The following is a 205,791-nucleotide window of genomic DNA, read 5'->3' on the forward strand; positions in this document are numbered from 1 at the left end:
TATCTTTCATTCATCCATCTCCACTGCTTTGATATGAATATTCATTTTTGGAACTGCTTATCCTCACAAGGGTCACGGAGGTTGCCAGAGCCTATCCAAGCCAACAATGGGCACAAGGCGGGGGACACCCTCTATTGGCGGCCAGCCAATCGCAGGGGACGAGGAGACAGGCAGCTATTCACTCTCAATCTACTCTCCAGCCTAGCATGCAAGTTTTTTTTTTTGAAAACCAGAATACCCTAAAAAAAAAGTCCACGCAGGTTCTGGTGAAAACATGTCAACTCCACAAACTTACTGTAAGGCGGCGTGTTAACCACTACGCCAATGGGCCACCTAAGGTATATTTATACTTCAAGCGGTATGGTAGGATATGTATTATTTTGTATACATAGGAGTTAAATGTGTGCTAGTTTCAGAACACAAGCCAAAACATTCCAAGTTAGTTGGTGAGTGGGTGGTGCAAGCACGCATGCCTTTTGGCAGTTTAAATAAGGCGGGCTGCTGTCAACACAGGGTGGGGTAAACCAAGGTGTGATGGGGGCTGTGGGGGGTCTTGGATAGGAGGAAGTGTTAGCAGAGGATTAACAGACGCCCCGAGTTTAGCAGCATGAACTCTGTGTCCAAAGAGAGGCCATGTTATGAGCTGCATGGGTGTCACATCTCTCTTTTGGTACTAGAGACATTTTTCTCAGAAACTTTTAGTTGTATCATAAATTCCCACAGAACTAGAGCATAAATGTCGGTACTGTACACATATACAGATAGAGTAGAATGTGACAATTCACAGCTTGCCCTTTCAGTTCAAATGTCTGTTGTCGTCAGTGGCCCCTGTTAAAGGGTTAGGGTTACTGCCTTTGAATAGCTTATGCCAAATACTTTTTCCGAATAGATAAACCTCTATTTTTGATGAACACTTGGACCTGCTGTTTTTTTAAATTGGTTATGAGAGAGGTATATTTGGAGAACCAAGTATTGTTTGGTGTAAAAGGTTGGAAAGTTTCTGGCATATGCAATTGGCGGTGACGAGGCGTTGAAGAGACACTTGGTGTGTTCCGACGTTCCAAACTAAAATTAGCGGTGCTCACTTCCTGTGCCCTTTAAATCCACAACGCCCGGCACTAGAGTGGAGCCCAAAGTTTGTGCCTGCATGGCATTCCTAGCATGCCCACCCCTGCCTGTCGATCACACTGCCCGATTTAGCCATGAGAATTCATTCATACATTTTCCATACCCCTTATCCTCACAAGTGTCACAGGAGCCACATGATTACACAGATTAATATATAGATTTAAGGATAGACATAGAACGCACAACAGCTAAGAATCCCTAACTAGAGTAAGTATAGTTCATATTTAAAACCTAAATATATTGATGTATGAGGTTTTTTTTCCATTGAATTGTTTTAAATTTTGGTGACAACCACTTGTTATCATTCAGGCTTTTTATCCATATATCTTAATATTTTAATTAGGTGTGTTTAAAAAATCTGTTACCATGCTCTAATTTATGTGGTGTTGTAAATAACATACCCTAAGTTATGAGTGACTAATAATAATAATAATTTTAAATTATGGATGCGATTATAGTATGTTGATAATCCTGTCATGTAAGTGTCTTTGTTTTTCAAGGCGTAGCAAAACATATTTGAAAACTAACCAACCATTGCGTGTCTAACACAAACAAACAATGATTTATTGCCAGTCACACCCAAAACCCACAATATGATTCATTGTAACTTCCCATTATTAAAGATGTTTTTATCCACGTGGTGCGTAATCATTTTCTATGACAATGCAGCTGAAACAAAAAACAAAACAAAAGAATGGGTTTTCCTTCCAATAAGCAATCACCAGCCTTTGAATTCAACAATATTTTTCACAAAATAACAATGTATTGGTTCCCAGTCCATTAATCTGCTTTATGGGCATTTTGATGACCTCCTCAGACTCAACCACACTAAGTAAAAATCCATGATAGAGAGGAGATAATAATGTTATTTCACATTCAAACCATGCACGCATGCCTCAAATACATTCAGACTTAAACATGTATAAATATATTTGAACACATTGAGAGGACGAAAATGCTTTTCCTGGATCATAGCAAATATCCATATCGTAATGTTTGTACATATGCACATGGCCTCATGGAGGTGGAGGCAGGTGGTGAACAGTTACTTGATTGTAATTGTTTGTCACATTGTTTGTGTGGTTTTTTGCCCTGCTGTGATTAGCCAAAAAAATGCAATCGGAACTAAAAATTAGGGAGGGGAAAACATCGAGACTGTCAAAACACAAAATGATATATAAATACATTGAATGAATGAAGAGCTGCCTTCACAGGCCTTACCTTTCCACTTGATGAATCCTGAAAGGACCTACTGTGGCTGTCCACCCAATTGCCTGGCCAAATTGTATTGAGGGCATTTCTGGAAAGGACAGCAAATATACATTTTTCAATGCCATGGAAGTGAAATAATATATTTTTGATGAAAGATAATAAGACTCCCTTTCGGATTCAAACAGCTTGTGAGAGCATTAGTTTTATAAAACTTGTTTGCAATTGAACTTTACCACTTTTAACTTGTGTTAACAGATGCCTATTTAAATTATTGTTCTCCATTTTACTATTGTTACTTTGACACTTTATATTTGCTCTTGGTTTTTGATCAAATATTTCCCTTAAAAAATAGAAAATGTATGTAAACAAAGGTTCCAAAAAGATCAAAAATAAAGCTTCCGTTTTAATGAAATTTTATATAATAATTTATTATTAGGAGAAAATGTTTTTGTTTTTAAGTGCTCATATTGTTGGTGTGTACAATGAAAGGCAGTTTGAAATTGAATCCTAAATTATTTTATGAATGTACGCTCCCATGCAAACACATACTTAAATGCCTCTTTGTCATATAAAAACAAATTTTGATTTATGATGGGAAACTACCCAAAGGCCAACACCAACAAAAAGAAGACATGCACCTGCACCTAAAGCTGGAAAAACCTGTCTGGCGTACTTACGGACGTCAACAACACGTCAAGGAAACACATCACGGCAGTTTGTAGACAAAAATACCCATTTATTAATAACTTATTTTAACATTCATGAGAGGAAAGAGGGGAGGCATTCACAATCTAATTCTCACTTCAGGGACCCTCATCACCTCAAAACAAAACATCCACGTGCCCCCCGAAAAGTCACATGAGGTTAAATAAATAAGGCAACCTCAGCCAGACTGATTAGATTGGGGGGCAAGGCTTTGGCCTGTTGTTGGCTTCCAGCAATGAATCCCAAACAATTTGCCATGCATTCATTATTTTCACTCAGTTGGTCCTATTATTCAAGATGTCCACGTGTGCATCTTAGTTGAATTCCTCCGAGCTTTCTTTATGTGCCCACAAGTCGCAGTATAAATCTGCGAGTAAATGGAGAGATCATTATATTGGCGTATATACTTTTGGGGCCATTTGTCTATAATATGGTAGAGAAAACACGACAATAGTTTAAATGTAGATAGAAAAGCCTCCTTTTTGATTGATTGATTGATTGTGGAGTTTTTTTTGGCCTAATCAACAACTATATACACAAAAGCGTCCATTGTGTCTTCACGGAAGACAGAAATTAACATGAGTCAACAGCTCAAAACAGCGGTCCAGTTTGAACACACTTGACGGCGGGTTGACCACCAGTGTTCCGTTTCTCGTCACCGTCCGCCCGCGTTCGGCCTCGACGGTCAGAAAGCTTCTTTCTGGGATGCGGATGGCCATCAAATGAAGGATCTTGAAAGGGTTTTCCCGCCACTTCTCTCTCACGTGGACTCTAGAGGGTCCAGTTGAAAGACATTGTGGTTGGTGGGCGTGGTGAAATAGAGGGGTTGGCTTCCGGGTGGCGTCACCACCCCGGCGGTGCTGGGGGCGAGCCGGTTGTCGCACGGGCTCATGATGCCCAGTGTACGCTCAAAGTCCAGCAGCTGGCCCATGAAGTTAAAGTTGGGCGATATGTTGGACTTTTTGGTCTTGACTATGTCGTAGGCATCGTTCATTGACAACTGCAGCTTCTGCATCAGGTAGGCCACTGTCACAGTCACTGAACGGCTGATGCCGGCCAGGCAGTGCACCAAGACGCCACGGTGTTGGCCCCGAGCCTCATCTGGAAGGAAAGAGGGTGAAAAACGTTAAAGTGGTGAAACGTACATAGTTTTAACGGCAATGGATGATCTGAAGTTTTGATGTCAAAAAGTCACTGTATTACTTAACAAGGGTTCTCGGTTAGTTTTGTCCATTTAGCAAACAGTCATATAATGCACAACATTGTTTCTTTTACATGACATCTCATTAGTTTAGTGCACAGGAAAGTGTGGGGGGTGATAGGTAACACTGTTGCGCTCGTCTCCTGTGAAGCGGCAGGCGCCGGGCTATTGTGTAAGAGCCATACTGAATGGTCCGGGCTGAAACCCAATAGAGCAAAAAGCCGGACGGTAATTTGAGCGTAACAGGAAGGAAGCAGCATTCAAAGTAATCTAGGACATGCCCCCACCCCCTTATTACATGAACAAAAGGAGCCATTTACAGGCCCTGTTGACATCCTGTGGGCCTTGACAGCAGCCTCATGACTCTGGCTGCCCAAATGGCGCCATTGTCATGGAAAGGAGGCTAATAGGCTACGCTAACCCAAAACAAGCAGAGATGTCAACTTACTTCCTCTCTGGAACGTCAGCTGTTTTATCACATGAGCGCTAAAAAAGCTCAAATCTGCATTGCGCTCAATTTATATTGCGACATTGTGATGGCTTCTCAACAAAATCCTGCTTTGTGAAGATGGCCATTTTGGTTGGATACCAGATTTGGTTATTTTAGTGGTGAAAATACGGGGATTTAGAGTGTATTTTTTCATCGTTTTGAGTTAGTTTGTTTTTTCTTTAACACATCAAACGCAGAAGTCATGTTTGAGATTTTAGGTAAGCGACTTTGTTTGTTTCCAAATTCCAAATAAATATTCGATTTGGATTTTTTTTTTTTTACCCAATAAAACCTTTGAGCTTTACTTTGAATCCTGTCCTTTTATCCACACACATTTGGGAATTTGCGCAGAGGTTAGAGCTCCTTTAAATAGTTGGAAAGTATTTTGTTTTTGTCTGTAGCGCCACCTGCCGCTTTGGTGAGCGCTTTAACCCTTGAACAAATACATCATGTAAACCTGCATTTGGACATTTGGAAATTCCCAAAAGAACTTACCAATGAAGTTGATGGCTTCAGGGAAGAACTGCGACAAGTTCTGGCTCCAGTGGTCCGAGATGGGAATCTGCTTATACTTGAACTCTCCGGCGTTCTCAAAGAGGTTGGGCAGGTTGGGCGTGACGTTGAGGATGTACTTGATGCCGTACTCCTCCAGCACGTCAAGGTTGGTTGAGTCCTTGGCGCAGCCCAAGTACAAGTATGGCAGGATCTCCACGGGGAAGGACGGCTGGGGATTGGACAGCGGACTGCCGTCCGAGTCGGTGGCGCTGCTCGGGTCCACGTCAGACTCGATGTCCGACGAGTCCGAGCTGATGCGCAGGCCGCCGAGGCCCAGGACTTGCGTGGATGGGGGGCTACTGTCGGAGGAGCCATCCAGGTTGGTCTCACACAGATTGGGGAACTCAGCCTGGAATTTACTGAAGCCTCCTGTGAACAGAAGAACACATGTTAATATACAACCCATACAACACCACAAAGGGTACATGGTATCAATTCTTAAACACTTTGGAATTTTGTTAGAACTAGTTATTAATAAACAAAAACCTCGACAGTAGTAGTAGCTGCTGGCTTGGCTAATTATAGAAATGTGTTCATTTTTGAAAATCGTGTTTTAAGATGTTTCTTTTTAGGTCAAGACATCTAGTAAGCCTCTTCTATTTTGGTTTAATGCAGCATTTTTCCCCTAAAAGTAAACAATTATTTTAGATGTTGAGACCAACAATGCGGATTCAAGTATGTTTGTGATTCGGAGGCTTCTTTTCTGTCTCTTTCTGTGAGAAGATTATTTGTCGTTTTAATAAACGCATGAAAAAGTTCAAGTCAACGCTGGTCATGGGCTTTTGTGGTTTGATTCTTAAAAAAAAGTCCCCGGAGTCGTTAAATGCCAATTATAATTATTATATTTAAGAGAGGAGGAATTGCAGTGTTTCCTAGGAAGCAACTCACCCTCCAAGTAGAAGGCCTTGTAGCCCTCGTCCTTCATGCGGCGCAGCAGGAGCCCGAGCACGGAACCACCGTCCACGTTCTCGTTCCACTCGCGGCTGTACTCGTCGTATAGCACAATGGTGGCGCTCTTGCACCGCCGCGCGAAGCGCTCGCGATCTGGGCCGTCAGCGAGCAGCGCCCGCACTGGTAGGTTGCCCTTGCGGAGCCGACGCAGCATGAGGCCGGGCAGAGCCACGCTGATAGCGCCTTGGACGTGCGACGACTCGTAGGGCTCCTGGCCGCGGCAGTCCATGAGCAGCAGCAGGCAATCTCGGCGCGGCGCCTCCAGCTGCTCCCGGAGCCACGCCGATGTCTTGCTCACCGCCATGACCATCGAGTCGAGCGCTTGCTTCTGCGGGGGGGCCACGGGCTTGAACTTGTCCAGCATTTAGACGGGTCCCGGGAGAAAAGCGCTGTCAAACAAGAGGGCGGGTGGTCTCCGTGTGCGCTGGGGTGCTGACTGAATCCCACCGATGTTCTCTGCTCATTCGCACCGCTTCTTTCTGGACGTCAAAAATGTAGTCCGAGGAGTTTGGCTTTCGAACAACCGTCGCGGCGAGATTGAATGGATCCGTCTTCCTCGCTTCTTCGTCGTCCTTCGTTCTCACTGAAGCTTGGACAGCGGCGCCAAGCTTCTGAATGGCGGCGACGGGGGCGGGGGAGGAAGGAGGCGCGGCCTCGGCTCAGCATTCCATTCACCAGCCAATCACGAGCCAGCCGAGCGGCGGTCGCCCCAGCAACGGGGGCCGGAAGACACGAGCCCATCCTACCCCTGTGTTGATGAATTGTTAATGAGTTTGTCATTCACAAAAAAAGAGGGAGAGGAATTTCCGCTCCGGATCAAGTGAGTGCAAACACGATGAAGAACTGCGGAAGGAAGGAAGGAGGGAGGGAGGGGGGGAGGACCAGGGGAGGATGGGGGGAGTCTGCTTTCACATGCTGCACCAACACAATCCTATCACTCAAAAGTGTGTTGTTACAACACACGTAAGTAAAGTACAACACGCGTTGCAATCAAATGGCAAAATGCATGAATGAAGCATGTACAGATGTTGTATGCAAAAATATGAATGAAGTGTACTGCTAGGAAGAAGGAAAAAAAAACAATCCCTTTAGGGGCATGATGACTATTATATTGACTTTGAAACGTAACACTTACGTTTACAATACATTATAGAATATTTGGGGGAAAGACTGATCTTGAAAATAAACACAACATTTAATACAAACATCCATTTATCAATTCTTTGTGTTCAGTCTGGCTAGGGTTAGGTCACGCGGGCAGTGGCTTAAGCAGGTGTCTCCCTCCCTGATCACTTTTCCAAGCTCTTGTGGGGGATGAAAGTGGAGCTCGAGGTATTCCCAGGCCAAGTAAAATAAACATTTACATGCAGACTTTTTAGTCTTTTGTGATTGAAGAAACATGATCGTGATCTGACCTGTTTTGATCCGATGTGTGCACGCTAGAACAGTTTTATACATTTACATTTATATTTTCAAGAACAAGCTCAAGAAAAAGTCGCTAACCGCTTTGGGTTGAACACACAATATATATCTATTCAAGGGTATAGTACATAAACCAGGACGTGTTCGCATATTTACGTTTCGACGTGTGGACAATGAAGCTGCAATCTGATCATCCTAACAAGAAAGGCCATTGAGAATTCTTTCATCCTTGCTTATGTCCATAGATTTTGGGGGATTTCCGCTACAACAGGCACCGACACTGCCCTGACTCTGTTTGTACACTTCAACAATATTGGCATGGAAATGAGCCCTCTCAGATTCCATGTGCTGGCTTTCCCCAGGACGCCGAGGGAGTTCACCGCACCAAATAAGCTCAATCATCCACCCTGATTCTTTTGCTTCTTCTCCTACTGGGTTTTCGCTTTTATTTTTCGTCTATTTGACAATATCAACGTGGCACTTCCCGGTGAAAAATCAGGCCCCCATGGCATACAAACCTACCCGCAGAGGTCTTGCTCTGGTTCTGGAGTAACAAGCATGCTCTCACAGCAGGGATCCAACATGGTGCTGGATACAAAGCATGTGTGTGTGTGCGTGTGTGTGTTAGAAAATAAAGCGTGGAGCGACTCGAAGCTGGAACGCGGCGCCTTTGTTAACCCCGCTCCCCGGAACTAACCCCCCTCAACTACCCAGGCAACCCCCCTTGTCTTTCATGCAGTGAAGGGAGCCAAGCTGTTTCTATTCACCTTTAAATACATTGCAGTCTTTCACTGCTGTCTGATACACATGCACCTCTACTCCATTTAGAGAATTTTTGGATGACCTTTTACTGGTTTTACATGTAAACATCAAAAGTATCTCAGACTTCATCAAAAGACAAGCCACTGAGACTTTATTATCAACAATGTTAACTTCTAAGCCTCACTAAAATACTGTCGCCAATGCAAAAGCTACTTTACTGAAAGTCAATTTTCCCTCACTGCAATGATACATTTAGAAAAATAGAGATTTTAGATGAAGCTAATACATCTCAATATAATTGATGTAAATAAATAAGATCATTGTAAAATTAGGCCACACCATAAACTGGTTTCCGGCCAGTTGCAGTAATTAATCTGTAGCTCAATCTAAACTCACATTTAAAAATGAGGCACATATATAAAAAAGGTACAATAATATATATTTGAGGACATGTAATCAGGATTGATGACAAAATATTGCCCAAAAACCCAATCCTGCACTATATTCTATTTTATGTATATTTGTTGACATCAATGTTTGTTTTGAAAACGTTGTCTTTGTTAAATTAATTTACATTCATTTACATCTTAACCGTAATGAGTCTGTGTTTTACAAGTTATCCTTTGCAGCCATGTTAACATTTTGTACACATTTGCAAAACATTAACTTAGCAGCTGACACAAGGTCAGTGAGGACTTGTGAGATAATAAAAGTAACACACAGAGCAATAAAATTCACGTGACTCCTGTCTAAAATCACATTTAAACCCCCCAAAAAACAACCCACAAACATGTGCAGACACACGAACCTGATTAGTTTGTGTATGGTTTGTATCTTTTGTGTGAGGACAAAGGACTTTGCGGTCTGAGACGAGTAGCCGATGGCAAAGAGACGTGAGGAAGGAGGGCAAGATTAGCTGGCTATAGAAAAGAAAAGAGGGCGTGGTGATCTTGTGTGTCACACACACACAAACACACACACTTACAGGGAATGTCATTCTGGAAACAGAAAATCCCCGCGTCACATGACAATGGAGTCCAAGACACACAGAAGCTGTCAGCGAGACTGAACGGCGGCTTGAGGCCTGAACTTCCTGTCCTTCTGCCCACTGCGCCAGTTTAGATAACGCGTGGGTGTACTTTGCGATAACGACGTTTAACGCAAACACGCTTGCTAGGATGCCATCAACATGCAGATAAAAACAAAAATGACTTTCAAGGACCCATTTAATGGCAAAAGCGCCATCGATTTTGATTGTAGTTAAAATTCAAAAAATGGGAAAGAAAAACACACTGCACATGCTGAACCTCTGCAAGCCGCTGTTAATGCTGCCAACCACTTCCATTTCAAATGCTAATGCAATAAAACTATTTCCATAACACACAATGGTGGCTCTCCTGATACAAGCAGCTAATACACCTTGTCACTACTTTGTGTGTTTCTTTTGCATTTTGTTCAAATTTCATCAGAATAGCATTCACTGGTACATGACGAGCGAATGTGAATAGAGAAAATTGCTGCACTGACTTGTCAGAGTCTACTGGAACACTCATCGACACTACTCATATATTACTTTGTATCTTGCATCATGCAACCTGAGTGGAACAAATAAGTCCAAGTGGTCCCTGAATCATAAACAAGGACTCATCAAACACTGTGCAAGAACAGACTTGAAAGTATTGCCAACCAGAACACTAAATGTTGTTCACAAAACTAACTCAAAACCATATGACGCTGTTTCAGATATCGCTAGCTGGGCGGGACAAATACGTCTCATATTTCCCGAGAAGATAAATATGGGTGCAGACAGCATTGCAGACTGACAACATCAGGTTAGAATGCTTGAATGTTAAGGTGCGAGATCAGCTGTCTGCCCTGGCTATGTGATGTATACTAATTCTAAAAAGTCCATTTAAGCATTTCACAGGTCAAGGAGCTATTGTGCCACTGACACAAACAATATGTATTTCTATAGTTGCTAGGCTGGTGTCCAATAAGTACTCCCTGAGTACTAAGTACTCTCCGGATGCAGCTTCTACTGCTTGGGCCAGCTGCCCGCACGTCTCGTGCCGGGTTGTGAATCTTAAAAGATTCCCCAGCGTTAAACTGCTTAAAAGTTCAAAGCTGCTCACTGGAGTAAAGATCAGGGCTCAACGCTTCGACCTGAAGATCTCCACGGCCCGCCCAACCTTTTTCTGCCGACACTCTCTCCTCTTTAAGGAACAAACAGTTTGGTGGAAAATGCTGATTTTGGATGTTTACCGCAGAAACTTCCCGCTTTCCTGTTGTCTGACATAAATATTGCAACAAGAAGAGGAATTCCTCTTCTGGCCCCTTTCCTGCGGTTCAACTCTGAAGACCCAGAGACCAAACAGACAAACACAAAAAGTGAGGCACAATGCAAATTAGTAAGGATTATTGGTGAAAACACGGGAAAGTGGTAGAGGAATAGTTTATGTACTCTAATCTTCCAGTACAATATGGGCTTCATCCAGTGGTGTTGCTGCTATTTGATTTAATTTTTTTGCAGGTTGTCATTCACTGAAGGATGCTTTTTGTTCGGAAAATTAGATAGTGTTCCTGACCAAGTGTGAAGTTGTTGCATTAAGATGTGTTGGTGTGTGTGTGGGGGGGCATACGTGTCCAGTGAAAGCAGACGGGAGTGCAGTCAATCCAACAAAGAAGTGCAGGTAAAGCCGATGGGGAGATGAACAGAAGATAGAAGAGAGAGGGATAAGTAAAGTAAGGACAACAACTAATTCCCCAGTCACGCAGCAGGCGCAAAGCTATGACAGCAATGACTTGTGGGGCATGACCCACAGCCCCCATAAGTGCCAATAGACAAAACTTTGCAGTCAAATCTAAACAAGAAAGGCATTTTAAATTGGAGAAGATTTCAAGAGCTTGTAAAAACAGATCAATTGCTGCTCTCTTTGTACAGGAATATGAATCTGGCATCCTTTTGTCAATAAAATAACAACATTTTGTAGTCATCGGTAAATATCTAATCGCCTCTGAAATGTCCTTTCAAAAAATGCTGTGATCTTTTGTGATGTCAGAGGTCTTTGGCTCAATGTAAAAACTATGTTAATTGAGGTAAATTCAATGAATAAAGATTAATTAAAAAAAATACTTATTTATCTTGAAATAATGGAAAGACAGTTACCACATCATATACAGCAGATAATCAAAAAAATACCAAAATGAACATCCTATAGAATCAAAAAGAGGAAAAAATGCTTGCACATTCAAGTCACTCGCTGCAGTGACAGGCCTTGTGGGTCCGTCACTTTGATGCACGAGTGACAGGCTTAAGCCAAAGAGCGGCGTTAAGAGGCTTCGAAGGATCGGCCGTGTGAGAAGCCGTCCACGAGGCCCCGCGGCAAAAGCAGGAAGTGCTCTCGGAAGGCTTTTGGTCAGGATGATCAATGGCCCAATGGACACCTTAAGCTTCTTAAGGCTTCCTCCCATTCACCTTGTCGTTCCTCATAAAATCGAGACGACTATTGGCAGAGATAGGAAATAAACTGGAGGCCCGGAAAACTATTTTCTAAGCCCATAAAATCAACAGGGCGTTGCATATACGTATACTACACGTTACTATTGTGAGCATATCTTGGAGTTTTAGATGTCAAACTATGGTTTAAGATTTAAGGGTAGGATAAGGCTCACAGTGGATAGGGTCTCAAGCCACGGTCACAATTTCAATTTAGAAATGGGGTCTCATGCCAGGGTGGCAATTTCAAATTAGTTTTGAGGGAGTTAAGGGCTGATTTCAACTTTCTATTCCAACTGGTAAAGTCGCCAAGTTTGTACTACCACTTGTTTACATACTCATACTCCGCCTTCTTCCCTTTTGATGTCATCAGTGCCGAGGGAAATTGCGGCAAAAAATATTTTATTTGAATTCATATTGCATTAAAATGGCTTGCTTAAAAAAAATTAAAAACAAAACAACAAAAATCGACATCCATTTTATCCACTTTGTCATTGGTGGATTCATTTGGCAGCCTAGTTGTTTTCCACACAATGTCGGAGTAACACCCCGTTCTGTTCGAGACCAGGGGAGCCGGGAATTATTTTTCACGCGACTGAGGATCAAGGTGCATGCATGTAGGCACTAAAGTACTTCATCTGGGTTTGCTCTACTTATCGGGTTCCCCAGGACGTGGCGTCTGGCTCTGTGGTCTGGATTGGCTGAGACAATCATGGACTTTGTCTTCGGTCAGGCTGAGACGTTCTTCTAACATAGAAAGGGTCTGAAGGGGGAAAATACATTCACAAAATTAGCATCTTGTTGCCTGCATTACAGAAAAGAAATTATATAGAGGAGCAGGTGACACGTTGTTAGGATGTCGGACGAAAAACCGGAGTACACAGAGAAAACCCACGCAAGCCCGAGGAGAACATGCACACTCCACAGAGGAAAGTCTGAACCCGTGTTTTTATCAGTCCTGACATACCTGTGTAAGCACTTCCAGTTGCTTGACCATGTGCTGCAAGATGGAGTTCAGAACAGGTGATGGTTGCATGTCTACCGGTGGGGCCATTGGTTGCATGGGTTGCACGGGTTCAATTGGTTGCGTTGGTTGCGGTGGTGGGACTTCTTCCGGGGTCTCTTGTGCCTTGGCATCGTCCTGTTTTTTTTTGCTAATCTTTTTTTTGTCTTTTGTTTTTTTTTTGCCCTTGTCCTTTTGTAGCTTCCCTCGACCTCCCTTGCGTTTGGCATCTTCTTTTGGCAAATCTTCAGCATCTCTGGGGGTAGTGACAGAAGACGGACTGTCGGGGATGTCAATGATGTTGCCAGAGTGCTGTAGAGAATACATAGTCATTAGATTACATAATATTTACAACATATTTCCAAGACAATTAAAACAATAGAATGATTAAGCTCAAACTTACATTGGTCACAAAAATGGCCATCTAGGATGACTGTTAGTTAACACTAAGCAACAAGACATGCAAATACAATTGATGACCACAAGACATTTATCCTACAAAGACCCAAAATCTTGCAAGGCATGCATTTTTATAGTTCCTCGGTAAAGACAAAAAATAAAAATAATTTCAAAACCAGAAAGCTGTATTTTGGCAAAACAAAACAAACAAAAATTCCCACGAAGTTGCATTGTTTTGAACCAAAAGTATTTGTCCCAGGAATTGGGAATGACTGTCCACTACACAATTATCACACCCACACACACTCATAGAAAGGAAGGAAGCAAGAGGAGGGTGTCACACATTCCAGATTTAACGCATAGACCTATCAATTCCGGCGCTCTTCCTGTCCTGGCTTCAAAGAGCCGTTAATGATGGAAGGAGCGGAGGAGGAGTGTGGAGACACATGAAGAGAAGGGGAAGATAGAAGGTATTCAACAGAGGTGAACAAAGCTGACTCTGTCTCTGGCCGCCAATGTCTTTTTCATCTCCCCCTGCTCAGCAGCACATCTGGTTGACATCTGCTAAACTCATTTACACTGAGTGCATCCAGACCCCCTCGATTCGGCCCATACAGGAAGAGTGGTCGCAATCAAGCCCATTCTAGAGGTAGATAAGCAGGACGCACTGAGCGCCAATCACCAGGACCCCACTGATTACCCTTTGTGTTAATTAAGAGCCATGAAAAGGATGGCATCAGTTCAGGTTAACATAAACAAATACGGGGTGTTAAAAGGTAAAATTGTTTACAAACACATACAGTGGCTGGCCGGACAAGTTGCAAATGCAAAAGTATTGCAAATATTGCATTTCGGAGCATAAATATAGTTACTACTCAATCACATAAAAAAATGTCAATACTGACCAGAAAAAGTATTATTCAAGCCCCCCAAAAAGATGTGAAAAACGATTTTGGAATAGAATTAATCAGCAGTTAATCATAAAAAAGGGCTGTTGAGGTGACATCAAACAGCTCCACTATATCGGAGCAGAGAGCCCGACTAATCCAAACCCACATGCTAATAAATCGTTTGATCCCACAGCTGTGGACGATATTCAAAATGGAAAGGAATCTATTTTGAATATGATGTTACTTTTCAATGATCACAGTTGAATGCTTATGTCCTCAGCCATGAGGTCACTTTCTGTAATAACTGTCATAGGTTTGAATGATAAGACAAGTGAAGTTATCTTTGAGGTTTAAAAAAAAAACAAAATGGGAATCGAAATTGTATCGAGAGTTGTTGAAAATGTTAAATTGTGTCATTTACCAAACCATCAATGACACCTATGACCTTTAAAGATCTTTAACGCCGATTAAACACGAGTATTATCATGGTGATAAATGTCAACGTCTGACTAACTGAAGACAAAAAAAAAATCTTGTGAAAGAAAACAACTTCCTTAACAACGTGCGCATGTTGATACTTATCGACTTGAAGTAGATAATTACCAACATGCTTTGATGCCCTGACACACAGGAAGTCAGGTGGCTGGCTTTTGATGATTGTATCGTGCAAAGACTGCAAGCTGTGTTTGCTGGGGCGCCACGCCCGGAGGCGCAGGAAGACAAAGCACCTGCAGGAGATGCGCCACCCACAAACCATGTAAGAGTGTATGCCGTCTAAACAAACTAAATGTCTGCCAGAGGTGCGGCTCTTACTTCTTCTTTTTTTTTTTTTTTAAAGGAAGTCGACATCCGCTCGTCTATCTCAGCGACATCCGCCCACGCTCAAACCAAAACATCCTGCTTGGCGGCTTTTCAATGACACACACATACACACAAGCACACACACACACACACACACAAATATCCGTGCCAAGGCCTGGTCATGGCTGAATGGTGGCGTGTCATTTAGAAAAAAGGCTGATTTCTGTGGTCAATATTCGTATTCTAAAGCTAAATGACAACTTTTTGTGGAAAAAAATATAATGTTTGCTTGGTGAATCTTTACATTTCTTGATCTTTTTTTCAGTTTGACACATTCCCATTAGATAAGACGCACTTTTCCTAGTTAAACGTTTCTGGTCGACCATTCCACTTTATGGCAAAATGGCTACTTTTCTAGTCAGTATTTTATTCTGAATTCCACTTTTTTGTGGTTAATAGCCATAAAATGAGTGTGCTTAAATACTTTTTTTTTGTATACCATTAAATTTTTACAGGAAAATCAATCTTACGGATCAATAGAAGCTCAAATTATACAAATACACACACAAAACAGATGGCCTTTGGCAGGGGCTGGTTGGGGCAGCATTGTCACGGTCATCATCAGGATGGTAAACATCCTGTATCCCTGAGCACAAAAAACTTGTTTGTTCAATTGCTGCACTAAACTTTGACCTACTGAGTTTAACGGTAAAAAGGCGTTCACTTCTAAAACAGGAAAGATCTTTTTACCCATTCCAGTAATGAAGGACAATTACATCTATGTCTAATCTCATTAGACATGTTTTTGTGGTCAAGCATTGCATTCATGTGACAAAATATTAGTGACCAGCAAAGTGATAAGTACAAATTATATTTTCGTACTTTACTCGATAATGTAAAGGGAATTTTTGTACAATCATTCATGAGCAGCGTTGAAAACATGTAAGAAAATCTGAAATAATGACACACGGTACGTGTGCCAGGTGCTGATTAAAAAAAAAAAACACACAGAACATGTGATTCCCATCCCAACACATCCAAAGTCAAAGGATGTTCCAGTGGGAAAATGTCTCAGACTGGAATAATCCGTGAGCTGCCATTAACATGGCCTTGGGCATGACCCTCTTCAGGGAATATAATGTAATATCCTGCCATTTATTGAAGTACTATATCATATCATTGCTGATATTTCCGGTGTACTTTTGGTGGTGATATTTTATGAAATACTGCAGTTTTTAGGCTGCAGTAATATGCAAGTAATGCCTCGTTGAATAAGGGTGTCTATGGGAGCCCCCTTATCAAAGGCTGCTATTGCAAGTTATCTTGAAATATTGTCGTATAATTTTGAAGCTATATTGCCCACTCCTAATTCCATTGGGCCCTTCTATCTACTTTTGCACAACTCACTTTTTAACTTCTAAATTTCTTCTGCGGATTTTTCCAGAATGTTTTGTTGGAGTAAAAAGTTAATGTGTAAATTACAACAACAACATCTGAAGTCTCAGTATCTGTCCTGTACATCCTGACATTGCAAAAGCATTGTTGACTTTACTTCAAATTGATGTTATATATCAAAAAAGGTGTGTTGGCACGCTGCTGCTATTCTTTCGTTTCTTGTTTTGGTCCAACGTCATGGCACAGTTGCTTTTAGCATAAGGACAACCCTCAGCATCCCATGACCATGACTCATCCCTGGCTCGACATTCTTACATAAGCAGGTGGAGCTTCCTTCTTTAAAAGCAACCGCAGCTTCACTTGTATTATCAGGCTGCCCGTTGAGCTAAATAATAAACTAACAATTTTAGTATTCTAAAATCCTATAGGAAAAAGCACATCATGTGAAATACTGCTACTTCTTACATCACATTTATGATTGCCGTCAACAATTGAATTCTCAGTCCTTTTTTTTAATCAAATATTGTAATTTTGCCTCTGCTAGAAAACACAACAGCCCTTCACAGCCTCACTTGCTTTACAGTGTAGCTTTAATGATAATAAGATGATTTTAGCATCCCTAAATTATCTCAGCAGAGTGGATAAGGACCATTCACCATCACGACTCTCATCTTCTTCAAAGCAACACAATAACAGAAGAGCCCTTCCTATAACAAAACAATTACAAGCGGCAGCTGCACTAGCGTTTTTATATTTTAAAATAGATTTTATTCTCAAACACTTATTCAACACTGCAGCCAATTTTAGATTACCTTTACACAACAATGACCTTAAAAACACACTCAAACACAAAGTATCTTGTGAATGCCTGGCAACAAATTGTAGAAAATCTACCCTTGGTGTGTTAACCTCAAATTTATAAACCGCCAATTTAAAAAAAAAAAACAAACAAAGCCATTTGGTCAAATTAAAATTTCACTATTTGACCATTTTAATGATTTTGTCCAGTGTAAGTGAAATAGCATTGACAGATGTCCCTTCAAAACAGTTTCAATTTTAAATCAGTTTAATAATGTGTTAAAGTAGCAGACAACTTGGGCAATTGAAACTGGAAAAGTGGCGTAATCTAACCACCTGACTCAACTTGTCGAAAGCACCACCATGAAACTTATGTGGACACTGCAAAAATGAGGAACTTTCAGTTCCTTCTTTTTCCATGGTTCAGTGGTTTATCTACTCTGGTTCCTCATTTTAATTGTATTTAAAGGTGACTGACGAAATAACACTTCCCGTTTTCTCTTTGCTGGTGACACACGGCACTAATTCAGGTCAAAGTCATGTTACACGATCACACTATTATGCTGTAAAAGGAATATGACAACATAGTTAAAGCCTACTGATTCCGAGAAATGTGTTGTTTAAAGATTTTTGTTGTGGTGACAATCTTTTCGACACGCACCGGAATTAGGAGTAGAAACGGATGTTTCACAAGATCTGCTGACATCCATCTTTAACATTTAGATTTATCTCATGTTTTCCGAACAAGATCACAAATTTCCCTCTTACCAAAAATGTCAAAGTAGCAAAACACTAAAATGGTACAGCTGAAATCATAGTTCTGATGGAAACCTTTGTATTTTTTTTTCTGTGCATTATGTGACAAGTCATCACACCGTGGCCTTTTACAGAAAATACGTCAGTCAGAAACGAGGCCTACGCTGACACGTTTAGTCACTCCCCAACCTCTTCTGCTGTTGTTTTTTCATGAATTATTTTCCCACCTCTCACCGTTTCTTTCCCGGCAAGCGGAGGCGAATCCTTTCATATCCAGGAAGTGAATAAGCGTCATTGTGGCTTGGTGAGGGATTAGCCCATTTTAAAGCTCCTTAGTAAGTAAGATTTACCCTCATAATTCACATTTTCACACACACAGATGGAAATATGGAGGTAGAAAATGTAGGACTAAGCAGAAGTAAATTTATCGGGTGTGTCTTTTGTAAAAAAAAAAAAAAAAAAAGGAATTCTACTTTTCACATAGGAAGCATTTAGAAATAAACATTGCGCGACAAATAGGTGCTATAGCACTCCATATTTGGAAAGTTATGTGTGTTGCTTTCAACTCTAAACACAAGGAAGAATGAAAACTAATGAAAACGCTAGAAACCCATTCTTAATACCTCTTAGAAATTTTGTCAAGGAAATTTAAAAAGAATCGAAATACTACACTGTTTTCGGGCGGCGATTTTTGGTTGGAGATTAGGCGGGCAAATCCAGGGTTTAACAACTGAAAGCTAATTTGTTTGTTTGTATAGGAAGCCAAAAGATGGATCCCTGTTACATGGATGTGCCCCCGTTGAAGTTTCAAGTTTGCACAAGCACTGAAACTACTTCCTCTTCCCCACATTGATTGATGCAGCTCTCACTGTGAGCAGCACAGCACCACTCATTGAATACATTTGCCGCCCACAGTGCACAAGGAGAGATGCTTTGACATGAAAAATTGGCCCGATCAGCCCTTTGCCACTTGAGTAATCAGCTTTTGGACACAATACTCGGTTGTTAATCTTAGCTTTCTGGCCGGCAGAGCGCATGCCATGTGGATTTAGCAAATTACACACCTTCTTTAAAACAAACATCCCAGAGCGACTACTTTAAGAGCACAAAAAAAAATGTCACACTGACATAGCACAATTGACTAATTGGATTCATACTTTTTTTTTAACGTTATATCAAAGTGCCATAGTTCTGAATAAATTGTGCTTTATTTTCATCAATAATTCCTATTGTCAAATTATAATTTAAGAATAATCCCCCCCAAAAAATCCCACTTTTTTGGCTATAGTGATACAATCTTGCAGTCCTATTGTATTTGTGAAGGTTCATGAACTACATTTTAGTATACCAAGAGCCTTTATGACAAAGCCCACCTGTGGCTGTCACAGCCCAGAGGGGTACAGGATCTAAGCTATCTTGACACCCCCACATTGTGCTGTGAAGGCCAAAGTCACAGCATGGTCTCAAATCCCCCCATCGCTCTGTCTGTCAAGCACACCGCCGTCCATGCCTATGGCGGACATGCTGGGTGCTCTCGTCTCTACTTTGACCACCTGCTATTAGCATCCCACAGCCTGCCATTTATAATCAAGTGTTTTAGCTTTGTTCCTCTTTTGTACCACTAAATAGGGGGTGTGCAAGCATTGTTCTCTGAAGGCCACTTTCAGAAAAAACAACAGATGCAAGAGCCAACTTGAAATCCTTCCACTTTGATTTGTCAGAGAAATGATTATAATTGGGTAAAGATAAAGTTTTTTAAAAAAACATTTGTTTATATATTTTCATATTTCATTATGGGATATTTGTACCACAGAACATGCAACTCATTCATCCATTTATACACTGCTTATCCTTGTCAGGGTCAATGAAGCCTATCCCAACTGACCTTCATGCACAAAGAGGACAACACCTTAAACTGCTTGCCAGTCAGTTGTAGGGCACACATAGAATTAACAGCACCATTGAGTGAGTCCACAATGACCCCACGCTAAAGCCACGGTACAAAACCTTCAGTCATACAAGTCATTAACAGGGGGGGGTGCTGTGAATTCTTGGGAAATTTACGGTATTCAAAACTTGCCAAGTACCGCAGGTGCTGCCCCCCTTTTTCTGGATATGAGCAAGCACTGTTCAACAATGTAGATGCAGAAGATTATATTGAGCTGCAATGGTGCACGTGCACGCGCCCACAAAAACGCAAGTGGGTCCTAAGCCGCTTTAGCACTGGAGCTAATACCAAAAGGAGCGCAAAGAACCTGTGAGAAACTAATTTCCATTGAGAATAAGCTCTGGGCTGATTGTTGATTGTCGTACAAGAAGATAATGCGGCCATTGGGTTAGCCTCTTAGACACTATACGTATTTGCTGCTGTAAACTTTGCCACGTTCCCACACATACTGGTTGAGCAGCCATCGCTTAAGCAGCTTACATGGGGGCCTTTAACTCCTACGAACACCAACATAAAAACAAAACATGTAAAGACTGAGGGTGAGAACTTCAGGGAAATTACTGGAACTACTAATGGCTAGAGTATTTGAAAGTGCCATTACGCGTTACAGGTGCACTTAAAACACTACTTTTAGTAAAATTATGTAAAAACATTTCCTTAAAATGGCTTACGTTTAGCTACAAACATTATTGAATAATGCAATTTTTTTCGATACGACCATAATTTTCCTTCAAACAAACCTGTGAGATATCCAAAGGCTTCATTCATTGCCATTGGACCCCAATTATGAAACAATTATGATTAGGAAGCGACATTTCAAGCTAATGAGCTGCAATAACAGGCTTAAACATGCTTATTTGCCAATTTGAAACCTTGAAAGGGTAAAGAAAAAAAGATTCTTTGTGTAATGAGAATTTCCTGAATGAACAAAGCCAAGCATAAAACATTTCAAAGACAGCACCCCTACAATTCCTCCCTGTATAAAAAGTGTGTTGCATAAACACAAGCAAAAGGCCAAAAGAGTTTAGATGAAATAACTTATGCAAAGGACGGACAGAGGACGATTCCCTCAAGAGCTTGAAGATAAAAATAACGGTATAATATATAAACGATTGCATTGTTTGATAGACTTATCGACAACATCCTGTGTCTATGATATAGAAAAACCGTTATATTGCAAGGGTCTAGACTCAAGTGGGGAAAAAGTGGTAGGGATATCCCTATGGTCATTTAATACTACATGCCAAAAGACTTTAAGTCTTTTTCGGTCCTAGACCTAATGTAAGGAAGAATCTCCCCTTCCTTCCATCCCCTTGGAGATTTTGCTATCTTTAGCTCCTTTCTGCCACAACGTGTCACTCCGGCTCTCCTCTACACTATCTAAATATGGAAACTAAACCCCTGGCGCAATTCAATCTCCCAGCATCCTCTTTGCGCAGGAAACTCCACACGAGGTGCTGCGATGCGTGTGCAATTGTGCGAGTTCTAACTGAGGGATCGGAATTCCACCGTGGACACACAATGCTAGAGGACAAATGACCGCAAAGGATATAGCTGGCTAGAGGACACCCGGTCGGCACACTCTGGCGTCACACCAGGCGTCGGAGGTGAAACACAAGACAATGTCCGGTAACTCAATCACACTCTCTCGGTTGTCACCTAATCACCACTTTAACGCACACATGCACACAAAGACTGCAGCATGAATGACCGGGAGTTGTGTTAAAGGGAAGATACTCTAGGAAAGGGGAATGTTAATATCTTGCCATTTTAATTCAATATTAAAAAGGCATGGAGCAATGGAGCAGTTGACAACAAAATGTTGTTTATGGGTACAAAGTAGTTTATAATCCCAAAAGTTGACCAGAAAACACTATTTCAACTTAAATATGTACAAAATTGTATATTTTATCAACACAAATCACCCACGGCCATTAAAAAAAAGTAATAATGACACACAGCAGCCCAATAAACTATTTTAGGGGTATTTTGCAAGAAATTATATCTACTTTGAAGCTTTTATCTTCTCCAGAGCAAAGAGTGTTTTATTCTCATTCACTGGCAAGCTGTGACTGACCTGGAATTTTTCAAGCTAATAAACATTTTCATGGTACCTCGGGGGAATATTATTCAACAACAATCAGGTGCTCTCCATGCAATTGAATAATCACTTGAAAGAAGAGTTGTTTCATACTGGTGGAGGGTATGCTAAAGAATAACATTTGAACATTTTCTACATCCAAAAAGACTATAAAGGGGTCAACGCCGACAGCAGCGGAACTGCAAGTAGCCGAATCTCCCGCCCACGTACCCTCCTTGGGCGACTTATGCACCCCCCGTCCCCATTCCCCACCATTTGCTGGGAACCATTAGAGCGAAACATGGAGGCGGGGCAAAAAGGAAAGCACTCTGAGGCATGGAGTGTGACTAAAAGGCTCCTGGTGATGGAGGTGTGTTTTCAAGGATGAAAAGTATACAGGAGGTCCCAAAATGGACAAAGTCAATGGTTGACCACAAAAACTCATATTTTAGGAAAAAAGCGCAATGTCTCAAAACAAAAAAATGACCTCCTCATTTAATGCACGGTTTACAAATATTATACAATATTTTGTTACTATGGTTAGTTTCTAAAGAAAAGTACTCCCAGTAAGCCGACAGGTTTGCCTAGAATCATGTTACTAACAACATGACTAAGGAATCACCAAAAGTCGACCAAATATACAGACATTTCATGATAGTTGTATGATGCATTAACAGCGCCAAAAGTGGTGAACAGGTTTACTACGCTAGGTTGCTTGCAGTGAGTGGGTGACAAACATACTCTGGCTTTTCTATTTTTAGAACACAGTGGCGGGCCCTGAGGGTCCCGGGGCACCGGCACGTGCACTCCTCAAAGCATCCCACCCCCAACAGCCTGTCCAACACCCACTGCTGCTCTCCTCCAGTGATCTCCACTTCTCTCCATCTCCCTCTCCGCTTCTCACTCGCCCAGCACATGCCTTCACATGCGCCAGAGAAGCATTCGGAAGAGGAGGAGGGAGATGAGTGGGTAGACGGAACAAGAGTAGAGTGGATATTCCAGATAACAAACCATTCAATACAAATGGATAGAGTGAGACTAACCCAAAGATGTTTTTTTTTTAAATTATCTATAACAATCAAAAAACTAGTCATCAGTGGAGACAGATGGCAGGATGGTTAGCAGTCAACGCCAGGTCACATAATGTCAATTCAAGCAATAACCTGGTCTAAAACCAAAGGCAGGCCAGAGATGGAGTTTTCATAAGTCAACGGAGAACATATACTATTGTTAAAAAAAAAAAACTAAAACTGTTTCAGACTCTGCAGCCAACGGAAGTCCACAAATGAACAAACAAAAATGGTCGGCAGTGGTGAGTTGCATTTATCAAGATTGTATTGGTAGCCAGACATGGCAAACACGAAATGCTCTCTAGTGTTGTTAACATAGGTGATACAGTAATCACTGCAAATTTGGACATGATCTAGAGCCAGATCTTCAGTTACAGGTAAAAAAAAAAAAATCACCTAAAGTAGTACCATAATGACATTCCAGAAGTAGTACCATAATGACATTCCAAAAGGCAATCAGAAAATACAAGCAGCGCCTGATTACAAGGCCACAAAAGTGCTTTGCTATTGGTGGGATGACAGTGGCTACTTATGTCAATCAAGACGACCTCTTGTAATGACTTCCACTTGGCTTATTCCATTCATGGCATCCTCCCATACTGCAGCCGCGGGCAATTCATTGACACAAGTAGGCCACAACACACACTCAGATACATATATAAAGATGATGTTATATCATCATATGAATGAACCATTAAACCTGTCCTTGAGTCTGAACAGGAGTTACAATTTTGTTTTTCTGCATGTTGGATGACTTTGGTTGGCAATCAGCGCATTGTTTGTCAAAATGTGTTTTGTGGTTGACTGGCGACCGGTCTATTGTTTGTCCAAATCCCCTGAGTAGGTGACTTTGGAACCTGGTCATTGCTTGTTTCTACGCACTATACTACATTAAGAGTGGCTGGCAAGAGAAAATGGAAAGTGATTTTTGGAGTGCAGTGTCCAAAAGCTAAGACTAGGCTGCAGTACCATGTAGCGGCCATAACTGGTAACACATGCATTAAAACAACCCTAAACATTGCTCAAAAGGCCATAGCAAAACAGTGTAAATACCAAGTCAATATGTTTAGCCCTAAATAAAATAACTCTATTAATCATTATTTGGGGAGGATAAAAAATGCTAATATTTTTGTTTTTTTCTTATTTGGAATAGAAGTAATACGCAGAAGAATCGATGCTTCATTTTAAATTAAAATTGTAAACTATAACAACAATAAATATGTAACTCACTAGGTCACGGGCTTCTTGCATTTCAACAATCTTTGGCTTCTTTGATTGTGTGTCCGTCACCCCAGGAGTTATCTGTGAATATGAACAAAAAGTCATGCAGATTCATTTTTTGAATGCTGAGAAATGGTAATAAGGGACAAAAGCCACCTGAATATCTGAGGGAAAGTCTTGATCATTCTGGTAGGGTGAGAATCTAGTCCGCTGACTGTGCTGCTCCAGAAACTCTCTGTATGATTTGGTGCCAAAATTGGTCTTCCACAACATCACCTGGTTGACAGAAGAGGAAAAACAAGGACTGTATTATTAAAGTAAAGTAGTAGTAGAATATTGTACATGCATTTTTATATCCTTTATCGTTTTTGAGACATGTTATGGATATAACTAATTACTTTCTTGAAGGAGTAATATAGTAATATACAGCATTACAATTTCTGAGAGTAATATCTAATGATAGCGATGTGATTAAAAAAAAAGTAACTAACAATTTAACAAATTGGTCATAAAGTTTCACGATGTCTAATCTAACCACTACTACATTATACTATATGGATATTTGATGCTAGTGTGTCAATATTTTATCACTAACGATGCAGTTTACAGTAACATTAATATTTGATGCTGACATCAGCACTGCATTGCGAGAGATAACACCATGTTTTCCATTGTAAAAAAAATATCTCTGAACTAACCTGTGAATCGCTACCCCCAGAAGCAAAAAGGTCTCCAGACGGAGCAAAGGCCACAGTCAGAACGGCCCCCTAAAAATACAAAACATTAAAAAAAAAGTATTTTTAATTTTTTTGTAATGATTTTGGCAAACGAAGTAACTTGTGCTAGATATACATATAAATATATGCAATGCAATACTAAACTTACCATCGCCATCTCTATCTATTGTCATCCTCCTCAGTTATTGATATTAAAACTTTAAAGGCCTTTGTAGCACTGCCATCAAACAGCCTCTAGATGCCATCAAGGTCTTTCAACAGTCACCCTTTTCATTTACTTGCCAATTATTTGTTTTTATCACCACTTATTATTGGGGTAAAGTTGGGTGTTGGAGAGATTTCCTGCTGACACCACAATGCAATACGGCAAATTTCACCTCAACAAGGTGCCCTCAAACGTATTAAATTAAACAAACCTTATGCCCATGTAGCGTGTAGATAAGGCGCCCCTCCAGCAGGTCCAGGATTTTAATAGTGCCATCACTGGAGCCGCTGATTAGATAGTTATCGGATGGGTGGAATGAAAAGCCGTTGACACTTGCTTTGTGAACTACAAAGCAAACATTTGACTAAATGAACAGCGGCCCTAAGCTTCGTATATGCTTCTTGATTACCTTCATAATGCTGAATGAGCTTATTGGTGCGTATGTCCCAAATTTTAAGACTTCTATCTGCTCCCGACGATGCTATACATGTGCTTCTCGTGTTAAAGTCCACATAAGTTGCGGATCTAGAAAGTAGAAAAGTATGGGAAGAGGCAGAAGAGACACAGCAACATCCTGATTCAGAAAGAAAAAATACCCGCATGAGTCAGTGAAGCAATTGATGCAATTTTTGCTGGATGTGTCCCACAGCCTGACAGTGCGGTCATCCCCACAGGACACCACGAGGCGGTTGTCTCGTGAAAATCTACAGGTAGAAATGCTCCATTAGCATCTTATATAGGACTTTGGAGCTATAAGCATGACCAAATACCTGGCACAGCGCACCCAGTTGGTGTGCTGGTTGAGCGAGTAGAGGAAGCATCGCCGGCCGACGCTCCAAATCTTCACTGACTTGTCGTCGGACGCGGTCACCAGCTTCGCGCCATCGTAGGAGAACCCCACACTTCGAACAGGTGCCGTGTGTGCCTTGAACACTGTCGACTCGCCTTTTCTGAAACACAAAACTATTGAATTGAATTGTGAAATATCATGAGATCTAAAATATAACAAAGACTTTGCAAGACGGATCACTCAAATACACTTTGGTTGTTGGCAACTTACAAGGACGGTTTCCACAGCCTCACCATCCTGTCCTTAGACGAGGTTGCCACCAGGTTTCCAATAGGACAGAACTGCACACCTGTGACAACATCCTGATGGTTGACAAAGCGCAAGCACTTCCCCTTAGCTGCCAGGTTCCAGATCATCAAACTGTTATCCATGGAGCCTGATGCTGACATAGAAAGAGTACAGAAACTTTATATTTATATGTACAGTCAATCTTAGTCAGAAAATCACTTGATCTTGCACAATTCAAACTTTAACCATTATTTTATAAGAGCTTAATCAGTTTCATCTGTCAACTTGACGTAGTTCAAATTTTATTTGCAACTTTTGCTGCATGTGAAATGCTAATTTTGATATTATCTGTGAATAATTTCATTTTGTTTTGGAAAAGTTGGTTTACATTAAAAACTGTTCCAAAAGTTCGTTGAGGGCGATGTTTTTTTCCGTTGTAATGTACTTAATGCCTAAAACAGGGGTGCTCAAACTTTATTTGCGCCAAGATCTAGTAATAATCATGTTTGGACGCACGGTGGCGCTGTTTGGCGAGTCCCACATCAAATTTTGTACTACAGTTCAACAAGTGGATCAAATCTTACTGCCTACATGCCAAATCGACTGGTAGTTTCCCAACCGCGCATTGAGGCCAGGCCAAGCTTTCAGACTAGGAGATGGAACAAGGTAAATCTGGTTACTTACCAAGCAATTTGGATGTTGGATTGAAATCCAAACAGGTGATGCTATCTTTATGTCCTCTAAACATTCTCTCCATGCTGGGATCATCCTGTAGTGGTGTCAGAGATGCATTTTATATCTTATTTCACGTATGCCATTGTTGGAACTACTATTGGAAAAGTGCATCAATCAGCCTTTAGTATTGCTAATTTTGTAGCAATGCAAAAGATCCAGCAGAAATATGTAGTAGTATTGCTAATTTTGTAACAATGCAAACGATCCATTCATTCCTAATCATGTTCTTAAACCAAAATAGAAGTTTTACTCACCAGCGGGGAGGCCATCCTGAATGTGGATGTTTTTTGAGTGATTTGATGCTAAATGTTTTGGAGTAGAACGTTTCCTCCATGGCATTCAAACATAGCGCTTTCCGGCAGGCTTCCAGACAAGAGTAGTCAAGCGCAGATTCGGCGATGAAAAACTTGACAAGCTAAAATAATAAATAAAGTAAACTAAAAAAAAACAAGAAATGATGCTCTCATTTGTGCATTAACACAATGCATTCTACATAGTGCGATTCAGAAGATGAGCCCATTGCAGCGAAGGTGAGCAGTTGCAATGCCAGTTATGCTCTAGTATAAAAATGTAATACAAAAAATGATTTAACGTATAATGACAAGTGTATGGTGTAAGTGAATTAATGACGACACAGTTTATCATCAAGTTAAACACGAGCGAAATTGATGTATTCCTTTCGTCATTTGCACATGATGTAAAGCGTTCTTCCGGGTACTTGGCAAGCCCCGACGTACAGTATTGTCGTTTGTAATCAGGGTTGCCAGATTTGAAAGAAATGAAGATGATAGCCGTACGGTCAATCGACTTACTTCAACGGCTCGCCACAGCCATCCTTCTAATATCCATTACCTCTGGCTACAGCTCCTTCAAACGGGAATTACGCATGCGCGTGACTTTTACGCGTTAACGTCACAACGAAACATGGCGTCCGTAAGAAAAATTGAAAAAGAAAATCAACAGGTAATAATGTAGTAGTATAATATTTCTCAAAATATATCGACGGAATGTATTGGAGACTGAATGTCGTATTGTGTCACTTCGTATCACAATGTGCCAATCGATTGGTAATTTATCATTGCAATTACATCATTGCCCAAGTTACACAAAGCACATTCAGTGTCCCCTTTTCGCCAAATCGTAAAAAAATGCAACCGTAATGTACACTATCCTTTTAACAATCATATACTTATTAACTATAACAAACTAAGAATTTTATTATAATTGATCATCATGCTCTATGGAAATTACAATGATCTAATTCCAATATAAAAGACTACAGATATTATTTCTTTCTGTTTCTATTATCTATGTATGTTTTATGTATGTATATCCGTAACTACACACTTTACACAAGTGGTTGAATGCCTAATTAAACTTTTTTTATCATCCCAAGATTGTCAATTTGCGAAGTGTCTCCGCCCGGATGTAAAATGCATGACGTTAATATCTCGTAACGTGACGTTTCTGTGGAGGGAAACTTATGGCATTGATGTAATGTTTATGATGACGTAAGGGTTGTCGTTGCCACGCCACGGACACTTGCATTCAAATATTGCCTTAAAAACACGTTTTTCTTGTCATCACGCCGACGTCCGCCTTGTAGTTTCTCTGCCTCTTTTTCCATTTCAGTGCAAGCAGACTATTGATTAGCTCGGTCTGTGCACGATACAAGAGGAAAACAAAAAAATAAAGGCATCTGATTTGAGTTAAAATTGTTGTCTTGGAAGTCAACCTCGCTATCAAGTTGTGATCTTTCTTCATTATTTGCACATTTGGATTTTAAACGTGGAATCGACGTGTTTGGTATCGTCACTCGGTTGAAAGATGTACCGAGGCATCGGCGGCGATCAGGTAATTTTTTTATCACATTGACCTTTTTCGGGTGTTTGTTTAATATTAGTGTGGTGTTTGTGGCACCTGTATTAACCTAGCAATATAAACTCGAGGTAAAACAGACGGAACAAGGCTAACTAGCTGGTTAGCTGTAGCTTGGAATTTTGTTGTCATGGCAACCACACCGCTCTTGGAATCAAGGCCACCATGGAACAAAGTGTATGTAAATGACAAAACGTACTGTTTTGGAATGATCTCTAATTGATGAACTTGTCTTGACTGTCCTCATGTCACAGTACATGAGAAAGCGGATACCAAAGAATGCAAAGTATCAACACATCAAAACCAAAATTGATACTGGTAGGTCCTAATTGCTAATATTTATATTTATTATAAATCATTTAACATCACTTGACCTGTGCCAAGTTAGTGTGCTGTGTTTTAAAAACAGGGGTCAGCCTGACTAAGTACATGGAGCGCCTTGAGGAAATTAAGCAGCGTAAGTGAGGGGGTATCATTTGATAACCGTGCGCTTGTTTGACACATAAACAGTCAAATAATAAATCTAAGTGTTTTTTTTCCCCTAGACTACAAGTTCAACAAAGGCGAAATCTTCAAGCGCTTTAAAGCGACAACATTTGCAGAGTTGGTGAGACGTTTTGACATTAAAGTGTGAAAAGACTCAAATCTAATATGATTATGCTCTAAAGTTTTTTATTACGTTTATGGTTTATTAATACCTGGGGGGATGGGTTGTTATCGGGCTTCTGCAGAGCTATCTGGTCAGCTAATCATTTGATTCATGGGAGGCAGGGAAAACAGGCCGGATAGGGCCAGACTTGAGCCCTGGTCTAATCAGTGTCAATGTTAAACTTTGTTCGTCCCTTCAGGTTCTTCAAGTTGCGTCAGTATCAAACCTCAATGAGTGTGTCAGTGGTGATTCATGTCACGGCCTTCACGGTAAGTGAAATAGCCCAATCAATATGATTGAATAACTATTGCTGTAATGATAAAAAGCCAAATGACTCAAACAGAGGGGGGCAGTGGTGACAGCAGCATGGTGGCAGCTAAAGCAGACCCAGAGGCAGCGCACATTAATGGCTCCCCAGAGACCAAGAATAAGGCAAAACATCCACAGAAGAGCCGTACTTCGTCATTGTTAAGGTAACAGCATTTCATCAACAGGTGGAGTATCAAACAAACATCTGTATGATTAAATGAGGAAGGACCTTATTATTGACCTTACTGTGTTAATGATGAGAATTGTAAGAAATAATTGACTTTCATGGCAGGGTCATAAACGGAATAGGCGAGCTGAATGTGAATGGCGACCAAACAAAGGCAGCTGATGCAGATGCAGGCATGGACGTTGAAAAGCCCTACAAAGATTGCCCCTACCTGCTGCTGGACGTCCGTGACCGTGACCTTTACGACCAGTGCCACATTATCTCCGGTAAATGCCTTTCATTATAATTATAATGCATTTTGTTCAGAGGCACCTTACAACGAGTTTCATACTCAAATAATTCATCCACAATATCCAAAATAGCCACAACAATTCAACAAAGGATTTCAAACTTGGAAACAAAATTGCATCCTAATATGATGTTCATTTTCTATCTTTTCAGCTAACAGTTTTCCCATCGCCATGCTGTCCCGGACAATGAATCCTTACACCAAAGAAGTGCTGGAATATGTATCCTTTAACACGTTCTTGATACTCCATTCCTATTCCGTAATGTGAACAGAAGCAAATATGCAGTTTGATCTTTGACGTTGCATGAATAAAGAAAAACGCTGAGGGTAAAATCATCATCGTGTACGATGAAGATGAGCGCATCGCTATTCAGGCGGCGACAAACATGTGCCAGCGGGGTTTTGAGAACCTCTTTTTGCTCAGCGGAGGTAAGGTATTGGGTGACTACATCCCCCTTCTCGCCACTGTAGGATGAGCAACATCATTAGGGTATCTTGTGCTTTTCCAGGTCTAAAAGTGGTTGCGCACAAATTCCCAGAGGGCATGACGACAGGTACCATACCCGCTTCCTGCCTGCCCCCCATGTTGCCATCCAAGTCGCGGAAATACGTCCACCCTCCACCGCCGCCCTTGATACAGCCGGCGGGACAAAGATGGAGGTTTACGGCAGACGAACTCGCTATGATTGAAGGCCAGCTGGAGAACATCTCAATGACGGGCAGCAGTAAGGAACACTCCACAAATCAAACATTAAAATGCTCTAACATGAGTCGGTTCTTTCTGTGCCGGTTTTCTCGTGTTTTGGGAAGACTAGGCATTAGATTCTCCTTCATTCTAATGTAATAATATCATAAAATACTCTAATACAATTTATTTTAACACTATTACAAACTCAGATTTGCTTTAAAATGGTTTATGCTAAAGATGAATAATACAATCACAATCAAACATAATGCATTCACATTACTTAATATGATTGGATATAATGTTCGAGTCATGAGTGAAAATAAGATGGATTCTACTGTTGATACATTTTGTTTGTGTCATTACTTAAGGTCGTACGTCCAGTCGGCTGTCCACATGCAGTAGTTTGTCCAAAGCGATCAGCATTCGCAGCAGCCGCCAGCCATCCTCAATTTCCTCGAGGGAGAGCGGGCGGCTTAGGAGGCCATGGAAGTGATATCGCCATCAATAACACCAACTACGGGTGCTACGCTGTAGTAGTATTTCCTCTTCTAACATTTGAATGTGTTTGCACATGAGTGTCTATTGCACTGCAATGAAGGATCTGTGTTTTATGGTGATTTTTTTAATATATCAAAATTTTATGTGTAAAGCAAAAGAAACATTTAAATGCTGCATTTTGTGAAACAACACTAACACTTCGTACAAATCATTGCAAAACTCGTGCGTTTGTTGTGTTGTTTGTATCACACTCTAAGGTCATGTGATCAGAAGTGATTTATTTTCTTTAAAGTGACCTTCAAGTAAAAGAGTGTTTGCTAGAAGCTGAGTCGCTTCAATGTAAATTTATCAAGCTAAAGTAATTTAATGATCACATCTAGTGGGTTTTACTCTTTCGTATCGATAGAACTACGAAAAGCTGTTTCTACTCTATGGATTTCATAGCATTTTAATATTTTCTGTTGACATGTAATTGATTGTAGTCATATTTCATTTCGCCTTAATTCCATTTAGGGTATTAACTTTTCTTATGGAATGCTCTTTGTTTTCAATACTACTGTGATTTTCCATTTTTCTGTATTTTTTTTAATCACTTTCTAATTTTATTTTCACTGGAATGTGATGTTAATTTTATCCAAGTTTAACTTGTTCTTAAATTTTGTTTTAGAGGAATTTTATTTATGTATATTTGACTAAACTGTTGTAGATTCATTGACTATTTTAAAATTTTATGGAATAGAGTTGTTCATTTTATTTAGCTTCATCTACATCCACTTGAGACAAAATAAAAGGATTTGAGTGCATCTTTTTTTTCCCTTGACTATTGCTTTATTGGTATTGATGACTTCACTTTTCGTGCAGAAGACTGTGTGCACCTCAGTAGAGGTTTTTGGAGGTGTGGTCCATGATGGCCATGAGGGCCAGCCATGTCTCTTTGGCAGTGGGGATGATCTGGTTGGCAGGCAAGATGAAACCAAAGCGTCCAGTATCCCGCAACTCAAACGTGAACGAGTACTTGATGCCCTGATTATAGGTCCAGTCGATGGTTCCGCCACTGGCTTGATCTGGAAGACCACACAGAAAATTAAACAGCTTGAACTTCAACTACCAAGTAAAATTGTAACCGCTAAATATGGTTGAATGGACTTTGATATGTCCCAAGATGGACCAAGAACGTCAAAGTGTACATTAAAAGAAACTCACAGATTGTGTTGAAGATGCTTCCGTATCGGTAGCGAGTGCCGTAAAGGGAAGTCAGGTCGGTGACGGCCTTCCTGGCCAAATTGTGCTGCGCGGGGCATCAATATAATGAACATATAAGATAACATGTGCAGCATCAATGATTTGTGTTGATCTCCTACCAGCTCTTTCTGGTCCTTGACAGGTGTCCTAGTGTATCCATAGGGGTAGAGCAGCATTTGCGAATACGCGTGGATGGAGACGAAGGACTTGATGTTTCCATGAGACTTGACGAAGTTCACAATGGAGCTGACCTCCGATTCAGAGTGTGCCCGCGGGCCGCGGTAAGTCTCCGAGCAAGGACTGCCACTAGCACCAGGACCTAAGCAATGATGGAAAATATTAATGTTACTTCTCACTAGTCATTCATCCTGAATATTTTAGGCTTGTGAACTTACAGGGACTGACTAATGAGGAACTAACAAAGATAAAAAAATGATGTTTGGAACAACTGATTGACTACTTGTTAATAATGAATACAAAGTAATCCAGCAATAATGGAGTTAAAAATTATGGGATGTGTGTTTCAAATCTCTCATTTAAAACTACTGAAAGAACAAAGAACCAGGCAACAATCTAACTTAAAATGTGAAAAACAAAAGAGATGGTTTATCAGCTAATACTGTCACAATTGTCACAAGGCTACATTTCTGAAAGGGAGACCTTACCTCCAAAACCAGCATCCCAGTTCCTGTTGGGATCTACTCCTACACAAGAGGAACCACGATTGGGCTTTCTGGTCTTACGCCACATGCGATTCTGGAAACATTAGACCCAATATTGAACAATGTCAGGAGTGTAGCTGGTAATACTCAAAACGTTTCTGTGTGACAATGAGCTAGAGCCCAAGCCTTTTGAATAGAAATGGCTGGTATTGAATCATTTTTTCTTAATGATTTTTTTGTTGATGTTGGAATGTTGACTCACTCTTGTTTGCGAGTAGTGGAAGCCATCAGGATTGGTGACGATCTCCAAGAAGATATCCATCTTGTTGAGAATGGCTGTGAGGACGGCATCGCGACCGTAGTCAGTCACGATCTAAAAAAAAAAAGATTTGTTAATTAAAAGCATTGCTGGAGAAGTATTTCAAGTCCTTTCTTCACCTTTTTGGCGAACCAGGTGCCGCTAGCTTGAGTGATCCATTCACGGGAATGGATGCCAGTGTCGAGCCAGATGGCAGGACGGTTGTTTCCACCTGTGCTGAACTGCAAACAATAAACAGGTGTTGTTTTAAATGCTATTTTCAACAAAAGGCTTTTAAGATCACAAACTTGCTCTAAAACCTCATTGCATTCATTCATCCACACATTCTCGAAAGGGTTGTAAGGACTGCGCCCTGGACTGGTCGCCAGTCAGCCGTAAGTCAAACTGAATTATACACACTTTATAATCCTGAAACTAGGTTTCGTGCACTCTAGCGATATTACCTTGAGTACATTGAGAGGACGATTCTCGTAACTTTGACCAATCACCAGCTTGCTGACCAGTCCGGGATTCTCGGCCACCAGCATGTCCTGGAACGCGTATATCTAAAAGAAGCATGTCAGTAAGGTGAATCCAACGAAAAGCAACCGGCTGCTTCGAGTGAAAATGGGCATTAAGCAACACCTCGGAGATGGTGTGGTAATTTGAGTAGTCGAAGTTGTCAGTGTTTCTGGGCATTGCTAAACGGGCAGAGGCGTCCATCTCCTCTAGTTCCTCATCCAGGATCGCCTGAACAACAACAACAAAAAGGAAATTCATCAAATGAGCAACTCACTGAAGAACAAAAAGACTAATTAACTAAGAAGAGGTCAGTCTTACCTGCAGGTCTTCAATCATGACTGAGAATTTGATGTTGTTACTCTCCAGAAAAAGTTTAACAGCCTCCAGACTTTCTGAGGGCACTCTGATGTCCACGTTAATGTCCACATCATTGGCCTCTTTCCAGAAGTCCAGCTGACAAGCACATACATGAATAACCACATGTAGATTATCAATACAATAGCCATAAAAAATGGTAAAGTTTTATATTCTTGTTTAGGAATTCCTAACCCCATACTCCTCCATGTCCTCCATTTTCTTTAGAAGAGACAGTTGTGCTTCATCCTTTGCCACAGTGCGGAGAACTTGATGTCTTTAAAGAGACACAGTGGTTAGCACAATAAATCTAGTTTATTCAAAACAGCGTTTTAAAAACACAACAGCAGTAGCAAACACTTTCTGGCTTGTAGAACACAAGAACATCACAAGCATGCAAAGAACATCAAATCAAGTCAACACTTTTCACATTTTAAAAGAAGTAGAAAGCTTTTTTTGTATTGTTATTCATAAACAGATACAAAAATATTCAACTTTAATTTAAAAAAAAATGCAATTTTCCAGTTCAGTCCTTCTTTGAACAGCTCATACCTGGATAGTTACATTTTTTTGAACACAAATATAGCATCATCATTTTCTCCACATTTTGTTTCAAAAGTATATCCATTTTTTTTCTAAGTCTCACAAATATGCCGAAATACTGGGTACTTTCTGTAGCTTTTGTGTGGAGTTCATCACAGGCTTTACTCCATTGCATATTACCAATTTTCAGAACGTAGTATGTTTAGAATTCCGTAAAAATAAGCATCAACTCACCCTTCAAACGTTTCCTTACTGAGCGCCGCAACAAGCAGCCCGGCCAACACGAACACGACCCTCATCATGACAGAATTCATGAATCCCACCCGAGTTCCCTGGTTCGGTCCTTTATGGACCCACCAGGGGCGGGTCAATGTCACCTTGCTCAAGGGCAGGGAGGAGTTTTACCAGCTGCACGATTCACACACTAGTTTCCACCTGGAACGCCAAACTCCAGCCTCTGCTGATTTTGAAAGTTTCCCCACTCCTGATTCTCAATCTGCTCAAAGCAAGAGAAAAACAACAACTACAATATATTTTTCTCTTTCACAATCACTTTGATCATTAGGTAATTATAAACAAATACATTCCTTACTAACAATAGCTATTATCAGTAATTATTAAACAACCACCAATACTATTATTGTGACTAAACAGAAATAGCAAAACAAAAAGGAAGTGCATTTCATAGTGTTCTGCATGTCCGTAAAAGGTAGTATTGAGATATAATGTCATACATAGTATGGCATCTCTTCAAAAAATATTTTTTCTACAACTGCAAAGTCATCAGGAATATTCCTCTAAATATACTTTAGCTCACTTTTATAAGTCTTAATCTTAAAACAATACATTTTACTTAGAAAATGTTCAACATTGGACATTCTTTTGACTCTGACAAATGTGTTTGACAAGAAAAACAACATTAAAATTGCTTACAAGTTGGAACAGTTTTGCCTTACACAAGGCCACAGATAGCCAAGTAAACTCACGCACGTGATTCCATAAAAACACCTGCTACAGTCTCACAAGTACACACACAGACACATTGATGCCAGTACATACCTGTTCACAGAAGATGTCTGAAGGCCATTCGACATTTGTCTTCTTGTTACAGTGAGACAGCATTTCCGCTCAGAACTTCCTTTTTTTAAATTTTTCAACCCTGAAAGATTGCTGCATGTGTGCTGTTAATTGCAAAACAGTTGGTGAAGTGAAGAGAAAGAAGGCAAAAGTTCTTTCAAACTTTCTCAACTAAGATTTAATTAAAAAAGGAACTGATCAAAAGGGAGAAAGTTGTTAGAATATCTGACATTTCAAAAAGGCTCAAATCAATATCAATATTCTCTGCCTGCTCACACCTACAAAGTAGTAAAATAAATACAAATTAAAAATATTTAACACTACGATTACACTATCAGGCCCCTTTGCATTTTTTGGGTATGGATAACCTCCCTCCCCCATCAGAGAATGGTGTACACATTAGTAGAGGTTTTTGGAGGTGTGGTCCATGATGACCATAAGTGCAAGCCACGCCTCCTCAGCAGTGGGAATGATCTGGTTGGCAGGCAACAGCAACCCGTAGCGTCCCGTGTCACGCAGTTCGAGAGTGAATGAGTACTTGATTCCATTATTGTACGCCCAATCGGTGCTCCCACCACTGGCCGGGTCTGGAATGCCACATAGAAAATTAAAAAGTCTTGCACCCAATTACTTACTAGGTAGAATTGCAACTGCTAAGAATTGCTGTTGTCTGAACGCATTAAATGGCATTTCCCATGACTGACCCTTGGACCACCAGAGTCAATCTGTCAGACTGACTGGTGGACATGAATGGAAAGAAAAACTCACAGATTGTGTTGAAGATGCTTCCATACTGGTAGCGAGTGCCGTAAAGCGAAGTCAGGGCAGTGATGGCCTTTTTGGCCAAGTTGTGCTGCAAAAGCATAAAGTTAACACAGACATAGACCATAACACGTACAGGAGCGTCATGATTAAGGTCAAACACCTACTAGTTCTGCCTGGTCTTTGACAGGTGTCGCAGTGTATCCATAGGGGTAAAGTAGCATCTGCGAGTATGAATGGGTGGAAACGAAGGACTTGATGTTTCCATGAGACTTGACGAATTTCACGATGGAGCTGACCTCCGTCTCAGAGTGTGGATGCGGCCCACGGTACTTCTCCGAACAAGGACTTCCACTTGAACCGAGGCCTAAAGGATGATAAAGAGATTTTCCGCCATTGAGCAATAATAAGTACTATAAACAAGTGGTTAACAAACATCAACAAAAGATGTTTTTTCTGATGTTACTGTGTGAAAATACCTCCAAAACCAGCGTTCCAATTCCTGTTGGCATCGACCCCCACACAGTGGGAACCAGGATTGGGCTTCCTGGTCTTACGCCACATGCGATTCTGCAAACATTAGACCCAACCCTATCAGGAGTATAGCTGGTAATACTCAAAACGTTTTTGTGTGACAGTGAGTTAGACATCCAAGCTTTTTGAACAGGGATGGCTGGCATTGAATCATCTTTCTTAATGATTTTTTTTTTGGTGGAATGTGGACTCACTTTTGTTTGGGTGTAGTGGAAGCCATCAGGATTGGTGACGATCTCCAAGAAGATGTCCATCCTGTTGAGAATGGCGGTGAGGACAGGATCATGGCCGTAGTCGTCAACAATCTGAAAGTAATCCATTGATGTTGGTATAATTGTGAACACATTTACCATTATTTCCTTTTTTACACATATCATTGTCATTAGATTTGAAAAAAATCAAATTCTAATTTTTGCTAGATTTTAGGGGTGCATTTACTAAATATGAGTCTTATATTCACCTTCTTGGCAAACCAGGTACCGCTAGCCTGAGTGACCCATTCAGGAGAGTGGATTCCCGTGTCAATCCAGTTGGCAGGTCGGTTGACCCCACCCGTGCTGAACTACAAACGTTGTAAAAATGTTCTGTTGAATGTTGTTGTCAAGAAAAAGCTTTCAAATAATTACACTAACACTGGTCACAAACTAAAACTATAATAATATTCTATCAGTCGAACTAAATGACACATTTTTATGCACTCCACTCCCTCTCAAGCATTGTTACCTTGAGCACATTGAGTGGACGTCCTTCGTAGCTTTGACCAATCACCACCTTGCTGACCAGTCCAGGACTCTCGGCCACCAACAAGTCTTGGAAGCAGTATATCTGAAACAATCATGTGAACAAGATGAATTCAAAAATAAAATCCATCCCTAACAATTTAAAAACGGCATCGAGTGGCACCTCGCGAATGCTGTGGTATCTGTGGAAGTCAAAGTTATCAGTGTTTCTGGACTCGTATTCACAGACAAACGAATTTATTTCCTTCTGCTTTTGGTCCAGGATCACCTGTCGAAAAATAACAACTTGCATGTCATTCAATAGAAAGAAAAAATCTCCACCCTAAATGTTTGAACCACAAAAATTAAGCAAGATCTCCTAAAGCAATGACTTAAATAAAATTCCACAAATAACGATCAGTTGAACTAAACTCACGAAAACTTACCTACTAACCTTTAACAAACAGGGAAGTTATTGTAAAAGTAAAAAAAAAAAGAGTAACACCAAAGAAGCACTTAGCAGGCATGAATCCAAATGACTAATTTCCTACTAATGAACAAACAAGAGACTAATCAGGCTATGTGACCTGCAGGTCTTCAATAATGACTGAGAATTTAATGTTGTTGCTTTCCAGGAAATGTGTGACAACTTCCAAACTTTCTGGGGGCACTCTGATGTCCACGTGAGCGTTCACGTCACCTGCCTTCCTCCAGAAGTCCACCTGACAAACACACAAGTACACCCCCACGCGACCTTATCTATATGTACCATAGAATCTGTGTAGTTTTATGTCCCTTTTAAGGGACACTGCCTCACCCCATACTGTTCCATCTCCTCCATTTTTTTCAGAAGAGACAGCTGCGCTCCATTCTTTGGCACCATACGAAGAACCTGATGTCTTTAAATACACCACATGGTGGATTGCACACTATTCTTAAAAAAAAATACACACAATTACAGGCCCACAGGTCATTAACTCACCCTTCGAACCTTTCCTTGCCCAGCACGGCAACCAGTAGAGTGGTCAACAATAGCAGGAACCTCATCATGACAGAATTCAAGAGTCCCGCTCATCAGTTATACATCATAACAAAAAAAAAAAATCTTGAACTTGAAATTTTAACTCAACCAGTTTTTTGGCTTTTCAATTTTTTTTCAATGTTTAATTAACTTAATTAAACCAGTTTATGCTTTGAACTCAGTATTAGAATAGTATAATAACTAATCTAAATGTCTAAGAATTATTATATTATTATATTTTTTATTTTTTATTTTGTTTTATTTTTTATCTTATATTTTACACATGGCACCTTTAAGATAGGATTTTTAACAAATAGATAGCATAGGGATATGAATAGGAAATAACTTCCCAATGTGAAACAACAGATTGTATTTGTTGACATTCCTGTATACCAAGAAGGATACTACATAAGTACCAAGGTGGTATCATTGATATTGTTGGGTAAATTTATTACCTCTATTCTAAAAACATGCAGATCAGGTTAGGGTTAAAAGACCAATTTGTAGTGTATGCTTTAATTGTCTATGTACCCTGTGATTGGTTGGTGACCAGTCGGGGGTGTAACTGAAGTCAGCTGGGTTCTGCTCAACAGTGACCTTCATGAGGACAAACGCTGTAGAAAACCAATGGACGGATTTCCAAAAGCACTTTTGTTACTGATTTGAAGTCTAAACATGTTCAGGCTCAACTTTTTAAAGACTACATTTTCCATTTGGACCTTATAACCAGGTATTTATCTTCTTTTGTTTGAACTTTTACTTAAAGAAACATTGAAATACATTTGGACAATAGATTATTCGTATTGTATTATCTGAAAAAGTATGGATGTAAATAAAAGTACTCACTGCAAAGGCATAGTTGTCGAGACCATTGCTCTGCCTTTCTGGAGCCATTTTTACTTCATGTGGATGTCAGGAACAAAAAAAAAAAAACCTGCATAAATGAAGAACCCATGAGATGGAGAAAAATGGAGTGTAGCTGGTAGAAGCGAAGATCTAACTGCTAGACAGGTAGGTGGGAGAAGGGAGTGGGCAGCATAAGAAGGAGGTATCAAAGTCCAAACATGGGACTTGTGGATTGAAATGAGTCGCACCCACGGCTCATGTGAAGCCAATTAGAAGAGTAACAGAAGCTGACCCTTTTACTAGTATCCACTGGAGCCAGAAGACATCTTCAGTTTCTTCGCGTTATTTTATCAGGGGACAATTTTGGACAAATTGAAATTTCATAACAGTGAGTCAAATCTAACAAACTACTATTGCTTCCCTCTGAGGAATACATAACACACATAAGATCTTCAACAACAAAAAATGTCTGAATGTTATTGTCTATTTCATTTTAGTCTACAATGTATTTTCCTGTTTCTGTATTTTCATCTTCCTACTACTGCAAAAAAAAGTGAATTACCCGAGTACGGGATGAATCTAATCTTAAATGAATAGTAGGTTTGAAAATGCATTATATTATAAGGCATATATTTTGCACACTACAACTCAGCTGCAACCTCTTAACTTTCTGTCCATTTTGTTTTTGGGCTGGATTCACAAGTATAACTATGGGGCCTGCAAGATTTAAAAATAATAATGTAATAGATCAATGTTTTTTATAATGTGATTTGATCTTTTTCATAGTAGCTATTTTTGAGTTAAAAAAAAATGGGCCAAAGACAATGTGCGATCATTTAAATTATGGATTGAAAGCCATTAATGATCTATTTCTGCCAAACACCCCTTTTTAAGACTGGGAACGTAACCCATATATGTTTTGATATTTCAAATAGATATTTTCCATCATATTCCACAAGAGAAGAGGTGAATTGAAGTATGACAGGGCATGGAAAGGACAAGGTCATAAAGATTACAACTCCAATAGATATCCTGATAAGACAACAAACAAAAAAGGAGTGTCGCTTTAATGCGGCTACATTTCAAAATGAATCACACTTTAACCAGTGGAAGTATCCCATTGCCTAATTATATAATAAATATACTGCACCCATGAGTTTGCTTGTAAATTTACACTAAGATGAAAACTTTCAGATATTGATAAGCCTTTTCTTAGAAACTCCTCCTCTATTCTGACCATGTGATGTAGGTTCGTAGGCAACTACACAAGAGTGAGCAACTTGAAGGAGCTCACCTTTCAGGGAGCAGAGTGCAAGATAAGAACCAAAGAACACAAGGGAAAAGCCAGAGGGGATTTTTTTTAAACCGTCCCTGCTATTCTGGAGGTGTTGCATTCTTAACCTATATATATATAAATATGTATATATATTGAATGCCGTATTACATATTGCTTGAAATGCTGGAAATGTGGGATGATCGTGAGAAGGGATATGACCAGAAATCATGCCAAAAATTATCTCATTCCATTGAGGAGATTCTAAGGAAGCCCAACTGCATCAGAGAAGTGAACATGGCAAATCGTGAGTGGTCTGTTATTAAGGAAAACCCCAGGATATCAAGTCAGCGTGTATGTGCAGGTATGCATGTCTCACCAAATAATGTTGCTTGTTTAATGTATGGATACAGGATTTTTTCTTGACATTTTTGTTTTTATTCAAAGAAAATCTAGAAATCAGACGACATGAAGAGTCTTCAAAATCGAATACAAAGTGTACAAGTGAGTATTGCTTTATATGAAACAAATATAAATGCAAGAAATTACTCTAAAGAAGTGTTTGGGGAAAGTTGCATTATCACAAGGACTAAATTGCTGTGGGCACAATACAATATAATTATTCTTCTCATTAGAATATTTTAACCATTGATCTATTTTGCTAAACAAATACGGTAAAGTAATAACTTGTGGTAAACACCCAATAAGTGTTCCTGGTGGATTTTTGTTCCTAATATACAAGATAAATATAATACCAAATTCTTCCTTTACATTCTGTAGATTTAGCCAAGGAAAAAAAAATATTTACCTCCTGGTCCTCTCATTTTTTCCCCTGATGTTATAAATTGTTGTTTTTCACAGTTGGACGAAGAAAGAGACAATCCAGGGTGACGTTTACATCGATCCAGGTTCAAGAGATGGAGAGGGTTTTCCAGCAGACACACTACCCAGATGCCAACACCAGAGAGCAGCTTGCCTCTTGTCTGCTGCTCAGTGAGGCGTGCATACAGGTACAATATATATATCTCTAGATTCATATTCAACATCATTGAATTGTTAGAATTAGCTAATTTAATGGAATGATTTTCTATCTTCCACAAAAAAATGTGGCCCAAGAATAAATCAAATGTTTGTGTTTTCCAAAGATTTGGTTTCAGAACCGTCGAGCCAAGTGGAGGAAGACAGAAACACTGACCCAGATTCATTCAACAGACAAACAGCATTTACACTTGGACAACAAACAGCATTTCCTATTTGAGGTACATTTTAGATATAAATATGATACAACACCACATGAAAATACAATCCCATATTATATACTGTTTGTATAGTACTAGCTTCCTTTGCAATGTAAAATACGACTAAGCATTGATTTAACCCTGTAAGTAGCAGTATACAAAATATTGCAATATTGATGCTTCCACTATGCATCTCTAAACACTAAAGCGGCCCTAAAATTATTTAGATATAATGTGAAAATGTGAAAAAATGTATGGATGCATTTCATTATGTTTTGTATAAAATATCCTCCAGTCAGTTGAAGGCTAACACTAAATTAACTATTATTTTGTGACAACTTGCCTTCTCAAAATACTTACAATAATTGCATTCAATTCAATTCTATTCAATTCTGTTCCTCCATCAGAACCCACAGATGGCAACAAGCTGTTGGCTGCCATTTTTCCCACAGGTGCCAACGAATTCAAGACTGCTTTTCACCCCAAAATCACCGCCTGGCATGTTAACCAAAACCCATTTAACCCGTCACAGAACTCTTTATGTAAACCCACTGATAGGAAATGCAATTCTTATTAACAATGACAGGATTACATTGTGACATAATACCACAAGGATTTTTTTATTCATGATTTTTCTGTTATGTGCAGAGCTCATTCTTGGAAATTAAATGTACTATTCTTTAAATAACACAGAATTGTTATGTGTATTCAACACGCCACACAAACTGCAATATATGAAGTATATATTTGTGCTGCATAATCATATAAATTAGTTAAGTAATAAGTTATTTTCGTGGAACTGAATTTATTTGGGAATGATAAGATAATATGTCACCTGTGTTCATCAACTGGCCCTTATTTAAATATTCGCATGTAACTCGAGTTCGCCTGTGGGTCAGCTAATAAAGAAATATGACATTCATAACTATCCACCATTCACGCATTTTCTAAATAAATAAAATCCTCATAATTTTATGGTCAATTTTCTACTTTTGGATAGCATTATACAGTATGTCTAATGTAAAATACAACAAATACAATCTATTTTTAAGTGCTACTAGGCCTTGACTGTATTATACAAAACATTTACAATTACGTACATCTGCTTCTAACATGGATCAGAGAAATGCTTATCTTTCTTTTGCTTGGGGTTATTAAGAGTAATTGTCAATTACAGCCAAGAGATCCCAACTCAAGCTTCACTTGAATATCAATACCATAAATCCTAAGAGTAGATAAGGACTGATAAAATTGAACAAGGAGTGCAGTTAAACTTTTCACCTCGCTGCTTTTCTATTTATGATGCTTGTTGTTCTATCGTGAACCTTTGAATGAGGCGTTTGAGTGTGAATTCTTGACTTTTACAATCACCATTACTATAAACTAAATGGGTGGAGTTGATGGCAAATGTATTGACACATAAACGACAGTAGGTGGCGACATTTCACCCATGAAAGAGCTGAAATGACGCCTTATTTTGCTTAGTGGCATGCTTTGACAGCACACGAATACTTGTTTATTTTATAATGCGATTCTTTTTATATGGCTTTTGGTAGAAGCAAATATACGAATTGGAGCTTCTGTCCCGATTTTTCGGTCATGCTCTCCAGGGAAGGGGGCGTATTATTCCGCATCCCATCATCCTAACGCCCGCCTCTGCGCTGGAGAGGAGAGACCGGGAGGAGAACCGCAGACCAACAGGCTGGTTGGTGGGAGGGGGGGACCGGAGAGAGCCGGACAGAGAGGGGCGATGGCGGCCTCGGTCGAGCAGTACCGGGCCGAAGTGGAACGACTGGCGCAGGAGCTGAGCGAAGCTAATCGCGAGAAGATCCGGGCTGCCGAGTGCGGGCTGGTGGTCCTGGAGGAGAACCAGACGCTGAAGAACAAGTGTGCCGAACTGGAGTGTGAGCAGGAAGCTCTGAGGAAGGAGTTGGAACAATTGCAGGAGGTAAGTGCAAAGATAACGCTGATTCATTCATTCAAAACAGATGCTGGTGTGTGGATGCACCTGCACAATGTGACGTCGACTGTGTATTAAATGGGCAAACAAAGAGGAGCGTCCCTTAACTCACTAAAGTTGAAGGGGACGTTCAATTGTTCATTTGTGTCTCTGACAATATTGGGTTTCAATCAGAAAGATGGAATCGTGCATGTATTTTTATTTGATCTAGACTCTTTTCTCCCCCTAAAAAAATCTGGGTTTTCCAACATAGTTGATGACTGGTTGTGTTAAAACACATCAATGTTTCAAATATTTTAACAACTAACTGAAATCACAAGGGACAGTGATAAGGAGCCCACAATTGTAGTTGAGGGCAAATGTTTGTAAAGCTCTAGAAATGTTACAGTTAACATATATTCAATCAAAACTAATACAACTAAAGATTGATGTTGACACTAAACACCTGATTTGTTTTACTACTATTACTATGACTATCTCTACTTCTATTACTACTTCTACTACTACAATGACTACTAATACTAATAGTGAAAATCTACATCAATGGTAGCCAACTCCAGTCCTTGAGAACCTTTATCCAGTCTGTTTTCCATATCTCCCTCCTCTACCACATCTGAATCAAATGATCAACTCATCAGCAAGCTGTCCAGAAGCTTGTTACTGGTCCCAATTATTTGATTCAGGTGTGTTGCTGGAGGGAAATATGGAAAACAGACCAGATCCGGATTGGAGTTGGCCACCCCTTAATCTACATGATATAATTTTCTATTTGATTTCGATGTCCAATCTTTTGTGCAAATGAGCAATTCAATTATACTAAAATGCTTGTAAAAGTTAGTTATATCAGGTCAATTCCTTTTAAAGGAACTTAATTCAACTGGACTTTTGGGGTTGTTTTAGAGTCACTGACAATACGAGCCAATGAGTTAAAATCACTTTCACTTGTGAAGATGTTATTCACAAAAAGTTGCCTTTACGTTGTTCCAAAAAGTTAAAAATGAGCTCTGATGAAAAGCACAATGAAAATGCAGATGGCAGCTCCTTTACTAACTTAAAACTGCAATGAATTCATGAAATTAATCTCCCAAGGGCTCCAAAAATCGATGCATATACATCACCATAAAATACTTACTAAATTTCAGTTTGATCCATCACACATCAGAAAAGAGCAGCAATTTTAATTAATCTACCTAATCAACCCTGAGTTATTGTCCTCCATCATTAGAATGCAGCTTCTTTACCAACACTAACTCTTCCTTTGGTGCTTTCACAGCCACTCTGCAATCGCATAAAACCAAATCTGTTTAACTTTTAGCTACAATTTCAGAGAAAACTAAATGAGATCGATCCACTTGGTATTGCGCTCATCAAACAAAACCTCCATATAATCTTCATTTAACTCAATCTCATTGCATTAGCCAGAGGGATGATCTGTATCATGAGTGCTTCTACGACGTGATCAATATCCAACCAAGTTCCTCTGAAAAATCAGTTTAGTCCAAAGCGTCTTCCATGCTATACTCAGAGTTCTCGTAATAAGATAATAAGATTTTAAAAATCGCAAAAAAAAAAAACATCTCCAGGTATAGTTTTTAAATGTCATCTACGAATGCTGCCATGTGTTTCTCTTCTGTCAGTTCGTGTTTTGTCTTGGCACAGGGAACATTTTCTTGAGGTGAAATTACTTCCACCAAAAAACACCTCCTGGTCTCATCCCACCACCGCACGCTTTTATTCTCCAAAGTACAAACGTCTACTGCCTCTGCACTGCATTTTGCATGATGAAACAGCATGGAAACTGCTGATAGAATTTGATTTAGATTCTATAAAGAAAATTATTTCTTGTATCTTGTATGTTGTTTTTGTTTACCTTATCTTTTATTTAGATAAAATAAGACCTAATGTACATATGTTGACCTGCAAGTGATCAAGTTGTCTTTTAAGTCTCAAACCATAATTCATAATAAGTTGAATGGCTAAAAATAGACCCTTACCGTCCTCCCCCTGAGGCTGCAGAACAGCATAATAATTCTTCACCCTGTCATCAAAATAGCGAAAGCGTACTTGGCCGTCACCCAGCTGCAGAAAAGGCAAGGTGAGCGTCGGTCCATTTGCATGAGGAAGGACCACATTGTGCAGAATAGCCTTAGGAACTGTTAAAAGTAGTACAAAAGAGAAAAACACTAAGTGCATTTTGTGTTTGGGGAAAAACAGGGAACTCTTTCACTCTCCTTTTCTCGTCCCCACCAACTAACCTCATTTAGAGTACATGCCCCCCAGCCCAATCATTCTTTTCATCCTGATGCTTTGGATGTTTCTGGGATGCTGCCTAATCCTTGGCAGGCAGTGGTTCTAGCTTGTTAGTGCTTTCTCCGGGCAGATCAACCTCAGACAGGCCAGTAAAGTACAGGAGAGGAAGAAGAAGAAGAAAAAGGGGTCATTTATTATGGGAGGGGAGCAAGTCCTTCTGCGTTTTCTCATCGATGGTGCTGACTGACCAGTAAAACAATGATCTAGGGACACAATAATTCGGTGTCTTTCCTATATAATGCTGATTAATGAATGTTGCTTAAAGTCCGCTTTTCTCCAATGAATGTAGTTTCCTATTCAAACAACAATAAATGAATAAACCAATGTTGATACTTAGACGACAACATTTTGAGAGCGAGTAAATCCGTCGAGCAAACGTCCGTTCGACGAAACGTCCGGCGACGAAGTGTCCGTCGACCAAACGTCCGGTCACGATGTAAATAGTCAAAGCCAAATTGCAATCCGCACAGAGCAAAACAAAACAAATATTGGTTTATTGTTGTATCTCTAAGTGAAATCTGTCAAAGATTATGAGCGTCAAGGGTTGTCTGTGAAATTCTCATTCTGCCTGTAAGGTGTGCCATGTTTTTGATTCCTCCAACTGTGTTGCCCTTTACAATATTCCTGCGTATTGATATTTCGTGACTGAAGATCAGCTAGCTAGTACTTAACCAACCAGCCTGTTGCCTCCGGTGTCATGTGAAAGAAAAAATCAATAAATCAATCAGCATGTCACTCAGAAACAACCAGCAACAGCTTTCTGACCACTTGCTCAATTAAATGTGTTTATAAATGAATATGTCCAAATGTAGTCTAGTTTTGATTGCCACGAAGCCTTATTAGTGGTTTTCAAGGCATAAATCAGAAATGTACCGAGTCACCTTGAATGATCTGTGTGGTTTATTTTGGTAGTGGCTGGCCTGGCTACACTCTATGGTATGAAACAATAGATGAGGTCTTAATGGTAAATCTTTTGAAACAAAGCCTCGCTCGTAAATCTGGACCAAGGATGCATTACAGTAATGTCAGGCTCCTTCTTTGTCTCGGTGCTGATCTTCCATTAGCATGCAGTAAACAGAGAGGAATGTGGTGGATCAATACATCCTCAGATGAGTTTGTGTCTCTCGTCTTTCTGTTGGGTTCACCATCCCCCTCTCACAGCTTGGCCTTGTATTCCTCTTATGTACTGTATACGGTCTCTCTTTGGCTGAAGTGGCGATTTTGCCTCAGATAGCGTGTTGTGCTGTTTTACCAACAGAGCTGCTTTTTACTGGGTATAGGAAAGTACCGTATTTTCACGACTATAGGGCACCCCGCATTATAAGGCGCACCCTCAATGAATGACATTTTTCCATATATAAGGCGCACTGTATTATAAGGCGCACTGTCTATTTGGGAGAAAATTAAAGACTTTTAAGTGCGCCTTATAGTCGTGAAAATATGGTAATTGCTATTGACTTCCAGGTATGAAGCACTCACTACACAGTCACCTCTAGAGCCAGCCATTGTTGATGTTTTGGATTTTTTGGTATAAAATCTTTCAGTGGGGGAGGAGCTACATGATGGAAGATTTTGTAAACTAAGATGGCATCTGCATATTTAACAGTATTGTCTTAGTTCAGGCGTTTGTGTTTTTTTAGTATCCGACAGTGGTGGTTTTTCGTTTTTGGTTTTCTGTTTTTTCCATATGTAAGGCGCACTGGATTATAAGGCGCACTGTCTATTTTACAGAAAATGTAAGACTTTTAAGTGCGCCTTATAGTCATGAAAATACGGTAAATGAAAGGAATCAAATCTAAAGCTGTAGGAAATGTGGTGGTTTCTGTGTATTTCAATTTGAGTAATTTGCGTCGGTTTGTAGAATCATTTAAGTGAGAGTCCAGAGGGGAAGGTCATTGGTCAGCATCTCTTTGCTCATACAAAGGTGTCCCGCGTCAGTAAATGCAGTAGGACAAGAGGGGGAGGGTGTTTGGGTGCGGATGTTGTGATTGAGAACAGCATGGGGGAAACAGGAGAGTGTTGGTGTGTGACTCCAGTGGATTGCTTTGCTTTTTGTGTGCTTCTGTGCTTGTGCCGTTTGGACAAAGTGTAGTTTGTGTGTTTAGAATGTGAGTCCTGGTAGAAACAATATATTTGTTGGAATAATAGCCTCATTTGCTGTTGCAGTGTCTATCTTAGGCATGAAGAAAACTTGTGAGTCACTCCGTGGAAGCCTCATGAGTCATTTTAAGGATGCAGACAGGCTCCTCTTTCTTTTGTGTCAGCTCGGCTTTCTCTGCCGCAGAAAGACAAGACAATGTAATCTAATGAGTCCGTCTTTCGTCACCGTTCTCTGAAAGGTTTCTTGATATCACGTTTATTTTTATTTCATTAGAATTCTTGTGTCACCCATAAATGAGATTCGGCGAAATAAGTCACGCATTTAGCTGAGAGGAGGAGGAGGCTGTAGCTTGACTTTGACACAGTCGACATTATCGCTCCATTTCTTATTTGCCTGAGGCCAGTTTATGAGGGGAAAGTATGCACTCAGTGCCTTGTTGAAATGGAACTCACTCGTTTGTCTGGAATAAATAATGCAAACGTTTTAGCCATCGAATGTAGATGAAAATACTTTATATTCATTGAGAATATTTGCATCAAATAGAATTATAAACACAAAATAATTCCATCAAATAGATTATCTTTTTAATTGAAGATGTCAATTAAGTCTTGACAATCCTTATACTTCCTGAATGATGGTGCCTATAGCCCAATGTATTTTTAACTACGTGTGAGTGTGTGCCTTTGTAGAGAGGCCCAAAGGCCATTTATGCTGTGTGCTGTTGTGGTTCACTTGCTGCTGGTGTCCTGGCAGGCACATTACCAAGCAGAGGGAGGAAGTAAAGTATGACGCACTTATAGACTGCTGGTCTCATCAAACACTTGACATTTTAACTGTGTATGTTACTTGTTAATCGAGTGGCTCAATCAATTTGTTCAGTGCTAATGGACTTCAAATACATTTTATTAACTCCACGTTGTTATGCTGAGTCTCCATTGAAGTCATTTTACTGAATTTTATAGATTGACCTACACTAAACCATCCCCCGCAGTGCTTTTCTTTCTAAAATAAACAAAAGCAAAAACAGCCAAATACAGTTATAATGCCATTTCACTTAAAGCGTTTGAAAGAGGATAAGCGTTACTGAAAATGAAACATTTTGATGAAATTTGGGATAGTGGCACTGCAAGGCTGTATGAACCAAATCTCATTCATGGGGAGAACTGAGATGCTTTGTGGATCTTTTGTCTTACAGCCAGCTGATTTTGAGCCAATCCCTTCCGTTTTTGTCATCTGATTGCAAAAATGTAATTTGGGTTAATAAACCGACATTCTCTGATCAGAAGCAGACTCCAGCCAAATGAAATCATTTTAACAAGACATAGGGGGGGAAAGCGGCTTGTCCTTGGCAGTCCTTCAGTGGTACATCAGCCATTCACTTTGTTTTTTAGTGTGAATGGAGCAGATGTAGATCGTGTCAGTGGCACTCATCATCCAATTAAGCCGTATTGGTCTCTTTTATGGATTATTGTGTTTTTTTAACATCATTGGTTTGCTAGCTGTTGTGTATTTCAATGAAAGCAGAAAATGACCCAACACCATAAACATTCATGCTATAAAAGCTTGTGCTCATATAGTTTTTATGAGATTCCATCTCCTGGAGATCTATGTTTCGTGGCATGAGTATTCGTGTGCATCCTCTGTGGCTGCATCTCTATAGCTACTGGGCTCTAATTATCCAGCTTCACTCCACTTGTGAAAATGTGCCTTGTGCTTAAAGATGACACATCTCTTGACTTGCCAATGTTCCTCATGGCAGAAATGCACATGGGAACTCGCTGTCCTTAAAAAGGACGGGCATTGTATGAAGGGCATTTTACACAAGAATCTATAACATTATGATATTTTACCATGACAAAATGCCATAGCTGGCTTCAATACAATTTTAGATGCAGACAAATTTGTTGCTGATCTGCATGTCTCTCTCCGTGGTCCTGAAATCACTTACGTCGTCAGGCGAGCCGACCATCTGGACTCCGCGCCCCTGTACGTGTGTTTGTATATACCAAGCATAACTTGAGTTGACTAATACTGTATGTGGACTTGTCATGGGGATTATAGCTTGGAAAGCTGCCTTTTGGATGAATTTTCAATTACTTTTTGCCTCAAGTGTTACTGAAAAGATTATTGTTTTTGAATGACACATTTCAATTTCACATCTGTTGCAGACATTGGGTGGCACAGCAGCAAGTCAATCCAATTGAAATGGGAGGGGTGGCATGGAATTGTTTTTCAGTGTCATTAACGGCAATAGAAGTCAAATCCATTTGAAAGGCCAGGGTGGGATTTTTTTATATTTTTATATTAATTATTTATGTTTTTACTGGGAAAACACCCTTTGCATAGTAGCACCACCAATTATACGCAGCTGTGTATGATGACATTACAAACTTTTGATTTGATTGATTTGATTTGAATCCTCCCGGGCAAAATGGAGTCAACGTTTAAGGTCAATGACAACCAATGAGTTCATACATTCTAATTAAAAGGAAGAATGAATTAAGGGAAACATTTTATTTTCCTCTCTAACTGTTGTTCACTCAAAATTGACTATTGGTAGTCCTGCAAGTAGTTAAATATGAAAGACCATGGGGTTTAACTGGGGTTGAGTGTAAAAATAGATACACACTCACAATCATGACAGCGAGAGGCCCCTCCCCTGACTCCTAATTAGCAGCGATCACAGATGGGCGTGGATTTCGGGGTTCATACACCCTCCTTTCCTCCCCCTATGTTGCTCTGGCAGTGAGCTTGCTTCTCCTACTATGGCCTCTAGCTGAATACATGCAGGTGCAACACTATCATTCATCCAGTGATGCCTGAGGTCGAATGTATTATGGGCTTTCTTTCTCCAAATGAACTGCCAATCACCAATATAGTAAGAATAATTGCCCTAAGGAGGTGCTCTAGCCACACCATCTAATCAATGAGGAGCTTGGTACAATCTGCCAAGTAGGGCTCAAGCCCAGGATTGAGAAGAATTATCATTATGGTGACTCAACAGGCATGTGTTGTCAGTGCGTTTTCATAATTAGCCGTAAAATGCATAGCTGTCGCTGTGATGTTTTTAACGAAGGGGCGGCTGCCATGAAATGGCAACAAGCCGCCCGCCCGGATATGGCATCGTGCCACAAAGATGAGTCACGAAGTCACGTGGAGTGTCACTTTCTGTGACTCCCTTCTATGTCGAGTGGCAGCCTAATGGAGTGCACTTTAGGAAATAAATCTGCATGCAGGAAGCAGGGTTCTTGTATGAAATAATAATCATTAGTGGTGTGCTCAATTTTATATGAATAGGATTTTTTTCTTACACGAGAGTTAAAAATGAATTAAGTTTTTGTTATTGATACAATTTGTCTTAACTGTATGGCATAACTTTAAGCAAAATAAAGAGTATACTTATTTTTTGTATGAAAATCACTTGTAATTGGAGAACATAACATTTTTTCCTGCAACTACTAGTTACTTTTGTTTTACCTTTGTTTCCAACTATATATATTTCTAAATAGAAAAAAAGTGGAACAAAAAAAACAACTATATGTCTTCGTTGTTGTTGTTTTTTCAATATAATTCCAAATTTCCTTTACACACAATTGACTTCTCTATTCCTGTACTCATGCAACACAAAATATACAAAATAGATATTATATTTCTTTTCTTGTTTCCACCCATGAGAAAATGTATTAAAAGTGGTTCTTCCGCCTGACTTTGGTGCAGGGAGTCCGGGTTCAATTCCCACTCAGTGGCGATGTCATTATGAGCGTGAGTGGTTGTAAGTTTCATTGTGACTTGCAATTGGCAGGTAACCAATTAGGGTGTCCCCCGCCTGCTGCCCGTGGCTGGCTGGGATAGGCTCCAGCATCCCCCGTGACCCTTGATCGTGGGGGTGATAAGCGGTATGGAAGATGAATGAATGAATGACTCAGACCCGTGTGTTTATGTGCATGTCTCAGTGAATTTGTGTGTGTTTCAATGTAGTTAATGTGCAGTGTTACAGCTTGATTGTTGATTTTGCACTGCAGTCTCCCTTTTGTGCTGGAAATCCAGTAAGTGGGCCCCTGCGAGGGCAGCTTTTCCCTATCTTCCTGAGTTCAGTGCCGGGTGACCACACTGCTGGTCGGACATTGACAGCCACTCTTGTGAAGCCGGAATTTGAGCTCATCCAGTCAGGCAGATATTTGCAGTAATTAACGTTTTTGTTCCCTTAATTATTCATCAAAATCCCAGCGTGGTTCCACAAAGAAGGTTAAAAGGCGGACTACAGAATATACATGAGATGAAAGAAAAAAATAAGAATGAGAAGCAAAAATATAGGGTAAATGAAATCTACTATTAGCATTTCATCTACTCCAGGGGTGTCAGACTCGGGTTGGTTCGTGCGCCGCTTTAACGCCAACTTGATTTTAATGTGGGCCTTACCATTTTAGATATAATATTTAGATTTTTTTTAAATAAATTTATTAAATGAACTGGATTAATAGCCCTGAATATTCTGTTTTTTATAGATCTAAATGAATGTTTATTTTAGCTTTTTTTAAATATATTTTTTGATTTTGCAAAATGATTTTTGAACTAAAACCATAAAAAAATTGATTAAAAAATACAGTTATTGATTTAAAAGGGCGAAGATTAGGAAATTTAATATACATCTAAACTTTTCATTTTAATTTGATCCTAAAACAGAAAGTCGGCACTCATGATTTACTTTCCCCGGGCCACACGAAATGATGCGGCGGGCCACATTTGGCCCCCGGGCTGCCACTTTGACACATGTGCTCTAGTCAATAGCGCAAAGGGGGGTATTTGCCAGCGGCTGGTTGACAGCTCCATTGTGTTCCTGCCTCCTCACTTTGATTTTTCCAATCAAGTCTCAGCCCCGGCACCATGTCAGGCAGCTCCCACTGCTGCACAAACGTGTCAGCAAAATGGGAACAATGTTTGAATTGATCAAATGAATCATCATCCCTTGTAGATGGAATTCATGTTGAGGGACAACAACTGAAAGTTTGACTTCATAAATATTGGCAAAGTTGTCTTGGATGCTAAAAATGTCTTCCCTTGTTTGATTTCCTCAGGCATTTGGCCAAGCATACAGCAACCAGCGCAAGGTGGCCGAGGACGGCGAGAGTAACGAGGAGACCCTGCTGCAGGAATCGGCTTCCAAGGAAGCGTATTACGTGTCTCGTCTTTTAGAGCTGCAGACAGAGCTGACTTTGAGTTCTTCTGTCACTTCCAACACGCGTTCAGAGAATGAGAGCCTGAATGAAGTTGTGTTGGAAATGCGAGAGGTGAGTTTAAAGGAGGGTTACGCAGAGCTTCTCTTACAAATGTGCATTTGGTATACACATTTTTCTTGAATTGCAGAGTATTTCAAAAATGACAATATTCCATATTCAAATAGGTGCATCTTTTGGATACTTTTGAAAAGCTTTATATAGACGTAAAACCCATCAGCCTTGTAATAATCCATATAAAAACCATACTGACCTATAAATTGCAGGATTTAAAGCTGAATGCTGATGAAAGCTGAAAATAATGTTAATTAAAACTTTAAGTGATTGTGACTCAACAGAAAATTTCAAGTGATGTTTAAAAAGAGGTCAGCCTCATGAGACATGATGGTTTGCGACTGTGATTGCTATCAAACTAAATTATACACTTTTTTTCTCATTTTTATTCACATTTATGGCTTGTCATGTTTCATTTTACATTTTCATCTGAATGGATGAGGCATATTTTGCATATTCATCCTTGTTTGGCCTTTGCTAATCACTTTTTGTTAGCCTCTTATTTGTGTTTATAGTCATCGGAGTTCGAGTCAGGGTCAGACACGGGGGGCCCACGACCCTATTGAGGGGGCCAAATCCAGGGATCAAGCCATAGGATGAGATAGCAAATGCCCTGAGCTCGGCACATGTGCGGCTCTGTGAGTCCTTGCGGCACATCTATTAGCACACACGCCCAACCTGATTGAACAAAAAATAATCATTGGAATGGACATTTAATCACTATTCGACCTTCAGAGCTGCTATCAGCAAATGTGAGGCTCAAATCATTAATGATTTTCATGTACGATCATATTATCATTTATTAAAAGATTAAAATCATTGTCACTCTCAGCCCAAACACATAATGGAATTCTCCAATCGCAATTACAGGTAATGGCATAATCACCAATGTGGATAATGTTATTAGTAATTTATGAAGTTGGTATTTTAGCTGTCTAATCTATGTCAATTGTGGGGAGATGTTGACCTTTGACAATTGACAATTTAGGGATTTCAAATGTCCATTTGTGTCTTTCAATGTCCTAGAATAATGAAATGCTGGAACTCCAGAGGGGTCGGATGAGGGAGGAGATCAAGGAGTATAAATTCCGAGAGACACGACTGCTTCAGGATTACACGGAGCTGGAGGAGGAGAACATCACCTTGCAGAAATTGGTCTCTACGCTCAAGCAGAACCAGGTTGGTGCTGAGGACATGGGAAAGTCACATCAAGGTTTTGGCACAGACTAGTTCAGTGTATCTTCAGCCTACTCACACCTGATTCTATAGATCTTAGTTAGGGGAAGGAAATGGCCAAGTTATATGAACATATGTGAATATTCAATGCTTTTTAATAGCCATGAAAATAGAGATTTTCTAATAAATCTAGCAAAAAGTAGTTTGGTATCAAATTTGAATTACAATCATTCTGTTTTTTGTTTTTAAAATACTTGAGGTATGTATAATACTTTTGGTACATGTTTTATTCTCAGAGCTACATTCTTCAACTTTTACATTGGACAAATTTGAATATTTTTCTATTTAAAAGGAGAATAGCAGAATCTCTTGGAATCTTTGTGTTTTAAAAGTCGTTCGTGATGTAATGCAGCAGGAAAATATTTGATATTTTGCAAAATATATGGCGATATGTGGCAGGATAAACTTTAAATACTCCTTGTCGATCAATATCTACGTATACTATCATGACAGAATATTCGCTATAGTCTAAAAACACCTGTTTTTTTATCCCCTTGATCCTAAATTCCTTCATGTTATCAGGTCGAGTATGAAGGTCTCAAGCACGAGATTAAGGTCCTGGAGGAAGAGACGGTCCTCCTCAACAGCCAACTTGAAGACGCTTTACGTTTGAAAGAAATTTCCGCGGCACAACTGGAGGAAGCCTTGGATGCCCTAAAAAGCGAACGTGAGCAAAAGAACAATCTACGCAAAGAGTTGGCCCATCACCTCAGCCTGAGTGACAGCGTCTTCGGGGCCGGCGCCCACATTGCCCTCACCGTCACTGGAGTGGAAGGCCTCAAGTTCCCAGAGGAGCTCAACGCCAGCACCACCAATGGCGGCGGCGGCGGTGCCACCGTCAACGGCAACAATGACGATGCTTGTCGGCACAACGCCCACTATCAAAAACTGAATGGGGACTACCGTGCCGGGAGAAAGGGTGAGGGTCTGCATCCGGTACCGGATCTCTTCAGTGAACTCAATTTGTCGGAGATGCAAAAGTTGAAGCAGCAACTTGTCCAGGTTAGTTCAAGTTTTTTTAAAAATTATTTGTCAAATATCACAAACGTTGGGACACAATGCATGGAAAGCAGTTTAAATTCCTTATTGGTTATTTCTAAAGTTACTAATCCGAAAATGGAAGGTGTATTGACTGACACTAGTAATACATGAAATCATAAGTATACTTTACAAAGTCACTATTTCTATAAATTGGCTCAGTGAACATTTTTTCTTTTATATCTTAACTTACAACAAAAAAACTGATCATTTCCATTTAAGCATTTTTTATTAGCCTAGTGTGCTACTCACAATGAAGTTTTTGTGTCAGGAAATATTAGGAAAAATATACGCATTAACAAAATAAATTAAACATTTTTGTGAGCTATGTTGAGGGTGAAATAATTATTCAATTTAAATCTCTTGCCTATCAAATGTGTAAATAAGAGTTGGAAAACCATTCATTCTTACAAACTAAATAGAAATGTATAGAATTTTACTGTACTAGAGTGGCTGAAAATACTGTATTTTTTGCCTATTAGTCATAACCAAGTATAAATTGCAACAGCCAAAAATGTATCAAGAAAACGGAATATTGTACGTAAGAGTATGAGTCGCTTATTTTGTTTTGGATTTTATTAGAATATAAACAAATATAATGAAATGGAGAACAGGTTGAATAGGTACACTATTAATGTAACATATTAACTGCTATTCACATAACTATAACCTCAACAACACATCATAAGAACATTCCTACAATCTCACCTTGTCTCTCGGCTCTACGTGAAACTTAACTATACATAAACCCATTAATTTGACTTATAGTCCGCAGAATACGATAACTCCCAGCTCAAATTGATCATGCAACATTTTCTTTTTCCACTGTTAATTCCACAAACCAGGTGGAGTGTGAGAAAGCATCCTTGCTCGTGAACCTGCAGGAGTCCGACACCCAGCTACAGCATGCACTAGTTGCCCTCACAGAGCAGAGTGAGCGCGTCCATCGCCTAACAGAGCACGTCAACGCCATAAAGCATCTCAATGGTGGCAAAGAACTGGATGACCCTCAGGAAAATAGCAAATCTGCTGTCGGCGCCCTGTCGCCACAAGCAAATGGTCACCACGATGTTGACATACATGGATTTGAGGCCCTGGAGTGTAAATATAAGGTGGCAGTGACAGAAGTGATTGAACTGAAAACAGATCTGAAGGCCTTAAAGGAGAAGTATGGCCATGCTGCGGGGGAGCAGACAGAAGGTTGCGGTGATGACAGAATACATGCGTTGGGTGAACAGGTTTGTTGTCGCTATGTCACTAGGAAGAAATATGATTGGGGGAGGTGCTTCAGATTATTAATAGGCAATAATGTGGTTCCCTACTGGACTTTTGACCAGCACTGTACCAATGTCAGGTTTAATTACTCCACCCCATTTCATGTAGGATGTTTAATCCAAATTGACATGTTTTGCTGCCATTATCTGTGATAGACATCCAAATCCATTTGAACAATGAATGCACAGTATTTGACAGTTAAAAAGGGCTGAAATTGACCTTTTGACATCCAATCCAATGCAATTTTCCCTCAAGATGTTTATCCAATGCCCATATATTTAGAACAATAAAAATGTAAAATATAATTTAACCAGTAAATGATAAATCACATTGTTTGTATCAAAGTCAGGAAATGCTTTTTTTTAGGATATTACACAATCATCTCCTGGATCTGATCTGATCTTATGACCAAATCTGATACTATCCGATTCTCCGAAAATAGTCATATCTTGCGTCAATACTGATACTGAGTATTAATTTATAACCTCTTGCCATTAATGCCACTGAATCCTGATTACGGGAAAATAACAAGAATCTTTCCACTGTTGTCAATATCCCTTTTTAGGTTAACCATTTGGAGAGCGCTTTACGGGAAGGCCACGAAAGGGTAGCGAGCCTCGAAGCGGATTTACGAGCGTCGACGAGCGCCACTGCGGAGAGCCAAGCCCTGCTGAACACGGCACAAGACGACCTTGTGACCTTCAGCGAAGAGCTGGCGCAGCTGTACCACCACGTGTGTCTGTGCAATAACGAGACGCCCAACCGCGTCATGCTGGACTACTACCGCCAGAGCCGAGTCACTCGCGGCGGCAGCCTCAAAGGCCCCGAAGACCCCCGAGCTTTACTCTCCCCTCGCCTGGCCCGACGCCTGGCCGCCGTTTCGGCACGCTTTTCCTCCGAGACACAACGCAGTCCCGCGGACTCGCCGTCCAAAGACGGTCACCGCGGCGACACGACCTCACACGCGACAGACTGTCCGGCTCACCAAGGTAGCCCCACCCGCAACGCCATTGGCTCCCCCGTCATCAACACCTGCCCATCACCAGCGCCCTCCGAGGGAAGTGGAGACTTACGCAAGGAGCCTATGAACATTTACAATTTAAACGCCATCATCAGAGACCAGATTAAGCACCTGCAGAGGGCGGTTGACCGTTCCCTGCAGCTGTCCAGGCAGAGGGCCGCCGCCAGAGAGCTGGCACCCATCCTGGATAAAGACAAGGAATTATGTCTGGAGGAAATCCTCAAACTCAAATCTCTTCTTAGCACCAAGCGAGAGCAGATAGCCACACTCAGACTAGTGTTGAAGGCCAATAAGCAGGTAGAAAACCTTTTGGGAGAATATTTGGTAGAAATTGTTCATTGACAAGGTGCTTATCTGCATTTCAGACAGCTGAGGTGGCGCTGGCCAATCTCAAGAGTAAGTATGAAAATGAAAAGACAATGGTGACAGAAACAATGATGAAGCTTAGGAATGAGTTGAAAGCTCTCAAAGAAGATGCCGCCACCTTCTCCTCTCTCAGAGCAATGTTTGCCACCAGGTGAGCGCACCGCCAGGAAATCTCTGGTTACAGGAAACATTTCAGCTTGTCTTTTTTTTGGATCATTTCAGATGCGATGAATATGTTATCCAACTGGATGAAATGCAGAGGCAACTTGCAGCGGCAGAGGATGAAAAGAAGACATTAAACTCGCTCCTACGTATGGCAATTCAGCAGAAACTGGCCTTGACTCAACGGCTGGAGGATCTGGAGTTTGACCATGAGCAGGTCCACCGTGGTCGTGGAGCTAAAGTGCCCAAGATTAAAAGCAGTCAGCCAAAAGTAAGTAACAAACAACTTAATTTGTTTTATATGGAGTAATAGTACTTTAAAAACATCTCCAGTCCAAAACTGCAAATCATGATCAAGTAGAAAAAAAGTCTGTAAAGTGAAAAAAATGTCTGTACATATTTCAATATTTCTGCAGTATGCAGTGACATCCTATGACTAAACATGCAAACTGCAGTTAGTTATTGTAATTGCTTAACCATATTTTAATTCATTCTGTTTAATCTTTTCATGTTTATATTTTCAAATGTCTCCCACAAGTGCCTCAATTTTTCTCTTCTTTTTTTGCTGTTCTATTCTTATACTTTCTGTTCATAGAAAAGAAACAAGTAGATGTGCACAGTATAGAATATTAAAGACTAGATGGCAGTGTGTTTCCCTACTTAAATTTATACATTGCTGTCCTATCTTAATTTCATAAGTGTGCAGTGGATAATTAAACGTTATCAGCATTTGTTTTAATCTTACAACAAAAGTTCAAGTTGACCGCGCCGTTTTGGAGATAGAATAGAGACATAAAGTTGAAAGTGTCATTGCATGATATATAATAAGGCTGGACCTTGAAGCTGTTTTTGTGTTACATAACTAAAATCAATATTGCATGTCTAAATGTCTTCTACCATGCCTTCAATTCAAATCCCAACTTCCATGTCCATACATGTGTCAGTCTGTCTCTAAACCCTGAGTGTCATCAGTTTGTGTATTTGTCTAATTTATCAGTTTCTCGTAGATCGTCAGCAGCCTGCTGCCTCAATATCGTCACTCTCCGCACAGCTAAGGCGAGGGACAATTTCTCTAGCCTACAGGTAATGTGCTGTGGTTCTCTGTCTATTTGGTGGGGGTCATCAACATTTTTTTAAATGACACAATGATGGATAAAAATGTATCGGAAGGATGACCCGTATTATCATCATAAGACTTAGTTAGAGGGTTTTCTAGAGCCAGCTGGGAGCAAAAAGCACACAACACCCTAGACTGGTCGTTGAGAGACAGACAACCATTCAAAATCACAATCATACCGCTACCCTGGCCCATGCCAAATGTTACCAAGGCAGTCTGGTGAAAGTGTTTAGCACTTCCGCCTCACAGTTTTGAGATCGAGTGGTCGATTACAAGTCTGGACCTTCTTGTAGGGAGTTTGCATGTTTTCCCTAGCCTTCCAGTTTCCTCCTAAATTCCAAAAACAAGCAGGGAAGGCTGGTTGAGCATTCTAAATTGCACCTAAGTACGAGTGTTAACGTAAATGGTTGTTTGTCTTCTTGTGCCCTGTGATTGGCTGGCAACCAATTACAGGATGTCTCCCCCCACCCCCGCGTGTTACCCAATGTTGTCTGGGAAAGGCTCCAGCACCTCCCATGACCACTGTGTTGATAAGCAGTACGGCAAATGAATGATTAAATGAACATTTCATCATTATTTATCAACCCTGCCATTGAAGACATTATATGTCCCTTTGACATGAAAATATGGACAGGGTTTGCCGAACTATATGTACAATATCCATCTTTATGTTAATGTGTCATGGCAGCTGCTGACAGATCTTCTGGCATGGTGGTCAACCTTTTCTTTACAGTCCTGTTTTTCTAGTATTTTTTTTTTCTTTTTGAGGATGAAGTGATAAACATTTATTATTCTTTCTTGCTTTTGTCAGTACTGCATTTTGCACCTCAAATCATTGTTCACATGATCACTAACAGTCAAGTCAACTTTCAGTTGAATTAGTTTAAATTGATAGTGGTAAATGTATGTATTTTCACTCTTACTTCTGTACCTTTTCAGTCCTAAATTTCGAGCTGACCTCCAGGAAAACAAAGCAGTTTTTTCCTGTAGCAGGAGCCTTCCTTTCTCCCCTCGTGACCTACGTAACTGCCCGGCCCACCAATCTCGGCCCCCCGGGACATGACAACCTTGTTGACTGACTTTTGAGTGTTGCTCCTTGTGGCCCGAGAACAATGTGTCAGATCACTGGACTCTTTATTGCAAAAGCAGAGGATGACAAAGTGACAAATCATATGAGTTGTTCCCCCTTATTTGTATTCATGACAATTAACTGTTAATAGTGTTTGTCTGATATTTTTTATGACTGGAATGGTGGGATTTTTTTCCCCCCCTGGTAACTGATTTCGCATCTGTTAGTAAAAGTTTGAAATCCAAAACATTCAGCACTATGAGGTGGATTTTACCCTTTTTCCAAAATTGCATGAAGAATAAAATTTCAACAAATAGTACATTTAGTTTGCCACTAAAGAAGTGAATTGGAGAATTTCTGTCATGGCTGATGATGCCTCACTAGATGCTTGTTTATTTTTTTTCATATGAATGTTTTCTGGCCAAGCACGAGACTTTTATAGCAACATAAACTTGCCTTTTTTTATTATTTAAGTTATTTATTATTGGTAGTTTGTGATGAGAGCTGTTGGCTTGAGTTTTTGCCTTTTTAAGTTGCACAGGTTCAAGTGACCAGGTAGGGACCAGACCTCTTTTTTTATATATCCATATATTTTAAGAGTTATTTAACAAGGTGTGCCTCTTTATTCCTTATTATTGAAAGGTTTTACTTTGGTCTTTTCTAAGAGGTGTTCTATTGTTTCTTATTAAAACTACAAATGCAAACTTTCTATGAGAAATACATCTGGAATAATCTGTGTATGGTCCAAGTTGTACATTTAGGACTTCTTTGGAATAAATGGGAATTCTCTAAAATACAGGGGAAACATTTAAAGTCATCCATACAATGTTACCTATGACATGTATCATTATTTGTCCTCCTAATTACTGTTAACGGGCTTCCTCCATCTTGTATGCCGTAAAAAGCACAATTTAGACTGCATTACATCAATTTACAGTCATGCCCACCATAAAGTGTCAATCCACTTTGATTTATTATTGATTATGAATGCATACAGTCCTTATATCTAAATGGTTTAAAAAGGCTGTATATTAAGCAAATGACCTTCCACACTGACAACACTAAACTCAGCAGACCTGACTGGAAAGAAGGCACTAAAATGGCTTTTAAAGTTGTTTGTCTTTTCATCGTTTTTGTACCTAATTCCATGTCTAGCATTGATCTGTGTTCTCCACCCAGCTTTGCCTTTTAGATATGAATGATATTATGTTTGAAAATACATCTTTGAATGGGTTAATTCTTGATGTTTGTGTGCATTTGCCATTTCAGTTGTCATGCTGGCTCACTGCTAATCAACTTATCTTTGGTCTGTTTGCACAACGTAGGAAAGCCAATAAAATGGGAAACTTTTTAAAATAAAAATACCTGGAACCTGAAGTTTTGTTTCCTCTCTTTAAAAATACAATTCCCACAATGTAAATATATTGGTTTTAAGATTTTACTTTAACCTTTTTTTTATAATGAGGCAATTCAGTTATTATATTATATATTGCACTTATTTCCTAGTATACCTTTGTTAATTATTTTGGGGATTCTCACTTGTTTTTGATGCATTGTAAACTGCATTATCTTCACTTAACATTTTTGTCCTGTAGGTGGCGGTCTTGTTACTCGTTTCACAAAGCAGGAATGTAATCACTACTGGTGATTTTCAGCCTCTTTCGATTATATTGTTATGGTTATTTATGTATTACATAATACCCTAATTCTACAATTTTCTACTTTGGGGTGTCACTTTTTGCCTTCATAACTGTAGAAAATGTGCCGTTTCAGTGAGTAACTCCCTCAAGTGTTAAAACTGAGTGGTTCAACACAATGTAAACTGAATTAAGCTTCTTGTTTGGGCCAGATTCATTTATATTTAACATCATTTGCTGCAGGCCAATAAAACTTGGCCACAGTTTGTGGGCGGTGTTTATCTGCTCTCTCCCAATGAGGTCACTCGGGAGAAAAATGACACACCTGACATGACACATGGATTTTTATTCCCTTTCAAACGTGTTTCGGCTGCTTTAACTATTTTTCATGGATAAGTAGAAACATTTTTCAGAAGATCTTTGCAATTGCGTCATTAGATGAGCGTCATTTGATAGAGTTTCTCAATGCGTGGGCAGCTTTTGGCCACAGAAACCATGGAGGGCTTTAATAGGGTCGCTTTTCGCAGAAAACAACCGAGTTTGGACGTAGAAGAAGAAACAGGTGAGCTCAAACTTCTTGTTTACGGTCGATTTTTATATATATGGCGTGTTTTGTTCGAATGAAAGCAGGATCGGTGCCTTCTTTTTATTACTTGTTTACACAGCAATGTTTTAGTTGGGCTAGTTGTTGCTGCATGCAGGTATGAATGTTTGCAGGCAAGTCTCAGCCTGTTTTGTAAGCGTATACGTGCTGGAGGGTTTGTTTTTTGAATGATTGACTATGGCCGTGGAATATCATGAGATGTGCGCGTCTTTTAAAGCGTTGCTTGGTTAGTCTGCAAATTGTTGCATTCTTGAATTTTGTAAAGTAGTTCCACGTCCAGCTTTCTATAAGCTCATTTAATCGCGGGCATCTTAATTATGTTGGGTTTGCAACGGTGCGTGTGCAAACATGCGCACACTGTTATAGTTGCGCTCCTAATGCGAACTTTGCTCTGTAGTAGTTTGCACTTATAAAACATTTAGGGCTTAGGCCAGGATATTGAATTGAATGTTTTTATTGTCATTCTACAAGTATAATGAGATTTAAAGCTTCACTAAGAAATGCAAAAATTACAACAATAACGACAAATAAATGAATCATCAATAAATAAGTCATAAATAAGTAGCCAAACACATAAATAAGTGGGGAAGTGCACAAAACAACAACAAACAAACAAAACGAACAGATAAATAAATGATGACAAATAATTAATGAATTAAAGTAGTAGTCAACATAATAAATAAGTAGTAGTCAACATAGATAAGGCCTTACTGAGTCCAGACAGAAGCAGTAGGCATTCAATAAAGTACGTATATATGCCATAGTGTTTCAGTAGCCATTGTTTAGCAGTTCACATTCATTCAAATCAATCCTTCCTTTGTCCTTTCCTGGCTTTTCTGTTGCTCTATTATTGTCGTGACTAGTCAATCATGAATGAATTCATGAGCTGTGTGTCACTGCCAAGTAAGTAAGTCAAGGAATCCACCATGAATCAATACATCAGTATGAGCAAGTTGATGATTTATGCCTTGATTTCCTTTCTATTGAACCTTTACTGCGTTTGTAATGATAAGAACCTGTTTTATTGTCTTGTTATTGTATTAATATATGAAACTGTGCGCATGTGATTCCAACAATTAGGGACAACAAGAGTAAAAGTCGTATATAATATGTTTATTCAATGTACTACAGTTGCAAGTCCAAAATTCACTAGTTGTATTTATGTAATTTCTTATTGGTCCAGAAGATGGAGGTAAAGTATTTCTCTACTGCTGGTGCATCTCCCCCACAAGAGTGACATATATAAGTTGCAATACTACTACATTTGAATAAGAGCAAGCCCACAAGATTTGACAAGTAATGTTGTCAATCTTGAACATTTCTGCAAAGTGTATTCGCTTCTAAACTGTTAATTATATTCGTTTTGTTCGTACATTTTTTTCAGATTAACCATAAAACTTTTACAACCCAAATTAATTTGCCTGACTACATGACATAATAGTGGACATTTGGCATTGTACATTCTTTTGTTTTGGCAATTTGACACATGTTTGTGCATGACATTTTTAATGTAGTTGGTACTCTCATCATCAGTGTACCCGAAAGTTCCATTTCCAAAATTTCGACACTGGATTTTTTACTTCTAAATACATTTAAAAAGAAATAAAAATCAGCTGGAAAAAAAATTAACAATGAGCTTACTTTTGCCTTGTTGCTATGAAATCTATATTTAACATTTGATGTAGTTTATATCTTTCCCACTCTTGGATTTACAGTCTGATACAGACTATCAGCAGACAGCATAGGGTCTGTGCCAACCTTTCCACACTGGTTTCCTGACTGCACTGTGTTGTTTCCCCTCCTCCTGCCATTGTCAAGTACTTTCCAGAAAAGTACAGTATATTCACTTTTACCTTAACTTCAAGATCACGGAAAGCTCTTTTCACTTGCGAAAGAAAGGCTTTTTCTTTCTTCTTTCTGAAATTACAAAGACCCAATCCAAAGCATTGAAGAAGTGACTATTGGATTATATACCTGTCTTGTATCCTGTTTGATGTATGCGTAATTTTTCGGAGGATGGAAACGAGGAATTTACCAAAATGGAGCGCAATATCGAACATGATTCACAAATAATAATAGATTTTTTTTATCTTAATATAACATGATCAGTCTTTTCACCCATTACAAGAAGTTTCAGTTAAGAGGTGCCATTTGCAGTAGGTGATCTTAAAAAATTGGACTACAGACCAGCCAGGAAATCCCCTTTTTTTCCCCAACATCGAAAATATTTGGATTAATAATGAAACGACGTCGCAAGTACTGGTTTTGGAGAGCGAAAGGTAAAAACGCAAAGATGTGTCTACTCTGCTGTTATGGTAAGATTAATTTTAGAGGAATTGGCAGATGAATGGAGGATACAATGCACAATTCCCATGTCTGTTTACCTTTTATTTTCTCCCTGATTAATTTCTCAAATGCTAATAAGCTCTGACCAAAACAAGTGAAACGAATCAGCTCCCTCACTGAAAGTTGTTTTTGTGAAGCGCTGCTGCTAAACTGAAGTAGTGAGTAGCTTACTAATGGGAATGTTTGGCAAAGGAACTTATTAGAATAGTTGTTTCACCGAGCCACAGGCTTTGTATCCATGAGGACGAACGAGGTGGCTGCTGTGAAGCAATGAAGCTCAGTCCAAGAGGCCGTACTGGATTTTTCTTTTAAAAGCAGTTTTGTCTGCAGAAGCCTGGGAACTGTTCCCCCGCCATACTTTTTTTTTTTTTTTCTTCTTCCAGCCACTCCGGCCTTTTGGCCACAGTCCCCCAGGGCCAGTTACCCAACTGTGTTTGTGTATTTTATGTGGGGCGTTAAAGGGCACGTATTACATGCTTGGATGTTTACATCAACGAGCACCTTTCTTTGGGTTCTTTTCTGTGTATTGTTAGAGAGCTCCATTAAGTACCCCCCCTCTTTCACTTCCTATTTGATGAGAAAAAGAGAGGAAAGACTGAAGCGTTCTACTTTGGTTTTCGCTGGCAGGAAGGAAAAGGCTGGGAAGGCCAGCCAGCCAGCCAGCCTCGGTTCTTTCAACACACGCATTGTTTTAACGTGGGAGTGGGTTGTCACGTGCTCATGTGACATCACTTGTCAGAACTGTGTTTCATAGGCGAGGAATTCACCTTTTTTTATTAAAGTAGCAGTAAGCAAAAAAAAAAGTGTATCTTGATAATTATGATATACAAATTTCCTTCAAATTGGATTTGATTTTATGTTAAAGCTCTAGCGTGATCGTTGCTCCTTTTTAACCAGATGTAGATCGAGCCTTATCAGTAAATGAACGCTCGGATGCATCAGTTTATTGCTGCTTGGGTTTCATATTGACAGAAGGAAGATGTAGGCATGATTCCCAGATGATGACATGAGCCAATCCAGTGTAGGTTGTGTCTGAGATGCGGGGGCAGATGCTCGCCAGACATGCTGCTTCCTGGCTGCCAGCTCTTCCCTACTGCACATTTTGTGGGATTGGGTGTATGTGTTTCTAGATAACACTAACCATTCATCATTGACCCTCATAAACAGCAGGAAAGGATATGGGGAAAAAATGGGTTCACATGAAGTGCTTGTGATTATGTATCTGAGAAGAATGCATGCAGATTAGCCGGTGCGGTTTTAATTAATGATACGTTTCGGAGGCCCTGCGCTTATGGCGATGTGGTAGGCAATAGCCTGGAGCCATGAATAAAACTCAAAAGATGGATCAGAGGAATGAGGGTGTGGTGTATGTGAGTGTGGGTGGGCGACACACGGGTACCCCTGGTGGATGATAATATCAATGCATATAAAATATTTATATAGAATACTATATAGTGGAAAAATAACAGGTAATGGAAAGAATAATATCAAAAAATGTGATGTCCACACATGTGGACGCCAAGTTATCTCATCTCATCTTATTTTCTGAAGCGCTTTAGGGTCACGGGGGGTGCTGGAGTCAATCCCAGCTGTTTCCGGGCCAGAGAAGGGGGACATCGCGAATTGGTGGTCAGCCAATCACAGTGCACAAGGAGACAAGCAAGCCTGGCCACTCACATCCATACCTAGGGGCAATTTAGTGTCTAATCAACCTACTATGCATGTTTTTGGAATGTGGGAGGAAAGCAGAGTCCCCAGAGGAAACCCACACAGGCCTAGGGAGAACATGCAAACTCCACACAGATGGACATGACCTGGATTTAAACTCAGGACCCCATAGCTGTGAGGCCCACGCGATCACCACTGGTTTCACAACATATGTTCATTTTTTCCACAGATAACCAAGAGTCTTTGTTAAAACATGATCTGAATATCCTACTTGATAATATCATTTCACTAGACTTAACTCTTTGACTACCATCCCAAACTGGGAGCACTGTCACTTCTACCTTGTGCAAATGGACTGGATGTCAATCACATTCCATGGTAATAAAACACGACCATTACCTGCCCGTTCAAATGGATTGATGGAAAACATATTGTTATCATATATCACTGCCTTGACAATTGGATTGTTTACCATCTTTCCCACATCTTCTGCACAGTGGCCAGTGGCTGTATCCAGGGGCAGCAGATTAGAGTGGCCATTGGCTTCCTCCCCTCTTAGTGGCCCTCCCCTCACCCTACACAATGGGACCGATTGTCCATGCGACACACACACACACACTGGGGGGGGCTTTGCTCTGCTTGTGGGTTGACTGACGCTCCCCCACCATATGCCCCAACTCCACTGGAATGTGATTATCTTCCATCGCTGTGGAGAGAACGGCAGAGCGGTGCGAGAAGCCAAAAGGAAAAGAGAGAGAGAGCAAGATGAGAAGCTGAGCCGAAGGCTGAGTCAGTGTCACAGAATCGGCAAGCGAGAAGAGGGCGCGACGGAAGGAAGGGAGGATGCAATTGACGCGAGCAGACGGAGGTAGAACAGCAGCCACAACCTGCCTCCTGCCTCTGGAAGCTTCGAAGACAGAGGTGGCTTTTTTTTGAGAGTGGGAGTGGATTTTCATCACTGAACTCGACTTGTGTGACTAGGCATCATCTCCCCTGCGCTCAGGTTAGTGCTAACTACCGGCATTCACGTTGCCGCCGCAGGGCGTCGGATTGATATCACGGTGCCTCATGAGAAGGGTGTTGCGGGTTCAGTACACGCATGGATGCAGGGGAGGAGATGTCAGAGAAACTGGCCAATGTGCTGTATTTTGGCAAATTACATTGATGCAAACAGTCGTGAATAAGAGAGGAGACTGCTCTTTACTCCTCTTTAGTTGGCTTTGAATGGAAGATCGATCGCTGCTGTTCTGTTCTGGGGAAAAAATGCGCTGGGTAATGTGATGTTGCCCTCATGTGAGGGTCTGTTTCCACTGCTGTTACTGAGCTAACTGCAAACTAAGGAAAACTGATTGACAGATTTAAAAAATGTAACATCTGCTGGGCAGTTTTAGGGATGAATGGGCAATGTTAGCTTCATTTTCTTTTGAAAACCTTGCAAAAACCTATCTGCTATCTTTTTGGGGGGGGTTGGAAATTCAGGAAACTTGACTTTTTCTGATTGTGATTGTGAATGGTTGGTCATCTCAGTGTTCCCCGCGATTGGCTGGCAACCAATTCAGGATGTCCCTTGCCTGGTACCTGAAATCAGCTGGGATAGGCTCCAGCACCCACCATGACCCTTGTGAGGATAAGCAGTACAGAAAATGAATGAATGAAAAGGAAATACAGATCATTTTTAGACTATAATCCTCTATCTTTACTTTCTCAACTGAGAAACTGATACATTCACATGTAATGTTCATCCCAGTCTTCCTCTTTCTTAGCAACATTTAACTGTGGAGTCCAATATAAAACAGAAGTACTTTGCGGCCTGACCGATACACAGAAACGGACGGACTCATGGTGTGAAGTCAAATGTGTATTAAAAAAAGAGAACATGTTTCTCAAATGAAACTTAAAGAAGGAAGATATCTTCACCCCCATTGTAGTGAATCATAATGTACTACATGCAAATAGAGCTGATGTCTCAGCAGATGCGTGTGGCTGCCATCACTTCATTTTATTATCACATGACTGTTTCTTTCCCCCGTCACTGCATTTACAATTTTAGGACAAGGATTTTTCATCCCTTGTGTTCAGTTTTAATGTAAAAATGCCATGTCATACTCAAGGCAAAGGCACTGACTCAATATTTGGCAGAATGTCAAGTTGATGTTGTGTCCTCCTTCCACTTGCTACAGCGGTGTTTCTTTCTGCTGAACTCCCATGACATTGAAAGGAAATGCTGATTCTGTTTGACACCTTATTCCCCCACATTGTGTCAGATGAAGTGTAGTGTCTTAGCGCTATGTCGCCATTTGTTCCTTTTATAAAGGCCAAACGCTTTCATTCTGATGAACTCTTGTATTCTAAAGTCTTAAGTCATAATGGTTGTCATTTTTTTCTTTGTATTCAAGCTTTGGTGTGTTAGTTCAAGCTTAAATTTGAGTTTAGGGCTGGGATTTCAAAGATGAAGGCTTTTTTTCTGTGCATTCCACTTCAGTGCTGAGAATGTGAAATGTGAGTTTCAGTCAAAAAGGCTCATTCATACTGAATACAAGATTCCTGGTGGACACAATGATCTTGTTTGAGTTCTCTCTGAGCTGTTTGATGGGGCGCTACATTCACCATCTATTTACCTCATGAATTATGCAGTGAGTCAAATCTGATTAGTGTTAATAATTCTCAATGGACAGGCCTACCGAGAGGACAAAAACATGTGAAATGGAAGATGAGTGAAATTCAACTCAATCTCCCAGGGATGTTTTATGGGCTTATTTTGTGTTGGTCCTTATAAAGATGCAAAAGTTAGTGTAATAGAGGCATTTCCCACTTTGGTTATCAATTTGAAAGGGTGAAGTCCAATCTAGTTTGTTGTTTTTCCCTCACTTATTGTTGATAGGTCAAAAGTACTTTGGTGAAATGCTGAAAAAAACAGTTAGTGGCAATCAGGTTGGTATATGATAAATCCTTATCCTTATCGACCTTTACAAAATGTCATAACATGGGTCACTTCTGTTTTCTGACAGCAGTTCTATTATCCCTGCAATGAACCGAGACCACCAACACATGTCTAAAAAAGTAGGCTTTGCTTTGTGAGAATTTCTCATGTGGTTATTTTTGGACCTTTTTTCAAACTCAGGAAGTACTTTTGCTTCATGGATGGAACTTAAAGGTCTATTTTCGGATAAAACGGTGGGGAAAGGCTTCTTAAAAAGGAAATGGCTGCATGGAAAGTGTTGATAAGTAATGACTATGGTATTAAATTTGTAACATTGGGATTGAAAGACTTGCTTTGGCCAATATGCCATGGCCTATCCTATTGTTCATTTATGAGGAGTCTGCTGGGGTAAGTCAGATGCACCGATTGGATGGAGAGCCTATTGATTGACACACTTATATGGTGCCGCTAGGCAGCTGTTATTTGCTTTATGCAGTACCCCGCGAGGTCACAAGGGCATGGTGGGAGCAAGAGGTGGGTGAAAAAAGAAGCGCTCTCAATGTTTAAGCTTTAAGAAGAGACTCCTTTTTTTGTTTTGTTTTGATATCAGTCACTGATCCAAATGGACCAAGGCATAAAACCATAATGTAACCATAATAGTGGAAATTATAACTTGACCTTTAAATAGTTGGGGAGGTTTGACTCTTATAGTACTGTTTTACTCAATAATGTGAGAGTATTGGTATGTTTGAATTGGGAGGAGGAGACTTTTAACACAGTTTCTTGTTTTTCCTACTAACAGTAGAGAGGGTGGCATTTGAGAGCTTTGTTTTTTGACTAAATAAAGCTCGGTTACATCATATTTCTGCTTAGTATATGATTAAAGAATAAAGGTATTAACACATTGGTTTGGGTCAATGTAAAAATTGATAGTCCCATTAAATCAAAATCGATCAACATTTTGGTTTTCATTCAAATGTCTGAAATGTTTAAGCTGTAAACTTTCCCAAAACAACCAAATTTCTATGTATTTTTATTTCTTTTGTTGCAATATAACATAATGCTGTAAAAGGGCACATAATATTGTATTAGATAGAACAAAATCCCTTAAAATGAATGAATGGAATTGCTGTAATACCAACAAATATCATATCCTTACAATAAAGAATTAATATCTTACCAAAGCAGAATTGGTCATTTTCACTAAAAAATGAGGGTTATGAGATGTGAATAGAATACACAGTGCTGCTGGTAAACGATGAGTGTTTTCTCTACACGGAGGGTCTCATCTGGTTGACTCAGCAACATAAAAAGCTCTACAAGGTCGTTTTGTTCTCACTCAATCATGAATGGAGCTGACCCATACGTCTTTGGTAATTGTCAGTTCCATTTGGATAGACGTGAGGACGTGGCTACATCTGCTCTCATTCAAAAAATCGACATCCCGTTTGAAGGGCATGCAAAAGGATGACATACTACAATGGTATGATTAAAGGGGCGTGCCTCGGCATGTTAATATATCCACCCCTATTCCATTATGTATGGATAATATCTGAATAATATGCACAATCTAAGAAAGCTATTTAAATGCAAAATCTCAGCTTTATTTTTTTTTTCAATAAGATATCCGTTAAGGTTGTTCCGCTTCGATGCTTTTAAAGAAAACTTGCCAGGATAGAGTTTGAAAGGCCTGTGTGAGATTTCACGCTAAATCAGACTTGTTGTGGCTTGCTCATTTTTCATTTGATCCACTTGTAAATCCTCCCTTAACTACCGTTTGATGGTACTTTGCATGTCAGAGATTTTCTCCTTTGGTTGGGTGTCCCTCATTGTCTGTGTTCCTCCTCCTCCTCCTTCCTCCGTCATACCCGGTTTCTAGGAAACCGGTTTGTTAAGTGACAAAGCAGGTATACTGACATGTAAATACAGTTACAGGGCTGTCAAACCAACAGGCAAGTGAGGAAATCATAACCACTTACAAAAAGGAAAATAGGGGATGTAAAGAACTTTGGCAAAATGACTGACCAGGTCGGGTACAACATGCGGAAGGCACTGCAGTTTTGGAAGGAATTGTTCTCAGGTTGGTGGACTTTGCTGCCGTTTAGAAGCCTTTTTTTATCTCTTGTGGATGCTCAGCAGCTGTCGACGTTTATGACAAATGCCAAACATACAAACGACGTTCTTGTCAACGTCAACCGTTCTCATGGGAAATCCCTTGTAGCAGTGGTTTTACAGTTTATCTATATCTCATTTTGAACCTGTTTTCCTAAATCACATTTGAATGGTTGACTTATAACGTGGCCATTATTACTTTGTTCCGATAAGGCAACATGGCCCTGAAAATCCAGAAAATGTTCTTGTTAACTTGTTTAATGTCAATGAATTATGACAGCGATCACAGTCGATGGCAGAGAAATGGGAAATCTCACAACAAACTTAATTTTGAATAGTGTTAAGGGTGACATTCTACAATCGGTGATATAGTGGTATCGAAAAATCTCAGACATTAGCATTTACTGTGTCTTCATCTGCCTGGTAATCTCCAATCTGTGCTGGACTTTTTGCTCAAATGTGAAACAGAGATTATTGTTCAGAATGTCAAAACAGGATGTTGATAGAATTGAGGATGTTTTGTTGCCAAATGCTAAACATCCTGGTCCTTCTCAGCAAACTGGCTATATTTTCACTGGTGGTTTAATACAATGGTCAGCATTTTTTTTTTAAATTTATTTCTAGGCATTCTTGTTTTTTGGTGCCAAAACATAGTGACACTTCCCCCATTTCAGGAAATGTGTTGCGAGTTTGGTCACACAACAAGAGCAGCTGGTGAAAGTGTCACACATTAGTAATTCATCCGTTGTTTCTGAGTGCAAATGTTTTAATAAAAGGAATATTTAAGAAGCTTTTATGTGATTATACTTTAGCATTAATAGGGATGCTTCCAGTTGTAGATGCACGTGTAAACAGCGGGATGCCTGTCATGAGGAGTCCAGATGACAGATGGAGAAAGTGCTACTTTAATCCCCTAGCTAGAATATTATACCCCCAGCTTTAGGAGCACGTATACATACACAAATTGTAAGACCCTCTTAGACTTAGTCATTATTCTGACAGAGTTAAGAAATATATAGATAGGTAGAATGTCATTTTCAAGTGTTATTTTGTCATTGTGTGGCCTTTGATTGGCTGCTGACCTTTTAAGGGGGTCTTGTATAATTCTGTATTTAAATATTTAAAATATACTCACTTTGCAAAACAAGACTCAATTGCAGTACAGTTAAGTACAACTGTGCAGTACTATAAGGAACAATCGAAGTGACATGGTACACTGATAAGCATTTTTAATGAATTAGCATCTATGATTGTTTACCATATTTTTTTCAAATATGAGCATAACTTTTGAAGTCATGTACAACGTATTATTAATGAAATAAAATAGCTTTTTTGCTTAAAAAATCTTTTTTTACGTGTCCTTAATCCAGGAGGTGCAGCTCATGACACGTGATCATATTCTACATTCCATCATGTCACTCAAATGTCAATTAATGTGACGTGAAGCCTGTTGGGTTAAAAATTCATCATTCACATATTTGTCACTGTGAGTCATAACATGAGTCTAGTTTCTTGGCATGCACAGACTACGGATTTATTGTGTTTGTCTGTTCGTGTGTGTGTGGACACGGTGACATGATAAATGTTTGTGACACGTTTATTTTACTTGAATGAACGTGAGCGCGTTGTATGTAGGGTAGGGAAAGGGGTTAAGACTATTTTTATTTCATCTTTTATGTGTTTAATAGTGGTTAGCTGTCTCCATAGACAATGCCCTACATACTACTACCCCAGACAGGCAATTAGCATCTGTCTCCAAAGGCTTGTTGCTTTGTGGTCTCATCTTCTTCAAATAAACAAGTTTTCTTCTGATTAGTGTATCAGAAACCTCGAGGGTTTAATATGTTATTGATGTACTAGCTGTGAATTGTGTAGAGGATTTGCATGCATGATTTAAAATATGTATTAGAAACCTCAAAATAGGGTCATATTTCATTTTTATCAACATAACGACTTTATTATATTATTCCTCAATTTCTTGCAAACAAAATCTAATTTGGCAAATCCTAAACTGTTTAAAAATATGTTTTATATTTGAGCTCTATGCTTATGGGACATACTGTGGCTACAGAACGCTATTTGAAGAACATGTTCTAAATAAACTAGATCTTAAGTTAATGTTAAAATTACTACAAGATTAGTAAAAAAAAAAAAAAAAAAGAAAAGAATCATTTGCATGATACATTGACTCGTATGCAATTTCAAGAGATTTTATTTGTTTTTGGCTTGTCATTTTTTGCTTTTCTTAACTTTTTAATTAATAGCGCCCTGAAATCTAGGTTACACCATTTTAAAATTCAATTTTATGTCGCTGCAGAGAGGAACGACAACAACACAGTGTGTTTCCAGTCCAAGTGTGAAGAAAATGCCTGTGTGCCTGTGAAAATTGAGCCCTCCACAGGTAAGTGGCATCTCCCACGCTCATGTTCTTGTAAGATTTTCATTTGTGTACTCTAGAAACAGACAGGTTTAGTTAATATACAAATTCAGTGTAAAACAGTTCTAATAAATTCCACGCAAATGAACACAACTCCTTTTAAAAGTGAAGGGTGATTTATTTTATTTCTTTAAGATTTTGTTCCTATCGTGTCACTCTACATTTCCGTCTTGAGTCCGCCTGCTCTCATTATGTTGCTGCTGATAACCCCTGACAATGTCAGTCTAATCTCACTTTGGCTCCTGGATTAGAAAAAAAATGAAGCAGGGTTAATCTGGAAAAAAAAAGTAGTTAGTGGTCCCTGGGCCTTCTGGTAATGGGAATGTGTCACACTTTTTATACAACACACACACACACACACACACACATAGTTGTGTTGGGTACAACAAAAGATTCACATAAAGCCAGATGGGATACACACCCTCTAATCCCCCACTAGGGAGATGTAGGGCATCTCCGTATGATAGAAAGATCCAGCAATTGATGTCTTTTATGGCTTGATGTATTTTTACGTGATAATAATGCATCTTGTATGTATTTAAGAAAATTAATAAGGACATTTGTCAATTTTCATGACTTTGAACACTGCATTTTTTTAATGAAATGTTGCATAATAGTTGTAGTTCCTCATGAAACCAAAACAACCAAATGACTCACTCTTAACCATTTTAGCAATGTGTGACTGTGGCTTAAAATTACTTACAAAAAGGAATGTCTCATTAAAGTAATGTCACATTGCCCTGTTCTAATCTAATAAAAACGTGGATATACTTAGCCTTTCCAAAAAAATAAAAATAGCAAAACCTGTTTCTCCATCATTCTAAGTGAGCCGACCAGTTATTGAACACAATGTGATTAATATATATATAGTATACACCATCACGTGCCTTTTTTACTGCCTACAAAGAGCATTCAGCACTTCTTGGTAGAAAGGTCTCCATACTGTGTACACCCAAAGAAGACCCACCCACACTGTTCAGTTTTTATGAGCTGCCGACCAGCTGGAACAATCTCAACTACAAATTCAGCAGTGAAAACACTGCATACAATCAAAATTCCACTTTATATCATCTGATCATCTGTCTTTCCACTCTCTTTAAATGCATTTTAACTTATTTTGACATACATTCCAAATGCTTTGATAGTCAACCGCGACCCCTTTTGAGCAGCGGTAAGGCGGCAACTTCAGACAAAAGTGTTGTGTGGATGACGTCCAATAGAGAACAAGTCCCAAGCGTAAAAGCCATTTTTTAGGATCATTATTACAACTTTTGCCGAAGCCTATCCCAGCTGACTTTGTGCAAAAGACAAGCTACACCCTAGACTGGTCGCCAGTCAGTTGTAGGGGCACACCGAGAGAGACAGACAACCATTGCTGGTGCATTTTGTCAGTGGATTTTCCTGTATTCCTACTTAAACTTGATCCAAATTCATTCCATTCATAAGCCAGCCCCTTATAATTTTGCTTTTGTTTGCATTTCTTAAGCTCTTGTTTATTTTGCCTTTGTGTGTTTGAAGTGTGCATGTGATTGGCTTGGGGGGTAAAAAGGGTGTGTGTAGGAGAGAACATTCTTGATTATGTTGTTTTTAAATTGTGGGCACAAAGTATCTGTATTTGTGACTAGATTGTCGTATAAAATTTGCAAAACATCGCCGTTAATAACAAAGATCACAAACAACCGGTAGCATTCTACATGTTCAAATTTGTGAAGTGAGAAAGTCTGAAATTGTGTGTGTGTGTGTGTCATTGTCCTTATAAAAGCCACTTAAACATAAGGTGTGAGGCTGAGTGAGAGTGTGGGAGGAGTCGACAGCTGAGTCTCCTCACACAGCGTCATTTAGCAGCATCAGCACTGGTAACAACGCATGGGACGTAGTGGTCTTCTGGGATACACATGTATGACATACTTGGGATAAACTTCATAAGGTATTTTCTCCCTCCGCTCTCGGGTGAGTGAGCTTCACAAAATTGGGAAAAAGTGTTTTGGTGTAGGCAAGGCAACCTTTTTAATACTTGTTTTTTGAGTGTTTTGTTCGTGCAATTGCAGTCATCTTTATCTTAAACCTGTTCAAGGTTCTTACTTTTCTTCCTTCATTTTCTAATAGATAGTGAGAACTTTTTTTCATAAAGTGCGCATATCAGTTTTATTTTTTATTTTTTGCTGCAGGCGTCTTTTATATATTTAGCCATCCACAAACAGCACAATGTGACATTCCTCGCGGTCCGGGTATGGAATCTATTTAGACGATAATGCATGGCTGCGTGTGGTCAAATCTTGCATTTGGTGTTGCCAATAAAGGCAGCAAAGGTACAGGTGGGCCTTTATATTTCCACCTTGGACTAATACTGCTGACGAGGATGAAACTGGGTCATTCTAGTTAATCATCAGATGACAAATCTTGGGTTGGGGGGGGGGGGGGTCTACTCACCTTAGCACATTTGAGACAAGTACATAAAGGCCATTGTTTTGCTGTTTGTAATAGTAAACCTTTTGTAAGGTTTGACTTTGCACGGGAGATTTGGTAGGTGGAGCGGGAATAGTTGTATTGTCAATGAAATAAACAGCATAAGCGCCTTGCTTAATAATCGTGGAAAAATTCATTTGAGAGTCGCGACTTAAGGAAGTAAATTGTATCAATAAACAAGGATCCTAATATTTGAATCCACTATTTTAATGTGGTTTATGTTCTCCCAAATTCAGAAGACTGGGAAGCAGTCATCCAAGCCCATGCCTGAAGAAACATCAAAGTGTTTCTATATAGTGGTGGCGCCTCTGGCTGGCATTAATTTACCAAACACTCAACCACTCTTGCCTTTTAATGAGAAGACACTAGAACAAACATTGCAAATCTTTTGGGACTATTTTAGAATGCTATTCTGACTTGTACTGTTTCTGAAATGCAAGAAGCATCTTTACATTGAAATGGATTGGTCAAAGTGTAATATTTTAAGTTTAAAAGTCATGTCAGTGTTTAACTTCCAGCTGCAGAACCCCAACTAACTAACGTGTGGCCCATTAAAAACACCCCTCGGGGCAAGGACTGCCTCACCCCATGCTTTGGATAATCTAATAGCTCAACCCTCTAGGAATAAATGTGGCTTGTGGAGCACAGTGTACAAGCTTTCTGCTCCTTCATACATGCTGCATTATCTACAAGTGGATTATAATCTCTCATAATCTTTTAAAGTGACTGTGGGTGGCAAAATGGGATGAATTCCTGAGCCAACTTCAGAATTGATCGGTCATTTTGGAGCCCCCTTTATTTTTTAGAGGCGGATCTCCCAAACACAGCGTGGAGCTGTTTTCACTCAGATGTTGGCAAGGGCTGTTGTCTTTAATTACAGCCAGCATGTAAAAATAGGAACTGACTATATGATTCTGTGGCCCTTTTTCCCCCTCATTCCTTTTGTGACATAGATTTTGACATTGACATTCACGTGCAGGAAATGCAAGCCATTGCGTTGGGTTGACTTTGAGATTTGGAAATACAACAAAAAAAAATACTACTGTTCTTCATCACAAAGGCACAACATGCTCTTTTATTTACTGTATGTTGGCTCTGATTATTTCATTAGCTATTGGTGCTTTGTGAATTAATCCATTTTTTTTAATTGTCTTCAAAATTAATCTTTTTCCAGATAATAATTTAATGATTTGTTCATCTTTGACATAGTGTACATGGATGGGAGAACATTGAAAATCAAGCCAATGCAACAATAAACCATCAGTCACATACATGTACTTTTGTTTATTCATGCCATTAGTTGATTTTCTCTTATTGTTATTTTTACTACTGTGACTATTTTTGGTCATTAAAAAAAACCTTGGTAAGTGCAAGTGACTACTAGTGGTCATTTAACAAAACATTTTCATTTTTTTTAATATTAAAAATGTTGTGCATTGAGAAAATAATACATAATTAATAAAGAACTACATTAATTAAAGAATTCAAAATGAATAAATAGAGCAATATGTATTGGTCACTGGCCTAACACATCAAGGTTCATTTGTTTTTTCATAGAATATTTAAGACAGCCACTAATAGCAATCGACTCAAATTTATTGAACTGGGAAGACTGGTTGTGACTTCAGTGCAATATTGATGGTGTTAGATGTCTGATCCATTTTCACTGGTAGGGGTGATTAAATGAACAGTTGTCCTTCCCAGTCAAAATTTATTTGACGTCTATTGCTGTCAATGGCAGTTAATTTAATGAATACCCGATTAGGCTTGAAAAATAAATACGTCATTTGAGTATAAAAGGCATAAACCTGGTTAATGATATTTTGCCCCTCTTCTATAACGTATTAAAGTGTCTCATGAGTGTATGGAATGTACAATTTAGCATCTCTGAACTCATTTTAGAGCATATATTGTATGTTATCACCCTCTAACTTTGCATGGAATATTTCAAAAACACAAATACACACTGTCTAAATTTACTGTAGTGCATTGAAATACCAATTAAGTCCACTGAAGCATCCTCTGGAATTAGCTGCTACCCAGAGCTCATTAAAACACATCCAACCCTTTTTGTCTGGATATATAAATAGAACCATTTAAGACTTCTTCTCACCGATTTATACAGATGGAAGCCATCTTCCACTCTTCCAAACCAGGTTTTAAGTGATAAAGGACCAACCCAAATGATAGTTGTTTGACATTCTGTGGTCTGGATGCTTTGGACTTCAGCAGTTTTTATTCAAACAGGAAAAGACAAAAGTACACTACTTTTTGCATTCAGTTCCATACAAAAATGAAAAATCATGACCTTCAAGTGACCACCTTTTTGGGGAAATGGCTTACAAAATGATGAGATGGCCTTTGAGCGGCCTCATGTAAAAAGACAAGTGCATGTGAGAAATAGCAAACGCTTACTGTTAATACGCCCGTGTTTGTCTGTCGCTCCATTACCTCACTGTTGCGCGCTTAAATAAACAGCCGTGCTGCACCAGCTGCTTAGATAGATGGTGGAGTCTCACCGGGTCATCAGCTAGACAATTAATTCAATCTTCCGGATACTGTAATGCATTATTTCCAGCTGATGATTTCATTTTAGAGTTAATCTACTCTCTGATAATATCCTGACATTGACAGTGTTTCATATAATACTGTAGGTGAGGCATCCCACCCAAACGAGATGGTAGTAAAGCAAATGTGACGATATGCAAATGAGCCAAGAAACATTGCTGGGGCAGCATGTTTATTATATATGCAGAATGATTTTTGGATAAACTGCTAGCTCAAAAACAAACTGGGTTTGCAAATATGGTTCATTTTGAGTTCAATATCAGAAGTGTTTTTTTCATTAAAAGGATGCTATGGACTCAATTTTAACATTTTTTTGGAAGTTTTTTGTTTTGCTTACAAATCATACACTGTGAAAATAGTCCTCCATCTTGTCCTTACAGCTGTGGGGATCAATACATCATGCAGGCTCACTAGTACATCCAGCGTGCATGAGTGTCTGAGTCGAGCCAGTTCCGGCGGCAGTGGGAAGAGTTGGGCCAGCGTCAATGGAAGAAGTTCTGGCAAGAGGCCGCTGTCACAGTTCAAACCGCCAGGTACGTCAGGGCGGCTCGCCTCGCACCGGAACTCGATGCTCTCTTTCGTTCAAAGTTAGACAACGGCACGACCGTGCTTTATTTATTGGTCACGTCATTGTTTGTCATGTCGTAACATCCTTCATTGCATTTTGTCACCGTCCCCTGTCGTACTTCATACTACATCACAATGTTAAGCGATGCCCAGCGAAGGGAAGCGGCCAAAAGGGGAATCAGATGATGTAAGTCGACATGACAGCAGTGAACGTTGAACTTTGTTTCTCTTTCATTGACCCCGGTTAATCATTCTGAACCGATAAGACACACAAGACACTCTTTATGCGGCAGTAAATCATGCTGGATGCTATTATTCAACCTTGTGAATGCTTACAAAGATGTCGTCACTCAGAGCAAATAAGGAAGCCTTTTTTATCAAAAAATTCTTAAAGAAGCGACATACAGTTATTTTATAGTCCCTACCTCCCCCTCCTTAGCCCTTATTTTTATGTTGCAGTGGTTAAACCCTTCCCCCTACCCCATCTCAGCAAAATCCAGCATTATTTTCCCTTTTTTTTCCCTCAGTGCCTCCTAAACCAGCACAACTTCAGAGCCCGGTGACTGAGCTCTCATCCCCACTGGCTCACAAGCAGATACCACAATTTAGACCAGGGATGGAGGAGGGAGGAGGTGGAGGAAGGGGGGCCACAAACCGGGATAGAGTGCGAAACAAACACTCTAAAGTGTCAGACCTCATCAGCCGATTTGAGGAAAACAGGTAGGAAGGAGCCTTTTCCTCTCTTCTGCTCTCTGCTTCTCCTTCGTTGGGATCTGCAAGGATAGAACAAGTCTTTGTTTTGTCCGAAACCAATGCTGCTTTCCGTTTCTTCCTGTTTCTGCTGGGAATATTGACGCTCGCCCCCCCAAAAAAGGGTCTTTTGGTCGAAAAGTTGGCTGCTACAGAAGGCATTGGGTTAAAAGTCAGAGGTGGGGAGATGCCCACTTCATTTGAAAAGGGATGGCAGTGAATAATCCTGTTTGAGTGCCATTGGTTGTTAATTTTAACTTGAAGGGCTGGAAGAGTTTGATCATTACCAAGGTTCTCACTCAAAATTGCCTAGATGTCTCTTGGGTATTTTATTGAAGTATATTGTTAGTTTATTATTGTCTTAAACGTTTTACGTACAAAACTTTGTTGCAGACGCTGTTTTTATCTATACTTGTTTTAGAAAGTTGATTTAAATGTGTGTTTGCCTTTTTTCAGTTGATACAGTTGTTTTGATAAACAGATCAAAGCATGACAATCACTTTCGTGGTTTCAAAGAGAATAAGAAAGCCGTTGGCTATCATAGATCAAACTTGTTAGACCATTCATAGTAGTTTTAAATATTTTCTAGATAACCAAATACAATGGCATTCAAGGTTGTTTTTTAGTGTGTGGAGTCAAATCTGGAAATAGAGGGGGTGTCGTAATCACGAAAACACCTTGAGATGGCAGAATCGGAAATACGTAGTCTTTCCCAACACATTTCCTTTTGTCGCCACCACGTAAAGGATGAAAAGCAGAAGTCTCGCCATCATAGGAAAGGCTCGCATTGACCCGGTGACTCTGGTGAACTGGGAACTGGATTAACGGTAGCGTTTACAGTTCAGTCTTTGGCTAAGGGATGAAGGCAGATTCGAGAAGACGAGGGCAGACGCGCCTCCTCATTCATTTATGGGAAAACAGTCAGTGGCGAGATATGAGAACCAGGATCAGGAGGTATGGATTTGTTAGCTATTCAAAACCACGCTTTCATCTTTCATCTTCATTGTCATCATATTGTCATTATGTTTGTTTTCCTACATTGCTTGAATGTTCTTATTAACCCTAAAAGGAAGGGCTGGTATCCTTCTCATGATTCCGACAGAAGGAGGATCACATTTAGCCCCATTTCCCTTTAACCTAAATTTATTATCAAAGCAGAATATAAACAGAATGTTCTTATTTTTGGCTTTCCTTTGAAATGTGGGTTCACCGGACAAGCGGATGTGTATCTTTCACACTATAAGACCACCGGGAATGCCCCCCTGAGACATCCCACAGTAAGATAGACTACCTTGGACGGAATTAGTGTCCTATTAATGTCCTAATCTGCTTCACGTGGAACTTAACGGGCTTTGGACTGCCTTGTGGGTCACCCTTCTTACGTACCTCGTGTAACCCTGGCTGGAGTTTATCTTCATGAAGAACGTCTTGGATTCCACTAGTGGATTATTCAATACCCGTGGTGGTGGTGGTGGTGGTGACGAGTTTGACGTCTCGTGTTGAAAGGCGGCCGGGCACAAGAAGTGTTGCGCCAATGGCTTGTTCTTCCTCTATTCACATATGCTTCCTGTTTCTGTCAAAAATGGAGTGCAACTTGAGCTGACTTTAAAAAGGACGCATGTTTGTCGATTCGTAAGTTCTATTATTTTACTGCTACTAAATGGCAAGATCTACTTTCTCTGAGTACATGGCGATTATAGTGCAGCGGTATACAAATAATTCTCTCAGGGAAACAGCTGCTCTCTTTGCAGGATGAACAACAGCCGTGTTTCTGTTTATATTTGGCACAGTGTATTTTTTTCCCTATTTGTGATCCTTAAAAAGTTGGCTTGTTAGACAGGTGTGTGTCGAAGTAGGCCAGTTTTTACCTCTAGGGAGTTAGCTGCTACTGTCCTATTCATTACTGTACGCAAAAACACACACACACACACAGAGCTTAGAGGACAGAATAAGTCTGGAAGTCAGTTTTATTTTTAACCTGCTCTACACTTACTCTTCCCCCACTTCCTGATCGGCGTGCCGGCTCGAGCAGCTCCTGTGAACGAACGTCTGTTTTTTTTTGTAACGTTGTACATTTTTGACATCTGTTTTCGCAGCAACTCGGACAACAAGAGAGACGGCTTACAACACAAACAGAGCAACAAGTCGGCAAACTTCAGCCCGGCGCACCGGACCACCCGCAAGCTGACGGAGGCCGCTGAGATCGAGAATCACGCAGTAGTAGACGCCAACTCTGCGGCATCCAAATCGCAGGATGTACACGTTCCGGAGGACAACGGGGTGCTAAGGCAGATGGAGCGCGGCCAAAGGGATGAGGAGCGGGCGTGCAATGGTGAAAATGGGAGAATAGACGACACGGCGCTGCTCAACGGGGACATGGGACGCACGGATAGGAGGGACGAGGACTCGGGTTCGTGCACCGACAGGACCGGTTCGGAAAGCTCGCACGACAACGAAGAGAGCGGGACAAATGCAGAACGGGAACGTCTGAAAGAAGACGCCAGCACGCTGCATAAGGTGTGTATTAAATCTCCTCGTATAGATATTAGGGCAACAGATTGCGAAAGTTCTAGTTACTTGCAGCAAAAAATGGGCTATACTTTACTACAATGCTTTATTACATTATTGGATTGGATAACTTTATTCATCCCATATTTGGGAAATTTCATTGTCACAGTAGCAAGAGGGTGAAAATGCAGATACAGGAAAGGCATTTTAGACATAAATAGTTGGGTAATAAGTAAGTTAAATAAATAAATACATAAATAAATGTATATATAAATAAGTAAATTAATAAATATATAAAATAAAAAACAAGTTTATAAAAAATAAGCTAATAAATAAATATATAAAATAAAAAACAAGTTTATAAAAAATAAGTTAATAAATAAATATATTAAATAAATACATAAATACTGTTATAAAACAAAGAAATAAGTAGATAAATCAATACATATATAAATCAATAAATATGCATACATCGGATCTTATGACAAGTTCTTGCATGTTAGTATATGAATGAGGAGTTATTTTTTGCATGTCGAATGCTTAAGCAGCTGAGTTAGCCTGAAGGTGCCAAAGGATTAGGTTGTTGTCAACAGATTATAAATATCTCACATGCAGATCGATGGCAGCAGTCGGAGGAATTGGAATTGCAAATTGTTTGTCATGAATAGTATCACAGATGCTGACTGTTATAGATGGGAATAACACGGCTCTATATATACAGTGAGATTTGAATGACAAAAAGACTGTTTTTGTTTGGAGTTACCACTTGCAGTGCAGTATTTGCAATATTGATACACAATGTGCAACTGCCTCTGAATGCTTTTTATGGAAAGTCTATTTTCAGGAATGAGAAAAGATGAATTAATTCATTTACCCCATGGCAAGCCACATAGTAGTGTTGCCTACATTACCTAACATTTCCACATATGCACATGCTAAGCTGAAATCCATAAATTGACACTGTCAGATTGATCAAATGTGTTGAATTGACCTGAAAGATCATGTTTGTAAGGTGGACATTTGGTTTAACACAATTTCTGTGCAAATTCTACTTGGATCTTGCTTTGAGTGAACTTGAAATGTTAACTTAATTAATTATATTCAAATGCAATTAAGTCCCCAAACCATTAAGTTTACTTTACTTTACATATATCCAGTTTATTTTAATTGTGGCATTCAATTTACTTCACATACTGTAAGTCCAGTTGACCTTAAATTTTCACTTTTTGGGGATACCTTGAGGGTGGGTTTTTAATCCAATCTTGAGAATTCAAATGAAATAGATTGATTTGAAATTTCAAATTCTGCCCTTTTACGCATGTGAACTCAAGAATGGATTTTTAAAAATCTTTTTCTAGGAGACAAATGAGCAGAAGTTGTTTAAGATTGCCAGCGAGCTCTTGCACACGGAAAAAGCTTACGTCACTCGACTCAACTTGCTGGATCAAGTGAGATGCTTCTTCACCATCCATTATTATTTTCCTTGTTGCAATACACTGGAGCAATTGGCATAAAAATGGTATTTACTCTTTTGTAGGAATTTTGTGCCAAACTCATGGAGGAGGCCAGTAAAGGAACATTTCCTGTGGATGTGGTGAAAAACATCTTTTCCAATATCTCCTCCATTAACACCTTTCACAGTCAGTTTTTGCTTCCTGACTTGGAGAAACGCATGGGAGAATGGTAAGTCCCAAAACCCGAGAAGGATTCTAGGATTCCAAGCACAGCCGTACAAAAATGGTCTCTTTTTCCGCCGTCCACCTTTTTAAGGGAGTCCACTCCTCGCATCGGAGACATCCTCCAGAAGCTTACGCCTTTCCTGAAAATGTACGCTGAATACGTGAAGAACTTCGACAAAGCCATGGAGCTGTTGAAACAGTGGAGCGATCGATCGCCGCAGTTCAAGTCCATCATTCAGGAGATACAGGTCCATTCACAATGTTCTAGTATCACTTCATCGAAAGTGCTTATTGCAGATGTATATTACGGGTTCATTTTCATCTTGATTGATGTTCAAACACATTTTCTTTGTGTGGCCAGACTCAAGAGGCTTGTGGATGCCTTACACTTCAACATCACATGTTGGAACCCGTCCAGAGAGTCCCTCGATACGAAATGCTCCTCAAGGATTACTTGAAGAAACTTCCTCAGGACGATCCGGACAGAAGAGACGCAGAAAGTAAGAAATGAAAATGCTCAGCTTCAGAGATACTCTTTCAATGTCATACATTTTCTTAAGAGGCCACTGGGAATCACTTAATCCTCTCTATGTCTTTAAGTAGCTTTCTTTAAAGATGTCATTTGTGATTTTATTGAAATATTTCCCTTCTGACTTTTTCCAGAATCCTTAGAAATCATCGCCACGGCTGCGACTCACTCCAACAGTGCCATTCGGAAATCTGTAAGTACGCCCAATGGGTCAAATCACGATTAAGAGCCTCAAACAAACGCCTAACACATTCTGTTCAGGAAAATTTGAAGAAATTGATGGAGATTTATGAGATGCTCGGTGAGGAGGAGGACATCGTTCACGCCTCCAACGAGTTCATCAAAGAAGGTCACATCTTGAAGCTGGCGGCCAGAAACACTTCGGCCATGGAGCGATATCTCTTCCTGGTGAGGCCAATGTGGGAAATTGGTTCAAGTGGAGGCTTTTTTAATACATATCGGGCGGGGAATTACTTTTTTTTCTTCCTTCTTTCACAGTTCAACAACATGCTATTGTACTGCGTACCCAAATTCAGCTTGGGTGGCTCCAAGTACACGGTTAGGACGCGAATCGGCATTGACGGGATGAAAGTGCTGGAAACGAGTAATGAGGACTACCCTCATACTTTCCAAGTTTCAGGGAAAGAGAGGACATTAGAGTTGCAAGCCAGGTATTTTGAAATTTTAAAATGATTGCATTGAATCTCCTCATTTGCCTGCTGCACCCAATATAAATAAAATGATCTTTTTTACTGGAAGAGTTGACCAAAAATAAGAAATCACAATCTTTGCCACAATGATGTAATTGTATATCATTTCTACTCCAGACACTATCATTTCACTTATGAATGGAATCTTAGTCAAAATGAGTAAAGTAAGTCATTGTTCATATTTAGACTATATGAATGCTTAAAAATAACTTTACGACCACAGCTGACAACCACGATGGTTGCAAAATGGCTACCTTTTAATGTACTTTATTTGAACTTTCAGCTCCGAGCAGGACAAGGTGGGCTGGATTAAGGTATGTGCAGTGTGATTTTCACGAGCTTATTATTTCATCAAATTCCACATTTGTTTTAATACGAGTGTTTTCCAGGCGTTCCGAGAGACCATTGAGGTCTTCCAGCAGAAGACCGAGTCCTTCAAGAACGCGTCCAAGGATGGAGAGGAGGTGAGGAGCACAGTGGTCTGTCTCGCTTCTTGCTGATTACAGAACATTAATCTTGTGTGTCCTTTTTTTTTTTTTTATAACATTTCAGAATGCCGAGTTGGGGAAGCGTGCTCCTCGATGGATACGAGACAATGAAGTGACAATGTGTATGAAATGTAAAGAATCTTTCAACGCGCTGACACGACGGCGACATCACTGCAGAGCTTGCGGTTATGTAAGTGTCCAAACCGCAAAGGTCACAAATTTGAGTCACGGCCATTTGGTCTTTTTGTGGAAACCTGGCAACTTTTTATAGATTGCCATTGCCAGTGTTAGAGGTCTAACCATTTTGACATTGAAAAATATATTAATTGACTTGAATGTCTGACGTTGTCAATAGCAGGCAATGAGTTCAAATCTTTTTCTGTATTTATTTGGAGTATTTTTTGCATTTATTTAACTTGAAAAGGCAAAAAAAATATAGTCTCATATTTACATTTTAAAAAATGTTCATAAAAATTATGAAGCAGAAACTATTAGTTTTTAAAATTATTATTGATCAAAAAGGGATACTTTAAAAACTTGCTGGTGTAAATGATCGTAAATAATCACATCCCCTCCAAAGGTTCATAACCCTGAGACCTATTTCTTGTCAGGTGGTGTGCTGGAAATGCTCCGACAACAAAGTAGCGCTGGAGTACGACGGCAACAAAGTGAACAAAGTGTGCCGGGATTGTTTCTCCATCCTGACGGGAGAGACCATTACCGAGGGCAAGAAAAAAGGCATCTTGGAGGTGAGCATGAAAAAAAAAAAACAGGATGAGCAACAGCTTGTATGTGATCTTTCAATGGCTTCCACCTAGATCGAGGCGGCACAATTCAGCGGTAGCAGCATCATGTGTGGCTTCCTGCAGTACTGCGAGAAGAACAAACCTTGGCAGAAGGTGTGGTGCGTCATCCCGGAGAAGGAGTGTCTGGTACTCTACCTCTATGGAGCTCCTCAGGTAAAAACATAGATATAATTGAATCTCCAGAGAAGTGTGTGTGTTTGTTTGTTAACCCTTGGACGTCTACGCAGGATGTGAAGGCCCAGAGCACCATCCCTCTCCTGGGCTACTTGGTGGACGACAGCAGCCGTCCCGCCGATCCACAGGCCAGCTTCCGCCTTTCGCAGTCCAAATCCGTCCACAACTTTGCCGCCGAGAGTGAGGAACTCAAGCAGCGCTGGCTAAGAGTCATTCGCGTGGCCGTGACGGGCGAGGTGCCCGAGCGGCATCACGTCGATGTCAGCAACGCGGGGGGGACGGATGGCGACGTGCAGGATGCGGCGTCGGACAGCTCCTGAGTTTGTCATTCAGATCGTGAATGCTTTCTCTCTTTTGTTGGGCCAAAAAAAGGACAACATGAGTGCTGGACGAACTGCCTTTTAATACCCACATTTTTTCTCGAAAGACTTCCAGGACTGTGCTGGATTACCACCCTAAGAACACTAGGACACTTGTCAACATGTACAGTAAGAATGTGTCTCTTTGGCCATATTTTTTTTCAGCTTTGCACAAATTTGACGACAGAAAAAGACAACATGACATGAAATGAGTGTTGGTAATTCTCTATCTTATTTTATTATTAATCAACTTTGCATATGATGATGTCGTACTTTTCACTCGCGTTTGTGAAGCTGTTGAAAAAGCCGGCTGCTATGCATTCCCTCATGTCACACGCATTGAATTCACTCAATGAAGTCATTGGTTGACATTGAAAGTGATTGACATCTAATCCGTTTTAGCTGTGAGGAGTTGACAGCTTCCATTGCCGTCAATAACAGCTATTGCGGTATTGATCTAATTTCAGAAAGTTTTTTTCAATGGCGCTTTCTGCTGAAACTACTGTAAGTAGGAACTTTGCGTGAAATAATTTATGACGCCTTGGCTATAATGTTGTCCTATTTCAAAAAAATGAACATGTTTCAGAGCTGTGAAGAGACAAAATGAGGTCATGGGCAGAACTGAAACTAGTGAGTCTTTTATCTCCATGCAAATGTACAATCGGTTGTTAACAAAGTCCATTACAAGAATTGTACATGCCTCTTTTTTTTAATTAATGCTGTAAGTAATTGTATTATTTAAAGTAATTTATGGATGATGACGATGATGATAATAATGAGCACGAGTTGTTGGAAAGCACAATTGTCTCTTATTTTTTTAATTTACAATGTCAGGTTTTCTGCAGTGATAGAACATGCGGTGGTTTTATGAATTGATGCAAACGGGCTGGATGTGCCTATTTGGTGTAGTGGCGAGTTGGTGTAGTGGGTTGCACACTCGCCTTTGCACGGAGAGAACGTGAGTTCGCTTCCCGGTGTCGGCGGTTCACTGACCAAGCAAGCGGTCGAGGGTCGGCCGAAGGCCGACCCGAGAACGCCTTTTGCACAGACAGGTCCCTCCAACTGTCTTCCGAACTGCCGAAGGCAGTTCGGAATATAACCTTTTGCTGAAAAGTATGACTAAGTGTTTAATAAAAATTAAAAAGTTTTTTTCTTCTTTACTTCTTGTTCCATTTTCCAGACCACTTGGTTCGGTGATCAGCCAAAGGGCGACAGCGGGAAGCGAACCCAGGTCTCCCAGACGGGAGTCCAGTGCACTAACCTCTGCGCCAACCAAGTGGCTACACTTTCCTCTGTAATCAATTCAGTGTCTTGAGAAGAAGTCCACAGAAACAACTAAGTGAAAATGTGTCCCAACCGGGATTCGAACCATAAGTCTCCCACATGGGAGTCAGGTGAGTTAACCTCTAGGCCACAAATTGGCTACTCTTTCCTTTATCATTATTTGATGGTTTTGACTACAAATACATAGAAACAACTGAGGAAAAAGATTCCCCAACCGGGATTCGAACCTTAGTTTCCCACATGGGAGTCGAGTGAGTTAACCACTACGCCACGAACATTTTCACTTATGCTAGTGTTCAATCAGCCTAACACACTTGTCTTTGGAATGTGGGAGAAAACCAGAGCACCCAAAAAAAACCCACAACGGACTCAGAACATGCACGCTCCACACATTTGGACCGAGCTGGATTTGAACCCAAGTCCCCCACTGTGAGGCCGACGCAGTAACCACTCACTGGTGCTAAATCAAGTGTTGCAGTTGGAGTAAAGGTTTTTTAGCAATAAAAAAATCTATAATACTTTTGAAATACTGTATGAAAAATGCATTAGTAGTTGTATGATATAATCATTTTGAAGAACATTTAAATAGTATTACCAAGGACAAGCAGGTAGAAAACATGTATTTATACACAAAGAGAAATGAAACATTTGTTTGATGAACATTTGCATAATTTCCATTAAAAAAAAAAAACTATCCTTGCAAATGTTAGTCAATATGGCTAGTTTTGCAACCATGTGAAATTTTAAAGTGTTTCATTAGACTTGATTGACAGATCTCTTGAAAATGTTTCTGCAATTGGTTATGTTCTGCTTAGTGTGAGCTTGCCATCAAATCAGTCTTTGGAGCTCCTCAGCTTTTTGGCTGTCTCAAAAGGCCTCGAATTCTTCGTACAAGTGCCTGGATGAAGGTGTAGCGTGAGCGTACTTGGCTATACAAGCTCTCCACCTCCAGAAGCTTTCTCTGAAGGGCCTCCCCAAAACCGGCGGCCATGTCGCTCTTCAACTGCAAACACGAGATAAAAAGAGGATGAAGTCTCAAGAAGAAGCTCAGCATATCATAATACTCAAGAAGCCTTTTCTTACCAGTTCTAAATCTTGCTTATTGACGTGTGAGACAGGCCCATGTCCACTGCTGGTCTGAAGACTGCCAAAGGAATCTGGGGAAAGAAAATTGTAAACATAAATTGTTAACTATGTGAAATCAATGTTGACCAGCACTAATCCATGACACCTTTACCGTTGTCAAGACGAGATCGATACAACGTGGCTCCGGGCAAGGGGTAATCCTTCGGGTCAGCGGGGGTACAGTGCAGCAGGTAATATTCCAAGTGGCGCCATAACACAAATAGACATGTCTCAATGATGTCTGCAAGCGGTGGGTTAAGGTTTGAAAACAACAGCCATTCCTGTTTTTACCCCAAGAAGACAACGTCATTGATTAAAATTGGATGATTCAGACAAATTTAACACCCGGAACATGTCTGTAGCAATTTACACTAATATTTCTAAGTGTAAATTTGATCAAAGAAAATATGTACAGTATTGTTAACATATTTTTAAAAACTATTATGTTATACAGGGCATTCATAAGTGTGAGGAAAAAAGTAAAACTGTAAAAGTCTTGAGGGAATATATAAGAAACAAATACAGATAAAGCTGAAATATTCTTTTTCAAAAAGTCAGTATTAATTCATTTTCATAACGCTATCTTTATGGGGGGTGCTTGAGTCTATCTATCCCAACCAACTATGGGCAGTCAGCCCACCATGCGATTCGGAGTAGGTAGAACAATAAACGATTGACTTTGTATAGGGCGCACATTTAACTATAACTGTAAGATGTGTATAACAAAGGATACAGGAACAGAGGGCCAACAGCTTGGCTCTGTTATTGATGAGCTGGACCAATCTTCTTTTGGCAAGAAGACTTCTTTGCACCGATGAGATTTTCTCCACCCCTCCCGGCCCAGACACCAGGCCTTGGCACAACTACAAACCACACGTCTGCTTAGAGGAAATGTATCAGAGTTGATGCGACGGCCATCGTTACCTCTTTGAGCTCCTCGGGGGGCAGCTGATCCAGACTCTGCAGCTTCCCCAGACTCTGCCTGTGACTCTGGTGGAAGCGGAAGAAGTCGTTGGTGCTGTTCTTCAGCAGGAAGAGCACAAGACCCAGACTGGGGGCCCGTGAGTACGCCATATTGGGCAAAGTGGAGGTCAGTTCTGCACAAAAAAAAAGAATCAGGTCACGTTTGACATTTGATGGACATCCAGAGTCCACTTGAACTGGGTGGAGCTGGCAACCCTTCCCAGTTCAAGAGGATGGAACGTCTGTGGGGTAGCACAACAGTCAGGTGACATCTTGGCATTGATTAATTGCATTGAGGATCCGACCTTTGCGTCCTCCGTCCCTGCCAGCCGGCTCGCCGCCAAACGGGCTGAAGAGGCAGATTGTAAACTGAGCTTGAGTAGAGCTCTGCAAAAGTAGGATTTGGCAGTACTCCATGATGTTAGCGCAAACCTGGGAGGTCAAGGCAGGAACACAAACAGGAGTGAGCCCTATATACACACAACTACAGTAGGTAAAGGCAACATATGCTAGAACACTGTTTGCAAAGTTACCACAAGAAGTAATGTGCTACTAGAGAGGAATGGCTATGACCAATTGATCACTCATGTTCTCTACTGCCTAACTCATAACTTTCACAACATTCATTTAGGTGCAGCAATCTAAAAATCTGAGTTTGATTCCATAAGTGTTCCCTACTTGTTGCATGGCCACCTCCATCTCTTCTTTTCGTTCAGCCAAAACGGCAGTTGCACTCATCTCCGCTTGCTTCAGTAACCTTTCACGCTCACTGCCTGCCAGGCGTCCCAGCAGCAATAGGCATAACCGCTTTAAAATAAAAACAAAAATTCAGACGACACAAAAATATGACCCTGTGTGAAGCTTTAAATAAGCTTTTAGTTAGTCAAGCTGACCTGGAATCTGTTGATATGACCTTGAAACTCCATCAGAGAAGCACCATTGACCTCACTGCCCATCTCAAGAGCACCTGAGAGACAAATGTTATGAGAAACAATGTCCGAGAGTCCAACTTTTAGTGGTTTGATCCTGCCAATGTGTTGCTACCTGGTAAAGCTGTCTTACTGATGATACCAGTAAGCAAAGAAAGCTCCTGCAAGGCTCCAATGCTGAGCTCTGGACATCGCAGTAGTGACTGGATGGTGTCCGCGTGGACTATCAGCCACTGTAGGATCTAAAAATAAATAAATACAAAACACCAATTCAAAATCATATCTAAGGAAAAATAAACAATGTGTTCATTCACCTGTACTGCCCCCTGCTGGTGATTCATAGTAGTCGAGGTGAGTATGACCAAGAAGAGCCTTAGTGTGGGTAACAGTATCTGTCTGTAACGGTCCATTGGGCTGGGGATGAATGACGACAGGTCCCTTGCGACTCTGTAGAAAAATGTGAAAGACATATATGGTCGATGAATTTCATCAAGCGGTTAGATGTGACTTGATTACCTGTGAGCTTCACTGTCAGGGACCATGTCAAACACCTGACACTCGATCAGCTGTGCTACCAGCCCGCATCGGAGCAGCTCGACAGCTCCCTGGTTTGTCTTAGCCACTCGGGTAAGCAGGGCCTGAAAGGATAATTGCCATTTAGCTTGAACTATTTACAGACCAAGTGAGAATTCTTAGCATTAAATACTAATATTGGCAAATGATCATTTGTGTTATGGATGCTACAATAATTAACATTGCCTCATTGAAAAGTAGATCTTGGGACAAAAAAGTGCGAGAGGCACATAAGGGGTCAAAATAAAGTTGAGATGGCCTCAAGGTTGGTCAGTAGGAAGGTTCTGGGACTGGGACAGGGTAATTAATCACCATTTTGCTCTCGTAGATGTACATCGGCTTGAGGATGGGAGGCTGAGGTGAGAGCAGGCTCTGCAAAGCGACATCATCCTGCCTTAGACTCTCCACCAGCGAGCGAAGGTACCCACTGTTGCACACGAACAGCAGCCATTGGTTCTGCCTGTCAATGGACAGGATTCTGTCCAGCACTGCTAAAGCAAGCATCTGTAAGACATTATCACCAAGTGATGAAAAAACAGCAGTTTCAAAATTAAAGCCACATTACTCATTGGTGAAATCAAAAGGCAAAGGAGACCTACCCTACTAATCTCATGGCCATCACACGCATCCCTGCAAACCACTTCCATTAAAGCCCTGCCATAGCTCTCGATAATAGTGAGGTTCTCTCTCTGCAGTTTGGAAAAGCCATCTTCTGGGGCTGTGAGGCGCTCCCACATAGCACTCCTGGCTAGAAAAATAGTCAAATAAGTCAAATGGCAGGCAAGGTTTCATCAAGATAAATGTACCAATAAAAACAGAATTTAAATGGACTTTGTAGTCATTTTGATTATTTGTTTCTGAATAAAATTGAAGGATTCAGTGTTACTTTAGCCCTATAATATAGTTAAAAGGTTCATCTGAAGAAATCACTGCATGTAATGCAGGGAGAAAACCAACATTGAATGCTGGTGAATTCAGATTCCTCCAGTGTCACATTTGTACCTGTTTGTAAAGTGTCTGGTTCCTCAGGTTTCTGGGCAATTTGAAGGTAGTACAGCAAAGAGCCATAAAGGTGTGCTCGTAGACGTTGGTATCCGCCACCTTTGAATATACGAGAAAGGTTACTTTAGTGGAACACTGTTTGCAAGTGATGGAAGGTTAGACTAACCAGTGCTAAGGATAAAATCCAACAGCTTGCGGAGAATAATATGAAGGGCAGAGTTTGCGATTGAGGCAAAACCAGATGAGGATTCTAATCCCGGCCCTTGCTGGTGTTCTGACAGCACAGATTGGCTGAGGTGAGCAGTCAGTGTGAAGACAGCCCCAGCTACAATTGGCATCAGCTCTCCTGCAGCATCCTCAGATAAAACCTAAGTAAAATGGAATACATTCCAAGGTTATTGTCAACAAAAACAAACAAAACGCAAAAATTAAAATTCCCAAACACCTTTCAAGTTATCCCAAATAAATGAAAATTTAAAAGGTCAAATTTAAAACAAGACAATTGTGTGTTCACAAATACAAAAAGTACTAAATTGGGGCAAAAAGTCTTTTTCATTGACAATTTAAAGATATAGAAAAATAATAAACAAAAAAAAGACTTGATCATTACCCTGGTAAGGGCTAGCAGTGATCCAGTGATCGTAATGGAGTAATAAACCGGATTTGCATCTTCACAAACCTTGTCATGAAGGTCCAAAAGCAAATCTCGAATAATGAGCTGTCTATCTTCTACTGTTATGAGGTCAGCAGGACAGGCAGTCAGCAGCGTTTCAACCAGACTCCTCCACGACTGCAGTGCATGTCTCTTGGCGCTCAGACTCCGCCGGACACGGTTGCGTTCCACCACCTGCTGCAGGATTGAATTCACCTCCTAGAAACACACACAGTTTGAATTGAAACCATCTTCTGACAGAAGAAAAAAACAGGATTACCAAATCATAACCGCATTAATATATAATTCACGCACCTCCATCAGCAGGGGTCTTTGTCCGATGGCTGCCATCCCTTGCAGAGCATTGACCTCAGCAACCAGCACTCTATGGAGCAACTGTGAAGGACATTTCAAATACCACAACTCAGTCACACATTACTGTAAAAAAATCACCACCAAACTCACCTTTACATTGCACACAGTGTGTCCATGCTCGTTGATATGTTCACAGTTGGAGATGACTTGTTCGATCTGAGTGCGCTCAAAAAAGTCCAACTGGAGTAGCTCGGGCATGTCTTGACTGAAGTCGATAGCGTCCAACACACTAAGCAACTTCCTACGTACTGATGGCACAGAACAACAATTCCAAGACTGTAAAGCGGGTATTGTCCTCAAGAAAAACATTAGCATAGCACAAAAAGGAGTTTAAAGGTTAAAATATGCTATTTTTACTGTGCAATTTTTTACTGGGTAAGCCAACAATATTTAAACATACCTTTGGAAACGGAGTCAAAATGCAAGAAACCACTGACAGATCTCGTCTCCTCTTCCATACCAGATTCACCATCCGCTAACATGACAAAATTATCAAAAATCTTCCTTTTTTAATTTAAAAGACTTTTAAAAATCAATTTTCATCAAATTCAACTGTGAAATTATTTTGGACCCAAACAAAAGTTCGTGATTAGACATCCTTACCTGCATGCTGTGAGAGTGGCTGGTCATCAAGCAGCAAGTTGACAAGACGCTGTGTATGCGAGCGCTGACGGTTCAATGACGTCACCCTGAGCTCGATGGCAGCAATTTTCATGAGCCAAGACATCTGTGACAGGGCAGCAATTTGGTCTCCTGTGAACAGCCCAGAGCATTGGTCAATTCTTGAATTGTACTGAGATTGAAATTCATCAATGCAATACTAAATAAAAAAAGTCAACATCAACATTAAGCTAAGTGAGTGCCATTTGCTATACACTTCTACTTTGAAAATTAACTCTAATTTATAATTAATTGTTTTGATGAGAAGATTGAACGTTTACATTTTTTCATCATGTCATATTTGTAAACCAAACGCATGTTCTCACCCGGTGGAACAAACGGCAAGTGTTGCAGATGCGAAAACAGAAAGTCCTGACTTGTCCTCAAATAGCGCATGGTGGGTCCAGATGTTTCAGAGCAGGTGCACAGTTGGTAGATCACCTGTCAAGAACAACAACAAAAGCAAAAATCACATTCAGAAACAACTATGAAGTACCCAATGTTAGATTGCTATGCATTAGAGGAAAATGCTTACATGGTAGCAAAGCTCAGCCAAATGTGGAGCATGTACAGTGAGGGCTGGTCCTGATCTTTTCTCAGTGCCCCTCTGCAGGAGACTTAGGATGGCATGCAGGCAACTCCTCGGGCACCCTAGCACACCTGTAATGCACAGCTATCAATGCATTGCTACTCGGTTGTTCTTGTCCAATTGTTTAGTCGATGTCACAAAGTAAGTTACTGCAATTATCATGAACATGGTCACCTGGATCCTGCAAGTTGGTAGCAGACACACGCTTCTTGACATCAAAGCCCAGTAGATACAAGCCCAGGTTGGGTGTTTTCAATTCCAAAGAGGTGATGAGCAGGTTAAGGATATGAACTTGAGTTTCATGTCGGATCTGCGCCACCTTTGTTTGGGAATCTGTATCTAGAAGAATGTAGAGAGTGGTCACACAAAACAATGAAACATCTTTTTGGAAGCGACCTGACAAGACGCACCATTCTCAGTCACTGTTCCTTCTTCCGCCTCATCATTATCCAGACAATCCACAAAGCCTGCCATCAGCTTTTCACTCACAACCTAACAGAACAACAACAAAAAGTTTAGCTTGAAACTAGACAAGAGTGTTTAAGCAACCAAACAACAGGTGTACAATGTATTTAAAACAAGGCTAAAAAATAATAATAGAGGGTAGGTATTTACATAAGATACAGGTTAAACTGGCTAACAAAAAAAAGGCAACATCAATTCATTTCTACCCAACTATAACCCCAACAACATCATATACCTGATCATGTGTGAAATCTCCTACAAGCCTGCCTTGAATGTTTGGGTAGTTTGCAATGTGACGCAAGATCTTGGCACTCTGGAAAGCAGCCTTGGGGCTGGAGTCATTGTGGTACAGATATCTGACAGAAAACACAATTAAATGACCCAACTTCATGGACAAAATGCCACGTTTTGATGACAAGCGACACTTCCATCATTACCTGGCCAGATTGACAATGTGATCTGCTTTGCGGGTTTGCTGACTGACCCCCTGTAGGAGCTGCTCCAATGGGGAAACCAATAGAGAGGCCTGGCTCTCTCTGAGAAGGTCCATGAAGACCACCTCTTTCTGTAGGGTCAGGTCAAGCAGGCAGAGGCAATGGAGTATTGCTGACTCCAGGTGCTTCTTGCCTAAGAGACAGATTGTGAAAACACTTTTAAACAAACAGTCACAAGCTTTCCAAATTAGGTAGTGACAGAAGGCTGCATGTTCTCTCACCAGGGAAGGGAGCATAGGTGTCCAGCTGGCGTACACCCTCCTCCAGCACGCTGAGGCAGAGTCCCAACATAGGCGAGTCGTTGAGCAGGTGGAACATGATGCTGTGGCCTGGCGGCTTGTGGGCTGGCACCAGCTCACCCTGCAACTCCACCATCTCCTGGATAAAGTCTGACGGCTGTGGCTCGTAATCCCGCAGCAGTTTATGAAAGACTTCCAGTGTGGCGTCAGCTACTTCCCACTGGAAAAAGACAAAAGGTAGTGAGTGTGTGTGTGTGTGTCGAAACCGTGGGTACAAACAATGAGGCGAACGGCACCTTTTCAGCGGGGCGGCGATATGCTCTGGTGGGGAAAGCCAGGAAGACGCTGTCTCGCAAGAAATTCAAGTATGGCTGAAAGCCTGGTACACGCAACCCTGCGCCTAAGTTAAGGGGAACGCTGCTCTCCGCCAAAGTACTTATCAGATGACAAAAGGCTCGAGTCAGAGGGTACTCCTCGCAGCTCGACTCGATCTCATTAAGCTCCACCTGACAGGACAGATTAATAGAGAAAGTAGACATGACCATTTTAAACAAGGAATCTGAAAAAAGAAGCCCGATTATGTCATTTTGTGCATAAAGGAAAATCATTGACATATTTGTACCTGTACAAAGAAAATGTTTGAAGTACTATTTTTAGCAAAGTAAAACTTGGTTGTCTTTTAGCCAGTTTTACGCCACATTTTTGTGTATAAAAATTGCATTTAACATCCCCTATTGAGCTGACCAACCTCAATTCCTGCTGCCTGTCTTTGTCCTGGTGCACGCACTGTCTGAAGAATCTGCAATATAGGTCAGAATATGCTCAACATAAAAAAATAAATGTTGATTTTAATTTTAAATCCGTAATGAGATCAAACACAATAGAAGGTTAATTCACAACATCTTACACACCTACTTCATGAGAATTTTCTATTCAACAAAAGGCCAAAATGGTAAAAATGGTAACCTGTGTGTACTCAAGCGACTGCCAGAGCGAAGCAGAAATTTCGGGCGATTTGCCGAATGCCGCTAAACAGAGAAGTAACTCAGCTTTCAGAACAGGGGGAATACTGCACTGTAGCAAACCCAGCATCACCACCACAGGGGTCCACTGTGGATGCTCACACAATGCCAAGCGAGCATTTTCACTCTAGAAAACACAGAAAAACACTTGTTCCCAGATGTGCCCAAAATGTCATTGAATGGACAATCCTAACAGACATACCCATGTAATAATGGTAGTGAGCAACTGCAAAAATGAGGTGAGTCCATCCAGTTCTCGTTGAGTGATGCCTCGTATAGGAGGGTGACGATAATGGACTGTATCAGGGTTTGGTAGGTCTCGTCGTAAATTCTCATTATACAGCATTAGAGAGTGGAAAAAATGTTCCCATGACACTGGACTGCCTGCTACTCCCTGAATGTTGTCGCCTGCAGTAAAGACATAGCGATTTTAGGCATGGAAAAATGGCTGATGTGGATGAAAATCAAGAGGAAATGGCTTTAAAAATCCTGAATAAATGTTTAATTCCTCTCACCATGTGAAGCTCCATTAGTTTTTAGGAGACTGAAGCAGTAGTGAGCACATTGAGGACCGTTTGCAAGACCTTTTAGCATGCGGAGATATGACATATAAAGAGTGGAGGGCAGAAGGTCTCCCATTTGGCGGACAAACTTGGAAAGAACCACCTGCATCAATTAAGAGAAAAGAAAACCAGAAAAGTCAAATGATAAACCGAGGCAAAAATTGAACGGGGGACAAATACGTATGCTAACACGTTGATGGATATGTCGGGAAAATGGGAAAAAAAAATACGTTACTTGTTTATGTGGGGGTCTTTGCAGCGCCATTCCCAAGTAAGATCCTTGCAGTGAGTTATGTTGAAGTGGATCCGTTGGACACCAAAAATCCAGACCCAACTCCATACTAAATGGATCTTTCTTGTAAAACTCCCCTATCTGGAAAAAGGATTAAACCATTGAAGCAATTTCTTGAGATTAAGAACTATGTCATCAAGATGATTGTTAGATTCAAATCTAGATAAAAAGTTTCATCAATCCGTTATGAATTTCTATGGTTGTTTCACAGAAAATGTATTTGAGATCCAAAGTGGATTAAATATCAAATACGTGAGGTAAACAGTATACAAGCCACTAAAGGCTTGCTTTATCTGCATTTTTTTGTACTGGATATTATCAAGCAGTGAGTCTAAATACTGCATGTGTATTTGTGGGAGAGAAAACTGACAAGCGTCATTAGCTGGTCCAAGTCCTTGCGCATTGACGACGGAGGTTCGTTGTCCATTTGTAAGGACATATGCAACAAACGGGCATCTTCATCAGCGCGGTTGCGTAAATGCTTCACCTAGCACAGCAAGACAAATCAAACAAAGGCATGTTAAAAAGAAAACGGGGTAATTCAATCAGAATATCAAATGTGCTCTGTGACATCCCACCTTCATTGGCATTAACGCTAGAAAATCGGTGATGAGTGAATGTAGGCGACGGATATAAAACTCCTCCTGGAGGCAACTCTCACACTCAAGAATGCCCTCTTTCATGAATAGGAAGACATCTCCCAAAACGGCTTGATCGGCTAGCACTTCATCAGCTTCGGTAAATTCCACCAGCGCTGCTCGCATAAAATGCATTTGATTTGAAGTAAACAGGAAACTGTAGATCATTTCAATTTTTGAAGAGACATGACCTACCTGCCCCCTGCGGTAGCTGTGACAGAACCCGTAGAGAAATAGCCCAGGTTAGGCGACATACAGCCTGAAGACCAGGAAGCTTCCAAGGCTGGCTGTCTGTCAAACGACTGTGCACTGCTGACACGTACTCTCGCTCCGTGAGCAGCGGCAGTGCCTGGAGCAGATCTAAAAGAAAGAATAAAACAAAATACAGACGAAGGAATAGATTTATGATAAATCACATTGATCACTTCTAAAAAGTTTTGATGTTTTCTATAATAGAAAGCAACACAAGGGTAGAACAATTTAAATGACTAGCTATAACCTGGAGAGGGCATTCTGTCTAAATGCATAATAGCAACTAGTATCTAAATGCAAAGTTTAGTATGGGAGAATTTTGAACACGCACAAAAGAAACACAAGAGTAAACATTCACTGTATTACATAAAATGCTTAAAGTGGGGACAATATCAGGGCCTGGAAAAAAAAATATCAACAATTTCCTAACTATATACTATATGGATTTATATGGACAGATATTTGCCCATATTAGAAAGTTTGCTACGAATTTATTCAAGGATCGTTGTTCAATTTGTAATGTTGTATGTTTTGGGCAATTTTGTAGCATATACAAAGTGGGCCAAACCTTCTCTATCTTCAGTGCCTTGTTCAATGAAGCTGACATCCAAACAGTACATCAACGCCATGACCAGAGCCAGGTTCACACTATCCAATGACCCATCAGCTTGAACTGAAATTGTCTCCAAGTGACCAATGAGAGCCAGTGTATCGTCTTTAGTTAAAGGTGATTGGCAAGTCCATGCAAACAGACTATCAGCCAGAGCCCGCCTGCATTCTTTGATGAGGTCTGCTACCTGGAGGCAAAAATTGATTTATCATGTCAGTTAAAACTAGACTAGCGTGATCGATCGTGCCCGATCAACACATTCCAATACTATGTAACAGAATAAGCTGATCCTACCTCCTTCCTGTGCTTTTCATTGCCAAGACCTCGCTCTTTCTGTAGCCGCTCAAACTCGCGCGTTAGATTGACCTCATTTACCAAGGTCAGGATGCGCTTGGTCAAACCATGGCTCATCAGTTCATCTGTGAAATGTGTGATCAAAGACACCAGCTCGCCACTGAACAAGGTTTAGGAGGGAAGAAAAACACATCCAGTCAAATTCTATTAACAACAACTACTGCACAGATTTCACTGATCAGCCCCTGAAATATACCTGCTTGGGGGAGCATACTACCTGAAGGGAGTTACCTGAGGTTTAGGGTGAAAGTCTTGCCTTGACGTGATTGGATAAGTGTTCGAAGAGAATTGGCCACACAAAGCTTCCCATCCCAATAGAGCAGCACTGCTACTAAACCACGTGTTAAACCTGGAAAGTGGGATTGCTGCTGTTCACCTGGGGAAAAATAATTTAAAATACAACATTCATTACATATATGGGCCCCATTAAATATATTTGCTATATGTTGATGGCATGGATAATTTTATAATCAAGCGCTCTTAGATTGGGTAGGGTTCAAAGACGTAACATTTTGTTTGTATAGTAATTACAGACCTGCCAACAAAAGCTCCAGAGCTGATAGTTCACCAATGTCAAACAAATCACTGATGATGAAGGCCTCTGAAAGAAGCTGCTCTGGAAGAAGTCGGGACCCCTGCTGACCCTGGATGGCAATGCCATCAGTGCTGGCTTTTCGCACCTTCTCTCGCTGTTCTGCACTCTTTGGCTACAAATTTAAGAAGAGGATGTTGCAGGCAGGTCATCTAGGCCATTGTATTGAATGCTCATGCGATAAAATGAAACTTAGGAAGCTACGGCACAAAACTCACCGGGTTCTTAAATAGAGACAAAAATTGTGGCTTGTGCTTTTTCAACTGTAGATCAAGTAGGTGGAAGCTCTCTGGCTGTCGCTTTAACACAGCCCCCTCTACTGTCTCCCATAGTTCCTTCAATGGCTCCCAGAGACTGGCTCCTACATAAAAGGGGAATTTCAAAAGGTTAGGTACACAACATAACCTGTTCATGAAAAATTAGGAAGATTCAGCTGCTTGGAGCCATTTCAGGATGAACCTAAAATGGAATGCAATCTTTTCTGATGAACTGCATTTGACCTGCACTAAACATCTTAAAAAACAACCACTATTTTGCAACTAAAGACTGAAGGCTGGGACAATTTGGCATGAAACCACATTCCAAGAATGCACATACATACTTTCTACTGGCTTAATACTCAACTACATGCAGCAAGATTCAATTACCAGTAGTATATACATATAATATTTATATGCTCTTTCTTGTGTGGAGTTTGCATGTTCTCTCCGAGTCTGCATGGGTTTTCTATGGGTACTGCGGTCTCCGCCCACCTCCCAAAAACATGCAGAGTACGCTGGTTGAATCCTTCACATTGTCCCCAGGTATGAGTGTAAGTAAGCACAAATGGTTGATCGTTTTCATGTTTACATATAAATTGCAATGGAGTGCAACAGTTGTGTTATGCTCCCCTTGTTAGAAAACAAAAAGGAAAATAGTAAAGTAAAATACTGACACTAGTTTCTTTGAAAGTTGGGTATGTGCATTCAAAAAAATGAAAAGATCAAGCCGAGTTCACCAATTAAACCAAGATTTTAACTATTTCAGGCTAAATTAGACAGCAGATAGCCACATTCGAAGAGGTCAATACAGGCAGCCAAATAGTTTCACTGTTGCGTTCACTGTCTCAAGACGATTTGATCAACATTTTTTTTCTGGTGTCTATTTATTATTATTTGGGGGGGATCGTCGGACCACTCTCCCGGGTTAACAGCACATAGGCAAAATCCAATTAAAGATTGAATAGATCGACTGCTTTAACTTGATGGAGGAGAACATTAGCTCGAGATGAGTTTGTTTGTGCTTGTTTCTGTATTCTAGCGGCTTTAGCCTAGCAGCCCAACCCTTAAGAGTCGGTCTCACCATGCGGTAACGACTTTTGAAACAAAAGATATTTATCCCGGAATCATTTATAAATGTGCTTCTTTAAACTTGATGTTTTACTCATTGGATCGCCTCAAATAAATAAATAAGATGATATGCAAGGAAATCGCGGTACATACCCGAATTTACCGCCATCTGCATCGCCATGACACCATCGAAAGGTTGGACAAATGGCTGATTTTCTGTGCCGGAATTAAATGCATCTTATTAATGTATTTATGAAGTATTTCTGCTAAAAATTCTGTGTTAAAAAATCAAAATGTATTTCATGCGTGAATCTAAATTTAAAATATGCTTTCTACTGAAAATGTGAACAACCTCTTTTATAAATCTTTCAGGCAAGGTCTTTGGAACCTTTTTTAATGGAAAATGATTGTAGTCAATTAAAAATGGCATGATGACATATTCCTTGTCTTTTCCATTTTCAAAATGAAAATACATTTTATCATGCATTTAAATATGTACATATTACAAATTGTAATTACCTTCTTAATAACACCACAAATGGAACCATGTGTCCCCCTTTATGTCTACCCGTATTATTTTGGTGCAACACCACCACGCTGCTGACAGATATTGAAACCAGTGACCGCTGTAGTAACCTTATTTATGAATGAATCATGTTATAGTGGATGTCATTCTTTTTAGTTGTGTAGTGTGTAGATTTACTGAACAATGGCACGGGTTGTGAAAGTGTTTCGGACCTTGCGTAATCATTGGAAGAAGTCAACGCTTGCAGTATGCGTGCTATCTTATGGAAGTCATTGGCTTTATGGCAAATACTGGTGAGTATCAATGTGAGCTGTATAAAACACACATTGGCCTTATTATTTTTACATAATGGCTTCAATTTTATTTTTTTGTCATAGTGACCAAATGCTGCGAAGAGAGGCGTGCCTCGAAGCAAGGGTAAGTGCAATAAAATGCACCTTTACCAAAGTCACTGAGTTTTAATGTGCTACGAAACTATATAAATATTGTCATTGGTAGGAATATGGACGTCAGTTAATTGCCCCAAATGAGCGCTTAAAAAAGGCTACAGTGATCCTCAACCCAGCAGCTTGTGATGGGTAAGAAGATCCATGCCTGTTTTTCTTTCCCCAACCATGTTTTCCTTCTTCCCAGAAAAGCCAACAATTTGTTTGAAAAGAATGCTGCTCCAATTTTACATCTGGCTGGCATTGAGGTTACAGTGGTTAAGGTAGATCTTCATATTGGAAATCAGAGTGGAAATCAAGGGCCAGAGAATTGACAACACCCCCTTAATGTTTTCCTATAGACAGATTATGAAGGTCAAGCCAAAAAACTGATGGACCTGATGGAAAGCACGGATATGCTGATTGTGGCGGGAGGGGGCGGCACTTTGCAGGAAGTCGTCACTGGTTTACTACGGCGATCAGATCAAGTAGGTTGAACCTTGTCATTTTGATGAATTCTACATTATTTGCTTCTGTGTTTGTATCTGATCAATCAATGTTAATCTCCACAGGATTCGTTCAGTCGCACACCGATTGGATTCATACCGCTTGGCACTCGTAATGCCGTGAGTGACAGTCTTCATATCACTAGTGACAACAAGGTCAAGTGAGTATGGATTTTGTTAATGGCCGATCTTACAATTTCTGAATAGTTTAAATTTCAACCTGTGGGAGACAAATCAACTTGAGTGAAAACTTTTCAGGAATTCAAATATTGATTCAAATTGTAATGAGAACTTTCTCAATATTTTTGCGGTTTATTTACCATGTATGCAGGGACATCACCTCAGCGACACTGTCAATCCTAAAGGGAGAAACTGTGCCTTTGGATGTACTACAAATTGAAGTGAGAAGCCTTTTTTATTACGGATGTCATTTGATAACAGATTTTTAGTTGGCTTTGAGACGAATGAAAATGATGGGGTGTTTATTCAGGGGGACACAGAGAAGCCCGTCTTCGCTTTGACAGGACTACGTTGGGGTGCTTTCCGAGATGTTTCAGCAACTGTTAGGAAGTAAGGTTTACAATTTTGGTCACGTGAGTTGTATTTTTAACCATTGGTCGTTTTCAAGCATTATTAGACGTTGATAACAATATAGTATCACAATTGCAAATTGGTGTCTCGCAGATGATGATTCTACAAAATAACATTTAAAACTGATTAATATTATTAATGCAACTTTCAAGGAAAATAATTAAAGTTGTAATATTTGGGTAATTGAACCTAAACATTTTACCTAGATATTGGTACCTTGGACCATTGAAGACAAATGCTGCTCATTGGTTTCACACCCTTCGGGTAGGTTTGCCAGTATTCACAATTTCACAGACATATATTGTAGGACAATGCAGCACTCTGTCATGTGTTTGTATTGTGCATTGTTAAAAACAACATAGGAGTGGCCCTTACTATGTGACGTCACAGTGAACTACTTGGCTCCTACCCTTCGGCCTCCTGACCTGCCCCCTTATAAGCCCCCTAGACCCAACCTGCTCAATCGCATCATGCGCAGGCTGAGAAACCGCTGGAATCCACCCCCAGAAGGTATTATTTAAATTGTGTTATGTTGACTACTGTGTTTTGGACTCTTTTGGTCAATACAACCATTTTGTGCAGAGACTCTCAAAAAAGAAGAGCCAGAGCAATGGGAGGAACAGAAGCTCTCTTCAGTTGAGCTGGTCATTCAAACGCATAACAAGAACCCTGTTGAGCGTGTACGCATGACATCATAACCCAAAAATGGCATTTAAAATTTCCCCATTATTGTCTCCTAATTTTTTTTGTCAACCCGCAGCGCATTAATGACTCCATGACGATCTGTACGGAGTCTCAAAACTTGTCTGTGGGGGAATTTATCACCATCGGGTTGGTATCATTGTCCACCTTAAAGTTGAACAATTGGTTGCTAAATTGTTATTAAATATTCCCCCTCTCTTCCTTAAAGGAACCAAAAACATAAAGATCCAAGTCTCCTGACTGAAAATGCCACAAAAGTAGAAGCTAGTGCTTGCCAGCTCAAGTTGCCAGAGGTGAGAAACATAATTACAATAATGGGATGACGTGAAGTCAAGTACTGGTTGTCTCACAATTCACCTCTGTGTTGTCACCCCAAAGGTCCCGGGCAGTTTCTTTAACATCGACAATGAAGAATTTGAGGCCATGCCTGTGGAGATAAGACTGTTGCCACGGAAAGTACATTTTTTTATCAGTGCTGAGCGCCGTCTACAGCTTTTGTCACAGATCCAGTGAAAAGAAAAGAGATAGAAAAAAAAATACCAAGATAAGAAAATAAGAAGACGGAAGATTGAGAAACATAATGACCAAACCAAGTAACACTCAAAAGGAATAGTACAACTTCTAATTTTTGATTAATGTGTAAGAAAACATATAATTGTGTTGTTATTTGGCAATCCCATTACTCTGTATGTCATGCATTTTATAACCTAAATTAAATGGCATTGCTCAACAGGTTTGTGACTTCTGCCTGGTTGTTTAATAAAAGTACACTAAAGGACTGGTAATCTAAGTCCTGTTTTAGTGTTGACATAAGAATCTCAACTTCATAATGTATAATTAACTCATTGGTGACCATTGACATTTATTGGGTTACTGATAAAGTATCTAATGGGTGTCATCCAACTCTCAACACTCATTTTTGACTTTTTGGTAATAAAAAAAAAAAGTTGCTTAGAAATAAATGAAATTATTAGAAGAGAGACATCGATCAGTCATTGTTTTATTTTCATACAAAGTACAGTAAAATTCACAATTGCTCATGCTGTTGACTTCATGTGTATATTAAGGTTTAGGTACAGTGACTGTTCTTGATATACTTTACAGTTAAGGAGAAAATGTACACTGTGTGCAATAGTTTTGCTATCTTGGACATTCAGAGTGAGACACAAATAGTACAGGAATTGTAGCTAATGCCAGAACACACAGCACTGGTGTGAATTTGTGTATATGTACACTCAGATATTTAATGTACACCCGTAATGCAAATAATGTTGGAGGCTTCTGAAAAGTTATTCAACTGGTCCATATGTGCTGATAAGCGGATACAGCAAAGGTATAATATAGACCCACTGATGTATTATCAGTCATTAGTTCTTTAAGGCCCCATTTAAAAATAAAACAAACAAAATAATAAACAAAACATAAGTGGTCCATTTAAAAAATATTTTTTGAAACAGGTACAATACAAATTGCACTTGCTGTTTTATATACCAACTTATGAAAGCATGGGGTAAAGCACAATAAGGCTGTTGGACATCTTTCAGCCAGGGTAAACAGCTTCTCATTTTGTCACAAGTTAATGAGATATTTGAGAAACTGTGCAGTGTGAATTGATATTAGCCTCAGCCTTAGCTGTTCCAACATGGAACAATATTATTACCTCGCCTGGCACTTTGATTGATCACTTCTACAAGGTGCCAGCAGTGTTCAAACACATTTGATCCCACTCAAGACTTGGATTTGCTCAATGATATGGCAATGAAAAGAGAGAAGATGGGGGAAAGCGGGGGAAGTTATTTGGTGAATTTCAATAAGGAACAGTTAAAGCTTCTGATTAGATTCCCCTTGCACAAAAAGAACTTTGTCACAGAGAAGATCTACATGGCAATCCATCAATGACTCATCATTCAAAAAGATGAGAAGTTGATCTTCCAATCTCAGTGCCATTTTCCTAATCTTTTTAAACAGCCTTTCAACAATCTCACAACAACACACAAATCCCCTTAAGTGTCAGAAATAACCTTTTTTTTTCCTTGGCCCAACTATTTTGCCACTTGTTAGAGGGCCATATTTGTTTCTCTATTATAGACCTTCTGATACTGAAATGCTCCAAAAAGCAACAAATTAAGAACTCTAATGCTAGTTAATACACCATAGCAAACTTCAGTCAACTCTGGCTAACAAAAAAAGTTAGTTTCATCACAGTTAAAAAGTACTTTAGTGAACCAGTGACAAAAAATGTACCACCATGTACAAAGCAGATTATTTTCTGAGTGCGTAATATGCATGATCAATATGTGCATCAAGAAGTAGAGCCTTGTGGCAAAGGGCGCAAAAAGGTGCAGCATTCATGATAACATTGTGTCAAAAAATCACATTCATCCAAGATCTTAAACATAACTCCCTATGAAGTTTCCAAAATGTGAACAATTTACAAAAATGAAGTAGGCTGATAGCTGACAAAGATGCAGACTTCCATTTGTTCCTCCCAAAAAAAAATCATCTTATCTCAGATATCCAAGAATCACAGCAGTATGACAATCTATAAATTCATTCCTGCACTAACCAAGCTCTGCGTGATTGGTGCACGGTGATATACTACTCGACAGCAGATCCAGTGTTGAAAACGAGAATTAAGTCAGATAACCACAAAGAAAAAGTAATGTGCTGACTAAATACCATGAACCAGGAGTGAGTCCGATCTCCTTAGCCAGATGATACAATGTACAAAAAAAAGAAAAGAAAAACATTGACACGGAAAAGCAGACAAAAGATGAAGGCTCAGGGTGAACGTCGTGTCTCGGTGTGTGTGTGAATGTCACCAACAGTCGGTGTAAATCCCGTATTTCCGAGGCTAGTGGCAGCAGAGGTTGTCGATAACCATAGTGACGTCAACGCCGTACAACTCCAGCAGCTCCACCAGGAAGCAGTGATCGGCCTGTGGGTCCAGCCCCATAGCTCTTACGTGATCGGCCGTCAGGGTGGGATCGGCGCTCCCTGCGACCTCCGATAGGATTTGAAAGATGCGGTTATTAATCTCCATGAAGAACCTGCAAGAAAAATTAAGATGTGATGTTAGAAGCAGTAATTCATGGGGAAATTATTCAGGAGTTTGTCAGTGATATACACATGCACATCCACTATAAATTCTCCACGAGTACTCACACAATAAAAAGATCCTCTTCATTCGACGTGCAGTCTCCATCTACTTCTTGGGAGTAAAGCAACATTTGCCTGTAAAAATTATTGGGAGGTTAAAACAGTGTTTTGATTTTGACACAAAATTATTATTATAAATTAAGAAACAAATAAATGATAATAAAACGATTACAAAACAGAATTACATGACCCGATATTGCTCTAAAGTTGATTTTTAAAATCTTTTGTATTATATAAATGCCCCAAAAAATGATGAAAATAAATAAATAATGTAGAATTGATTAGCTGATCATTATGGACTTGTATCATTTTACATACAATGTCGTTTTAGCATTACGTATATGGTGTTTGTTGCATACCTCTGTTCACTGAGTTTCCTGTACCTCTCCTTATCTGCAGCATTCAGTCGCAGCAATGGCAGCAAATGGGTTCTGTGAGTTTTCACATTTTGGTTATCAATGTACAGATCGTGCAACTCTTTCTTATCCTCAAATATCTTCTCAGTAGTGCCTGAAATCATAATGTGGACATTCTTTTATACCAATTTTGGATACAATTTCCCAAGATTATGCTTCAGGCGCACTCACAAGCAACATATGACATCTGAGTTTCCAATACAGGGATGTCAGCTACATTGATGTAGAAGAAAGGTCGTAATTCAGGCACAGAAACTCCAATTCCGGGTAAAGAGATGTTGGCCAGGCTGCAACAGCAATAAACTGATATGGGGAACACAAATACATCATCCTTATTATACATCGCAACTCCATTTAAATCATTTTGTATCATCTTTTGTTGTTGTTTACAAGACATCTCCTTTTCACCTCTATAGCAGACCACACCCACAGGTGGCGGTGAGAAGATGAGGAGTCGCTTCCGAAGCAGTGCAAACTTCCACAGCACCATGATGTTCTCCCCAAAAAACTGAACAAACTGCGACATGCAGCCGGCCGGGTGAGTGATCTGCACAAAGCATACCATTGTTCAGGACTAAATTGAGCCTTAATGGAGTCAAGAGAGTTACAAAATGCAGTCATTCAGACCTTCATTTCCGGATGCATACAGCGGTTAATGGTGGTCACGCTCCAGGTAGGGCAAGCTGTGATTAAGCCATTTCCTGTCAGTGGAAGGATGGCCTTCTTGTCTTCATAGAAGGCCTCTAGTGGAGAATAGTGGCCTGGATTCTTTAACTGGAGTCTAGAAAAATACAAATAACCAGGTCAATCAAAACACAGTTAGGAAAATACGACTGAAAAACTAATGAAAATGTCTTACCTGACTTGATTCTCCAAGAAGTGCATATAGCGATACAATAGGGTGTAAGAAGGAGACAGAATTCCCACCGACTTCATCCGGGCTCCTCGTTCCGACTCGTTGTCTACGGGCATGTTAGCGAAGCAGGCCAGGCCAAAGTAACAGCCTTTGCGGAAATATCTACCGGGAGTCATAAAAAAAAAAAATTAAAAAAATGAGAAGTGAAATGTGTGCAATGATAACACTTCCTGGAAGAAGGGGCAGGTTGCCAGACATACATAAAGTCGTTGGTAATCCTGTGGGAACCGCTGGCCATTGCCTTGAATTCAACTCCATCCAGGTTGATGTCCTGAGGTAGACACCACTCTATCATGTTTCCTGTCAAAGAATTACACACACTTCAGTGTCGACATGTCCGCTGTCAGTATATACTGTACTTTCATTAGGATCATTTCCTCTTTTTGACTTAGTTCTGGCGGTAAGAAAAGGTCAGACCTGGTATGACAGCTATGACTCAGCTATTGAATTATACCCCACATGAAGTTGTTAATGACAAGGCATTTTGGAAAAATAGAATGGAGAAAAAAAATACCTATCGTCTGATTTAATTGAATGGTCTTAATACCCACACCCATTTGTTGAATATATGATCATTAGAAACAATATTAATAAAAATAATAAAATGGCACAAACTGTTTAACTGAGGATGTATAAAGTTCTATCAGAGGTTGGCCAGGGTCATGAGGGGATGATTTAGACCCCAAAAAATCATTTTTGTCGAGAAAAAATATATAAGAGGGTGACCTGTGAAGACTACATGTTAAGTACCATTTACAATATGCTACCTGTGGTTGTCCTTATACGGAAATAAGCCAAATTTGAGGCCAAATATTGCACTATGAGGACCAACTATGTCTTTAAATACGATCACGTGATTTATATCAAAGGTAAGATACTAATTTAGTTGTAATTAACTTTGAAGGAAACCAGAATACATTTTCCAATACTGTGCTCCTTTTACCAACACGTACTTTGGTATCCTAATTTTAAATGAAACGTTGCTGAGTTAAAAAAAAAAAAAAAAAAAGAATAAATACACCTTTGTATAAATGTGTTATTAAATGTACGGCGATTTTGTAGTAGTTAATGTTAGTATACCGAGTGTGCTATTTGCTAGCCAGTCTTCTGTAGAACTCAAATAAAGAAGTATTTATTTGTCTTCCTCACCTGATCGCGTGTTAAAGGTTACCACAAACACAGCCACGATGTGATCTTTCTCTTCCCACTGATCTCTCCCGGGCAGATCCGGGAAAGCAGTTCCCAGCTGACTCCGGATCTTTTCCCGGCCCATCGGGCTTCTCTCGCGGCCGTCAACAACAGCTGTTGGGCGGCAGCTGACGGCGCTCGTGGAACGGTCATCCCTCCTGCCAATTTCGGTCACCTTGAGGCAGACTGGCGTCGAAGTTTTCTTCCCCGAGGTGGCATCCGCCCTTTCCTTCGGTGGAGGTGCTTGGTTCGGGTGGGACGCTGGGATTTCTTCCCAGTCCAGTAACGGGGCTCGGTCCGACTTCTCCACCATGGTGCCACTGCCGTCGACGGCTGGCACCCCAAGAGGGGAAATTATTCACTTATTTGACGTCCTCAAGGATTAAGTAGGTTAAACCTGCGTCGACATGATCTCGTCTTGCTTGTTTTCTTTGCATTTGTAAGCTTGTCACATCAGTAGCGATGGGGCGGAAGAGCCTCCTCCTCTCTCTCTTTCTCCCTCCCCCCTCTATCTCCTCCCCCCATTTCTTTCTGTTTTGGTGACGTAACCACTTCCGCCCACGTGCGCATATCACTAGCTCACATTGTGACCTCATTTTTTTGTTTCATATTTAATCCTAAACCTGATTCCTTCTGCTCCTAAGTAATTCCTTTATCTCTCCCATTTGCTGCTTGCTGTGAGTTTTATTTACCTTAAAATTGCATTTAATATGGATAATTAAACATGTATATATATATACAAATATAATTAATATTTCATGTGTTTAGTTTGTCTGCAGTTGTTGCAAATATTGGATGAATTAAATACATTATTTGTTAGGTTTGCAAATTCTTTTAATTAGGAGTAAAGTAGACACGTCACCAATTCCATATTAACCCGGTGACATCATTTATTTAAACAGGAAGTCATTTACATACAAGGCGCGAAGTTCAAGCGTGACGGAGACGAAAAAGTGGCTTTTTTGTGAGTAGATGGGTTGAATGGACATTAAAATTGAATTTGATCACAACATTTTAAGTACCTTTGTTAGGAATGTTTGCTAAATGGGTCTAATTGGCGTCTAATTGGACTATTTCCACTGTCAATAATCTTTTCTATTACACACTCACCTGAAATAATTGTGTGTTGGTGCCTAACTTTTAAATTAGAATTTTTGTTGTTGTCATTAGCTATATAGATGTGGTATTTCTTTAATTGGTTAGACCATAACCATTTGTAAAGAGGATAGATACTGTTACAATTCACAAATATCTTTAATGGGTTGCCAATTTACTTAAATCAGAAAACTAAATTGACTAAAATGCCAATAATACCCCTAAAACTTGTAAAATCTAATTGGTTGCAAAGGTGTGCTGCTCTAGAAAGTGACTGGATTTTGTCCCCAGATCTTTAGTTGGCACATCTATGAAGCATCCCTTCCTTGCATAGCGATGTTTTTCGACGATCTCCCCCAACAACTAGACTTTTCTAATTATGGAAAAGAAAGCAGCGATGGTAGCAGTAGCGAAAACACCTCAGACGACTGCACATCCAGGATGCGAAGCCCTAGCAGCCCCGCATGTCGGACCCCCAGGATTCAACGCCACCGCAGTCGAAACGGCGGCTTATCCTCACCTTTACATTGCACTAGTCCCATCCCGTATGCATCTTGGAAGAAACTGACACTCTGTGATTCTCCTAGCACGCCCAAGGTGAGGACACTCATTCTTGTGGTCTTCAAATACGTCAACATTGTACCCTTCTTCCCCTTTTAGAGTCTGTTGTCAAAATCATCGCAGCCACACTCTACCAAAAGAATATATCGACCCACGAGGACCCTGCGTTCCTACTCGGCCGTTGCAAACCTTATCCAAGCACCTTCAGTAAATGTGAACCCATTCACCCCCACCTCGGAACGTCGGTTCGGTGAGCAGCAGCATTGGAAAGGCATCCGTAGAAGTGATTCTGATGCTTATTATGGCAGCAGGTAAAGTACTTGAAGTATTTACAAAAAATGGCAGCACGGCAAGTGGTTAGCCTGTCTGCCTCACAAATGTAAGGTCAAGGGTTGAATCCCAGTCCACTCTGCCTGTGTGAAGTTTGCATGGTTTGGATAAATGACACAGAAAATTTCATTATCTTTTAATGAGATCAAAATAAAATCCATTCAATGTCAATATAAAATCTATTCAACATTGACTATGGTCTAGACGACCTGGCGGATTGAGTGGTTTGCGTGTTGGCCTCACAGCTATGGGATCCTGGGTTAAAATCCAGCTCGGTCCACCTGTATGGAGTTTGCATGTTCTCCCTGGGCCTGCGTGGGTTTTCTCCGGGTACTCTGGTTTCCTTCCACATTCCAAAAAGATGCATAGTAGGCTAATTGGAGCGTGAATGGTTTTCCGATTCAGGATGCCCCCCCCACCTGAGGCCCAAAGTCAGCTGGGATGGGCTCCAGCACCCCCGTGACCCTAGTGAGGATAAAGCAGTTCAAAAAATGAATGAATGACTATGGTTGATATATTTCTGTTTTAAATCATGGTGTGATCAAATGACAATGACGGTTAGTAGTTTTAGCATTGTGAATAAACAAACTTAGAGTTCTTGTATTTTGAATTTTTAGGCTGAAACATAGTCTGACATCATCAGAGGAAGATGACGAAGCCTTTCTGCCACCAAAGGTATAATCATTTTCCTCACTGACAGCGTTTCCCTATCAGAGGCTGCGTCATTCTGGCCGCCTCTGCATTTTGTCTGCCAATTTTTCTTCCGGAATCCCTTCATCCAAAGATTTTCAGACTGAACCAAAACCCCGGATGGATGACCATATATAGTGGCACAAACATGTCTTAAATTGAACAGTCAGCACTGTGACGTGGGTTCCATCTTTAGAGATGCTTCTGTATGTGTGTGTTCGTGCAGCGGCAAGCTGTCCAAGCTCTCATGTTGTCGCGCTATGAGAGTGAGTTCCTGGAGCTGGATCGCATCGGCGTGGGAGAGTTTGGCACCGTTTACAAGTGCGTGAAGAGGCTGGATGGTTGCCTGTATGCCATCAAACGGTCCCGGCGACCCCTGGCTGGCTCTGCCAATGAGTGAGTTGTTTGCTTGACGATGCCCATTTCCGAGCCATGCCTTAACAGATTTATTTATACACACTGCACCTGTAAAAAAAACATGTTCTTGCTGTAAAATATATCATTTAAAATCTCGCTCATATACAGTAATGATTTTCAAGTAGATAATACATGACATTCATTGTCCTTTTTAGGCAGCTGGCTCTGAAGGAAGTGTACGCACATGCAGTTCTTGGCCAACATCCCCATGTTGTTCGCTATTATTCGGCGTGGGCTGAGGAAGACCACATGATTATTCAAAATGAATACTGCAATGGTGAGTATGCATCATTTTTAAAGGGAGTGAAAATGGCTAATATCGATGACCTGCATGTGAAAGATGATCATGTCAAAGTGCTTGAGAATCCAAATGGCAAATTTTGTTGACTTCTGATAAGGAAATGTTTTAACACAAAAACATGCTGGATTTTACAAAGTTGTCTGTCATTGAAGTGTTTTTTAAATGTTTCAAATGCTCATAAACTAGGAGGAAGTCTCAGTGATATCATCAGGACAAAAGAGTTACAGGGGGAGATGTTTTCTGAGACAGAGCTGAAAGATTTGCTTCTTCAAGTGTCCATGGGTTTGAAGTATATCCACAGTGTAGGACTTGTGCATCTGGACATCAAACCTAGTAAGTCCCTTTTCTTGTCTATTTGAATAATGCATGTAGGCTGGTCACAAAATTGAGACATGTCTTGTTATGTATCTTCAGGTAATATATTTGTTTGCCAGCGTTCGGCCTCAAGCACTGCGGATGAAGGGGACAGTGAGGAAGAGAATGAAAGTCACACAGCAGGAGACATATATAAAATCGGTATGAATTACAATTAATGTGCACTTCCATTTAAAGCAATGATAAATAGTGCTCAGATCAACAGCTATACATTTACTCTGCCTAAACGTTCTTGTTCCAATCTTCCAGGGGATCTGGGTCACGTAACATCAATCCATAATCCTCAAGTGGAGGAGGGGGACAGCCGTTTTTTGGCCAGGGAGATTTTACATGAGGTGAAATGAAGCCCGATTCAAATGCAGTTACTTTGACTGTTGATTAACTTAATATATATCTATTCATTGAACAGGATTACAGCCATCTTCCCATGGCAGACATCTTTGCATTAGGTCTAACTGTCCTGCTGGCAGCAGGGGCGCCCCCTATGCCACAAAATGGAGATGAGTGGCATCGTCTCAGAGAAGGCTACCTTCCGAGGCTATCCCAGGAGCTATCCTCGCCTTTCAAAGGACTTCTTCAGGTAGGTAGTCTTCTTGCTCTAATGCCTGATGGTTTTTATATTGTAGAAATTCACTTAATCTTTGTGAAGAGGCATGATCATTATATGTTGATCTTATCTTTTAGTTATTATTGGATCCAAACCCAAGCAAGCGGCCCTCTGCCAGGGAGCTCTGCAAGCACAGCATCTTGCGAAAAGAGAGGACTGAAAGACTGGCGGCTCAATTGCGCCGAGAATTGAACGTGGAAAAGTTCAGAACAGCAATGCTTGAAAAGTAAGAAGGACCCGCGAGTAATGGTTATGCTTCATTTACACTTCAGCAGTGTTACAATATAGCAAGGGTGGTGAACATTTGGCTCCCGGGCCACATGTGGCTCTTTGCTGTTTATCATATTTTGTATATACTGTAGCTCTTTGCCTCGTTTTGTGTTTCCCTTATTTTATTCTCTCTTAAAACACACTAATTCATCAAGGCCCATTAAAAACAAATACAAAATTATATTTTAATAATTTGGTGAATAAAATGGTTTTGTGTTTGTTTGCCACCCCTGATATATGGCATTCGCTTTTCAAAGGCTTTACCTTATTGATCCTCAACTTAAATGTTTTTTTTAATTAAGATGGATGAAGGTATGCTATTGGCATCAAAATTTGAAGCTTGCTGAGCATCCATCACAATTAAGATTGTTTAACTTTGAAATTATTACGTTATTTAATGATATAATGGCTGGTGGTAAATTATTTTTCAATTCCATTTGAACTGGGATGGCTGGAAATGAATGGTCACTGTTAATATTGAATGAATCTGAAGTGTTGTTCATTTTTTTTTCATTTTTGTTCTTCACAGGGAACTTCAGGAGGCCCGTGAAGCTGCTCTGTCCCCCAAGCAGAGTCGTCTACCTAGCTGTAAACTTTCCGAAAAGACATGGTCACTGCCACGGTCTGGGAGAATCCTCGTGGGTCGGAAGACCGCCCGGTCCATGAGTTTTGGTTGTCCTGGGGACTGAGTGTGATGCTGCCATGCATGTGCAACCATGTTCTTAGTTCTGTGAAGAAGTGATTGTACTTAAATCATGGTGTTCTTTAAGTTTTTTTTAGCTGAATAAAAATTTTAAGAATTTTTATCTAATGTATTCTACTGTGGTACATATTGCGTATAAAAAAGGCAGGCTTTTAAATGTAGATTAGTAGATGAAACTTGTATAACCTAGTGGAGGGACTTTCCAGTTTTTTTTTAAATACAAGATTGACAGTTATCTGAAAAGTTCAACTGTAGTACACTTCCTTGTTAGAAGTGGTTGTTTGGCAGTAACTTTCCAACAGCCTTTTAAAAAACAATAATAATTATTATTCTTCTGCTTTTGTTGTGATCTGCGCCCGAAATCTAAAACGAAAGCATATTTGTCCACGTGACCAAAAAATTCCAATACGTAAAAAGGCAAGAAGTGAAGATCCACCTCCACTTATTTAAGTCGAAGCGGGTCAAATGTTTCGCATAATTTAGGAAGCTACTGTCTTCTACACCATCTCTTAAGTGAACAATGTAAGTAAAATCTTTAACTCTTGTAGCTAAGTAAGTTAATACCGGGAAATAATTTTAAAACGGGAGAGGATACTTTAATATTGTTTGGCGGAATAGAGTAGCTTGTGTTGGAATTAGTGTTCACGCAGCTCATCTTTATCGATAAGGTGTAAACAAACAAACAAAAAAGATATTGTGCTTGTTGATATTTGTCGTTGACTACTGTTTATCACATCGGAACTTTTAACGGCCTTTTCTGTAGTAAACACCAGAAGATGGATTTGACGACGTTGGCCAACGGTCAAAACGCAACTTTGGTGGTTTTCAGCTTCCTCCAAGCAGACTGCGGCAACGAACAATACAATAAAGCGGTTTGCAGCTTGGGCAGAGAACTTAAAGAAACTTGGATTTGTCAAGAAGACGAAGATATCGAATGTGATGGCAGCAACGAGCCGGACAATTTAGCTTCGTCCATCGGTGACATATTGCCGTCTGTGGACCTTCACTGGCCCGGTGAGTACAAATTGGCAATAGAACAGGTAGTATGTAGTACGTATTTGTGTTTTCAACCAGGCTGATTCAGGGGACACAACGTGTTGGAAAAGTGGACGAAGAATTTCAAAATAAGAGCTACTAAAATTAATTAATAAAAATAATAATGATATGAAGTATGATCACTCAAGTAGTTCTCTATAACATCACGCCAGAGACATGAAACGCACTAGACAAGCGTTTAAGTTATTTATTCTGTACACTAATGGTGTAATGGAAATCTTAGATCCTCAATGAACCACCCATTAGCCAAAAAAATGGGTCAATCCATATAATTTCCTATAATATTCCTACTAAATTCCTGTCGTCCATCCAAGAATAATGAACTAGTCTTTGGCCCTGGTCATGAACAAATCTGATTTATTCCACCACTGAAGAGTAGCGATTTTAGTTAGTCCTCTGGAAAAATAACGTAATAAACGAGAACTTTAGACGTCCCCCTGGACGATCTATCAACATGTTACACAAAAGTCGTGGCTGAAAAAGACACACGTTAACATAAGACATTAATATTTGATGTAGAAGTCAATTCTACAAACACATTTTGTCTTTAAGTCAGACATTGATAACTTTTCCAATGCATTTGGGGCTAGCAGTCATCATTGTGTCATATCTGTTCGCGTCACTTGGTGTTTCTTATTGTTGGTGATTTGCAAATAATTAAACGTGTGGTTTTCAATAGGTGGCCAAGTCGAAGCGAGAGTTCTGCAGGATGTTGTGGCCCAGCTAAGAGAAATTGCAGCCAGGCTCGAGCAGAGTGTTGTGGATCGGGCCGCCCGAAACCTGCACACGAATGTCATGTCTTCACCCAGTGAGGTGAGTTAACACATTTCTACAAACAATCCTTGGACATAGAAGAAATTAAATGTATCTTACATACTAATGGTTTTAATTTTTAGGACTGGCTGGGCCTCCTCCAAAGTGAGGTGCAGAGGGCCATGTTGCAAGGGGTGGTCTTAGAGCAGCTACCACAAGAGAGGGTCATTGTGGCCCTCAGCCTGACATTGGTGAAGAAGGTTTGCGAATACACCCCACAACTACTCCGAGACCTCTTCAATACCACGCTGCAGTACATCGGCCAACAGAGGACGCATTGACTTGAACTGGTTGAGATGACGTAATAACGGCCAAATGATTACCAAGGAGGGAGAAAAAAGGATTTTTGCTATATTTCAAAAACTTGGATACGTAGTTCATTGTTTTTCACTGTTATTTTTCAAGCAGGAAAGTTGTTTCATTGCTGTTTGTGCTCTTGAATTTCTTTTTGTATTTTGTTCTAAAAACAGAATTATTGTACTTTGTACATTCAGTTACGGCTGCTATGTGAAATTACCTAAATAAATTGTACTTTTTTTTGTTTGTTTAAGAAGACTCTTGCACAAAGCTATTTTCACTTATTTTAAACTAGTGTAGGTCTAGTTAAGTAAGTCAGGGTACAAAGTTTGATGGGCCATTTTGGATATTTGCACATGCATAACACAAAGTATTCAAGGATGTATAGGTAAATATTTTTAATCTGCAGCAATGTCTCCCAAATGAATGTCCATCCATTTATTTAAACAGTACTTAAAAGAAATTAGGCTTTAATATTTTCATATGTGATGCAGCTTTCCTAGGACTGACCAAGTGGTATACATTTCATTACAACAATTTGAACAATCATAGGGAGAATTACATGGCACACATAATTGCGGGGAAAAAAGAGCGAGGTCAGGTCAAAACAACAGACTAGAGGAGTGAATTCATTTCCCTTTTCTGTGGTTACACGCTGAGCGGGTCAGAGGCATTAGGTTTTTTAAATGTGGCCTCGAATGGCAAAACCATCTACAGTGTACTACTAAATCTTATCGCAACATTCTTTAAAGTGTAATCTAATCCCCTGAGAAGGAAACATGTCCATTCTATTTTCTCCTGTAGCTGATGACACCGTAAGCCATCACAGCAGTGATGAGCACCAGTGCAGCTCCACCGTACATCAGAGATTGGAGATCCAATTCTGGTTCCGGCTGCACGGTGACGGCTTGTGCGAGGGTCTCGGGAACTGGCATTTCAGCTGGTAGTGGTGCTACCTCGGGCTCGTTGGAGTATTCTACTTCTGCCTGGGGAGGATCTATTATAGGCTCTGATTGTGGTTCAGAAACTTCAGGCGGTGTTGTTTGGGCCTGCTTAGCTGGAGATGGGGGTGCTGCCTCATCAGGCACAGGAGCAATGGCCCTTTCTAATTCAGGCTCTGGTTCTATTACAGAAACAGCAACGGGAGCTGAAGGTTGTGATTCCGGTGGAGGGGGAGCAGTAACTTCTGGAACCGAAGGAGGGCACTCTGGTTCTAACAAGATGAGAGAAGGTTCTGTTGACAAGCTTAAAGGTGTTTCTATCAAAACAGGCTCCTCTAATGAAAGGAGGGAGGCAGGTTCTTCCAGGTTGTGGGCAGCAGCAGGAATCTGGCTGGTTATTTCCTCCCTGAGTTGGGCCAGCTCACTGTCGGTTCCCAGAACGCTCATCATGCTCTCGTCTATGGCACCTGCTTCAGCACCGTCCTCCAGCATCTCAGCTTCCTCACGATCCACGTGGACAATGTCCGAGTTGGAAGAATTATTCTCACTGCGCTCTTCGACCAGAGCTGCACCCTCGTTGCTATCCAAGCTTTTGATATCTTCAGGGTCCATCGCGCACACTTGCGCCCACGACTCGTGGCCGGCCAGCGACACGGGTAAGCTCTCCGCCTGCCAGGAGCTGTGCCCGCTGCTGTTGTCGGCTGTGCACAAAAGAGACGATGGTGGGCTTAACTGGTCGGGCGCTTGCTCTCCGGAAAGGATGTAGATATCGTTGCTGTCTTCTGCAATGGCGATGCCTCGATCTTCTTCTAAGCCGAGGCCAAATATTTCACCCTGTGGAGAAATGTAACACAAATGTAAAGAGTTGATATTCTAAACAAAAAAGGAACTACATGCCACTTAAACTCATTTGCACTTTGTGAATCATTCAATGTACCAAAAACAAACACTAGAGAGAACCTTGTCTGATCCATTTAAATAAGAAAATCTGTCTTGATAACCTGTTCCACAATTCTCCACCTTTTCTTCACTACTCCATTAATTCTTGTTTTTCTTCTAAAATAATAACATTTCATGATACCTAGAGTTCTCAATCCCATCCAGATACACAGGATTGTAACACACTAACTTCAAGATCTGGTTGACAGATGTGAGGAAAGGGAAGCACCACAAAATGAGTCGCAGGGTAACGTGACTGCTAAGTGTGTTAACTGACACTTAGGAGACAACTAGATTAGTCAGAGAAAGAAGTCCTGCATTCATCCAACTATCTTAAAAACAGAATTAAAGAATGTTAAACTGCAAACCAAGACAACCTACTAAAAGAAAATCATAAAATGGCCACGCTTGAAATTTAAAAGGCACCTTCACATCAGCAGAAAAGGTCATCTGATGCAAAAAGTTTAACCCAAATCGTCTGGTCAAAATACCATTCCCCATATCGGGACACGAACAAGCACCCCTCCACTGTTTTCCTTTTTTTCCCCCCATCTGAGGCATTGGGGTACCACCCTAGGCCCACCCAACAGTTCTCCCCCAGTTCCTGTCCTCTCTGTTGTGTCCTGCCTTTACGTGTATCCAAAAACCCTTTCATACACGGAACATGTTACAAGTGTGCCATTCTAATCCCTTGTGATGTTTCAACAGGACAGTGAGAGTTATTTTTATAGGAGAGTTAGTCAGGCACTGTGCTCTCAGATTTGTGGCAAAGTCGAGGCATGGTGAAGCACATATTTTACAGATGAGCTCGTAAAATGGCGCTTATATAACAAGGGTAGAGCACATACAGTCTTGTTGTGACACGGCCTAGGCCAAAGGAAACCTGTCAAAGGTTGTTTTAGTCAGCAACTGAGAAAAATGTGCCACCTCCAAATTCCTGAATGTCATTGCAGTACACTCACGCAAACTGTCACACGAAATGGCTGCGGTGCAGGATTTACTGCAAGCGTAAGGACGGACAGAGCACAAACTCAATACTGGTCGGATGAGTTTTAAGGTCACTTTTGGATGATTCTAAGCAATATTCGATAACACCATCTTTGGCTCGACCATTTTCTTCCATGTCCTCCCCCCACTGTGTGCCCCTAGCTCTGGACTGTTTATGGGGGACGACTGGTTTTGTTCCTGCTAAATGAAGTGCACACAACATTCGGGTCCTAATAATCTCCATTGTGTTCTGAAATAAGTAACAAACGACATGGCAGCCATCATCAGGAAATCTGCACACGCAACAATGTAATTTGTAATGTGTGATCATTTTAAATGCATTAATTTAAAAAAAACGTATCGCACACTTTATATAAAGAGTAGAATTAAACAAATCCAGTCCGATTGAAATTGTGTTATTTTGTAAAAAGTCATGAGTGCACTTTTGAATTTATAAATGAGAAATGTCTGTAATTACATTACATAACAACAATGTCAGTCTATGAAAGAAGGAACATAACAGCGGCAAGGTAGAACCTACCACAAGCTGAATGCTACAATGATAAGTAGTAATGTCAAATAATGCATAGAGAAAAGTGCATCCTACCTCCGTGCAAAGTCTGCAAAGTCCCTGCTTTTAACTTAGCTCGACAGACCAATGCAACATAGAACAAACAGTAAGTCGTGGCTCGAGCTCATCTGAGAAGTGCAGATTGTACATTACTCTTGCTGAACTACTTCCCCTCCCCTCCTATCATCATCCAGTGACGGGCACGTCCTTTCTCTTCACCCCTCCATTTCTGATTCTGGCCCAGCACATCATCTGTTCATCCCCTGTGACATAATACTGGGCAAGAATGCAGTCCTGTCCACAACAGGCACGTTGTGTGGTCATGTTTCAGCGCATTCAGTTAAATAAATAAAATAAATAAAAGTGCAGACCTGGATAAGCAGTGGTTAATGTCAAATCTCATGACTCTGCATGTCAGATTGACCTTGTAAATACAGAGGATTTGTGACGCAGTATTTTCATGAAGCATTATGGGGCATTAAAGACTCAATGATGTTTTTAAAGGAGAAGTGGCCTGAACAAATAAGCACTTTAGTTGATAATATAGTGCATTGACTTTTCAGAACATTACAATGACATTCATATCTGTGTAAATTGTACAAATACATGAATAAAGATTGAGCATTTTACCAGTAAATCATACAATAATAAAATGTAATACCTATATTTTGGTGTGTAAATATAACATGCATGTAAAAGTTCATTTAAAATATTACCGGTTAAAAAAATATGCACTTAAAAACTATAAAACTAGCTTACTGATGCCCCCATCTGGCAGATAAAATGCAGTAGTACTAGGAAATTTAACGTAATCCGCCTTACAAAAATCGCTATGAACGGAATAGGCTCCTATGTTTCTTTAATTATACCTTTGTTAATCAGATGAGACCTTTTAGTGGGGCATTTATTTTATGCATACACACACGATGATTTAGTCCGAAATCTAAAAATGTACAGCACTCACGTAGCCCCCTTGTTGACTGATATATTCACATTGACATTCCTCCAGGAAGCGAACACCAAAATGAAGCAGGGTTGACACAGAGTGAGTTTCACTTTGTAACCCTTCAAGCAGCACCAAAGGCACAAGGACCTGTCATACAAAAAGAAGGCAGTAAATAAGGGGAAGTAGAATTGAAGAACGAAAAAAGATGGAAAGATATAACTAAAGGAGCAAGTGGAATAAAGAATGCTAAATTAGGAATAGAGGAAGAGTTATAGGATGGAGAGTGAAGAAAGTAACTGAGGAGAGCAATACACAAGGCAGAGAAGATAGATGAAATGCTAGGTTGAAGATGGGTAACAGTATAGTTTTATATGTAAATAGACAAATTGCAGAATCTTTTCTTGTGATCTTTCAATTATCAACAGAATAATATCATTGTGCATCAAAGAAGAAAAAGCTCACCTTACTCCACTCTTCCTGTGTTTGTGTTAGCAGGTCCAGTGTTGTATCTCGGTATCTTTCATATCCCAAAGGCCTAAAATGCAGACAGGGAATTGTGAAATAATTCAACTGTAGTAATACCTTGCGATTATGTTTTTATTTGTTTAAATGCTCATTTTAATCATAGTCTACTGATTGTCCATTTTAACAAAGTAAAATCAAACAGTAATTTGGAGGTACAACTTAATTTGACTTCTAAATCAATTGAAATGTAGCCATACTTTATCATATGTGTAGCTTATCGTTAAGATCAAATCAAATAAATAAACTTGCCTTTTGGTTATATCCCCTCTCTCTAATTCTATCCAGAGCCTGGCCACTGGGAGGCAGTGGTATTTTGCAGCTAAGCACTGACATTAAAACACACTAGTAAAAGAAGACAGTAAAAAAAAGTCTTGATAAAGCTTTGTTGATACTACTTTTGTCCTTCCTGTACAAAGAGATGATGCCTTTAAGTGTTGTCATATTTCTTCTTTTTGAATGTTGCAATATTAATCTGTAATAATTTTTGCTTGCCATTTGTGTATGAAATTGTATTGTTTTGGAAATTCAATTCATTTCCACCACATTTCACCCATGAAATATGTGATAAAATCAAGTTTAAATATTTAAAATTCATAAAATCATTCAAAACTGAAACAAACTGACCCAGTGAGGAGTGTGTGTACCGCTCTTTTAAGAGGTGCATCCAGATCTCTGACCAAGCGGTCTCCGAGTTCGGCGAGACAGTCTTCAATTAATGTCTCGGGGTTGACTGGATTGAACACCAGAGACGTGTGACGGTTGAAGCCCGTGCTGGAAACGGCTAAAAAAACAAACAGTGCAAAAACAACCGTAAATTTGACAAATATAAATCATTTGGACTACAGATCGACTGATAACGGGTTAAATATTGGAGCCGATATTTGGACATTTGATGTACATAGGCAACAACAGCCTTTTTTTTTTATTAGTGTGTCAATGAGCTACTTACAAGCAGTGATTTCATCTTCAAGTCGTTTTAGCTCTTCTTCAACTTGCTCTTTAATATTACTGGTGAACTCGTGCTTTGAGTCTCCTGAAATTAAATTTGAAATACCAACATAAACTCACATAGAAGAGATGGAAGGTTATATCTGTGCACTCCTGGGGACAATGTTTTTTAAATACAATATATTTGATGTGCCACAGCACATGAAAAAATATAATCAAAGACCCTACATTTTGTGGGACACCAGACAACCAATTTTATAGATTCTGCAGGTTTTTTTTCATATATATTACAGTTAATAAATATTTCAGAGCTTGATTCAATAGAACATCTATTGTGCTTGTACTTCTTGGGGACATTTGTGAAGTGCAAACATGTTGAAAGTTAGCCATTGTTTGCCACTGTAGTTGATGTTGACCAATGAGATATATCTAATCACACAATTGGCACTGATAATACATGGGTTTTACATATGGACTGTGGAATTCTTTGGCCAAGCCTGCGTTAATATGAATTTTCTGAAACTGCAATTTGTGTGTGAATAGCCTCCAAGCCATTTGTTTCATGGAAATCAGACATTCTGCCTTCAACATCTGGTTGAATTTAGAAGAGATAAACTGATAAATGTGCCTTGTAAAGCTAACGCCCAGAATAAAATATTTATTAGAAAAAGTCAACACAGCTCAGGTCAGAATCTATCACGCAAGGTACACAAAACTTACTCAACATCCATTTGGCAGGGAGTACAATCTTTGACATTGAAAAAGTAGAACTCCACTTAAAAAGTCAATTTGCATTCAAGAAGGGAGTTCTATTAAACTTTGGAAAGACAGCCAGGGAAGATTTTTTTTGGACCCTGAAAAAAGGCCCCCCTCCAATCAGTCCCCTTTAGCTCAGTGTTGTTTTTTGTTGTTGGCTTCATGCTGTTTCAGCATTCAATCATGCGGCTACAAGGCCAGCTATTCCGCTTCGCTCCATTAATATGTGAGTGATCCTACTGTGATTATGCGTGACAGCAGTCAGAAATTGAAGCGGGTCATGCGGAAAGCAGGGATCAGACACTCGTCTGCTCAGCCACACCCTCATATTGCAGTTGTAAAGGCAGGAAATACAGAAAATTCCTTTCTTTCATTTTACTTGAACACAAAGTTATGTTAGGGGTATTTCCCGATACTGCTTCCCAATAATACATTTTGTGGCAATTTTATGAATTTTATTCTACTTGTCATCATATTTTTCACAGATACCTTCAGTGAGATATCAAGAATGAAAATTTATATTTTGAGTATTTGTACGCCATTTCTTTTTTGTGTCTGATGTGTGCTCTGACACCTCCAAAAATTGCATGATAACATTACTGAACACTCCAAATTGTTGGAAGGTGTGAATGTGAGCATAAATAGTTTTTTTTCCATGTGATTGTCTGGCAACTCTTGCAAGGATAATGTGTACAACTAACAAATACATGACAAAAGTGTATAAGTATTGAGCTGGCAAACAGGTGGCTGAATATTTATGCAACTATATATCCAAGTGTGCCACATTTGTGTTCTATGCATACCTTTCAACTTATACGTTTTCCCGTATTTTATACTGTCTGCCACATATAGCATCAGAATCTTGAATTTAGTGCATGCAAAATTTGCATTGACTGATTGGCCACCTTGTCCACTTTGAGGACAGTTTTAAACTTTTAAGTGCACTCTATGTGAGTAATAATGCGCTGGGTTGTGTTTGTACGGCTTATTAACGCTTAATAAGGGGAATTGCAATAATTAAAAAGGGGAAGAATTGGCCGGGGTTGACAGGTATGTCTAAGTGCGCAAAGTGGAAAGCACTACAACCCCAAAACAGTACGGTTCCGGTTTCCTCTCACCTTCAGATGCAGTGTGATCGTCCCGTCGACCAGTTGGTAGCCGTCCCAGGTAGGTGAGCACAATATACTTGGTTTCATAATGGAAATCCTCAGGCACTGTGACAGCAATGGGGGTTGGAAGAGGAGAGGTTGAGCCTGAGGTAGCCATGGATCAGTGGTGTAACTATCACACTCTCAGGCACATAGGTTCTAACAGACAGAGTAGGACACCCCACCTGAAGACTGAAGAGGACAGGTGCATTTAGGGGTTAATACAGAGCGATAAAAAGCAGACTGCATTAGAATAACCTGCATGCTTTTAACCATTAAATAGTGATCAGAGCATACATCAGAAAATTGTTTCATAAAACAAGCATGGATCTTATTATGGAAGTGCATTCATTTGCCCATGTGCCAAAGGGCACTGACTAGGTTACATACACATTCCTTTTGGGAAATGGAAAGTGACACTGACATTCAATCAATCAATAAAAGTAGAGCAAAACTTCATTCAAGCGATCGGCAGTGAACATGTATATATGAAATATTCCGCCAAATGGCAAATTACACAACTGTCTTGAGAAAGTCCATTTTTGCGACACATGCAACAGTCCCAAAAACCTTTTTGCTAGCTGAATGGTTTCAGTAAGGTCAAGCCAGACTTTCATTTTAAATGCAATGAAGACACACCTACCGTCCTTGAATAAAATCAGCCAGGTGCTGTCAAACCCAGGCCGAAAAGGGAACTATGCAACACACTCGCAGCTTAGACTTAGCACGAAGGGGAAAGCCAATATACATTATAGCCAGAACTGGCGGTGACTGTGAGTGCGTGCGTTCAGGACAAATACAAGCTAGTAAAAGTATAACAGCAGAATTTCTTTTGGGCCTTCACACTAAAGTACTGTGGGCTTTATCATGCTCTATTGGGAGATATATTTTAAATTATAAGTGATTTTTAAAATTTATTATACATTTATTTATTCATTTAAAAGGAACGTGGTCATGTTTGGTTTCCTTTGTTTTGAAAAAGAAGGCGGTTTGAGAACTTTATTTTGAAAATAAATACAGAAACTCATTTGTAGTCTGATTTCAACTGTGCTTTGAGGTTAGTGGAGTGGAATCAAGAAGTTCGCAACATAGCCCACAAGTTGACGTTGTGAAATATACTTATAGGCACTTTGTGTAAACAAACATTTACATTATCAACATTTTATTATCAACAAACATGGCGCTCACCGATGCAGACGTCCAAAAACAGGTAACGACGATAATGTCTATAAACACACCAATTTTACAGTGCGGATATTTAACTTGGAGGAAGGTAAAAACTTGGAACTGCCGTTACAACTGTCAGATGATCGTAATCTAAATTGCAAATCCACTTTTAAAAGTTGGAGAAAATGAGTCATTCTGCTTCTAAGACTCCGTGAGGGATAGTGTAAAATGTAAAACGTCACCCAAAAATCTGTGATAAATCATCAGCAAAATGTATGTGACATCTGTATTCATACTTCTAAGTGCAAAATTATTTTAAGGATGGGTTGGGTATTCAATTAAAGCTGTTTTGGGTGAAATGTTATGGTTGTTGTTGACAGATAAAGCACATGATGGCCTTTATCGAGCAAGAGGCCAGTGAGAAAGTTGAGGAAATTGACGCCAAAGTAGGTATTTTTTTCTCTCTCTTTAGTTTAAAGTTCATTTTTTGCTGACATGTCTCCTAAACAGAGTTGATATGCTCACTTGTTTGCAGGCTGAGGAAGAGTTCAACATTGAGAAAGGTCGTTTGGTTCAAACGCAGAGGGTGAAAATAATGGATTACTATGAAAAGAAGGAAAAACAGATTGAACAACATAAGAAAATGTGAGTTGAAATTAGAATACATTGTTTACATTGTTTGCAATTTATAAGTTTCTGTCTCATCTAATCAGTACATTTGCCATTCTTCTTCTCATAGTGGTGACATTTTGAATATGGGTTAAACTTTACCTTTTCTCACTTTATTCTGATTAGAGACTCATTTGGTTGATTTCAATGTTGATGATCAATGGAGGTCTTGTCCAGTGTTACCTTATGACTTGTTTAATCAGAGTTGTTTTTCGACATGGTCCACAGCCAGATGTCCAACTTGATGAACCAAGCAAGACTGAAAGTGCTGAAGACCCGTGATGACATGATCACTGTAAGCTTTTGTGCGGTTGCTCCAAGAATATTTGCATATTCTCTCACATGGCACAAAGAAGCAATTTCTCAAATAAGTCTCCATCAGAAAATGTGTACTTCATTGTGTAATTTTTCAACTTTTAAAAATACACTCTTTTCAGGATTTGTTGATTGAAGCTCGGCAAAAACTTGCAGAAATTGCTCAGGACCCTGCCAGGTACTCAACACTACTGGAGGGTCTCATTCTTCAGGTAAAGACTGGAAGAGAAAAAACAACCGGTGCACCTTGCTTATTACACGAGGATATTGACCTCTCCTCTCTTACTGTAAAGGACTTGGCAGATCATAACTTGTTTACTCTAGGTAGATCATTTTATTCAGTATAGTTATTTAAAAAGTAGGGCTACTCCTGCAGAAAGCCTTAAAATTCTTGACATTTTTATTACAAATTGAAGGTCTGTGAAATGACTTAGTAACTATTTAGCATGAGCCATCCTTTTTATTGTTTTGTATCATGGCTCATTGATTGCTAGCTTATTGTTGTTGAAGATTACGAGTTAGCTGGTATCTGGCACATTTGGGGCTTTGTCACATCCTTCAACCTGTATAGTGTGTTTTTAGTACATCTGACCTGGTTTAAAATGGGCATTTCTGTGTGTGGCACTAATTTTTCAGGGGTTCTACCAACTGCTTGAAGAGAAAGTTATCATCCGCTGTCGAAAGCAGGATGTGGAGATAGTTCAGGTGAGGTTGAGGATGAAAGAATAAGACAATGTTGCATCAGGGCTGTTTTTTTTAGCAAACTTTGCAATGTACTTTTTGCTTTTTTAATAGGCTGCAGTGAACAGGAACATCCCCATCTTCAGAGAAGCTGTCAAAAATAATATTTTGGTCAAAATTGACATGGAACGCTTTCTACCATCAAGCATGTAAGAATATTTGGTGTATATTGACCCCCCCCCCCCCCCCCCCCCATCTCATTCTCTTTAATTTGTAGTTTGGATGGTTTTATTTTTTTTGTTCAAATATTTTTTTCACAGATGTGGAGGAGTGGAGCTTTATAATGACAATGGCAAAATAAAAGTTTCTAATACTTTGGAGAACAGACTAGAACTTCTAGCGCAACAGGTAAAGAAAATTGCATGTTTTTTTTTTTTTTTTTTTCAAATGAAAACTGAAAAGACCCAGAGTATTTATCTCATATAGACTGAAGAGGGCACTCCACTCCACACAGTTCCAGAGGATTGACACTGATTCGTCGACACACACATTGGCATTAACCACTATTTTTATCTTTGCAATTATTTCATCACACTCTAGGTTGCCCTACTAGATTAAAATTAGACTATCGAACTAAGCCATTTGGAAAGTAATTATTAGGAATCACAAAAAAGTGGAAAACACCATTGTATATTTGATGAGCAATAGTGAGAACAGATAAATGGGAACATTTTATTATTATGCTCTACATATCAATGTTTGACTCATGTTTTTTGTTTGCCGGTTTTCTTTACAGATGATGCCTGAAATCAGAGTGTCCTTATTTGGCGCCAACCCCAACCGCAAATTCAAAGATTAACAGCAATTTGGAAGGGCACAGCGTGTACATAGGTGGCACAGGTTTTCCCAACATTGTGGTGGGTAAATTAGGCAACAAGTACACCTCCTAAAATGCCTTACTTTTTTTTTTTACTGATATTGCCCAGGGACTGACTTTAATTTCTGCTTAATTTTCAAATATGTGAGTTAAAAACAGTAAAGTGTTCTTATAATGTTATCTTAGTGTTATTACAATACAAGTGTTTACATACATTTAACGTACATTATTATGAATTTCTTAAGATTTAAAAGCCAAAGTAACAAATGAATGTGACACACAAATGTATATCTTTATTTACATGTAAACAAATTGTTTACACGGGGTATGTTTAATCAACATTATGAAAACATCTGATTTGTTATACAAACTACATAATTGCATTCAATATATATATATGTTTTTAAAAAATTGTTTTAGTGCATAATTTTGTTTTCTTTAATGAAATGAGTAAAACACTTGACAGCACTGATTACAGAACATTCATGTTTTTCTTTCATTCTTTGATTTTACACTAACTACAATAATAAGGCTTTTTTTTAAATTTTCCATTTTGTGAGGCAGAATTAGCTTTTTTTCCCCATTGGTTTGCCTTTTATTTTAAACCTTGTGGACTTGTATAAAGAAAAGAAACTAAGTTAAACATGGTGTCCCAAGAGTGCGTAGAATTTAGGCCGGAAGTCAACTGTGAGTGTATTTTACGCTAATACAGGGATTAAATCATTACCATCAGATTAACAAATGACCTAGTGACAGGAAGTATTTACCAATCCAGGTAGGGAATCCAAGATTACAACTCGGATCACACGCATAAAGTGGAAGTAATGCGCAACAGGAACGGTAAAAATAAAAAGTTTTAATCTGTATCCTTATATGGATTTTACTAGAAGGTCTTTTACTTCACACCCAAACAAATGTTTAGTAGCTCAGACAACATACAACAACTTTATCTTAACAATAGCTCCTGATGTAAACTCAAACACATTGGGACAGAACCCTGTTTGACCAAATGGACCCATATTGTGATCCCACATAATGTGGATCAGTGTGAGCCATCAGATTGCACATTATTGCAAAATGACTCGACCAAATGAAATGTGCTATTTGATTTTATCCGATCCAATCGAGTACTGCCTCTCCAACCCCAAGAAAGTAGACCCCTTGAGCAATGCCAAAAAGGGGAGCTATGACCAGCGCTCGGCATGCTGCCCCCTTTAACAATGCTGATGGTCCTTCTCGCTTGATGATGCGCCTACAAAAATAAATAACATCAATAAGAGTTTACAAACATTTAAAGAGTGAATGCTTTATTGTGAAATATTTACCGTGTGCAGTCCATAATCCCTCTGTAGGAGTCCTCTCCTTCACCTTTTTGCAAAGTCTGCAGTCGAGTTTTTATCACTGCGAGGGAGTCAAAATCAAACAAAGTAATCAATTACTAGATATTATAAACACTACTAAAAAAACTTAAATAGATTCAGTTTCAGATGAAATCTCAGCATGAACCCAAACAGCTGTAAGAAAAGTGTTTTAGGTCATCCTGAGCTATTACCTGAAAACCAAATATGAAAGAAAGCTTTAAAATACAAATACAATCAAATGTCATCGGAAAACTACTTTGTGTGTCCTGGAAAGGCATAAATGAAACACATTTCAGCCATGTGACTTGCACACAGGTTATTGCTATTTAAAAAAGATAGAACCCTAACAACTTTTCTAGGAGCTGTCCAGCTCTATAGTTCTGATTTTCCAAAGAGCCTCAACAACACACCTTTCAAAAGATAAATTAATTCTTTGCAGGGACTGTAATGAAAATATTTTGTCAAAATAAGACTACAAATGAGTCTTTAACTAATAAATGAACAGTGTGTTGATTATAGTCACTATTTTGTCTTGTAGGCTGTCACTCACAGGGTACATAAAGTCAACTGCTCATGGACATGATGTGAAATCCAATATTTTTATGTTAATTCTATTTTAAAGGACAACCACTGATAGTCACAAGCCACCTTTCACAATCCAGTTTTTCTATACTTACCATCCAGGGGTGTGACAGCCACAGCTGCCACTGAGCCCGCAGTGCATCCCGCCACAAAGGACTGCCAGAAAGGAGCTCGTGCCTGTACATCGCCTGGACTTCTATGTTTTTCTCTTCCCAGTGCGTTGAGGTTGGCAAACAAGGGGAAGTAGATCATTGAGAATGGGACATCCCTGAAACACATGTACAGATGAAAATCAAATAACTTGGTAATGTAAAATATATATTTATAAGAATAATTTTGAAGCAGTTTGATAAAAGAATACAGAGCTGCCTTTCCAGTGTAGCAGCCAAATGTAGCTAGAGGAATCCATTGATTAGTGTTGATTACAAATGTCAGGAAACACTGTATGTTGGTTATGCAATCCAGAATGAAGCAATCAGTAATGATGATGTTGAATGGGTGCAGAAATGATTACAGCTTGGTACATTCCCATGTTCTGATGAGGTCTAAAAGTTGACTTTTGTGTCAAAGTTCAGCTTTTCCAAGAGTAACTAAATTTGCAACTTGAGTTACTAGTACTAGAGTACTAGCATGGTGTGTATTTTAACCTCATTAAGGTTGCTCCTGCACCCCTGTACAGACCAGCAAGGCCTCGGGTCCTCAGCAGCTCCACTGTGATGCTGGTGGCAGATGTCCGAATGGGAGGACTGGGTCGGGACGGCTGTGGTGCCACTAACGATGGAGCTGGAACTGGAGCGCCGGCCTGAGCTGCAGTCGGGACTTTCCTCTGGGCCGCTAGTCAGAAATCATACGTTATTTCAGTAAGTAATACACCGGTCGTTGTTAAACGAAAAGTTTTACTGATGGTAGATGATTGCAAAGATTATCTTACCAAGCCTCCCTGCGTCTTGTAGTTGGATTTTGAGCATTTCCATAGGCGTAGTAACTACCACCTGACATGTTCCAGCACCACATCCTGCAAGTACTTCTCCCCAGAGGGGCAAATGGCTAATGACAAATAAGAGGAGAAATATTAATGAAACATATGACATTGTTGTATTTTGAGGATGTATTACATCTGAGTACTTGTTTCCCTATTACTAATTGTTAAAGGAACTTAATCCTAAACATCCCTCTATGAAATGACATGCAATTGGGTGCATTTTCGAAAATCTACCACACTTTTATAGGCTTTCAAGGCAAAATTATATGAAAATCATTTATAGTCACCAACATTAACATTTAAATGGATGTTGTGAAAGTTTACCCGTCTCTGGAAAGCTTTTGTCTAAAGGCATCGTTAGCTGCTAGTTTGATGGCTTTTTCCGGTGTCACAAGTGTGAGGTTGACTGCTGCACCTGGAGGGAGCAAACAAGCTCCTTAGAGGCAATTCCATCTTCGCCACACAAATATATTGAAACAGCACACCATCTTATGGCTGTGTTGTTATGTCAACAATAGGGAGTGCAAGCAGGTTAAGAAACAACTATATTTGAGGGCTATGTCACTGTTGAATATTTATGTTTCACAAGATTAGAACTACGAAGATTACCTCTGTAGCATCCAAAATAGCCCTCTGAGCGTACTGTTTTAGCCAGACAATCCCACCTGAGAATGACAAAAAAAATACAGAAATAATATAACAACTTTAATTTTCTTACTCCCTACAGTAGAAATAATTTTAAAATGAGACCATTTAAGGAGCATGAACCTATATTCTGTTACTCTTTTCTTTTTTTTAAAGTAAGATTCCTTTTTTGATTTGGAGTAGGTGATGCTACAATAGAATAGAGTGAATTGAATTGAATACAACAAATGCATTGAACTCAATTCAATTCACTCTATTCCATTATAGCATCAAAAATATCAACTGCACTGAATTGACACTTGAAAAAAATGTCAACTTTGAACTGGAAGCACTCAATCTGGCTACATTATTAGTTAGAAGGCAGAAAGTATTTCTAGTTGTGGCACTTTTCCATCTGTGAGTCATAGTGGAAAACCACTGTTTGGGTCTTGTGCTTCTGACCACAGGTTATCCACACCCATCACAAGGCAGTACTTCTTTCCACCACATGAACATCCAGGGTCTTATAAGGACACCAATGCATTTCTTGCAAAGCAAAACCAATGCTAACTTTTGTGTGTGTATATGATCAATGAGCCCAGTTAGATCAGCCCTTAACCTAGTTATATTTTTTTATGTTAATGATGATTCTGATTTTCCATTTAACTTTCTCAAGAAATAACTAAAGAGCATGCTCAATTTCCCTTTATATTTGTAACTCCTCATTCAGAGATTCTTTGTCATTTGTGTGAGATTACAATTGTTAATATGAGTGGATTATACACTGATATCATATTATGCATTACGTACTTTGTATGCTGGACGGGAGGAGGAAAAAAGGATGTGGTTTTGTATTTAAAAATATATATAACTTTGCATAGAAGGCAATATACTCACATTCCTTTGTACACTTGGGCACCCTGCTGGTTCTGTAGCCGTGTTTTGGCCAGATCAATAGGAAATACGCATGTCACACCAACTAGGCCTGCCACGCCCCCATTAATCAGCTTAGCAGGGAGACTGCAAGGGGATCAACATATAGACACGTTGTACACATGCATGCTCACAAACAATTACACGCCACTGTCAAAACAAACAGAAAGAATGACTCATCACTATTTATTCAGACAGTCTGTGACTACCTCATCGATCGACTTGAAATATTAGTGGATGGAAATTACCAAAGGAAAAAACAAAAGACGAAAGAGATAGCCCTATTTAGAGGATTAAAGGTTAAATAGATCCCAGCTGTCAATCAAACGCATTTATTCCGCAATGGTCTGTCAGGTGACTGGAATAACAGCAGATGGGAACATTAGACTAAACAAAGATTACCTTATTTTATTCTCTGTCATCTTGTTTGTGTTTGGGCTCGAGGCCCACAGCTCCTTTTGTGGTCCACCACCTACTGACTACTCTTCTTCTTCTTCCCCTCCAAAATTTGGTACTAAAATCCAAATGGTCAGCTCACAATAGTAATGCAGATCACTGGGTCTTTGATTGTGTAACCAGTTGAAGTCCTCTTTTTCCTTGCACTGGTACGGCAAGCGTAGATGCCTTTTTTTTTTCCTTTCAGTCCTGGCAAAACCCAGCAATATTGGGTTGGGATCTTCGAGGCCAGCCCCTCTGCTTTTTTCCCCACCCTTACACCACTCGGCAAACTCTCCGTGGCTGCCTAAAATGGAAAAAAAAAACATAGGAAATGTGATTGGATTTTGATCAGTCTAAACAAAAAGGCCATAAGACTACTGCCTGAAACTTGAAGATAGGATATGAGGACATTAGGAGTATTTGAGACAGAACATTAAGTAAAATAAGAAATTTGTATCTCTATCACACATGCAGTGGCTTTATTTTTTTTGTTTTTTATAATATTTAGTAAGTATGTTTATTCTTGTCATATATGCACTAAGAAAAGGTTCTTGGGAGTGAAAGTTGTCATCACCCCTTATGAACTATACAGACTCATATTAATTCATTTTCATCATTTTTTGCTTTCATTTCCTCCCAACTTCCTCTCACTTTATCTCTATAATTAATCCGACTTAATCTCCACTTTAACAGTACTTCTTTTTTATTTAATCAATAAACTATTCTCAGACAATAATGAGATGATACTTGCATCCAATCTCTTCCCCATGATCTTTTTGTATTATTACAATTTCCCCAAAATCTTTTTTTTTTTTTGGCTGCACCCCAGCCACATTCTGCACATGCTTTACCCCGGCCTCTTTCTATGCAACTTTCTTTTAGCCCAGTTCCATTCACACATTCAGAGTTGGCAAGCTCACAATTTAGACAACCTCAAACTTTGCAACCCCAGTAACTCTTTCCGGATAGTGTGACAACAAAAAAATGTCATTTTCTTCCATTACAAGAAAAAGAAGGGGGTCCTTACCTATGTCGATGCATCCCACGGCTGTCCACTTTCCTCTCCCTTCAACCACGCATGCATCAGTGGTAGCCAAGCGAGAGCAAGCTCATTGCACAAACACATCCATTGTCTGATTGGCTAAGTACACCCCCCCCCCCCCTCCCACGATGACTGCAAACCACACAGCCCCAGCCAGCATTAACACTACTGAAATTCAAATATATACCTATTGAGGCAACACGTTATCGCGTATTGACATATCACTTTCAATGTGATTTTTTTGAATGGATGTGCAAAGGAGAGACAAAGAAGGATTAAGGCATTTTAATGAGCCCTTTTCATTGGCCTCTTCATTACATAATAGTCTAGCGTCAGCCAACACCAATGTTCCCAGATTCAAATACTGTATATTTCCAAGGTAAAAGCAAGGCTAATATGAAGATTATTGAGGTGACTAATTGCAAACACAAAATAGGAAATATTGAACAACAACATGTGACAAAAACTGAAAATATTTCCCAATTATCTTTTGATGGAGATAAAAAAACTCTACCAATGGCATTTTTGTTAAAGGTGATGATTTGACCTTTAGTTTATTACTAGTCTGATGTGCACAACATCTTTTTAGAACAGTACTGCATTTGAATGGTTTCCTTGTTGCTGTGTTTTCAGATATCCTTCTCTTAGAAAAAATGTTCCCAAGTTAGTCTTGTGGCTGTGATGATGACGCTCCAATGGCAACAACCATGCACTGTTGTTGCCCTTTTGGGCCTTTAAACAATTGCCAGGTTTACAAATCAATGTTTTGGCTTTAAATGAGGTGTAAAATACTCACAATGGGCCATACAGTCATCCTATGCTTACACCTACTATACCATGGATGTCCATAAATTTCCTTTCAGTTATATTCCTATATTTTGTCCATCAGCCAACATTTATGCTATGTGTAAATACTTAGTTCATGTCACTAGTTTGTCCTTTATTAATAATTAAAGGGTCCAGGATAGGAAATATAAATATCACGGTGCAACACGTTATTTCTGTACATCTCTGCAGGTGTTTATATTTTTCTAATGATCTCTTCTAAAACAATTTTCCTCCCCAATATGAGATATTTCTGTACTGAAAGATATTTTGAATAAGATGTAGTTCTCCGTAAGCGTTTCTTTGCCATGATTATTCATAATTTGGAAAAATCAGTTGATATTTTTAATACTTGTAAAAAAATTAAGTGTGATTAGGTGATTTCTTTCTTGTATCTAGATGGGAATACGTATCAAAAGACGCACTCTAGTGGCAAATTTCATTAGTGTATGCGATTTGGCGTTTGTACGCTAGAGGGCGCTTCGATGTTGTATAATGGCAAAACCCTGTGTTTACTAAACCCAAATGAGATCAGATGAGGTTTTGGGATTAGGATCCTTTTTAACATTGCTTTTCTGGTTGTTGTTTGTCTTGAAGATAGATATCATTAAATAGTATAATTGAATAGTGTGAATTCACTGAAAGACAAAAAAAGAAAAGTATCGACGCTTCAATTGTTATTTTATCATTCAAAACATTACCTTTAAACAAAGGTTGCACAATCAAGACCAAATGCTACTAATCAATATTTAAAACACGCATGTTCAATTGCCAAGATGAAGTGAAACAAGTTCAATTCTTATGCAGAAACAACTGGCAATTTGGTTTGTTTATTAGTAGAAGTAACTTTAAAGTTACGTATGAGCCTTCCCCTATCTGACGAATAATGGTATAGCCCGGCCCATCTGTTCACCTCCACTCCTGATTGACACAGATTGAAGCAACCGGCGAATGGCCGTAGTAGCACTTCGTGTCGGTCTGATCGAGCAAGTTTAGTCCCAAGTCAACTTTTAAACCTCGGACCGCTTTCTAATGCGAGAAGCAAACTTCACACCATCTCCCCAGCCACAAAATGTCCCAGGGATGTACAGTTTCTGTGGAAGAAGTCCAGTCTTGGTGGGAAGTCCCCGCCATCGCCCACTTCTGTTCACTGTTCAGGGCAGCGTTCAACCTTCCCGACTTTGAAATCGAGGTAAATTAAAAGCATTGTATTGACTGTATTAACATCATTTTTTTTCTAAATCATAGTAGAAATAAAGTAGTGTTTGTGTCAGCTTTTGAGCGTGTTCCTTATGCTAAGTTGCACTACTACGAATCACCTTAACTGTTCTTTGAACTTCCACCCGTTAACGTTAGCAATACACTGCTAACTTATTAGCCTCTGTAAAAGTTAAATTATTGCTGAGTAAAGGTCACCGGAGATGAAAAGTCAAAATTGAATAACTTATAAAAGCTAATCGTGAGCTTGGTTTCCTTATGAGTTACGCGTCGCTCTCGTTATCATCGATGGGTGTTCATGTGATGATATTAATTATACCAATGATTTCCCAACAGTTTATTGTTTGTGCTTCAATCATAATAATTAAATTGTCATCTTTTCATACAGTAATCGATCGAGAATAGCATGATTTTTTTGTATTCCAAGTCGGTAAAACAAAGTGAAACTAACATTGTCAGGTTTGTTTTGAAAGCGTGATAACGACCAACGAGTAAATGAAGATATTTTCTTGTCTTGTTGTTTGCAACAACAAAAAAGTGAAGTTCACGGCGTGGGTTTTGGGGACTTTATTGTCTCGCATTCGAGAGCCATCTGGCCCCAGGAGCCAGACGCAGATGCTTCTCGGGGCATTGTTTGCTCCCCCCGTTTGGGAGGAAGAGAAATCCTTCAAAGTGTGCTTGCCGATATCGCTTTGAGAGCTTGAACACAATGTGTACTCATGTATATAATATCACTTGATCTAGCCACTCTTTTTCAATAAAGGCCACCCTGTTCCTTGTAATCTGTACCGATTGCCGTGTGGCGAGCTAATCGAAATAGGGGGAGGATAACAAAGTACGTACATGGTTCAAATATATTGGAATCAACAACATCAATTGCCTTTTATTGTCCAGTCATCTCACGCCCAACAGAGTGGGGACAAAAGCAAATGGGGGAGAAGGCTTTGTTGTTAAACTTTAAATGTGTGAGCCAACAGCGTTTGGGGTGGTTTAATAGATGGTGTATCGTTGTTTTAAACGTCTTTGAAGGAACGCTCAGTTTGATGATTCGTTGCGCGTCAACGTAAACGTACGTGCCCCCCTGAATCCCCCCCCCCCCAACTGGCGCATTGTGGTCGTTGTTGAAGTTTCGTCCTTTGATGTCTAAATTCAAGAAACGTCATTAAAATGTTCCCACAACTAAGGTGTCTCTATGGTCTGTCAATGCATTGTGCTGGGGGATTTACATAGTCATTTTGTGTTGTTTATTCTGGAATACTTTTAACGCCACATAAACAAGTAGCAGAAATAATAACGAATAAATGATAATTAAATAATACATTTGTATTGCACTCTCCAAGATGGATGTTTGACTTTAGATTAAGTTTCCAATGGTGGATGACAAAATGATCACCATCTGGGAAACTAACATTGTTTTTGTTAATATTTGACCGTATGTTGTGTGTAAAAAGAAAGTTAAGTTCTGTAGGACTTGACTTTTGATGCAAGATGGAGATGTAAAAAGGAAATTGTTGTGGGGTGAGGTCATTATATATTTGTTAAATACAGTTCACGTGGATTTAACATACACACTTTACATACCGCTTACCCTCCCAAGGGTTGCGGGGGTGCTGGACCCTATCCCAGCCATCTATGGGGACCAGGCGAGGTGGCAGTCCGTATCGGTGGGTAGACAATCGCAGGGATTTTTTTTTCCTTATTGTGAAGTTTAATTTTAAGGTTCCCAAGTAAAAGGAAGCTGGATTTAATGCCTCATACCAGTAACAAGTGAAGCCGGTTTACCCACCGGTTGTGCTAAGTGACGTACTTGGTTGGCAGTGACTGTCATTCACCTTTACCTGGATATTGACAATCCAAATCATTGTTTAAATTTGTATACCTTATTTCCTAGTTTTCTGGTTTAATGTTTTGAATAACCCTGGCCGCCGATGACTTCCTGATTCCTTATTTTTTCTACCCATGTTCGTCACTGAGTTCTAACATGTTTCTCGAGTTTTTTTTCCTTACAGTAAGGCCTGTCTGTCGATTGACAGTGGCAAAAGGACAAGCAACAATTACCCGCATCAGCTGACCGGAGAAAGTTTCAGTCACCGAGTATCCCTTAAAGATCAAGAGATCGTTTTAATGTTGTTGTTTTTAAATACAATCTCTTGTATGCCTTGCAGTATTGGAGTGCTTTAGAAATGCTGCAAACCCTCCCCCAGGCTGTGACTGACAAGAGGGCAGTGGTACATGCATCAGATGATTTCACATGGGGGAGGTAGAGGGGCATATACACTAGGGTTTGTCTCAGCCAACCCCATTGTTGCAGCTCCCCATGGTTCCTTTTCTCCTGTCTCTAGTCTGGGGGTGACTTCCCTTTACTGTTGAAAGACACTTGTCTTTCAGACTGGTTGTAAAGCTGAGATAAGAGACAAGTTCTGTGAATGTAACCAAACCAGGTATTATCTTGATTGGAGGTCCCGACAACTTTCCATGGAAGTTGAATGTAATTAGAGTACATAAGCTAAAGTTTATGCTATTGGAAAAGTCATCATTAGGGTCATGTTCTTTCTGATCATGGTGCATTAAATTACCATGACAACCAAAAGACTATTTTATCCAATCCATTTCAATGTGCTCTGTCAAAAAGTGTAATTCAGCCAAAATTGTAATGTAAAACCTGCTCTTTATGTTTTAATAAGTGCACTTTGGGAAGTGAGTACAGTGCTCGTCAAAATTGAGTTTCCCAGGCCACTGCTCCCCTGTGTATTGACTTCCACTAGACTAGAGTGTCTCTTTAATGCAGCGAGCACTCAATGACACGTATGTGTGTGTATGTTGTGTTCAGGTCCAGTTTTAGATAGGAGGACAAACAAGTGTCCTGCTTGTGGTTGTGCAGGATGGGGCATTTAGAGTCAGGACTGTCTTGCATATTACAGGATGAATGGCTGGCTACCCATTATGAGTGGATTGCCATATTGACTTTTGAGCCGCTCATCTCTGTACAGATTAGCCCAGGTAGCTAGCTAGTTGACATTAGCAGTTGTTCTCTTTCACAAGCGTATTCAAAACACAAGGAAACCACGCCCACTTTGAGCAATTCCTCTCAGTTTAGCAGATAGGCTCTGCATTATTTGACTGTCAGTGTTTATCACTTTAAGACGGTTGCATTCGGCAAGCTGTTTTTTCTACCTGTCTCTGTCATTGTATGTCTGTCCTCCCTCTCGTCTGTCTGTCAAGGGAATAGTTTATTGATTACTGTGGAAATTTCTTATTCCCAACTGTCAAACAAAATGACATTTTGACAAGCTGAAACATCAGAGAAACACAACTTAATCTGTGAAGGAAATAAGCAAAAATATCAAGGATAGGGACATACAATTAAAACCATCCGATTGTGCCAATACAAACATTTCCTTCCTTCACTGCCTAGCTTCCAGTTCTATTTAAAATGAAAAATGAGGAAACTTGCAATCAGATTTACCAAAGGGCCTATAAATAGCCAAATTGCCTAAGTTTTGGCATCCATTCGAGAATTGGCCTGTTGAAATGAACCCTGTTTTATTACTCAATAAATTTAATGGTGGCCTATTGCTGTTGAACCAAATGACAAGAGTCATGTAGTGCATCTAAGGCACTGGGCCTTAATTTTGGCCCCGAAGCCCTAATGTATATTATGGTTGCGTGGCTACAACAGATTGAGAGAAATGAGCTGTGGGTGCTAACATTAACACCCCCATTACAGCTCTTCGGCATTACCTTTCACACAGACACTGTCCTGGCCTTTGATACGATCCTAATACAACCCCCAAAGCCAGGAAATTGTTGATTCTACATCAGAGCCATTCACACAGAAGAGTGACACAGGAAAAAGACACCCCTGAGAAACAGTTTAAAAGGGGTTATTGAGGTTGTTCTCGCTTTGGACATCTTTTTGCTTGCTCTAGTGCTCTGAAAGTGACTTTGACAGATTTTTTTTAAATGGCATTAAACAATAGGGAAATCCAACTACTAAAATGTTGTTGGATGGAGTCAGCGGGCTTTAGTTGATGCACAATAGAGATTATACACTCTAGATCAAGAAATTCTGGATATCTTGAGGACGTAAGAGAGAAACACTTTCCTGTGGTTTTATGGATGGGCATGCATTTGTTGTGCGCATCCAAGCAAGTGGGGGTGGGGTTGTTGTCAGGTGCTGATTCTAGCAGGGTCCATGTGTGAACTGAATGGGACCCGCTGGTGGGGGGAAAGAAATATAAAGAACCAAAGCACATTAACAGAGGACTTCCGACACAAGAAACAACCGTCCCTTCCCCCTCCTACAAACCCTTCTCACTCGTCCAACTAGTAGTGATATGAACCCCAGATGAGCTGTTAACAGCAATGACATGGAAACTGTCCTCTGTGAGGGTAACCAGAGAGGCCAACCCCCCTCATACTACTGGCTTTGTGGGTGTGCCACAGCATTTAGGCTTCTAATAAAACTGCTCCTCATGCTCGATCTATCACAGGTCTTTATACTAAGCCTTAATATCCTTTTATTGATTTTTATTTTCTGTTTAAGTTCTCATAGATAATTTCTTTTATGCCAGAAGAATTCTCCCCAGTCTGACCTGGTCTTTCATAAACAAGCATACTAGAGAGCCTAAATGGCGTCACACCCGTATTTTTTCCAGACTCTTAAGTCGCCTCTGTGTATAATATAATGACTATAACCTGCAATCCTTGTAAATATGTAGTACAATGATGCTTTTGCCATTGATATGGTGGTGTTATGGAGGACTCTATAATGGATACGACTAGCTAGGGCCCAAAGGGATACAGGGTCAAACCTTAGGTGATGCAGGCGACTTTAAACAGCCTTTTGTACAATATCAAGTCATATATTATTTCATCCACATGCCCCATTGGGGAATGTTATCTTTTATTAGCATGCCAATTTTTTTTTTACATTATCCCCAACCAGTCAGAAAGCAGTTAACTTAGAGCCTTGTAATTGGACTGGGTTGCATGCTGTGTTGCAGTTCAGTGGAGGAGTCAAGAGCAAGAGCATTGTTACCTGCTGCTTGTCATCATTTCTTAATTCTCCTGATTTTTAGAGTTTGCACTGCCGGTTTTCGTTACTCCATAAATCCCTCCGACTATAAGAAAATGACTCAGGCAAGAAGAGTCATCGCTGAACCAACCTCAACTCTGGGTTACTAACGAAATGGTGTGCGTTCATCAGATGAACCTTTTGTTTTGATTAATTTAGGACCGTTTACATTTTTTGAGAAACAACGAGACATTGGCGTGGCAATTATTCATATTGTCCCATAAAATAAAGATGTTATAGAGGTTGGTGTCATATTTTAGTGACCGCGTGAGAGCAGATGTGACGTTTTCATGGAGTACAATGACAAACAATGTGATATCCTCAATAATTTCTTGAATGGTGTCATACAAAAGCACCAATTTTATTGTTGACTAGTGTTTTAATGGATTTTATTCTTAGCTCATTCAAACAAACCACAGGTATAATTTTTTTTAGATAGATACTACCTTATTCATTTGAGGGAAATGTACGTGGATTATACATTGTTTTGGAATTTTGCGCCAAACCCGGTAAAGGTTTATCAGCATTACTGAGCTATCGACTTTTAAACATTTTTCACTCTATAAAATTGTGTTTTTGCTTTAGATTTCTCTTTAGTGTTGTTATTTTTATGGCACACTTCTTGAAAATGTACTTACAATTTTTAAAATATGTTTTATCTATTGTCTTCAACTTACATCTGATGCATATTTCTTTGCTAAACTGCTCAGTTTGTTTTCAAAATAATATATAACATTCAAACTAATAACTAATATTTTTAAGCAATGATTGTACAAGAAAAAAATATATACTTTCTGTGTTTGCTACATTGTCTTTTTCAGTTTAGGGTTCTAGCATTGGATTGTTAATGGCTTCTTTGCTCTGTGTCAAGGAATTGGAGAAAGCTCTTTCAGAGCAGGATTTGAACTTCCTCGGGGACCTTATTGCTTGTCTGCTGCAGGGATGTTACCAGCGCACTGACATTACGTAAGTTGCGACTAAATTATGTTCTTTATTGGTAAAAGGCTTATTGAACTGGTCACTTAAAATGGATAAATTGTCATTGATATTTACCATGTAGTATGCGTTGCCCTGATTGGGTCAAATCATGGGAATGAGCTTCACTCTTATTGCCCATTGGCTATATCGTCAGTCAATTTACCCAGTGTTTTGTCACACAACCCAATTGTGAAGGAGACTCAAAATCGAAGCCACTCATCTAGTGAGTTTGGTAGGTGAGGCAATGCTTTGCATGTTGGCCTGAGTGGGCGTGTCATAAGCATGATTTGGGCACATGATTCTTTACTCAATTGCAATAACATTTGATCTTCAAAAGTGAGTGTAAATAATTGGAAAACCACATGGGCATTCATTTCTTTTGGATAGTGTCAGCATGACTCCATGAACAAAAATGATTATTCCACTAAATCAAATCACAAGGCCACGTGTTGCTATATACAGTGATAAAAAGGCCTTTGATTCAATCTTAGCCTAGTTCCACGGGGATTGCCCTATCGTAGAAGGGTGAGTGTTTTCGCATTGCTTAGGCCACAAACAGTGTGTACATTACTGGAATCACAGAACCAGAATATTTAATCTCTTAATGTGAAGGGGTGTACACCAGGGAATAATACTAATACACATCTAAGTACTAATTCCAACTACTCAAAATGAGCAAGATGCAAAGGGGACCAATGGATAAACATAGAAAGGAATGATCCGGTCCAGGCAGCCACTAACAGTAGGACAACCTGCTTTATTGGACTGGACAGGCGCTGGCATCCCTGGGGGTGCATGCTCACCACTGGCCTTTCACAGAGCTGCCCCTTTCATCTGGACGCGTTAAACGCTCTGCCGGAGTGGAGGAAGGTGGGTGGGTGGAGGGTGTTAGTGAGAACAAGGGACAGAAAGGAAGAGGGAGATGAGGTTAGGGAGGAGGGGAGTCTACAGCTGTGTGAAAAGTGCACACTGCTCTTTCAAGATAAGCCATTTTATTCTGGTCCGCTTTCTCTACGTAGCATAGATGCTCACCCCCTAGTCTTGTTCTCTTTTTGAGTTGGAGGTAAAAGGCACCAATTAATCGGGTAACTCTAGGGTACATTAGCCAACATGGAGAAAGAATAACTTACCAATGTGAAAGTATTTTTTCTCAACAAATTTTCCAAAATTATGCATTTCAGTGGTACAAATGCAATGAGATAGAGATACAGGTCGATGCAAAATTTTTTTTGTCTTCATTCAAAAGTTGAAGCTGTCGCTACTATATTTTCATCTACACTGAAAAAAAATATCATTTCCTTTTTACATAGAATATTTTACTTAAAACTTGTCATCACTTCAGAATGTACTTTTCATACCCACTGTATATTGCCTGTATACTATATTGCCAAGATAATCGGGACGGGACAGATGGATGTTCACTCACATTCCTTGATGCACTTATGGATTTAAGATCATTCCTTATTCTAAATCCACGTTCTTAGAAAGACATCAACCCTGCCTTTTGTAGGTATAAGAGATCGCTTCAACTCTTCTGAGAAGGCTTTGTACAAGGTTTAGGAGTGTTTTTAGAGGTATGGTTACCTTCGCACAAATTGTGAGTATTCTCTATGCAAAAATTCCCAATTCGATTGGTTTCATCTAAATGCTGCACACCTTGTATGGTAAAAAATCAAGAGAGATCATATTGGGTTTTAAATGGGTTTGCACAACAGTAGAGCAAGCATTTGCTGAAAAAAAGAACAAAACATACTGTATACTTTTCCTTCTGCACTTTAGCCCCGAGGCATTCAGCAGATATCTGGATGACATCATCAGCTACAGGTGGGAACTGGAAGAAGGAAAGCCCAACCCACTTCGGGAGGAGTCCTTTGAAAACCTGCCGCCCCGCACTCAGGTCGAACTACTGCACCGTCTGTGCGATTACCGTCTGGATGCTGCAGATGTCTTTGACCGGCTGAAGGTATACTACAAGTATCACGGTACCCTTCAATAGTACAATAGTCTATAAGTACACCACTTATAATTACAACTAGAAGTGTTTGTTGGCGGTGTGTATAGTATTACTTTCAGTGTAAAGCTAGTTATTAGCACTTAGAAAATAACAATGTTTGGTTACCATAATTTTTGAAGTCCTATTACACAATCACGCAAATTGGAAAATAGTAGGGTGATTCATCTAGTATTTTAAGAGGTTGTAAGGACCAAGTAGATTTGTCTACTTAAATGGCAAACGTTTCATACAGTCCCTCTGGAAATTACTACAGAGATGCGTGTGTATGAATTCATTTGTCTTTGACTCCCAATCAGGGTCTGGATTCAGACAGTCTGAGGGTGGAACCCCTTGGGCAAGATGGAAATGGAGCCCTCTACTGGTATTTCTATGGCACCCGTATGTACAAGGAAGAACTACTCAAGGGAAAAGCAGACACAATCAGGTAAACAGTAAATGCCACTCTCGCATCTTTCTTCTTCAAAAAGCTGCCTTTGTTTTGATCCGGTCCAGTAAAAGTGGCGTTGAATATGTGGGTATTAATTTTAAGAAGTAGGCATTTGCGTTTTGGAAGTATTAAATTTTGTCCATGCTGCCTTCCGTACAGTGGAAATCCTGAGTTAACATTACCAGAAAAAAAGAAAAGAGGAAGACCTCCCAAAAAGAAAATAATGGATGAGTCTCAATCCAAACAAAGGTGATTTTGTTGTTGTCAGGATATGTATATCTTCATATCACAGGCAAATGTGGCCAATTATTTTTTTTCTATTTTTTTTTTTTACATTGCACCTTATGTATGAATTCTGATAATGCGTAATGATCTCAAACCTAGTTTAATGGACATAACTATATTATAGTGCTTGATTAAGGTGCTCAATGGTGGATGAGTAGTTAGCGCGTCGGCCTCACAGTGGGAGACCTAGGTTCAAATCCAGGTCGGTCCACCAGTGTGGAGTTTCATGTTCTCCCGGGCCTGCGTGCGTTTTCTCTGGGTACTCCGGATTCCTCCCACATTCCTAAGACATGCATGGTAGGCTTATTGGACACTCTAAATTGCCCCGAGGTGTGAATGTGAATGGTTGTTTGTCTCCTTGAGCCCTGCGATTGGCTGGCCAGCATTTCAGGGTGTCCCCCGCCTCTGGCCCGAAGTCAGCTGGAATAGGCTCCATCACCCCCGTGCCCTGGTGAGGATACCATGGTTCAGAAAATGAGATGAGATAATTACTTAATGGTGCTCATATGTGAGATCCAATCCTACCTTTATTAAATACATTTTTCAAAATTTTCAATTTCAAACTAATTGTATGTATTTTTTTTAATATTGCTGTTCTGTATAAATGCATTGACACTATGCATATTGAAAAATACAACCACAATAGTAAACACCCCAATGACTATGTCAATTAAAAATATTGGTATCCTCGGAATTGCAGCATTGTTAATATAGTTCGTGTATATTGTGATTGCTATTATATTATATGTATCCTGTCCTATGTGAGACTATATGAGAAATAAACTTTTTTATTATTAAAGTAAAGTAGTTGTACATGCATTTTTTGCTTATGTTGTGCAGTATTTGAGTATTTTTTTTTTGTATGTGCCCTTTAGTGATGGAGAAAGTGAAGAGGATACCGAAAATGGAATAGATGACATATCTCCTGTTAAAGGTGATAGATATATATTGTATTTTAACAGAAATGTTTGTATTGTTTTATCTTCTGTAAATAAATGTTATTTTCTTTAACTAGGTCCTAAGCGAGGCACCTGGTCACTTGTGTGTGAAACAGAAGATCAATGGGTTGCTTTGGCCGAAAGCATAAAGGATAAACAGTCTTCTCAAGACCGCCATCTCTACCGTGTTATCAGTCAGAATTTTCTGCCTGAGATTCGCAACATGATTGAACACAAGGTCAGAGGCTGTCATTAATTTCATCACTTCTATGCTTGTAGTAAACAAGAACTTGGTAGTATCAAATCAAAGTGCTATACATAATTAAATGGTTAATTTCAAGAAAAGCATTCAAATGAATTGGAATATATCTAGCAATTGGGGGGAAAAAGGTAAATGAAATATCTACATTTTAATTTAGTTCTTAGTTTTGCACCTGTCCATTCCCATGATAAGTGTTGGGTGAGTTCATTTTCAGCACAAGATCCCGCAAAGTTCAGTTTATATTAGAAACAATTACATAATTGTAATTTTTTTTAAAACTAATTTAAAATTCATGTATACCTGCAAATTTGAAACTAATTTAAATTTTTGCAAAAGTGAAGTTTGTTGACATCACCTCCAAAGTGCCAACTTCCAAAGTATATGTCTACTTTAGTAATAGCATAGTTTTGGACTATGGGTTTTCCTTTTCCTGCATAGGTGCCCTAATTATAGGACACGTTCTTCTTTTGTTTTTCCTTTGGGAGGGTGGAGATGGGCATTGGCCACGTGCACGGCAAAATGTCAAATAGTGTGTCTTTATCCATCGTGAACCAATCCCTCCATGTGTCTCAAGCTGCTGTCACCAGTCATTTCACGGACAGTGACAGCAGGCAGTGGCTCACCTTGAGGCAGGACAAAGTCTATTGAATGACAGCTTTATTGTGCTGCGGGATCCTCTCAACCTCTAAGTGGTTACAATAGAAGAGCCTCTGGCTTGACTTTTTCTATGGAAATATATAAATAGCTGTGTATGCACGCACACCTGCATTTTTCGTTACTAACTTCCTTTTTACACCCCTGTATCTTTTTTTGGTTTTCTCTCCCTTCCACCTGCAGAGACTTGAAAATTTTAGATGGCTATAAATGCACTTCATAGTCCATAGTCTTGACTGGCTTGTCACTTGAGAGGGTTGTTCTGCTCCCTTGATGGAATTTGACAAGATCTGCACAAGGCTCGATATAGACACTTTTAAGGGGCTTGTTCAGAAGTTGCCTTTGGCTGACAGTTTCCTTAGTTACCATGTGCTCTCTTTCGGTATGGGTTTTGACAGGAGGCATGTTATTTTCTCATACATGATAGTGCAAGATTCTAAACGTTTTAAGATTTGAATGAGAGAATTTAGGGGAACTCGTATCGTATTAATTTCAGATTGTTAATTAAAATAATTTGGATAAACCATATTTGGCCATAGATTGGAAGCAGGAGGAGTCCATGATGTCCTTTCACGGCAGAAAGCAATGGATGAACCCACTCTTCAATCTATTGACTTATGTGGTTTGACTTTTTGACTGGTAAAGCTAGTCTGTCACCCCCAGGGAGATGTGAGGGAATGTTGGCAGCAAAAGAGAGAAGGAGGTACTGGGGGAAGGGAAACCAGTGACCTCTCAATACTCACAGCTCCTTCACCCAAACCTCCCCAGGGCCCTCACAGTTTGCTTGTTGTGGTTGTCTGTGTCTTGAAAGCTAATTGAATTCAATTGAATTAAAACAATTCAATTTTTTAAAACTCCCTCTGTGCCATTGATAGACATCTAGTCATTTGGATCTTTTAGTTTTTCTCCTCTGAATTGAAATGACCTTGCCTCGATTAGACTTCCAAACCATTTGAACTAGGTGTGACAGCCAATGACATTTTTTTCCAGTTCAAATGGATAGAACATCTATTGCCATTGTCAATGGGAGCCAATGTTTTAAGTCAAAGATTTGACCTTAATTGATATAGCACAGTCTTTAAATAACCTTCCACTACTTACAACTACTTATGCAGTGATCGTTTTGTTTCAGGAGCGTGAGCTGAAACAGAAACTTGAGGATCCCACTCCATTCCGTGCATCACAACGGTTTGCTGAAAAATGCATCAACCATAATGAGGAGGTATGAGTCATTTCTACTTTTGAAATTAAGAAAACATGTCTGTCAGGCACTTACGAATGTTCCTATTCTTTGTATTCAGGACAATGTTGATGTTAAAGAGGAGTTTGAAAAGAAAAAAGATGAAGAGCTGGACAGGCAGGTCCTGCTGGCAGAGCAGCGGCGAGAAGAAGAAAGGCTACAGCAGGAAGAACGACTGCGAGAGAAAATGGAGAAGATCAAAGCTGTGGAGGGTGAGTTGGTGGAAATAAAAGGAGAAATTATAGTTCATCTTTTTCATGATAAGAAAATCCAAAGGCAATCTCTACCATTTGTGGGTCTTGCAAAAGGAGTACTCACTTTAATGAACCTTGATGTCGAACTTAAGATTTGATGCAATGATTTCACATTCTTTCATCAGTGACCTGTCTTGTCAGGGAGGAGAGGTAGAAGGCTGTGATAGCTGCAACAAATAGATCAAGGGCTCCCTCAGCCTGACTTTTACATGTCCATCACTCTAGTTTTTGCTTTCTTATTTCACCATTCCATCTGCCATGGTAGAGTAACATATGTATGTTGTGAGGTACATATGTATACAGTATTTTGCACTAAGACTATAACTGGAAAGAAATTCATTCCAGAATCACTTTCTCTTTTGTGATAGTGGCTAATGAACTGTGTTTCGATGGAGCAGCATCATTTATGTATTATGAAGAAAGAGCAAAACTTTGACTCTTCTGTGTGGGATCCTACCTCAAGCATCGTTAATGCGCCCAACGACATACTGACATGCCTTTCATGTTAAAAGAAAGTGGTGATAGAAGTACAGTGTCTGTTTGCTCTTTTGATCACCTCAGTTGACAATTGCTCCTTTTTTATCTGAGTTCTATTTAATGAGTCAGTCCTGGCTAAAATGGCAAAGGCCTTTAAAGTCCTTTACAGCTTCAGTGGTTAGCTTTTTGAATTCAAGAGGTAAAAGGCTAAATATGTATTACCTCTGTCCTGTCTATTTTTTTATTTTTACACTGAGTGGCTCTGTTATATTTTTCTTTCCTTTCGTTCTGTTCCTCACTTTTGCTGTCTTTCTTTTGCATTGTGACCTCAGAGCGGGCAAAGCGACGGAAGATGCGTGAGGAAAAAGCCTATTTGTTGTCTGAAGGAAAAGACCTCCCACCAGAACTTCTTAATTTGGAGCCTTCTTCACCAGTCCTCAGAGCACGGTCGACTAAAGAATTGTAAGAAGCTCTTTTACAATTATTTTTTTTATTTAATATCAATGCAAAACTTTGGCTGTTTGTTTTTCAGCTATGAAATGGAAGAAGACTATACCGGTTTATACAAAGGTATGCCTCCAGAGTAGTTGTTAAAATGGCTAAATGTTTATGAATAGAGTAGTCGTCACTGACCACTGATCTCCCCTACTAGTGCTGGAGGCCTTGAAGGCTCATAAAGATGCTTGGCCCTTCTTAGAACCTGTGGATGACTCCTATGCCCCCAATTACCATGACATAATCCAGGTACAAAAACGGTAAAATGCCAATTTTGTTAAGAACTTTTTTTTTAACCAGAACTTCTTTTTTTACCTCTTCCCTCAGACCCCCATGGACCTTTCCACCATTGAGAAGAAACTCAATGATGGGGAGTATGTTGCTAAAGAAGAGTTTATTTCTGACGTGAAGCTTATATTTCAAAACTGCATGGAATACAACGGCGAAGATAGTGGTAAATAAGATTAATAATTTATTCACATGCCCAAATGTCAACAACCAGGCTGTCAACTGAGTTTGGCTGAGACTTAACAAAAGAAAAAGGGTGTAGTAAATGTAGAAATGGGGGTGGGGGCCAGAGCAGCCTTGACAGTGATTAATGAGCAATGATTGAGCAGTACTCAAATCCTCGGGAGGATCTGGCTGGTCCCTGCAGGGCCAGAGAAACATTCCAGCACCTAAGCCCATGTCTAGAGCTATCAATTCCTCTGAATAGTTTCCCTGGGGAGTAAGGCTAGCGGTGACGGGGGTGGGTGGGTAGACACGCCCTCTGACCTAATGGACTGATCACAACTTCGAGACGTCATCTTTTGTTTATTATTATTATCATTTGTTTTTGTAAAGAGGGACAGTGAGTATTGTTAGGAATATTATGTTACTCCATAATCCTTTTATCCGCTTCCCCGCAGAATACACAGTCATGGCAGAGTCTCTTGAACGCTGTTTTAATCGGGCCCAATTAAAACACTTGCCGCCAGAGGACGGTGACACCGATGAAGAATTCCACATTAGCAAAGAGGACAAGGAGCGCAAGGATAAAAAGCGTAATCGCAGCAGTAGACATTTGGGACCTGAGAGTTTAATCAAGGCCACCGAAGAGGTTCAGCGTAAACGAAGTTCGCAGGGAGGCAAAGGACAAACGCCGTTGGATGACAAAGTCAGCAAGTCAGTTCGACAGCTTCCACCCTCTCATTGGGGCTTTTCTCCCAGCCAACACGGCCGCCATGAAGGAGACACCAGGGGCCTCTACCACCCAGTACAACAGGTATATTTAGACCTTCTTATGTGTAACTTGTATACAGATTTTAATGTGCACTAAAACTTTTGTTTCTTTTCTTAATCTGACTAGTTGCATCGTCATCCTGGGCCCCCTGGTTCTCATGGGCCACAAATGTATGCGCATAGAATGGGCATGGATCATCAACGCTTTGCCTACCCAGGTCACATTCCAAGGCTTGGACACTCCAACTTGAATCGTTTGCCTCCCAACTTCAACATGCAGGTACAAAGCCCAAGTACAGTTTGTGACAAAAGCTATATGCCTTGTGTTATTATTGTTGACATTGTTAAACGCAATTAAAATATAATAATAGTAATCCAAGCATAATTAATGACCTCACACATTTTTCTAGCATCCTATAGCACCGGCCCCAAACTTTTTTTCCTTTTAATTATTGGTTAAATATTTCCAAAAGGCCAGGTTAAAGTGACTAGAGTTGTGATGTTTTTGTATACCTACTATATATAGGAAACAATTTCTACAACATAAAACATTTTGCCGACAAATTGAATTCCACTTTTTAAACCTCTTTTTGTACTTTTTCCCTACTCAGCATCACATGGGCCATAGATATCCGATAAGCCCTGATGGTAACCAGCCTCTTCATCAGCAGCAGCTCCCATATATGGGCCCAACACACGGTCCATCTCTAGGCCCCCGACCAATGGCCCTTCAACTTCGACCGCCACCCGAAGCAAGCATATACCCATCCCACTATCATTCAGAAAGCCACATGATGCACCCAATGGGGAACCGATTATCAGGCCCTGACGTACCTCAAAAGCACAATTACACAGGCATGAGGCCTCCCTCTATGGGACCATCTAACATGTGGACTAAATTGAATCACCCGTGTCCAGAGAGACCTAGTGGAATATGCATGCAAGATGCTAATGTGGTCAACCAGCACAACTTAAATTACGGAGGAGTGCCGCCTCCCGTAGGACAAAAGCCTTGGCCGGAGGCTGCTGGATATCCCCATCCTCCTTCCAATACTCAATACCAAATGCCTGCAGCTGTGGTCAACTCCTCGGGTCCCATGCAGCAACGCAACACTGACTCTTCCATCAGCACAACACGATCAGCCTCTATGTTGGAAAGTCCAGAGATGCTTGCTTTGCAGCAGCTGTCAGCTTCTTCGGGACCTCCCGCCGATTCCCCCCATCAGGACATGCGCCACTTTCAACAGTCTAGGCTCCCATCAAGGGTTGGCAGCATCCCAACTCGTTCCTCTCAGCAGGCTCCCCCAGCCCATGACGTTCAGCTGCTCTGTCCCGCAGCAAACAATGGGCCAGACAGCCAGTCTTCCCAGCAGACAGACTTTCAGCCTGAAGGTATATCTGACCCAAGTTTATTTTCTTGCTTGTGATAAGACGAAAGTAATTTGAGTACCATTTTACAATCAAGTTTATCACTCCCCAGACCTCTCATACACATCAGCTTATATATTCAGTTTAAATTATTTCTCATTGTAGGTGGTAAACTGAATATTTATTAGCTCAATGGGATACTGTTTTTTGAGTATGAGATTAGGGATAGGGGGCCTAATGGGATCAACACATCAGGAAGCTCATCCTAGATTATAATTGTTTTTTTTTTACCATCTTGTGATTTTCATTGAATATTTATGAACCAGAAAGTTAAGGCAATACTGTACCTGGCGTACCCTGATAAAGTACTAAATAGGATAGGGCACGGATCCAATATTTTTCCAAATCTTCCCCCTCTACTAAACCTGAATCAAATGATCAATTCATCAACAAGCTGTCCAGAAGCTTGATAACGCTCCCAATTATTTGATTCAGGTTTTGTTGGTGTACCCGAGTTGTGCAGCCCTGGAATTGGGTTTATCCAAAACAGTGAATATGTACATTATATTTTCAATATGCACACTATTTTTCTGATACCCTTCTCCTTATGTTAATTGCCCTTTAAATTTATTTCTTGACAGGGTCATCCGAAGAAAAGGTAGCAGCTGCAGACATTTCCGGTGAAGCTCCTTTATCAGGCGACACCGTTTCAGTTAACCACCCGTCTATTCCTAAACCTACTGAAAACCAGACAGTGCACAGCCCTGAAATCTCTCATGAAATGGTGCATGAACAAAAATTGTCACAGGGGGGCTCAGAGGGCCATATACAGGAAGGAGATGGGCAACTTCAAAATAATGGTTCCAATCCTTTACCCATGCACTTCAATCCTAGAAATAACAATTACAAGAACCCCTATCTATCTAATACTGCTCAGCATGCACAAAGCAGTCCTAACCAGGGCCCTGAACTTATTCAAAAGTCTATGTCACCATCTTCCAATAGCTGCTCGCCACAAATGCTAAATGCACATCAGCACCGTGAGCAGAATGTCCAAAATCAGCAGCGTCCATTTCATGAACCTCTAAATGGGCCCATGCAGGAACACAGTCAACACTCTCCTTCAAAGATGAGCCTGAGCGCTATACAAGTACAAACTTCTCATCAAAGTGCACAGAGAAGCTCTATGCATGGCGTTTCACATGGTGTCATACAGGGAGCCCACCCTGGTCCCCCTCATCCAGCCCCTCTCACCTCTCTCCCTCCCAGCCATCCCACACCACACTTACCTTCCCAGCCAAGCCCAGCAGAACATGGAGACCAAACACCATGCGAGCCACCAACTCGGGTAAGCTCGGAATGTCTGCAGGCAGGTAAACACAGACCTCTTAATGCTGCTTATAAACATCAGGCGTACACTCTGAATATTCATCCACCCACAATGATGATAAATCGTAATCCAGGTGTGCAGACACCCGCTCACAATCCAGCAGTGCCTCTTCAATCACCATCCCAAGTAAACGGAGTCATGTCTTCGTACAGTATAGAAAACCCTCAACATTTACAGTATACCCAGACAAACATGACGAGGGGCATTTCTCATTCTTCTCACCTCCCATATCATAACCAGGCCCTCCACAATACCCATGACCAATCCAGCTATCAGCAGCAACAAAGAACTGCCTATTCATATCACATGCTTGGCCCTCAGCCCCCACACGCCCATGCCAACATATATCAACCACCATTCCCGCAGGACCACTACTACAACGGACCGCAGGCCCATAACATCACCAACAGTAGAGGGGGTTTTCCTCTGGACGATTGGCAGCGTTCTCAGCGGCCGATGCAGCCTACTACTTATTTGCCTGCCTCCAGTGCCAAAGGAAGCAATCAGGCCAATGACATTTGTCTGTCACCGACAGGCTCCGAGGGCTCCACGGGTGTGAGTTTAATGTCCCCTGAAGGAGGAGCCTTGGAGGATTGGGAAAGTAGAAATAGCGGAAGCCATAGCCCAGCAAAACGCAGTCGCACTAAGACAAACTCAGAACGATCGGAAAGTCCTAAAGAAATCCTCGATCTTGATAGCCACAATGCCGGCCGTCGGAGCAACCAGCCACTCCCCTCTACCGCACATCTTGCGCCCAATTTCATTTATGACCCTCGCAGTATCCACCCAGGGGGAGCACCGCCGTCCCACAACGGAGTTGGGAATGGAGCTCTTTACCCGAGAGCGCCATATCTAGATCCAGGACGGTATACTGTGCAGAGACCTCACCCACACCTGATGGAAGCCCTTCAGCGTCCCCAGCAGCTACCTTTCTCGCCCGCCCAGATGCGCATGGCCATGTACCCTCGCTCTGGTGGCCACCTTCAAAGCATGATGCTACAGCAAAGAACCTTGCCGCCTGAAAGCTTCCTCCACCCGGGGTAAAGATATTTGGCTTTTTTTTATAGTGTAAACTCAAATCTCACTGCATTTTTAGTTTTATCTATAAGATAGATTGCCATTGCCTTTGTGATACATCTATACATTTGTTTACAACTTGAGCCTCCTGACAGGCTTCTTTGTTCAATATGAGGCCTTAATTAGACTCGTGAATTTGTAAATTGTATGTTGCTTCCATCAATAGGAAGCAGTGTGAGTATGACAACTTTTGAATTTGGGGTGTGTTGCAGGCAACAGGTGATGGCTGCGCCGAGTGGCTCAAGTACAAAACAAGTAAGTCTCAATTGCATTGCATAATGAGTATATTGCCCTCATGTTACACTACATTTGAAATACTTTCAAAGAAGAACTTCTGTCCATATTGCCAGTTAGGTCCCGTGCCCATTTTAAATTTAGAAAATACTTGTATTCAAATTACTGTATGCTTTTGGAAATGCACTATCTAAAAGTACTGGTATATCTGTCCACTTATATTGTCATTTATTTTACTTTTCTGCATTTTTATAATGACAGTACAAATACATACACATCTAGCTTGACATATTTACTTTTTATTTAAATGACACACTTCCTTTTTTTGTAGGCATAAAGAACCAAGGCAAAATGAAGAGATGCTGACCCAGCAAACTGCACAATTGATGGTATCCATTAAACTGCAATTTTGTTACCCTGGGTTCCAGTCATGGTTGGACTGTAGGGTTCTGTACCATCCACCCTAAAAAATTAAGAAATCACAATGCTAAATTCTACTGAACCCTTGTGAACAAGGGTCCTTGGATTGTGAAACATAAATAGATATACGAGATCACTAAGAATAATTGGTCCTTTAACTGTGAACAATCAAAAGATGCACAGGGGTAAGCCTTTCTAGAATAATGCTTTTTTTTCCTTCTACTGATTGAAATTGTTCAAACTCAGGTACTGTAGAAAGAACAAAGAGGCAGGGAACAGTGAGACAGACACCTTGACCAGGACAACTCCCTGCTCCAGTTGTCTCATTTGATTTAGTGAATGTAATCGTGAATGTTTAGATGATAAGCACACTCGCATCTCAATGAGAGGGAAATATGTTTTTGATTTGATTTGTTTCCTGTGTATATCCACCTAGAAAGGTGAGTTTCATTAATCCTTAAGACAATGCTAATACACTGATATTTTTTTTTTCTTCCCCTTGTTTAGCAGTAATGCTTTCGGCCGTGGTGAGTGAGTCCGGGTGAAATAATTTTTTGTATCGAATTGTATATGACTCCATTATGCACTATTGCGTTGTTAGACTAAACATCCTGAAGCTGTGTGGCCTTGCTAGTTTATTTTAGTGTTTTTTTTTTGTTATGTAGATTTATAAACTGATATACAGCTAGTTCCTTTGTTTTTTTGTTGAATATGCCAAAGACATTTAGGTTTCAGATAAAAAGAGGAAATGACACAAAAGTTCAGAATTCTCATTTTGTGGTTGTTGCATCAGGATGTATTAAACCACCCAGGAAAGATGAGCTTTTTTTTTTTAAACCCACCTTTCATGTTAGCAAAGGTATTGGAACAGACATGATTGAATCCATTTTTGGTGGCATAACCTGTATATTGCAGTAATTGCACGGAGCCTGTGAACCATTGACTTCACCAGGTTGTTGCATTTGTCATTAGAAAGGCTGTTCCTGGCCTCTTTCTGTTCTTGTTTTTTTCTAAGGTGCATGTTGTATTGTGTTAAGGTCTGGTGATTGACCTGGCCAGTCCTCCTGATGAAGTCGTTTTGTGTGTTGGCACTGTGCTTTGGATAATTGTCTTGTTGCATCACTAAGCCCATCCCGATGAGTTTAGATGCATCTTTCTATAAATTCAGACATTTTTTTAGGACTGCTGCCCCTGTCAAGAGTCATATTATCTTTAAAGAGTAGTGAGCTCATTCAAGAAGCAACCAAGCAAGCTCAAGCCATAACACTACTTTCCCCTATGTTTCACAGATGAGCTTGTATCTTTCGGACCATAATAAGCCCATCCTTTCTTTGTCCTTTGGCCATTCGATCACTATGGTAGAGGTTAATCAGTCCTTAACACTTCGTTCCAAAACTTCTGCTCGCTTGCAAAATTGGTGGTTAAGAGAAAGGATCATCTTTCCCGGTTGTTTAACACATCTTGATGTAAAACTACGAATTCAAAGCTGCAATTCTGAACTTTTGTGTCATAGTGATCTTTATATCTAAAACCAAAATATCTTCAATATACAACAAAACCAAGGCATTTACTTTGCTGTTCTAATACTTTTGCAGGCGACTGTAAATTTATTAGTCAACCCCTTCAATGAGAAGATCTTGCTTTTAAATAAGGGAACATTTTCAGGTGTCATATTTTTCTTGCTGTTACGAATGATTAGGGCAAACCCATACTGAATATCAAATGTGACCGTTGGCATTCCAGCAGTTCTATATTTGTTCACATCCTTATTCTCTGTGTGTTTGCTTCTGTAATTTTGCTTCCTCTTCTCAGGGATAAACTTTGTACGGGTATTTTTCTCCAGTGTTTCTATCAGGAGGTGCAGATTAGAGATATGTTCTACTATATTTGAGGTAAATTGACCTTTTGTTTCATGTGGGGAGCATCACTTTTCAAGGGTATGTTCTCATCAGTACGTGTTAACTTGAGTTTCTTATTGCATGCTAGCTGTGCTCTCGTTTATGTCACACTTCACACTGGTTTTATTCATTTTTTCCCCCTTATTTCTTTTATTTATTTTGTTTAACTTTGGGATCACCACCAACCATCTCAACATGTTTTTGTTTCATTTTTATATCGGTTTGACAGCAAGTGAAATCTACCTCATTGAGCCATTCTTTGGATTTGACAGGGTCCTGGGAGTTTGTCACTTTTCCACTTAGCGTTATCAGTTGTTTGCTTTTACATTTTCAGCAAAGTCATGCTGTGCCAAATGATAGTTGTTGCTGACCGACCTATTACAACAATGGCAAAAAATAATCTTGCTGAAATATGACCCGTGTCAGCCTTACATCAAGGTTTTGATGTATTTGCCTTTGTATCTGCACATTTTTGATAACGCTGTAGGAGAAGTTTAGCATGTTGTTAGAAATACAACATTTATAGTTATAGCTACCTATTTTTTATATATTGATGCAGGAGTAAAAAATAGGAGCTTCTCAGACTTAAGACTTTGTATTCTATTAAACTCGCTGTAGTTGATGTATTTTGGGGGCTGCACTGAGGTAGTGTTTCTTTTCTTCTCACTAGTTCATCTTTAAAGAACTGTCTTTTTTTGAGGTTCTGGGTGGTGGTGTCTTGTGGTGCACAGGTGTGTGTTTGTATGTTGTTCGATGTCTGCGGCCAGATATCTGCAGGTGTGTGTGTGGTTTGTGCACACACGGGTCCGCTGTCATTCATTGGTTAAAACCATTTAGATGTGAATTATATTTATTTCCTATTTTACAAATTTTGTACATTTTTGAGGTTGTTTTAATATAAGTGTTCAAGTCTTCCCTCTTTTTTATTTCGCAGCGTGTACGTGTTCTTTTCATCGTTTACAAGTTATTTTTTACTTGAATGATGGACTGTGGGAAATGGACTGGATTATTTTCTATTCTGTGCATTTCTTCGAAATAAATAACTTTCTTCAAATTTGAGTGTTTTCAGTTGTTTTAAGACCCTTGACGAGAAATTGGGTCATTTGAATTAGCATGCCTCATAATTTAAAAAAAAAGTAATTTCAATCGCCATACCTGGTCATAAAGATTTTGTTAAATGTGAATTATATTTTTTTGTGCAATGCGCTGCTTTAAATGAGACCGCTAACTGTGAGGAGTAGGTATGGGGACACCTTAAATAGTTTGACAGGACAAATTAGACGAACAACCTTATATTCGACAAAATATACAGAAAATTTGCATGGTTGGCTACATAGATGACATGATATTTTTACCCCTGTAAATAGAGTTTAATGTGTTGAAGCAGAGAAGTGTGACATAATGAAGGCTGAACTCAAGCTTCTTGTGCTGTCCATATCCAGTGATAATTTATATCTATATGAATTTGGTTGCCAATAAATACTACTGGCAAGCATCCAACGGCGTTTTGTTGTAACATTCATAATTTTGCAGTGAGTGAAATTGTTCGACCTCATTTAGAAAATAATCCTACACAATTACGCCCTATCTATTTTGTTTACATGACATTTGAGCCAATCGTGTCGTTGGAGGGGCGGGGCTTCTGAGTGTAGGAACTGCTTATTCTGACAGGACCACGGGTCGAGCTCAAAAGAATACGTCTGTCCGTTTCTAAACAACTTTTGTCTGTTCATCTGCAGTTGTTTAAGGTAACTTTTTGTCAAGTTTAATAATTCACATCGCGGATGTTCGTCATTGCGACCCCAATCACCCTTTGTTTAAAAATAGGCTGTTATGCGAGTCCATATCTATGAGTCATTGATTTCTTATTCATTTAAAACAAAGGTAAATATGAATCGCCTCGTCTTTGTTTTCTAGTTTAAATACATTTATGAATTACACGGATTTGTAAATAATCGACAATGTAGTGCAGATTTTAAGACATTTAAAAATGTTTTACTTCTACTAAGGTGGACATTCTGACACGAATTAAATGTGTGAGGTTGCATATTGTGATAGATTAAAATATAATAATATGAATCTCCTTTGTGTTTAGGTCGTCTCATCTGCCATTTGACATCCGAGGGTGATGGCTGTGGTGAAGCGCCCTCATGTGGCTGTATTCTGCTTGCCACTGTTATTAGCAGCAGGTGTCTTCCCCATGCCGGACCCCAAGTTGAGGGAGGCCCTCATAGAGTTGGAGACATCCCATCAAACGGGAGGCCAACTGGTGCTAAGCAATTTAGAGAAGATTCTGGACGTTCAACTGCACCAATTGAAGGAGAAGGAGATGTCCAAGGCTCCTTTCCCTCCTGCCATGCACTTTTTCAAGGCCAAACCCCTTATTGAGCGCAGCCCTATCTTCACCCTGCTGCAGAAAATGCCCAAAGGTCAGTCAGAAATCCAGTGTCCGATAAAGGAACATTTTGATAACAGTTACACATACAATTCCGTAGAGCATCGCTTGTATCAGGGGTGGGAAAACAATTCCACAAAGGGACACAGTGTGTGCAGGTTTTGAGGAACGGTTTGCAAACTTCTTGCCTATAAGCAGTCCTGTAGTAATATCACATGTCATTCAGGTGGAGCCTTGCACGTGCACGACCTGGCCTTGGGGGACCCCGAGTGGCTTGTGAAGAATGTGACTTATCGGCCAAACTGCTACATGTGCGTCACTGAAAAACAAGGGGTAAGATTCATCTTCTCATCCAGTCAACCTGAGTCTGCACCAAACTGCTCCATCTGGATGCTGATGGAAACACTTCGGGACAAACTGGTTAACGTAACAGATCTTGACAACAGGTAAGGTTATATTGGGTGGGGGAAAAATAATGGTTTCAAAAAATGTCTTCCCGACTACTACTACTTTATTATGATGACTACTTATTTATTTATAACTTATTTATTATTGATTATTTATCAGTTTGTTTGCTTGTTGATGTTATTTGTGCACTTCCTACTTATTTATTTACTTATTTTGTATTATGTATTACTTATATATTGATTATATATTTGTCTGCTTTCTTTTTTAATCCCATTATAATTGTATAATGGTAAAAGTGTTCAATTGAATTCCATAATCTGCTAATATTCTTGAAAAATCACATTAAAAAATATCTTTCAAAGAAACCATTTACTAATAAATAAAAGGACAATGTGAGCCTAGAATCTATTATCGTTTTTTTCATGTTGACCTCAGTGTTAATTGCAGCAAAATAATCTTAATTTTTATTCTCTGGTAGCATCCTGGGTAACTTGACGCTTTTCACTGATGGCGATCCGGACGCCTTGTATGCTGACCAAGAAGTGATTTGGGAGAAGTTTGAGCATAGTTTCAACGCCGTGATAGGTCTCGTTACATATGCTCCAGTCTTCCGAGACTATTACTACCATGGCCTCAGCCAATTTTACAACGATAACGTCATGTATCTGGAAATACGCGCCTTACTTTTGCAAGTAACTGAATGCAATATTCCTACAAGTCTTACTCACTTATTGGGCATTCAATGATAAACATATTGACTTTCCTCAGACCTACGAGCTGGACGGCAGCAGACACGACTCGACGTGGGCGCTTAAAACCTACGGAGACGTCACCAAACAGTTCATTGCAGAACACCCGGATTTCTTTGGGAGCAGATTCATCTTCATAGTGAACAGGTGCCTGTCTTGACATTAAGAATAATTAATGGGGTGGGCACAGATCACAGCTTATATTTCAGGAGAATGGATGCATCTGCGTTGAAGAAAGAGGTAGAGAAGGCACTGAAGCTGCAGAAGGACTTCCCAGACTTGATGATGGGCTTTGACTTGGTGAGAAATTCGCCTCAAATAACAGATGGTGGTCAACCACTACTTTTGAGTTCAAGTCTGCAACTCCAAAAAGTGTTATATACTAATACATGCAAGAATAACACTATTTATGGTAACATTTTGGAAACAATGAGGTCTCTACACAACAAATTTCCGTCGTTCTGCCATCTTTTCCACTATAAGGAGCCCATTGATTGAATGGCCTATTTTAAAATGTATTGCATATATGAGGCATTAGTATTAGTAGTAGAAGTGGCTAGGTGTTGCATTATAAATCTAGATCCAGCTGTGTTAAAGACAGCTTTCATACCATGATTACCCAATATTAATACAAATATGTGGATCATCAGATTATAAGGCGCACTGGTGGCTCTTGAGAAAATTCAAATTATTAATTGCGCTTTATAGAGTGGAAAAGAAGGTAGTTGTAATATTTCTCATGCGCAGGTCGGCCGCGAAGACGGCGGAAAGCCTCTTTGGTATTTCAGAGATCCCTTGTCGTTACCAGCAAAGATGGGCGTGACACTTCCCTACTTTTTCCACGCTGGAGAGACAAGTGAGCACAAAATCGGCTTCCAATCAAGCAAAGGTTTGAGAATAAGCCAAGTCAAATATTTTAGTTTGCACTCCATTACTGCAGATCTGCACGGCACAGACATGGACCAGAACCTGCTTGATGCCATTTTGTTTAATACATCGCGCATTGGCCACGGATTTGCACTCACTCGCCACCCTTTGGCCCGCGAACTATCAAGGAAGAGAGGCGTGGCTGTGGAAGTGTGTCCCATATCCAACCAGGTATACTCACCCCCAAAATAAAATGAATGGTGATATTACTTTTTGGGACATTATCTTGCCTTTTGTTAGAAGTTTTTTTCGTGTAAGTGCCATTGTTCTTTTCTTTTGATCAGGTGTTAAAGCTGGTGAGTGACCTGCGTAACCACCCGGCAGCGACACTGATGTCACAGAACCACCCTATGGTGATAAGTTCTGACGACCCGGGCATGTTCGGTTCCTCGGGCCTGTCCTACGACTTCTACGAAGCCTTTTTGGGCTTCGGGGGGAATAGGTCGAACTTGGGCACGCTAAAGCAATTGGCCATCAACTCCATTTTGTGAGTACGCATTAGGCGAAGATCCTCGTTGAACTCACACGCTAACTTGTTGCTGATACTTTCACCCAGATACAGCACGCTGAGCCCGGAACTGCAGAACAAAGCTTTGGACGCATGGCAGAAAAAATGGGACACATTTGTCTCAGAAAACGTACTTCAGAAGCCAAACTGTGTTTTGGGCAGTGTTGGTTGCCCTTATCCCAGTAGGCTGCCTTGGAAGAAAGTTTTTAATCCCGCTGCTGTACTGTGAGCATGTATACGCGGCTTTGCTCTTAACACAGTCACTGCCATTGACTGTAATAGACGTTAAAGTGAAGGATTGTGTTTGTTGCGATTGAAGGCAATAGACATCTGATCTATTTCAACTAGGAATGCAATACTTCTCAGTTCAATTGGATGGACGTGTAGTATGGCTTAAAAATGAGTGGAGACCAGTTGCACTGAACTGAAGGTATGTTTTTGTTTTCTTTTTTTATGGTGGCAGCTTCATACTCAGTGAGAGTAGAAGGTCACAGCTTGATAGAGCCAATAGAACAACATAATAGGAAAAAAAGTTTTGCAATATTTGGGCCACCTTAGTGGACCCCATCAATGCCTTGATGCTGAGTACTTGATATTGAGTCCATGAATGCTACAAACAGAATTGGTGACAGATAGATTTTTATTTGAGTCATTAAGGGAAATGTTAAAACCCCCAAAGTAGGGTTCAGATTCGCTCTTTTTTTAAATGGGGTTCTTGCTTAGTTTTATATGCTTTGCTTGTTTTTCAAATGTGTGGTTTGCTGTTGCTCTAGCTCAGTTTTTCTTGTTTTTAGTCTTTTTCTCCATAATGAGCAATATTGTCACATTGATTGTGACATTAAAAATGTGAGAGGATTCTTTTTTTTCTCGTCGTTACTCATTTAGCTCATACATGCTTTATCATCATCATCATCATCAGCGGCAGCTGGTGTTGAATTGGGAGAAGAAACTTTCCTCAATGTTTCCATGCCTTAATTCTTCTTTTCTGAATTAAAAAAAAGCACATGACTTGTCAAGGAACTATAGGCGAACAAGACGATTCTGTTGGTGTGTTTTGTACCTGTTCTGTTGTGTTTCTGCCAGCTGTTTGTTGACGACGTCCAGGTGGCGTCGAAAGTGTTTCTTGTTTCGGGCCTGCTGCCTCTCCAATAGCACAGCCATCCGAGCTGAATTCAAACGGATGCCGTCGTGCCGACTCTCCTCTCCCTGCATGCTCAGTTCTGCCATCTAGAGAACGCAAGTCCAGAGTCCTTCTTTTGCATGTAAAGAAAGAGAATGCGGCTGGTCTCTGTGTCATTTTGTAGCACTTACCATTTTCTCTTCAGTTTGTTGCTTTTGGAAAACCCTGATTTGTGTCAAGCTTTCAGGCAGAGGCTTCCTGTCGCTACTGGGACAAAGACCAGGGGCTCCCATACAACTCAAATGTGGAACTTGCTCCTGGGTAACTTCTTCATGATCTCTTTCTTCTCTCTTTGTCATCTAAGAGCATTCAAGACCCTGCATGTTAGATGTCTGGTCCGTGCTTGTTTCAGTTTTTGAAACAAAACATCCTATATGTACAAAAAAAAAACAAAGACAAAGATACAAATCCACTGAATTTGACCCGATATTGTGTAATTATAGTAGTCTACTGCTACTATTTCAATTTTTTTCTGACATTCCAAATTTAATAACTTCTCTCCCCTATTGTCACGTTTTGTTGAGTTTGGTAGATGGGTGTGTTTTACCTAATTGTGTCCCTTTTGGTTCTTCTTCCCTTTTTAGACCCACACCTGGGTCATCAACCCTAGTCTGTGTATTTGAACACTGTGTTTTTGTACATCCGTGTAGGAGTATTGTCTGCTGTGAGTAATGTCTGCCTGTTAGTCGGTGTGCGTCTCTCCTGTTAAGTTTTTATTTTTGTTAATTTTGTCCCAGTTTTCATTAAAATTGTGTAAAGTTGTGCACCAGCACTGCCCTGTGTTGTGCATTAGCAAGCAGTGTCTGGAGGCAGGACTCACTGTGTTGATGTTCCATTCTTTGGTTACCAATGCTGCTGCTTTTCTCCTCTCCAGATCTTTGTTGTGGAGAATCACAGCCTCATTATCCTTGAGGACCCTGATTTGGTCATCTTGCTGTTCTGAGGGCCCAGAGATACATTTGGTGAGTTGGGCTGCATATGAATTCAGCATCTTTTGAACTTACTCTCCATCTCCTTTCTGTGCTTTTCTGCGGCCTGCTCATCGCGTTGCTGGATAAGCCAACCTCGGAGTTGCTCCTTCTGCCTCTGTACTCGACCCTCTTTCTCCGGGTCCTCCCCAAGCAGACCGGGCAACATAGTCAGGTGACCTTGACACCTGGGAACGCCTCTTGGCTGCGGGCAATGAAGGCCAAAGTCCACGACGGCCTTTTGAGAGGTATCTTTAACCTTTACTTGTTGATTAGGAAGCAGGAAAGCATCCATCATTGCTGCATCTATTAGGAACAACTATGGCTGGTTAGTCCGGTATTTAAGATGAGTAGTATAATTCTCGTCTAAAGCATTTATTTTACAGTCTCAATTAACCGTATACGTTACAAACAGGCGTGGCTATGCTTAAAATAAGATACACAAGCATGTTGGAGACCTCACATAAAAAAACACATTTAAGATTAGAGCCCCATAACATCAAAACTGTGCATATCTACTAAACAAAGGGATTATCGTTGTTAAAAATAAGCTTAAAATCATACTATAATAATACAGTATACGAAAATTAGTCTATAAATGAATCATACATTGGCATACATGCATTTGTTTGTGTCTTGCAGGACTTTTGTGTATTGATCTAGAATTTTAAAGTGTAATTAGATGAGTGAAACTACTTCTCTACTATTTTTTTATTTCCATTGAGTATATTTGAGTGTTATTAATAATTTTTTAAAAAAAACACCTTTCTGAACTGAGAAGAAAATATTAACTATGGAAAAAAAAGCTGCTTGTGCTCATTACAAATCCTAATTAGTATATCACTTTTTAAAATTACTGTATTACAACAAGACAATGTTTTTGGTTTGTTTGTTTTTTTACTCACCGCAAGCTTTTTGTTGTTCCTTTTCTGCCTGTTTCTTTGCAATCTTCTCAGCCACTTGCTTGTCAAGAAATTCTTTGTCAATCTACATCATTTAAAATAATAATAATAGTTATCAAGTTTACAACCAAGAATATCCCTGTAGGACAGCCGCAACTTACTCCGATGCTCCGCAACTTGTCGTCAAACAGTCTCGCTCGTCTTCGCTCATCATTATCACGACGAAACTGCACTTTGACATCTGACAACAATTCCATCTTGTTCATCATCATTTTCACGCACGAAAATCTAAAATGTTCAGCGTGTGAAAATGAAGCGTCTTTTTTCCCCCTCCCCCTTCTTCCAGCGCTGTTTGACGGAAACACACGAGTTGCTAAGACAACAACACTTCGGGTTCTTTCGTGACAAATCGGCAATGTCCGCCTGGGTCCGAATTTCCAACCCAGGACATCAACTGTCAGGTGGACATACCCACCATTTCTTCATAATGCCCTCTGAATAAATTAGTTATTTTGGCAGTATTGTAATGTAATAATACTTGTATTCACATTTGTAAGAGGGGCGAGTGGTTAGTGCCTCGGCCACACAGCTCTGGGGTTCTGGGTTCAAATCCAGGTCACGTCCACCTGTGTGGAGTTTGTATGTTCTCCACTGGTCTGAGTGGGTTCCCTCTGGGTACTCCAGTTTCCTCCCATATTCCAAAATCATACATGATAGGCTGAATGATCATTAAAAATTGACCATAGGTATGAGTATGACCTAAAATAGTTGTTTGTTTCAGCGTGCCTTGTTTGGCTGGCAACCAATCCTATAGCAAATGGTTGGGATTAGGCTTCAGCACCCCACGCGAACCATGTGCAAATAAGTAGAATGGAAAATGGAAAAAAATACATGATCTATTTGAAATCACCTTATTTGCAGAACATTTTGACTTTAAAAGTGATTGGAATGAAATCATTAAACAAAGCCAACAAACTTCTAACAAGTCAGAAACAAATTTTTACCCCAATGGACACATGTTCAGCTTTAATGAGCCAAGCTTTTAATTTATTTACATATAGAATTTAATTCAAACACTCTGATGTGACACAGTGACTGATTTCATATTTTAGTAGTTGACGGTCTTGGCTGGCTTTGTTGCATCCAGGTCAGCTTCCAGAAAACGGAAACGGCGATGGCGGCGCAGAATCTCAATTGCCTTTTGCTCTACAGTGGAAGGCGTGATACCAAGATCCTCCAGACCGGGAAGTCCAGGGTACTTCATGTCAGTTAAGTGAAACTGAAAGATAAAAATATTTCCATCAAGCTGAACTGATTAACTATCAGTGGTAAATATTTTATCTGAAGGCTTACCCTTTCAACTTTATCAGGAGTTGTCCAAGGCTCGAAAGGGTTCATTGCGAACATCTGAGCTACAAGACTGAAAGGACAAATGCATGAGCACATTACTATTATAATTTTACTAAAGTGCTGTATAGATGGGAAGCCTATAAACATAAGAGATCCTAACTAATTTCTTTTAGGTGCCATCAAAAGGCTTTTCAGAAACAATGGAGGATTCAAGACACACAATTCAGACATTATAACGATTCAAAACAAATAATCACATCCTGTACTTAAGTGTAGAAAGTAACAAAAGTTGTGTATGAAAGTTCTTACTGGAATAGTGGGCGTGGGAGGGGATAGGGAAAAAAACGCCTGTGGGTGATGGCGTAGATGTATTCCACCAAGTCGTGAAGAAGGTACCTGTTAGGACTACATAAAAAGAAAAATGGGCACATCAAAATAATATCCCTGAGTCAATTTGCTAACTACTCCAATTGCACTTTCATGCAACTTGCATAAACGTGGGTACCTACCCAACCAGCGCGTACGTCTTGCCGATGGCGTCCGGATCTCTGATGGCGTTCACAATGGCCTTTGCCACGTCTGCAACCTGATTAAGAGAACCATGATTTACTACAAGTTGAGGGAAAAAAAACTCAACACATCAGTATGAAATGTCATCTTAGATGTTTGTTTGCAAGTCAAAGTAAGGCAAGAGTCATCTCACGTGAACTGGCTGCTTGACGGTTTTCTTGCCAAAGCCGATGAGTGGAATGGCGTTGCCGAACCAACGCATGTCTGAGGGAATGACATATGAATAAGGGATGCCTTGATTGGCTCCTTACGCACGGTCGCTCTTACTTGCGTAGTAGTTGAAGAACCGATCCTCCCTCCCAAACATCTCTGAGGGCTTCATGATGATTGCGTCGGGAAACTCGTCTCTCACTGCCGTCTCTCCCACAGCCTGAATTCCAAATGGAAAGTCTTTAGGGAAAATGCCGATTGGCATCATGTCAAAGCAAGTTTCTAACCTTGTTCCTCAGGTATTTGGAAGTGCTGCGGATGTCCGCGTTGAGGTGAGACATGTGGACTAACTTGGTGATGCCAGCTTCTCTGGCTGCCTTGGCAATCTGCTGAGGGATGCTTACAAAGACATCCTCATAGCGGTAATTCCTTTGGACAAAAAGTCAAAGACAAGACCATATTGTTAGTTTATAATGCTTATTAATGATGAAAAGTGGGATGTCGAGTCCTACTTTGTTTCCCATTCTTTTCCCACAAGATTGATGACGACGTTGGAATGCTCCAAAGCTCGTTTGATGGAGTCTTTGTTCTTGGCATCCCAGTCCTGGAACAAAATTCCCATTTTAGGACTCCGACAGGGTTCAAGTAGATGATCGCTGAAATTTTTTGAGACTCACGCACCAGGAAAATGATTTGTCCAAGGTCCCCCATAGGCTTGAAATACATGGTGTCGTACTGATCACAGCGGTGAGGGATTATGATCTGAGAGCCAATCCGACCTGAAAAGCAGTAACATGTCAAATCAAGTGTGTAACTGTCAGAAAAGACCAACAAAGTGATATTGTTTCAATTCTAATTGAATACAGTGAAGGAAGAATATCCGGTTTATTCTTGTGTTGGTACGTTAGGTTTGCAATGAGGTAAATGGTGGTCTCCTTGCGTCGCCACTTACCTAGCCGACTGACCACATATCGACCCAGGAAGCCCGTAGCACCAAATACAGTGGCGGCAATGCCGCTGGATGAAGAACGGCCACCTTTCCCTTTGGGGATGACGGCATGGTGCAGCTTCCTCTGCTGATTTGAGCTTACACAGGAAGCTGAAACTGCAGCAGGGGTACAGCCACTCTCTAAATGGAAAGATGCATGTTAAATAGTTCACAAGATCCATTTTAATAGACAATAACGTTCAAATTTACAACATTCCATAATTATATATTATTTATATTGTATTCAAAAATTAAAAACAAATGCTATATACCAGGGGTGGGTAAACTATTCCACAGGGTGGCAGTGGGTGCGGGTTTTCATTCCAACCCATAAAGAAGACACATTTTGACCAATCTGATGTCGTACAATTGCAATCAGTAGATTGCAGTCAGGTGCTTCTTGTTTTCTACAGAAAACTCATTGTTCAACATGTCTGTTCCTGATCGGTTGGAACAAAAACCTGCACCCACTGCGACCATCGAGGACCGATTTGCCTTATTAGAAGTAAAAATATCAAACACAGTTCCGATATTTTCTCGATAATGAAGCAAAATAGGGTCCTTATGTCCTGTCAGCTAGTTCCTAGGACGAAAACAGCTTAGGTTAGCATTTAGCCTTCTTTAGCCAGCAAGGTCATCTATACCAGAAGCGGTTGATCATCCGTCTAAAGCTATTTTGTCAATTATACCGTTTATTCATAAACCCGCGCACACAGGTAATGAATATTACTTTGGCATTACTTACTGGAAAGCCTGGGAAGGACACTCGCAGGACGGCTAACCAGTGTGAGAGTCGCCATCTTACATCGCTCTACGGCAAAGGGTGAGTCCCAAATTAGATTACAAAAAAAAAAAAAAAAAGAATCAGCTATGATTGAGAACCAGTGATGGATGAATTTGAATGTACAATACTTTTTCCATATTAACACCCAACCAGTATTTATAGAGATCTTCGATTTTGGTGTAGGTTTAATTAGTGTTTTTCTCCAACAAAGAGCCAATCAAAGTGGGTGAACAATCCTGGAAGAGTTAGAAAAGATATCTTTACTTTAACTCATTCAGTGGTATAGTTCCTGAAAGAAGGAACCTTACCTTGAAAACACCCATTGATGCCGATAACTGTGCAATCTATTTAAAATTGTGTGGTGTTGAAACGATCTTCTGAGTTAAAATAGATTGGACGTCAATTTACGTCAATGGCAGAGATAGATTTATACGATGGGAGATCATAAGAGGCTCTTAAAAACGAAGAAAACGAAATAAATAAATCATTACATTTCCCCAAGACAGATATCAATATGTCAATAACACAAATAGCAAAAGACGTATAATAAAAGACATTTTATTTCAGCCTAAATTACAAGATTATATTCACTTTTTTAAAAGATCATGTTCAATCAACACCCTGTGAGAATCTCTGATGGCTGACCTTTCAAACTGGTGGTGACTCCAGACAAAAGTCATCTGCATGAAGATAAATTGTTGAAAATGTTTCTCATTGTACAGCACAAATCTAAGATTCCAACAGTTTCTAGTCCAAATGTACACACACCAGTAAAGTGCAAGATATCTAATACTGCAAGGCACAAACTAAGATTGTCTTTTAGTTTCTAGTGTAAAAATATTACATACGCAAACATTTAAAGTCTTATTATACAATACAACAATAAATAGGTTTTCAATACTATACACATATTTTGGACACATTACACAATAATTTTAATCATAACTACACAATTGCTGCCAAGGTTCAAATATTTTGCGACTCATAGAAAAAAAATCTAAAATAAATCTGTTCATTTACAAGCAGAACACACTCCAGTTAAAATGCACATGACATTGGGTCTTTGCATACAAAACAGATTTGGCTCAGTCTGTACTTTAATAGGTAGCATGAGAAGGGCTTTAAAAGAATGTAAGAGAAAAATAAATGAAAATGTCCTTGCTATTTTTTTGCGTTCATTTTCAATTCTGCTTATTCTCACAATTGTCACGGGCAGTGGTGGAGCCTTATCCCCTTCCAAGTGAATAACGATTAAATTAATGAATCAATAAATATACTACATTATGTGAGTATGTAATACCATCTGTCAGGCTAACACAAAAAAATCTGAAATCCTCTGTTTACATCATCTGAAAATGTCGTATTCTCATGTCAAATTTGACGGGCCATTCTTCTTCAATTCCACATTAAACAACAACAACAACAACAACATGGCAAGCTATCATCAGTCACATCAATCTGCAGGAAAGCATTGCATTCCTGATGGCTGAATGGACAAAACGCAGCAATTCTCAGCACCCGGGTGAGTTCCCCGTTCATTTTGGACACCACAAAACTTTCTTCTGCCATTACACAATTGGAGGCAAACACCGAGAGGGCACAAGACTGTCATGGCTTTCTGTTCCCTCTTCCTCCTGAGGTTTGATGACGATGTGGACGACCCTCTCAACCCCGGCCTCCTGATGCTTGGATTTCTCGCCGTCACACACCCCGTCCTCTGCTGAAGCCCCAATAGGTCGCAGGCGCTCGCCTGGGCTTGTCTTTGTGTCCGAGCCGTGCCTCGTCAACTTGTCTTCATCACTGTTTTCTCCGGTGGTGAACCTCTCCGCTGTACCATTGGGGAAAAAAAGGAGATTGGATCAGTATGTTGCATGTAAGTGGGAGAAACCAGTTCCACCGCTTCAACCTGCTGCCCTCTGCCAGGTGCTACAGAACCATAGCAGCCAAGACAAACAGGCTCAAGGACTAAAATACCATTATACTTGTATACTAATGACAATTAAAGCATTCATTTCAATTCAAGTTACCAAGTACTTACATGGTTGGCTGTAAGCTTGGTTTCCGTGATTGTAATCACCGATTTTCTCTGTATCCGGCCCACTGTCTTTTGACTTCTTCCCCGACGGTTTGGTTCTGGGTTTCACCTTGTTGAAATGACCCTCCAGGATCCAGCCATGCTTTAAGCCCTCATCGGGTGTCATCCTTTTTGATGGATCCCACCTGAATGGGATAAGAGAGAAGACAATGTGTTTTAAGAGCAGAGAAACAGAAGCAGTCTTTATTTCCAGATGACAGCATAACTGCAACATGAGCGTACGTGAGGCAGCGAGTGATGAAATCTAAGAATAATGTGTCGTTGGTCTTCAGCGTTGTTGACAACTCCTTGGAATTTGGTTTTCGTTTCTTCCCCTTACTGTTGGTGGTGTTTCGGGGATTTCCTTTTGAGTCTGAAACATACATATGAATACAACTGTATGTAAGCTGTAGTACAACTGTAGTGAATATATTGGTATTAGAAATTAAAAGTTACCAAAAAACAATCTCCTCCTGGATGCAGACTGAACAAAATCATTTGGAGGCATTCCAAGAATCTGGAAAAGGAACAGCAAGCATCAATGTTTTGAGTTCAATTACTCATGCACATGCTACTGTGTGTTTCATCACATGCTTACCTCCATGATACATGCTATCTGCTCCACTTCACTCTCTCCGGGAAAAAGAGGGTACCCGGTATAGAGCTCAGCCATGATGCAGCCTAGACTCCACATGTCAATGGCCATGCTGTAGGGGTGGCCTAGGATGACCTCTGGAGAGCGGTAGAAACGGCTCTGGATGTATGTGTACACTACAATGGAAGAAGTCACATTTAATTGATGCTCTTAATTAAAAATGTACCTTTTGATTAAAATAAAAACATGTTTTGTCTATGGATATGCAAAGTATGATTTGTGTTTTTATTTTAATTTCAATTCTCATGGTAATTTGTATTACCTCTTTGTTGTTCGTAACAACTTGATCCAAAGTCAACCACCTTGATGTTCCCTGCCCCTCTCTGAGAAAGTAAGATATTTTCCTATGGAAGAAGAAAAACTGTGATGCCTCACAGCTCCACAAGATGGCACAAATAATCTATGACTACATTATTATTACAAGAACTGCTTAGAAGGCCAGATAGAGGAATACTAGATTGAAATGTGTCTTCATCAAACTTGTTTTCCAGCTTCAGGTAATGAACTAAAATAGCAAATTACGTTTCTGCATAAATACATACCGGCTTGAGGTCACAATGGATGATCTTCTCTCTGTGGAGCATCTGAAGGCACTTGAGTAGAGCATGAGTGAAGCGACGTATGAGAGCCACACTAAAGCCCTGGAAGTTGTTCTTTTTGATGAGCTCGTACAGGTTTACCCTGGCATGAGAAATGTGCCACTTACTAAATTGTTGAGACGACAATCATTGGGTTATTTTAGTACCTTTTTAAAGCTTCATTAAAAAAAATATATATATTTTTTTTACATTAGACACAGCCCCCCCCCCCCCCCCCCCACTTGGGGATAACACATAATTATTAAGCCAGCCTTGCTATTTTGCTGGCGATTGCCATGAGCTGCTTTATGGATGGTGTAATTGGACCTTCCACACAATGAAGCAAGAAGGGGTAAGAGATAGGGCTCTAATCAAGGCCTTAAATAAAGGATTTGGTGACAGTAATGTAAGACAAGGTGGCAGTCCAAGACGTCCAATAAAGGTCGTCCGTTTAAAAGGATACACAAAACTGCCACGTAACCCCTGATCCTCTGAATGTGATAACACCTTGTTAAAGAGCGATAAACAAGAGTATCCACCAACCCGAGAAGCTCGAAGGAGATGCAGAGGTGATTTCTGAAGTAGAAGTACTCCTTCATGTGGATGACATTGTGAAGGTTGTCTTTGTCTTTCCTTCTTATCACGTCCAGGATCTTTAGCTCAACTAAAGCTTGGTGATGGAACCTGGGAACCAAGACAGATGCTGAGTTCCAGAGTGTTCGACCATGGTCACTCAATACAAAAGGATCAAAAATAATTTTCACCTCTTCTTGTTGCGTATCATCTTAATGGCTACAAGTTCGTTGGTCTTGTGGTCTAAGCATTTGAGAACTTGTCCAAAGGAGCCCTTGCCAATTACTTCTAGTACTTCAAATCTGTAGGCAATGTGGTCATGCAGCACCTGCAGCAACAAAATGAGCATGCAGTATAGTACATTGAATAAAGTATTTACAGCCTAGTATTGACACATTAACTTGCATTTCTTGTCTAAACTCAAGCTTTTATTTGTTAAACCTTATTTTAAAAAGAGATTTTTTTTAATAGCGCAACAATTGTCTTTTGGTTTTAAACACCAGGCCCACCTGCTTGTATTTACTCAAAAAGGGTTGGATAACACTCCTCGGTTCAGACAAATCTTAACATTTTTGATGACCTTACAATCCCTATTTTTTCTAAATAGAAACAAATGTTGGAGCAGAAAAAGTACAACAATACAGTATATCAATATTGTGATTCATCAAAATAATGAGTGTCCCAAAAACCTTATCAATATATTCCATGTAATGTTTATCGCAAATCGTCTTATATTGTGAGGTTCCAACCACTATAGTTCTGACTTTAATTTATTCCAAGCTTTGTGGGATAACGTATCGAAACATTACCCTGATGTAGCTCCCTTGCTCGTCATCATATCCACAGTTTTGGGGTGCGGCATGGGAGCCTTCGATCTTCTGAGAACCCAACCCCAGGAACCAGATCTCTGTGTAGTCCAGAATTTCCTCTCTCTCAAACTCTGTCAGACGATCTTGGAAGTTGTTAACTGAGTCTTTTGGAAGAGTAGGAGGACCATATGAGTCATGTTATCACATTGCTCAAAAAGCAGAGGAGGATGAAAAAGTGTTTGTGACGCAAACAACTTATTATTTATCATGAGTCAATGCACGATATTACTTGATGTGTGTGTGAGTATGTGATGTATTTTTCTCGCAATCAGTGGAAAATATACCTGTGGGGGACATTGGCAGTCTTGGCGCTTCGGGTGCCTTTTCTTTATTCAACCTGCTGCTGAAGAGTTTGTTGTTGCGAGATGCCGATATTTTATCCATAGTTGCACCAAATCGCATGGTGAACTGCATAGTGGGCTTGGGCCTGTCAACCTGCAAGAGCTTTATGTCACACCAAGCTCACAGATGCATGTTTGCGACTATTGCAAATAGCACAGCAATATTTAAAACATTCAGGAATAATAAAGTACTCTAAAAGGATGAATTAATAAGGTTCTTACTGTGTTTGTTTGATAGTGATTTTGGACCGCATGATTGACAATTTGGGGCAGGATGTGCTCACACTGCTGCTGGTGCTGATTCTTGGCATTGCTGACCACCACCTGGACCACCGGAGGCTCCAGTGGAGGCAAACCTCCGACTCCTGAGCCAAAATTCTGTAAGTAAAAATAACCCACTGTTAACTACTAACTTCACTATTATAGTGACATAAAATTAGGTCACAAGGTTAGATGGTTATTTCTCAGCTGTAAATATAACAGAATGAATAAAGACAGAAGCATTACGCTAAAAATCCATACATCTGAAGTTGTATATTTTTAGTAAATTCTATTTTGATAATTCTGATTCAATCATTTTCCATTCTGCTTAGCCTCACAAGGGTTGTAGGGGGCCTATACAAGTCAATTATAGGCAGTATACGGAGAACCTCATGAGTTGATTTCCAGCCAAGCGCAGTTTTAATTATATATATATATATTTAATTATTTTGAGCACAATTATAAGCATAAAGTACGTAGAGTGGGTCAGTCTGTATGACCTATAAATGAATGATATCTTTTTCACAATGTCCTCATGTGCCTGTCAGTGCTTCTTTCATTGGGACGTCATTGTGTCGGGCTCATCCCTTTTTAGTTTGAGGCTCAGGTGATCATGACCCCCCAGCAGGGAGCGGCTGGAGTTACCGAGGGTAATGCGGACAAAGTCTGTGGTCCCTACTTGGCCCCGTCCCGGCCTGTCTCTGGGGGCTTTGTGGGAGAGAAGAGCAGAAACCTGCTCTTCTTTGGGTGCCGTCCAGAATACTCTTAGAACCCAATGGGTAGAATTAACTCCCTGCCCGATGCCAAGTTCACGTTGATGAATATAAGTGTCAACGCTGGGGAATTACGAAAGAAATTTGGGACATTCTTTTATGTTGTCACCTGCTAAATGTACCCAGTTAAATTAATTACATTGACTTTGTGGCATGGAAAAATAGTGCCGGTGCATTAGAGGATTTTTAACCTCCTAAGAACCAAACTCTTGCAAGCCATGCATTTTTATTTTCTCTTTGATAGATAGCTAATTGGGACCTGATGAAAACAAAGAATGATCTTTTTACACGATGTAGTTTCTGAGTAAAATGATGACCACATCTTAAGTGGATGCCAGGCCCTTCAAGTCCAAAATGTAACATTGTAGTCTTCTGACAACCAAAATGTGATGTCCACATGCGTGGACGCTAGGTCCTACAAGATTAAAGATAAGACCACTTTCTGGCATTTGAAAAACGTTTACACAAGTGGTCACCTCTCTATTTGCCTTAAACAAAGCCTTCACAATGTTGAAATTTTGATTAAGCTTCTTGAAGATGTTAAAAATGGACCTGTAGGCAGGATCGGGTGGTCCCAAGACGACTTCCCTCTGCTGTCTGTCTGTGAGGGAAAGCCTCTGGTCGTGAAGTCTGGGGGTGGAAAAAGAAGATTTAAACCATAGCTGAAGCTATTCATTTTTTTAAACCATGAAATTACTGCAATGAGGGTAGAAATTCACATTACAATTACTGATAAAGGAATCCTTTTGCACTCGTGCAGAGATTTCTTCTCCTATTTTCCAGACACTCTCTTTGGCACGGGCACACACACGAACACACTGCAGGGAACCGAGCAATATCGTAGCCAAGCTCCCAAAAATAATGCACTAGGATCTAAAAATACATCACTTCCGTAAAAACCCAGCAACAACCAATCTGCCGCACTTTTCCCTCATGGTTCACATGCTTGCACGAGTATGCCTGAATGTGTACCAGAAAAGCCGACTTTTTGTCATTAGCAAAAGACTTTCCTGTTCTAAAAAAAAAGGACCTGAGGTATTTGGGATGAGTCCCCCTTGCCACCAATCTGGCCGACACGTGCCTTTTTAATCAGTGTGTGAGCCTGTCTTGGCTCCATATGGGTGAAATAAAGCTTAGCCCCATTTGGAAATATGTGCCAATCACTCTACCTGCCCTGAATGGGAGGAAGAGTTGAAACAGATGTACTTACTGATATAAAAAGACTTGCTATAATCTAAAGCTTCTCCTGTGTTAAGCAAACCTAACAACATTAATCCCAAATTTCTCATCTGGACTGGAATTAAGTACTTCCAGTACTTGACAAGTAAACAAGATCCAGAAAGAGCCTGTTGGCTTCAGTCTTATCTAGGATAGAAGAAAAAAACGCAGGGGGGCTTCACTGTCGTTATGTTGCAATCCAAAGCAGGCGGAATGTAGGTCATTGTGGCTGATGACATCTAAAAATTCACCTGGATGGATAGAGTTGACTCGTGAATGTTGAGCTCTATGACATCATGTGACAAAATGCCTGAGTCCTTCTCTCATTTTCTGCCAATGGTAGTCATTGACGCTAGACGTTCTAACCATTTAACTTGTCAAAACTGATCATTCAGTTCTTTGACCTCACTTGTTTGATATTCTCTTTGCATACTAAGCACATAGGCTTGTCATAATGGAAAATGGTATTGCTGAAATAAAAACAAAAATCAACCAAAATACCTATCCAAATAGCCTAATTTCTTAGGCAACATAACTATACAAGTAAAACAGTGAACACTCAACTCAGTAGCGACACAAGGGAAGCTGTGTATGATCCTCACTTGGTTCACATGGTCAACAAATGAGATGAAAGTAAAATAACATTTCACTCAAATCCTATTTTAAAACATAAATGTTGGATGCAATGACCCAAAAAGAAAGAAATCTCAGTTTCCTCCTTCACAAATAAGGGGCCAGGACATTTGGTTTGAGGATTTAAGTTGAATATCTGAATGCTTTATATTTATTTATAAATATTAAGCAGTCAAAATAGTATCAATACAACTCATGCATTCTTGGGCTTTCCTAAAAATGTATCAAAGTAGTTCCCTAACAGCAAGCAAATATATAGACCTAGTGTTGATAATTATATGCAGTCATGCACCTAAAGACATGAAACATACAAAAAATGTTGATATATTGGCTGGCCACCGATTCAGGGTGTCCCCTGCCTGGTACCCGTGGTTAAAAGGGATAGGCTCCAGGACCACCCTTGTGGGGATAAGCAGTTCAGAAAATGAATGAATGAAGAAATGAATTAATGTACATATACATACAGTGGATATATAACAACCAAAACACATACAGCGTCTTTAGAGTATTAATATACATAATTTTTCCTTACCTTATTTATTTCTGGCAACATTATAATAGTGGGAATGCAAAAAAATTGAATTTTGATGCGCCTGTCTTTAGAGAATCCAAGCAAAAATAATTAACATAGTGTCCCCGCTCTGTCTAATGGCAAAAAAGAAGGCGCTGTCTCAATGCGTGAATCCCCTGGAAACTGGTCCTAAGAACAGACCCCAAAACAAACGCACACTGGGTTTTACGCACACTGCTGGCGTCACCAAGGTGGAGATTAACGTGAGAGGCAAGCTGTTGTAGGCTCCGCTCCCAGCTAAGGAGCCACCTGGTCAGGTTTCTGTCAGGACAGCTGGGGATGTCCCGATATAGATAGATGCGTGTCTCTTTCTCTCTCTCTCGCCTTCTGCCTCTCCACTCAGCCCACCTACACTGAGCTTCCTCCTCCCAATACGGACCCTTCCACCGATGCACGCTGCTCAGTATTCTCCCGAAGCTCCCTCACCATCTGCACCATCTAAGGCATGATAAGGATTCCCTGCAACCAATTTGACACGCAGCCTCAGCACGTCATTACAAAACACTGTAGGGAGAATGCATATATACTCAGTTATTATTATTATTATTATTTATAAATGATGTAGTAGTAGTCAACATTGATAAGTAGTCAATGTGAATAAATGGTTATATAAAAAAAGTGAATATAGTGGTTAGCAGCCTATGGAAGCCTGATTGAATACTCTGAATTGCCCCTGGGTATGAGTGTGGGTGTGAATGGTTGTTTGTCTCAAACCTCCCGGCCTCAATGAGTTTGACATCCGTCAACCACAAATGGGTTCAGGGTAAGTTATTAAAGAGAGGCTGATAATTTTGCAAGGTCAGTGTTCAGAAACAGCGAGTTTTATAACGGGTTGATTATGAGAGAACGTTCTCCACATGCTGAACATGCAAGTGAGCGGTTTACTTTCCATAGAATAAATCCCTCGGCAGGAGGGAAGCAACAATGTTTATCCAGGTGATATGGGACCAGGAAGATGAGTATGATTAGCTGACAGCTCTTATGCAATAGCAGGGGTCACTCCAGTAATCCATCTCACCCCTGAGACAGTATGTGTGCCTATCAAGAAGCTGCCTGTTACGCACGTTGATACTCAAAGCAACTGTTGTTTGCAGAACTGACGGATATTAGGTTATTGTACAAGGCGAGCATCATGCAACAGTTTAGATTTGGGCCAGAGATTATGATTGGCCCCAGCTGCTAGAGCAGACCACTCACAGAATGAAAACACTCTCATGTAGGCCTTTCTTATATTGAACTTGATTAGCAATAAATTGGCATTCATCACTTAGAAGCTCATCTAAGATTGGAACCGAAGAGACGACAAAGAGGTCTTGAGCATTTCTCTAATCAGTACAAAACAATCAATCCACTTATTCTTACCAAGTTCTCTATTTTAAGGCCATATTTGAGCGCTTGTCAATTTTATGACACTTGATGATTGTGGACATGATAGGATTTGTGCCATATGCGTGTAATACTGACTATTTTGGATGCTCAATGTTGCTATGGGTGATATTATAAGACCAATTTTGCATGTATAAAAACTTACAACAAATTAAAGAACGAAAATAAGCCTCTGTGCAAACAATGCCTATGTATTGATGTATGATCATATCATGTATGATATGTACTGATGTTCATATCATCATGTATTGATTACTCATTTGTAGAAGCATACCTCAGTTTGTATCCTCCTGTTCCTGTTCCAACAGCACCCAGGGAGCAGATTAAATCCACCACATGTAGGTGAGGTTCTGGCATCCCACATCATGCAAAACCTCCATGCTTCCACAACCACATCCAGTTGTCAACCTCAACCCATCCACTGTCATTCAGAGGGATGCAAAGTATTCGGTAGGTCAGAAGTCATTGTATATAACCATCCATTTGTCTGAGGCACAACAATATCTGTATCTTGTACTGAAAGGTCCCAGTTTTTTTCTTGAATGCTCTATGAAGTGAATGTATTACCTCACACTGAAGTCTTGCTGCGGGTGTTCCCTCTCTGATTGCCCGTTGTTCAGGATTCACTAAATAAGGGCGGTAGCTGACACACAGGGCAATGTAACTGTGTCTCTTTGCTCTTTCACTGTACCTGGTGAGGGAGTTTTTCCTCTGTGTTTTCTGCTGGCAGTGACGTGTGAATGTGACTCAACTAGGGACCCATCCTGCAGCCGGAGACATTGGTGGCAAAGGCCTGCCACTTACCTTCCTGTGATAGAAGCCTCTGGGATTGTGTCTTGATGGAGGGGCGCTGGAGGGGAAGAGGAGTTACTATAGATACTGATATAATCCTGGGTAAACTCTTCATGTAACTAATGAAGTGTGAGTGAGAGGTAGAATAAGCTCCAAAAGGGTTCCCCTGAGATTCAGTCTTTTCTTAGCCCTGGTTATTGTCACCGTATCTTGGAGACCAAGTCATCAAGATCAAGGGCTGTCAGATTCCTTTTCGCCCTACATTTGTGGCAAAAATCTGTTCCTAGACTAAAATGTTTGAAAACTGGACACTTGATGTGACACGTCGGCAGGTTTAGGACTTAAAGAGGATTCTTCTTTGAATGAGTATGATCATGAGTAGAACATAGCTGTCATGTTTTTTTTTAAGCAGTGTATCATCTTGTTTTGATGACACTGAATGTGTTGCTATTTCTGAACCATTTTCTCAATTCCATTACAGTTCTGTCTATACGCCTTGGCTACAGAGTGTTATCTCCCACTCATCTTTTGGACTTGGACTGGCAACTGACCCGCAAATGTGGACATTTTGCTCGATATGGAAACATTGGAAAACAGGTACTTATGCTTACCAAGGCAATATTACACATCAGTTGCATCCAGTTGAGGGCATCAATAAGTATAGACCAACATTTAACTGGACAATGTTTATTATTATTATTAGGGGTTTATTATATTACTGCTATTGACTGAAGGATTATGATCGCTTGATTTCTTGTGTGCTTTTCTGCTGGTTGAGGCAGCAGCTAAACTATTACTTTAGTAATGTCTCAACTCTGCTCGTCCGTGTAGACCACCTACTTTACAACTGCGTAATCCTCTCATGATCTAGAATACATTTTTCATCCTTTTTATAGCAACAATGCAAGAAGATAAACATGAGTCTCAGATCGACTCCCTATCTAAAAACCAATGCTGGGTCTGTTCCTGAAATTAGAAACAGTGGGCAGGGTGGTCATGCTACAGTGTCATCAGATAGAAAAACTCAAATTAGAATGAATGTGCTTCCTTTCTCATTTTTTTTAACAATGCATGTGAAAATATAATTCTATTTTTAGAATATGAAAGGCATTTATCCTGAATACAAAGTTTTAACTTCATTCACAAACGTATGAAGCTAGGCACTCTCATTTACCGTTTTCGGTGGTCCTATCGAGAAATGTAAACGTGAGCGTTGTCACGCCGATAAGTTGAGAATTGTTAGCCCTTAAGTATTATCCCTCCTGTCACCTTTCAAAGCAAACCCAGCAAGGTGATCCGCCTTTGTGCTCTCATTTGACACACAAACAATACACTGCCTTCAAATGACAATAATTACGCCAATTACAAGGGCTTAAATGAGGAATTGATGCCTCATCTACTGACTGAAGGTACTGAAGCGCTTGAGGTGATAGTATTTCACACGGTGTCAATTAGAAACATACAGGTTTACATTCAGATTATCTGAAGGCGTTTTAGGTGTTAATAGTATTACTGTCAAAGACTCTGGTGTAATCTTCTGAACTAGCGCGCCGACATTTGTCAATCACCAGATGTCCCATTGAAAGAATCACGATGTGTAGCCTGTCATTGCGCCCTTGCTAGTGTAATAGCACACACCGGTCATTAATAATGGGAATGAATTACGTTCCTACACGATGTCAAGGGTATTTCTGCAAAACCCAGATTTCACCATTAAAGCCCAAATTTTCTACAGAAAGCACGATATATTAATTTCTTTTCTTTTTTACTCAGGAAAAAGCTTTTTTTTTACTCTTTTGGGGCCAAAGTTAGTGTTAAAAAAGGCATTGGTTAAAGATGTCATTTAAAAATAACAAAACTATATTAAAAAAACAGAAATAAGGTGCATTGAAATATACAAAGGAGAAAAAATAGAGTCACACTGGCACGTCTAATATAAGACACTTTGGCCCATGTATAATATGCAGCAAAAGACACTTAAGGCAGTTAAAATTTCACCCAAAAAAGAGGAAAATGAAATGACTAAAATCACAGAAGGATCCATTTCAATGGTTTCAACATCTGAAGCACTCAGAACCAGCAAAAGAGTTAAAAATCACTAAGCTATATATATTGTTCTTGTCTCAGTTATGCAAATTTTATATGTAAATGTTATATTATAATATGAGCACATCAGTGAATCAAGCATGGGAACCAAGCCGATCTTTTTATATAACATTTTAGATAACACTACGCAATACATTACACAACAATTCTCCTGAGTCGTTGACGATGGAAGGAGAAGGTGTGTTGGGGGAGGATGTTGGCATACGTTGTTTCACAGCTCTCGACTGCATGACTCACGCTTAAAGAAAAATGAACCCACCAAGCAAGCTAGGCATTCATTAACAAACCTCCCTGGGTGGCATGACACCCTTTCTTGTATCGTTGATTAATGTTTACCCGTTTCCCCGATCTCAGACAATTTGCCTAAAGCATTGAAGTCCCTTGATCTTGGGGTAGGAATGATAAAATGATTCCAATCTCAAAAGATGCTGCAACTGTTCCACGTAGATTCACGTGCAGTGATGCTAGAGCCATGTGACAAAGACATAGGCTGCTCTATTGCACAAATACATACAGTAATTGTGCTGCAAAATCACACGTGCGGAAGGTGAATAATCACAGTTGAGGAAGCAGTGAATGGATTTCAGAATATTATCTCTGATTACTGTACTCAATGATGCTGATGGATTATTGGTTAGAAGTGGGTGAGTGCTGACTTTAATTCAAAAAGACTTATGAAGAGAGGAAGATGGGTAAGAAACCTTATCCATGTCAGGGGTTCATCAGAATAGAAGAGAAGTGCAATCCCCACGATGTTACAAGGCTGGCCAAATGTATGTCAAGTCCAATGAGTAGATTGACTTGTGTACTTCAGAGTTTATGAAAACCTCAGAGCAGTGAGACAATGGAGCACTAGTCCAGCCATCTTATCAAATCAGGCCCTTCTCCCGAGAATCCACATGTGATGCTTCATTTTGTCAGATAGACTTCAGCTGTTTTTTGATACCATTTGAAAACACTACTTCATGTAACCTGATCATCCTGGTAAGGGGAACACACATTTGCGGTCCATTCTTAATGCCCTTTCCCCCTGACGGAGATTTGAGTTTAAAGGTTGTATGAATACACATGACTTGACTTCAATTTGTGTATTTTTGAGACTCAGGCCATGTAACAACATGTAGATGAAAATAAGGTTAATATTAATATCAATATTATTAGTATTATCGTTTTTATTTTCCCCAAACATCAGTTATCATAATCAACTCTAAAAATGTCTTCTTGACCTACAGACTTAGAAAATATACCTATAAAATGCAAAATTATAAAGTAAAAAGCTTTATGAAACCAAATTAAACTAAAACATGCTTCAATTAAAATATTCTATTAAAACGAAAACTCTCATATATATATATATATATATATATATATATATATATATATATATATATATATATATATATATATATATATATATATATATATATATATATATATATATATATATATATATATATATATATATATATATATATATATATATATATACTTAGTATCTCAACACTTTTACTATTATAGACACTACAGTTTTATTATATAATATTTTATGTACGTGAAAAAAATATAATATAATATAATATAATACAACTGCAGTGTCTATAGTAGTAAAAGTATTGAGTTATACTATGAAAATCATTCGTGGAAAGGATGCTTTGCGCTACACTGACACCTACTGGATTTATCAAGACCAGAATTTCTGGAAGAAGTAGGATTTAATGTCGAATTATTTTGGAAAACAGTTCACTTAAAGAAATCGATTTACCACTGTATGAATTTCTTATTCAACAATACAGAACGTCATATTGAAAAACAATATTGATAGTGCAGCGACTGAAAATTTTCATCAAAAAATCTCAATGGCCATTGATTAAATGTAATGTGAAGTGCAGGTGTTTAATGTAAATTTAGAAACTATACCACCTTGAAATGACCTGACACAATACCTTTTATTTCACAAATTGTGTTTTATTCAGTAAAAACAATACAGCACCAGAGTTTATGCTTACTGTGTTTTTCAACACATTCATCTCGTTTTTTAAATTTCTACTGAAAATCACCTTATTTTGCTTTTTGTTAGTGCAGGCTGAAAGAACCTGAGCACTGTCATTGAGGCAGAGTCACTATTCTGTGTTTTGGCCAGATGATAAATAATGTTGCGCTATACAAGTCCACAAATCCAATTCCAATAGCATGTATTATTTATCGTTTATGATTTCTCGCTAGTATATTGAATCTGTCTGGTTTACAAACATCTTAAGCTAAATCCCACATGTGGAAATGTTCAGTTCGGCCATAAAACGTTCCAGGTTTCAGGGCAGGAAATTTGGCCTTGAGAGAAAAAAAAAGTGAATACTCAACGCAGATGGCCTCCGTTTATGTTCCAACTGACCACCTTTAAAACCTTAACCTTGCAAGGGAGTCTGACTCTTAAAAAACAAAATATATATTGTAGTTCATAATCCCACTAATAGAAACAACATTTGGTTGATCAATAATGGAATAAAATAACAAACAACAGTCTTAAATAAAAACATGTTATGGTCTGTTTAGAAATTGCTCAAAGTCCTCTGCTAGGGATGTCCAAACTATGGCCCACAGGCATTATTTGGCCTGCCTGAAAATATAATTAAATGGGGGCTGAACAAGAAGCTTTAATTCAACCTACATTGCACTTCTCAGTGTTAACATTAAATTAACCTTGACCAGTAAACAGGGCCTCTCCAACTCAAATGTTTCAGTATTGTAAATATGTATTATGTATATATTTTGTAATATCCTTATACCTTTGGATTATTTAGTTCCACTGACAATTATAGACTTCAAATGCATAATAGACATCCAATCCACTTTAATTTGGATCTGGCAGAGATTGAACGATAGATGTATGCATCGCCCTCAATGCCATAGAATTAGTAAATACTTAAAATACATTCTAAAATATTTTTTTAAACATAATTCAGAACATCCATTTAACAAATAAAAGTGGAAATATTTACAAGTGTGCCCTTGCATCCTTTGATTTATTTTTTTTAAGCGGCCATTGGAGGTTTGGACACCCCTGTCTCAAGCTGCTGTCAAATTGTCCACTTAATATAAAGTAAGAGACTAGATCAGCAGTCCCTTTGTTAGTTGCAACAATGTGGTCCACTCCATTTATCCTCATTTAATTCAATTCATCAATTTCTGTCAATCAATCAGAATGACGATCCTCCGACACAATTCATGATAAGAACATTTACACTATAAGGAAATCACCCATTCACGTAATATTTCATACGGATCATAATTAGTTGAAAAATGTAAACACTGAATTCACAAATCATGTAAAAATATATTAATATTATTCTGTCCTTCCAAGGTATTGATACTATTCTTTAGTACTTTTGAGATATTTGGTAAGCCGCATTGATGCAGTCACTTCTGTCTTTTACACAAAAGTGTTTAATAATGTATAAAAGCACTATTTCTTTGGCAAAGAGATATTAACATGCCTGAAGTTAGGGCTGGGACAGGAGAAAAAGAATATTTCCGATTGAATGGTGATAAAAGGCAGCTTTAGCATGTCTCGAATTGGTGGGATTGTTGACCGTTTCATTTGAGATCTTAGAACACAAAATGTAGTTTAAGTGGGAAAGGCGGCAGCATGTGGCTTGCTTATCCATGATGCTTGTGATGTTTCTCGTAGCCTACTGCATTGTTTGTGCTGGTACCTGAAAGAATATTGATCAAATCAGACTGAATCATGATGTGTTTTTATTTGTTTATATTAACTCACTTACCCAAATAGTCCTTGAAAAATTTGTGCCTTAACCCCCGTCCATCTTTAAAAAAAAGACAAAAATAAAAGGCATATCTCAGCAGCTAATCAATCAATGTGGAAGATAAAATAGATATTCATTCATTTTACCTCACGCTTATCCTCACCAAGGTCATAGGGGGTGTTGTGTACTAGAAACTGAAAGTAAATGTTGAAAAATCCCAATCCTTTTTTTGTTTGTTTGGATGTTCTCCCATGTCTTGGCTGGGTTTTCTCTGGGTTTTCTCCGGTTTCCTCACTCATTCCAAAAACATGCGTGGTAGGCTAGTTGAATAGTTTAAGTTGTCCTCTGGTATAAGTGTGTTTATATGATTGCATGTCCCCTTCTGCCTTCCGATTGGCTGACCACCAATTCAAAATGTTGCTCGCCTGGTGCCCATAGTTTGCTGGGATATGATCCAGCACCCCTGCGATCCTTATGAGGATAAGGGGTATGGATAATAATGAATGAATATTTAATTAAATCTTATGGTTTAAAGGAAGAGAAGTACTGTATCTAAGATAAGCCTGTAAGAGTGCATATCATACCAGAGTTGGCACGCTGCTTGATGCATTGTCCCCGGTTGGGGATGCCAGCTGCAGGGTTTCCAGGGTTGATGATATGGCACTCGTAGCCTGTCGGACAGTGGAGAGGCTCATCGCCGTCCTCGGTTGTACTGCATGCCTCAGCTTGTCAGTGCATATACAAAAATTCACATTCATGAGCAACTATGATTGGAAATAGTCGGGAGAGCGATGTACTAACCTTGAAGCACCTCCTCAGGACCATCAAGTAGCCAGCCGTTACCTCCCAACCACCGAGGCTTGGGCTGCACCAGCCAGTCCAGAACTGATCATAAAAACACAGACACAGGATTTGGCTTGAATCACTTTCAAACAAGACCACGAACTTTATGGCTCCATTCACCGACCCGGTGGCGGCTGAACAGACTCCAGGCAGGCGTAGATGCAGCCATTGTAGCAGCAGCGTTTGTGGCGCTCGCACTCTGAATCTGAGCGGCAGCCCGGCACCTCGCAGGCCCGCTCGGGGAGCATCTGAGGTGGCGGCGGGCAGCGGTCGTTCTTCTGATGCTGCGCAGACTGTGGGTGGTTGGGGTACTCGTAGTCCTTGGGAGACAAAAAACTATGTGGATTAGGAAATTGTCTGTAAAATTGACCGTGATAGATCAGCAAAGTATACAATGGATGTCTTGACCTCGATTGGGATGGCAGATTACAGTTGAAACACTCGCAAACTTTAATGGTGATTCTGAGAGCATATAGCAGTAGACCTAGAGACCCGCAGGCAAGTGACTCCTCGCCTCAATACACCTTAGTGGCTTTGACAAACATAAATTGTGAAGGCCCGAGTGTACACTGCTCGCATGCTGCCAGGAATGTGCACACTGCTGCTGACTTTTGCTCTTTCGTGCTAACATGATGGAATGCGCATCAGAGCCATTGTTTCTGCGGTTTGACGTTGCAAACATTCGGGTTTTGTTATTTGAGGTTTGCATTCCTTTCTTTGGCATAGAAATCATGCAGAAAAATGTCTATACTTCACTGGTTGCACGTGTGGAGTTAAATGGAATATTTGCTTTCCAAAACCAAGTAAGAATGTATGATTGCTTTCTTTTGTTTAACCAGGTAATCAGGCCGTAGGCGGCATACAATGATTCAAACTGGGTCGTCTCTTTGGCAGGATTGACAAACATGCTCATAATCCAAGTCGGAAAACAGATGCCAATGGTGCTTGGCATGGGTAGAGGTATCACACACTTTGAGTGCGTGTTTAGACACAAATTAGTTGATTATGGCAGCATGTCAACGGATTGTTTTGGGGCTGCTTGATTCAGGCTACAAGGCTTGGGAAGGAATTTATCACACTACTGAAGTGGAACAACGAGTAAATTGTTGCAATAGTCGAACAAGTAACTCGAGTACAGTTAACAGTCATTCACAAGGAGTACAATGCCTAGTGGGATTTGATAACAACATAACTACTCTCTATCTTGTATCCGATCTCTTCCTAATGCTTCCTGAAATAATCTCCAGCAAAATCTGGAACATTTCCTTCCTGCTTGTTATGATGTATAGGTTTAATGCATAGCAGATCCTGTTGTGACCCCAGTACTATTTTTGTGAAAGCCATTGTTTTGTAGTTATGGCTATTAGAGTGATAGATTTACCAGAGTCACTTTAAAAATGAACTGTTTTATATTGACCACACAGAAACGTTTTACATATTAAAACTTACAATACTTAAACAAAAAAAAACAGATCACCAATATAAATTCTGCTTTACTGGGTTGCAAATACTACACAGAAATTAACAAATTATTGTTATGATTTTCAAAGAGTTGTAAATACTATAATACCACTGTTGTTATTGTTTAAAGCACACTGAGGAATGTTAAATGACAGTTTCAGTGGCGGACGATCAGTAGTCATTTAGAATAGCCCTTCAACATAAAATGTGCAGAAGCAGACATGCTGGAACTTGAAAGAGTGGCATCCCACAGCAAATAGATTATAAACCTGCACAAGAGCCATATCTGGGTATTTAATGGTCGGTGGAACTGGAGAAAGAATTCAATGTAAAGTAATAGAGATAGAATAGAGTGCTCAAATCCAGATCAATCATATATTGAAATGATTGGATAAGAAAATGACTCCCCCCTTGCTGCATGCAGGTGCAGGTCAGACTGTATTTTGTCTGCACGAGACTCTTTCACTAATGTGTGTGTGTGTGTGTGTGTGTGTGCGTGTGTGTGTGTGCGTGTGTGTGTGTGCATGGAGTGCAGGTGCTTTCAAAGAACAGCCCCCTGTAGCAGTAAATACCTTAAATTTGTACATTTTTCTTTTTATACAACACACACACACATATATATATATATATATATATATATATATATATATATATATATATATATATATATATATATATATATATATATATATATATATATATATATATATATATATATATATATATATATATATATATATATATATATATATATATATATATATATATATATATATATATATATATATATATATATATATATATATATATATATATAGCCAATGAATTATTATTAAAAATATCTATACATTTTAAAAACTGTATTTTTCTTGCTAATTTACATTCCCCTCTTGCATCCTTTGATTATTTTTCTATATTTTCTTAACCCCCCCCCCCCCCCCTGAAGACAGATGAACTGAGCCAAGACAAATGTTAGTTAAATAATAACAAGCACATGACCCCAAACGAGAAGAAAAAGTATTTACAGGGAGTGCTGAACGTTTAGCGGCTTAATGAAGGAAAGAACCGGTCATGTTGTGAAGTGGCCAGAAAGTGAGAATGTTGAAGAGATGCTAAAGAGATGACAAGGCGGCACGGTCCGCTGAACTTTTGATCACTCAGACGCACTGAGTCGAGTTAACGAGCAGGGGCCCGGTCCACACACACACACACACACACACACACACACACACACACACACACACACACACACACACACACACACACACACACACACACGCACACACCGGTTTTGGCATCCAGTGTGCTCGTCAGTAGCTGACATGGAAATATGAAAACGGCTGACTTATTCCAGGATTTAACACTTTGCTTCGCATCAATTAGTGGGGCCTCTTCTTGTTTTTTTTTTAGAAAACAAAAATCAATGCTTCGACGTTAATCTGTTGTCCTGTCGTACAAGCCATGGACTCAGTTTTCATAACTGAAACCAACAATGGCATGTTGTTTGATGTTGGTGATTTATTTCAGAATATGGAAGGCCTAACAAAAATTAGATTTGGCCTTTGACCTAATCTCGCTTTAGTCTTTCATAAAGCTTATTCTAAAATCCACCCTACTCAAAAATAATAACGTAGAGAATCACAGTGAACTGCAACTACAACAAGAATATTTAAGACTGGAAGGCATGTTACTTGAAATTGAAAACAGTAAAGAAAACAACAGGGAAAATGAGAAAATCTTCATCATGCCAGTAATATTGCTTGTAATGTTCCATTTATTTATATTCTACAAAATGATTTCATTGTATAGTTTTAGATTAAATTCATGGAACAAAAATAAATGTCAAAAATAATTTACCTAGCAACAGGTGGAGGCACTAACTTGTTGCTACCCACCAGATTATACAATAATTATGAAGTTTTATTGTGAATGACAAAAGGTGTTGTTGCCGATGTAAAAAAAAATATATATGTCCTGGTTGGTCATCAATGTTGATTGTGATATTAGACTGAGAGCCATCACGTTAAGATATGAGACACCTGTTTGACACTCGGCAATCATTTAAAAATAAGCGTAAAATTCTGCGATTGTCCAACTTTAACCTGTGCATTCTAACAGAGCAGCCATTGTGCTCTATTACTAAGAAGAATACACATTTATTGCAACCATTGGAATCATTTTGAAGGTGAAATTATCAGTCCCACCTTATGGTTAAGTCCTCTTTTCCGGATTCTCCTGGCATCACTTCCCAAGGACATCACCAACAGGCCCAACAGCAGCAATAGCACGGCAAAAACCGACATGGTCCACGTAGAGTTCTTTCACCTTGACTTCAATTTCTTTCACGCAGCCTTTTCCAACTTCTTCCCCCCTGAGATTTTGAATCTCCGGTGCTCGTACGCCACCGAAATTATCCACGCGCTAGCCAACAGGTCCTGCCTTTATATTCGAGCTGAAGAAAAATGCAGAGGCCAGAAGTAAAGGGAAGGCAAGGGAATAGTTGAGAGGAGAGGAGTGGTGGGGGGAGAGAAATGTAAGAGAGAGAAGAGAGAAATGGCAGCTGTCTGTGCATCCGAGTTGTCTGCTGGCACACTGTGCGCACATGTCTCCGGTAGAGGGAGGGGGGCGAATAAGCGAGACCTCCCCCCCATTGCCCTCCTGTTTTATCTCCTCCCACATCTGGGGAACCTTATGTGGAGTTTCAAGTCGAGGAGATGTGAAAAGTGTTTCATATTTTCAGATTTACACGTGTTGCTCTCGGAGGGCCGACGCTGGTGTTTCTGTCTTCGTGGGTTGATGATTTATGGAAGTGTGCAAAGCTGGAAAACTCAACTCTGGAGAGGGAATTCCTCCAACAACAAAAAAGATTTGCGCTCCATGGAAATGGACCACTGTGTGATGCATTTTAAAACTTTCTTGTAAGGTTTTTCACCCCCTCTCAAACAAACCTCGCTCAGACCCGGACCCTCGCACCCCTCCCCTTGTTCCATTCCCAGTGTCATTTTAAAACTTTCTTGTAAGGTTTTTCACCCCCTCTCAAACAAACCTCGCTCAGACCCGGACCCTCGCACCCCTCCCCTTGTTCCATTCCCAGTGTCGAGCCGTGAAGGGGAGAAAGAATGCTAAGCCTGCACAAATCTCAGTCATTATTAGTTTTACTGGAACAAGGCTCATGTCATTGGGAGGCCCCGGCTAGCTCCATTTCGACAAGAGTCGAAAGGGGAAGTGTAGAAAGGACCCGTAGAAAAACAACCAGACTGACTGAATGGCTGAAAGAGTAACTAGCAGAGATAAGCATGCATGTACAATAACATGCTACAGTGCAAAGTACTCATCAGACATTGTGCACTTTTCTGTAATGTATTCATTAGTGGTGCAATTTGCAGGAACCATGCAGGTACTCTTTGTACTTAAGAAAAAGTCAAGTGCTCTGAGACTCACCGCCGCATGTGGGTAGCGTGTCAGGTCTCCTAATCTTGAGGTCGGGAGTTTAATCCTCACATGGGATGCTTCTGAATATTTTAGGCGTTCCATATAGGGAGGGGCGAGCCAACTTTTTTTTTTTTTTTTACTCCGAGGGCCACTTTGAGTAAAAAAAATAATTAAATGGGGTGCAAAGGCCAGCATGAAATATTTCCACTTTTATTTTGTGGCAGGTATGATCACTATCAGGTAAAAAAAAGATAGAGTTTTCATAATATTTTTTAAAGTGTTAACTCAGTAGCTGCCATTCGGCGTAAAATCTATTATGAGTCAAATTGGATTGCACGTCTTATTTATATATAATTTAGAAATCAGTTTTGGGTGATTGGCTTAACAACTTCTAACTACTTTTTGATTAAATAGAGACATTATTTAATCCTCTGACCTGTATGTAAGATACATTTAGATTGTTTTATTCATATTATTGGCACAGGAATTGTAATTAACCATTCAATTGATATATATTTATTTTTGTTTTAGAAGACCTGGTCCTAGAATTACTTTTTGGGTTTAAAATAGTTAATGTGTAGATGGGATTTTTGAATTTGTTCTGCTAACATAACCAGCAATACATGTGAAATAATACCAGACATAAACTTTCTCACTGTTTATGTTTCCTACCTTTTCTCATATCCTGTTAAAGTGATATTTCTGGAACGCACTGAATAAACAGTTGTCATGTGCGCTGAAGTATTGGAGGTCATGCTTTTGCAGAATGTCATCTTATGTGCAGTGCTGCTTGAAAAACAAGGAAAGAAAAACATAGCGAGTGATGAACAGGATTTGTACTTTTATCTTTTCAGACCACTTGATGGATTACTTTTTTTTGTTTTGGTTGTTTTATTCGATTCATTCTACACACGTGTTATGGTGATAAATGATCTAGATGCCTATTGATGATTACTGGCAATAGTAGAGCTCATTGGAGCCCAGTTGTTTGTTCAATGCTTGTCCATCTGGATCAAATATGCATTCCTGATGCTTCGCACACTATTACTGTGGTTGGTTTTTTTATATTTTGTACTTGTGTGAACTCTGTCACCCACAGGGAAAGCAAGCTTAGATTGAGATTGTGCATTTGTTAAATGTGTCACTTAGTAGAGTCATTGGAAGTCTACATCCTTGATGAGATGACATTAGTGATTTAATGTCATTTAAATGGATTCTCTTTCTCTCTTTTTATCTTGCTCTTTCTCCTCTCTCTCTTGCTCTCTCTCTTAATGCACTGCAAAACTGAAGCAATAAAAGTGCAATAAAGGTTCAGTGAGCATTTGCTTTTCTTTTGTTTTGGATGGAACATAATGCTTGAGTGGTTGTCGAGGGAAGATTGTTTATGGGTTTCTATGTCTTGTTGGACTTGTTCAAGCTTACATGAGTTAAACATTGTCTCTCTACAGCAGTATTTATATAAATCAAAGACAGTTTCTGAAACATGATACATTGAGTTCAGGACGTTTTAGGCGTTGTGAGTCAGCAGCAACAACAGAAGAGCTAAGAGTTTAAGTGCCGTTTGTTAGGAGAGTATTGGAGTAACGTAGAAATGTGAACAGATTTTGTTGGAAAACTTTGAATTGAGGCCTTGTAAGGCGATGTTGGATGTGTGATCACGGGGAACATGAAGTACTAAAATAAAGTGTTATTGCTCATCCACTACACTAGGTAGCAGTGGTGTTCTTGTCGCCAAAGTGTGTGCAGGGAGTATTTGCTTGGTTGGGTTTTTATGCATCAAAATTGCAATGAAAAAATTGTTTTGTTAATATATACAGTGCAGTGAGCAAACTTTTAAGGTGACAAAGTATTTTGCAGAGCTTCAAAGCATTGCAGGAGGGAAAATTTAGAATCGAGGAGTTTGACCTAAGCTAAGAGCAGACAGTAAGATGAAGCCTGTTTTGCTTGGCTTCAAAGTAACTAGGGTAAGAGATGAGGCATTTATGGTGCATAAAAATTTTAGCAGCAGACAGCACAGTTTTGTTTGTTAAAACATGAAATATTGCCATCATTCTCATTGTACATATGACAACTTTATAGACAGTTTACACATTTATTGTCCCGAGTGTGTGGCTGTGAAATGTTTATTTTCTTCTTGGGTGGAGGAATAATAGAAAACAGTAAATATATACATATACAAAATAATAAGGAACACACATTGCTGGGAGTTGCTTCTTGTTTTTTTTTTTAAAGCGTTTAAAGCTGTCTAAAAGTGGTATAAGAAAAAAAAAGCAGCCAGTTAAGGGCATTATAACAAGGAATGAAAGATGAAAGTATGCCTTTACCCCCGCGTGAAGGGAAACCCCCCAGTAACCGAGCTCATCAGTCTTCATTAAAATCATGTTTATTTCATCTAATCAGCTGAAGACTGCAGAGCCTGGCTGCCCTCTTTAATGACCAAGTGTCCTACCATTTATTCTTTAATGGCCCTAACCAGCACACTCTTTAGTCTCTACCGATACTTTCATCTACCTTAAAGTATTCCCGCAACAACTGACTTCCTCTACTTTTTCTTCCTTTTAATCTTAGAGGTTTTTTTTAATTCTTTTTATTGTCGTGTAGCAGAGCCTACCCACTGTATTGTGATTAGGAGTTCCAACTGTTAGTAGTTTTGAGTGGATTTCTTAACTAGACCCTCGGTAGAAAGAAGAAGAAGAAGAAGAAAAAAGTAAAAAGGACAAGTGAACAGGTCTTTCAATTGTTTCTGTGGAGCCGCTGGGAATGACCAAGAAGAGCGTTCTTCAGCAATATCTTACTGACTTCAAAGCTTTTCTATACTTTCTTCTTTATTGGATCTGATGCCGAGAGGGGTCAGGCGGAGCTCAATGGCTTCTTCTTTCTCGGCATATACAAGACACAGTAGGGGGTGGATGTGAAAAGTGGCCCAAAGTGAAAGCACATGCATGTGATTCTATCCCAGAGTGTGCTAAACAAGTGGGGAAAACTGGAGTTGAACTACTAAAAATTCAATGGTAAAGATATTTCGGAGCACAGATTTGTTATTCAGGGTGCAGCTCATTGGCTCACTGTTAATGGGCAACGAAGTAAAATGTTAATCTGACTTCTATTGGAGTGATCTCTACTATTTAAAGCTCAACGTTTTATGTCGATCTTGAGGTAGCATATTATATAGGTTCCCCACTGAAGAAAGCTTTCTAAAAGTCTTTTACTCATTTACCCGCATTGACAGTGGTTGATGTCCAATCCATTCTAATTGGCAGTTAATCACCGTCACCTCCACTGAAACGTGATCATTCGCTGTCGGCCCTCCCTGTTTGTATGGATTAGACATTTGTTGCTGTCAGTTGCAGCTGATTTGTTTAAAAATTGTGCAAAATTAATGGGAAGTGACCTGAAATTCAAACTGAGAATTGACCCATAAATGACCCCAAACTGAGAGCAAAGCATTCCCACAGGATTTCTCCAGAAATAGGCTCATAAATGAAAATATATTAAAAATCCAATAAAAATAATAATGTTAATATCTATATCTTTTTGTACCTGCAATAGTAGTGTAAAACAGTGTAACATTTTGTTGAGAATTTGTGACTGCAGATCTATGGAGTGTGCTCGGTTTATTTACATGGTTGCGTTTGCGTTAGACCAGTGATTTTCAAACTTTTTTGGCCACCGCCCCCTTCACCGCCGGGCCAAAATGCCAACGCCCCCCTCTTTACCCCTTTCCAACGAACGAAGCTTAAATAAATAGAAGACAGGCGCCTCAGATATTATTCGCTAATTTCGTTTCTTTTAATAGACCAATGCGCAGTTCACCTCGAATCATAAAAATTGATAGCTGATGCATTAAGCCGGTCGCTGTGCGCATACGTCTGTGGTTAAGCGTTGCCGGCGCGCTATTGTGTGCTCCTCTGCGGCTGACTGGATGGTGGTGGTTTCCCCAGTCGCCTGCATCGACGATAAACTCGCGACAATTAGTGATATACGGTATATGCGCGCTGCTCGTGAGCGCTCGAGCAGACAACGTTTCTTGTTTCAATAAAGCTTGTTTTTTGTCGACTTTTTATTACAGACAATCAAATTTTCCGGTCTTTCTACAAACACCAACGTCACATTTTACTGTAATTGCTCCATCGCCCCCTTCACTATTTCAACGCCCCCCATTCGCCTGTTTATTCGTCAGCGCCCCCCTGAAAGTTCACACCGCCCCCCGGGGGGCGGTACCGCCCACTTTGAAAACCACTGCGTTAGACGGTGTGTGTGTGTGGACTGGGGCCTTATGTTTGTACAGGGTTAGAAAAGACTTCTTTCTCTGTGGTTGCACATACCATACATTTTTCAGAGAAGAAAATTGTGGAAAAAAATGATTGGCAGTAAGCACAGAGGGGGGAAAAACTTTCCAAGTATTCCAACCCATCAATTGTCGTTGTTGCATGATAAATTAGAATGTTACTGAGGGCAGGCAAACAAAATAAACAACTATGGATTTTCTCTTATTTAGCACTTGAATTATAGACTGCAATTTGAATTTTTGAGTGATAATACATTATAATTCAACTTTTGAATGTGAATTAATTATTTTCACACGAATGATGCGATTTAAAATGGGCCACACTTCTAATTACCATTGAAATTGTGAAGGCTGCGGATGCAATAACAAAATCTGCCCACTAGAGAACGTACGAGACTTATTTTCAGTCTTGCACGAATTATATCATTGAAATTGATTTGATTTGAACCTATTTATTTTTATATCTGATAGATCAAAATGTAATGGAATGTTTATCTAACATGCCAAATGTTAGAATATTACAATAACATTATGAACTCTCCCAATAATGTGACACAATTTCATCCAATTTGTAAAACTTTGAGGAAACTTGTATTAAAAAGAAGAAAAGTTAAACAATAACTGGAAAATAACTTCTATTGAGAGACTCAGGGTTTCTTCATAAATGACACAGCAGCATTTAAGTGTAGAAATTGTCACAATTTTGAATTTAAGAGATTAAATAGACTTGCGACCAGGAAGAATATAACGTCTCGTTTTCAGTTTCCCTCCTTTTATTAATATTTTTAATTTTACCTTCAAAGCTGCCCACATTATAGAAGTTATAATCCTTATTGTGTGACCCCTGACCTCTATGTTTTATCAAAACAGTCAAGCATGCCTTAATGAATCTTGGAAACATTCTCACTCATCCTAAAGGGGGGAAGAAAACATGAACTATCTGTGAGTACTTTGTCAATGCAGACAATGAAATCTGTCCTGATTGGAATACACAACTGTCTGTTATCATACCATCTTTATTCACTGAGAGAGACTGATAGATAAGAAGGCGGCAAAAGAGTGAGCTTCAGATAAGGCGTGCGTTCAAAAAGATTCGATTTGATCCAAAGGCGGTAATGGCTGTGCCTTCCTTTCGTGAGCCAAACATAATTAGTATGCTTTGATGCATCCTCAATATCTATCACCCCCGAGCAAGCTCACCAAAAGCATAGGGAATTCATAGATCTAACGACTACGGTAAATAAGTCTGAAATAGTACATGTGTCAGAAGGATTTTGTAAAGTCATAAATAAGGCACCAGGCTCTTTTAGCTGCTGTAATACGCAAATTAGCACTTTATTCTGGTCAGTAACAATCTTAAAATGTGTTTAAATTGAAGTACTTTAGAATGATTTACTTTGAAACATTAGTACTATGGATGTAATTACTCAAGTTATATTTTAGAAGTACTTTTGCAGCCTTTTCAATGCAAATAAGAAAGTTGTTGTACAAAGATACTTGCTGGTTGTTGGCAGCAACGCTTCAATGTTTGCCAGGACATGTTTTGTTTTCTTGAAGACGGTTCAATTAGAAGATCAATACTCATTTTGCTGGCCACCTGGAGACATTTTCAAACACTGGTCAATGATTTTGTTGAAGGTCCGCAGAAGGTTTAGAATGAGGTCGTTTAAGATGAAGTTACGGGGATGGAATATTCAGACTTTTGAAATCCAGGGACATTCTTTTTATTTGGGATTTTCAGTGTCTGTGCTAAGTCACTTGGAGGATTTTAGAAGCCTCAGATTCACCTCAGCGTGATAAGAGAATTACCCTACTTTTTTTTCCTAATGCAAAAAATTTAATATATGCAGAAGCACACTGTGCAAATGTCCTTGGCCAGCAGTGCTAACTTTTTTTGTTAAAACATCCGTCCGTCTTCACAGTGCTCATTTTGTTAGAATCATCAAGATTTTTGAGTAATATCAAATTTCCTTTCCATTATAACTTAATCTCAGTACCCCACCTCTTTCCCTACTTGAGATACGCTCCATCACCCCCATGATCCAATTGAGGACAGAGAATGGACAAATGGAATTAATGATGCTTCCTCAAATGCTTAATGGTAGTTAGTTTGTAATGGTAGAGTATAAAAAACATACAACACAAATATTTTCTCATTGAGCTCAATTTGATAAATATAAGGGTAACAGATACATATTTAATGATTTGCCATTACCTCTCACTACTTATTGATGAATAAATAGTTACATGGGAAAAAAATAAATAGCAGATTGAAGCAATACTGTTTATGTTCTACTTGGGTCTCAGATTAGAAAACTATATGTAAAAGTAGTAACTGTTGTAATTGAAGCGGCTTAACATAAAAATAATGGACATTGGCTGGCTACCGATGCTGCAGCACCCCCTGCGACCCTTGTGAGGATAAGTGGTTCAGGATATGATATCATATCAAGCAGAATCACTCTTGAAGGATCAAAAGCCAAAGTATAATTCAAAATTTCTTCATGAAAAGTCTGCATAATCTGCTTTGTCTAGTTTTTTTAACAGCATCTATTTACATAAAGTCAAAAAAACTACACAAAATTACCATCAGGAACTAGAATAACAACCTAAATGTAAAGTAACAATACTATAACTCGTGGGCTGCCATTGACAATTAATCTCTCATTTTGAAAAGATCAGCATAATTATGCCTTCAAAAGATTCTTCCTTTAATACACATTTACCATTGCCAAACTGGCTGTACCCTTATTTGGCCAATCATCAAATCCCAAGCAAGAACAACGAGCCCAATCGAATGAACACTTGAAACTTGAGGAATCTCTTTGATCCAATCAGAAAACCTCTGTAAATCACCTTGTGTTATTACCCTTTAGTGAGGCCGCCAACCAACTTTCCCGAACCACTAATTGAGTGAATGAACAGCCGCTTTCACGATATTGACCGTGAGGGATTGGGGGGTGGTGCAAATCATTAGTGACAGCCATGCACACTTTATTAAGCTGACTCAGCAATATCAACAGCTGCAGCATAGACACCATTAAGACCACAAGTGCAGTTAAACTTAAAAAAAAAAAAACGGACTAAAGGTGCAACTCATTTTCACTCCATGTTTAATGGGACAACAATTTGGTATTTATGATCCTCTGGTCAAGATGAAGCTCTTGGCAATGTGAGTACTGCACCAGACTTGGCGTGTTTTCTATTTTGAAGATTTGCTAGGGCATCACTTTCTTGTATGTATAACCTAAATACATTTTAATATTTAATGGAGGCAGAAACTAACAATATAATTGATCATGAGAAAAGGTAATTACAACTTATGTATTAAGATGCATTCTAACCTGAGGCAACTAGATGGAATTTCTTTTTCTAGGAATCCCAAGCCTTTAGACTGCTTTTATGAACTTTGTTATAAGAATGAACTGCTCAAGTATGACCTTCTGAACTCATCTCAGGGTTTTAAAATGCATGCAATGTACAGGTTTCAGTAAAATAGTAAATATAAAATTATTGACCTTGCAATCATTCATTCATCTTCTGTACCGTGCATCCTTGTAAGTCTATCCCGGCTAGCTTTGGGTGAAAGGCAGACTACACCCTAGACTGAAAGTCTAGGCGAGTCTGGCGAGTGAACCACTACATCCTCAAGCGGCCTTGCAATCAACTGAGAAAAGAAAGAAAAAAAACGTCAGAATGCACTCGCTGAATCGGCTTACGTCGGCTTCGGAATGTTAAATTATACAGTACATCCCCAACGGGTGCTCTAAAAACAATCAAAGATTTATAGCCACTGCTGATAAATTATAAATCTGTGGCGGGGATGACTGGGAAGGCTGCAGCAGTGGTAAAGATGGTGAGGATCACCTTCTGAATTATAAATATGAGCAGAGGAGGAGTGACACACTATAGGCCAGAGGGAAGTGTTATCTGCTCAAGGACTGTACCATCGTCTCGTGTCTTGTGCATGCGTCACTGTCTCTGGCATCAGGTTGTTTCTCTATCAAATGTTTCCAATAAGAGATGTGAACACACCATACCTGTGCTTCTTCAAGAGAGTTGTCTGGAGAAGTTCACAAAAAAAGGGCCTTCAAATAGTCTTATTCATCCAGGTCATTTCATCATTAGTCTTTGAAGCCTAGTCTTTGGCCTCATATATTGACTTGTATAAGGGAAGTTGGGTTTTGTATTTGTTCTAACTTGCCTCTCAGTGTGAACAATTGCTGTACTGCAGCATACCATGTAAATAAATGAGTGTATTTTTGGAATCCGTTAAGACTGAGGACCAACAGAAAAATATTTGCAGGGAATTTTACCTTCCAACAGTTAAATTTCAAGTAATTGGGAGTTTTTTTGTGTAAATGTATGTGTCAAAAGACCAATTCTAAAAAGAAAAGAATAAAACAAAAATGAGAGACAATACAGTGGTACCTCTTCCTACAAACTTTCCAGAAGTGGATTTTAGAGACGTATTTTACATGGAAATTCATTAAAATTAATAAGACGTGTTAACACAGAACACTTTGATAACAGAGCATGCTTCTCCTATTTTTCCTGTTGAGGCCTTTTGTGACCAGAATATTTTGTAAATAGGGGTATCACTGTATTGCTTACAAATATATTTTTTAATTAAATTCATTTTTGGGGGTACTTTTTTAATTGTGGTAACATTAAATATATATTTCCCTTGTAAATTATAACGTGAGTGCCAGAAAATGAACACAATGCTGTTACCGCAACCTTTTTATTACAGATGAAAACAACAGTGAATAGCCTGACACACTACATTTGTTATCATCAAAAAGTTTTCCCAAAAAGAATGGCTAGAGCAAATCTATTTCTGCAGTTCTATTTTTCATATCTATATAAAATAGTTGGCTATGATTGAATGTCTCATGCCTCTACCTCAGACCATAAACAGAATAGAGAATATCTTTTTTTATTTAAGAGTACTCACGGAAATAAATTTGTTCTTTGCGCAGCAAAAAAAGCTAGAAAACAAATTCTTTAAGCTGAATTACACTACGAAAAACCTTTGATGTTTAAATACCAATTACTGACGAATATGAAGCAGAAAATGAAAAAAAAGTGAAGGCTTGTATTTGGAGACTTTAAAAGCCTGGAATGACTAAGAAAAAACACTGGCAATAATTTTAAACTGGGTCCACATGTGTGTTACCTAGTCCCTATAGTGGAATGTTGTTACATTTGCATTAACAGATGAACACATTTGTAAATATAAACAGCTCAGAGTGGTAGCAGAGGAAAAAAAATAGAACATCTTTGATTACTGATGAAGCCTGAATAGGCACACACTCACACATGCGCCAATGTAATTACCATAAAAGATAACAAGGCTGTGTGTGTGTGTGTTTGTGCGTGCAAAACCACATTGTTGAGGGTGAGCCAAGGTCATTGAGGAAACACATTGTTGAGCTGATCATTTAGAGCAGGAGACCCCCAGTGTTGAATGACCTCCTCCCACTGTTGGATTCCTTCTCCTTGGCATATATGTGTTAAAAACTAATTTAATCTCTCCTTCCACTGAAAAAGATAACATATGCACACAAGTACACAATAATGAACCTCATCAATGAAGTCACGGTCGTTTTATTATCTGGAAAAGTACCCGGTCAAGTATTTAAGACAGGCTTTTGAAAAAGACGCATTCACTGTTGATGACAATAATTATAAACAAGAGCTTTTCTTTCCTATTTCACTGCTGTTGTTGGGTCTATCAGTCATGACCAGGCTTCCCAGTAGAAATCCATTGGACATCTATCATCATGTATTCCCATTATCATTGAAGCATGGCATACTTTTATGCAATTTGAATCCAGCATTGTCCAAAATAGTCTTGAAAACCTGTCAAATCTTTTGACAAATTACAGCCTCCAACTTTGAAAATGATCCAGCCAGACTTGAGTGCCATTCAGGTACAGTTGGATAGGTTTGGCATAGAGAAAGTTGAAAGCCCTGACCTTCACCTCGTCAAACTCCTTCGGGATGAACTACAACAGTCTGTGAACCAAACGTCATTTCCATCTGACCTCACAAGAGTTCTTCTGGTTAAATGGAGAGCAACACACACGTACATCTTGTAAAGTGGAAGTACATATTGTTCGGCTGTAAAGTCAAGTGTAGACAAAGCCAAGAATGGTTACTACTGAATATATTTATAACAGCGTTCCTTAACCTTCTTAAACCCAAGTTTTACATGCTAATTCTATTAAAGGTTTCATAGCAATATATAATACAGCAATCATGTTCAAATTCAAATCAAAACAAATAGAAAAACATGCACAAAATGACCCATGAAAATAAAATGTGTATCCCAGAAAATCGGTGCTTAAAGACAAAAAAATCTAATATAAATACAATGACGTAAAAGAACTTTATTGCAAAATGGTTTAGGTTTCTGCTGTTGCTTTTCAACTGGGAAAATCTCATATCCTTTTCACACCTTTGTGTTTATGTCTTCTATTCTCATTCCGTCGTCGCTCCTTTGCAACACAGTAGTCCCTATTTTTTTCTGGCGGAAAATGCAACATAAATGTGTTTTTGTGCCAATGCAGCCCACGCTGTGCGTGTTTTGCAATTTGCTAGACTGTTTGCGCAATTCAAACGTACCAATGCAGACTGTATCTTATCAGACTACCTGGGAAGTCTGATGTACTTTCATAGCAGTGCAAGTCAAACCATTTTAGAAAGTCTGTGTGTATGTATGCAAACCAGTCACCAAATCCCTAGGTTTGATTGAACACAGGTTAGGGACCACAGATCTATAATTATAAATAGAAGCCCTGTTGCTCTATTTTTTTTTATCACTGTATGTTGTGTGCCCTCATAAAATTGGAACTTTATCTCTTTCTTTTCAGCCTCATTGTTAAACTGCTAGCGTTGGCCAGAACTGAGCCTCAGGCTGCGTTGACTGAGACAAAGTCAATAATGAATCCGGATGCCCCAACAGTGCATTTTGTACACATCCTTTCATCTGTCCATATGTATTCTGCAGTAGCCAACATCGTGGGAAGACTCAGGTTAGTGTGTGACATTCCTTGTCAGAAATTCTGCGGACACAAACAGCGTTGACCTTATAATGTGAATAACTAATAATCCATGGATCAGTCTAGTCTGTGCCCAAGTGACCATGACAACAAGTGCGCTCCCCTCCCTATAGGCTAGCTTTGTAATGAATACAAAGACAGATCATAACAGTCTTAGTTACATATTGCACAACCATGTTAATCTTCTCTGCAGCTGCATATGA

General features: G+C 39.8%; 22 protein-coding genes and 1 long non-coding RNA gene across 46 annotated transcripts; 11 read left to right on the forward strand and 12 right to left on the reverse strand.

The window, feature by feature from the left end:
* Positions 1–3,055: 3,055 nt before the first annotated feature.
* On the reverse strand, positions 3,056–6,852 carry dusp6 (dual specificity phosphatase 6). Its single transcript, XM_077710697.1, has 3 exons — positions 6,180–6,852; positions 5,232–5,660; positions 3,056–4,146 (listed from the first exon to the last, which is right to left on the reverse strand). Exons 1-3 carry the CDS (start codon positions 6,604–6,606, stop codon positions 3,806–3,808), a joined length of 1,197 nt encoding a protein of 398 aa, XP_077566823.1. The 5' UTR covers positions 6,607–6,852; the 3' UTR covers positions 3,056–3,805.
* Positions 6,853–12,307: 5,455 nt separating this feature from the next.
* Positions 12,308–27,981, reverse strand: poc1b (POC1 centriolar protein B). The gene is made up of 13 exons (XM_077737606.1): positions 27,851–27,981; positions 27,293–27,453; positions 26,988–27,072; positions 26,286–26,457; positions 25,996–26,175; positions 25,822–25,929; positions 25,635–25,750; positions 25,437–25,570; positions 24,982–25,050; positions 24,440–24,559; positions 24,293–24,364; positions 12,890–13,237; positions 12,308–12,685 (listed from the first exon to the last, which is right to left on the reverse strand). The coding sequence occupies exons 2-13, from the start codon at positions 27,305–27,307 to the stop codon at positions 12,572–12,574; spliced, it is 1,533 nt and encodes a 510-aa protein (XP_077593732.1). The 5' UTR covers positions 27,308–27,453; positions 27,851–27,981; the 3' UTR covers positions 12,308–12,571.
* On the forward strand, positions 27,858–32,339 carry cep41 (centrosomal protein 41). Of its 6 annotated transcripts, none has more exons than XM_077737671.1 (12): positions 27,909–28,001; positions 28,671–28,892; positions 29,171–29,234; positions 29,305–29,373; positions 29,462–29,523; positions 29,765–29,834; positions 29,909–30,038; positions 30,167–30,327; positions 30,503–30,570; positions 30,665–30,779; positions 30,860–31,075; positions 31,407–32,339. In XM_077737671.1, exons 2-12 carry the CDS (start codon positions 28,866–28,868, stop codon positions 31,529–31,531), a joined length of 1,107 nt encoding a protein of 368 aa, XP_077593797.1. In that variant the 5' UTR covers positions 27,909–28,001; positions 28,671–28,865; the 3' UTR covers positions 31,532–32,339. The 6 variants fall into 6 exon arrangements, with proteins under 6 accessions (XP_077593788.1, XP_077593805.1, XP_077593797.1 ...); XM_077737688.1 differs by lacking the exon at positions 27,909–28,001 and adding an exon at positions 28,988–29,093 and having other exon boundaries at positions 28,018–28,892; XM_077737703.1 differs by lacking the exon at positions 27,909–28,001 and adding an exon at positions 28,988–29,093 and having other exon boundaries at positions 28,019–28,892; positions 29,326–29,373.
* A 1-nt stretch (position 32,340) lies between these two features.
* On the reverse strand, positions 32,341–36,354 carry LOC144210772 (carboxypeptidase A1-like). The gene is made up of 12 exons (XM_077737651.1): positions 36,217–36,354; positions 35,392–35,653; positions 34,810–34,891; positions 34,579–34,713; positions 34,384–34,488; positions 34,203–34,304; positions 33,879–33,980; positions 33,703–33,813; positions 33,444–33,534; positions 32,898–33,097; positions 32,740–32,824; positions 32,341–32,600 (listed from the first exon to the last, which is right to left on the reverse strand). Exons 2-12 carry the CDS (start codon positions 35,469–35,471, stop codon positions 32,413–32,415), a joined length of 1,281 nt encoding a protein of 426 aa, XP_077593777.1. The 5' UTR covers positions 35,472–35,653; positions 36,217–36,354; the 3' UTR covers positions 32,341–32,412.
* Positions 36,355–36,386: 32 nt separating this feature from the next.
* On the reverse strand, positions 36,387–40,430 carry LOC144210758 (carboxypeptidase A1-like). Of its 3 annotated transcripts, XM_077737618.1 has the most exons (12): positions 40,117–40,430; positions 39,232–39,291; positions 39,067–39,148; positions 38,837–38,971; positions 38,434–38,538; positions 38,254–38,355; positions 37,991–38,092; positions 37,725–37,835; positions 37,476–37,566; positions 37,164–37,363; positions 37,003–37,087; positions 36,387–36,821 (listed from the first exon to the last, which is right to left on the reverse strand). In XM_077737618.1, the coding sequence occupies exons 1-12, from the start codon at positions 40,140–40,142 to the stop codon at positions 36,634–36,636; spliced, it is 1,287 nt and encodes a 428-aa protein (XP_077593744.1). In that variant the 5' UTR covers positions 40,143–40,430; the 3' UTR covers positions 36,387–36,633. The 3 variants fall into 3 exon arrangements, with proteins under 3 accessions (XP_077593744.1, XP_077593755.1, XP_077593763.1); XM_077737629.1 differs by lacking the exons at positions 38,837–38,971; positions 39,067–39,148; positions 39,232–39,291; XM_077737637.1 differs by lacking the exons at positions 38,434–38,538; positions 38,837–38,971; positions 39,067–39,148; positions 39,232–39,291.
* Positions 39,818–43,474, forward strand: LOC144210809 (retinal homeobox protein Rax-like). 7 transcript variants are annotated; one of them, XM_077737733.1, is made up of 7 exons: positions 40,358–40,504; positions 41,366–41,501; positions 41,651–41,753; positions 41,837–41,893; positions 42,251–42,399; positions 42,535–42,648; positions 43,035–43,474. In XM_077737733.1, the coding sequence occupies exons 3-7, from the start codon at positions 41,687–41,689 to the stop codon at positions 43,224–43,226; spliced, it is 579 nt and encodes a 192-aa protein (XP_077593859.1). In that variant the 5' UTR covers positions 40,358–40,504; positions 41,366–41,501; positions 41,651–41,686; the 3' UTR covers positions 43,227–43,474. The 7 variants fall into 7 exon arrangements, with proteins under 7 accessions (XP_077593850.1, XP_077593888.1, XP_077593866.1 ...); XM_077737724.1 differs by lacking the exon at positions 40,358–40,504 and adding an exon at positions 39,818–40,000 and having other exon boundaries at positions 41,366–41,753; XM_077737762.1 differs by lacking the exons at positions 40,358–40,504; positions 41,366–41,501 and adding an exon at positions 39,818–40,000 and having other exon boundaries at positions 41,648–41,753.
* A 610-nt stretch (positions 43,475–44,084) lies between these two features.
* bicd1a (bicaudal D homolog 1a) lies at positions 44,085–62,947 on the forward strand. Of its 3 annotated transcripts, none has more exons than XM_077710698.1 (10): positions 44,085–44,575; positions 54,074–54,286; positions 55,313–55,465; positions 56,045–56,524; positions 57,406–57,798; positions 58,401–59,153; positions 59,222–59,373; positions 59,445–59,655; positions 60,382–60,467; positions 61,441–62,947. In XM_077710698.1, exons 1-10 carry the CDS (start codon positions 44,378–44,380, stop codon positions 61,562–61,564), a joined length of 2,763 nt encoding a protein of 920 aa, XP_077566824.1. In that variant the 5' UTR covers positions 44,085–44,377; the 3' UTR covers positions 61,565–62,947. The 3 variants fall into 3 exon arrangements, with proteins under 3 accessions (XP_077566824.1, XP_077566825.1, XP_077566826.1); XM_077710699.1 differs by having other exon boundaries at positions 60,392–60,467; positions 61,441–61,586; XM_077710700.1 differs by lacking the exon at positions 60,382–60,467.
* A 584-nt stretch (positions 62,948–63,531) lies between these two features.
* On the forward strand, positions 63,532–89,794 carry fgd4a (FYVE, RhoGEF and PH domain containing 4a). The gene is made up of 18 exons (XM_077737823.1): positions 63,532–63,769; positions 75,175–75,258; positions 80,709–80,861; positions 81,423–81,615; positions 83,742–84,162; positions 85,512–85,601; positions 85,691–85,836; positions 85,924–86,080; positions 86,194–86,332; positions 86,496–86,554; positions 86,623–86,769; positions 86,860–87,032; positions 87,355–87,385; positions 87,461–87,535; positions 87,624–87,749; positions 88,171–88,308; positions 88,378–88,518; positions 88,593–89,794. The coding sequence occupies exons 1-18, from the start codon at positions 63,673–63,675 to the stop codon at positions 88,857–88,859; spliced, it is 2,637 nt and encodes an 878-aa protein (XP_077593949.1). The 5' UTR covers positions 63,532–63,672; the 3' UTR covers positions 88,860–89,794.
* A 991-nt stretch (positions 89,795–90,785) lies between these two features.
* nup205 (nucleoporin 205) lies at positions 90,786–104,204 on the reverse strand. Of its 2 annotated transcripts, none has more exons than XM_077737843.1 (42): positions 104,053–104,204; positions 102,790–102,932; positions 102,515–102,686; positions 102,211–102,355; positions 101,920–102,079; positions 101,584–101,812; positions 100,959–101,123; positions 100,704–100,879; positions 100,496–100,612; positions 100,069–100,206; positions 99,786–99,936; positions 99,473–99,678; positions 99,215–99,397; positions 98,997–99,047; positions 98,545–98,754; positions 98,231–98,468; positions 97,953–98,142; positions 97,751–97,871; positions 97,461–97,542; positions 97,225–97,383; positions 96,997–97,121; positions 96,788–96,902; positions 96,405–96,554; positions 96,202–96,276; positions 95,892–96,049; positions 95,742–95,822; positions 95,454–95,645; positions 94,941–95,142; positions 94,775–94,873; positions 94,372–94,520; positions 94,085–94,276; positions 93,716–93,837; positions 93,514–93,646; positions 93,315–93,441; positions 93,164–93,237; positions 92,949–93,077; positions 92,576–92,702; positions 92,232–92,404; positions 92,041–92,170; positions 91,420–91,548; positions 91,266–91,339; positions 90,786–91,185 (listed from the first exon to the last, which is right to left on the reverse strand). In XM_077737843.1, the coding sequence occupies exons 1-42, from the start codon at positions 104,078–104,080 to the stop codon at positions 91,033–91,035; spliced, it is 5,973 nt and encodes a 1,990-aa protein (XP_077593969.1). In that variant the 5' UTR covers positions 104,081–104,204; the 3' UTR covers positions 90,786–91,032. The 2 variants fall into 2 exon arrangements, with proteins under 2 accessions (XP_077593969.1, XP_077593961.1); XM_077737835.1 differs by having other exon boundaries at positions 97,225–97,389.
* Positions 104,205–104,344: 140 nt separating this feature from the next.
* On the forward strand, positions 104,345–107,434 carry agk (acylglycerol kinase). The gene is made up of 14 exons (XM_077709937.1): positions 104,345–104,718; positions 104,803–104,842; positions 104,924–105,003; positions 105,059–105,134; positions 105,213–105,338; positions 105,423–105,517; positions 105,688–105,757; positions 105,847–105,926; positions 106,154–106,211; positions 106,310–106,457; positions 106,530–106,627; positions 106,708–106,778; positions 106,858–106,942; positions 107,028–107,434. The coding sequence occupies exons 1-14, from the start codon at positions 104,609–104,611 to the stop codon at positions 107,160–107,162; spliced, it is 1,272 nt and encodes a 423-aa protein (XP_077566063.1). The 5' UTR covers positions 104,345–104,608; the 3' UTR covers positions 107,163–107,434.
* A 197-nt stretch (positions 107,435–107,631) lies between these two features.
* dennd11 (DENN domain containing 11) lies at positions 107,632–112,828 on the reverse strand. The gene is made up of 9 exons (XM_077709591.1): positions 112,290–112,828; positions 111,341–111,440; positions 111,084–111,242; positions 110,852–111,005; positions 110,633–110,771; positions 110,396–110,527; positions 110,168–110,318; positions 109,815–109,883; positions 107,632–109,699 (listed from the first exon to the last, which is right to left on the reverse strand). The coding sequence occupies exons 1-9, from the start codon at positions 112,639–112,641 to the stop codon at positions 109,504–109,506; spliced, it is 1,452 nt and encodes a 483-aa protein (XP_077565717.1). The 5' UTR covers positions 112,642–112,828; the 3' UTR covers positions 107,632–109,503.
* A 396-nt stretch (positions 112,829–113,224) lies between these two features.
* On the forward strand, positions 113,225–117,780 carry wee2 (WEE2 oocyte meiosis inhibiting kinase). The gene is made up of 12 exons (XM_077709579.1): positions 113,225–113,292; positions 113,715–114,020; positions 114,084–114,295; positions 114,932–114,989; positions 115,231–115,400; positions 115,577–115,698; positions 115,909–116,055; positions 116,137–116,238; positions 116,347–116,432; positions 116,507–116,677; positions 116,782–116,930; positions 117,504–117,780. Exons 2-12 carry the CDS (start codon positions 113,760–113,762, stop codon positions 117,661–117,663), a joined length of 1,638 nt encoding a protein of 545 aa, XP_077565705.1. The 5' UTR covers positions 113,225–113,292; positions 113,715–113,759; the 3' UTR covers positions 117,664–117,780.
* A 203-nt stretch (positions 117,781–117,983) lies between these two features.
* On the forward strand, positions 117,984–120,101 carry bida (BH3 interacting domain death agonist). Its single transcript, XM_077739414.1, has 4 exons — positions 117,984–118,199; positions 118,441–118,691; positions 119,413–119,546; positions 119,630–120,101. Exons 2-4 carry the CDS (start codon positions 118,454–118,456, stop codon positions 119,825–119,827), a joined length of 570 nt encoding a protein of 189 aa, XP_077595540.1. The 5' UTR covers positions 117,984–118,199; positions 118,441–118,453; the 3' UTR covers positions 119,828–120,101.
* A 125-nt stretch (positions 120,102–120,226) lies between these two features.
* Positions 120,227–128,437, reverse strand: bcl2l13 (BCL2 like 13). 2 transcript variants are annotated; one of them, XM_077739390.1, is made up of 7 exons: positions 128,244–128,437; positions 127,575–127,796; positions 125,702–125,785; positions 125,377–125,533; positions 124,690–124,762; positions 124,246–124,374; positions 120,227–121,618 (listed from the first exon to the last, which is right to left on the reverse strand). In XM_077739390.1, exons 2-7 carry the CDS (start codon positions 127,720–127,722, stop codon positions 120,632–120,634), a joined length of 1,578 nt encoding a protein of 525 aa, XP_077595516.1. In that variant the 5' UTR covers positions 127,723–127,796; positions 128,244–128,437; the 3' UTR covers positions 120,227–120,631. The 2 variants fall into 2 exon arrangements, with proteins under 2 accessions (XP_077595516.1, XP_077595506.1); XM_077739380.1 differs by having other exon boundaries at positions 128,248–128,436.
* atp6v1e1a (ATPase H+ transporting V1 subunit E1a) lies at positions 128,290–131,785 on the forward strand. Its single transcript, XM_077739424.1, has 9 exons — positions 128,290–128,814; positions 129,152–129,217; positions 129,307–129,416; positions 129,669–129,735; positions 129,878–129,967; positions 130,392–130,460; positions 130,551–130,645; positions 130,757–130,844; positions 131,233–131,785. Exons 1-9 carry the CDS (start codon positions 128,782–128,784, stop codon positions 131,293–131,295), a joined length of 681 nt encoding a protein of 226 aa, XP_077595550.1. The 5' UTR covers positions 128,290–128,781; the 3' UTR covers positions 131,296–131,785.
* On the reverse strand, positions 131,585–137,380 carry slc25a18 (solute carrier family 25 member 18). Its single transcript, XM_077739401.1, has 10 exons — positions 137,261–137,380; positions 136,198–136,537; positions 135,760–135,882; positions 134,848–134,903; positions 134,563–134,653; positions 134,188–134,303; positions 133,904–134,090; positions 133,352–133,524; positions 132,639–132,714; positions 131,585–132,565 (listed from the first exon to the last, which is right to left on the reverse strand). Exons 2-10 carry the CDS (start codon positions 136,215–136,217, stop codon positions 132,424–132,426), a joined length of 984 nt encoding a protein of 327 aa, XP_077595527.1. The 5' UTR covers positions 136,218–136,537; positions 137,261–137,380; the 3' UTR covers positions 131,585–132,423.
* Positions 137,381–139,035: 1,655 nt separating this feature from the next.
* Positions 139,036–161,081, forward strand: cecr2 (CECR2 histone acetyl-lysine reader). 2 transcript variants are annotated; one of them, XM_077710328.1, is made up of 19 exons: positions 139,036–139,292; positions 145,267–145,361; positions 147,153–147,336; positions 147,684–147,811; positions 147,974–148,063; positions 148,975–149,033; positions 149,115–149,275; positions 151,086–151,175; positions 151,255–151,405; positions 152,257–152,386; positions 152,457–152,494; positions 152,577–152,668; positions 152,747–152,873; positions 153,328–153,683; positions 153,768–153,920; positions 154,252–155,032; positions 155,650–157,438; positions 157,688–157,730; positions 158,041–161,081. In XM_077710328.1, the coding sequence occupies exons 1-19, from the start codon at positions 139,173–139,175 to the stop codon at positions 158,044–158,046; spliced, it is 4,593 nt and encodes a 1,530-aa protein (XP_077566454.1). In that variant the 5' UTR covers positions 139,036–139,172; the 3' UTR covers positions 158,047–161,081. The 2 variants fall into 2 exon arrangements, with proteins under 2 accessions (XP_077566454.1, XP_077566455.1); XM_077710329.1 differs by lacking the exon at positions 147,974–148,063.
* Positions 161,082–161,658: 577 nt separating this feature from the next.
* ada2a (adenosine deaminase 2a) lies at positions 161,659–165,869 on the forward strand. Its single transcript, XM_077741633.1, has 10 exons — positions 161,659–161,775; positions 162,123–162,456; positions 162,649–162,868; positions 163,309–163,522; positions 163,599–163,726; positions 163,789–163,879; positions 164,327–164,435; positions 164,520–164,677; positions 164,791–164,993; positions 165,063–165,869. Exons 2-10 carry the CDS (start codon positions 162,156–162,158, stop codon positions 165,241–165,243), a joined length of 1,605 nt encoding a protein of 534 aa, XP_077597759.1. The 5' UTR covers positions 161,659–161,775; positions 162,123–162,155; the 3' UTR covers positions 165,244–165,869.
* On the reverse strand, positions 165,637–168,399 carry ribc2 (RIB43A domain with coiled-coils 2). Its single transcript, XM_077741659.1, has 7 exons — positions 168,226–168,399; positions 168,068–168,149; positions 167,199–167,468; positions 167,015–167,133; positions 166,326–166,493; positions 166,075–166,241; positions 165,637–165,999 (listed from the first exon to the last, which is right to left on the reverse strand). Exons 1-7 carry the CDS (start codon positions 168,334–168,336, stop codon positions 165,930–165,932), a joined length of 987 nt encoding a protein of 328 aa, XP_077597785.1. The 5' UTR covers positions 168,337–168,399; the 3' UTR covers positions 165,637–165,929.
* A 684-nt stretch (positions 168,400–169,083) lies between these two features.
* Positions 169,084–172,008, reverse strand: ndufa9a (NADH:ubiquinone oxidoreductase subunit A9a). The gene is made up of 11 exons (XM_077741647.1): positions 171,868–172,008; positions 171,087–171,263; positions 170,816–170,913; positions 170,647–170,738; positions 170,422–170,563; positions 170,252–170,354; positions 170,118–170,188; positions 169,924–170,000; positions 169,724–169,819; positions 169,418–169,484; positions 169,084–169,343 (listed from the first exon to the last, which is right to left on the reverse strand). The coding sequence occupies exons 1-11, from the start codon at positions 171,920–171,922 to the stop codon at positions 169,173–169,175; spliced, it is 1,149 nt and encodes a 382-aa protein (XP_077597773.1). The 5' UTR covers positions 171,923–172,008; the 3' UTR covers positions 169,084–169,172.
* LOC144213290 (uncharacterized) lies at positions 171,439–205,555 on the forward strand. Of its 4 annotated transcripts, none has more exons than XR_013329933.1 (5): positions 171,439–171,945; positions 177,235–177,376; positions 182,147–182,288; positions 183,112–183,227; positions 205,400–205,555. It is a non-coding gene; the product is annotated as an uncharacterized LOC144213290 (long non-coding RNA). The 4 variants fall into 4 exon arrangements; XR_013329934.1 differs by lacking the exon at positions 205,400–205,555 and adding an exon at positions 202,098–202,210; XR_013329935.1 differs by lacking the exons at positions 177,235–177,376; positions 182,147–182,288; positions 183,112–183,227; positions 205,400–205,555 and adding exons at positions 173,345–173,428; positions 173,546–173,932.
* Positions 172,449–182,483, reverse strand: dyrk4 (dual-specificity tyrosine-(Y)-phosphorylation regulated kinase 4). Of its 3 annotated transcripts, none has more exons than XM_077741602.1 (14): positions 182,113–182,281; positions 178,583–178,660; positions 177,219–177,374; positions 176,940–177,090; positions 176,596–176,759; positions 175,978–176,114; positions 175,757–175,897; positions 175,178–175,316; positions 174,898–174,979; positions 174,579–174,751; positions 174,437–174,497; positions 174,224–174,353; positions 173,945–174,126; positions 172,449–173,734 (listed from the first exon to the last, which is right to left on the reverse strand). In XM_077741602.1, exons 1-14 carry the CDS (start codon positions 182,203–182,205, stop codon positions 173,475–173,477), a joined length of 1,947 nt encoding a protein of 648 aa, XP_077597728.1. In that variant the 5' UTR covers positions 182,206–182,281; the 3' UTR covers positions 172,449–173,474. The 3 variants fall into 3 exon arrangements, with proteins under 3 accessions (XP_077597728.1, XP_077597737.1, XP_077597745.1); XM_077741611.1 differs by lacking the exon at positions 182,113–182,281 and adding an exon at positions 180,414–180,877; XM_077741619.1 differs by lacking the exon at positions 172,449–173,734 and adding an exon at positions 182,406–182,483 and having other exon boundaries at positions 173,951–174,353; positions 182,113–182,259.
* On the reverse strand, positions 186,681–193,412 carry wfdc1 (WAP four-disulfide core domain 1). Its single transcript, XM_077712156.1, has 6 exons — positions 193,006–193,412; positions 189,465–189,660; positions 189,299–189,382; positions 189,082–189,222; positions 188,516–188,557; positions 186,681–188,446 (listed from the first exon to the last, which is right to left on the reverse strand). The coding sequence occupies exons 1-6, from the start codon at positions 193,102–193,104 to the stop codon at positions 188,391–188,393; spliced, it is 618 nt and encodes a 205-aa protein (XP_077568282.1). The 5' UTR covers positions 193,105–193,412; the 3' UTR covers positions 186,681–188,390.
* Positions 205,556–205,791: the final 236 nt, after the last annotated feature.

This window comes from Stigmatopora nigra, chromosome 2, assembly GCF_051989575.1.
Source record: "Stigmatopora nigra isolate UIUO_SnigA chromosome 2, RoL_Snig_1.1, whole genome shotgun sequence".
Lineage (NCBI taxonomy): Eukaryota > Metazoa > Chordata > Actinopteri > Syngnathiformes > Syngnathidae > Stigmatopora > Stigmatopora nigra.

Coding starts and splice junctions, on each gene's coding strand:
- dusp6 (XM_077710697.1), bottom strand. CDS start 6,606: ATGCTGGACAAGTTCAAGCCCGTGGCCCCCCCGCAGAAGCAAGCGCTC. Junction 5,661..6,179: donor CAAGGCCTTCTACTTGGAGG/GTGAGTTGCTTC, acceptor TTCTGTTCACAG/GAGGCTTCAGTAAATTCCAG. Junction 4,147..5,231: donor TGAAGCCATCAACTTCATTG/GTAAGTTCTTTT, acceptor CTTTCCTTCCAG/ATGAGGCTCGGGGCCAACAC.
- poc1b (XM_077737606.1), bottom strand. Junction 26,176..26,285: donor AGGCTGTGGAAACCGTCCTT/GTAAGTTGCCAA, acceptor TTTGTGTTTCAG/AAAAGGCGAGTCGACAGTGT. Junction 25,751..25,821: donor TGCTTCACTGACTCATGCGG/GTATTTTTTCTT, acceptor TCTACTTTCTAG/ATCCGCAACTTATGTGGACT.
- cep41 (XM_077737662.1), top strand. CDS start 27,963: ATGGCGTCCGTAAGAAAAATTGAAAAAGAAAATCAACAG. Junction 28,002..29,170: donor TTGAAAAAGAAAATCAACAG/GTAATAATGTAG, acceptor CTCATGTCACAG/TACATGAGAAAGCGGATACC. Junction 30,780..30,859: donor CCTCTTTTTGCTCAGCGGAG/GTAAGGTATTGG, acceptor GTGCTTTTCCAG/GTCTAAAAGTGGTTGCGCAC.
- LOC144210772 (XM_077737651.1), bottom strand. CDS start 35,471: ATGAATTCTGTCATGATGAGGGTCGTGTTCGTGTTGGCCGGGCTGCTT. Junction 33,981..34,202: donor GTCCTCTCAATGTACTCAAG/GTAATATCGCTA, acceptor TATTGTTTGCAG/TTCAGCACAGGTGGAAACAA. Junction 33,098..33,443: donor CTGGGATGCTGGTTTTGGAG/GTAAGGTCTCCC, acceptor ATCATTGCTTAG/GTCCTGGTGCTAGTGGCAGT.
- LOC144210758 (XM_077737618.1), bottom strand. CDS start 40,142: ATGGTCTCGACAACTATGCCTTTGCA. Junction 39,149..39,231: donor GGCAAGGAAAGGTTCGAAGG/GTGAGTTAATGA, acceptor GTGTATTTAAAG/ACATCAGGTTCTTCGTATGG. Junction 38,093..38,253: donor GTCCACTCAATGTGCTCAAG/GTAACAATGCTT, acceptor CAACGTTTGTAG/TTCAGCACGGGTGGGGTCAA.
- LOC144210809 (XM_077737724.1), top strand. CDS start 41,549: ATGCCGTATTACATATTGCTTGAAATGCTGGAAATGTGGGATGATCGT. Junction 41,754..41,836: donor AAGTCAGCGTGTATGTGCAG/GTATGCATGTCT, acceptor TTTTATTCAAAG/AAAATCTAGAAATCAGACGA. Junction 41,894..42,250: donor ATCGAATACAAAGTGTACAA/GTGAGTATTGCT, acceptor TGTTTTTCACAG/TTGGACGAAGAAAGAGACAA.
- bicd1a (XM_077710698.1), top strand. CDS start 44,378: ATGGCGGCCTCGGTCGAGCAGTACCGGGCCGAAGTGGAACGACTGGCG. Junction 44,576..54,073: donor AGTTGGAACAATTGCAGGAG/GTAAGTGCAAAG, acceptor TGATTTCCTCAG/GCATTTGGCCAAGCATACAG. Junction 56,525..57,405: donor TGAAGCAGCAACTTGTCCAG/GTTAGTTCAAGT, acceptor TCCACAAACCAG/GTGGAGTGTGAGAAAGCATC.
- fgd4a (XM_077737823.1), top strand. CDS start 63,673: ATGCGTGGGCAGCTTTTGGCCACAGAAACCATGGAGGGCTTTAATAGG. Junction 75,259..80,708: donor GAAAATTGAGCCCTCCACAG/GTAAGTGGCATC, acceptor TTGTCCTTACAG/CTGTGGGGATCAATACATCA. Junction 88,309..88,377: donor AGAAAAAAGGCATCTTGGAG/GTGAGCATGAAA, acceptor GCTTCCACCTAG/ATCGAGGCGGCACAATTCAG.
- nup205 (XM_077737835.1), bottom strand. CDS start 104,080: ATGGCGATGCAGATGGCGGTAAATTCGG. Junction 98,755..98,996: donor GACAGGCAGCAGGAATTGAG/GTTGGTCAGCTC, acceptor CTGTCCTGTCAG/GTGGAGCTTAATGAGATCGA. Junction 97,543..97,750: donor GAGATTTCACACATGATCAG/GTATATGATGTT, acceptor TTGTTCTGTTAG/GTTGTGAGTGAAAAGCTGAT.
- agk (XM_077709937.1), top strand. CDS start 104,609: ATGGCACGGGTTGTGAAAGTGTTTCGGACCTTGCGTAATCATTGGAAG. Junction 106,212..106,309: donor ATTGGTTTCACACCCTTCGG/GTAGGTTTGCCA, acceptor AAAACAACATAG/GAGTGGCCCTTACTATGTGA. Junction 106,628..106,707: donor ACAAGAACCCTGTTGAGCGT/GTACGCATGACA, acceptor GTCAACCCGCAG/CGCATTAATGACTCCATGAC.
- dennd11 (XM_077709591.1), bottom strand. CDS start 112,641: ATGGTGGAGAAGTCGGACCGAGCCCCGTTACTGGACTGGGAAGAAATC. Junction 111,441..112,289: donor AACCTTTAACACGCGATCAG/GTGAGGAAGACA, acceptor ATTCTTTGACAG/GAAACATGATAGAGTGGTGT. Junction 110,772..110,851: donor GTATGCATCCGGAAATGAAG/GTCTGAATGACT, acceptor TGCTTTGTGCAG/ATCACTCACCCGGCCGGCTG.
- wee2 (XM_077709579.1), top strand. CDS start 113,760: ATGTTTTTCGACGATCTCCCCCAACAACTAGACTTTTCTAATTATGGA. Junction 114,990..115,230: donor AAGCCTTTCTGCCACCAAAG/GTATAATCATTT, acceptor GTGTTCGTGCAG/CGGCAAGCTGTCCAAGCTCT. Junction 115,699..115,908: donor TCAAAATGAATACTGCAATG/GTGAGTATGCAT, acceptor CTCATAAACTAG/GAGGAAGTCTCAGTGATATC.
- bida (XM_077739414.1), top strand. CDS start 118,454: ATGGATTTGACGACGTTGGCCAACGGTCAAAACGCAACTTTGGTGGTT. Junction 118,692..119,412: donor TGTGGACCTTCACTGGCCCG/GTGAGTACAAAT, acceptor GGTTTTCAATAG/GTGGCCAAGTCGAAGCGAGA. Junction 119,547..119,629: donor TCATGTCTTCACCCAGTGAG/GTGAGTTAACAC, acceptor TTTAATTTTTAG/GACTGGCTGGGCCTCCTCCA.
- bcl2l13 (XM_077739390.1), bottom strand. CDS start 127,722: ATGGCTACCTCAGGCTCAACCTCTCCTCTTCCAACCCCCATTGCTGTC. Junction 124,375..124,689: donor CACAGGAAGAGTGGAGTAAG/GTGAGCTTTTTC, acceptor TTTGTATGACAG/GTCCTTGTGCCTTTGGTGCT. Junction 121,619..124,245: donor TCAGTCAACAAGGGGGCTAC/GTGAGTGCTGTA, acceptor ATTTCTCCACAG/GGTGAAATATTTGGCCTCGG.
- atp6v1e1a (XM_077739424.1), top strand. CDS start 128,782: ATGGCGCTCACCGATGCAGACGTCCAAAAACAG. Junction 129,218..129,306: donor TTGAGGAAATTGACGCCAAA/GTAGGTATTTTT, acceptor ACTTGTTTGCAG/GCTGAGGAAGAGTTCAACAT. Junction 130,845..131,232: donor TAGAACTTCTAGCGCAACAG/GTAAAGAAAATT, acceptor TTTTCTTTACAG/ATGATGCCTGAAATCAGAGT.
- slc25a18 (XM_077739401.1), bottom strand. CDS start 136,217: ATGACAGAGAATAAAATAAG. Junction 134,904..135,759: donor GCCCAAGTGTACAAAGGAAT/GTGAGTATATTG, acceptor TGTCATTCTCAG/GTGGGATTGTCTGGCTAAAA. Junction 132,715..133,351: donor GGCTGTCACACCCCTGGATG/GTAAGTATAGAA, acceptor ACTCCCTCGCAG/TGATAAAAACTCGACTGCAG.
- cecr2 (XM_077710328.1), top strand. CDS start 139,173: ATGTCCCAGGGATGTACAGTTTCTGTGGAAGAAGTCCAGTCTTGGTGG. Junction 148,064..148,974: donor GAGTCTCAATCCAAACAAAG/GTGATTTTGTTG, acceptor TGTGCCCTTTAG/TGATGGAGAAAGTGAAGAGG. Junction 152,387..152,456: donor GCACGGTCGACTAAAGAATT/GTAAGAAGCTCT, acceptor TTTGTTTTTCAG/CTATGAAATGGAAGAAGACT.
- ada2a (XM_077741633.1), top strand. CDS start 162,156: ATGGCTGTGGTGAAGCGCCCTCATGTGGCTGTATTCTGCTTGCCACTG. Junction 162,457..162,648: donor GCTGCAGAAAATGCCCAAAG/GTCAGTCAGAAA, acceptor CATGTCATTCAG/GTGGAGCCTTGCACGTGCAC. Junction 162,869..163,308: donor GTAACAGATCTTGACAACAG/GTAAGGTTATAT, acceptor ATTCTCTGGTAG/CATCCTGGGTAACTTGACGC.
- ribc2 (XM_077741659.1), bottom strand. CDS start 168,336: ATGATGATGAACAAGATGGAATTGTTGTCAGATGTCAAAGTGCAGTTT. Junction 168,150..168,225: donor ACAAGTTGCGGAGCATCGGA/GTAAGTTGCGGC, acceptor TAAATGATGTAG/ATTGACAAAGAATTTCTTGA. Junction 166,494..167,014: donor AAGAATGGAACATCAACACA/GTGAGTCCTGCC, acceptor GAATGCTCTTAG/ATGACAAAGAGAGAAGAAAG.
- ndufa9a (XM_077741647.1), bottom strand. CDS start 171,922: ATGGCGACTCTCACACTGGTTAGCCGTCCTGCGAGTGTCCTTCCCAGG. Junction 170,564..170,646: donor GGAAAAGAATGGGAAACAAA/GTAGGACTCGAC, acceptor TTTTGTCCAAAG/GAATTACCGCTATGAGGATG. Junction 170,355..170,421: donor CCAAATACCTGAGGAACAAG/GTTAGAAACTTG, acceptor TTTGGAATTCAG/GCTGTGGGAGAGACGGCAGT.
- dyrk4 (XM_077741602.1), bottom strand. CDS start 182,205: ATGATGTGGGATGCCAGAACCTCACCTACATGTGGTGGATTTAATCTG. Junction 174,980..175,177: donor TCCATTGTGACCTCAAGCCG/GTATGTATTTAT, acceptor CTTCTTCCATAG/GAAAATATCTTACTTTCTCA. Junction 174,752..174,897: donor TTGTTACGAACAACAAAGAG/GTAATACAAATT, acceptor CTTCCATTGTAG/TGTACACATACATCCAGAGC.
- wfdc1 (XM_077712156.1), bottom strand. CDS start 193,104: ATGTCGGTTTTTGCCGTGCTATTGCTGCTGTTGGGCCTGTTGGTGATG. Junction 189,661..193,005: donor AAAGAGGACTTAACCATAAG/GTGGGACTGATA, acceptor TTGTCTCCCAAG/GACTACGAGTACCCCAACCA. Junction 189,383..189,464: donor GTCTGTTCAGCCGCCACCGG/GTCGGTGAATGG, acceptor TTTTATGATCAG/TTCTGGACTGGCTGGTGCAG.